Source organism: Coregonus clupeaformis, chromosome 7 (genome assembly GCF_020615455.1).
Source record: "Coregonus clupeaformis isolate EN_2021a chromosome 7, ASM2061545v1, whole genome shotgun sequence".
NCBI lineage: Eukaryota > Metazoa > Chordata > Actinopteri > Salmoniformes > Salmonidae > Coregonus > Coregonus clupeaformis.
The window spans coordinates 34,031,593-34,319,950 of record NC_059198.1 but is presented as its reverse complement, the minus strand read 5'-3'; the positions used below and the strand labels follow the sequence as shown (position 1 = coordinate 34,319,950).

Here is a 288,358-nt window from a genome sequence, read left to right as displayed (position 1 = left end):
TTTTACATGGACGATACATTGGAGATAATATAAGGCAAGTACTGGAAACAATAGAACACTATGAAAAATCTGGGAAACCAGGCCTGCTATTCATAGCTGACTTTGAAAAGGCTTTTGATAAAGTATGACTGGAGTTTATATATAAATGCCTGGAACATTTCAATTTTGGAGAATCTCTTATAAAATGGTTAAAATCATGTATAGTAACACTAGGTGTAAAATAGTAAATAATGGCTATTTCTCCGAAAGTTTTAAACTGTCAAGAGGAGTAAAACAAGGTTGTCTACTATCGGCATATCTATTTATTATGGCCATCGAAATGTTAGCTATTAAAATCAAATCCAACAATAATATCAAGGGATTAGAAATCCAGGGCTTAAAAACAAAGGTGTCATTGTACGCTGATGATTCATGTTTTCTCTTAAATCCACAACTTGGATCCCTCCACAGCCTCATAGAGGATCTATATACATTTTCTAACCTCTCTGGATTACAACCAAATGATGACAATTGTACTATATTATGTATTGGATCACTAAAAAATACAACTTTTACATTACCGTGTAGTTTACCAATAAAATGGTCATATGGTGATGTGGATATACTCGGTATACATATCCCGAAAGAAAGAAATGATCTCACTCCAATACATTTTAATAGAAAGTTAGCAAAAATAGAGAAGATCTTTCTACCATGTAAATACCTGTCTATTTGTGGAAAAATCACCCTGATTAACTCTTTAGTAATTTCCCAGTTTACCTATTTGCTCATGGTCTTGCCTACACCTAGCGAACAGTTTTTTAAATTATATGCTAAATGACTAAAATGTAAATGTAAAATATGAGAAAAAATATTCCATTTTATTTGGAACGGCAAGCCAGACAAAATTAAACGGGCCTATTTATATAATGAATATGAATTCGGAGGGCAGAAATTATTAAATATTAAAGCATTATACCTCTCACTAAAGACTTCTGTCATACAAAAGTTATCCTTAAATCCGAACTGGTTCTCTAGCAAATTAGTAAGAATGACTCACCCTATGTTCAAGAATGGTCTTTTCCCCTTTATCCAGATTACAACCTCTCACTTTCAGTTATTTGAAAAGGAAATCATCTCCCAAATATCACTATTTCTAAAACAAGTCATAGAAAGATGGTTGCAATTTCAATTTCATCCACCAGAAACGACAGAACAAATAATACAACAAATATTGTGGTTAAACTCAAATATACTAATTGATTAAAAAAACATTTTTTTTTGAAAAAATGTTTAAAAAATGAATTGTGTCGCACATGCAGCTAACAAAAACATATGGAAATGTCTGCACTACCCAAAATTACAACCAACTTATTGTAGCATTACCGCAAAAATGGAAGAGGAAAGTGGAAGGGGGAAAAGTAAGGAACTTGTCTGTCGGCCCTGCATTAAAGAACATACAGTGGGGGAAAAAAGTATTTAGTCAGCCACCAATTGTGCAAGTTCTCCCACTTAAAAAGATGAGAGAGGCCTGTAATTTTCATCATAGGTACACGTCAACTATGACAGACAAAATGAGGAAAAAAAAATCCAGAAATTGTAGGATTTTTAATAATAATAATAATAATATGCCATTTAGCAGACGCTTTTATCCAAAGTGACTTACAGTCGTGCGTGCATACATTTTTGTGTATGGGTGGTCCCGGGGATCGAACCCACTACCTTGGCGTTACAAGCGCCGTGCTCTACCAGCTGAGCTACAGAGGACCAATGAATTTATTTGCAAATTATGGTGGAAAATAAGTATTTGGTCAATAACAAAAGTTTATCAATCATTTGTTATATACCCTTTGTTGGCAATGACACAGGTCAAACGTTTTCTGTAAGTCTTCACAAGGTTTTCACACACTGTTGCTGGTATTTTGGCCCATTCCTCATTGCAGATCTCCTCTAGAGCAGTGATGTTTTGGGGCTGTCGCTGGGCAACACGGACTTTCAACTCCCTCCAAAGATTTTCTATGGGGTTGAGATCTGGAGACTGGCTAGGCCACCCTTGAAATGCTTCTTACGAAGCCACTCCTTCGTTGCCCGGGCGGTGTGTTTGGGATCATTGTCATGCTGAAAGACCCAGCCACGTTTCATCTTCAATGCCCTTGCTGATGGAAGGAGGTTTTCACTCAAAATCTCACGATACATGGCCCCATTCATTCTTTCCTTTACACGGATCAGTCGTCCTGGTCCCTTTGCAGAAAAACAGCCCCAAAGCATGATGTTTCCACCCCCATGCTTCACAGTAGGTATGGTGTTCTTTGGATGCAACTCAGCATTCTTTGTCTTCCAAACACGACGAGTTGAGTTTTTACCAAAAAGTTCTATTTTGGTTTCATCTGACCATATGACATTCTCCCAATCCTCTTCTGGATCATCCAAATGCACTCTAGCAAACTTCAGACGGGCCTGGACGTGTACTGGCTTAAGCAGGGGGACACGTCTGGGACTGCAGGATTTGAGTCCCTGGCGGCGTAGTGTGTTACTGATGGTAGGCTTTGTTACTTTGGTCCCAGCTCTCTGCAGGTCATTCACTAGGTCCCCCCGTGTGGTTCTGGGATTTTTGCTCACCGTTCTTGTGATCATTTTGACCCCACGGGGTGAGATCTTGTGTGGAGCCCCAGATCGAGGGAGATTATCAGTGGTCTTGTATGTCTTCCATTTCCTAATAATTGCTCCCACAGGTGATTTCTTCAAACCAAGCTGCTTACCTATTGCAGATTCAGTCTTCCCAGCCTGGTGCAGGTCTACAATGTTGTTTCTGGTGTCCTTTGACAGCTCTTTGGTCTTGGCCATAGTGGAGTTTGGAGTGTGACTGTTTGAGGTTGTGGACAGGTGTCTTTTATACTGATAACAAGTTCAAACAGGTGCCATTAATACAGGTAACGAGTGGTGGACAGAGGAGCCTCTTAAAGAAGAAGTTACAGGTCTGTGAGAGCCAGAAATCTTGCTTGTTTGTAGGTGACCAAATACTTATTTTCCACCATAATTTGCAAATAAATTCATAGAAAATCCTACAATGTGATTTTCTGGATTTTTTTTTCTCAATTTGTCTGTCATAGTTGACGTGTACCTATGATGAAAATTACAGGCCTCTCTCATCTTTTTAAGTGGGAGAACTTGCACAATTGGTGGCTGACTAAATACTTTTTTTCCCCACTGTAATTGGTTAAAGAAAATTGTGATAAATAAAAAAGTATACCAGTTTCTTTTAAGGACCAAAAAATTGACAACCGTGCCATGTAGATTACAAAATAGTTGGGAAGAGATTTTTGACGTACCGATTCCATGGCACATGGTTTATGAACTGATACGCAAAACGGCGCCGGATTCAAAACTTATAATTTTTCTATTAAAATTATTATACAAAATTCTTGCAACCAATAGAATGTTATTTATATGGGGGATACAACTTTCCCAGCTCTGCAGATTTTGCTGCGAAGAGACAGAATCATTAGATCATTTGTTTTGGTACTGTCCATATGTATCTTAGTTTTGGTCATAGGTCCAGAAATGGCTGAAGAATTGCAATATTTACCTGGAGCTAACCCTGCAGATAGCACTACTGGGTGATCTGAAAAGTCATAGTCAATCGATCAATAATATAATAATACTTTTAGCAAAAATGTTTATTTTCAATTTACAATCTGTAGAAACAATGAGAATAGAAAGGTTCAAAACGTTTGTGAAACATCACAGCACAGTTGAAAATACAGTGGGGGAAAAAAGTATTTAGTCAGCCACCAATTGTGCAAGTTCTCCCACTTAAAAAGATGAGAGAGGCCTGTAATTTTCATCATAGGTACACGTCAACTATGACAGACAAATTGAGAAAAAAAAATCCAGAAAATCACATTGTAGGATTTTCTATGAATTTATTTGCAAATTATGGTGGAAAATAAGTATTTGGTCACCTACAAACAAGCAAGATTTCTGGCTCTCACAGACCTGTAACTTCTTCTTTAAGAGGCTCCTCTGTCCACCACTCGTTACCTGTATTAATGGCACCTGTTTGAACTTGTTATCAGTATAAAAGACACCTGTCCACAACCTCAAACAGTCACACTCCAAACTCCACTATGGCCAAGACCAAAGAGCTGTCAAAGGACACCAGAAACAAAATTGTAGACCTGTACCAGGCTGGGAAGACTGAATCTGCAATAGGTAAGCAGCTTGGTTTGAAGAAATCACCTGTGGGAGCAATTATTAGGAAATGGAAGACATACAAGACCACTGATAATCTCCCTCGATCTGGGGCTCCACGCAAGATCTCACCTCGTGGGGTCAAAATGATCACAAGAACGGTGAGCAAAAATCCCAGAACCACACGGGGGGACCTAGTGAATGACCTGCAGAGAGCTGGGACCAAAGTAACAAAGCCTACCATCAGTGACACACTATGCCGCCTGGTACTCAAATCCTGCAGTGCAAGACGTGTCCCCCTGCTTAAGCCAGTACATGTCCAGGCCCATCTGAAGTTTGCTAGAGTGCATTTGGATGATCCAGAAGAGGATTGGGAGAATGTCATATGGTCAGATGAAACCAAAATATAACTTTTTGGTAAAAACTCAACTCGTCGTGTTTGGAGGACAAAGAATGCTGAGTTGCATCCAAAGAACACCATACCTACTGTGAAGCATGGGGGTGGAAACATCATGCTTTGGGGCTGTTTTTCTGCAAAGGGACCAGGACGACTGATCCGTGTAAAGGAAAGAATGAATGGGGCCATGTATCGTGAGATTTTGAGTGAAAACCTCCTTCCAACAGCAAGGGCATTGAAGATGAAACGTGGCTCGGTCTTTCAGCATGACAATGATCCCAAACACACCGCCCGGGCAACGAAGGAGTGGCTTCGTAAGAAGCATTTCAAGGTCCTGGAGTGGCCTAGCCAGTCTCCAGATCTCAACCCCATAGAAAATCTTTGGAGGGAGTTGAAAGTCCGTGTTGCCCAGCGACAGCCCCAAAACATCACTGCTCTAGAGTAGATTTTCATGGAGGAATGGGCCAAAATACCAGCAACAGTGTGTGAAAACCTTGTGAAGACTTACAGAAAACGTTTGACCTGTGTCATTGCCAACAAAGGGTATATAACAAAGTATTGAGAAACTTTTGTTATTGACCAAATACTTATTTTCCACCATAATTTGCAAATAAATTCATTAAAAATCCTACAATGTGATTTTCTGGATTTTTTTTTCTCATTTTGTCTGTCATAGTTGACGTGTACCTATGATGAAAATTACAGGCCTCTCTCATCTTTTTAAGTGGGAGAACTTGCACAATTGGTGGCTGACTAAATACTTTTTTCCCCACTGTATATATGGCAAATAGAAATCCAATATGGATGGTGTTAAGAGATAAATAGGAGGGGTTGAATGGAGCTGAAGGTTGGGACTAATAACAACTAATAACAACAAGATAACTAATGTAAAACATACTGTGGCCGTAAAACGTATATAGGTTAAGGTTAAGAACTTTTGTGAAAGAGCACAGTTTGAAAGATATGGCAAATAGAAATCAAACCGTGTCACGGTTTCGGCCGAGGCGGCTCCTTCTCCATGTTCGGGCAGGCTTCGGCGGTCGTCGTCTCCGGAGTACTAGCTGCCACCGTTCGATGTTTCATGTTTGATTGGTTTTGTCTGTTTGTTACACCTGTTTATTGTTAAGTGTTCATTAGGCACCCTATTTAGTTCTCTTGTGTTTGGTCAGGTGTTGTGTGTAATTGTTCGATGTCACGTGTTGTTGTTGGTCCTCTGTTTTGTGCTCTCTGTATTCGTTTTGTTTAAGAGAGTCCTGCACGTTGTGCGTATTTACTTTGGACAGTCCAGTGTGCGTATGTTTCGCCTGTGGCCTGTTGCCGTGTTGGCTTGTACTAACGGACTTCACTAAAGACATCTGTTTTTGAATCTCTGTGTCCTGCGTGTGATTCCACGTTCCCTCTACACTCAACCCTGACAGAATTACACACCATCTATATGGAATCAGCAGGAGCACCCGCACCCACCGAGATCATGGAGGAGCGCCTTCGTGGTCAGGAGGATAGAATCAACCAAATCGGGCACGCCCTGGACCGAGTGATGAACACCCTCCATCGATGGGAGACCAGCGGGGTACCCACACCCCCACCTACCGCACCATCACCATCGGTCAGCCCGCCCGTCCAACTACCGGAACCCAGTGGGATTCGGCTCTCGCTCCCGAGGGCGTACGACGGCACCGCTGCCGGGTGTCAGGGGTTCCTGTTACAAGTTGAACTCTACCTTGCCACCGTACACCCGGCGCCCTCGGGACACGAGAGCGTTTCCGCCCTCATCTCCTGTCTCACCGGCAAGGCGTTGGAGTGGGCCAACGCCGAATGGAGGAGAATAGACGCCGCTACTATCACCTATGCGGAGTTCTCCCGCCGCTTCCGTGCAGTGTTCGACCATCCACCAGAGGGGAAGGCGGCGGGGAGCGTCTATTCTACCTCCGGCAGGGGATGAGGAGCGCTCAGGAGTTTGCACTGGAGTTCCGGACTCTAGCGGCAGATGCAGGGTGGAATGAGCGGGCACTCATAGACCACTTCCGCTGCAGCCTCCGGGAGGACGTCCGCAGAGAGTTGGCGTGCAGGGATACTACACTTTCATTTGACCAGTTGGTTGACATGGCCATTCGGCTGGACACCCTGCTCGCTACCCGCAGATGTCCCAGGTGGGGGTCGCCCATTCCACCCTCCAGCGCCTCCGAGCCGAGCCCGATGGAGCTCGGAGGTGCTGGCGCTAGAGGAAGGAGAAGAAGGAGCCCGAGGGGGGCCGTCCCCTGCACCAACTGTGGCCGTGGAGGGCACACCGCGGCTAGGTGCTGGGGAGGGTCCCCTGGTGGAGGAGACGGCAGACCACACATTGGGGAGTCCTCCCAGGTGAGTAGGCGCCCCACTTACCCAGAGCTTTCTGTCGTACACATAACCATACCTGTTTGTTTTCCACAGGTTGCACCTCGTTCCCAGCATAAGGCGCTAGTAGATTCAGGCGCAGCTGGGAATTTTGTAGATCGCAAATTCTGTGTAGAGTTAGGGATTCCCCTCCTTCCGGTTAATAATCCTTTCCCTGTACATGCCCTAGATAGTCGTCCGTTAGGATCCGGGTTGATTAGGGAGGTCACAGCGCCACTTAGGATGGAGACGCAGGGGGGTCATGAGGAGACGATTCAGCTCTATCTGATCGACTCTCCTGCGTATCCGGTGGTACTGGGGCTTCCCTGGTTGATTACCCATGATCCTACTATTTCGTGGCGAGAGAAGGCTCTTAAAGGGTGGTCTGCTCAGTGTGAGGGGCTATGTCTGGGTGTTTCCGAGGGGCGACCTCGGTGGAGAGTCCGAACCAGATGCCCGCGTTGCACATTCCACCTGAGTATGAGGATTTGGCACTCGTGTTTAGCAAGACAAGAGCGGCACGGTTGCCGCCTCATAGACAGGGGGATTGTGCGATAGACCTCCAGGCAGGAGCTGCGCTCCCGCGGAGCCATGTGTATCCGTTGTCACAGGAGGAGAAGAGGGCAATGGAGACATACATTGCCGAGTCTCTGAGACAGGGATACATACGGCCCTCCACTTCACCCGCGTCCTCGAGCTTCTTTTTTGTGAAGAAAAAGGATGGAGGTTTGCGCCCGTGTATTGATTACCGCGGTCTAAATCAGGTGACTGTGAAATATAGTTATCCACTCCCGCTGATTGCGACTATGACGGAGTCATTACACGGGGCACGGTTCTTCACAAAATTGGACCTCAGGAGCGCATATAACTTGGTGCGCATTAGAGAGGGCGATGAATGGAAGACAGCATTTAGTACAACCTCCGGTCATTACGAGTATCTCGTCATGCCATACGGGTTAATGAATGCTCCATCAGTCTTCCAATCCTTTGTAGATGAGATTTTCCGGGACATGCAGGCGCAGGGAGTAGTGGTGTACATAGACGATATTCTGGTGTACAGTTCTACCCGGGTCGAGCATGTAGCCCTGGTGCGCAGAGTATTGAGGAGATTGTTGGAGCATGACCTGTATGTCAAAGCCGAGAAATGTATGTTCTTCCAGGAGTCGGTCTCCTTTTTGGGTTATCAGTTGTCTGCGTCAGGGGTGAGGATGGAGGTTGACCGTGTGTCAGCCGTGCGTAATTGGCAAACCCCAACCACGGTTAAAGAGGTGCAGCAGTTCTTGGGTTTTGCGAATTACTACCGGAGGTTTATCCGGGGGTTTTGGACAGGTGGCAGCTCCCATAACGTCCCTTCTGAAGGGGGGTTCCAGTGCGCTTGCGGTGGTCAGCTGAGGCGGACAGGGCTTTTGGGAAACTGAAGGACCTGTTTACCTCGGCTCCAGTGCTGGCGCACCCGGATCCCACTTTACCATTCCAAGTGGAGGTGGGACGCGTCTGAAGCCGGTATCGGGGCTGTTCTTTCACAACGGTCCGGCACACCACCTAAACTCCGCCCCTGTGCTTTTTATTCGAAAAAGCTCAGTCCGGCGGAGCGGAATTATGACGTAGGGGACAGGGAGCTGTTAGCCGTGGTACAGGCCCTAAAGGTGTGGAGGCATTGGCTTGAGGGGGCTCAACACCCTTTTCTCATTCTGACTGACCACCGTAACCTGGAATACATTCGGACAGCTAGGAGACTGAATCCTCGCCAGGCTCGGTGGACTATGTTTCTAGCCCGGTTCGTGTTTAAGATCACTTACATCCCTGGGTCCCAGAACGGGAAGGCAGATGCCCTGTCTCGGCGGTATGACACAGAGGAGAGGTGCGTGGAGCCCATTCCCATACTACCTAAGTCTTGTCTGGTTGCACCGGTGGTATTTACATTTACATTTTAGTCATTTAGCAGACGCTCTTATCCAGAGCGACTTACAGGAGCAATTAGGGTTAAGTGCCTTGCTCAAGGGCACATTTACGTCATTTAGCAGACGCTCTTATCCAGAGCGACTACAAATTGGTGCATTCACCCTATAGCCAGTGGGATAACCACTTTACAATTATACTTTTTTTTTTTTTTTCGGGGGGGGTGGTAGAAGGATTACTTTATCCTATCCCAGGTGTTCCTTAAAGAGGTGGGGTTTCAAATGTCTCCGGAAGGTGGTGAGTGACTCCGCTGTCCTGGCGTCGTGAGGGAGCTTGTTCCACCATTGGGGTGCCAGAGCAGCGAACAGCTTTGACTGGGCTGAGCGGGAACTATGCTTCCGCAGAGGAAGGGAGCCAGCAGGCCAGAGGTGGATGAACGCAATGCCCTCGCCTGGGTGTAGGGACTGATCAGAGCCTGAAGGTACGGAGGTGCCGTTCCCCTCACTGCTCCATAGGCAAGCACCATGGTCTTGTAACGGATGCGAGCTTCAACTGGAAGCCAGTGGAGTGTGCGGAGGAGGGGGTGACGTGAGAGAACTTGGGAAGGTTGAACACCAGACGGGCTGCGGCATTCTGGATGAGTTGTAGGGGTTTAATGGCACAGGCAGGGAGCCCAGCCAACAGCGAGTTGCAGTAATCCAGACGGGAGATGACAAGTGCCTGGATTAGGACCTGTGCCGCTTCCTGTGTAAGGCAGGGTCGTACTCTCCGAATGTTGTAGAGCATGAACCTGCAGGATCGGGTCACCGCCTTGATGTTGGCGGAGAACGACAGGGTGTTGTCCAGGGTCACGCCAAGGCTCTTCGCACTCTGGGAGGAGGACACAACGGAGTTGTCAACCGTGATGGCGAGATCATGGAACGGGCAGTCCTTCCCGGGAGGAAGAGCAGCTCCGTCTTGCCAGGGTTCAGCTTGAGGTGGTGATCCGTCATCCATACTGATATGTCGGCCAGACATGCAGAGATGCGATTCGCCACCTGGTTATCAGAAGGGGGAAAGGAGAAGATTAGTTGTGTATCGTCAGCGTAGCAATGATAGGAGAGGCCATGTGAGGATATGACAGAGCCAAGTGACTTGGTGTATACGGAGAAAAGGAGAGGGCCTAGAACTGAGCCCTGGGGGACACCAGTGGTGAGAGCACGTAGTGCGGAGACAGCTTCTCGCCACGCCACTTGGTAGGAGCGACCGGTCAGGTAGGACGCAATCCAGGAGTGAGCCGCGCCGGAGATGCCCAGCTCGGAGAGGGTGGAGAGGAGGATCTGATGGTTCACTGTATCAAAGGCAGCAGACAGGTCTAGAAGGACAAGAGCAGAGGAGAGAGAGTTAGCTTTAGCAGTGCGGAGAGCCTCCGTGACACAGAGAAGAGCAGTCTCAGTTGAATGACCAGTCCTGAAACCTGACTGGTTTGGATCAAGAAGGTCATTCTGAGAGAGATAGCAAGAGAGTTGGCTAAAGACGGCACGCTCAATAGTTTTGGAAAGAAAAGAAAGAAGGGATACTGGTCTGTAGTTGTTGACATCAGTGGGATCGAGTGTTGGTTTTTTTGAGAAGGGGTGCAACTCTCGCTCTCTTGAAGACGGAAGGGACATGGCCAGCGGTCAAGGATGAGTTGATCAGCGAGGTGAGGTAGGGGAGAAGGTCACCGGAGATGGTCTGGAGAAGAGAGGAGGGGATGGGGTCAAGCGGGCAGGTTGTTGGGCGGCCTGCAGTCACTAGTCGCAAGATTTTATCTGGAGAGAGAGGGGAGAAAGAAGTCAAAGCATAGGGTAGGGCAGTGTGAGCAGGACCAGCAGTGTCATTAGACTTAACAAACGAGGATCGGATGTCGTCAACCTTCTTTTCAAAGTGGTTGACAAAGTCATCCACAGAGAGGGAGGAGGGGGGGGGGATTCAGCAGTGAGGAGAATGTGGCAAAGAGCTTCCTAGGGTTAGAGGCAGATGCTTGGAATTTAGAGTGGTAGAAAGTGGCCTTAGCAGCAGAAACAGATGAAGAAAATGTAGAGAGGAGGGAGTGAAAAGATGCCAGGTCGGCAGGGGAGTTTAGTTTTCTTCCATTTCCGCTCAGCTGCCCGGAGCTCTGTTCTGTGAGCTCGCAATGAGTCATCAAGCCACAGAGCTGGAGGGGAGGACCGAGCCGGCCGGGAGGATAGGGGACACAGGGAGTCAAAGGATGCAGAAAGGGAGGAGAGGAGGGTTGAGGAGGCAGAATCAGGAGATTGGAGGGAGAAGGATTGAGCAGAGGGAAGAGATGATAGGATGGAAGAGGAGAGAGTAGTGGGAGAGAGAGAGCGAAGGTTGCGGCGGCGCGTTACCATCTGTGTAGGGGCAGAGTGAGTAGTGTTGGAGGAGAGCGAGAGAGAAAAGGATACAAAGTAGTGGTCGGAGACATGGAGGGGAGTTGCAGTGAGATTAGTAGAAGAGCAACATCTAGTAAAGATGAAGTCAAGCGTATTGCCTGCCTTGTGAGTGGGGGGATGGTGAGAGGGTGAGGTCAAAAGAGGAGAGGAGTGGAAAGAAGGAGGCAGAGAGAAATGAGTCAAATGTAGACGTGGGGAGGTTGAAATCCCCCAAGACTGTGAAGGGTGAGCCATCCTCAGGAAAGGAACTTGTCAAGCTCATTGATGAACTCTCCAAGGGAACCTGGAGGGCGATAGATGACAAGGATATTAAGCTTAAATGGGCTAGTGACTGTGACAGCGTGGAATTCAAATGAGGAGATAGACAGATGGGTTAGGGGAAAAATTGAGAATGACCACTTGGGAGAGATGAGGATTCCTGTGCCACCACCCCTCTGACCAGATGCTCTCGGGGTATGCGAGAACACATGGTCAGACGAGGAGAGAGCAGTAGGAGTAGCAGTGTTTTCAGTGGTAATCCATGTTTCCGTCAGTGCCAGGAAGTCGAGGGACTGGAGGGTGGCATAGGCTGGGATGAAGTCAGCCTTGTTGGCGGCAGAACGGCAGTTCCAGTGGCTGCCTGAGACCTGGAACTCCAGGTGTGTGGTGCGTGCAGGGACCACCAGGTTAGAGAGGCATCAGCCACGCGGTGTGAGGCGTTTGTGTAGCCTGTGCGGAGAGGAGAGAACAGGGATAGGCAGAGGCATAGTTGCCAGGCTGCAGCAGATGGCTACAATAATGCAGAGGAGATCGGGATGAAATGAACTAAACATCAGGGAAAGGAGAGAGCAGGCCTCCCTCACCAAAAAAAATAAATATATATAACTCTCCCAACTTCCACCTCAGAAACTATAATTGTTTCACTGAACCACCCGAGTAAAACTCTCCCAACTTCCACTTTAGAAATTAGAATTGTTGTAAACTACAGCAGACTGTTATCAGTAGCTGTAATTAAGTACAGCAGCTACCAACCACCTAACGTTAATGCCTCGGATGAGGTTAGAAAAACAGCTGAATGGTAGCAGCTAGCTGGCGGAGGGTGAGGGAGGTCGATGCGGAGATCGAGCGGGCATTACGCACCGACCCTAGCCCTCCACAGTGTCTGGTGGGTCGGACGTACGTCCCGCTCGAGGTCCGGGATCGGCTTATTTATTGGGCTCACACGTCACCCTCCTCTGGACATCCAGGTATTGGCCGGACGGTGCACTGCCTTAGTACAAGGTACTGGTGGCCAACGTTAGCCAGGGATGTGAGGATTTATGTCTCCTCCTGCTCAGTGTGTGCCCAGTGTAAGGCACCCAGACACTTGCCCAGGGGTAAGTTACAACCCCTGCCCGTTCCACAACGACCCTGGTCTCACCTCTCGTGGATTTTGTTACCGACCTTCCCTCCTCACAGGGGAATACCACCATCCTGGTCGTTGTGGATCGGTTCTCGAAGGCCTGTCGTCTCCTTCCCATGCCGGGTCTTCCTACTGCCCTACAGACCGCTGAGGCTCTATTTACTCACGTCTTCCGGCATTACGGGGTACCCGAGGATATAGTGTCTGATCGAGGCCCCCAGTTTACCTCCAGAGTCTGGAGAGCGTTTATGGAACGGTTGGGGGTTTCGGTGAGCCTTACCTCGGGTTACCACCCGGAGAGTAATGGGCAGGTCGAACGTGTCAACCAGGATGTGGGTAGGTTTCTGAGGTCATATTGCCAGGGCCGGCCGGAGGAGTGGGCGAGATATGTGCCCTGGGCCGAGATGGCACAGAACTCTCTCCGCCACTCCTCCACTAAACTAACCCCTTTCCAGTGTGTGTTAGGGTACCAGCCGGTTCTGGCACCTTGGCATGAGAGCCAGATCGAGGCCCCTGCAGTGAATGAGTGGGTGCGGCGCTCGGAGGAGACGTGGAACGCTGCACACGTCCATCTGCAGCGAGCCATCCGTCGACAGAAGACGAGCGCCGACCTCCACCGCAGTGAGGGGCCAGTGTACGCACCTGGAGATCGAGTCTGGCTCTCAACCAGAAACCTGCCCCTCCGCCTGCCCTGCCGGAAGCTGGGTCGGGCGGTTTGTGGGGCCTTTTAAAGTCCTGAGGAGATTGAACGAGGTGTGTTACAGGTTACAACTGCCCATTGATTACAAAAATATTAACCCCTCGTTCCATGTGTCTCTCCTCAGGCCGGTGGTAGCTGGTCCACTCCAGGACTTTGAGATAGAAGAGACTCCTCCGCCCCGTTGGACATCGAGGGGGCTCCGGCGTACACTGTTCGGGCCATCCTAGATTCGAGACGCCGGATGGGGGGTCTCCAATATCTCGTGGAGTGGGAGGGGTACGGCCCGGAGGAGCAGTGCTGGGTGCCGAGGAGGGACATCCTAGACCCGTCTCTTCTGACCGAGTTCCATCGTGGTCATCCTACGCGCCCTGCTCCGCGTCCTCCTGGTCGTCCCGAGGCCGGGGCCGGCGCACGGCTGGAGCCGTCTCCGGAGTACTAGTTCTCCTTGTTCGGGCAGGCTTCGGCGGTCGTCGTCTCCGGAGTACTAGCTGCCACCGTTCGATGTTTCATGTTTGATTGGTTTTGTCTGTTTGTTACACCTGTTTATTGTTAAGTGTTCATTAGGCACCCTATTTAGTTCTCTTGTGTTTGGTCAGGTGTTGTGTGTAATTGTTCGATGTCACGTGTTGTTGTTGGTCCTCTGTTTTGTGCTCTCTGTATTCGTTTTGTTTAAGAGAGTCCTGCACGTTGTGCGTATTTACTTTGGACAGTCCGGTGTGCGTATGTTTCGCCTGTGGCCTGTTGCCGTGTTGGCTTGTACTAACGGACTTCACTAAAGACATCTGTTTTTGAATCTCTGTGTCCTGCGTGTGATTCCACGTTCCCTCTACACTCAACCCTGACAAACCGGATGGACATCAGAAATAGATGGGAGAGGTTGAGGGTAGAGGAAGGACAGGAGTAAAACCAAATAGAACTATTGTAAAATAGACAGTGTCCATAAAATGTATATAGTATGTATAAGCTGGAAGTAGAGGCCTAAGCGTTGTTGTTCACTAGTTTACTCCAATTAGGGGAGGGGTGGTAGGGTTAGAAAGTAATAAAGGAAAATATATGTTTTAAAAAGGTATATATGTATGTATATATATGTGTGTATATGTATGTAGGTATGTATGTATGTGTATATGTATGTATTTATATGTGTATGTATGTGTGTGTATATATGTGTATGTACACTACTGGTCAAAAGTTTTAGAACACCTACTCATTCAAGGGTTTTCTTTGTTTTTACTATTTTCTGCATTGTAGAATAATAGTGAAGACATCAAAACTATGAAATAATACATATGGAATCATGTAGTAACCAAAAAAGTATTAAACAAATCAAAATATATTTGAGATTTGAGGTTCTTCAAATAGCCACCCTTTGCCTTGATGACAGCTTTGCACACTCTTGGCATTCTCTAAACCAGCTTCACCTGGAATGCTTTCCCAACAGTCTTGAAGGAGTTCCCACATATGCTGGGCACTTGTTGGCTGCTTTTCCTTCACTCTGCGGTCCGACTCATCCCAAACCATCTCAATTGGGTTGAGGTCATCTGATGCAGCACTCCATCACTCTCCTTCTTGGTAAAATAGCCCTTACACAGCCTGGACGTATGTTGGGCCATTGTCCTGTTGAAAAACAAATGATAGTCCCACTAAGCCCAAACCAGATGGGATGGTGTATCGCTGCAGAATGCTGTGGTAGCCATGCTGGTTAAGTGTGAATTCTAAATAAATCACAGACAGTGTCACCAGCAAAGCCCCCCCACACCATAACACCTCCTCCTCCATGCTGCACGGTGGGAAAAACACATGCAGAGATAATCCGTTCACCCATACCACATCTCACAAAGACGCGGCGGTTCAAACTAAAAATCTCCAATTTGCACTCCAGACCAAAGGACACATTTCCACCGGTCTAATGTCCAATGCTCATGTTTCTTGGCCCAAGCAAGTCTCTTCTTCTTATTGGTGTCCTTTAGTAGTGGTTTCTTTGCAGCAATTCGACCATGAAGGCCTGATACACACAGTCACCTCTGAACAGTTGATGTTGAGATGTGTCTGTTACTTGAACTCTATGAAGTATTTATTTGGGCTGCAATTTCTAAGGCTGGTAACTCTAATGAGCTTATCCTCTGCAGCAGAGGTAACTCTGGGTCTTCCATTCCTGTGGCGGTCCTCATGAGAGCCAGTTTCATCATAGCGCTTGATGGTTTTTGCGACTGCACTTGAAGAAACTTTCAAAGTTCTTGAAATGTTCAGTATTGACTGACCTTCATGTCTTAAAGTAATGATGGACTGTCGTTTCTCTTTGCTTATTTGAGCTGTTCTTGCCATAATATGGACTTGGTCTTTTACCAAATAAGGCTATCTTCTGTATACCCCCCCCCTACCTTGTCACAACAAAACTGATTGGCTCAAACGCATTAAGAAGGAAAGAAATTACACAAATACATTTTTAACAAGGCACACCTGTTAATTGAAATGCATTCCAGGTGACTACCTCATGAAGCTGGTTGAGAGAATGCCAAGAGTGTGCAAAGCTGACATCAAGGCAAAGGGTGGCTACTTTGAAGAATCTCAAATATAAAATATATTTTGATTTGTTTTACACTTTTTTGGTTACTACATGATTCCATATGTGTTATTTCATAGTTTTGATGTCTTCACTATTATTCTACAATGTAGAAAATAGTAAAAATAAAGACAAACCCTGAATGAGTCGGTCTTCAAAAATTTCTGACCGGTAGTATATATACAGTGGGGAGAACAAGTATTTGATACACTGCCGATTTTGCAGGTTTTCCTACTTACAAAGCATGTAGAGGTCTGTAATTTTTATCATTGGTACACTTCAACTGTGAGAGACGGAATCTAAAACAAAAATCCAGAAAATCACATTGTATGATTTTTAAGTATCTAATTTGCATTTTATTGCATGACATAAGTATTTGATCACCTACCAACCAGTAAGAATTCCGGCTCTCACAGACCTGTTACTTTTTCTTTAAGAAGCCCTCCTGTTCTCCACTCAATACCTGTATTAACTGCACCTGTTTGAACTCGGTACCTGTATAAAAGACACCTATCCACACCAGTGGCGGCTCCTGAAAAAATTCTCAGGAGGGGCAATTTTTCTGATGATTTAGGTGACCTACACACATTTTAAAAAAGATATGTCCAGCAACAACATGAAGACAGGGGCAGCATATAAGTCAATACCAGAAGCATTTATTGACTGATCTGGGGAGATGGATTCCAGTTTCTGTGACAGATTATAAATAATCTCTGATGCCTTTGTTATATTAGCTTTTGGTTGAATGTACTGTCGTAGTAAATATATAATGTTATAGCTTGGTCTGACTAAAATCTTGTGCATGACCCATTTTGTGTTGGGCCTTTGTATTCAATACAATGAACAAGAGTCCTATCTTGTCAGCCTTGTCAGCAGGTGGCTAAGGATAACACCCACGCCATAGGTCTCTCAGTTCTTCCAACTCACGAGTTCTTGCCCTGAGGACACACACACACACACCCACACACACACACACACACACACACACACACACACATCATCACTGATAAACACACACACACACACACACACACATCATCACTGATAACAAACACACACACACACACACACACACACACACACACACTGATAACAAACACACACACACACACACAAATCCTCTTCTCTTAGGCTGAACATCTGAAGACAGAGAACCCGACTCAGAGCCAATGCAACAGTGACACTAGCCTGGAGGTGACCTCGCCCAACTCATCAGGACCAATCAGAAGATCAGAACTACTAGATTCAACCTACTTCATTTTATTGTATAAAATGTCAGCACACAATGTTTAGGGGCTCTTCTGATAAACTCCCTACGAGTTTGACTGAACGTGTCCGTGCACGCGATTCCAGATATCTTTACCTCTGAATAAACTGCCTTATATTATACAATTATCCACCTTGTCCAAAAGTCTCTACTTGGTCTCCGTTCTCCAGTAAACTTGTTTTATCAACAATAGTAAGGTTCAATGACACAGAAAGCAGTTCAATGTCGGGGTACAGAGTCGCTCTCTTACCAGGATCGCGGTCCGCTCTGACCAGGGTGAAGCCGGCCGGCTCCACCTCTCTGTCCGGGACTCTGTCATCCAGCCAAGTCTCCCAGCTGTATTGGGATTCCGCTGCCAGCAGCGTTTTCATTATTTAGTCCGTTCGTAGCGGGTATGTACACGATCAACAAGATCAGTCCAAAACCGAAGATCAGTCCAAAGCAGAATGTTTGCAGAATGTTTGTAAACTAAGTCTACAAATTAAAAACATAAAATAACGCCACACTGCAGGTCGCAACATAGACGCTGCTAGCCGCCATTGTCTTAGTTACGTTCAACGTTACGTCACGTATGACGAAAGCGCGTAAGTGCATGCCCACAGACACCCATAGATAATGTATTGAAAGCTTTGAAATGTGAAAAAAATAGATTTTACATGACAGGCTATGAGAGACTTCTGGGCGATTTTCAACCTGACTGAAATCGCCCAAAAAACGGGCGGGGCCATTTGAAGCACGACTTTAGCCTGATTTGACATTTAGTGGCTGGCAGATCAGACGTGAACACTGATAACTGCTGTTGCCGTGATATAATTGATTAGAAAAAAAATCCCTTCCTTTTCCCGTTTGGCAGTGCGTCGCCCATATCGCCCTATTGAACAAGCCGTCCCTGATCCACACACTCAATCAAACAGACTCCAACCTCTCCACAATGGCCAAGACCAGAGAGCTGTGTAAGGACATCAGGGATAAAATTGTAGACCTGCACAAGGCTGGGATGGGCTACAGGACAATAGTCAAGCAGCTTGGTGAGAAGGCAACAACTGTTGGCGCAATTATTAGAAAATGGAAGAAGTTCAAGATGACGATCAATCACCCTCGGTCTGGGGCTCCATGCAAGATCTCACCTCGTGGGGCATCAATGATCATGAGGAAGGTGAGGGATCAGCCCAGAACTACACGGCAGGACCTGGTCAATGACCTGAAGAGAGCTGGGACCACAGTCTCAAAGAAAACCATTAGTAACACACTACGCCGTCATGGATTAAAATCCTGCAGCGCACGCAAGGTCCCCCTGCTCAAGCCAGCGCATGTCCAGGCCCGTCTGAAGTTTGCCAATGACCATCTGGATGATCCAGAGGAGGAATGGGAGAAGGTCATGTGGTCTGATGAGACAAAAATATAGCTTTTTGGTCTAAACTCCACTCGCCGTGTTTGGAGGAAGAAGAAGGATGAGTACAACGCCAAGAACACCATCCCAACCGTGAAGCATGAAGGTGGAAACATCATTCTTTGGGGATGCTTTTCTGCAAAGGGGACAGGACGACTGCACCGTATTGAGGGGAGGATGGATGGGGCCATGTATCACGAGATCTTGGCCAACAACCTCCTTCCCTCAGTAAGAGCATTGAAGATGGGTCGTGGCTGGGTCTTCCAGCATGACAACGACCCGAAACACACAGCCAGGGCAACTAAGGAGTGGCTCTGTAAGAAGCATCTCAAGGTCCTGGAGTAGCCTAGCCAGTCTCCAGACCTGAACCCAATAGAACATCTTTGGAGGGAGCTGAAAGTCTGTAATGCCCAGCGACAGCCCCGAAACCTAAAGGATCTGGAGAAGGTCTGAATGGAGGAGTGGGCCAAAATCCCTGGTGTAGTGTGTGCAAACCTGGTCAAGACCTACAGGAAACATATGATCTCTGCAATTGCAAACAAAGGTTTCTGTACCAAATATTAAGTTCTGCTTTTTTGATGTATCAAATACTTATGTCATGCAATAAAATGCAAATGAATTACTTAAAAATCATACAATGTTATTTTCTGGATTTTTGTTTTAGATTCCGTCTCTCACAGTTAAAGTGTACCTATGATAAAAATTACAGACCTCTACATGCTTTGTAAGTAGGAAAACCTGCAAAATCGGCAGTGTATCAAATACTTGTTCTCCCCACTGTATATATATATATATATATACAAACCCCCAGGATGCCTTATTGCTATTATAAAGTGATTACCAACGTAAACATATTTTTTTGTCATACCCATGGTATATGGTCTGATATACCACTGCTTTCAGCCAATCAGCATTCAGGCCTCAAACTAATTTACAGTGCAATGAAAAAGTATTTTCCCCCTTTCTAATTTTCTCTACTTTTGCATATTTGTGATACTGAATGTTATCAGATCTTCAACCAAAACCTAATATTAGATAAAGGGAACATAAGTGAACAAATAACACAACAATTACATATTTATTTAATTTATTTCATAAACAAAGTTATGCAACACCCAATTCCCCTGTGTGAAAAAGTAATTGCCCCCTTACACTCAATAACTGGTTGTGCCACCTTTAGCTGCAATGACTCCAACCAAATGCTTCCTGTAGTTGTTGATCAGTCTCTCACGTCGCTGTGGAGGAATTTTGGCCCACTCTTCCATGCAGAACTGCTTTAACTCAGTGACGTGTGGGTTTTCAAGCATGAACTGCTCATTTCAAATCCTGCCACAACATCTCAATTGGGATTAGGTCTGGACTTTGACTAGGCCATTCCAAAACTTTCAATTTGTAGCTTTTTAGCAATTTTCATGTAGACTTGATTGTGTGTTTTGGATCATTGTCTTGCTGCATGACCCAGCTGCGCTTCAGCTTCAGCTCACAGACGGATGGTCTGACATTCTCCTGTAGAATTCTCTGATACAGAACATAATTCATGGTTCCTTCTATTAAGGCAAGTCGTCCAGGTCCTGAGGTAGCAAAGCATCCCCAAACCATCACACCACCACCACCATGCTTGACCTTTGGTATGATGTTCTTACTGTGGAATGCAGAGTTTGGTTCATATTCAAATTCGATCTCCAGCTGTCCCATAGTAATGAACGTGTCGGGGGTCGGGATGAGACAGAAAGGCAGGCAGTGTTTCTCTGCCAGTCGAAATCATGAATCAGCTGGCATCATTCTTATGGATATATAAAGATCTCTCCGGGAAGAAGAAGGGCGGGGTGGGGGTGAGATTAACTACTCATGGTGTGATTGTGATAACATACAGAAACTAAAGTCCTTTTGTTCACCTGACCTAGAATACCTCACAATCAAAAATGCCGACCGTATTACCTCCCAAGAGAATTCTCTTCGGTTATAGTCACAGCCGTGTATATTCCACCTCAAGCCGTCGCTCTGGATAAGAGCGTCTGCTAAATGACTTAAATGTTAAAGGTAAATAAATACAAAGAAATATACATTGGAAAAATATCAAACAAAACAAAGTGCAGCTAGTTTGCAGTCTTTCGAGCTTCAGTTTGAAGTGATTGTGTTAGCTGTGTTGTTGGCTAGATCCTTTGAACAACAGTGTCCTGACAAGTGAGCACATTTTCTATGCCAGGCGAAATCACGCCTCATTAGTTCATTGTTATGGATGTATCCAAATACATGTCACTAGAAAACAGCTTAAACAAATTCAAATGCAGCTACTTTGCTGTTATTCTGGCTTTTTGACGTGACTGTAAATTAGCCCTAGTTGGCTAGCTAGCAAGCAAGGGATAAGAACGTTGCCAGCCAGTATGGCAATGGGTCGTGTTCATAGATACAGAACAAAAAGACTGAATGACTGTGTTGCGTCTTAGGTAACCGAACCAATAGAACGAACGACCAGCCGGCTTGGGTAGCAACCCTAGATTTGTGTCGGGACTATATCTTATGGAAGGATGAAATAGTATGAATAAATTCATCAAAATAATGTTTTTAATGAAAATAAGTAAATCATTGTTTGAATATGTTGGTAACCCGTTGTATAAAAGTGATAATGCCCTCGTCGCCGGCGTTTGGAGGATATATTGACACGTTTTGCCACCCATGCCAATATATCCTCCAAACACCAGCTTCTGGGGCATTATCAAAACAGTGACGTCATTTTCTTTTTTTTGGACTCTGGCACCCAAATGAATAGCACTACACTACTGAGTATAATATGTTAAATCTGCAATGGCACTAAGCTAGACATATTTATTTAGACTTTTGCTTACTTGTGTAAAGGCTGAAAGGTCTCATCATAAAAGTATTTTTGATAAAATGGGTTACCTGTCTCTCTGCTGGACACAATACATTCCTAAGAGATTTTACCAAGTGACGTGTACAGGGCAGATTTCCTGTAATTTCTCTTAAACGTGACACAAAACAGAATATCATATTACATATCACTGCAATCAGTAGACTTCAGGGAACACCCATATTACTTTTATAGTGTTTACATGTAAACATTGACCCAACAACTGATTTGGCATGCGTTTTCACCAATTTTCTACTAAAAGTTTAAAGGATACGTACATATGACATATTCAGACCATTTTATTGTGTTTTCCAGACCCCCTCAAACATTTTAAGCCATCATTGAGCTGTATGTACCAATTATGTAGGGAGATATGGCCATGTGAATCATATTGCCCCATGCAGCTGGTTGGTGGCGATGTTGGAAATGGCCGTCAGGGGGGTAATGGACAAAATATGTGATGGCACTATAGCCATGATACTTCTTTAGACATGCCCCAGCTGTGTGTGAAATTTGGTGGCACAATTTTGATGGGGGTGGGGGCCACAAAAGATCTGAACTCATCATGAGGGGCCGCAGTTGCTCGCGAGTCTGCGTACCACATGTACAATTTTAGCAGCCCCACTCTTGACAGCGGAGAGAAATGTTTTAGTTTTAGAGTTAATTTCATGCAATTCTACACATTTTGCCATGGGGCGGAGAAAAGATTCTGCAATTTTATAACTAATTTCATGCAGTTCTACACATTTTTCCATGGGGTGGAGAGAAATAGTTGCTGTTTTTAATATGATACACTACATATACAAAATTGGACACAACTTCAAATTAGTGGATTCAGCTATCTCAGCCACACCCATTGCTGAAAGGTGTATAAAATCGAGCACACCGCCATGCAATCGGCATAGACAAACATTGGCAGTAGAATGGCCTTACTGAAGAGCTCAGTGACCTTCAACGTGGCACCATCATAGGATGCCACCTTTCCAACAAGTCAGTTCGTCAAATTTCTGCCCTGCTAGAGCTGCCCCGGTCAACTGTAAGTGCTGTTAATGTGAAGTGGAAACGTCTAGGAGCAACAACGGCTCAGCCACGAAGTGGTAGGCCACACAAGCTCACAGAACGGGACCGCCGAGTGCTAAAAATCATCTGTCCTCGGTTGCAACACTCACTACCGAGTTCCAAACTGCCTCTAGAAGCAACGTCAGCACAATAACTGTTCGTCGGGAGCTTCATGAAATGGGTTTCCATGGACGAGCAGCCGCACACTAGCCTAAGATCACCATGCGCAATGCCAAGCGTCAGCTGGAGTTGTGTAAAGCTTGCCGCCATTGGACGCTGGATCAGTGGAAACGCGTTCTCTAGAGTGAAGAATGGCCGACGGACGAATCTGGGTTTGGCGGATGCCAGGAGAACGCTACCTGCCCCAATACATAGTGCCAACTGTAAAGTTTGTTGGAGGAGGAATAATGGTCTGGATCTGTTTTTCATGGTTTGAACTAGGCCCCTTAGTTCCAGTGAATGGAAATCTTAACGCTACAGCATACAATGACATTCTAGATGATTCTGTGCTTCCAACTTTGTGGCAACAGTTTGCGGAAAGCCCTTTCCTGTTTCAGCATGACAATGCCCCCGTGGACAAAGCGAGGTCCATACAGAAATGATTTGTCAAGATCGGTATGGAAGAACTTGGCTGGCCTGCACAGAGCCCTGACCTCAACCCCATCGAACACCTTTGGGATGAATTGGAATGCTGACTGCGAGCAGTGCCCGACCTCACTAATGCTCTTGTGACTGAAGGAAAGCAAGTCCCCGCAACAATGTTTGTTCCAGCATCTAGTAGAAAGCCTAATGCCCATGATTTTGGAATGAGATGTTCGAGGAGCAGGTGTCCACATACTTTTGGTAATGTAGAGTACTTACCAGACTACCTCCAATCTTTAAAATGTTCCTTAATACTTACAGTTGAAGTCAGAAGTTTACATACACCTTAGCCAAATATCATTTAAACTCAGTTTTTCACAATTCCTGACATTTAATCCTAGTAAAAAATCACTGTCTTAGGTCAGTTAGGATCACCACTTTATTTTAAGAATGTGAAATGTCAGAATAATAGTAGAGAGAATGATTTATTTAAGCTTTTATTTATTTCATCACATTCCCAGTAGGTCAGAAGTTTACATACACTCAATTAGTATTTGGTAGCATTGCCTTTAAATTGATTAACTTGGGTCAAACGTGTCGGGTAGCCTTCCACAAGCTTCTCACAATAAGTTGGGTGAATTTTGGCCCATTCCTCCTGACAGAGTTTGTAGGCCTCCTTGCTCGCACACGCTTTTTCAGTTCTGCCCACAAATGTTCTATAGGATTGAGGTCAGGGCTTTGTGATGGCCACTCCAATACCTTGATTTTGTTGTCCTTAAGACATTTTGCCACAACTTTGGAAGTATGCTTGGGGTCATTGTCCATTTGGAAGACCCATTTGCGACCAAGCTTTAACTTCCTGACTGATGTCTTGCTTCAATATATCCACATAATTGTCCTTCCTCATGATGCCATCTATTTTGTGAAGTGCACCAGTCCCTCCTGCAGCAAAGCACCCCCACAGCATGATGCTGCCACCCCCGTGCTTCATGGTTGGGATGGTGTTCTTCAGCTTGCAAGTGTTCCCCCTTTTCCTCCAAACATAACGATGGTCATTATGGCCAAACAGTTCTATTTTTGTTTCATCAGACCAGAGGACATTTCTCCAAAAAGTACGATCTTTGTCCCCATGTGCAGTTGCAAACCGTAGTCTGACTTTTTTATGGCGGTTTTGGAGCAGTGGCCTTGCTGAGTGGCCTTTCAGGTTATGTCAATATAGGACTAGTTTTACTGTGGATATAGATACTTTTGTACCTGTTTCCTCCAGCATCTTCACAAGGTCCTTTGCTGTTGTTCTGGGATTGATTTGCACTTTTCGCACCAAAGTACGTTCATCTCTAGGAGACAGAACGCGTCTCCTTCCTGAGCGGTATGACAGCTGCGTGGTCCCATGGTGTTTATACTTGCGTACTATTGTTATTGACTCCAACCTAAGTGTATGTAAACTTCCGACTTCAACTGTATATCATAAAGTGGAACGATCTTGCATATATTTGGTTCTTATCCGCTAGACTATGTGGAGGTACATGCGCTAAAACAAGGATATGATGCTAAAGAACATATCGATATCCACAGGACTTTTAATTCTCTGTCAAACGAAAAAAAGAACGTATTTCATCTAAAAATGTTCCACTCAATTTGCTGCATGCTACCTGGGCTGTTTGAAAGATGATGGAAACTTTTTTGACCCAATGTCAACTAATCGTGCACTGCAGTGAATTGTGGCAGTTATATTCTAGATTTTCTGTGAGGAGACATGCATTGCTTAAAATTCCATGCCCAAGCATACAATTATGTTGGTGTGTAGGCATAATCACTTCTGAAGTTTTACCAAAACAAACATTTAGCCACAAGGTGGTGGCCAAAGTCTATTTTTTTATACCTACTCTATCCTCTCAGTTCTCCTGCTAGGGTTGGTTGAATTTGGAATTAGTTGATTTGGGATAACAACAAATATGAATTTCCATATTCGGCACAGGGCACAGTTTCGTCCCAGGACATCTCTCTCTCTCTCTCTCTCTCTCTCTCTCTCTCTCTCTCTCTCTCTCTCTCTCTCTCTCTCTCTCTCTCTCTCTCTCTCTCTCTCTCTCTCTCTCTCTCTCTCTCTCTCTCTCTCTCTCTCCCTCTCTCTCCCTCTCTCTCACTCCCTCTCTCTCCCTCTCTTGGCAGCAATTAAATGACAGGCCACACTTCAAACATACAAAAACATGTGGCACTAGTATAAATAGCCCCTTGTGCTAAGTGTTGGAACAAATCTCTTTATATACCCCCAGCGAGAGATTGGCCCAAGGCTGTGTCGGGTATCACATATCAAATTGTTTGTTAACCTAAATCGGTCTCTTAATAGGGAGTGTTAAAAGACCGGCTGAAGCAGGGGTATCACCAGCCGAGGATCCAATGTCAGATTATAACGAGAGGGGAAGTCATTATTTGGCATGATTATCACTTGTTTAATTGGTTTGACATTGAGAAAAACACCTATCAGAGCCTCTCTGAGCAGCAGATTTGTTTTGACTTTGACTCTGTTGAAGATACAGTGGGGAGAACAAGTATTTGATACACTGGCGATTTTGCAGGTTTTCCTACTTACAAAGCATGTAGAGGTCTGTAATTTTTTATCATAGGTACACTTCAACTGTGAGAGACAGAATCTAAAACAAAACTCCAGAAAATCACATTGTATGATTTTTAAGTAATTAATTTGCATTTTATTGCATGACATAAGTATTTGATCACCTACCAACCAGTAAGAATTCCGGCTCTCACAGACCTGTTAGGTTTTCTTTAAGAAGCCCTCCTGTTCTCCATTCATTGCCTGTATTAACTGCACCTGTTTGAACTCGTTACCTGTGTTAAAGATACCTGTCCACACACTCAATCAAACAGACTCCAACCTCTCCACAATGGCCAAGACCAGAGAGCTGTGTAAGGACATCAGGGATAAAATTGTAGACCTGCACAAGGCTGGGATGGGCTACAGGACAATAGGCAAGCAGCTTGGTGAGAAGGCAACAACTGTTGGCACAATTATTAGAAAATGGAAGAAGTTCAAGATGACGGTCAATCACCCTCGGTCTGGGGCTCCATGCAAGATCTCACCTCGTGGGGCATCAATGATCATGAGGAAGGTAAGGGATCAGCCCAGAACTACACGGCAGGACCTGGTCAATGACCTGAAGAGAGCTGGGACCACAGTCTCAAAGAAAACCATTAGTAACACACTACGCCGTCATGGATTAAAATCCTGCAGCGCAAGCAAGGCCCCCCTGCTCAAGCCAGCGCATGTCCAGGCCCGTCTGAAGTTTGCCAATGACCATCTGGATGATCCAGAGGAGGAATGGGAGAAGGTCATGTGGTCTGATGAGACAAAAATAGAGCTTTTTGGTCTAAACTCCACTCGCCGTGTTTGGAGGAAGAAGAAGGATGAGTACAACCCCAAGAACACCATCCCAACCGTGAAGCATAGAGGTGGAAACATCATTCTTTGGGGATGCTTTTCTGCAAAGGGGACAGAACGACTGCACCGTATTGAGGGGAGGATAGATGGGGCCATGTATCGCGAGATCATGGCCAACAACCTCCTTCACTCAGTAAGAGCATTGAAGATGGGTCATGGCTGGGTCTTCCAGCATGACAACGACCCGAAACACACAGCCAGGGCAACTAAGGAGTGTCTCCGTAAGAAGCATCTCAAGGTCCTGGAGTGGCCTAGCCAGTCTCCAGACCTGAACCCAATAGAAAATCTTTGGAGGGAGCTGAAAGTCTGTATTTCCCAGCGACAGCCCCGAAACCTGAAGGATCTGGAGAAGGTCTGTATGGAGGAGTGGGCCAAAATCCCTGCAGCAGTGTGTGCAAACCTGGTCAAGACCTACAGGAAACGTATGATCTCTGTAATTGCAAACAAAGGTTTCTGTACCAAATATTAAGTTCTGCTTTTCTGATGTATCAAATACTTATGTCATGCAATAAAATGCAAATTAATTACTTAAAAATCATACAATGTGATTTTCTGGATTTTTGTTTTAGATTCCGTCCCTCACAGTTGAAGTGTACCTATGATAAAAATTACAGACCTCTACATTCTTTGTTAGTAGGACAACCTGCAAAATCGGCAGTGTATCAAATACTTGTTCTCCCCACTGTATATACAGTATTACGCCAATATGTGCATTGTTGTGAGGCATTGTTTTGACATTTAGGGTTGTGATTTTCCTTTTGTTGTGTGTGGTGTGTTTGTATTTCTAGATGTTTTTATTATAGTACACTACATTACCAAAAGTATGTGGACACCTGCTCATCACAACACCTCATTCCAAAATCATCGGCATTAATATGGAGTTGGTCCCCCCTTTGCTGCTATAACAGCCTCCACTCTTCTGGGAAGGCTTTCCACTAGATGTTGGAACATTGCTGCGGGGACTTGCTTCCATTCAGCCACAAGAGCATTAGTGAGGTTGGGCACTGATGTTGGGCGATTAGGCCTGGCTCACAGTCAGCGTTCAAATTCATCCCAAAGGTGTTTGATGGGGTTGAGGTCAGGGCTCTGTGCAGGCCAGTCAAGTTCTTCCACACCGATCTCGAAAAACCATTTCTTTATGGACCTCGCTTTGTGCACGGGGGCATTGTAATGCTGAAACAGGAAAAGGCCTTCCCCAAACTGTTGCCAAAAAGTTGGAAGCACAGAATCATCTAGAATGTCATTGTATGCTGTAGCGTTAAGATTTCCCTTCACTTGAATTAAGGGGCCTAGCCTGAACCATGAAAAACTGCCCCAGACCATTATTCCTCCTCCACCAAACTTTACATTTGGCACTATGTATTGGGGCAGGTAGCGTTCTCCTGGCATCTGCCAAACCCAGATTTGTCCGTCGGACTGCCAGATGGTGAAATGTGATTCATCATTTCAGAGAACGCGTTTCCACTGCTCCAGAGTCCAATGGCGGCGAGCTTCACATCACTCCAGCCGACGCTTGGCATTGTGTATGGTGATCTTCGGCTTGTGTGCGACTGCTCGGCCATGGAAACCCATTTCATGAAGCTCCCGACAAACAGTTATTGTGCTGACGTTGCTTCCACAGGCAGTTTGGAACTCGGTAGTGAGTGTTGCAACTGAGGACAGACAATTTTTACATGCTATGCGCTTCAGCACTCAGCGGTCCTGTTCTGTGAGCTTGTGTGGCCTACCACTTCGCGGCTGAGCTGTTGTTGCTCCTAGACGTTTCCCCTTCACAATAACAGCACTTACAGTTGACCGGGGTAGTTCTAGTTTTCTAAATTTTACGAACTGACTTGTTGGAAAGGTGGCATCCTATGACGGTGTCACGTTGAAAGTCACTGACCTCTTCAGTAAGGTCATTCTACTGCCAATGTTTGTCTATGGAGATTGCATGGCTGTGTGCTTGATTTTATACACCTGTCAGCAATGGGTGTGGCTGAAATAGCCGAATCCACTAATTTGAAGGGGTGTCCACATACTTTTGTATATATAGTGTATCTCCTAGGGTCTGGCAGAAGTTTCTTTGTTGTGCAAGTATACATACTAACGTGTTGGTCTGTGCTAGGAGTAGAACCTTGGTTGTTTGTATGTATTTGTTGGGCTGTGATGGTAAGTAGATTCTTGGATTCTTCCCCATCTCCCTCCTCCTCTGTCTCTCTGAGTTTCATCACCTCTACTCCCTTGTTCTCTCTCTCTCTTTCTTTGTTTCTCTCTCTCTCATTTACTCTAGGCCACTGTACCTCTCTGTCTCTATCCCCTCTGCCCTCTCTCTCGTTCTACCCCCCTCCCTCTCTTTCTACCTCTCTGATTAGGGTGGCATGGTGGGGAGAGGGGCGTGTCGGTTCTAGAGACGTTAAACCAGGCATGTGCGTGCAATGTAAATTGTAACCTCAATAGAAGAAAATCCACCCGGCCTCAGGTTTCAAAATGGACACTAACAAATCTCCTCTTATCGCTCATACAGTCAGGTTAGCTTAGACCAGGGGTGTCAAACGTCCGGCCCGCGGGCCGGATCAGGCCCGCAAACGGGTTTAATCCGGCCCGCGAGATGATTTTGAAAAAATAAAAAATAAAATAATAATAATAATAATAATAATAATAATTTTGTAAAGTATAAAAATGCGCTGCAATTTTTCAATAAAATAAACTGCTGTTCCAATTGCGTCCACTGGATGGCGCAATAGCAATTGTGTTAAGCAAGCAAACTGTTTATACCGGGGCAGAGCAAGTAGGTCAAGCAAGTGCAGCCAATGAGCTACTTTGTTTTGTCCGCGATATTTATTACGGCTTCTACCTTTAACATTATGTGCTTTGGCACCCTCATTGCCCCAATATGTCTCTGTCAAAAAAGAGAAAAGTGGACGCAGAGTGCAGAGTGTTCCAAGACAAATGGTCATCCTATTTATTCACGGAATTGAATGGGAAAGCTGTATGTTTGGTGTGTTCAGAGCATGTTGCAGTGCTGAAAGAATATAACCTTCGTCGCCACTATGTGAGTCTTCATGCCGACAAATATGACAACTTTCAAGGACAGCGGAGATGAGAGAAGGTGAATGAACTGTTGGCGGGTCTGAAGAAACAGCAGTCTGTGTTTACTCACAGCCGAGACATCAGTGACGCTGCAGTGAAAGCTAGCTACCTCATTGCTAATGAAATCGCAGTGGCTTCAAAACCATTTAGTGAGGGTGAATTTGTAAAAACATGCATGATGAAGGCAGTGGAGATTGTATGCCCTGAAAAGCGGCAGGCTTTTGCAAATATCGGCCTGACAAGAAACAAAGTTGCAGACAGGATTTCCGATCTTTCAGTGGATTTGGACAGCCAGTTGAAGCAAAAAGTAAAGTCATTTATTGCGTTTTCGGTTGCAATTGATGAAAGCACGGACATTACAGATGTTGCACAACTGGCCATTTTCATCCGCGGAGTTGATGACACATTGACCGTCACCGAGGAGTTCGTGGAGTTGGTGCCGATGACAGATACAACGACAGCAGCTGATATTTTTACCGCACTCGTCGGCGCGCTGGACAGGGTCGGAGTGGACTGGTCCCGCGCTGTCAGCCTGGCTACAGATGGTGCGCCCTCAATGATCGGGAAAAAAGCAGGCGTTGTGACAAAGTTCAGAGAGAAAGTGCAGTCTGCAAATGGAGGACGTGATTTTTTGACTTTTCACTGTATTTTGCACCAGGAGGCTTTGTGTTGCAAGTCATTAAAGATGGATAACGTCATGAAGGTGGTCTTCCAAACTGTTAATTTCATCCGATCCAGAAGCCTGAATCACCGTCAGTTTGACAGCCTTCTCAGATAGAAAGACCACATCTATGGCCTGCCATACCACACTGAGGTAAGATGGTTAAGCCGAGGTGCTGTGCTGAGGCGTTTCTTTGATTTACGAGAAGAAATTGAACAGTTCATGGAAGAAAAGGGCAAACCAGTGTTAGAATTTCATTCCGCAGAATGGATGCAGGACCTTGCATTTATGGTGGATGTTACAGAGCACCTGAATAACTTGAACAAACAGCTGCAAGGGCACAACAAAGTTGTCACGCAGTATTATGACAGCATACGTTCTTTCAAGTTGAAGCTGTCATTGTGGGAGACGCAACTTGCCGGTGGTGATGCAGCTCACTTCCCCTGTCTGAAAAATGTGTGCGCGACCCAACATGTGGCAGACATGAAGCGGTTCAAAGATAAAATAACGGGACTGTTACGGGAGTTTGAGCAACGCTTTCAGATTTATGTTTATATGTTTTTATGTTGATGTGCTATTGTTTTTAATTGATTTTATTTTATTTTTATATTTAACCTATTCTTGACTCTGTGGTTCTTGCACTTGTTTGGGGAACAGGATTTCATTATTTTTATCTACATTTCTGCCTGAGAAATGACACCCTGATATAGTTCTGTGATCTGTGATATACTTCTGTGAATCACTGAGGCATTGTGTGTTTGTGTGTTCTTTGTCCTCAGAACTTTCAAATAACTTGAGGTATTTTATGATTAATAGTGATGTTGTGCTTTTGGACACTGTCCTCAGGCTCCAGCTTTATGTTTATATGTTTTTATGTTGATGTGCTATTGTTTTTAATTGTTTTTATTTTATTTGTATATTTAACCTATTCTTGACTCTGTGGTTCTTGCACTTGTTTGGGGAACAGGATTTCATTATTTTTTATCTACATTTCTGCCTGAGAAATGACACACTGATATAGTTCTGTGATCTGTGAAACAGTTCTGTTAATCACTGAGGCATTGTGTGTTTGTGTGTTCTTTTTCTTTAGAATTTTCAAATAAACTTGACGTGTTTTATGATTAATAGTGATGTTGTGCTTGTACTATTTTGGACACACTGTCCTTAGGCTCCAGCTTTATGTTGTATGTTGATCGTATTAAAACAAAGAAAACAATCTGAAGTTGTTGTTTTTAAGTTATATATATCATGATTTTTCCGGTCTGGCCCACTTGGGAATAGATTTTCCTCCATGTGGCCCCTGAGCTAAAATGAGTTTGACACCCCTGGCTTAGACAGTGAATATATTTAATTATCCTTTAGTCTACTGGCCTGCAGAGGGCAGTCTGCTAGAGAGGTTGTGTAAGGGCATGCACATGCCTGGTTTAACCAGTGCCCTATGGCCCTGTCAAAAGTAGTGCCCTATATAGGGAATAGGGTGCCATTTGGGTACGGCCCAGCATACATACACCAGAGTATGAAGTTATCAGGAGCAATTAGGAACAGTGCACAGTAATTGAATTGGGACTGGCAAACTGTAGTGCACCTAAACAGTTTGCACTTATCCAAAGTGCACTTATAAGGAGTGGACTGTCATTGGCCATCAATCTTGCTTCCTCCTTGTCAGTCGACAACAATCTGCCTTTATCTGTGTCCTCTGTCTATGCCTTGGACCGACTGCCCCAAACTATCTCCGTCTCTCTCTCTCTCTCAGACACCTGTTACAACACCCTCAGCTTGTGTTACCTTATAAATGTAATAGAACACTGTGTCTTTCTTCTCCTCTCTCTCCCCCTCCCCTCCCCTCTTCCTTTCTTTTCTCTCTGTCTTTCTGTCACTCTCACACTCCCTATTTTCTCTAGTTATGTTATCTGAACCTGGCTGCCACAACAACTTGACTTTGCACTTTTTGCATGTAAATCAGGATTGGGGTCAAATCCATAAAGATGTCAGTCTGGCCAGGAGTTGGATTGTACTCCGATGAAGAAACTCCTTATCCAATTTACTTCTGATGAAATCATATAGGTTGTGTCCCAAATGGCACCCTATTCAAAGAAATGTTTTATTTCTCACATGCTATGTAAACAACTAACAGTGAAATGCTTACTTACGGGCCCTTCCCAATAATGCAGAAAGAAAGAAAATAGAGAAATAATAGAAAAGTAAAACACGTAATAATAAAGTAATAATAGATACACAATGAGTAACGATAACTTGACTATATACAAGGGGTACGTACCAGTATCGATTTGCAGGGGTACAAGGTAATTGAGGTAGATATGTGCTTATAACTAGGAATAAAGTGATTGATAGTAAACAGTAGTCCGGGTAGCTATTTGGTTAACTATTTAACTAACTATTTATCAGTCTTATGGCTTGGGGGTAGAAGCTGTTCAGGGTCATGTTGCTTCCAGACTCGGTACCGCTTGCCATGCGGTAGCAGAGAGAACAGTCCATGACGTGGCTGGAGTCTTGACTCTTTTTAGGCCTTTCCTCTGACACGCCTGATATAGAGGTCCTGGATGGCAGGGAGCTCAGCCCCAGTGACATAGTAGGCCGTACGCACTACCCTCTGTAGCGCCTTGCGGTCGGATGCCAAGCAGTTGCCATTCCAAGTGGTGATGCAGCCAGTCAAGATGCTGTCATTGGTGCAGCTGTATAACTTTTTGAGGAACTGAGGCCCCATGCCAAATCTTTTCAGCCTCCTGAGGGGAAGAGGCGTTGTCATGCCCTCTTCACAATTATGTTGTTGTGTTTGGACCATGATAGATCCTTAGTGATGTGGACACCGAGGAACTTGAAGCTCTCGACCCGCTTCATTACAGCCCTGTCGATGTGAATGGGGGTGGCGTGCTCGGCCCGCCGTTTCCTGTAGTCCACGATCAGCTCCTTTGTTTTGCTGACGTTCAGGGAGAGGTTATTCCCTATATACTGCACTACTTTTGGCCAGAGTCCTATGGGGAATAGGGTGCCATTTGGGGTTCAGGCCATATAGTAGGAGACAGGTATACTGTAATCTCTTCCCCTGCCTTGCTTTCTCCTCCTATGACCTCAGTCTCTCCAGCAGCTGCTGATAATGCCTCTGACCTTCCTTATCCTTGTGGCCTCTCTCTTTCACTCCTTCTCTCTCTCCTTTTCGCTCTCATACGCCTCTCGCTCTCATTCAAACGTTTTGAAGAAGGCTTCTTGTATGCGGTTGTTTCAGGCAACACTGAAACACATTGGTTTTAATAATAAAGAAGCACTTTTGAAATCTACTTCCATTGTCCTCCAAGAGAGGCTGAATATTTTCCTCTCTTCTGTTGTTTCACTGTCTACAATGTATATTTAAAAAAGGAGGTGAAGGAAGAGGAGGAGGTGGAGTAAAAAGGTAATGCTGCCGGTGGTGATGATGGAGGAGAAATCAACAGTGAGTATAATAAATAAACTCATACTTTCAACTTTAAAAAAAAAGGTTTTGAAAGATTATTAGAAAGAGATAGTATTAAGGAGAAGTTTGTTCAAATCCATGCCAACATCGGCATTCCAGTACTCTGTAGGCAGCGGCTTCAGTAACTGCTAGGCTAGTCCACCCCAGGCCACCATACTTTCAGATGACAGCCTTCAAGCACCTTTTCCCCATTTGTTTGAGCACATACCATTCTCCTCTCTAAAGCTCAATGAAGCACCGTAGACGAGCAAGAGGACAGACCGTCATTCCACTAGACATCTGTTTATCAAGCGGCCGCATTAACACTGTGAAGGATGACGAGGAGGATGAGGATGATGGTGGTGGTAGTGATGGTGATAATTAGTACGGTGAAGGCTAGGTGGGGGTCGAGCACTGGACCTTCACAGTTTAGGTGAAAACACAGGCGGTTACCAGGCAACCGTGTCCCTGCCTAGGCCTTGTAAGGCTCGGAGTGGCAGTGAGGCCGAGGGGTTGATGGCTCTACCACCAAACCCCCTGCAGCTAAATATAACTCAGAGGGGAAGAGAGAGAGAGGGAGAGAGATGGAGAGAGAGGGGAAGATTGAGATTGAGAGAAAGCCAGAGAACAGAGAAAATAAGTAAGTAATAGGGGAAGACAGTATTGAGGAGTGACAGTTTAGAAAGCAAGTGAGAGAAAGAGTAAAGAAGAAAGAACAGAGAAATAGGAGAGAGAGATAGGGAGAATAATTGCAGTGTTAAAGGGGGCCGGAAGGGTACAGGAACACTAGCTTATCCCCTTTGTCTTCTCTGGGAAATCCTCAACTGCAAACCCCCCCACCTGTCTCCTTTTACCTAAAATACCCAAGGATAACCCTACCTATTAATAGCAAGTGTTGTCAACTGTCACCGGAGAAATGGGACCTTCTGTGCAGTTAACTATTTTCCCCTCTGTCCTCTTTGTAGCCCAGCAACCTCTCCCATTGTAAATTATCCCCAGTCAATAGCAGATATTCCCAATTGTTCTCAATCCATTCATAGCCAAAACATTTCCTACCATCTGTCACTAGTCACTCACTCTCCACCCACCATGTTCTTCTCTATCGCTATAGGCCAGGGACAAATAAAATAAAATGTTATTTGCCACATGTGCCGAATACAACGTATAGACCTTACAGCGAAATGCTTACTTCCAAGCCCTAACCAACAATGCAGTTTTAAGAAAATAAAAAATATTTTAAAGTAAAAAATAGATAAGTAAAAAATAAAAATAGCAAATAAGTAAAGAGCAGCAGTAAAATAAAATAACAGTAGGGAGGCTATATACAGGGGGTACCGGTACAGAGTCAATGTGCGGGGGCACCGGTTAGTCGAGGTAATTGAGGTAATATGTACATGTAGGTAGAGTTAAAGTGACTATGCATAGATAATAGCAGCAGCGTAAAAGAGGGGGGCAATGCAAATAGTCCGGGTAGCCATGATTAGCTCTTCAGGAGTAATATAATAATAATAAATAATATGCCATTTAGCAGACGCTTTTATCCAAAGCGACTTACAGTCATGCGTGCATACATTTTTGTGTATGGGTGGTCCCGGGGATCGAACCCACTACCTTGGCGTTACAAGCGCCGTGCTCTACCAGCTGAGCTACAGAGGACCACAGTCTTATGGCTTGGGGGTAGAAGCTGTTAAGAAGCCTTTTGGACCTAGACTTGGCCCTCCAGTACCGCTTGCCGTGCGGTAGCAGAGAGAACAGTCTATGACTAGGGTGGCTGGAGTCTTTAGACAATTTTTAGGGCCTTCCTCTGACACCGCCTGGTATAGAGGTCCTGGATGGCAGGAAGCTTGGCCCCAGTGATGTACTGGGCCGTACGCACTACCCTCTGTAGTGCCTTGCGGTCGGAGGCTGAGCAGTTGCCATACCAGGCGGTGATGCAACCAGTCAGGATGCTCTCGATGGTGCAGCTGTAGAACTTTTTGAGGATCTGAGGACCCATGCCAAATCTTTTCAGTCTCCTGAGGGGGAATAGGCTTTGTCGTGCCCTCTTCACGACTGTCTTGGTGTGTTTGGACCATGATAGTTTGTTGGTGATGTGGACACCAAGGAACTTGAAGCTCTCAACCTGTTCCACTACAGCCCTGTCGATGAGAATGACACCTGGGGATGTTCTGAAACAGAATTGATTTCTGTGTGTTTTTTGCAGTATTTAGTTTGAATCGAATCCTCAAGATGTATTTGTATTGATTCCTGGGGTTTTGATTCCTGGGGTCTCCTCAATATTCCATCGAGGCAAATGTATTGCCCAAGCACATCTATCCAACAACTATCTTCAACTCATCGCCTTTTTGCGTAGCTAATTGCGCTCTTGCATTGTTTGATTTATTTATTTAACCTTTACTTTGACAGGAAGTCGTGCTGAGAACAAGGTCTCTTTTGTGGATAAAAATATACACATCAATACAATACATTACGCAAAACAGAGATCCAAAAACACAATTCTTCAGTAAAAAAGTATTCAATCAGCTTCTGAATTGCCATAGAGGCACCAAATCATAAAATCTTAGAGGGTTTTGGAGAGACCAAAGGAATTTCCAGAGTTTGCCATCCCTGAGACCAGGTATGGTAAATCATACATATAAAGGTTAACAATGATGTTAGGTACACCGTGAGTTTTTGTAAAAGAGCTTTATAAATGAAAAGAGAGCAATGAATGGACCTACTTGATATCAAAGAGGGCCAACCTACTTTCTGGTAGAGAATGCAGTGATGTGTACTAAACCTGTCTGACGCCAGTAATAAAACGTAGAGCACTATTGTAAACAAAGCTCTCGCTCGCCCTCCATTTGGCAAATCTGACCAGAACTCTATTGTCCTGATCCCTGCTTTCAAACAAAAGCTCAAACAGGAAGTACCAGTGACGTGCCCAATACGTAAGTAGTCCGATGAAGCGGATGCTAAGATACAGGACTGTTTCGCTAGCACAGACTGGAATATGTGCCAGGATTCATCCGATGGCATTGAGGAGTTTATCACATCAGTCATATGCTTCATTAATAAGTGCATTGACAACGTCGTCCCTACAGTGACCTTACATACATATCCCAATCAGAAGCGATGGATTATGGGCAACATCCGCTCTGAGCTAAAGGCTAGAGCTGCCACTTTCAAGGAGCGGGACACATGCGGACGCTTATAGTAAATCCCGCTGGAGGACTATGTCCTCATTTCTCAACGGAGGGAGAGCAGAGGGACGGTGAGTCGGGTGAGAGGCAACCTCACCGCTGCGCTCTCCCTCCCATCAGACTGACCATCAGATGCAGGCCATCAGTCCAGCAAAGAAAAAAATTAAACATTCTCATTATTATGCTCACTCAGCTGTGCCTCACAAGTAATACAACAAATTATCTATTACCAGTGTGATCATATACCTTCCTTTTAAAAAATATAATTTCAAAATGGTCGGAGAAGAACAACATTGGCAGGGCAATTCAAGCATAGCAATATGCGGTGATAATGTATTGGGCCTATAGCTTACTGCACAAACCTAATAGCTACAGTACTGTTTTTAATTGGTTAATGTTGCATAGGCTTACGTTTTTTAAATAATGTTAAAAAAAAATCTGAGCGGTAGATCTCAGCTTGCATTTTGACTCAGAAAGTGATCTTGAATCAGAAAAATTGATGACCACTGCCTTAAAGGTTAACTCTCAACCCCAATTTCAGTCTTTGCCCAACCCCTTCAAATGTTCTAAAAATGCATTCAGGTGAGAAGTTGTGGGTGGGGGGAATTGCTCATGAATATTCATTTTTGGGGTGGGTAAATGTAGTTGTACCAGATCCTAACACTTAATCACTAAAGCAGGGCTCTCCAACCCTGTTCCTGGAGAGCTCCGTCCTGTAGATTTTCACTCCAACCTTTGTCTAGCACACCTGATTCTAATGATTAGCTGGTTGATAAGCTGAACCAGGTTAGTTACAACTGGGGTTGGAGTGAAAATCTACAGGAGTGTAGCTCTCCAGGAACAAGGTTGGAGACCCCTACATTAAAGCATACTTACGAGAAATCCACTGGCACGCTCTGATAATAAAATGATGTGCATCGTAAGTAGGTATGTGGCAGGGCTTACAGACGATAACGGATTACAAAGAGAAACCCAGCCATGAGTTGCCCAGCAATGCAGGACTACCAAATGAGCTAAATACCTTTTATGCTGGCTTCGAGGAATATAACTCTGTGCCTTGTGCCTGTGCCTCCGAATGACTGTGTGATCTCGCTCTGGCCGATGTGAGCAAAACGTTTAAACAGGTTAACAATCACAAGGCCAGGGTGCGTTCTCAAAGCATGCTCAGACCAGCTGGCAAGTGTTTTTACAGACATTTTCAATCTACCCTTGTCCCAGTCTGTAATCCCAACATGTTTCAAGCTGACCACCATTGTCCCTGTTCCCAAGAGCTCCAAGATAAACTGCCTAAATTACTATCGCCCTGTAGCACTCACATCTGTAATTATGAAGTGCTTTGAAAGGCTGGTCTTGACACACATCAGCACCATCATCCCAGACACCCTAGACCCACTCCAATTCACATACCGCCCCAACAGATCCACAATTGCACTTCACACTGCCCTCTCCCACCTGGACAAGAGGGGAAATAACTATGTGAGAATGCTGTTCATAGACTACAGCTCAGCGTTCAACACCATAGTCCCCTCCAAGCTCATCGCCAAATTAGGTACCCTGGGACTGAACCTCTCCCTCTGCAACTGGATCCTGGACTTCTTGACGGGCTGGCCCCAGATGGTGAGGGTAGGCAACAACACCTCCGCCACGCTGACCCTCAACACGGGGGCCCCTGTGTGGTGTGTGCTTAGTCCCCTCCTGTACTCCCTGTTCACCCACGACTGCGTGGCCACGCACGACTCCAACACCATCATCAAGTTTGCTGACCACACGATGGTGGTAGGCCTGATCACCGACAGCGATGAATCAAGAGCTTCAAGTTCCTTGGCGTCCACATCACTAAGGACCTAACATGGTCCACACACACCCGCACAGTTATGAAGAGGGCACGGCAGCGCCTCTTCCCCCTCAGGAGGCTGAAAAGATTTGGCATGGGCCCTCGGATCCTTAAAAAGTTCTACAGCTGCACCATCGAGAGCATCTTGACTGGCTGCATCACCGCTTGGTGTGGCAAATGCACCGCCCTTGACCGCAAGGCGCTACAGAGGGTAGAGCAGACACCCCAGTACATCACTGGGGCCGAGCTCCCTGCCATGTCTTGAGTCAATAAGTATTCAACCCCTTTGTTATGGCAAGCCTAAATAATTTCACAAGTAAAAATGTGCTTAACAAGTCACATAATAAGTTACATGGACTCACTCTGTGTGCCATAATAGTGTTTAACATTATTTCTTTAAGGACTACCTCATCTCTGTACACCACACATACAATCATCTGTAAGGTCCCTCAGTCGAGCAGTGAATTTCAAACACAGATTCAACCACAAAGACCATGGAGGTTTTCCAATGCCTCGCAAAGAAGGGTACCTATTGGTAGATTAAAATTAAATTAAAAAAAGCAGACATTGAATATCCCTTTGAGCATGGTGAAGTTATTAATTACACTTTGGATAGTGTATCATTACACCCAGTCACTACAAAGATACAGGCGTCCTTCCTAACTTATTTGCCGGAGAGGAAGGAAACCGCTCATGGAATTCACCATGAGGCCAATGGTGACTTTAAAACAGTTACAGAGTTTAATGGCTGTGATAGGACAAAACTGAGGATAGGTCAACAAAATTGTAGTTACTCCACAATACTAACCTAAATGACATAGTGAAAAGAAGGAAGCCTGTACAGAATAAAATAATTCCAATACATGCATGGGACAAGGTAATCCCGGCCGGCCAAACCCTCCCCTAACCCGGACGACACTGGGCCAATTGTGCGGCGTCTCATGGGTCTCCCGGTCACGGCTGGCTGTGTCACAGCCTGGGATTGAACCTGGGTCTGTAGTGCTGCCTCAAGTACTGCAGCCTTAGACCGCTGCGCCACTCGAGAGGCCAACTAGCACGTTTTTTTGGATAAAGATAAACAAAATATAGCTAAGCACAGGCAAAATCCTAGAGTAAAGTCTGCTTCAGTTTGCTTTCCACCAGACACTGGGAGACAAATTCACCTTTCAGCAGGACTATAACCTAAAACACAAGGCCAAATATACACTGGAGTTGCTTACCAATATGACATTAAATGTTCCTGAGTGGCCTAGTTACAGTTTTGACTTAAATCGGCTTGAATCTATGGCAAGACTTGAAAATGGCTGTCTAGCAATGCTCAACAACCAACTTGACAGAGCTTGAAGAATTTTTAAAAGACTTAGAGACTTACCCAGAAAGACTCACAGCTGTAATCGCTGCCAAAGGTGATTCTAATATGTATTGACTCAGGGGTGTGAATACTTATGTAAATGAGATGTTTCTGTATTTCATTTTTAATACATTTGCAAACATTTCTAAAACCATGTTTTCACTTTGTCATTGTGGGGCATTGTGTGGAGATGGGCCAGAAAATTCAGGCTGTAACACAACAAAATGTGGAATAAGGGGTATTCCACATTTTTCTGGGGCACTGTATGTTATCATTCCCTGGTGTCCTGTTTCAGTGGCTGCTTATTTTGTCTTTGGCCACAGAGCTGGAAGGTAATACTCTGTGTAAAGGTGATTTATAGGCCTGGGGGCACGATTTATCCTCTCCTCCATCGCTCCCTATGACGACACAATGTCATTACTCATCTGCATACACGCAGCCTGTTATAGCACTACACGTGCACTACTACCACTGCTTTGGTTTAAAAGAGATGTGTGTGATTGTGATTGTACGTCTGTGTGTGCAAAGAGTTAGGTGTGTGATCATATGCGTGTGCAGGGTGTAAGATGATCTGTGTTTGTACAGGGTGGGTGTGAGTGTTTGTTTCAAGGGGGGTATTCTGGCATGAAGTGTGTGTGTGTGTGTGTAAGAGTAGATCAGTTGTCTAAGTTGCGGGTCCACCAGCTTAAAGCCCCATGAATAGGGATAGGACCAGCGCTTGGAGCTTAGCACCATTCCACCCCAACACCTAACTAGCACATACTGTACACACATAGACATTTTTTCTTACCCCGGAATAACCCAAGATGTTCATACTTGTGTCTGCAAGGCCATCATATATATGTTCTCTCACTTTTCACACACAGGCCATTGTTTCTATTGTAACCCTAACCACCACCACCATTTTCCTGTGTTTGTCCATACATTTACATTTTACATTTACATTACATTTTAGTCATTTAGCAGACGCTCTTATCCAGAGCGACTTACAGTTAGTGAATACATTATTTTTTTTATACTGGCCCCCCGTGGGAATCGAACCCACAACCCTGGCATTGCAAACGCCATGCTCTATCAACTGAGCTACATCCCTGCCGGCCATTCCCTCCCCTACCCTGGACGACGCTGGGCCAATTGTGCGCCGCCCATGAGTCTCCCGTTCGCGGCCGGCTGCGACAGAGCCTGGATTCGAACCAGGATCTCTAGTGGCACAGTTAGCACTGCGATGCAATGCCTTAGACCACTGCGCCACTCAGGAGCATGTCCATAGTATGTGTCTTGTATATCTGTCTGAGTGTGTTTCCATGTTGTTCTCTACTTGTGTGTAGGTCTGTTTATGCGTTGCCATATCTCTGCGTCCCCATGTCTCAGTGAGAGTATCACTGTCTTCATATCTGCAATTGTCTGTGTGTGTCCATGTTTTGTGTATTTATGTTTTTTCTATGGAGGCTTCAAGTTTCCTTTGCATAACCCAATGGCCTTATATCCAATGTTCCATTGACTGTTTTGTTACCATTGAGTCTCAATGCAAGTTATTCCTAAAGCACTCTTCCTCTCTTTGCTCCCTCATCTCTAAATGTAACCTCTCTCTCTCTCTCTCTCTCTCTCTCTCTCTCTCTCTCTCTCTCTCTCTCTCTCTCTCTCTCTCTCTCTCTCTCTCTCTCTCTCCTCTCTCTCTCTCTCTCTCTCTCTCTCTCTCTCTCTCTCTCTCTCTCTCTCTCTCTCTCTCTCTCTCTCCTCTCTCTCTCTCTCTCTCTCCTCTCTCTCTCTCTCTCTCTCTCTCCAATTCAATTCAATTTCAATTTCAATTTAAGGGCTTTATTGGCATGGGAAACGTGTGTTAACATTGCCAAAGCAAGGGAAGTAGATAGTAAACAAAAGTGAAATAAACAATAAATATTAACAGTAAACATTACACTCAGAAGTTTCAAAAGAATAAAGACATTTCAAATGTCATATTATGTATATATACAGTGTTTTAACAATGTGTAAATAGTTAAAGTACAAATGGGAAAATAAATAAACATAAATATGTGTTGTATTTACAATGGTGTTTGTTCTTCACTGGTTGCCCTTTTCTTGTGGCAACAGGTCACAAATCTTGCAGCTGTGATGGCACACTGTGGTTTTTCACCCAGTAGATAAGGGAGTTTATCAAAATTGGGTTTGTTTTCGAATTCTTTGTGGATCGCTGTAATCTGAGGGAAATATGTGTCTCTAATATGGTCATACATTTGGCAGGAGGTTAGGAAATGCAGCTCAGTTTCCACCTCATTTTGTGGGCAGTGTGCACATAGCCTGTCTTCTCTTGAGAGCCAGGTCTGCCTACGGCGGCCTTTCTCAATAGCAAGGCTATGGTCACTGAGTCTGTACATAGTCAAAGCTTTCCTTAAGTTTGGGTCAGTCACAGTGGTCAGGTATTCTGCCACTGTGTACTCTCTGTTTAGGGCCAAATAGCATTCTAGTTTGCTCTGTTTTTTTGTTTGTTCTTTCCAATGTGTCAAGTAATTCTCTTTTTGTTTTCTCATGATTTGGTTGGGTCTAATTGTGTTGTTGTTGTTGTTGTTGTTGTCCTGGGGCTGTGTGGGGTCTGTTTGTGTTTGTGAACAGAGGCCCAGGACAAGCTTACTTAGGGGACTCTTCTCCAAGTTCATCTCTCTGTAGGTGATGGCTTTGTTATGGAAGGTTTGGGAATCGCTTCCTTTTAAGTGGTTATAGAATTTAACGGCTCTTTTCTGGATTTTGATAATTAGCGGGTATTGGCCTAATTCCGCTCTGCATGCATTATTTGGTGTTTTACGTTGTACACGGAGGATGTTTTTGCAGAATTCTGCATGCAGTCTCAATTTGGTGTTTGTCCCATTTTGTGAATTCTTGGTTGGTGAGCGGACCCCAGACCTCAGAACCATAAAGGGCAATGGGTTCTATAACTGATTCAAGTATTTTTTGCCAGATCCTAATTGGTATGTCAAATTTTATGTTCCTTTTGATGGCATAGAAGGCCCTTCTTGCCTTGTCTCTCAGATCGTTCACAGCTTTGTGGAAGTTACCTGTGGCGCTGATGTTTAGGCCGAGGTATGTATCGTTTTTTGTGTGCTCTAGGGCAACGGTGTCTAGATGGAATTTGTATTTGTGGTCCTGGCAACTGGACCTTTTTTGGAACACCATTATTTTTGTCTTACTGAGATTTACTGTCATCAGCAAACAGAAGCAAACAGAAGACATTTCTCTCTCTCTCTCTCTCTCTCTCTCTCTCTCTCTCTCTCTCTCTCTCTCTCTCTCTCTCTCTCTCTCTCTCTCTCTCTCTCTCTCTCTCTCTCTCTCTCTCTCTCTCTCTCTCTCTCTCTGTATTGGTGTCCTACTCCCTCCATTTCTTTTTTAATTGATCTGTCATTCTGTCTTCAACATGGTTTGCGACCCAGCTTGCACCAGCCTAATATGGCAGAGGCAGTCGGAGCGAGAGACAGAGGGTTAAAAGGCAGGAATGTAATTTTCTTAATTCTTTCAGCGCTAACCTGTCAATGAGAGATGCACCCTGGGCCAACAGTAAGTGGCACCCTAGGCTAGCTGTCACCTGTAAAGAAACTCTCCTCCCTGCTACGGCATTCAACATACAGCATTCAATGTTAGCACCAGCTAGTTAGCATAGCATGTTAGGTCTAGCTAGTTAGCATAGCATAGCATGTGAAGTCTAACTATTTATAGTAGCATGTTAGGTTTAACTAGTTTGCATAGTATATCATGATAGGGCTAGCTAGTTAGCATAGCATGTTAGGTCTAGTTAGTTAGCATGACATAACATAGCATGTTACTGTAACCTTGGTCTTAGAGCTAGCCAGTTTGCATGGATCATTACTAGCTAAATAGCCTTTGAATTACATTTGGTTGTCATTTAGATTGCTGGTTATGTACCAGCTAATGTGACATATAGAGCTGTTGGTCAGTAGGGCCTATTTACATTTTAGACATAGACTTAATGGTTGTTTACAAGTGAGTGATCGCTTGTTTACAGTCTCTTGGAGGTGTACTTTGGATGTAGACTTTAGACTGATATGAAGATGAGATGGTTGGTAATGGGGGTTAGGAGGTGTTGAAAAAAAACAGGGGGGCTCCAATTGCTTCTCCAAGTAGAGGTGCAAGATGCAAGATGAGACAGGTCGTCCGTCTCCAAGAAAAGCTGTCACTCTCTGGTTATGAGAGTAAACCTCAAACCCTCAGTGGCCAACTGAGTCCAACGATTCCTCCTGATTTATACGCATGCCACACACAGCAATGAGAGTAGATATGCAGACCGAAGGTGCTGCCAGAAGTATTGACTCCTCCAGGGAGAAGTTGAGTCATGGTTATGTTATGGCTATGCTATGCTTAGGTCATTTGCACAGTCACAATGAGTGTGTAGGGGCCAGCTAAGGGTAAGAGCTGTAAGGGGAGTGACAAGGCAGAGTGTTAAGTGTGTCGAGGACTGAGGCGGTTATAGAATACTGGGTCAAGAATCAAAAGTCATTGCTGGTAAAATGAAGAGGAAATGACAAGGGGGTCCTGAATGCAGGTGGTCCTGAGGAGGGTGGTGGATGCAGGCGGTGATGAGGAGTGGTTGAGTAGGGGGTCGTTCCATCTCAAAAAGCACAAGAAAGAGGATTTCGACACCCACCATCTCAGATTGTTCTGAAATCGTTTCTATAGTTACTAACAGATACGATTAGCATTCCTGAAACATTATTTTGTTTAAATATAATTTGATCTCTGAGGAATTAAGCTATTTGATTGCACCCAAATGGATTGGCATGGGGTGTGGGTCCATGGGTGGCTTCTGACAAAAAAAATGGAGTCCTCTTGTCTTACTCACTGGTAGGAAAAAGTGTGGTCCAAATCAGATGTTGGGTACTAGATTTATTGAATATTATCTGAATCCTATGAATTAAAATTGCCAATAAAGGTGCAATCAGTTAGCTTAATTTCTCAGAGATCAATTTTAATTTAAACAAAATAATGTTTCAGGAATGCCAATCTTACTTGTTTCTAACTACAGAAACATCTTCAGAACAATCGGAGATGGTGGGTGTCATGGCTTGCTGAAATGACATTGAACAACTTGTAGGGGAAGTCCCACAACCTTAACATGGGACAGAAGATTATGTGACAATTCCATTGTGCTTTTTTAGAGAGTACGACCCTGCCTTACACAGGAAGCGGCACAGGTCCTAATCCAGGCACTTGTCATCTCCCGTCTGGATTACTGCAACTCGCTGTTGGCTGGGCTCCCTGCCTGTGCCATTAAACCCCTACAACTCATCCAGAATGCCGCAGCCCGTCTGGTGTTCAACTTTCCCAAGTTCTCTCACGTCACCCCCCTCCTCCGCACACTCCACTGGCTTCCAGTTGAAGCTCGCATCTGTTACAAGACTATGGTGCTTGCCTATGGAGCTGTGAGGGGAACGGCACCTCCGTACCTTCAGGCTCTGATCAGTCCCTACACCCAAACGAGGGCATTGCGTTCATCCACCTCTGGCCTGCTGGCTCCCCTTCCTCTGCGGAAGCATAGTTCCCGCTCAGCCCAGTCAAAACTGTTCGCTGCTCTGGCACCCCAATGGTGGAACAAGCTCCCTCACGACGCCAGGACAGCGGAGTCACTCACCACCTTCCGGAGACATTTGAAACCCCCCCTCTTTAAGGAATACCTGGGATAGGATAAAGTAATCCTTCTACCCCTCCCTTACCCCCCCCCCCAAAAAAATAAAATAATAATAAAATAAAAAATAAAATAAAAAACACATTGTAAAGTGGTTATCCCACTGGCTATAAGGTGAATGCACCAATTTGTAAGTCGCTCTGGATAAGAGCGTCTGCTAAATGACGTAAATGTAAATGTAGAAGTAATATCAAACTAGTCAGTTTTAAGCTGAGTTCCAACACCTACAACCCTGGGTGGATGAAACTGTAACAAAAATGATATCACAATGAGAGAAAAGGAGGTTGGGAATGAGGTAGGCTAAGAGAGGAGGATATACAGTACCAGTCAAAAGATTGGACACACCTACTCATTCAAGGGTTTTTCTTTATTTTTACTATTTTCTACATTGTAGAATAATAGTGAAGACATCAAAACTATGAAATAACACATATGGAATCATGTAGTAACCAAAAAAGTGTTAAACAAATCAAAATATATTTTATATTTGAAATTCTTCAAAGTAGCCACCCTTTGCCTTCATGACAGCTTTGCACACTCTTGGCATTCTCTCAACCAGCTTCATGAGGTAGTCACCTGGAATTCATTTCAATTAACAGGTGTGGCTTGTTAAAAGTACATTTGTGGAATTTCTTTCCTTCTTAATGCATTTGAGCCAATCAGTTGTGTTGTGACAAGATAGGGTTGGTATACAGAAGATAGCCCTATTTTGTAAAAGACCAAGTCCATATTATGGCAAAAACAGCTCAAATAAGCAAAGAGAAAAAACAGCCCATCATTACTTTAAGACATGAAGGTCAGTCAATACGGAAAATGTCAAGAACTTTGAAAGTTTCTTCAAGTGCAGTCGCAAAAACCATCAAGCGCTATGATGAAACTGGCTCTCATGAGGACCGCCACAGGAAAGGAAGACCCAGAGTTACCTCTGCTGCAGAGGATACGTTCATTAGAGTTACCAGCCTCAGAAATTGCAGCCCAAATAAATGCTTCACAGAGTTCAAGTAACAGACACATCTCAACATCAACTGTTCAGAGGAGACCACATGAATCTGACTGCGTGAATCAGGCCTTCATGGTCAAATTGCTGCAAAGAAACCACTACTAAAGGACACCAATAAGAAGAAGAGACTTTGCTTGGGCCAAGAAACATGAGCAACGGACATTACACTCATCGGTCCTTTGGTCTGATGAGTCCAAATTTGAAATGTTTGGTTCCAACTGCCGTGTCTTTGTGAGACGAAGAGTAGATGAACACATGATCTCCGCATGTGTGGTTCCCACCATGAAGCATGGAGGAGGAGGTGTGATGGTGTGGGGGTGCTTTGCTGGTGACACTGTCTGTGATTTATTTAGAATTCAAGGCACACTTAACCAGCATGGCTACCACAGCATTCTGCAGCGATACGCCATCCCATCTGGTTTGCGCTTAGTGGGACTATCATTTGTTTTTCAACAGGACAATGACCCAACACACCTCCAGGCTGTGCAAGGGCTATTTGACCAAGAAGGAGAGTGATGGAGTGCTGCATCAGATGACCTGGCCTCCACAATCACCCAAACTCAACCCAATTGAAATGGTTTGGGATTAGTTGGACCGCAGAGTGAAGGAAAAGCAGCCAACAAGTGCTCAGCATGTGTGGGAACTCCTTCAAGACTGTTGGAAAAGCATTGCAGGTGAAGCTGGTTGAGAGAATGCCAAGAATGTGCAAAGCTGTCATCAAGGCAAAGGGTGGCTACTTTGAAGAATCTGAAATATATTTTTTTGTTTGTTTGTTTAACACTTTTTGGTTGCTACATGATTCCATACGTGTTATTTCATAGTTTTGATGTCTTCACTATTTTTCTACAATGTAGAAAATATTAAAAATAAAGAAAAACCCTTGAATGAGTAGGTGTGTCCAAACTTTTGACTGGTACTGTAAATTAGAATAGTGTGAGCCACAGAGCATATAAGCATGTAGCATGTAAGTTTGTCAAAATGACAAGATGTCAGGTCAGCCTGCTTAAAGGAACTGTCTGTTCACTTCACTCTACCCCTTCCTCCCACCACAACTACGAACAAGAACAACCGTAACCTAACCTTCAACACTCAACCCCTACATATGTTGCGTTAACGGGATTAACACATTCCCCCACTACACCGAAATAACACAGACATTTGTGAATCGCGCCATACCCCTGTCTGACTGCATCACAGAGGGCTATTTATACTGAGGCAGCACAACTGCTACTGTAGCTACGGTTACAGTGGGGTACCTCAAACTTTGCACTCTCCTAATAATACAACACACTATTTGAATGTTTTCAAATACTTTTAGCGTTTGCTTTAGCCTGCCTGGAGTGCCAGATGGGTGGGGTTTGCAGTTTTGCGACTTTATATTGCAGGGATCATCAACTAGATTCAGCCACCGGACAATATTTTATTGAGCGGATGGTCAGGGGGCCGGAACATAATAATTTGTAGACTGCAAATTTACCGCAAGAAGCCCAAACAGATATAATATTTGACTAAAACATAATAATTTTAAATGTCGCTTACATTTGTATACAATCATGTGTCTCTCTATTATGCATAGGGATACTTGGGAACAGATTTCCAAACTTAAAATCACTTGGTGCTGATTTCCTGCTGTTATTACAGTATTTTATGTCCAACAATGATTAAAAACAAAAAATTATAATAAAATAAAATTGCTCAGAAAACTTGAGGGGCCAAATAAAACCTCCTGCGAGCCAAATTCGGCCCGCGGGCCGCCAGTTGGGGAACCCTGTTCTATTGGTTTCATTGCATTGGGTCAGGCAAGCTCAATCAAGCCCAGATAAAGTATGTGAATTGATTTCAAATGGTATTTGAACCCAGGTCTGCAACCACTTCTTCTATCACTACCCCTACTAGCCTCGCTCATAGTCATTCCTCAAAGTACTGCCCCCACATCCTGCACATTTTATCAGTTCCCATAGCCATAGCCCCCATAGCCCTCTAGCGTTTCACAGCTGCTCAGTAGATATATGGTTCTGAGAACCACTGATGAGGTGATTCATCCCTGATGATAAAGGCTCTTTAGCTGAAACATTGGTCAAATAGTGTGTGACTTTCTTTTTAATTCGGTCGGAGAACCACTACATTACAATAACTACATCCATTACAGAGACCTAAGGATGTCACGCTCTGGTTCCGGGACGTTGTGAATGAACCAGGGTGTGTTTGTTTTGTTGGGTATTTGTTGTGGGGTTGGTTGTAAGGGTGTATTCGGTTGGTTGTGTTTTGGGTGTGTTAATTGTGGTGTCGTGTGACTCCCAATCGGAGGTAACGAGTGTCAGCTGTCGGCTCGTTATCTCTGATTGGGAGCCATATTTATTCTGTCTGTGTTCTCATGTGGGTTGTGGGTTTTTGTTCCATGTTTCTGTCAGTGTTACAGAGGACTTCACTATCGTCATTTGTTGTTTTTCGTGGTTGCTTTAATAAATAAAGTCATCATGTTCACTCCACGCGCTGCGTATTGGTCCGCTTCTTCAGACGATCGTGACAGAAAAACCCACCACAAGAGGACCAAGCAGCGTAACAAGCGACAACAGGACCTACCTACACAGGATTTATGGACGCCTCCAAAGGATTCATGGACATGGGAGGAGATACGGGCTGGAAAGGGTCCTTGGGCACAACCGGAGGAATATCACCGCCCTCGTGAAGAGCTGGAGGCAGCTAAAGCAGAGAGGAGGTGGTATGAGGAGGCAGCACGGAGGCGAGGCTGGAAGCCCGAGAGTACTACCCAAAAATTTATTGGGGGGGGGCTAAAAGGGAGTGTGGCGAAGTCAGGTAGGAGACCTGCGCCTACTCCCTGGACTGACCGTGGAGAGCGAGAGTACGGGCAGACACCGTGTTACGCAGTAGAGCGCATGGTGTCTCCTGTACGCAGGCATAGCCCGGTAAGGTACATTCCAGCTCCACGTATCGGCCGGGCTAGATTGAGCATTGAGCCGGAGGTCATGAAGCCGGTCCTACGCATCAAGCCACCAGTGCGTCTCCTCGGGCCGGCTTACATGGCACCTGCCTTACGCATGGTGTCCCCGGGTTCGCCCACATAGCCCGGTGCGGGTTATTCCTCCTTCCCGTACTGGTCGGGCGACGGGGAGTATACAACCAGGTAAGGTTGGGCAGGCTCAGTGCTCAAGGGAGCCAGTACGCCTGCACGGTCCGGTATTTCCGGCGCCACCTCCCCGCTCCAGCCCAGTACCACCAGTGCCTACACCCACGCACCAAGCCTCCTGTGTGTCCCCAGAGTCCTGTGCGTCCTGTTGCTGCTTCCCGCACTAGCCCTGCGATGCGTGTCCTCAGCCCGGTACCTCCAGTTCCGGCACCACGCATCAGGCCTACGGTGCGTCCCCAGGGGCCAAGCATGCCCTGTTGCTGCTTCCCGCACTAGCCCTGAGATGCGTGTCCTCAGCCCGGTACCTCCAGTTCCGGCACTACGCATCAGGCCTACGGTGCGTCCCCAGGGCCAAGCATGCCCTGTTGCTGTTTTCCGCACTAGCCCTGAGATGCGTGTCCTCAGGCCGGTACCTCCAGTTCCGGCACCACGCATCAGGCCTACGGTGCGTCCCCAGGGTCCAGCATGCCCTGTTGCTTCTCCCCGCACTAGCCCTGAGATGCGTGTCCTCAGCCCGGGTACCTCCTGTTCCGGCACCACGCACCAGGCCTACGATGCGCCTCAGACGGCCAGAGTCTGCCGTCTGCCCAACGGGGCCTGAACTGTCCGTCTGCCCAACGCCGCCTGAACTGCCCGTCTGCCCAACGCCGCCTGAACTGCCCGTCTGCCCAACGCCGTCTGAACTGTCCGTCTGCCAAGCGCCGCAGGAACTGCCCGTCTGTACTGAGCCTGCAAAGCCGCCCGTCTGCCATGAGCCTTCAGAGCCGTCCGCCAGACCGGAGCCGCTAGAGCTCTCCGCCAGACAGGAGCAGCCAGAGCCTTCCGCCAGACAGGATCAGCCAGAGCCTTCCGCCAGACAGGAGCAGCCAGAGCCTTCCGCCAGACAGGATCAGCCAGAGCCTTCCGCCAGACAGGATCAGCCAGAGCCTTCCGCCAGACAGGATCAGCCAGAGCCTTCCGCCAGACAGGATCAGCCAGAGCCTTCCGCCAGACAGGATCAGCCAGAGCCTTCTGCCAGACAGGATCAGCCAGAGCCTTCCGCCAGCCAGGATCCGCCAGAGCCAGCCAGCCAGGATCTGCCCCTCAGTCCGGTGCTGCCCCTTAGTCAGGTACTGTCCCTTAGCCCGGTGCTGCCCCTTAGTCCGGTGCTGCCCCTTAGTCAGGTGCTGCCCCTTAGCCCGGTGCTGCCCCTTAGTCCGGTGCTGCCACTTAGTCCGGTGCTGCCCCTTAGTCAGGTGCTGTCCCTTAGTCCGGTGCTGCCTATTAAGCAGTTTGTGACTGTGGTGGGGTGGGGATCACGACCGGGGCCAGAGCCGCCACCGTGGACAGACGCCCACCCAGACCCTCCCCTAGTCTTTATGTTGGTGCGTCCGGGGTTCGCACCTTTAGGGGGTACTGTCACGCTCTGGTTCCGGGGACGTTGTGAATGAACCAGGGTGTGTTTGTTTTGTTGGGTATTTGTTGTGGGGTTGGTTGTAAGGGTGTATTCGGTTGGTTGTGTTTTGGGTGTGTTAATTGTGGTGTCGTGTGACTCCCAATCGGAGGTAACGAGTGTCAGCTGTCGGCTCGTTATCTCTGATTGGGAGCCATATTTATTCTGTCTGTGTTCTCATGTGGGTTGTGGGTTTTTGTTCCATGTTTCTGTCAGTGTTACAGAGGACTTCACTATCGTCATTTGTTGTTTTTCGTGGTTGCTTTAATAAATAAAGTCATCATGTTCACTCCACGCGCTGCGTATTGGTCCGCTTCTTCAGACGATCGTGACAAAGGATTGATTCAGCAGACACTCAAGTCCAAATCGACGGAGCATCCAAACAATAAGGAGATCTGAAGTGAATAGCCACATTCATTTATTAATTGCTAAAACATGCTCATCATATTCCTTATCAGTTATTTATTTCTCTCTTTTTTAAATTCTTGTTTTTAATGTATTTTATTTTCAAACATTTTGTTGTTGTGTTTTACTGTCAAGCAGTGATACTTTTGGAACTCTTATTTAGATTTAGTTTACTCAGTCATTTTGACAAAAATATCATTAAGTTACATTTTTGTAATTTGAATAATGATTTAGTCTAGTTATTGTCAAAATGATGAAAACAGTGGGCAATTTTAGTCAACTAAATGCCAACTTTAATTTTACTCACATTTGAATCACATCACATTTGCATTGCCTCATTAACCTATACTAAACATAAATCACTGACTTCCATGTGCTAAAACTTACATTGCCTTGTCCTACAAACATATTTGTCTGCATAACATTACATTATCTTCCCAACAGCAGAAAAATGAGAAACATACAGTACAGTCAAAGGTTTGGACACACCTACTCATTCAAGGGTTTTTCTTTATTTTTTTTACTAATTTCTACATTGTAGAATAATAGTGAAGACATCAAACTATGAAATAACACATATGGAATCATGTAGTAACCAAAAAAGTGTTAAACAAATCAAAATATATTTTATATATGAGATTCTTCAAAGTAGCCACCCTTTGCCTTCATGACAGCTTTGCACACTCTTGGCATTCTCTCAATCAGCTTCATGAGGTAGTCACCTGGAATGGATTTCAATTAACAGGTGTGCCTTGTTAAAAGTTAATTTGTGGAATTTCTTTCCTTCTTAATGCGTTTGAGCCAATCAGTTGTGTTGTGACAAGGTAGGGGTGGTATACAGAAGATAGCCCTATTTTAACATTTCTTCAAATGCAGTCGCAAAAACCATCAAGCACTATGATGAAACTAGCTCTCATGAGGACCGCCACAGGAAAGGAAGACCCAGAGTTACCTCTGCTGCAGAGGATAAGTTCATTAGAGTTAACTGCACCTCAGATTGCAGCCCAAATAAATGCTTCACAGAGTTCAAGTAACAGTCACAACTCAACATCAACTGTTCAGAGGAGACCACATGAAATCAGGCCTTCATGGTCAAATTGCTGCAAAGAAACCACTACTAAAGGACACCAATAAGAAGAAGAGACTTGCTTGGGCTAAGAAACACGAGCAATGGGCATCAGACCGGTGGAAATCTGTCCTTTGGTCTGATGAGTCCAAATTTGAGATTTTTGGTTACAACCGCCGTGTCTTTGTGAGATGCAGAGTAGTTGAACGCATGATCTCTGCATGTGTGGTTCCCACCATGAAGCACGGAGGAGGAGGTGTGATGGTGTGGGGGTGCTTTGCTGGTGACACTGTCTGTGATTTATTTAGAATTCAAGGCACACTTAACCAGCATGGCTACCACAGCATTCTGCAGTGATATGCCAACCTATCTGGCTTAGTGGGACTATCATTAGTGGGACTATCATTTGTTTTTCAATAGGACAATGACCCAACACACCCCCAGGCTGTGTAACGGCTATTTGACCAAGAAGGAGAGTGATGAAGTGCTGCATCAGATGACCTGGCCTCCACAGTCGCCCGACCTTAACCCAATTGAGATGGTTTGGGATTAGTTGGACCGCAGAGTGAAGGAAAAGCAACCAACAAGTGCTCAGCATATGTGGGAGCTCCTTCAAGACTGTTGGAAAGCATTCCAGGTGAAGCTGGTTGAGAGAATACCAAGAGCGTGAAAAGCTGTCATGAAGGCAAAGGGTGGCTACTTTGAAGAATCTCAAATATAAAATATATTTGATTTGTTTACACTTTTTTGGTTACTACATGATTCCATATGTGTTATTTCATAGTTTTGATGTCTTCACTATTATTCTACAATGTAGAAAATATTAAAAATAAAGAAAAACCCTGGAATGAGTAGGTGTGTCCACACTTTTGACTGGTACTGTTTATGACAATATGTAAGAATTATCTGGCCATGTAAATTCCTAATTCAGCCTACATACTGTAGATATTGCACATTAGCATGTAGGCTACTGGAAATGTTACAAGGGCCACGTTCAGTTGCAAAACGTTCTCGAACGTTACAGATAGAAAATCCATGAATAGAGTCAATGTTATTCCTTATTCAACATGTCAGAGGCATGTTTGTTCTACATAGCATATTTCTATCTGAACGTTCCAAAACATTACATACTGCTGAATGCACCCCAGGTTGTTAGACATAGCTACAGTAGCTAATGAGGTAACATGACTGAATAAGGTGTAGCTAAACAAATGGTAACTGTCCGGTCCGCAAGTAGCCTAGTTTTAGAACGGCCCGCGATATGCTTTATGAATGTAAAATGCGGCCCGCCATTGCATGATAGAAAGAAAAAAACGTAGCGCCAGTATTATTGGTCATATCTTTTGAACGGTAAGGGATAGAATCAAGACGTTTTCTCTGAGGAAAAGAGGGAGACTTGGTTACGTTGGCTACAGAACCTGGCTATAAAGTATAGTGGGAAAAGTGGGAGGGTTGAGCAAGACTACAAATTCAAAGACAGCTACTACTTTTCTTTTTTCTATACTCAAGGGAGAGAAAAACATAGCTAGACTGTTGTTTTACTATTAAACTCAATGCTGCTATTGTTTTTTATTTCATAAAGCAGCTCGTGTTTCTTAACCAGGCAAAGGGCAGCTTAATAGAAGGCTGGTGGTGACTGGTTAGCTCCGGGGAAGCAAGAGAGTCTTCTGCGCGATGTATATAATCCGAGGCGGAGCGGAGCCTGTCTGCCTGTCTGCCCACACTCATCGCTTGCTCCTCCTAAACTCACCAGGTCCTTCCCACTGCTGAACAGAACTGCGCTGCACATCTGTGCTGCTAATATTAATTGTGCTTATCACTAAAAAGCTCTCAATCTCTCCAAAAACTCTTGTCCAGTCCACCTAGTAGTCAGATTTTAGTCACAGAGATACATTCATATTTTAGTCAACACACTGAAAAATAGGTGTTTGACGAATATTTTGGTAACTATTTTGTTAATGAAATGAAGAAGCCAACACTGCAATGTTGAAATGTACTTTTAATAAAAGTTTTGATTGACTCATATGTTTTGGTTAATCGGCAGAAATTGACGCATGGCCAAGATTACGGGGATTGGAGCTCTGTGTGCCTAAAAAGGGTGGTACAAAGATAACATCAGACTCAGTCTCATCAAGGTTGAGCCACAGGTGGTGCATGGTCCTCCCTTAGCTGCAATGTAACCCAGAATTGTCTGGGAAACATACTTGGTTGCGAGAAGATAGAGGAGACAGAAAATGAACCTGCTCCGATATAGCTGGCTTCACCCCCCCCCCCCCCCCCACCCCCTCAACAAAAAAAAAATCCCCATCACCAAAGGCATGTGTATAATCTCTAGGAACTCTACTTACCAGACGTAAAGTGAAATGTGTCCCTCACTATCAAATAAACGTCTGAATCCAACTTTTGTCCGAACCGCACCATATTCCTGCTGTGTAAACAGCAGGGTTGGGACCAATTCAAACAATGAATTTGAATTGAATTTGAATTGAAGTAAGTAGAATTTCATTCAAACCAATTCAACTGAGACGTGAAACATGAAAGTCTCATTCATTTGACAAATCTTTTATCAAAAGGATATGCCACAATTAATGCAAAAAATGCACATTTCTTATATTAGTTTGAACTTCGATTATAACTCAAAGATGTCAAACAGTGTTATTCTTTGTTACGAGATGTTCCCTTCCATACTGCAGTGTTATATTTAATGCATTCAGGGATTTTTTCCCGGATATTTTAAAAACATTAAGGGAATTATGAATTATTATAGACAACCCACATGATCTTGAAATATTTCCAGACCACTATAATTATAAGAAATTGGTTCAATGCCACATTCAATTCGTTTTAGCCAAAGTTTTACAGGTATTTCAATTTGAATTAGTTTTTTAATGGTGTAAAATGCCCTGCCTGCTTTCTCTCTCAGTTCATTCTCTGCCTCATTTAAGTGTCCAGTTGAGCTTATTTTTAAACCTGAGTAATTGTAGTGTGTGTAGTACTCTATATAATTTGTACCAATTGAGAACTTTGGTCTAATTCCTAAAAGATCTGGATCTTCTCTGGAAAATCATTATTTTTGTCTGCTCTAGCAGGTCCAGGCTCTGCTGTAGGCCATGTGCTGTGGATGACAGCAAGCACAAGTGCATTTAACCTTTTAATTGTGGAGACTAACACCAGGGACTGAGGATTTTTCTAGAATAGTGTCCAATTCGTTGATGTAAATATTGAAGAGTGGGGGGCTGAGATTGCAACCCTTGCAAAGGCCCCGCCTCTGGTTAAATAATTATGTTCTTCTCTTGCCAATTTTGATGCTGCACTTGTTTACCCCCTAAATAGTCATATCTGTTATGCCAGTTGATTTAAATATGTCATATGTTTTACCCCCTACACCACTTTCAATAACTTTGTAGAACAATCCTGTATGCCAAATGTATCCAAAATACTGTTTCCCCCCTAAATAGTAATATCTGTTATGCCATTGGATTTAATTATGTAATATTTTTTACCCAGTACACCACTTTCAATAACTTTGTAGAACAGTCCTGTATGCCAAATATAACGAAATGCTTTTTGGAAGTCAATAAAGCAAGCATACATTTTGGTCATATTTTGGTGGACATGTTTATCTATCAGGATGTGTAAGGTGTAAATATGATCAGTTGTGCAATGTTTTGGTATGAATCCAAATTAGTTTTTTTCTCAAGACGTGCTTATTAAGGAAGTTTAGAACTCTCTCTGTCTCTGTCTCTGTTCTCTATCTGCCTCCCTCTCTGTACCCCCCCTTCCCTCTGTCCTATCTGCCATACATACAGTAGCACACTGGGCCCATCATTCAATGCCCCCTACCTCTCATTCAAAGCACCCCTGTCCCCATCTCCACTTCCCTGTTCTACTGACCATGCTCGATCCAAAAACATACTTTATTTTCAGTTTGACGGCAGACAGCGGACCCCCTCTGCAGTTGGTGCCAAATTCTTCCACGCGTAATCCCCCCATAGGACCCTCCCGGCCCACCCACCTTTGCTCCCCTCAGCCAATGAGGCGCAGGCGCATGGTGAGTGAGCACCAATCGCCCCACTTTTGTGTCTGTATAAAACTTTTCAGAAGCCTGTGCCAGGTTGCACTTTCTGTCAGTCCAGGGCTCCAGTTTGCCGGAGAGGTGAGAGAGAGAGCAGCGAGAGAGAGTGGGGAGAGAGAGAACGAAGGGAGTTGACAGTTTGTAGCCCAATCCCACACTTTTATAAAGTGGTGGGTAACAATTAATTTATCTGGTTGTAAAACCTCATAACTGGAGAACTACCTACCTACCTACCTACTTACTGCACCAAGCCACGCATTACCGGATAGACGTGTCCTAAACGTGTCTTTGTTTTGTTCTCTTCTTCTGAAGCGTCTCCTGTTTGGTGAGGATGGAGAATGCACACGCAAAAGAGCCGGAAGAGGTTGTGTCATACTTTGGTGTCGACCAGACCACCGGCCTCACACCAGAACAGTTCAAGAAGAACCTGGCCAGATATGGTCACAATGGTGAGAAAGAGAGACTGAGATGGATGGATGGATGGATGGATTGATGGAAAAGGATAGAGAAACCAAGGGATGGACAGAGGGACATGGAGGTGGATAAGAGGAGGGATAGGGCTTGTTGGAAAGATGATGGTGAGGAGGAGGAAGAGGAGGAGAAAAAGGAGGAGGATCTGGTTGGGTGTAGAGGTTCGGACCCAAAATGGGGTTTATTGGTGCTAAATGCTGTGGAAAGAATGGATGCGATTGAGGGACAGACAGACAGACAGCAACAGGTGTTCCTCTGACTTGGAAATAGTTTTTTCTTGGGGAACAGTTAGTCTTTGTTTTGGTTATGACGAGGGGAAGGTTGAATGTTGACTTTTTGTGATTGGCTGCTGGCTGGCTGACTGACACATTGGCGCTTGGCAACCAAAATGGTTCACGTGACCTTGTGATGGTGCGGCAGATACCATTTGAAGGTCAGCGGCACCAAGGGATGCTTGGGTAGTGTAGTTTGTGATCAGTCCAGTACAGGCTCTCTATTGTGGTTGGTTGGTTGGTTTCCAGAAGTTCCTGACAACTTCGACTTGCATATCTGTTGTATCAGTCCTTTTATTTTTGTGTATTTGCAGTTAGCACACTTGATAATACCATTGAGTGGCTAAGCATCAGACTAGATATACAGAGGTAAACGTTAAGTTATGAGGCTTATGATAATATTTGTATGAAAATGTTTCTTCTTGGTCATCCATGCTTAAATCATGATATGAAGCATTAGTATAGTCATTGTCTCTTCCAACCAATGAAAAGCAATGACCGACTCAAGGCTCTGATTGGCTAACCAATCAGAGGTCAGTGAGAAGGACAGAGGTTTGCTATGGCTATTGTAAGGCTGACCTGGGACAAACCAAGGCCCTAACACTTGTTTGCAAACTGTTGCTGAAGAAAACCACTTAGTTTGATCCTTTAGAAATAAAGTAGAATCACAGTTGTGCAATGCCAGTTCTTTGGTTTGTTCACGTTTTTTGTTTTTGCATAATTTGAAGATTTGAAATTAGTTCAGAGAGATTTCAGTCCTGACGTAAGTTATCAATCAAAAGGTGGATGACATGAGCAAAGTAAAGGTTTTTAGTTAATTAACTATAGATATTTGTATCAAGTGCAAAAGTTTGGACCTGTATTTTCAATGACCTGATCTGACCGTTAAACAGGTGGAAACAAAGGCTTAGTAAATCTGGTCCTTTATGTTTAATCACAGTTTATAAAGAGCATTTCTGCTATCAAAGTTAGAGGTAGTAGGCCTAATGTTATTCTCAATTAGTGATGTTAGTAGCGAATAGCAATGCTGTGCTAATAATCTCCTCTCTCTCTCTTTCCCCTTTCACAGAGCTGCCAGCTGAGATTGGTGAGTTCCAAACGTTTATCTTTGCCCCTCACACACCTGTCTGTGGTCGGTCGGTCTGCACACACACTCCTATTTCCGTCCCAGTGTCCGGGAGGTTACACATCCCATCAGTCACACTACTTCTTTATTTCTTGTCACCATGTCACACACAAACAGACACTTACATACACACACACACACCTGTTGTTCTGCTTCCTGCCTGGGATGATGGACTTCCTGTCAGTCGTGTCGTCGTGACTTCTGTCATCACGAACCCTCCAGACATTCCGATTCGCCCATTTATCTCTCTGTTCACGCCCCCTCTAGGGTTTAAAATCATTGGATTGGTTGGTGTAGAGTAGCCATAATTTTTATCCAATCCGATGCTTGACAGGGAGTGGCTACACACTTCAGAGAGAAGGAAGGGGAGGATGTGAATGGGATTGCTCTTGTTGTCAAACTTGTCATAACCCTGAAAGACAATGATTTTCCTATGCACAGATCTGTGTCCTAACTTACCCATCACATCTGTCACATAAAACCTCGAAAAACCCAGAACTAAAAACTTGCGTAATTGCGTCAGATGCTTCAGTTGAGTCGTCAATAGTTAAAACAACCACAAAGTCATAAACCCCACCGATTTCTACAATTGATCTTCTTAAAATCTGATTTTAAACCACAAGCAGCCGGTGGCACCTTAATTGGGGAGGACGGGCTCATAGTAATGGCTGGAACAGAATCAATTGAATGGTATCCATGTGTTTGATACCATTTAATTCACTCCTTTCCAGCCATTATTATGAGCCGTCCTCCCCTCAGCAGCCTCCTGTGTTTTAAACCTAACCCTAACCTTAACCCTAAACTTAACCACACTGCTAACTTTATGCCTAACCCTAACCTTAAATTAAGACCAACAAGCAAATTTTAGTTTTGATACAATTGTATGATATGCAACAGTTGGACAATGGATGAAGACACTCCCAACCTTTGGAATTGTTATAATCCATCAGATATTGACAACATTATAGCACATAAAACATTTTACTGGCACGGACAAATAATATAGTTTTTTTCCTTAGAATGCACTCATATATACATTTTCTTATTGTATCAGGTATTTTTTTGTGTGTTAAACTAAGAACATTATATGTGCCTCATTTGCATAAATACACTGGGTGTATTTGCATATATTAATACATTAACATAAAGGGGAGAAACAGGGCTGCAACCACCAAACACTTGCTCTGTCTAACCTATCTGCACTCACCTGCACTGTCTAGACTGCCTCATTAATTACTGTCGTCACGTACTTTTGCATAATTCAACAAGTGTGTCAATAGCAAGATACCCTCGGATTAAAAATCAACACGCTTGGCTCTAGATTACACCTACTTTACATTGTTTGCGAGATCAGACATACACTACATGACCAAAAGTATGTGGACATCTGCTCGTCGAACATCTCATGCCAAAATCATGGGCATTAATATGGAGTTGGTCCTCCCATTGTTGGTATAACAGCCTCCACTCTTCTGGGAAGACTTTCTACTAGATGTTGGAACATTGTTGCAGGGACTTGCTTCCATTCAGCCACAAGAGCATTAGTGAGGTTGGGCACTGATGTTGGGCGATTAGGCCTGGCTCGCAGTCGGCATTCCAATTCATACCAAAGATGTTCGATGGGGTTGAGGTCAGGGCTCTGTGCAGGCCAGTCAAGTTCTTCCGAACCAACCATTTCTTTATGGACCTCGCTTTGTGCACAGGGGCATTGTCATGCTGAAACAGGAAAGGGCCTTCCCCAAACTGTTGCCACAAAGTTGGAAGCACAGAATCGTCTAGAATGTCATTGTATGCTGTAGCGTTAAGATGTCCCTTCACTGGAACTAAGGGGCCTAGACCGAACCATGAAAAACAGCCCCAGACCAATATTCCTCCTCCACCAAACTTTACAGTTGGCACTATGCATTCAGGCAGGTAGCGTTCTCCTGGCATCTGCTAAACCCAGATTAGTCCGTCGGACTGCCAGATGGTGAAGCATGATTCATCACTCCAAAGAACGCGTTTCCACTGCTCCAGTGTCCAATGGTGGCGAGCTTTACACCACTCCAGCTGATGCTTGGCATTGGCATGGTGATCTTGTGTGTGGCTGCTTGGCCATGGAAACCCATTTCATGAAGCTCCCGACAAACAGTTATTGTGCTGACGTTGCTTCCAGAGGCAGTTTGGAACTCGGTAGTGAGTGTTGCAACCGAGGACAGACATTTTTACATGCTACGCACTTCAGCACTTGGCGGTCCCGTTCTGTGAGCTTGTGCGGCCTACCACTTTGCGGCTGAGCCGTTGTTGCTCCTATTTCCACTTCACAATAACAACACTTACAGTTGACCGGAGCAGTTCTAGCAGGGCAGACATTTGACGATCTGACTTGTTTGGAAGGTGGCATCCTATGACAGTGCCATGTTGAAAGTCACTGAGCTCTTCAGTATGGGCCATTCTACTGTCAATGTTTGTCTATGGAGATTGTATGGCTGTGTGCTCGATTTTATACACCTGTCACCAACTGGTGTGGCTGAAATAGCCAAATCCACTCATTTGAAGGGGTGTCCACATACTTTTGTATATATAGTGTAATATCACCATAACCCGAGAGTTCATTTTCAGAAGTTGCTTTCACTTCAGCGCATCTAATTTGTAAACATTTCAACTGTATTAAATTATTATTTGTATAAATTCCACAAAAAATGAACACCCATCAAAATAACATTATCTTTCTTTTTCTTGTGAAGAGTCGAGACGGTGCGTTAAATTCCAGACGAAGCTTTAGTGTTCTTATAGATTCAACGGAAAGCCAATGTATCCGCGGTCGTAACGTTAACGGGAACAAGCAAGAGTATGAAAGAGTAAAATGAAAGCAATCAATCCAGTGTGATTTAAGTGACAAGTGGATTTTGCACCCCTTAAACACAAGAAATAGATGGCTGAAAAAGATCCTCAGGTGGTCGGGCATGCGCGTTGTTAGTGAACATTTCTGTTGGTTTCCACATTGCACGATGTTGGCAAGTGTCTTGAAGAGTGCACTCCTCTTTAGGTCTGATTTGTCTGCATGTGTCACCACACAAAACAATCGTGAGATAGTAGTATTGCGATTTCATTTTACCGTTTTTTTTTAGTGTTGTATAGTGCTAATACACTCCTGCCAACACACGCAGATCCACACACACATGCAGTGACATTATTCTCTCTCTCTCTCTCTCTCTCTCAGGTAAGACCATCTGGGAGTTGGTCTTAGAGCAGTTTGAGGATCTGTTGGTCAGAATCCTGCTGCTGGCTGCCTGCATTTCTTTTGTAAGTAGACAAAACGTAGTCACTGATTTTGACCGACTATCCTTTTTTAAATTTTAGTCATTTAGCAGACGCTCTTATCCTGAGAGAATTACAGTTAGTGAGTGCATACATTTTTTTTTTTCATACTGGTCCCCCGTGGGAAACGAACCCACAACCCTGGCGTTGCAAACGCCATGCTCTACCAACTGAGCTACAGGGAACTATGGCATGTAGATATTGCTATGGGTTACAGGGAAAAGATTACACAGTAATGACACAAGACAAGGTAAAGACATGAGGCTCTAGTCACTAGATTAATTGCTGCGTTAGAATGGCGAATGACTTTAGATGTTCTGTCTCTAGCTTCATTGGTACAATACAAAGTTATGTTATCTAGTCTGCTCCTCAATGATTGGTGTAATGAGAGCAAGGGGAAGATATTAATGTATTGATAATACCTATTGAGTCCTCTCAGATCTCCACAAGTGCATAGGGGGTAGGGTCTATACAGGTCGATAGGTTTGGGTGTATGTGTGTGTTTGTTGGTGTTAGCACCTGTAAGGTCACTGTGAGGTCACTTCCTGTCAATTTCCTCCTGCCACGTCCTCTCCTTACCCCAGTGCAGGATGGGTAGATGTTTCAGCGTAGCAGCTGTGCATGGTGGCAGAGGCCCTGAGGACACTGACAGCGAACACACACACACACACGCACACACAAACACGCATGCACACAAGGTTACATACCTGCACTATGAAATACACATACTGTACACACACAGGTCAATTATGCTTTGCGTACACACAGAACACATGCTGTGACCCGTCAGGTTATATTTCATATGGATTGATGTCCGCCCTCTCTCCCTCCCTCCCTCGCTTACTCACTCACGCACACACTCGCTCAAGGAATCCCCCCTCTCTCTCACTATTTAATTTCACTGTTGTCTCCCCTCTGCTCTCCTGTCTTGCTCTCTCTTTTCAAATCTGTTTTGGGGTAGAGGGGTGACACAATGTTTTAACCCCCCCCACCCCCAACCCTTTACACTCTGTCCTGTCCCTGACCAGCTGTCATTATGGCCTTAGAAAGAATGGTGTGTGTGTGCGATGTAGTGTGTGTGTGTGTGTGTGTGGCAAGAGGGCACGAGGGGAGAGAGGGCGCGTTATTTTAAGAAAGTCTCAAGCCAGGCCGAGAAACTGTATCCTTTAACAAAGGTCAGGGATGAAAGGAACGAAGGATTGCCGGCGAGAGAGCGAGAGAGATAGTTTTGCACAATGCCATTGTTTGTTGCAAAAGCAAACAAACAGATAGGTGATAGGTACATACAGTATATGGTTGAGGAAGACACTGTAATGATAATATGTACTTCATAAATCCATAATATAAAGTGAATATACTGTATAAATATAAATGCATTGGCAATATCAGTGTAATGTTTGTAATGTACTTTCAAATTAAGGTTCTATGATAGTATGGTACGTGTCAGAAGGCTACAATCGATTTCAATGCAGTATATTTTGGAATAGAGAGACAGAGAGGATGCATGATATAGAGATCTTAAAAGAGAGAGAATGAGAGAATAAATGGATAGAGACAAGAAAATAAGGAAATGAAGAAACAAGCAAACAAAAAAAAAGAAAGAAAGAGAAAAGAGGATAGAAGAGTCAAATCTTTGCACAAAGGAACAACAGAGTAGAGAAGGGAGAGGCGGTAGAAGAAGGTTAAGAGGATGGTTTGGACAAAGGAATAGGGAATAAAGGATAATGGATCGATGTATACATTAATGGAGGGATGGAGGGATTTCTCTGTGGGTTAGATTGCTTCTTACTCTGCTTCAGTGGATCAGAACTGTTCTGTGTCCATGTCAACACAGCCCATTTCCTAAACAGACCAGTGACAACAACATGTGACACTCACACACACACAATAACTCCCTCTATCACACATGCACGAACACAAGGACAAAAAAGGCTGGCATAGACTGTTTCTGATATGGCCGCATTTTGTCAAATGTTGTAAAAGTGCATTCCATTATCAATAAACATAAATTCTCTCTCTCTCTCTCTCTCTCTCTCTCTCTCTCTCTCTCTCTCTCTCTCTCTCTCTCTCTCTCTCTCTCTCTCTCTCTCTCTCTCTCTCTCTCTCTCTCTCTCTCTCTCTCTCTCTCTCTCTCTCTCTCTCTCTCTCTCTCTCTCTCTCTCTCTCTCTCTCTCTCTCTCTCTCTCTCTCTCTGTCTCTCTCTGTCTCTCTCTCTCTCTCTCTCTCTCTCTCTCTCAGGTGCTGGCCTTGTTTGAGGAAGGTGAGGAAACAGTCACAGCCTTCGTGGAACCTTTAGTCATCCTCCTCATTCTCATCGCTAATGCCATCGTTGGAGTCTGGCAGGTCAGTTAGTGGAAATACACGCACACAGACACACACACACATATAATACATCACATGCGTTAGTTTAACCACTCAGGGTCAGAATGTGTTACCCGTGGGGGGAGGGGTGTTATAGGGGAAAATGCAGCAGCCCCCAAACCCACAGTAAAAATACAGAGGGACGATCGGGTTACCACAAGCAGCGGGTCCATATTGGCCTTGTGGTGGTCATTTGGAAACTATGCACAAGGATTCACACATAGGGGGTTATGGGACGAGGGAGCGGGGAGGGGGTGGATGTGACGGGGGTAGGGGGTGGGCATATTGGCATAAGTCAGGCTTTACACTTCTGGAAGGGAGGTTAGGAGGAACTGATGTTCTGTGGGGTTGTTGTTGCCCTGTAGGAGCGCAATGCAGAGAGCGCCATCGAGGCTCTGAAGGAGTATGAGCCTGAGATGGGGAAAGTTTACCGGTCGGACAGGAAGAACGTCCAGATGATCAAGGCCAGGGAGATCGTCCCTGGAGATGTGGTGGAGGTGTCCGGTAAGCTTCAGATTCAGATTCAGAGATTCAGATTCAGGTAAGAACTGTATACCTAATGACTAAAGGGCTGCGATTTTGGGGTAAGCTGATTCTAGATTCGAGCCCAAGGGCAACATCTACCCATATAGACCCAAGAGTTGTAGGCCCAGTCCCAAGTCGACCCTTAGCCCCAATACCCACTAGCCACTAAAAATGAATGTAGATCTGGTGTAAGCGAAATAATCTACCTTGCTTATCAGAGATGAAGGTTTAGAGATTTTTACAACAACTTTTATCACAAAGTGTACAATTTGTCACAAAATGAGTCACAAAGTCCTCTCAGATTGACATCACGTCTTTAGGGTTTGCTAATATATTATACCAACCAAAACAAGGCCTAACACCCATAGTGAATATTGCCTGGTTGACAGACACAGGGAGCATCCCAAAAGGCACTCTATTTACTTTATAGCCATAGGGCTCTGGTCAAAAGTAGTGCACTATGTAGGCCCTAGGACCCCTGAAGGTACTTGGCCTATCCACAGAGGGTACTTGAAGACTCATGACACCATTGGACTACTGGTAAAATGCACATGAGGGGGTACTTCAGGGGTACTCAGAGCAGAGCAAAATTCAGTTGGTGGTACAATAACCGAAAAAGGTTGCGAACCACTGATGCAGGGAATAGGGTGCCATTTGGGATGTATACCAGCGGCTGGTCCTGGGTCAGATTGGTTTATCCCTCTAATGGTTAAAGTTAGGTTTAGGGTTGGCTAATCTGATCCTAGTATAGATAAACGGGGCAGATCTTACTAATAAGGGCACATTTTAATGTTTATTGCGTGTTATTCATTTGCGGGCACAACATTTCCAAATTTAGCAGGTGATCTACTAAGAATATACACTATAATCAATGCATTACTTTTACATTTGACATTTTAGTCATTTAGCAGATGCTCTTACCCAAAGTGACTTACAGTAGTGAGTGCATACATTTTTTATTTTGAACCCACAACCCTGGCGTTGCAAGTGCTAGGCTCTACCAAATGAGCCACACGGGACCTGCACCAATGCACTAGATGTGTGGCTTGGACATGTGAATGAGTGTGTGTGTGCCCGTGTGTATTTGAGAGGGTGAGAAAGAGAGAGAGGGATAGAGAGTGTATGACAATGACTAAGTGTCATTTTGTGACGAAGGGAGGGAGGGAGGGAGGGAGGGAGGGAGGGAGGGAGGGAGGGAGGGAGGGAGGGAGGGAGGGAGGCTGTCCTTGTGTCCTTGAGACAGTGGGTCCTTTTAAGGCAATCAGAGGGTAAGAGAGAGGGAGGTATAGAAAGAATGAGAGAGAGAACAAGAGAGAGAAAGTTATATACATTGTATATAACTTACAAGTAATAAATAGTGTAACCATCATCCATACATTTATTTGGGGTAGGTAAATTAACAGTTAACATTAAACACACACATTTCAAAAGAGTGTTTTAAATGTTATATTATTAACTATGTACAGTGTTGTTACAATGTGTAAATAGTACAAATGTTTTCTCAATAGGTAATATAATGTACTTTTTTTGGGTTATATAATGTGGTTGGGGCAGATGGTCTGAGTGCTGTCCTGAGGTGTTGTTGGGTTGGTAGTGGTTAATAAACTTAGCCTCAGGACTAGTTGGATGAGGGGACTTTTCTCTATTATCAACTCCCCCTCTCTCTCTCCCTCTCTCTCTACCTCTCTCTTTCACACCCTCTCTCTCTCTGTTTTGACATACTGAAGAGTCAAAACTTCAAATAGTGATATTTTGACAGTGTACAAAAGCAGTGTATTGTCAGAATGCACTGTAAAAAGTCAGAATAAGCACAATGTTAACCAGGGGAAACCTTGATTGTGATAAAGACTGAGTTAAAATGTAGTAATTATGTTTGAACATTCGTAAAATTAACTCTGAAGTGGAGTGTAGTTTGTGAGTATATGCGTGAGGTTGAGAGAGCTACTTTGAACTAACATTGTCTATGTGTGTTCTTTCTTTCCCAGTTGGTGACAAAGTCCCCGCTGACATCAGACTCGTCAAAATAAACTCTACTACTCTGCGTGTTGACCAGTCCATCCTCACTGGTGAGTGATATTATCAACTCTGTCTATCAGTCTTAACCCTCTTTACAGAACTACAATGGAAATACATTAGGGCTGTCAGAGTTAATCAGTTAACTCGAGTTAACTTTTAGTAATTTTAGTGCACTTTGTTTTTCTCAAGATTTATCGCATTGTCTGAAAGCATTGAAAATACACTGAAAACATCCTACATTCATAATCTATACAGCTAAAATCTACAATGCCATGTAAAATAACATGAAAAACAAGTTGACATTGAGGTTAAATAAAGTGTGATTTCTCAATTTGGCCAAAATAAATAAATCTATTTGGATAACCATTATTTTATACAAACTAAAAACATTAATATTCTTGTAATGTTTTTTGTATGAAAAATCGTAAATTACATTTGGAATTTGCAATTAAATCCTGAGAGTTAACTCAATTAAATATTTTTTATATTTTGACAGCCCTAAAATAAATACATGTAAAACCTTTTTGTTGTAAAACTCTGTCTCACTATCTGTCTCTCTGTCTCTCTCCTCTCTCAGGTGAGTCTGTCAGTGTGATCAAGCACACCGATGCCGTCCCGGACATGAGAGCTGTCAACCAGGACAAGAAGAACATGCTTTTCTCTGTGAGGGCCTCTCCTACTGTATATATTTATCCATCTATCTTTCTATTCCTCAATCTCGGAATCTCTCCATAAATCTAACTGTCGATTTCCACACTCCTGCCCTTCCCTATATGAGCCTCTTCTACTCTCCATCTCCTCCACCCTTACAGCCATTCATTGACCGCTCTCTCTCTCTCTCTTTCCACTATCTCCTTCTCCCCTCTCTATTTCTGTATCTCATTCTCCCCTCTCTCTTTCTGTATCTCCTTCTCCCCTCTCTCTCTCTCCCTCCCTTTCCCTCGCTCCCTCTTCCCCTCTCTCTCCCTCCCTCTGTCCGTACCTCAAGGGCACCAACATCGCTTCAGGCAAGGCTATCGGCGTAGCCGTGGCGACCGGTGTCTCTACAGAGATCGGGAAGATCCGCGACCAGATGGCTGCGACAGAGCAGGAGAAGACCCCCCTGCAGGCCAAACTGGACGAGTTTGGAGAGCAGCTCTCCAAGGTGAGACAGACAGCTACTACTACACTACTACTACACTGCTACCACTACTACTACTACTACTACTACTACTACTACTACAACACTACTACTACTACAACACTACTACTACACTACTACTACTACACTATTTTAGTTGTTGCAACTTGACAAGATTAGTTTCCCCGCTGCCTTAAAATGGTCAAGTAGCCAATCTTTGCCCGTTTTGATTTGATGCAACTTAAAGGGATATTTCACCCAAATTACAAAATTACAATGGGATTTGTGCCACAAATGGTCAAATGTAAGCATTTGGAAACAGTGCCAGGGAAATAAAACCAAGTCATATCTTGTCCATAGACTTACAATGTAAGGAAACCAATAGTGTAATGATGACAATTGTATTATATATATTTTTTTATCAGGCTTTATCTGACAACCTTTTGTTGTCTATTCCATAACAGGTCATCTCCCTGATCTGCGTTGCCGTGTGGATGATCAACATCGGCCACTTCAACGACCCCGTCCATGGAGGCTCCTGGATCCGCGGGGCCGTCTACTACTTCAAGATCGCTGTGGCCCTGGCTGTGGCTGCCATTCCTGAGGGTAAGCACCTGATACTGGACTAGCACTAATCTAATCTAAAAAGTCTAGATGGGTCAAAGTAAAGTGGACAAAAGTCAATCAACCAATCACCCTCTAGACTGTGTTAACCTGCTGAGCTAAAGCCTATGTAGCAAAGCTAATGCAAGTCTTCAGGTCTGGAGCAAGGTTTCTCATCACAAGAACATGGTTCACTGTATAACTAATAACACTCTTTCCCCCTCTTTCTCTTTCTCTACCATCTCTCCCCCTTCTCCCCCTCTCTTTCCCCCTCTCTCTCCCTCCCAGGTCTGCCCGCTGTGATCACCACTTGCCTGGCTCTGGGTACCCGCCGCATGGCCAAGAAGAACGCCATCGTCCGCTCCCTGCCCTCTGTGGAGACCCTGGGCTGCACCTCCGTCATCTGCTCCGACAAGACTGGCACCCTCACCACCAACCAGATGTGTGTCACCAAGGTGGGTACACACACGCCGTACAAACACACAAACACACACACACACGCGCGCTGTGCGTTCAAACACACACATACACACAAACGCACCAGAGATCCACCACACTGTAAAAATATATGTGGATTCAACATACAATTGTAAGGCAACCAGCTGCAATAGGATTGTGAGTTTGCTCCACTTTTGTTGATCAAATGTTGAGCAAACTCACAATCCTATTGCAGCTGGTTGCCTTACAATTGTACGTTGATTCAAACCTCAATGCTGGCTTGCAAAGTGATGTTTAATTCCTATTGGAATTACATCTGTAATTCCTTTTGGAATCCAGAGTGAGGATATCCAACAATTTCAACTTTTAATTACCCGCAACCTGCATTGAGAATGACTGCCGGGGTAGGGAAGATTGATTATTGAGACTACCTAAATCATATAAACTGGAACAGATATTTCAGTAACAGGTGCAAAACGTCCAACTACTAACAGATTGGATTAGTTTCTGAAAATGTACACTGAGTGTACAAAACATTAGGAACACTGACAGTTGAATCCAGTACGAAAGCTAAGATCCCTTATTGATCCACTTCAATCAGTGTAGATGAAGGGGAGGAGACAGGTTAAAGAATGATTTTTAAGCCTTGAGACAATGAGACATGGATTGGGTATGTGCGCCATTCAGAGGGTGAATGAGCAAGTCAAAAGATTTAAGTGCCTTTGAACGTGGTATGGTAGTAGGTGCCAGGCGCACCGATTTGAGTGTGTCAAGAACTGCAACAATGCTGGTTTTTTCACACTCAACAGTTTTCCTGTGTATCAAGCATGATCCAACACCCAAAGGACATACTGTACAGCCAACTTGACACAACTGTGGGAAGCAATGGAGTCAACATGGGCCAGCATCCCTGTTGAATGCTTTCGACACCTTGTAGTTCATGCCCTGATAAATTCAGGCTGTTCTGAGGGCAAAAGGGGGTGCAACTAAATATTAGGAAGGTGTTCCTAATGTTTTGTACACTCAGTGTATGTTATATATTTTTGTGCAATCAACCAATCAGCCAATGTAATCAACCAATCAGTGCCTTAAGAAAGTATTGACTTTTTCCACATTTTGTTGTGTTACAGCCTGAATTTAAAATAGATTAAATTGAGATTTTGGGCTCTATTTTAACAAACCTAATGCAGTGATAAATGTAAGCACTGGCGGTAGCGCTATAGGTTTGGGGGGGTGTCAGAAATATTTTTTATATTTTAACCACCACAATTATAGGCGCAGTTGCTGGCGGTGGCGCGAAAGGGCTGGGTTTTGATGAATAAACGTGTCGTGGCTTGCCCCTCACTGGCCAATCAGAACGTGCTCCATGGCTAAATAGGTGGTTGCTTCAAGTTGTGTATTTACGCTCTTTTATGTATTGCGTTGTTATCAACTCCAATTAGAATGTTACTCCGTTATAGCCTAGTTCGTTAAATAGCCTGCCCCATATTTGCAAAATATGTTGAACATGTTTGCAGTCCACCTGTCTATATAAGCATTGCATTGCTTCAGTATGGAAATATATTGTTAAATAGGCTATAGCATTTGCACTGATATAAGTAAAATAAATAAATAAAATAATATAAGGGCTGCTAGGCCTACTGTAAATTGCAGTCTGGACATGGACATGCCAAACGTAGTCAATAAGCAAGATTACATTCACTAGGCTATTGATAAGGCCTAAAAAGACAGTGTATAATTCGAGTCAAATTCTAATAAAAACGAAACAACAACTTTTTTTAAATAGGCTATGTCTAAATACAGTTATAGGTACCATAATTGCTCCCTGTGGGCATATAATACAGACAAGGCATCTTAGACTATGGAGGGTTTTATGCACATCCAAACTTTTCACAGATAAAGATCCAATATAAAGAGAAAGGGGAAATGTCCACACCATTATACTACTGGCAAATGTAATGTTTTATAAACATAATGGAACCATCTTACAGATCATATTTGCACTCCAGAAATAGCAGATGAAATTACATTGCATTCGAGTCATGTAGCAGCCTACTTCATCACCAAAAACCCATGGATGTGAATATTTCTAATAAGTTTGGTTTTCAATCAAATTAAACGAAAAACATTCAATCTGCGTTTTAAACCAACAACAATATTTCTAATAAGTATTGGGTCAGAAGCTTGATATCATAAATCGCTTATCTCATTCCTTGGCATGTGTGCACAGGTAAGCCTAAATGTCTTTATGCATAACATTTGCACGTCAATATACAAACTAGGCTCCTGTCAATTGTATCATTGCCTATGTCCTAGGGAGATTCTGAAAGAAATACAGCATTGATATGGCATTATAGGAGGATTTAATAGTTTGGAGGAGCGCGGTTGTCTTTGGTAATCGGGTGAGGGGCGCTCTTTGAATATGGGGATGGATAGCCTACTCAAACAAGCAAAATGAAGTATGCAGGTATGTGAATTTTGAATACCTAATGAAAAAGCTTGAGGGCAAAAACCTCTCAAATATTTCAAAGCACGCTCAGTATACCATTTAAAAATAATTTATTCATAGGCTAGTTGGCTAATGGCCAGGATACAAAGATGCACATATGTGATGCTGCTAAACCAGCCTTGATTAAGGGAAGGGTAGCCTATGCTTGGTTCTTAATCGAATTAAACGAAATGGGGGGGAAACCAATAGTTTATGATTCTAAATACTAGATTCACCAGCATAAAATCACATCTCTCTTGCATGGGCACTCACTGTGCACCATGGCTGGATAGGCTGCGCTTCCGCTCTCAAAATCCATTCAATTATTAACTGCATTACTGCTAAGACCTGCTTTTTGTGAGTCTTAAAACTTCCCATTATCACTGCATGAAATTGCATGTGTTTTTAAGGACACACCTCAAATATTGCCACCCCTCCCACAACAACGCAAGTGAGCTGATGTTAGACAGGTAATTGCCGAACCTGGCGTTAGGGCTGGAAAATGCTAGTGTGAAATTGACGAAATTGCAAACTTACGTGTGTTTGGCACTTGCGCCTCTTTACCGCCAGCCGAAAATAGAGCCCTTGGGCTGTTTTCACTATTACAATTATCTGGCGTAGACGCGAAAGGGCTGGGTTTTGATGAATAAACAAGATGTGGGTGTGTTGAGGCTTGGCTCACTGACCAATCAGAACGTGCTCCATGGCGAAATATGTTGTTGCTTTAAGTTGTGTATTTACGGTATTTTATACGGTATTTTATGTATTGCCTTGGAATCAACTCCAATTCCAATGTTAGTCCATTATAGTTTGTGAAATGGCTTACAGAAACAAAATAACAAAATGTAGACCTATATTTGCCAAATACGTTAACTTGAACCCATTTTCAGCCCAAATTGTTCTAAGTAATTGCATGGCTGAGCATGGACATGCCAAACATTGTCAATTAGCAATATTACATTCATTATTGATAAGGCCTACAAAGACAACGAATAATTTTAATCTAAACAAAACGAAACAACAACTTGTTTTAAATAGGCTATGTCACACTTACAGGCACCATAATTTCCCCTGTGGGCATATAATGCGGTCCTCTGTAGCTTAATTGGTAGAGCATGGCGCTTGTAACGCCAGGGTAGGGGGTTCGATCCCCGGGACCACCCATACGTAAAAATGCACACATGACTGTAAGTCGCTTTGGATAAAAGCGTCTGCTAAATGGCATATTATTATTATATTATTAAAACAATGCAGACTATGGAGGGTTTTATACACCTCCAAATTTTTCACAGTAGCTGGACAAAGATCCAATATAAAGAGAAAGGGAGAATGTCCACTCGCCGTTATACTGCTCCCTCCCAAATAGGCCTATTCTTTATTAACATAATCGGAACCATACCAGAAAGGTGACTCATTCTAATAAGATTGCTTGTAATAAAATTTAACGAAAAACAAGCAATCTGTTGTTGTTGTTTTTTAAACAACAACAACAATACATACATGTAAAATGTAATGATATCATAAAATCACCAGGATAAAAATACACGCATTGCTGTTGAACCAGCCTTCATTATAGTAGGTTTAAGGGAGGACTTGGGTTTTGAACAGATTAAACGGAAAAAAAACAAGCAATTGTTACAGGTTACAGATAAATTCTAAATATGAGGTTCACCTGTATTCACCGAGGTTCTCGTCTCTCGTTTATTGATGGGCATGACACGTAGCCTACCTACATCCTGGAGGGATGCACTTCCAAAACGGGACCTACATGGCAAAAATAATGTGGGCCTGCCTACAATGCATAGATAAAAAGGGAACGTCAGCTCACTGTTTTACTCCTCTCAGACTTCATATTTTAATAAAGGTTTGGTGATTAAGATTTATTTCCAAGCGGTCTCAGGAGCCAAACCCTTTATCAACAGTCATGACTACTTCGCGATTGCATTGGGCAGGACAAAAACAAGCCTTAATTGAGAGGAGGGAAGGCTATGCTTGGTTTTTAACCAAATTAAACGAAATGGGAAAAAATGTTTTTTTTTTAATGTTTCTAAATAGGAAGTATACAGGCACCAAAAGCACATTAGGCTATAATAATAATAATAATATGCCATTTAGCAGACGCTTTTATCCAAAGCGACTTACAGTCATGCGTGCATACATTTTTGTGTATGGGTGGTCCCGGGGATCGAACCCACTACCTTGGCGTTACAAGCGCCGTGCTCTACCAGCTGAGCTACAGAGGACCACTACTCTTGTTACATGCGCATATGGGCAGTGTGCGTCACGGCTGGATAGGCTCCGTTTCCGCTGTCAAAATTCATGCCATAATCAATTGAGTTACTGCTAAAACCAGCTTTTGGTTGGTCTTAAATATCGCTACCGGCTCTGCCTGAAATTAGCACTTAAGATCATGTTTTTAAGGACACGCCTAAAATATTTCTACCCCTCCCATCTGAGCGCAAGCGTGCTGATATAAGGCAGGTAAATTACCGTACCTGGCGTTAGAGCTGGAAAATGCCAGTGCGCCAGTTTTTACATAACGAAATTGCAAACTAACATGCGTTTGACACAAGTGCCGCCTAAACGCCAGCCGAACATAGAGGCCTTTGTGTCACTCGCCTATACACAATACCCCATAGGGCTCTATTTTCGGCTGGCGTTAAGGTGTTAATGCGATAATTGTGAATGTGATCTGTAAGATGGTTCCAATATGTATATAAAACATTATATTTGGGATCAGTATAAGGGTGAGTGGACATTCTCCCTTTCTGTTTATATTGGATCTTTATCCAGCTACTGTGTGAAAAGTTTAGATGTGCGTAAAACCCTCCATAGTCTGCGTTGTTTTAATATTATCTGCCCACGGGAAGCAATTGTGGTATCTGTAAGTGTATTTAGACATAGCCTGTTTAAAACAAAAATGTCTAAAAACATGTTTTCACTTTGTTATTATAGGGTATTGTGTGTAGATGGGTGACAAAATCAATCCATTTAATCCATTTTGAATTCAGGCTGTAACGACAAAATGTGGAATAAATCATGCGGTATGAATACTTTATGAAAGCAAAAACACAGGAATTGAAAAACTCAAACTGCAATAAAGCATGCTGGGAAATAGGATAATGATGGCTCTGGTTTTCAGTGGTTTTGAGCAAATATACATTTTGTAATTTTACTCATCAAGCTTGTTCAAATTCAGCTCACCTCGAGCAGAGTTTGTTGATTCAAAGTACAATTGTAAGGCAGCCAACTGCAATAGTATTGTGAGTATGCTCAACATTTGGGCATATACTGTAGCAGACCTAACATACATGACTCCCGAGTGGCGCAGTGGGCTAAGGCACTGCATGGCAGTGCTAGCTGTGCCACTAGAGATCCTGGTCCGAGTCCAGGCTCTGTCGCAGCCGGCCGCAACCGGGAGACCCATGGACGGCGCACAATTGGTCCAGCGTCGTCCAAGGTAGGGGAGGGTTTGACAGGCAGGGATGTGGGTTCGTTTCCCACGGGGGGCCAGTATGAAAAAAAATAATAATAATAATGCATTCACTAACTGTAAGTCGCTCTGGATAAGAGCGTCTGCTAAATGACGTAAATGTATACAGTGTTGCCTTCCAAAGGCAAACATGAATTTGTAATTTTACTCCAAAAATTACACACACATATTAGATCAATTTATGGTCCTTCTAAAGTCCACCCAACTCACAAAATAACGCTGATTAAGAAATTGGTTCAGTTGGCTTTTTTAAAGTGCATAGATAAGCAGTGTGTGTTGTGTCTTTGTAATGTGATTCCAGATGTTCATTATTGACAAAGTGGACGGAGACAGCGTTTCTCTGGGTTCCTTCGACATCTCCGGTTCCAAGTACACCCCAGAGGGAGAAGTGTGAGTATAGTCTGGACACACACACACACACACACACAGACACACACCTACTTGACTTGCTGTCTTCTCCATCTCTCTCTCAGTACTAAGAATGGTGCGTTAGTGAAGTGTGGCCAGTATGATGGCTTGGTCGAGCTGTCCACCATCTGTGCTCTGTGCAATGACTCCTCTCTGGACTACAACGATGTAAGGAGAAGCTTTCTATGTGTGTGCGTGTGTGTGCATGCGTACGTGTGCATGTGTGTGCAGTACTGTGTCAGCACTCAGTATCTGTATACAGTGGGGAGAACAAGTATTTGATACACTGCTGATTTTGCAGGTTTTCCTAATTACAAATCATGTAGAGGTCTGTAATATTTATCATAGGTACACTTCAACTGTGAGAGAAGGAATCTAAAACAAAAATCCAGAAAATCACATTGTATGATTTTTAAGTAATTCATTTGCATTTTATTGCATGACATAAGTATTTGATACATCAGAAAAGCAGAACTTAATATTTGGTACAGAAACATTTGTTTGCAATTACAGAGAACATACGTTTCCTGTAGGTCTTGACCAGGTTTGCACACACTGCAGCAGGGATTTTGGGCCACTCCCCCATACCTTCTCCAGATCCTTCAGGTTTCGGGGCTGTCGCTGGGCAATATGGACTTTCAGCTCCCTCCAAAGATTTACAATTGGGTTCAGGTCTGGAGACTGGCTAGGCCACTCCAGGACCTTGAGATGCTTCTTACGGAGCCACTCCTTCGTTGCCCTGGCTGTGTGTTTCGGGTCGTTGTCATGCTGGAAGACCCAGCCACGACCCATCTTCAATGCTCTTACTGAGGGAAGGAGGTTGTTGGCCAAGATCTCGCGATACATGGCCCCATCCATCCTCCCCTCAATACGGTGCAGTCGTCCTGTCCCCTTTGCAGAAAAGCATCCCCCAAAGAATGATGTTTCCACCTCCATGCTTCACGGTTGGGATGGTGTTCTTGGGGTTGTACTCATCCTTCTTCTTCCTCCAAACACGGCGAGTGGAGTTTAGACCAAAAAGCTCTATTTTTGTCTCATCAGACCACATGACCTTCTCCCATACCTCCTCTGGATCATCCAGATGGTCATTGGCAAACTTCAGACGGGCCTGGACATGCGCTGGCTTGAGCAGGGGGACCTTGCGTGCGCTGCAGGATTTTAATCCATGACGGCGTAGTGTTACTAATGGTTTTCTCTGAGACTGTGGTCCCACCTCTCTTCAGGTCATTGACCAGGTCCTGCCGTGTAGTTCTGGGCTGATTCCTCACCTTCCTCATGATCATTGATGCCCCACGAGGTGAGATCTTGCATGGAGCCCCAGACCGAGGGTGATTGACCGTCATCTTGAACTTCTTCCATTTTCTAATAAAGCGCCAACAGTTGTTGCCTTCTCACCAAGCTGCTTGCCTATTGTCCTGTAGCCCATCCCAGCCTTGTGCAGGTCTACAATTTTATCCCTGATGTCCTTACACAGCTCTCTGGTCTTGGCCATTGTGGAGAGGTTGGAGTCTGTTTGATTGAGTGTGTGGACAGGTGTTTTTTGTACAGGTAACGAGTTCAAACAGGTGCAGTTAATACAGGTAATGAGTGGAGAACAGGAGGGCTTCTTAAAGAAAAACTAACAGGTCTGTGAGAGCTGGAATTCTTACTGGTTGGTAGGTGATCAAATACTTATGTCATGCAATAAAATGCAAATTAATTACTTAGAAATCATACAATGTGATTTTCTGGATTTTTGTTTTAGATTCCGTCTCTCACAGTTGAAGTGTACCTATGATAGAAATTACAGACCTCTACATACTTTGTAAGTAGGAAAACCTGCAAAATCGGCAGTGTATCAAATACTTGTTCTCCCCACTGTATGTGTAGCTGTTATTTTCTGTAGCTGATATGTGCATTAGTCTAGCCCAGATCTGATAGTGTCTTTCCCCTCTCTCTCTCCTGCAGTCTAAGGGCATCTATGAGAAGGTGGGCGAGGCCACTGAGACCGCTCTGTGCTGCCTGGTTGAGAAGATGAACGTGTTCAACACTGAAGTGCGCGGCATGTCCAAGCCCGACAGGGCCAACGCCTGTTGCTCTGTAAGTCTTCCTTCCTAACCCCCCCTTTCCTCCCTCTCTCCTTTCCTCTCCAGTCCACCCTCTCTCACCTCCGTCTTTTCCTTCTGGCTCCCCTCTCCCCCTACTCCCCCTTCCCCTATTCCCCATCCCATCCCTCTCATTCCTCCCTCCCCTCTCCAGCCTAGCTCCCATTTCTCCCTCCCTCCATCCCTCTCTAACTCCTCCCTCCTTTTCAAACCCTCTCCTCCCTCCCTGTCTAACCCCTGTCCTCTCCATCTCTCTCCCAGGTGATTAAGCAGCTGATGAAGAAGGAGTTCACCCTTGAGTTCTCCAGAGACAGGAAGTCCATGTCAGTGTTCTGCTCCCCAGCCAAGTCCTCTAAGGCCGCCGTCGGCAACAAAATGTTCGTCAAGGTGAGAGAACACCGGCACCCGTCTCTATGGAAATGTTCAGGGTAAACGTCCCAGTGACGTTGTCATATCAACAATCTCTATAGCAATCTTGCAGTGATTGTTTAGAAAGTTCCAAAATGTTCCTTGAGTCCTGACCGTTATCTCTCTCCCTCTCTCCCTAGGGCGCTCCCGAAGGTGTTATTGAGAGGTGTGCATATGTGCGCGTTGGCACCACCCGTGTGCCCCTGTCCGAGCCTGTCAAGAACAAGATCATGGCTGTGATCAAAGAGTGGGGTACCGGCCGTGACACCCTGCGTTGCCTGGCACTGGCCACTCGCGACACCCCCCTCCGCATGGAAGAGATGAACCTCGAAGACGCCACCAAGTTCGGCGACTACGAGGTGAGAAAGGAGGGGGGCGTCAGGGAGAGAGAGAGGAGGGGGAAGAGGAATTTAAGTACCTACTGTATTAATTACTAGGTAATTAAAGGGGTTCCTGAGTGGCTCAGCAGTCTAAGGCACTGGATCGCAGTGCTGAGGCGTGACCGGGAGCCCCATAGGGTGGTCGGGTGCCATCCGGGTTAGGGGGGGGGTTGCGTGGGGGCTTTTCTTGGCTCATCGCGCTCTAGCGTTTCCTTGTGGTATTGAACGGTGTTTCCTCCGACACATTGGTGCAGCTAACTTCCGGGTTAAGCGTGCAGTGTGTTAAGAAGTAGGCAGGTCATGTTTCGGAGGACGCATGTCTCGACCTTCGCCTCTCCCGAGACCATTGAGGAGTTGCAGCGATGAGACAAGGTCGTAACTAGCAATTGGGGAGAAAATGGGGTAAAAACAACAAAACATTTAATAATAATAATAATTACTAGGTAAATACAAACAGTACTACTGGAATTTCTATCTAAATTCATTGCATTCAAGCTTTATTTGAACAACAACTCATTTCATTTCCAAAGCACTTACCCTACGTCTCCCCTCTCTCTCTCTGTCTGTGGTCCTCAGACTGACCTGACCTTCGTGGGCTGCGTGGGCATGCTGGACCCCCCTCGTAAGGAGGTCATTGGAGCTATCGAGCTGTGCAGGGCTGCTGGTATCCGCGTCATCATGATCACTGGTCAGTATACTGGACTGCAAAAATCTGCAGCTTTTCCAAAAATTCCCTGGTTTCCAGAAAACCCGGTTGGAAGTTCCCGGAATAAAGACGGTATAAATAGGAAATCCAGAATCCTCCAACCAGGATTTCTTGAAAACCTGGGGATTTTGGGAAAGTTACCCGATTTTTGCAACCCTAACTCACCTTTTCTCTCTGTCTCCATGTCTTTATCACTCCCACAGTTTCCATCCATCTACCTCTTCTCCGTTGGTTGTCTTTCCTCCATTATATTTCACTCTGGTGGTCTCAGAGAGGACTGAAATAAATTGAGAAACAATATCTTATGACAACTCATTATTCTCTCTCTCTCTCTCTCTCTCTCTCTCTCTCTCTCTCTCTCTCTCTCTCTCTCCCTCTCTCTCTCTCCCTCCCTCCCTCCCAGGTGACAACAAGGGAACAGCCGTGGCTATCTGCCGTCGTATTGGCATCTTCAAAGAGGATGAGGACACCACTGGCCGAGCCTTCACTGGCCGTGAGTTTGACGACCTGCCCCTCCACGAGCAAAAAAAAGCAGTCCGCAAGGCCTGCTGCTATGCCCGTGTTGAGCCCTCTCACAAGTCCAAGATCGTTGAGTTCCTGCAAGGCTTTGACGAGATCACCGCCATGGTGAGGGGAGGGAACAGGAACAGAGGATACACTCCTATTCAAAACTGAAAAGCTTTATTGTACAACCATCCAATTTACATAAAACAGAATATTTGCCGAAATACGATTCATATCACACAGAACACATCACTAACAGTCATCCTCCTTCTCTACCTTCTCTTCTCTTTTCTCTCTCTTCTTCCCCCTCCACCAGACCGGAGATGGAGTGAACGATGCCCCCGCCCTGAAGAAGGCAGAGATCGGCATCGCCATGGGCTCTGGCACTGCCGTTGCCAAGTCTGCCTCTGAGATGGTCCTGGCTGACGACAACTTCTCTTCCATTGTGGCAGCCGTTGAGGAGGGCAGAGCCATTTACAACAACATGAAGCAGTTCATCCGTTACCTCATCTCCTCCAACGTTGGTGAGGTTGTCTGGTGAGTGTTCGGTGGGGAAGGGGTTGAAGTGAACACATCGTGACCACATCGTGGCTCAGACATAACCGTGGTTGACCGCCAATCCAGAGGGACTTGTTGGAAGACAGAGATTCACTGTAGTAGCAGCATAACTACTTGACAGCCAATACAGAAGTATGAGTGTGACCAAGACACCCCCGTGGCCAAGAACAGCAATATGACTGCCACACACAGTTCTAGTCACAACTTACTCTTCTCCTTTTTTCTTTCTTTCTCTTTCTTTCTTTGTTTCTTTCTTTCCCTCGCTCTCCTTTTCTTTCTCTCTCTCCTCATCCATCCCTCCATCTTTCTCAGTATCTTCCTGACCGCTGCCCTGGGTCTGCCGGAGGCTCTGATCCCTGTCCAGCTGCTGTGGGTCAACCTGGTGACTGATGGTCTCCCTGCCACTGCCCTGGGCTTCAACCCCCCTGACCTGGACATCATGGGCAAGCTCCCCCGCTCCCCCAAGGAGCCCCTTATCTCTGGATGGCTGTTCTTCAGATACCTCGCCATCGGAGGTACGATAGGATAAGATACGATACCATACAGTTGAAGTCGAAAGTTTAAATACATTTAAACTTTATTTATTTCATCACATTCCCAGTGGGTCAGAAGTTTACATACACTCAATTAGTATTTGGCAGCATTGCCTTTAAATAGTTTAACTTGGGTCAAACGTTTCGTGTAGCCTTCCACAAGCTTTCCACAATAAGTTGGGTGAATTTTGGCCCATGTTTCCTAACAGAGCTGGTGTAACTGAGTCAGGTTTGTAGGCCTCCTTGCTCGCACACGCTTTTTCAGTTCTGCCCACACATTTTCTATAGGTTGAGGTCAGGGCTTTGTGATGGCCACTCCAATACCTTGACTTTGTTGTCCTTAAGCCATTTTGCCACAACTTTGGAAGTATGCTTGGGGTCATTGTCCATTTGGAAGACCCATTTGCGACCAAGCTTTAACTTCCTGACTGATGTCTTGAGATGTTGCTTCAATATATCTACATAATTTTCCTTCCTCATGATGCCATCTATTTTGTGAAATGCACCAGTCCCTCCTGCAGCAAGCACCCCCACAGCATGATGCTGGTAACCCCGTGCTTCATGGTTGGGATGGTGTTCTTCGGCTTGCAAGCGTCCCCCTTTTTCCTCCAAACATAACGATGGTCATTATGGCCAAACAGTTATATTTTTGTTTCATCAGACCTGAGGACATTTCTCCAAAAAGTACGATCTTTGTCCCCATGTGCAGTTGCAAACCTTAGTCTGGCTTTTTTATGGCGGTTTTGGAGCAGTGGCTTCTTCCTTGCTGAGCAGCCTTTCAGGTTATGTCAATATAGGACTCGTTTTACTGTGGATATAGATAAGGTTGTACCTGTTTCCTCCAGTATCTTCACAAGGTCCTTTGCTGTTGTTCTGGGATTGATTTTCACTTTTCGCACCAAAGTACGTTAATCTCTAGGAGACAGAATGCGTCTCCTTCCTGAGCGGTATGACGGCTGCGTGGTCCCATGGTGTTTATACTTGCGTACTATTGTTTGTACAGATGAACGTGGTACCTTCAGGCGTTTTGAAATTGCTCCCAAGGATGAACCAGACTTGTGGAGGTCTACAATTTTTTGTAGATTTTTTTGGCTCATTTCTTTTGATTTTCCCATGATGTCAAGCAAAGAGGCACTGCGTTTGAAGGTAGTCCTTGAAATACATCCACAGGTACACCTCCAATTTACTCAAATGATGTCAATTAGCCTATCAGAAGCTTCTAAAGCCATGACATCATTTTCTGGAATTTTCCAAGCTGTTTAAGGCACAGTCAACGTAGTGTATGTACACTTCTCACCCACTGGAATTGTGATACAGTGAATTATAAGTGAAATAATCTGTCTAAACAATTGTTGGAAAAATTACTTGCGTCATGCACAAAGTAGATGTCCTAATCGACCTATAGTTTGTTAACAAGACATTTGTGGAGTGGTTGAAAAACAAGTTTTAATGACTCCAACTTAAGTGTATGTATACTTCCGACTTCAACTGTACCATATAATATGACACAACACTTTTATTGTCCATTTGCATGGAAATGTATTCTGTGAAGTCAGGAACACATCAAAAACACCAAATACACAACAAAACAATACAATTACAAATGCGCTGTCCATTCTGCTTTCCTCCTCTCTTTTTCTTTCAACAACTGTTGGGGTCAGTAGAATACCATTGTGAATGCATGACCAATACATTGCCTAATTCTAAGTAGTTTGCTAGTGTGGATGTTGTTTAAGTAGTATGCTATGGTGGATATTGTTTCTTCTGCCTTGCACACTATTGCCTACATCTAGCCGATCTAGAGTGTAATCATTAGTCCAACAGTTACAAACAAGAGTTTCTATTGGACAAATTCAGGGACGTTTATCCCCGTTTTGTTCGTTTGCTTCCGTTTAAAAAAACGTTTTAACAGAATCGGCAGAATGAATACACCCCTGATCACACGCAAACACAGTTCATAGCAGCCACATACAAACAGCATGATCACTTTTCTTGTAGTATAATTCCTTCTCGCATCTACGTGATCTCCTCCTCTCACATTTCCCTTCGCTTGGGGACTTCAGTGCACAACATATCAGCTGTCATAACCGCTAACAGCCTACATCGTCACCATATTATCTAACGTCATAGTCAACATAGCTACTAGAACCAACGCGTTAGTAAACCCGCTACAATCATGCAGTACAGTCAGCAAGCAGTTTAGTAGTTACACCGGCGGGCCCCAATGGGAATACCAAAAGCTTACCTTGACTTAGAAGAGTTCCAGTGTTGGATAGCCATAGCTAGTTAGCTAACATAGCATCCCTCTCTGTTTGAGCCAGGTGTTTAAGTAGGCTAAACTAGTTAGCTGCATTCACTAGCTAAGTAAGTGAGGGTGAAAAAAATAAATTGTATATATATATATATATATATATATATATATATATATAGCTAGCTTTCTCTCTCTCGCTTCTCCATCATTTTTGAAGAAATGAATTTGTTCAAAACTGTTCAACTATTGTCTTTCTCTGAGTCAACTACTCACCACATTTTATGCTTTCAGTACTAGATTAATTCTCTGATCTTTTGATTGGGAGGACGGAAACTAGCTGTCCTCCAGCTACACCATGGTGCTACCCTACAGAGTGCTGTTGAGGCTACTGTAGACCTTTAATCAAGTATTTGGTGCCGTGAATATATTTAGTATAGTTTTATCTAAAAAGGATAACGTGTTTTATGTTTCACAACAACAAAAAACAGCCCTTCCTCCTCTGAGGAGCCTTCTCTGGCGTACAGCCTAGACTCCCTGCCCCCCTCTACCACACCACATTCAAATTGAGCAGTGCTTTATTGGCATGGTGGTGGGATACAAACTGTAGCCAAAGCAATAATCAAATTAATGTTATACCGTTTCTGTACATCCTCGTGATAAAGGAACACAGTAGGTAAAAAATATAAATTAAATTAAAAGTGATGCAAAGCGAATTTCCACACAAGCAAATAACAAAGTATGTCCTCATCTCGATACTTCAACAGGTAAAGGAAATCAAATCAATTGGACCAATTATAATTGAGATCAATGTTACCTGACTTCCTGTGGTGTGTTTTCCAGGCTACGTCGGTGCTGCCACCGTTGCTGCTGCCACCTGGTGGTTTCTCTACAGTGACGACGGCCCTGGCGTGTCTTTCTACCAGCTGGTGAGTAGTAGCATCATATACGGAAGAGGAAGCAAGACCACCCACTCCCTAATTTTTATTTCAATGGAAGTCAATGAACTAAGCAGACTGCTATCTCATTGGTGTCTATGGGAGAGGCACCCCCTTAAGCAGACAATGGTAAACGGCACGAGTCGTTCATCTTAAAATCCAACATCTTTGGTAGCATCACCAATCCCAACTCGGAACTCTCTCTCTCTCTCTCTCTCTCATATATATATATATACAGTGGGGGAAAAAAGTATTTAGTCAGCCACCAATTGTGCAAGTTCTCCCACTTAAAAAGATGAGAGAGGCCTGTAATTTCCATCATAGGTACACATCAACTATGACAGACAAAATGAGAAAAAAAATCCAGAAAACCACATTGTAGGATTTTTAATGAATTTATTTGCAAATTATGGTGTAAAATAAGTATTTGGTCAATAACAAAAGTTTCTCAATACTTTGTTATATACCCTTTGTTGGCAATGACACAGGTCAAACATTTTCTGTAAGTTTTCACACACTGTTGCTGGTATTTTGGCCCATTCCTCCATGCAGATCTCCTCTAAAGCAGTGATGTTTTGGGGCTGTCTCTGGGCAACACGGACTTTCAACTCCCTCCAAAGATTTTCTATGGGGTTGAGATCTGGAGACTGGCTAGGCCACTCCAGGACCTTGAAATGCTTCTTACGAAGCCACTCCTTCGTTGCCCGGGCGGTGTGTTTGGGATCATTGTCATGCTGAAAGACCCAGCCACGTTTCATCTTCAATGCCCTTGCTGATGGATGGAGGTTTTCACTCAAAATCTCACGATACATGGCCCCATTCATTCTTTCCTTTACACGGATCAGTCGTCCTGGTCCCTTTGCAGAAAAACAGCCCCAAAGCATGATGTTTCCACCCCCATGCTTCACAGTAGGTATGGTGTTCTTTGGATGCAACTCAGCATTCTTTGTCCTCCAAACACGACGAGTTGAGTTTTTACCAAAAAGTAATATTTTGGTTTCATCTGACCATATGACATTCTCCCAATCCTCTTCTGGATCATCCAAATGCACTCTAGCAAACTTCAGACGGGCCTGGACATGTACTGGCTTAAGCAGGGGGACATGTCTGGCACTGCAGGATTTGAGTCCCTGGCGGCGTAGTGTGTTACTGATGGTAGGCTTTGTTACTTTGGTCCCAGCTCTCTGCAGGTCATTCACTAGGTCCCCCCGTGTGGTTCTGGGATTTTTGCTCACCGTTCTTGTGATCATTTTGAGCCCACGGGGTGAGATCTTGCGTGGAGCCCCAGATCGAGGGAGATTATCAGTGGTCTTGTATGTCTTCCATTTCCTAATAATTGCTCCCACAGTTGATTTCTTCAAACCAAGCTGCTTACCTATTGCAGATTCAGTCTTCCCAGCCTGGTGCAGGTCTACAATTTTGTTTCTGGTGTCCTTTGACAGCTCTTTGGTCTTGGCCATAGTGGAGTTTGGAGTGTGACTGTTTGAGGTTGTGGACAGGTGTCTTTTATACTGATAACAAGTTCAAACAGGTGCCATTAATACAGGTAACGAGTGGAGGACAGAGGAGCCTCTTGAAGAAGAAGTTACAGGTCTGTGAGAGCCAGAAATCTTGCTTGTTTGTAGGTGACCAAATACTTATTTTCCACCATCATTTGCAAATAAATTCATTAAAAATCCTACAATGTGATTTTCTGGATTTTTTTTCCTCATTTTGTCTGTCATAGTTGACGTGTACCTATGATGAAAATTACAGGCCTCTCTCATCTTTTTAAGTGGGAGAACTTGCACAATTGGTGGCTGACTAAATACTTTTTTCCCCCACTGTGTATATATATAATATATATATAAGAATAATAATATTATATATATATATATATATACAAATCCTATACAATCCTGGGGGTAGGGGTTACCTAGGACTTACATTTAAATTAGTTATTGAGCAAAAACATACAGCCTGGTGAGTAGAACAGAGGTTGCGTCCCAAAAGGCACCCTATTCCCTATATAGGGCAGATAGGGCTCTGGTCAAAAGTAGTGCCCTATAGGAAATAGGTTGCCATTTGAGATGCAACCAGACTCTGTAGAACAGGGAGTGGTCTCCACCTTTACTGGGTGTGCAGGCTTTTGTCCCAGCCCAGCGCCAACACACCTGTATCACATAATCAACTATTGCTTTTTAGAATTACAAAACTTTGTCCACACAATATATAAATGTGTCTTTGGCTTCACCACATAAAAACAAGCATGGAACACCATCCCAGATAATGAAATAAACCATGCAAAGTACAAATGTGCTACAGTGTCACTGTAGCTCCAAATTCATTTATGTTGCATCATTGGTCTAAAACCATAATCATCAAGAGATCCTCGTTAAAAATACATCAATGGTCAAAGACCTTCATCATCATCAATCTTGGGGATATTTCATCTTAGGGGTAGGGGCTACCTAGGATCTACATTTAAACTTCTTACTGAGCAAAAATGTACAGTGAATGATTCTGTGATCATCCAGTAAAATGGTTCCATCCTAATTCTCTGATTTTTCTCCTCAGTCCCACTTCATGCAGTGCCACGAGGAAAACGAGGACTTTGTCGGCGTCCACTGTGAGGTGTTTGAGGCCGCTCCCCCTATGACCATGGCCCTGTCTGTGTTGGTCACCATTGAGATGTGCAATGCCCTCAACAGGTCAGACTGCAACTAGAACTAGAAGCAACTTTGGTTCCTGCCTGGTTCAATATAAAGGAATGTTTGAAGATTAAATTATGCATAACATTAAGGGCCGGTTTCCCAGTCCCAGATTAAGCCTTCTCCTTGACTAAAAAAGCACTTTCAATGGAGATTATCCATTTGGCATGCTTTGTAGTGCAGGACAAGAGTAGGTTTAATCTGGGTCCTCAAAATGTGCAACATTGGTAGTTTGTTAACACTGTAATTCTTGATGCACACACACAGTATATCAATTTAGAGGTAGAACATGAACAGTGAAGTTATATAAAACACTTGTTTATGTTTATAAATTATAGCACTTCTATAACAGTGTGTTTCTAAAACACAGAGTATCAAGAGTATGATATGAAAGTCTAATCCCAGAAGTAGCTATAACATTGAAAGTGTACTGTAACCCCAAAGAAATTGGAAGAGTAATTTTGGATTAAACGTGCAGAACAAACATGATCCTCCATCCCTCACCATGTAATCTCAAATCCCCACACGCTTCTGCACACCTCTTGGCATACACCTATGTGGATAACTGTGCATAAACACACACATTTTAAATACTTTATTTGGATCCACAAATCAAATTTACATTTGAAGAAGGATCCAAACATCTCAGCGTGCACACACACACACAGTGTTCAGCCAGCGTGCATTACGTAACACCTCCTCCTCCCCATCGCTCCCCCCTCCCCCCCTCCCAGCTTGTCTGAGAACCAGTCCCTGCTGCGCATGCCCCCCTGGAGCAACCTGTGGCTGGTTGGAGCCATGTCCCTCTCCATGTCACTCCACTTCGTGATCATTTACGTCGACCCCATGCCCGTGAGTCTGCCTTGCCTTACCTCACACCACAACCCTCCCCTCACATACTTCTCCTGTCCGGCTCCAAGGACCATTAGTTTGGATCCTACATCCATCTCTCTCTGCCTCTTTTTTGTCTTACTCTCTCAATCTCCTTCTTTCTCTCCTTCTGTCTGCTTCTCACTCTCTCTCCCAGCAATTTTTGTTTTGTTATACAGTCATTATTGTTATACAGTCCCCTTTACAGAGTTCCCTGATACTAAGGGTTCTATTCAATCCGTATCGCGGAAATTCAGCGTTAGCGTGTGATTGAAATTTAAAGGCAATGTCACCGAGTTAGCGGAGACTGCATTCACGGTAAACGCTACATTTGTCGGCTCAATCGGAAATTACCTGAACATTTCTATCGCACAATCTGTAACGCTTCAGTGATACAGATTGAATAGAGCCCTAAGTAAGAGTATGTGATAACTAAGAGTATTTGACAACTGAGTAAGGCCTAGATTCAATCTGGACCGCAGAAGATCTGCGTTATAGTGCGATTGACATTTAAAGGTAATTTCCGATTGAGCCAACATATGCAGCGTTTACAGAGTGGTCTACGCAAACGCGGAAACATTGCTTTTAGAAAGGTGCATAGCCGAAAAGGGTCGATCGGATTGAATCTAGCCGTAAGAGTATGTGATAACGAAATAATATTATGTGATAACTAAGTAGTAGTATGTGATATGTGTCTGAAATGTGCCTGTCCTCTCTGCTGCAGATGATCTTCAAGTTGACCCACTTGAACGTGGAGAAATGGATGGTGGTGCTCAAGCTCTCCTTCCCTGTCATCCTCATTGACGAGGTCCTCAAGTTTGTGGCCCGCAACTACCTGGAGGGTAAGGACACACACACATAATCTGTTATCAATTAAATCTATAATATTCCTTGTAATAATATCCTGTAATATCCACAGCAATGTTCCGTCTAATTATTTTGGGCACTGAGCAAATTTCAGGTATTGTGAGTGGAAACTTCAACGTTGTGAGAATTCTGTGCAACTTCCGGCGTACCCTTACAGTTTTAGACAGTAGCCAATAGGATATTGTGGCTATTTGAGCATAATGTAGGCCTATCAGAGTGGCCTACCAACAAAACCAATCCCATAACATTTTCACAATTTTGATTTCTATGATATAGCCTACAGTAGCCTATATGGGGTGTTCAATGCAGTCTTTTAAAAAGTATTTACATTATGCTCTGGTAGAAAGCAGTAACGCCCCATTGCTGACCAATTAAAGAAAAGGCATTAGGGCTAGGGTGGACTGTAAATTAAGTTTAGGACTGTTGCTACCGCTATGGTCCATCGGTCAGGATGTTAGAGGAATGAGGAGATGGAGCAGGAATCCAATACATGATTTTACTGCACACACAGAGCACATTGGGTTGTTTGGAAGTTATGGAATTGTTGTGGTTTTTGGTCAGTCACGCACAACAAAGAAAGAACAAAGGCCAGATGGCCACTCGATTGAATCACCAGCACAACTGAAAGCTAGGGGGAAAACGGCAGTTTAAATAGTGCAGGAATGTCAATTAGTTCAGTGGGAACAGGTGTGGTAATTAGCCAGAGAGGGGCATGGCCAGAGTAGAGGGAAAACCTGGTTGCTGCCATGAGCCTTTTATAACACCAATACTTACCTATAACTGGGCTAATAACTCGCTAACTAGCAAAGAATATCAACTAATGTGCACACGCACGGCTCTGATCTGAAAAGCGGATCCACTCGCTGGTGATTGAAAGACCACTCGTGCGCTACCCGTCAATAGAATTATACTCCGATGCATTTTGGCTTAGCCTAGGCAGGCGATAGTGGGCGATTGATCTGTACTGTCGTCTAGGATTGATGTGCCCAGCCGGTGATGAACTCAGCAAAAAAAGAAACGTCCTCTCACTGTCAACTGCGTTTATTTTCAGCAAACTTAACATGTGTAAATATTAGTATGAACATAACAAGATTCAACAACTGAGACATAAACTGAACAAGTTCCACAGATGTGGAATAATGTTTCCCTGAACAAAGGGGGGGGTCAAAATCAAAAGTAACAGTCAGTATCTGGTGTGGCCACCAGCTGCATTAAGTACTGCAGTGCATCTCCTCCTCATGGACTGCACCAGATTTGCCAGTTCTTGCTGTGAGATGTTACCCCACTCTTCCACCAAGGCACCTGCAAGGGGGGAATGGCCCTAGCCCTCACCCTCTGATCCAACAGGTCCCAGACGTGATCAATGGGATTGAGATCCGGGCTCTTCGCTGGCCATGGCAGAACACGGACATTCCTGTCTTGCAGGAAATCACACACAGAACGAGCAGTATGGCTGGTGGCATTGTCATGCTGGAGGGTCATGTCAGGATGAGCCTGCAGGAAGGGTACCACATGAGGGAGGAGGATGTCTTTCCTGTAACGCACAGCGTTGAGATTGCCTGCAATGACAACAAGCTCAGTCCGATGATGCTGTGACACACCGCCCCAGACCATGACTGACCCTCCACCTCCAAATAAATCCCGCTCCAGAGTACAGGCCTCGGTGTAACGCTCATTCCTTCGACGATAAACGCGAATCCGACCATCACCCCTGGTGAGACAAAACCGTGACTCGTCAGTGAAGAGCACTTTTTGCCAGTCCTGTCTGGTCCAGTGACGGTGGGTTTGTGCCCATAGGCGACGTTGTTGCCGGTGATGTCTGGTGAGGACCTGCCTTACAACAGGCCTACAAGCCCTCAGTCCAGCCTCTCTCAGCCTATTGCGGACAGTCTGAGCACTGATGGAGGGCGTTCCTGGTGTAACTTGGGCAGTTGTTGTTGCCATCCTGTACCTGTCCCGCAGGTGTGATGTTCGGATGTACCGATCCTGTGCAGGTGTTGTTACACGTGGTCTGCCACTGCGAGGACGATCAGCTGTCCGTCCTGTCTCCCTGTATCGCTGTCTTAGGCGTCTCACAGTACGGACATTGCAATTTATTGGCCACATCTGCAGTCCTCATGCCTCCTTGCAGCATGCCTAAGGCACGTTCACGCCGATGTGCAGGGACCCTGGGCATCTTTCTTTTGGTGTTTTTCAGAGTCAGTAGAAAAACCGCTTTAGTGTCCCAAGTTTTCATAACTGTGACCTTAATTGCCTACCGTCTGTAAGCTGTTACTGTCTTAACGACCGTTCCACAGGTGCATGTTCATTAATTGTTTATGGTTCATTGAACAAGCATGGGAAACAGTGTTTAAACCCTTTACAATGAAGATCTGTTTCTTTTTTTGCTAAGTTTACATTTGTGTACCCTGTGGGCCGGCTCGTACATAAAGCATCCTCCATTCAGGCTACTAAGGCATAATTTTCCTTTTTAACTAGCTTTAAATGGCAGGGCGTCAGAATAAAACTGGAAAAATGTGTACTGTAGTTAAGGAGGAAAAGATCTAGCGCCCACTATCGGCTGCCTAGGCTAGCTGTGGCTCTGCCTACAACAAAATCACAGACTCAATCTTAGATTTGTTTAGGTTTGTTGCATTGAAAAGTGGCTGATATAATGTTTATTCGATCACAGAGAAAAACGATGATCTATATAGTGCGAACTCAGTGAAGTTCAATCTCTTGCATCTCTGCGCGGGCTGGCATTTCTTCTGCACGGCAGTCCTGAAGGTGGTGCGTGGCCGCGCACAGTTTAGCGTGAACATTGATCCACAGCCTTTCATACCTGCTTCAATGGCTTACTAAGACTATCATCCATTCTAAATATTATCTATTTAATTGCAAAACCTTTAATAATAATGATAATCGGTTAACATGATTTACCTTCCTATCAAGTGCCTTCATATCTCTTCTTACTCTTCATCGCCCCTACTTTTCCTATACCTGCCACTGCCTTGGCTACTCCCCCCGTCCATCCTGTTTTCACCTTGTTTATGAATCAATGGTTTTGGATTTTGTGCCCAGATGGTGTCAACACTGAATTTACACTGATAATATACACTGCTCAAAAAAATAAAAGGAACACTAAAATAACACATCCTAGATCTGAATGAATAAAATAATCTTATTAAATACTTTTTTCTTTACATAGTTGAATGTGCTGACGACAAAATCACACAAAAATTATCAATGGAAATCAAATTTATCAACCCATGGAGGTCTGGATTTGGAGTCACCCTCAAAATTAAAGTGGAAAACCACACTACAGGCTGATCCAACTTTGATGTAATGTCCTTAAAACAAGTCAAAATGAGGCTCAGTAGTGTGTGTGGCCTCCACGTGCCTGTATGACCTCCGTACAACGCCTGGGCATGCTCCTGATGAGGTGGCGGATGGTCTCCTGAGGGATCTCCTCCCAGACCTGGACTAAAGCATCCGCCAACTCCTGGACAGTCTGTGGTGCAACGTGGCGTTGGTGGATGGAGCGAGACATGATGTCCCAGATGTGCTCAATTGGATTCAGGTCTGGGGAACAGGCGGGCCAGTCCATAGCATCAATGCCTTCCTCTTGCAGGAACTGCTGACACACTCCAGCCACATGAGGTCTAGCATTGTCTTGCATTAGGAGGAACCCAGGGCCAACCGCACCAGCATATGGTCTCACAAGGGGTCTGAGGATCTCATCTCAGTACCTAATGGCAGTCAGGCTACCTCTGGCGAGCACATGGAGGGCTGTGCGGCCCCCCAAAGAAATGCCACCCCACACCATGACTGACCCACCGCCAAACCGGTCATGCTGGAGGATGTTGCAGGCAGCAGAACGTTCTCCACGGCGTCTCCAGACTCTGTCACGTCTGTCACGTGCTCAGTGTGAACCTGCTTTCATCTGTGAAGAGCACAGCGCGCCAGTGGCGAATTTGCCAATCTTGGTGTTCTCTGCCAAATGCCAAACGTCCTGCACGGTGTTGGGCTGTAAGCACAACCCCCACCTGTGGACGTCGGGCCCTCATACCACCCTCATGGAGTCTGTTTCTGACCGTTTAAGCAGACACATGCACATTTGTGGCCTGCTGGAGGTTATTTTGCAGGGCTCTGGCAGTGCTCCTCCTGCTCCTCCTTGCACGAAGGCGGAGGTAGCGGTCCTGCTGCTGGGTTGTTGCCCTCCTACGGCCTCCTCCACGTCTCCTGATGTACTGGCCTGTCTCCTAGTAGCGCCTCCATGCTCTGGACACTACGCTGACAGACACAGCAAACCTTCTTGCCACAGCTCGCATTGATGTGCCATCCTGGATGAGCTGCACTACCTGAGCCACTTGTGTGGGTTGTAGACTCCGTCTCATGCTACCACTAGAGTGAAAGCACCGCCAGCATTCAAAAGTGACCAAAACGTCAGCCAGGAAGCATAGGAACTGAGAAGTGGTCTGTGGTCACCACCTGCAAAACCAGTCCTTTATTGGGGGTGTCTTGCCAATTGCCTATAATTTCCACCTGTTGTCTATTCCATTTGCACAACAGCATGTGAAATGTATTGTCAATCAGTGTTGCTTCCTAAGTGGACAGTTTGATTTCACAGAAGTGTGATTGACTTGGAGTTACATTGAGTTGTTTAAGTGTTCCCTTTATTTTTTTGAGCAGTGTATAATACATATACAGTTGAAGTCGGAAGTTTACATACACTTAGGTTGGAGTCATTAAAACTTGTTTTTCAACCACTCCACAAATGTCTTGTTAACAAACTATACTTTTGGAAAGTCGGTTAGGACATCTACTTTGTACATGACACAAGTAATTTTTCCAACAATTGTTTACAGACAGATTATTTCACTTATAATTCACTGTATCACAATTCCAGTGGGTCAGAAGTTTACATACACTAAGTTGACTGTGCCTTTTTAAAACAGCTTGGAAAATTCCAGAAAATGATGTCATGGCTTTAGAAGCTTCTGATAGGCTAATTGACATCATTTGAGTCAATTGGAGGTGTACCTGTGGATGTATTTCAAGGCATACTTTCAAACTCAGTGCCTCTTTGCTTGACATCATGTGAAAATCTAAAGAAATCAGCCAAGACCTCAGAAACAAATGTGTAGACCTCCACAAGTCTGGTTCATCCTTGGGAGCAATTTACAAATGCCTGAAGGTACCACGTTCATCTGTACAAACAATAGTACGCAAGTATAAACACCATGGGACCACGCAGCCGTCATGCCGCTCAGGAAGGAGACGCATTCTGTCTCCTAGAGATTAACGTACTTTGGTGCGAAAAGTGCAAATCAATCCCAGAACAACAGCAAAGGACCTTGTGAAGATACTGGAGGAAACAGGTACAACATTATCTATATCCACAGTAAAACGAGTCCTATATTGACATAACCTGAAAGGCCGCTCAGCAAGGAAGAAGCCACTGCTCCAAAACCGCCATAAAAAAGCTGGACTACGGTTTGCAACTGCACATGGGGACAAAGATCGTACTTTTTGGAGAAATGTCCTCTGGTCTGATGAAACAAAAATATAACTGTTTGGCCATAATGACCATCGTTATGTTTGGAGGAAAAAGGGGGACGCTTGCAAGCCGAAGAACACCATCCCAACCGTGAAGCACGGGGGTGGCAGCATCATGCTGTGGGGGTGCTTTGCTGCAGGAGGGACTGGTGCACTTCACAAAATAGATGGCATCGTGAGGAAGGACAATTATGTGGATATATTGAAGCAACATCTCAAGACATCAGCCAGGAAGTTTAAGCTTGGTGGCAAATGGGTCTTCCAAATGGACAATGACCCCAAGCATACTTCCAAATTTGTGGCAAAATGGCAAGCATACTTCCAAAGTTGTGGCAAAATGGCTTAAGGACAACAAAGTCAAGGTATTGGAGTGGCCATCACAAAGCCCTGACCTCAATCCTATAGAAAATTTGTGGGCATAACTGAAAAAGTGTGTGCGAGCAAGGAGGCCTACAAACCTAACATAGTTACACCAGCTCTGTCAGGAGGAATGGGCCAAAATTCACCCAACTTATTGTGGGAAGCTTGTGGAAGGCTACCTGAAACGTTTGACCCAAGTTAAACAATTTAAAGGCAATGCTACCAAATACTAATTGAGTGTATGTAAACTTCTGACCCACTGGGAATGTGGTGAAATAAATAAAAGCTGAAAGAAATCATTCTCTCTACTATTATTCTGACATTTCACATTCTTAAAATAAAGCAGTGATCCTAACTGACCTAAGAAAGTGAATATTTACTAGGATTAAATGTCAGGAATTGTGAAAAACTGAGTTTAAATATATTTGGCTAAGGTGTATGTAAACTTCCGACTTCAACTGTATGTATTCACTGAAGTCTATGTGTGAGTGTCTTCCTACAGGTTTCTATGTATCCCCATATTGCTTAAAGTTTGTCTAATGTTATGGCTATAATGTCACATTTAGGTAGTAATTGCCTTAGTAGACTCTTCCACTAGCAAGATCTAGCTTGGGGACAAGGTTAGCCTTTGCAGTTTTAACTTGCTAATATTACAATTTTCCAACATTAACATTTAACTACGGTCAACATACAGTAGCCTATGATTGTATGGAAAAGTCAGAGGTTTTTATGGACATAATACAAATATTGGTATCATATAGCAGACGCTTTTATCCAAAACAACTTTGTCACACGTGCATACATTTTACATATGGGTGGCCCCTGGGAATTGAACCCACAATCATGGCATTGGAAGCGCCATGCTCTACCAACTGAGCAACACAGAACCACCAATATGTGGTGTTGAGTATACAAGTGTTGGATAACGTCAGTTCAGCAGTACTAAAATAGAACTGAATTACCAGAATAATAGTCGCATGCCCAACTTCACATCAATCAATAGTACTTAATGTAGATCTAAAAGGATTGTATACTTAGAAATATGTTAATTATAGGCTGGGTTGGAATGTTCCCCATATTGCTTATGCCTATCCTCCAACTTGAGCCCTAGGGGCTAGTGCTCAATTTGGGACTTGAGTCTAGTCCAACCTAATCCGGTTGCCAATACCCTCAAAATGACGGCCATTTTCTTTCCCATGCAGTTGCTGATGACAATCTAGTAAGCAAGAAGTGGGACTAAAAGATCACGAGGAGAATAAAGGAGAGAAAAGAATGAGAAGAGGAACGGTGGAAGCACTTCCCAGAAACGAGAGACCGTCACTAGAAGTGAGAGGAAAAACAATCTGACAAGATCAAAGAATGAAACACACAAAAGCCACCAGAAAGAAATTATAAAAACTACAACAAAAAAAACATACAAATAAATACTTTTTCTTTCTTTCTGTGTATGTATTAAAATTAAGTTAATATATTAGGTAAGCGTTATGAACAGTATATTCAAATTATTATGACTATTCTTCAAAAATAAAACTGTATTAAAGAGAATGTGAGAGTGGCTGGTTAACCGTTATTGGTTCTGGTTTGATTCCCAGTATCTCACACACACTTACTTATGGTTGATGAGAAGCATCTTCTCCTTTACTTATGAGTCATTTGGTGGTTGTGGAGATCAATCCTGGATATACAGCTGCGGCTGCAGACAGGGCATGTGAAGGCTTGGTTGGAGGGGGCAGGAGTAGCCCTGTGAGCATGCCTCTGCACGCTTTGCCTCCACATGCTGTGTGCGTTCGTCCTCCATACTCCTGATGTCCATTGCACAATGAGAGCGCCAGAGCGTTCGGCAGGAGGGTAGGTCCTCTATACTGGATGGATTGATCTTGCACCTCTTCAGAGTGGTTTTAATTCAGTCCTTCATCCGCTTCTTCTGGCCACCAGCAGAGCGTTGGCCTTCATGTGCCCTCTGGCATGCAGATGACATGACCAAGCCATCTTAGTTGGTGATTGTTTAAGGTGGACTGCATGCTACCACTGCCAGCCCGTTTCAGTACCTCGGTGTGGGTTACTCTGTCCTGCCAGGTAACACAGCGGATCTTCTGGAGGCCCTTTATGTGGAAGGCCTCCAGGGTTTTCATGTGCCGACTATAAGGGATCCATGCTTCACAGCTGTATAACAGGGTGGTTACACACACATACCTCTCTCTCTGCAAACAATTACACAAGAAGAACACGATCCTGCAATGAGTAGTCTTTCAATGTATATTTATATATTAAGGCAATTAGTATCAACAAGAGAGAATGCCAAATTCATTCACATTCTTTTATAAGTTTCTTATCTCTTATTCTTCATTTACAAAAGTGGTAAAGTCTAAAAAGGTATGAAGGTAATTGTGTCACTGGAGTGGTTGGGAACAGGGTTTTTAGTGTTACACGCTGGTATCAACAAGGGCAGTGCTTTTAGATCAATGATTGGAAGTCAAGCAAAGTGTGTGTGTTGCCCGCTGGTCCTGAGAGGTGGGTGAGTGTGAATATGTATATTTCCATGCGTCAGAAGTATCATAAAACGGTATAACGTACAGTAGATACTGGCCTTTTTTCAACATAGTGCATTTGAGTGACTTCCACTAAAGCAGTAATGGAGTGTTTCTCATCACATCTGACTGTCGGGAATGTCGAGTCAGGAACTTCAATATCAATATTAAAGTTATCTCAATGAGTCCAGTTAAAAAAGGGGGTTAAGTTTGGTCATAGAATGAGTGTTTGGTCATTGAACATGATCAATTAAATTTAAAAAACTCCCAAATATGGAAAGAATTTGAACAACTCCAAAGTACAAATATTCCAAGTCACAATACAAGCTGAGGCAGTGATTCCCAATGTTGGAGAGGATTGGCCTGAGCAAGGCCAGCACAGATCTGAATCTCATAAGGAGTGTCTGGAATGCAAGGTGATTTGTATATCAGTGATTATGCACAGCACCTTGCTCAGCCCGCTCCTCTTCAACGTGGGGATAGTCATGATAGTGGTCAATCTTTCTCCATGGTTACTGTTGTACTTCATGTCCAGCCTCGATCTTATTGGTCACCCTGGGAATACTTTCTGTTTCTCCCGTCGCTTTGGCTCTGTTGTGCTGCTCTGATAGGCTCACGTGGCATCAGTGGGCAGGGCACCCTCTTCAGGAAGCCCCTCCTCCAAGATATCCCTGACCTGGTCCAGAGTTTCAGCCTGACGAATCAACTCCAGCTTCACCTAGAAGAAAGGGATGAAGGATAGAGGGAGAGAGAAGGGGGTGAAAGAGGGGGAGAGAGAGGGAGGGGGTGGAGAAAGAGAAGAGAAAGCGAGAGAGAGAGACCATGAGGAAGGCTCATGGTCATTTGACTATTGACCAAAAATTAAATGGAATCCAGCTGGACTGGTCCTAGATCAGTAATGTAATCTAACATAAACTAACCCAATGTGAATACACCCTGAGTAGGCTGGTCCTGAATCAGTGTACTGTACCTGCAGTGACTGTGAAAGCTGGACAAAGTCCCTCTGCACCGTCTGGCTGGTGTCCATCTGAGAACGCATACTGATGATCTTGCTACGCAGCTCCAAACACTGTTGCTGGAGGGACGCCTGGGAGGGAGATGGAGAGAAAGGGAGTGAGAATGGTGAGGGTGAGAGAGGGGGAAAGAAAGGGAGAGAGCTACAGTAACATGTTCGTGTTCCCAAAGTAGGAAAGATAAGTACACAACAGGTATAACATGGGCACACACACACACCTCTATCCCTGGTCCCCCTCTACAGTACCTTGTCATGGCTGAGAGTCTTGCTGTCTCCCTGTAGGTGTGAGAGCGCCACCCTGAGGCCTTGTAGCTCGGTGCGACAGGTCTGTAGCTCCAACTGCAGCTTCTCCTTCTGACACTGGACCCGCTCCATCTCTGTCTTCAGACTGGACAGCTGCACTGCAGAGGGCAAAGATCAACAGGACTATTTTTATCAAACCTTTATTTAACAAGGAAGTCCCATCGAGGTCAGAAGCATCTTTCACAAGGGAAAGACAATGGGCGTGTTCGAGCGGATACGCTTTGTCAAGTCACCGCCTTTCAAAGTGTATTGCATTATGTGGATAACTGCATGAACTTCACAAAAAACGTGTGATCAAAGGTCATGCGGTTTTTTATGCAAGTCTCCTTCAATTGCTGCAGTTGCTTTTCACCGACGGCACCATGCTGCCATCGCCTGGCTACTGGGAGGCACTACAATCAATGTTTTTTGGTTGACCCACGCGAACGCGACTGAAACAGGAACCAACTTTGCCTCGATTCTAAAGCTACAGGGGACACAAATGAAAGTGATGAGATCTCTCTCTAACAAATGCATTATACAATACCTTCAGAAAGTATTCATACCCCTTGATTTATTCCACATTACAGCCTGAATTCAAAATGGATTAAATTGATTTTTTTCCCCTCACCCATTTACACACAATACCCCATAATGACAAAGTGAAAACATGTTTTTTGAAATGTTAACAAATTGATTGAAAATGAAATACAGAAATATATAATTTACATAAGTATTCACACCCCTGAGTCAATACATGTTAGAATCACCATTGGCAGTGATAACAGCTGTGAGTCTTTCTGGGTAAGTCTCTAGGCCACGTGTCAAACTCATTCCACGGGGGGCCGAGTGTTTTCACTCCTCCCTTTTACTAGGCCCTCCATGGAATGAATTTGACAGCCCTGCTCTAAGCACTTTGCACACCTGGATTATTCAATATTCTTCAAGCTCCATCAGATTGGTTGTTGATCATTGTTAGAAAACCATTTATGTCTTGCCATAGATATTCACCCTGATTTAAGTCAAAACTGTAACTCAGACACTCAGGAACATTCATTGTCTTCTTGGTAAGCAACTCCAGTGTAGATTTGGCCTTTTGTTTTAGGTTATTGTCCTGCTGAAAGGTGAATTCACTCCCCATGTCTGGTGGAATGCAGACTGAACCAGGTTTTCCTCTAGGATTTTACCTGTGCTTAGCTCCATTCCATTTCTTTTTTATCCTGAAAAATTCCCCAGTCCTTAACGATTACAAGCATAGCCATAACATGATGCAGCCACCACTATGCTTGAAAATATGGAGAGTGGTACTCAGTAATGTGTTGTATTGGATTTGCCCCAAACATAAGACTTTGTATTCAGGCCTTAATTGCTTTGCCACATTTTTTGCGGTACTACTTTAGTGCTTTGTTGCAAACAGGATGCATGTTTTGGAATATTTTTGATTCTGTACACTTCCTTCTTTTCACTCTGTCAATTAGGTAACATATGGAATTGTTTTAAGATGGCCATACCAAGGATCATTTAGCTATTTGATTTTGAACTTTAGGACCCCTTTTAGATATAAAAAATATATATTATTTGATAAGACATCAAATTTGGCCTTACTGCTATTAGCTCATAGAAATGCATCGAACAGATTGATACATGGAAAAACAGATAGTCAAAAAATAAATCAAATTGAAGTATGTTTTAAAGTGTCTGTCCTATATCTGAGAGAGACCGATAGGAAATTATGAAAACATTTTGGGACCCATATTTAACAAAATAAAATTGGCACTAAACTACTTCCATATATACACTACCATTCAAAAATTTGGGGTCACTTAGAAATGTTCTTGTTTTTGAAAGAAAAGCAATTTTTTTGTCCATTAAAATAACATCAAATTGATCAGAAATACAGTGTAGACATTGTTAATGTTGTAAATGGCTATTGTAGCTGGAAACGGCTGATTTTTAATGGAATATCTACATAGGCGTACGGAGGCCCATTATCAGCAACCATCAGTCCTGTGTTCCAATGGCACGTTGTGTTTGCTAATCCAAGTTTATCATTTTAAAAGGCTCAAAATGGCCAGAAACAAATAACTTTCTTCTAACACTCGTCAATCTGTTCTTGTTCAGAGAAGTCAAGGCTATTCCATGCGAGAAATTGCCAAGAAACTGAAGATCTCGTACAACACTGTGTACTACTCCCTTCACAGAACAGCGCAAACTGGCTCTAACCAGCGGGGCGGCAGGTAGCTTAGTGGTTAAGAGCGTTGTGCCAGTAACCGATAGGTCGCTGGTTCTAATTCCCGAGCCGACTAGGTGAAAAATCTGTCGATGTGCCCTTGGGCAAGGCACTTAACCCTAATTGCTCCTGTAAGTTGCTCTGGATAAGAGCGTCTGCTAAATGACTAAAATGTAAAATGTAATAGAAAGAGGAGTGGGAGGCCCCGGTGCACAACTGAGCAAGAGGACAAATAAATTAGTGTCTAGTTTGAGAAACAGACGCCTCACAGGTCCTCAACTGGCAGCTTCATTAAATAGTACCCACAAAACACCAGTCTCAACGTCAACAGTGAAGAGGCGACTCCGGGATGCTGACTTTCTAGGCAGAGTTGCAAAGAAAAAGCCATATCTCAGACTGGCCAATAAAAAGAAAAGATTAAGATGGGCAAAAGAACACAGACACTGGACAGAGGAAGATTGGAAAAAAGTGTTATGGACAGACGAATCGAAGTTTGAGGTGTTCGGATCACAAAGAAGAACATTTGTGAGTCACAGACCAAATGAAAAGATGCTGGAGGAGTGCTTGATGCCATCTGTCAAGCATGGTGGAGGCAATGTGATGTCTGGGAGTGCTTTGGTGGTGGTAAAGTGGGAGATTTGTACAGGGTAAAAGGGATCTTGAAGAAGGAAGGCTATCACTCCATTTTGCAACGCCATGCCTTACCCTGTGGACGGCACTTGATTGGAGCCAATTTCCTCCTACAACAAGACAATGACCCAAAGCACAGCTCCAAACTATGCAATAACTATTTAGGGAAGAAGCAGTCAGCTGGTATTCTGTCTATAATGGAGTGGCCAGCACAGTCACCGGATCTCAACCCTATTGAGCTGTTGTGGGAGCAGCTTGACCGTATGGTACGTCAGAAGTGCCCATCAAGCCAATCCAACTTGTGGGAGGTGCTTCAGGAAACATAATAATAATAAGCCATTTAGCAGACGCTTTTATCCAAAGCGACTTACAGTCATGCATGCATACATTTTTGTGTATGGGTGGTCCCGGGGCTCGAACCCACTACCTTGGCGTTTCAAGCGCCGTGCTCTACCAGTTGAGCTACAGAGGACCACTGGGGTGAAATCTCTTCAGATTACCTCAACAAATTGACAACTAGAATGCCAAAAGGTCTGCAAGGCTGTAATTGCTGCAAATTGAGGATTCTTTGACGAAAGCAAATTTTGAAGGACACAATTATTATTTCAATTAAAAATCATTATTTCTAACCTTGTCAATGACTACATTTCCTATTCATTTTGCTATATTTCCTATTCAAACCCATTTCATGTATGTTTTCATGGAAAACAAGGAAACTTCTAAGTGACTTCAAACTTTTGAACGGTTGTGTACTTCCATTCATATTTTTTACTGGTACCGGGCAACCTTCAGACTAGTCTTGTGAGGCGTCAAAACAACCGACATGTACGTGTTTGCAAGAGTCTCACCCTTGCATAGAGGGGTCATATTACTGTGTAGACCAAACTGATCAGATGCTACAGACAGAAGTTGGCAGATCGGCAGTACTGACTTCATACGAGGCGCTTGTGGGGATAGTAGAGCTAAACGGAGAACACCATCGTGTTAGTAAGAGTCTCATGTAGGCCAAACCGTTTGGACGCTACAGATGATGTTTTCAGGAGAAGACTGATTTTCGGGATGTCTCATGGTCTGACAAACACCCCTGTTGCTCGGCCACCTTCCACCTCAGATGCGGAAGGCTGCTACTGGCGGATGCGGTGGATTGAGATGCAGCCCATGCAAAAAAACAGATTTCTCTAATTTAAAAAGACATATTTTGATGGGGATCTTTTTTATTATGTTAGCTAGATTGTCGCAGAAGCGCGGACATTGACTCTAGGGGGTTATTAAACACTATTATTGCACACAGAGTGAGTGTATTTTATGTATTTTTATTGGGGGTAGATCAGCTTAATATTGCAGATAGATTAAACTTCCATCAATGTAATTGTCTGCATCACTTCCAATCCCCCATGTTTTTTTATATACAGATCCCTTGCTGATTTTGTTCGTTTGCCCACTGACAAAGAAATGATCAGTCTATAATTTTAAATGGTAGGTTTATTTGAACAGTGAGACAGAATAACAACAAAAAAATCCAGAAAAACGCATGTAAAAAATGTTATAAATTGATAAGCATTTTAAAGAGGGAAATAAGTATTTGACCTCCTCTCAATCAGAAAGCTTTCTGCCTCCCAGGTGTCTTTTAAACAGGTATTGAGCTGAGATTAGGAGCACACTCTTAAAGGGAGTGCTCCTAATCTCAGCTTGTTACCTGTATAAAATACACCTGTCCACAGAAGCAATCAATCAATCAGATTCCAAACTCTCCACCATGGCCAAGACCAAAGAGCTCTCCAAGGATGTCAGGGACAAGATTGTAGACCTACCCAAGGCTGGAATGGGCTACAAGACCATCGCCAAGCAGCTTGGTGAGAAGGTGACAACAGTTGGTGCGATTATTCGCAAATGGAAGAAACACAAAATAACTGTCAATCTCCCTCGGCCTGGGGCTCCATGCAAGATCTCACCTCGTGGAGATGCAATGATCATGAGAACGGTAAGGAATCAGCCCAGAACTACACAGGAGGATCTTGTCAATGATCTCAAGGCAGCTGGGACCATAGTCACCAAGAAAACAATTGGTAACACACTACGCCATGAAGGACTGAAATCCTGCAGCACCCGCAAGGTCCCTCTGCTCAAGAAAGCACATATTCAGGGGCGTCTGAAGTTTGCCAATGAACATCTGAATGATTCAGAGGAGAACTGGGTGAAAGTGTTGTGGTCAGATGAGACCAAAATCGAGCTCTTTGGCATCAACTCAACTCGCCGTGTTTGGAGGAGGAGGAATGCTGCCTATGACCCCAAGAACACCATCCCCACCATCAAACATGGCGGTGGAAACATTATGCTTTGGGGGTGTTTTTCTGCTAAGGGGACAGGACAACTTCACCGCATCAAAGGGACGATGGATGTACCGTCAAATCTTGGGTGAGAACCTCCTTCCCTCAGCCAGGGCATTGAAAATGGGTTGTGGATGGGTATTCCAGCATGACAATGACCCAAAACACACGGCCAAGGCAACAAAGGAGTGGCTCAATAAGAAGCACATTAAGGTCCTGGAGTGGCCTAGCCAGTCTCCAGACCTTAATCCCATAGAAAATCTGTGGAGGGAGCTGAAGGTTCGAGTTGCCAAACGTCAGCCTCGAAACCTTAATGACTTGGAGAAGATCTGCAAAGAGGAATGGAACAAAATCAGTCCTGAGATGTGTGCAAACCTAGTGGCCAACTACAAGAAACGTCTGACCTCTGTGATTGCCAACAAGGGTTTTGCCACCAAGTACTAAGTCATGTTTTGCATAGGGGTCAAATACTTATTTCCTCGTTAAAATGCAAATCAATTAATAAAAAAATTTGACATGCGTTTTTCTGGATTTTGTTGTTGTTATTCTGTCTCTCACTGTTCAAATAAACCTATCCTTGAAATTATAGCCTGATCATGTCTTTGTCAGTGGGCAAACGTACAAAATCAGCAGGGGATCAAATACTTTTTTCCCTCACTGTATATATATATATATATTGTGACGTCACGAGAGGCTACACAGCTTTCAGCGGGATTGCTCAAGTAGTGCAAGGAGACAAGGTTCAAACAAAACAAGGATTTTATTATAGGTCTTGGGAAATTAACGAAAATATAACAAAATTCTGTTCTCTTGTGGCTCTTTAAGGGTTAACAGTTCAGGGATGTCTCTTCCACATCCAAAATCATAATTCTCACTCGCTCAGATAACTTTTCCCCAGCCTTACTGTAGTCCACGTTGCAGCTAGTGGCCAACCCAGCAAAAAGTCCTTCCAAATGTCTCTCACGTATTTCCACAGGTGCATATATCCAAAGGTGAGTATTTCCCAAAGGTAAGTATCTCCAAATCCTTATATTCCTCATGGAAGTGGACGTGCAGCACTCTTGTCCTCCAGAGAGCCCAGGTTGGAGACTGTGTCTCTTCACCCCCACACACTCCCCTCAGTGTGTCTCTTCCCTTCCCAAACCTTCAGCTCATCAGCTCCTCATTTGTTTCAGCTGCGTGGGAAGATTGGCCATAGAGGGGTGGAGTTCCCGACCATACCAGCAGATGGAGCCATAGCTGTCTGGGTTTGCAGCCACCTCAGGGGATGTAACGTCCCTCCAGGACACAGCCTCTCGTGACATCACACCCCCCTCCTCGGGACCGACGTCCTCGTCGGGTAAAGGCAGCGAAGAAGGCATCACGCCGGGAGAGGCGTCCGCATTGCCGTGGTGCTTGCCAGACTGCTCTCTCTTCAACTCCTCCAACTCTAGGACCAGGGACTCAGCCTCCTGTTGTCTCTCCTTGAGTTTCTTACTGAACGCATCAGCCTTGGTTTTAGCAGAGTTTAGCTTCTGTTGAGCAGCTTTCAGTTCCTTCTCTCTCTCTGCCTCCGCATTCTTCATCTTGTTCTCCAACACCTTGTACTTCTCCTCTGCCTTCTTCTGGACCTCCTTACTACTGCGCAGGGTCTCCTCACACTCCTCGATGGTCCTGCGCAGCCTCTCCAGCTCCTCCTGTTGCTTAGGGAAGGAGCTCTGTTGGAGTTTAGCCTGGAGGATATCTAACTCTTCTGTCTTCATGTCTAACTGTTGCTTTAACAAACGATACCTCTCAGCGGTCCCCTTCAGACCAGACAGTTCTTTGTCCAGATTCTGTAGCTCCGTCTCTGTGTCGGTCTGGGCACCTGCCATCCCTATCAGAGCCCGGGCGGGAGTGAGTAACTCGGAGGATTGCACCGAGCCTTCCCAGGATGAGTCTTGCCTCTCCGTTTCCGAGGTACTCGGGTTATCCTCTCCTGAGACTCTCTCCAGAGTGGGTAAAAGGCTGGGCAGTCTCGTCCAATTAGGACAGGGACGGGGAGGGAATCAACCACCCCCGCCGTCGTGTGTATGGTTCCCCGTGTGCTGGTCATTGTAAGTTCAGTAATGGGGTATTCTCTGGTGTCCCCATGGACACAGGAAACTGGGAGGACTTTCCCGGGGGTCAGACACGTTGGGCCCACCAAATCCTTACGCACCAGGGTGGCCCGGCTACCAGAATCCAGTAAGGCCTCCACATCATGGTGATTCACAGTTACCGGGCAGGTGGGGGGGGTCGATCTGGGCCGCCATCTACGACTCCCAAGAGCGAGGCAAAACGGTGTGTGGGTGCTGAGCTGGAGGACTCCGCAGTGGGCATAGGTTCATCGGCTGGTTTCCCACACTGCCAGGAGATATGTCCCATCTCCCCACACCGGTAACACTGTCGAAGTTTCCCCCCTCCTGGTGTACTCTTCTTGGACCCGCCTGGTTTCTGGCTCCCCCTGGAGCCGGGATAAGTCCTGACGTGGCTGGGTTCGAGACCTTGGGGTCCTTTGGACGGGTTCTTCCCATTTGTGGTGGGGCCGCACTCCTGGGGTCTTTTCGGAAGCATTCAGCATCTCCGCTGTGGCCTGGTACTTTTCCACAGCTTCCACGGTCAGATCAGCCGTGGTCAAGGCCTGTTGACTGATGAACCGTTTTGCCTCATAAGGCAGGGGGCGCGTAGGTAACGATCCACCACAACGGCCTCCACCACCGCCGCTGCTGTATTCCTCTGCGGATCCAGCCATTTCCTTGCGATTCGGACAAGTTCATGCATCTGCGCCCGAGGAGGTTGGTCTGGTTGGAAGGTCCAACTGTGAAAGCGCTGGGCCATACCAAACTTTGTGAGTCCATATCTGCTGAGGATCTCAGACTTCAGGGCATCATAGTCAGTAACCTGGTCAGGGCCCAGGTCCCGGACAGCATTCAGCGATTCCCGGTTAGAAAGGGGGCGCCCCTTGGGCCAGGCTTCCCTAGTGGCCGTGGCCTCAAATGCATGCAGGTATGCCTCAATGTCATCGGTAGCTCCCATCTTAGATATAAAGTCACTTGCCTTTATTGGGCGGGTATTTTGGACCACCCTCTGTCTCTGCAACTGCAATTCCTCTGCCTTCAGAAGGTTGGCTTTCTTTTGCTCCTCCAAGAGAGCCACGTTTGCTTGCATCTGGGCTTGCTGGCCAGCAACAAGGGCTTTCAATATGTCCTCCATTTCAGTCGGCGGGGAGCCTACGGCCAACTTGGAAAACTGGGTGATCAAACCTTCGGTATCCTCCTCTGACATGCACTATTAACGCTTGAGCGTGCCCGTATTCTCCACCATCTGTGACGTCACGAGAGGCTACACAGCTTTCAGCGGGATTGCTCAAGTAGTGCAAGGAGACAAGGTTCAAACAAAACAAGGATTTTATTATAGGTCTTGGGAAATTAACGAAAATATAACAAAATTCTGTTCTCTTGTGGCTCTTTAAGGGTTAACAGTTCAGGGATGTCTCTTCCACATCCAAAATCATAATTCTCACTCGCTCAGATAACTTTTCCCCAGCCTTACTGTAGTCCACGTTGCAGCTAGTGGCCAACCCAGCAAAAAGTCCTTCCAAATGTCTCTCACGTATTTCCACAGGTGCATATATCCAAAGGTGAGTATTTCCCAAAGGTAAGTATCTCCAAATCCTTATATTCCTCATGGAAGTGGACGTGCAGCACTCTTGTCCTCCAGAGAGCCCAGGTTGGAGACTGTGTCTCTTCACCCCCCACACACTCCCTCAGTGTGTCTCTTCCCTTCCCAAACCTTCAGCTCATCAGCTCCTCATTTGTTTCAGCTGCGTGGGAAGATTGGCCATAGAGGGGTGGAGTTCCCGACCATACCAGCAGATGGAGCCATAGCTGTCTGGGTTTGCAGCCACCTCAGGGGGATGTAACGTCCCTCCAGGACACAGCCTCTCGTGACATCACACTATATACATACATACATACATACACATATACACACATACATATCCTTTAAAAAATATATATATATTCCCCTTTATCCCCACTTGGAGTAAACTAGTGAACAACAACGCCAACAATGCTTAGGCCTCTACTTCCAGCCCATACCCACTATCTAAATTTTATGGACACAGTCAATTTTACAGTTATTACATTTTGTTTGTTCTTTCTCCTGAACTACTTCTACTCTCAACCTCTCCGATCATTTTCATGATGTCCATCCAGTTTGCTTCTATATGCCATATCTTTCTAACTGTGCTCCTTTACAAAAGCTCCCAACCTACAACCCATGCACTTATTATGGACACAGCGTGCCTACATTATTAGTTATCTTGTTATTGTTTGTTGTTAGTTGTTATTAGTCCCATCCTTCAATTCCATTCAACACCTCCCATCCATATTTTAACACCATCCATATAGGATTTCTATTTGCCATATATATTTCAACTGTACTGTGATGTCTTACAAAAGTTCTGAACCTTTCTATTCTCATTGTTTCTACAGATTGTGAATTGAAAATAAAAATGTTTGCTAATAGTATTATTATGTTATTGATCGATTGACTATGACTTTTCAGATCACCCAGTAGTGCTATCTGCAGGGTTAGCTCCAGGTAAATATTGCAATCCTTTAGCCATTCCTAGACCTGTGTCCAAAAACAAGCTACAAATGGACAGTACCAAAACAAATTATCTAATGATTCTGTCTCTTCGCAGCAAAATCTGCAGAGCTGGGAAGATTGTATCCCCCATATAAATAACATTCTATTGGTAGCAAGAATTTTATATAATAATTTAAATCGAAAGATTCTAAGTTTTGAATCCGGTGTCGTTTTGCGTATCAGTTCATAAACACTATGCCATGGGATCGGTACGTCAAAAATCTCTTCCCAACTATTTTGCAATCTACAGTGGGGAAAAAAAGTATTTAGTCAGCCACCAATTGTGCAAGTTCTCCCACTTAAAAAGATGAGAGAGGCCTGTAATTTTCATCATAGGTACACGTCAACTATGACAGACAAAATGAGGAAAAAAATCCAGAAATTGTAGGATTTTTAATGAATATAATTGCAAATTATGGTGGATAATAAGTATTTGGTCAATAACAAAAGTTTCTCAATACTTTGTTATATACCCTTTGTTGGCAATGACACAGGTCAAACGTTTTCTGTAAGTCTTCACAAGGTTTTCACACACTGTTGCTGGTATTTTGGCCCATTCCTCCATGCAGATCTCCTCTAGAGCAGTGATGTTTTGGGGCTGTCGCTGGGCAACACGGACTTTCAACTCCCTCCAAAGATTCTCTATGGGGTTGAGATCTGGAGACTGGCTAGGCCACTCCAGGACCTTGAAATGCTTCTTACGAAGCCACTCCTTCGTTGCCCGGGCGGTGTGTTTGGGATCATTGTCATGCTGAAAGACCCAGCCACGTTTCATCTTCAATGCCCTTGCTGATGGATGGAGGTTTTCACTCAAAATCTCACGATACATGGCCCCATTCATTCTTTCCTTTACACGGATCAGTCGTCCTGGTCCCTTTGCAGAAAAAACAGCCCCAAAGCATGATGTTTCCACCCCCATGCTTCACAGTAGGTATGGTGTTCTTTGGATGCAACTCAGCATTCTTTGTCCTCCAAACACGACGAGTTGAGTTTTTACCAAAAAGTTCTATTTTGGTTTCATCTGACCATATGACATTCTCCCAATCCTCTTCTGGATCATCCAAATGCACTCTAGCAAACTTCAGACGGGCCTGGACATGTACTGACTTAAGCAGGGGGACACGTCTGGCACTGCAGGATTTGAGTCCCTGGCGGCGTAGTGTGTTACTGATGGTAGGCTTTGTTACTTTGGTCCCAGCTCTCTGCAGGTCATTCACTAGGTCCCCCCGTGTGGTTCTGGGATTTTTGCTCACCGTTCTTGTGATCATTTTGAGCCCACGGGGTGAGATCTTGCGTGGAGCCCCAGATCGAGGGAGATTATCAGTGGTCTTGTATGTCTTCCATTTCCTAATAATTGCTCCCACAGTTGATTTCTTCAAACCAAGCTGCTTACCTATTGCAGATTCAGTCTTCCCAGCCTGGTGCAGGTCTACAATTTTGTTTCTGGTGTCCTTTGACAGCTCTTTGGTCTTGGCCATAGTGGAGTTTGGAGTGTGACTGTTTGAGGTTGTGGACAGGTGTATTTTATACTGATAACAAGTTCAAACAGGTGCCATTAATACAGGTAACGAGTGGAGGACAGAGGAGCCTCTTAAAGAAGAAGTTACAGGTCTGTGAGAGCAAGAAATCTTGCTTGTTTGTAGGTGACCAAATACTTATTTTCCACCATCATTTGCAAATAAATTCATAAAAAATCCTACAATGTGATTTTCTGGATTTTTTTTTCTCATTTTGTCTGTCATAGTTGACGTGTACCTATGATGAAAATTACAGGCCTCTCTCATCTTTTTAAGTGGGAGAACTTGCACAATTGGTGGCTGACTAAATACTTTTTTTCCCCACTGTATATGGGACGGCTGTCAATCCTTTGGTCCTTAAATGAAACTGATATACCTTTTTATTTATCACAGTTTTCCTTAACCAATTATGTTATTTAATGCAAGGCCGACAGACAAGTTCCTTACTTTCTCCTCCTTCCACTTTCCTGGCTGCAATTATTTGGTTGTAATTTTGGGTAGAGCAGACATTTCCATATGTTTTTGTTAGCTGCATGTGCGACATAACTCCACCAGTCCTACCGATGATATAATTTACAAAGATTATACTTTTTTAAACATTTTGTCCAAAAAAAAAAGGTTTTTAGTCAATTAGTATATTTGAGTTTAACCACAATATTTGTTGCATTATTTGTTCTGTCGTTTCTGGAGGATTAAATTGAAATTGCAACCAACTTTCTATGGCTTGTTTTAGAAATAGTGATATCTGGGAGATTATTTCCTTTTCAAATAACTGAAAGTGAGTGGTTGTAATCTGAATAAAGGGAAAAAGGCCATTCTTGAACATTGGGTGAGACAATCTTACTAATTTGCTAGAGAACCAGTTCGGATTTAAGTATAACTTTTGTATGACTGAAGCTTTTAGTGATAGGTCTAATGCTTTAATATTTAATCATTTCTGTCCTCAGAATTAATATTCATTATATAAATAGGCCCGTTTAATTTTGTCTGGCTTGCCGTTCCAAATAAAATTGAATCTTTTTTTCTCATATAATTTAAAAAACTGTTCGCTAGGCGTAGGCAAGACCATAAGCAAATAGGTAAACTGGGATAATACTAAAGAGTTAATCAAGGTGATTTTTCCACAAATTGACAGGCACCCACCTTTCCATGGTAGCAAGACCTTGTCTATTTTTGCTAACTTTCTATTATAATTTATTGAAGTGAGATCATTTATTTCCTTTGGGATATGTATTCCGAGTATATCCACATCACCATCAGACCATTTCATTGGTAAACTACATGGCAATGTAAAAATAGTATTTTTTATTGATCCAATACGTAACATAGTACATTTGTCATAATTTGGTTGTAATCCAGAGAGGTTAGAAAATGTATCTAGATCCTCTATGAGGCTGTGGAGTGATTCTAGTTGTGGATTTAAAAGAAAACATGAATCATCAGCGTACAATGACACCTTTGTTTTTAAGCCCTGGATTTCTAATCCCCTGACATTATTGTTGGATCTGATTTTAATAGCTAACATCTCGATGGCCACAATAAATAGATATGCCGATAGTGGACAACCTTGTTTCACTCCTCTTGACAGTTTAAAACTTTGAGAAATAGCCATTATTTACTATTTTACACCTAGTGTTACTATACATGATTTTGACCCATTTTACAAGAGATTCACCAAAATTGAAATGCTCCAGGCATTTATATATAAACCCCAGTCATACTTTATCAAATGCCTTTTCGAAGTCTGCTATGAATAGCAGGCCTGGTTTCTCAGATTTTCCATAATGTTCTATTGTTTCCAATACTTGCCTTATATTATCTCCAATGTATCTTCCATGTAAAAAACCTGTCTGATTAGAATGAATAATCTCCGACAATACCTTTTTAATTCTATGCGCTATACATTTTGCTAGAATTTTTGCATCACAACACTGAAGTGTAAGTGGCCTCCAATTTTATAAATGGACTGGATCTTTATATTTTCCACTTGTATCCTGTTTCAGTAATAATGAGATCAGACCTTCTTCTTGAGTGTCAGATAATCTACCATTTACATAGGAGTGGTTAAAACATGCTAATAGCGGTCCTCTTAGTATATCAAAAAAGGTTTGGTATACTTCGACTGGTATGCCATCCAACCCTGGAGTTTTCCCAGACTTAAAGTCTTTAATTGCATCCAAAAGTTCCTCCTCTGTAATTTCACCTTCACATGAGTCTTTCTGTTTGGCTGTTAATTTTACATTATCAATAGAAAAAAAATCTCTACAATTAGCTTCAGTTAGAGGAGATGGAGGCGACTGAAACGAAAACATATGCTTAAAGTACCTTTTTCCTCCTTCAAAATATAATTTGGTGAATCATGGGTTACTCTGTCAAATGTAACCAATTTCATTAAATTCTTTTTGGTAGCATTCCTATGTTGAAGATTAAATAATTCTGTGCATTTTTAAATTCCTTTGTCCTAGTTAAAAATTAATTAAAATCAACCAATAGGCTTTGATTACATTTCCAATATCCTCGCCCACGTGGCAATTCAGTAAGAGTAATGTATATGCCAATTATATGATGGTCCGACCGTATTCGGTCCCCTATCAACACTTTTTAAACTTTTGGTGCCAACGAGAATGAGATAAGAAGTCAAGACGACTAGCTTGATTGAGTCTCCGCCATGTATATCTCACTAGATCAGGATATTTAAACCTCCATATATCTACTAGTTCTAATGTATCCATGACATTCACGATTTCCTTAAGAGCATGTGGGTGATTGTTTGTGGTGTGATTTCCTTTACGGTCCATTGAGCTATTTAAAACAGTATTATAATCCCCCACCATAATAATATTGTCTTGAATTGCTTGCACGGTTGATAATTTATTATACACTGCTCAAAAAAATAAAGGGAACACTTAAACAACACAATGTAACTCCAAGTCAATCACACTTCTGTGAAATCAAACTGTCCACTTAAGAAGCAACACTGATTGACAATACATTTCACATGCTGTTGTGCAAATGGAATAGACAACAGGTGGAAATTATAGGCAATTAGCAAGACACCCCCAATAAAGAAGTGGTTCTGCAGGTGGTGACCACAGACCACTTCTCAGTTCCTATGCTTCCTGGCTGATGTTTTGGTCACTTTTGAATGCTGGCGGTGCTTTCACTCTAGTGGTAGCATGAGACGGAGTCTACAACCCACACAAGTGGCTCAGGTAGTGCAGCTCATCCAGGATGGCACATCAATGCGAGCTGTGGCAAGAAGGTTTGCTGTGTCTGTCAGCGTAGTGTCCAGAGCATGGAGGCGCTACCAGGAGACCGGCCAGTACATCAGGAGACGTGGAGGAGGCCGTAGGAGGGCAACAACCCAGCAGCAGGACTGCTACCTCCGCCTTCGTGCAAGGAGGAGCAGGAGGAGCACTGCCAGAGCCCTGCAAAATAACCTCCAGCAGGCCACAAATGTGCATGTGTCTGCTCAAACGGTCAGAAACAGACTCCATGAGGGTGGTATGAGGGCCCGACGTCCACAGGTGGGGGTTGTGCTTACAGCCCAACACCGTGCAGGACGTTTGGCATTTGCCAGAGAACACCAAGATTGGCAAATTCGCCACTGGCGCCCTGTGCTCTTCACAGATGAAAGCAGGTTCACACTGAGCACGTGACAGACGTGACAGAGTCTGGAGACGCCGTGTAGAACATTCTGCTGCCTGCAACATCCTCCAGCATGACCGGTTTGGCGGTGGGTCAGTCATGGTGTGGGGTGGCATTTCTTTGGGGGGCCGCACAGCCCTCCATGTGCTCGCCAGAGGTAGCCTGACTGCCATTAGGTACCGAGATGAGATCCTCAGACCCCTTGTGAGACCATATGCTGGTGCGGTTGGCCCTGGGTTCCTCCTAATGCAAGACAATGCTAGACCTCATGTGACTGGAGTGTGTCAGCAGTTCCTGCAAGAGGAAGGCATTGATGCTATGGACTGGCCCGCCCGTTCCCCAGACCTGAATCCAATTGAGCACATCTGGGACATCATGTCTCGCTCCATCCACCAACGCCACGTCGCACCACAGACTGTCCAGGAGTTGGCGGATGCTTTAGTCCAGGTCTGGGAGGAGATCCCTCAGGAGGAGCATGCCCAGGCGTTGTAGGGAGGTCATACAGGCACGTGGAGGCCACACACACTACTGAGCCTCATTTTGACTTGTTTTAAGGACATTACATCAAAGTTGGATCAGCCTGAGTGTGGTTTTCCACTTTAATTTTGAGGGTGACTCCAAATCCAGACCTCCATGGGTTGATAAATTTGATTTCCATTGATTTGAATTTTTGTGTGATTTTGTTGTCAGCACATTCAACTATGTAAACGTGTATGCCATCTGTAAATAAGAATAAAAATGTTCAATTACGAGCCTAGTTGGTTTAGCCACGGAAAAATACAGGAACCTTCCCACTAGCCATGATTGGCTGAGATAATGGATGGGCTGGACATGCCGAGAGATGAGTTCGGATTGGTCTGCCATGTAGCATGCTTCTGTCTATAACATGAGCTGATCAGTATGTGTGGATAATCCTTTCTACCGCAGCTTTTTTTGAAAGATATCATGAGAAACTGAAAAATGTTGCACTGCTGCCCTGAATTTAATAGCGCTATCGACTAAGATCAGTGGGAAAAAGTTGTGATGGACTACTTTCTGGAGGATGATCGTGCCATGCTGACTCTCTCTGACTTTGAAAATGAATCAGACGATGAGAAAATCACTGATTTAGATCAAAACGTTTGAATTGAACCAGACATTGTAGAGTCTTCTGATGACCGTGACGAGGGAAGAAACAGCGATCAACAGTGTTGTTGACACAGAAAAAGTTGACAGAGATTTGAAATCAGTGGAATGCCCAGTGGAAGCAGAGAGATGATTGCCAAATGCAGAGAGTCAAAAAGAGAACACAGGAGGTTGCTGTATAAAACACCTGTCTCCGGATTACATCATCAAACTAAGGGCAACCATGGCATCCGTGACAGAGGGAGAAGCGTTCATCCATTTATACGGGTCAGAGTCTAGTTAAATTTTCAGATATACGTTTCTAATTTTGTCAGAAAGTTGTTTTCATTGCAAGTTAAAGCGTACTGTTAGCTGGCTCGCTAGCTAACGTTACATGTAAACTCAGCAAAAAAAGAAACGTCCTCTCACTGTCAAGTGCGTTTAATTTCAGCAAACTTAACATGTGTAACATCAAAAGTAACAGTCAGTATCTGGTGTGGCCACCAGCTGCATGAAGTACTGCAGTGCATCTCCTCATGGACTGCACCAGATTTGTCAGTTCTTGCTGTGAGATGTTACTTCACTCTTCCACCAAGGCACCTGCAAGTTCCCAGACATTTCTGGGGGGAATGGCCCTAGCCCTCACCCTCCAATCCAACAGGTCCCAGACATGCTCAATGGGATTGAGATCCGGTCTCTTCGCTGGCCATGGCAGAACACGGACATTCCTGTCTTGCAGGAAATCACGCACAGAACGAGCAGTATGGCTGGTGGCATTGTCATGCTGGAGGGTCATGTCAGGATGAGCCTGCAGGAAGGGTACCACATGAGGGAGGAGGATGTCTTCCCTGTAACACACAGCGTTGAGATTGCCTGCAATGACAACAAGCTCAGTCTGATGATGCTGTGACACACCACCCCAGACCATGACGGACCCTCCACCTCCAAATCGATCCCGCTCCAGAGTACAGGCCTCGGTGTAACGCTCATTCCTTCGACGATGAACGCAAATCCGACCATCACCCCTGGTGAGACAAAACCGCGGCTCGCCAGTGAAGAGCACTTTTTGCCAGTCCTGTCTGGTCCAGCGACGGTGGGTTTGTGCCCATAGGCGACGTTGTTGCCGGTGATGTCTGGTGAGGATCTGCCTTCAAACAGGCCTACAATCCCTCAGTCCAGCCTCTCTCAGCCTATTGCGGACAGTCTGAGTACTGATGGAGGGATTGTGCGTTCCTGGTGTAACTCAGGCAGTTGTTTTTGCCATCCTGTACCTGTCCCGCAGGTGTGATGTTCAGATGTACCGATCCTGTGCAGGGGTTGTTACACGTGGTCTGCCACTGCGAGGACGATCAGCTGTCCGTCCTGTCTCCCTGTAGCGCAGTCTTAGGCGTCTCACAGTACGGACATTGCAATTTATTGCCCTGGCCACATCTGCAGTCCTCATGCCTCCTTGCAGCATGCCTAAGGCACGTTCACGCAGATGAGCAAGGACCCTGGGCATCTTTCTTTTGGCGTTTTTCAGAGTATACAATGAAGATCTGTGAAGTTATTTGGATTTTTACGAATTATCTTTGAAAGACAGGGTCCTAAAAAAGGGACGTTTCTTTTTTTGCTGAGTTTATGATCTGTGTAATAATATTATTTGTATCTCAGAAAGCCATTTGCATTGCTAGTTATAGCCTAATGTTAGCTAGCTAGCTAACATTGAACCTAGTTGGTTAGCTTTAGCTACCTGCAGATTCATGCATGGTAGTATGAGTTGGGATTATGGTTCATTGTTTAGCTAGCTAGCTACAAGTCTAAACAAAATACTCCACTATGTAAGTAACCATTTCACTGTACCGTTTACACCTTCTATATCCTGTGCATGTAACAAATAAACATAGATTTTATTTGATATAGTGTGTGTTTGCCAGAGACGGTAATGTGAAGAACAACATGACCTGAAACCAAAGTCAGATTAGGATATAGGCCAAGGACTAGATAGTGTATTTTTACTACTACTTTTTGCTATTACTTTCAACACTTTTAGTCTTAATCTTTGGTTGTTTACTACACTACCGTATTCACTCTGTTTAGCACATGGCCTCACATGTGAATCCTTAAAGAGATGGATGAGGCTTAAGCAAGTGTGAACGATGCTGAATGGGTGTAGACAAAGAAGAGCTCTCCAGGTGTACCAAAACATTCACGGGCCATTTTCTCAAAAGTGGGGTTACTTTCCTATTGTTCCTGAACTGTAGTGTATTCATATATATATATATATATATATACACAGTGGGGAAAAAAAGTATTTAGTCAGCCACCAATTGTGCATGTTCTCCCACTTAAAAAGATGAGAGAGGCCTGTAATTTTCATCATAGGTACACGTCAACTATGACAGACAAATTGAGGAAAAAAAAATCCAGAAAATCACATTGTAGGATTTTATGAATTTATTTGCAAATTATGGTGGAAAATAAGTATTTGGTCACCTACAAACAAGCAAGATTTCTGTCTCTCACAGACCTGTAACTTCTTCTTTAAGAGTCTCCTCTGTCCTCCACTCGTTACCTGTATTAATGGCACCTGTTTGAACTTGTTATCAGTATAAAAGACACCTGTCCACAACCTCAAACAGTAACACTCCAAACTCCACTATGGCCAAGACCAAAGAGCTGTCAAAGGACACCAGAAACAAAATTGTAGACCTGCACCAGGCTGGGAAGACTGAATCTGCAATAGGTAAGCAGCTTGGTTTGAAGAAATCAACGGTGGGAGCAATTATTAGGAAATGGAAGACATACAAGACCACTGATAATCTCCCTCGATCTGGGGCTCCACGCAAGATCTCACCCCGTGGGGTCAAAATGATCACAAGAACGGTGAGAAAAAATCCCAGAACCACACGGGGGGACCTAGTGAATGACCTGCAGAGAGCTGGGACCAAAGTAACAAAGCCTACCATCAGTAACACACTATGCCGCCAGGGACTCAAATCCTGCAGTGCCAGACGTGTCCCCCTATTTAAGCCAGTACATGTCCAGGCCCGTCTGAAGTTTGCTAGAGTGCATTTGGATGATCCAGAAGAGGATTGGGAGAATGTCATATGGAAACCAAAATATAACTTTTTGGTAAAAACTCAACTGGTCGTGTTTGGAGGACAAAGAATGCTGAGTTGCATCCAAAGAACACCATACCTACTGTGAAGCATGGGGGTGGAAACATCATGCTTTGGGGCTGTTTTTCTGCAAAGGGACCAGGATGACTGATCCGTGTAAAGGAAAGAATGAATGGGGCCATGTATCGTGAGATTTTGAGTGAAAACCTCCTTCCATCAGCAAGGGCATTGAAGATGAAACGTGGCTGGGACTTTCAGCATGACAATGATCCCAAACACACCGCCCAGGCAATGAAGGAGTGGCTTCGTAAGAAGCATTTCAAGGTCCTGGAGTGGCCTAGCCAGTCTCCAGATCTCAACCCCATAGAAAATCTTTGGAGGGAGTTGAATGTCCGTGTTGCCCAGCGACAGCCCTAAAACATCACTGCTCTAGAGGAGATCTGCATGGAGGAATGGGCCAAAATACCAGCAACAGTGTGTGAAAACCTTGTGAAGACTTACAGAAAACGTTTGACCTGTGTCATTGCCAACAAAGGGTATATAACAAAGTATTGAGACACTTTTGTTATTGACCAAATACTTATTTTCCACCATAATTTGCAAATAAATTCATTAAAAATCCTACAATGTGATTTTCTGGAAAAAAAATTCTCATTTTGTCTGTCATAGTTGACGTGTACCTATGATGAAAATTACAGGCCTCTCTCATCTTTTTAAGTGGGAGAACATGCACAATTGGTGGCTGACTAAATACTTTTTTCCCCCACTGTGTGTGTATGTATATATATATATATATATATATATATATATATATATATATATATACTTTTATCCAATGTGAAAAACACAATTTCAAATGTTGCTACATTGGACCGAATCCAGGTGGTGGGTCACATTTCAGCTTTTCATTTTTAATTAATTTGTACAAATTTCTAAAAACATAATTCCACTTTGACATTACGGGGTATTGTGTGTAGGCCAGTGACAATACATCTCAATTTAATTAATTTGGAATTTAGGCTGTAACACAACAATATGTGGAAAAAGTCAAGGGATGTGAATACTTTCTGAAGGCACTTCAGAAAGTACGTTATGTTTTCAGTTTGTGAGTGTGTGATATGGGGGTAAAGAAAAGTTTATTTAGACATTTATAAAGAAAACCTTTCATAAACGTTAGCAGCTATGTTGACACTGCCATGTTGATCTGAGCCTTGCTGTTGGAAAACCACTACAGTGTCCAACTTTCGACTGTGGCAGATGCACCTCCCCCGACTTCACTCGTCAACTTTAGTCTACAGTCGGCTTCGTTAGGCTAACTACTCTAACACAACTGCCTGTGTGTGATGCATTACTGATTAATTCCTATGGCCTTCTATATCACACACTTACAAATTCTCTCTCTCTCAAACACACACATAATAATGCCCACTCACCTTGTAAAACTTCTGTTGAGGCAGTACCAGGGAAGAGAGAAAGAGAGAATGGTTAAAAACCAACATACAGCTGCCAGTTTCTATTACACTCATCAACACAAAGAAAGAAACAAAGACACAAAGAAAGAGCGAAGGAAAGGCAGATGAACAGACCGCTCTCCTCCACATGGGTCTCCAGTTGTTCCTTCAGGTTGACGATCTCGATACGCAGCCTCTCCTCACTGTGTGCCCCCTACAGGTGGGAGTACAGTAGTGCATACAGTAATAGTATGTTTCCTATGTATTTCAATGACTCTAGACTGTATGAACACACACACACACACAAACGTGCATGCATATACACACACAGTACCTGTAGTGTAGGACCAAGTGGTGTGTTGGCGTCCCCTGCCCCATCCGTCTCCTCCCCTTTTAGCCTGGACAGCTCGCTACACACCCTCCTCTGAGAGAGAGACAGCTCCGCCTGGGAACACAACACACAAGTACACATGCAAAACACCTCAAACACACACACACTACATGGACCTCATCCCCCTCCTCCCTGGTTGGACCAGGTGCCTGTCACTCACCAGCCTGCTATGGACGGCATTCTGTGATTGGTTGAAAGATTTCTGCAGCTCCTGTAGGAGCGCCTCTGAGGTCTGAACCTGAGACTGGAGAACTGAGACCTAACACACACACACAGTAACATTCACATTCAATTCCGTGGATAACTGACGTTTCTCAATATACAGTATATGACATGTGTGTAAAGGTGCGAGTACGTGTTTGTGTGTCTCAGTAGTCTGTGTGTCCAGCTCGCTCTCCAGCTCTGTCCTCTCTTCCCTCAGTCGACTCAGCTCTCCCTCCAGCTCCACAACCTGCACATCAGACCACACCACATCAGACGCCATGAGTCCACATCAGAGATAATGAGTCCACACAACACCACAGGTCATGAGTCCACAACAGATCAGACGTCATGAGTCCACACTAGACCACACAACCTGTACAGTTCTGCTCACCAGTTTGATAGCCAACGTTGGGGTGTTTAACAGGCTTTAAGTACACATAACAAAAATAAACGCAACATGCAACAATTTCTAACATTTTACTGAGTATAACAAAATCAATCAATTGAAATAAATTAATTAGGCCCTTATCTATGGATTTCACATGTCTGGGAATACAGGTAAGTCTGTCGGGTTTCAGAGATACCCACCAAAAAATGTAGGGGTGTGGATCAGAAAAACAGTCAGTATCTGGTGTGACCACCATTTGCCTCATGCAGCGTGACACATCTCCGTCGTATGGAGTTGATCAGGCTGTTGATTGTGGCCTGTGGAATGTTGACCCACTCCTCTTCAATGGCTGTGCAAAGTTGCTAGATATTGGCGTGAACTGAAACGCGCTGTTGTACATGTCGGCAGATGAATGGCATGACAATGGGCCTCAGGATCTCATCACGGTATCTCTGTGCATTCAAATTGCCATCGATAAAATGCAATTGTGTTCGTTGTCCGTAGCTTATGCTTGCCTGCCTGCCTGCCCATACCATAACCCCACCACCATAGGGCACTGTTCACAACGTTGACATCAGCAAACCGCTCGCCCACACGACGCCATACACGTCTGCCATCTGCACGGTACTGTTAAAACCGGGATTCAACCGGGAAAAGCACACTTCTCCAGCGTGCCAGTGGCCATTGAAGGTGAGCATTTGCCCACTGAAGTCGGTTACGACGCCGAACTGCATTCTGGTCAAGACCTTGGTGAGGACGACAAGCATGCAGATGAGCTTCCCGAAGACGGTTTCAGACAGTTTGTGCAGAAATTCTTCATTTGTGCAAACCCACAGTTTCATCAGCTGTCCGGATGGCTTGTCTCAGACAATCCAGCAGGTGAAGTCGTTGGATGTGGAGGTCCTGGCCTGGCGTGGTTACACGTGGTCTGCGGTTGTGAGGCCGGTTGGCCGTACTGCCAAATTCTCTAAAACGACGTTGGAGGTGGCTTATGGTAGAGAAATAAACATTAAATTCTCTGGCAACAGCTCTGGTGGACATTCCTGCAGTCAGCATTCCAATTGCACGCTCCCTCAAAACTTGAGACATCTGTGGCATTGTGTTGTGTGACAACTGCACATTTTAGAGTGTCCTTTTATTGTCCCCAGCATCTGTGTAATGATCATGCTGTTTAATCAACTTCTTGATATGCCACACCTGTCAGGTGGATGGATTATCTTGGCAAAGGAGAAATGCTCACTAACAGGGATGTAAACAAATTTATGCACAACATTTGAGAGAAATAAGCTTTTTGTGTGTATGGAACATTTCTGGGATCTTTTATTTCAGCTCATGAAACATGGGACCAACACTTTACATGTTGCGTTTATATTTTTGTTCAGTATAAGTCCTAGATGGAGTGTGATTGCGTGGCTAGTGCTCACTTGTTTGCTTAGTGAATTGATGTCAAAGTGTGTTCACCTGTGTGTTAAGCGAGTCCCATTCGGTGTGTGTGACCAGATGGTGGCCGGGCGGGGGCAGGTAGATGGCCTCAGGCACCAGGGTTCCCGTGGAGACCAGGGAGGCGGTGTCTTCCTGGGGGGGTGGGCGGCGGGGCAGTGAGGGGGTGTCCAAGGAGAAGGAGGAGAAAGAAGCGGAGTCACAGTTCTGGGAGAAATAGCCCTCCAGCCCCGCCCCTTCACCCTCCGCCGGCCCCTCAGCCTCCGCTGGTTGGCTATCCCATCCATCCGTTCCTGGCTCTCTGAGGCTATTGGTGGGAGAGTCTGTCGACTGGCCCTCGCACTGCATACCTCCTGCCTCCAACCTGTCCTTCTTTACACTGCCCTGAGAGAGAGAGAGAGAGAGAGAGAGCGAGAGAGAGAGAGAGAGAGAGGTCAGAGACAAAGAAATGGGTTTAGTAACGTTGAGGTGAACACACACACACCTGAGACTGCACACTGGCTCTCCTCCACTGGGCACGCTCAGACTGCAGAGTAGATATTCTAGCCTCATACTGAGAAGCAGTCTCTGAGAATAGAAGAGAGAGAAAGGAGATGATGACAGACAATAACAGGCCATCTAGGTAGGTCCTACACATTCTCTGTGTCCCAAATGGCACCCTATTCCCTATCTAGTGCAATACTTTTGACCATAGCCACCATTGCGAACAGATGACGAATAGAAGGCATGGGGGGGAACTTTATCACAAGAGAGAGTAGGCCCGCCCCATCTATACAATGGTAGGGAAACACTGGTATGTAGAAAAGGTGTCTTCCACCTCTGACTGCATCTCTTGGTCACACTGTGTGTATCTCTCTCTCTCTGACCTCTGAGGGCCTCCTGAAGAGACTGGATCTCCTGGTCACACTGTCTCTGCAGCTCTCCCAGCTCCTCCTGTTTGCTTAGTTCGCAGATCGTCGCCACGCCCTGCCAGTGCTCCAGCTGCGCTCGGCAATCTGCTAGCTGGGCCTGCAAGCTCTCCATTGCATCTGACAAGCAGAACAATTGAGAGATATCATAAGAGATATGTTTATGGTGAATGTAGGACAATACAAGGTTGTGAATGGAATTCAACAGTCCTAGAGAGAGACTGACTTCAAAATATATTATGAGCTGCATAAAGAATGATAATGCAAGCAATTGCACTTAGACCTACTACACAGGCTATTCCTTCCGATGTCAATAACATTGCAAAACACCACATGCAAAGCAATTCATGAATGTAATAATATGTGTACAATAATACAACAGGAGCTGTTTTTACCAACCACCTGTTGACAATCGAACTGATAGATAACATTGTTTTGGCTGTGTCTCAGTGGAGACAAGGCAATCCTTGGCACACAACTGCCACAGCTTCTAACTAGGTTGACTGAAGTCTCCACAAAATCATAATTATTATGGCTAAACCCCCGCCTATTTCTACAATTTATCTTCTTTAAATCTGATTTTAAACCTAACCCTAAACCCAGTGCTAACCTTATGCCTAACTCTAACCTTAAATTAAAAATAAAAATTACATTTTAGTTGATTAATTTTTACGATATTGCCAATTTTGACTTTGTGGCAGTAACAGAAAGGTCAAAAGAGTTCACTCAGCAAGTGACAGCTCCAGCAATAGCAACATTTTGTACATTTTCAGTGATCTGTAGTTACAATCCGAAATGCACACGCGTTTGTGAGATTTGGCTATCACGAAGGGTTAGTTAGCTAGCAATCAAGCTAGCCTAGCTAAAGCACTTGTTGATGGCTAGCTAGGTGACATTCTTACCAGTGTCGTCATTCTGAGATTTCTCTGACGGTTCCATTATCAATCATTTGTGTCCGAGCTATTCTGTAATGGCACCAAATGTCTTAGTCGTGAAAACCATCTACTGTATGTGTGTTTGTTTAGGGTTGGGTTGGTGTGAGAGCTCAAATTAGGACTTATTCACTCCTGGTCAACTTCAGGAAATAACTTTCCCCGGTTTAACCCTGCGGATATTACGTAAACATCCTTCCTAAATGCCGACGACTGCGTTGAATTTTCCCTTATTCTTCCCAGTTCAACTACCGTATTGACGGGATGAGCGAGTCATAATATGTATTCTATTAAAATGCCAAGCATTTGTTTGAAAGGGAGAGAAGCTGTATTTTGAATACAGCTAGAAAGTGCTGTCTTCAAGTTTCCGTATGTCTGTTCCTGCCACGAAGTTGGCGTAGCTATCTCAAATATTTTTATAAGGGACTGTACGTTATTTATAATGCGGGATATCTGGAGAAAATCGGATCTCTCTGAAATGAAAATGGTGGCCCTCCCTTTAGTAAAATATAGTTTTCCTGACCCTCCCTGAACGCTTGAAAAAATAAAATAAGTGACCCTCCCCTATACCCCAAATAAAATATGAAAATATATACATTATAATAAAATAACGGTTTTCATCTGGTGCTTTCCTTCAGTGACCTAAGGAATATTAATAATTCCAAATCAATTATATTTTGTTCTCTGAGCTTGACACCAATAAGCATAAATTAAGGAAAATGTGACCTGTATTCGTTTTTTTTTATAGACATAATATGTGCCAGAAATGTATCGATTTTACTTTTGGGATAACCAGAAATGTGCCTCTTTTTCCAAGAAGGACCATAGTGATTGTCTCAGATGTTTGTATCAGATGTTATCACAGAATAAAGAGTTGATAAACAGTGGCCATTATGGTGTCTTCACCTGCTCCCCTCTCTCTGGTGGTTTAGAAATCTATCAAAGTTTTGTTTACAATATTTCATGGTATTGTGTCAAAAAAAATGTAAATGTGAAAACTGAATCTGCTATGATGAGAAGGAAACCAACAGACCTATAAACTTATTTCAATACATTTTATTTTAAATGTCCAGCAATGCAATATGGTATGAAATGACATATTAACACCACCAGTGTGTTTTCTTTCATCTTTTAATATGTTAAAAATATATTATTCTCCACCCATTTAGAGAAACGGGTTATCTACTGTCTCTTTCCAGTACAACCAATTTTATAAACACTTTCTGAATAGCTCTGAGCCATAAAAGGGCATTATAATTTCAAGCAGTAGAAATCAGTATTTCCTGAATAGCAAAACGTATTCAGTGATACTGTACTAGTGCATTTTGAAAAGTCCATTGTGCCTCACTTTAGTCAACCTTTTCAATGGTTGGGCCTTGGGAGCTAGCACCAGAGCTGGACCGTGCCTGATCTCCACAGCTACCTGTGGGCATCCCTCCTTGCTGGTACAGCTTGGTAATGATAGGTTGGCAACTTGGCACACTTTCTCCAGCTCCTTCAGCTGAAGCTCGTACTCCTCTTTGTTTCTCCAACCAGAAAATGGCCTGGTTGCACTTGTCCACCACTTTCTTCTTGTCCTCCTCGCTGATCTTGCCTTTCATGTTGTCGTCCTCAACGCTGCTCTTCATATTGAAGGTGTACGACTCCAGGGAGTTCTTGGCTGCTTTCTTCTCCCTCTGTGCGTCGTCCTCAGCTTTGTATTTGTCGGCATCCTGCACCATCCTCTCAATATCCTCTTTGCTGAGCCGCCCCTTGTCGTTGGTGATGGTGATCTTGTTCTCTTTGCCCGTGCTCTTGTCCACCGCTGATACGTTCAGAATGCCGTTGGCGTCAATGTCGAAGGTCACCTCAATCTGAGGGATTCCTCGTGGGGCAGGGGGGATTCCAGAGCGCTCAAACCAAACATTCTAACAAACTATAATGTTATAGCTAGGTTGTCTACACAACCAACACAGCATCATTTTCGATGTATATAAAGCCTATAGCCTAATTGTTACAGCCATTTATGAATATAATGAAAGTTACTTGCAGTTTGTGAACATAGAGGTCTCGTTGAAAGGTGTTTGAAACTGAACGAACGAACTTCACCAATTTACGCCATCCCTTTTGATTTCTCGACTCTCTGACTACACTGTAGAGCTCTGCTACCCGACCCAAGCCCGTACAGTCATATCTGACTAAGATCATAACATGTCGTCATAAGTGCTTCAATCTTGTCAAATAAAAAACAGGAGATATTATTTCACAGAAAATAGTCATGTTCCTTGAGTTTTGTCGGAGTTTAGAGTGACAAAAAGTAGCTCAGCTAACTACTCTTTCGTCTCATCATTGAGCAGCCCAAGCGGAGCCGACGTTGCTATGGATACTCACAGACCCAGAGCCACCATAAGCAGAGCGCATGCAGAGTAAGCAGCGCGCAGGGAGCGAGTGAGACAGAGAGGAGCAGCTAATGATTTACTAATGGAGGAAGTTATTTCTGATTTCGGGTTTCGGGCAGGGCCGGGCCTTAAATTTGGCAGAAGCAATTGGGCCTGGGTAGGGTAACATCGCGGGCATGGGTAGGACTCAGGCTTAAAATTCATGCAATGCAGGGCTCTACTATACTGACCAATGAGAGCGCAGCTTCCTGTGCGGTGGTCTTTCGGTTCCAGAGGCACAGAGACCTGTCCAGAATTACTTGTGGAAGAATATTTGTGCCATGAACTTTGACAAATGAATAATTTATTATTATAAACTGGGTGGTTTGAGTCCTGAAAGCCATGGTCTATCAGACCGTATACCATAACATTTATTTTTACTGCTCTAATTACATTGGTAACCAGCTTATATTAGCAATAACACACCTTGGGGGTTTGTGGTAGATTGCCAATATACCATGGTTAGGGCCTTATCCAGGCACTCCGCATTGCTTAAGAACAGCCCTTAGCTATGGTATATTGGCCATATACCACACCCGTTCAGGCCTTATTGCTTAACATTTACATTTTAGTCATTTAGCAGATGCTCTTATCCAGAGCAACTTACAGTTAGTGCATACATGCTTTTTTTGTTTTTGTTTTTTTTCATACTGGCCCCCCGTGGGAATCGAACCCTGGAAGACGCTGGGCCAATTGTGCACCACCCCATGGGTCTCCTGGATTCGAACCAGGATCTCTAGTGGCACAGCTAGCACTGCGATGCAGTGCCTTAGACCACTGCGCCACTCGGGCTGAAGCATCCAACGTTGAATAACATCTAAAGGCAATGATTATTATTACTCATGGATCAATTCATTTCAAATCTTTGCTACTAGTCGCTTTATGGACACCACGATTGAATCAGATAACCCATTACACAAACTCCACAGCAGGTGGCGGTAATGCAACTTTTGTCACGCCGCTCAGTCGATAAACGAGGAACAGAGCATGCGCGCAACTGCATTGTTTTGCGCTGTTCCGTAGCAAGAGAGTCCATGTGAAGTTTTGTTCGGACAGGACAGAACGACTTTCATTCTGCGAAAATGGCTAAGATATCGTTGCTGAGAGTGCTTCTCAATGAACGACTAACAGCGGCTGCTGATGAGATATTTGGGGCTGTTGAAAAAACGGTGGCAGAGTACCAGGAAGAAATCACTCGTTCAAAGGAGGAGAACGAGAAGCTACGGAGGCTGCTTGATATCGTTCTTAAACCAGTGATAAAGTTGTATAGAGCAGGTTAGTAACGTTAATTGATTATAGTGTGATATGAAACATTTTAGCAGGGCAAACAACTGTTAGAAAACAACTCAACCACAACCCAGTATCCTATTCACAACCAATAGCAATCTAATTTCACATAATTTTAAAAGTAAAGCTTAGTTTTAAACAACGTTTTACGTGCATTTGCAGAAAAACAGTTGGTTTCTGTCAATTGCTCTGTGGCCTCACTGGGTTAACCAATCGCTAAACTGGTGCTATATGAACACAAATATAAACTCAACATGCAACAATTAACGATTTTACTGAGTTACAGTTCATATAAGGAAATCAGTCAATCAGGCCCTAATCTATGGATTTCACATGACTGGGCAGGGGCGCAGCCATGGGAGGGCATAGGCCCACCCACTCAGAATGAGCTTTTCCTCACAAAAGGCTTTATTACAGACAGAAATATTCCTCAGTTTCATCAGCTGTCCGGGTGGCTGGTCTCAGATGATCCCGCAGGTGAAGAAGCCGGATGTGGAGGTCCTGGGCTGGTGTGGTTACACGTGGTCTGCGGTTGTGAGGCCAGTTGGACGTACTGCCAAATTCTCTAAAACGACATTGGCGACAGCTTATGGTAGAGATGGTATTTTTGTCCATTTAAATTGCCATCGATAAATTGCAATTGGGTTAATTGTCCGTAACCACACCGCCACCATGGGGCACTCTGTTCACAACGTTGACATCAGCAAACGGCTCGCCCACACAACGCCATACATGTGGTCTGCGGTTGTGAGGCCGGTTGGACATACTGCCAAATTCTCTAAAATTATGTTGGAGGTGGCTTATGGTAGAGAAATTAACACATTCTATGGCAACAGCTCTGGTGGACATTCCTGCAGTCAGCATGTCAATTGCACACTCCCTCAAAACTTGAGACATCTGTGGCGTTGTGTGACAACTGCACATTTCTTGTCCCCATCACAAGTTGCACCTGTGAAATGATCATGCTGTTTAATCAGCTTCTTGATATGCCACACCTGTCAGGTGGATGGATTATCTTGGCAAAGGAGAAATGCTCACTAACAGGGATGTAAACAAATGTGCACAACATGAGAGAAATAAGGTTTTTTGTACATATGGACATTTTCTGGGATCTTTTATTTTGACTCATGAAGCATAGGACCAACACTTTACATGTTGTGTTTATATTTTTGTTCAGTATAAATAGATTTGTAACAGGCTAATGTTACAGGATAGTATTGTTTGGCATAGCACAGAGAATTTTCAACCAACCTTAACTTGGTGATACTCTTCATTCTCGATTCGGCCAAACATGTATCTTCTAAAATGTCTGTGGCCAGTTGCAGGTGGATCATTTGAATTTAGAAAATGCTCCGTTATTAAAATAAGTTTTACTCCATGAAGTAATCTAACAATGTGTATGCTGCCATTTTGTCTATTTCAAATCTTCTCTCATTGATCGAGACAGGTGAGTGTCATCATGACATGCGGCACGTTTGGGTGGACCCACCTGTCTCAATCAATGAAATAGACAAGATGCCAGCGTACACATTGTTGGATTACTTCATGGAGCAAAACACGTATTTAATTTAATAACGGAGCATTTTCTAAATTCAAATGAACCACCTCCTGATTGATGGGCAGAGTACCGCTTGTAATACTTGAGCTCCCTCGTCTCCGCTGCTACAGCCACCTTTCAACTACACTACTGTAGTTACTAGGCTACTGTATTGTGGTCGAAGTATTGACAACAGAAATGCTACGGTCATTCTAATAAATCAATAACTAGCAATAAAAAGAGGTAGCGGCAGGCAGGTATGGGCGGCAGGTAGCTTAGTGGTTAAGAGCGTTGTGCCAGTAACCGAAAGGTCGCTGGTTCTAATCCCCGAGCTGACTAGATGAAAAATCTGTCGATGTGCCCTTGAGCAAGGCACTTAACCCTAATTGCTCCTGTAAGTCGCTCTGGATAAGAGCGTCTGCTAAATGACAAAAAAAAAAAAAAAAAGGTAGCCTACCTTTGGCTGCCTGTCATGTTCCAGTAGGCCTAAATGAGTTCATGATGAATTTTTCTACAGTGATTATTATGCAACAAAGTAGGTAAGGTTATCCACCAATTTAGCTCCCGACTGCTAGCATGCATTGCATGATCAACTCTACAAATGGGAACCAGAAGCCATTGATCATGTAGGCATATTACAAATGGATGCTCAAAATAGAGATCTATTTGTATTTCTAGAATCAGATGCCTATATGAATGAATAGGCAGGTCCATCTTAATTCTGGTATTAGGCAATGGGCTATCAATTTTCCGGTTAATATGCTGCAGTTGACTGACTGGTTCCTCGAGTGACGTCAAAGTCCATTGTTTCAGAACGCCAAACGTCCCGAACATTCAAAAATACTTTGCAAACCGTTGGTTTAAAATTCATATAGATATATTTTTAGGCATATCATTTTAATCAATAGTCAGAAAAACAATACTGTGGTGCCTGATGAAGGGTTTCCTTCTCCATGACCCCTTGTTTCATATACACCCTTTAAGTAAATAAATAATAAATAATAAATCACCAAGTACATAGCTTCACAGATGTGCGTGTGGAGTGATGGGGGAGAGAGAGAGGGGTCACAATTATGTTGTCTTGGTTTATTATTTTTGTCAGCTGAATTCACTTAGTCATCTGTTTCATTCTTCCTCCAGACCTACAGCAGCGCACCCTCCCTGTCTCTGAAAAGGTTCATCCTGAGCAGCAGCACTGTGAGCAGGAGTGGAGCCCCAGTCTGGGGATGGAGGACCCAGAGCCCACACAGATTTATGAACAGGAGCTCAGGACCAGTCATGGGAGAGAGCATCTTCATGCTCTGGAGTCCAAAGACCCTAATGTTATATTCACTATTACTTGTGTCAAAAGCTTGTGTCAGAATCAGGACTCAACTGAGCCTTCACATAGTTACCAAACCGAAAGTGAGGAATATGGACAGGGAGCCTCTCTACCAAGCACTTCAATGGAACAGATCAAAACAGAACCTGATGGAGATGGCTACATGTCATTAGAACCAACCAGTGAACCTCAGCCCCTCTCTGCATTTAATCACTGTTCTGCTATTCAGTGTGAAAACAGTGTAATCCTCAGTGTAGATCGTGTGGCGAGTGGAGAGCTTCCATCAGGGTCAAAGCCATCGGAATCAAAGAGAGCACGGGTCAGTCAAATTGGTACTGCTGGTCTTCATTGGTGCAAGTTATGTGGGGATTCCTTTCACACCAAGTTTTCTGTTATGATTAGAGTGCATACTTGTGAGAGAGAACCTGTATTTGGTGTGTGTGTGTGTGTAGAACACTTTTTAAGTCAAAACAAAGTTTAATAGATAATCTTGAAACTAACGTTGACACACATTTTATCAAATGGAAATGTCCGATTTTTTGCAAATATTTCTCTTGCAAATATAATCTGAGAGATTCATGATGAGAAATCTTTCCAGTGCCAGGTCTGTGATGATTGCTGTAAGGTAAAGAGTACTCTCATAAAGCATCAGAAGATTCACATAAGGGAAAATGGAGCAATGAAATGGCAGCAGGTCTGTAAAATGAAAGGGAATCCCAAGAAAGTAACTTGAAAAATATTTTGGGCCATCAGTGAGAAGGTATATGAATAGATTAAAGTAGAATTCTAATAGGTATTCTGATTCTGCATCTGTGCTGCAGGATCGAGGACCCGCTGCTGCCACAGGAAGCCAATCCCTGGACTCCACTCTTTCCCCACCACCTTCCCGCCGCCCAGCTGTGCCCTGGTCCAATGCATGGCGCCAAAAGAGGAAGGGGGAGGAGTATGCACACGCCCAGCAGCAGGGCGCTCTTTACACGAAACGCTCTAATGTATACCGCTCGAAGGTTCACCCTGACATTTCCATTCCTCGTCTGACACCAGAATATGATGAACTGCTCACCAAACGCAGCGGGGGTCGTCCGGACCGGTATGCTGTTTTGTTATTCCGTGCATGCGTAACTGAAGAGAGATACCGCGAGTGGGAACAGAATACCAACTGGGATGGATCACGAGGCAAATTTGGCTTGCCAATGAACCTCCGAATGTTCATCAGGGCCACTGTGTCTCAGAAGTTTCCTTCCATGAGTGATGCAACCCGAAAAAACATGAAAGACGGCGTAAATGAGTACTTGAGGTCACCGAGGAAGTCTGGACATGGACTGCTCTAAGGAATTAGGCATATTGCAAACCGATCTCATAATCACTTCCTTTCCTAGCTGAGGTGGTTACAATCATATGCCTACAGTATGTACAGTAAAAATCTCATTGTCCTGTTGTGTTTTGTCACACAGTACAGGACTCTAATACAAATCTGCATTTTGAAAGTCTTAAAAAATTTATCTAATTCTAATATATTTATTTTTATTAATGAAAACACAGATGTTGATGAAAAAGTACTCTAGATGCTATGTGTTTATTAGAATACTGGGCTTACAGTAGTGATGGAGGCTGGTCACAGTTCACGCCTTGATGAGCCATTAAATTGGACAATAGCGAGCCGAAACACTTAATAGAGTACCACAGTATTAGTCATAATACCCATTCAACCTAGTGGTGAAACACTGAAATGGTTCCAATTGTTTTTCCACCATTCATTTTTCCCATAGGGGATTTTAGAAACACTTCCAATAAGGGGCACCCGAGTGGCGGAGCGGTCTAAGGCACTGTATCTCAGTGCTTAGGGGGTCTGTAGAGACGCCTCAGGTTCGATTCCAGGCTGTATCACAACCGGCCGTGATTGGGAGTCCCATAGGACGGTGCACAATTGGCCCAGCGTTGGCCGGTGTAGGTCGTCATTGTAAATAAGAATTTGTTCTTAACTGACTTGCCTAGTTAAATAAAGGTTTTTAAAAAAGGGCTATGTTTTACGGATGAGTATTAGGGCCAAGTGAAGAGAAAAATATATATGAATGGTGGTACTTGGATAAAAATGTTTGCATTAATAGTACTGTAAAAAATTGCCAATGTTTCGAGATTAAACAAAACATTTAATTTAGAGAAAGTACATTTTGAGAATAAAGTCACAGATATATTTCAAGAGTAAAGTATGAGATTTGGTTATTAAGCACATAACCATATAACCCTAACCCCCTTAACCTAACCTTATTTTAACAAATTCGGAGATGGGTCATGGTAGATCATGAATTGACCATTTATCAGCAGAAAATATCCCATATCATACATCTAACTCTCCATTTCATTCTCTTAAACCACATCCTGCTCGGGTTAGATATAGGCCTACTCTGACAACTCCTCCTGCCCCTGCTTCACCTCACTCATCTTCACTGATCTCACTCCCACTTGGACCCTCTACAACAGAAGAAAAGTGTTGCCAGCATGGAAGAGCAAGAAGAATGTGTCTTGTACATAAGTAAATAGCCTGTGATGGAGATAAACAGCACAGTCCTGTTGCAGCACACGCGTGACAAATGGATTCAAAATTCAAGTTAAGGCTATTGGAAACACTTCATAGCAAACATAGCATGTATGACTAACTTTATTTTCCCAGAAGGAATTTCATTTGTGGCGTCAGATACATCAAGCACACTTTAATTTAAAACACACAACAGTGCATTACTACATTCAAAAACAGGGCATGTGTACAGTCGTGGTCAAAAGTTGAGAATGACACAAATACTAATTTTCACAAAGTCTGCTGCCTCAGTTTTGATGATGGCAATTTGCATATACTCCAGAATGTCATGAAGAGTGATCAGATGAATTGCAATTAATTGCAAAGTCCCTCTTTGCCATGAAAATGAACATAATCCCCTAAAAACATTCCCATTGCATTTCAGCCCTGCCACAAAAGGACCAGCTGCCATCATGTCAGTGATTCTCTCGTTAACACAGGTGAGAATGTTGACGAGGACAAGGCTGGAGATCACTCTGTCATGCTGATTGAGTTAGAATAACAGACTGGAAGCTTTAAAAGGAGGGTGGTGCTTGAAATCATTGTTCTTCCTCTGTTAACCATGGTACCTGCAAGGAAACACGTGCCGTCATCATTGCTTTGCACAAAAAGGGCTTCACAGGCAAGGATATTGCTGCTAGTAAGATTGCACCTAAATCAACCATTTATCGGATCATCAAGAACTTCAAGGAGATAGGTTCAATTGTTGTGAAGAAGGCGTCAGGGCGCCCAAGAAAGTCCAGAAAGCGCCAGGACCGTCTCCTAAAGTTGATTCAGCTGCGGGATCGGGGCACCACCAGTGCAGAGCTTGCTCAGGAATGGCAGCAGGCAGGTGTGAGTGCATCTGCACGCACAGTGAGGCGAATACCTTTGGAGGATGGCCTGGTGTCAAGAAGGGCAGCAAAGAAGCCACTTCTCTCCAGGAAAAACATCAGGGACAGACTGATATTCTGCAAAAGGTACAGGGATTGGACTGCTGAGGACTGGGGTAAAGTCATTTTCTCTGATGAATCCCCTTTCCGATTGTTTGGGGCATCCGGAAAACACCTTGTCCGGAGAAGACAAGGTGAGCGCTACCATCAGTCCTGTGTCATGCCAACAGTAAAGCATCCTGAGACCATTCATGTGTGGGGTTGCTTCTCAGCCAAGTGAGTGGGCTCACTCATAATTGTGCCTAACAACACAGCCACAAATAATGGTACCAACACATCCTCCGAGAGCAACTTCTCCCAACCATCCAAGAACAGTTTGGTAACGACCAATGCCTTTTCCAGCATGATGGAGCACCTTGCCATAAGGCAAAAGGGATAACTAAGTAGCTTGGGGAACAACAATCAACATTTTGTGTCCATGGCCAGGAAACTCCCCAGACCTTAATCCCATTGAGAACTTGTGGTCAATCCTCAAGAGGCGGGTGGACAAACAAAACCCCACAAATTCTGACAAACTCCAAGCATTGATTATGCAAGAATGGGCTTCCATCAGTCAGGATGTGGCCCAGAAGTTAATTGACAGCATGCCAGGGTGGATTGCAGAGGTCTTGAAAAAGAAGGGTCAACACTGCAAATATTGACTCTTTGCATAAACTTAATGTAATTGTCAATAAAAGCCTTTGACGCTTATGGAATGCTTGTAATTATACTTCAGTACACCATAGTAACATCTGACAAAAATATCTCATAACACTGAAGCAGCGAACTTTGTGAAGACCAATACTTGTGTCATTCTCAACTTTTGACCACGACTGTACATTAGCAAATAAAATGCATTGCATGAGGGTGTAGCCTATTAATAAATGTATCCATAACTCGCTAAGTAGGCAGCCAGGGTGCCTAGGAGGACAGAGTGCAGCACTCAGTAGCCTTATGGAGGCAGGTATAAAGATAGAAGCCACTTCCACTATCCTGTGCCCTGATGGTAGGAAGGCATACTGGTTAGAAATGATGTCCTTGCCCATTTTGTGTGCTGATTCTTGTCTTTGAGGCTGCATAGCTGGCTACCTGCTATTTTGAAACTCACTGACAAGTTCTTTCACTTACTTTTCCAGCCTGTTATGGTTTGTGACCCTGTGTTACCCAGCACAGTGAGGGGCAAGAAGCAGGAGTGGACTGGGCCAGGCAGGACTGGTTCTGAGCCAGGCAGCTGGTTGGTCCTGGCAGCAGGAAAGAAAAAAGACAACAGGAAGATGTGCAATGACGGACAGTGCATTCGGAAAGTATTCAGATCCCTTTACTTTTTCCACATTTTGTTACGTTAGCCTTATTCTAAAATGGTTTAAATAAATAAAAATCCTCATCAATCTACACACAATACCCCATAATGACAAAGCAAAAACAGGTTTGTAGAAACTTTTGCATCAACAAAAACAAAAAAAAGTATTGAGACATACAGCATGTATTTTCCATAAATAAATGTTCCAATTATTAAACTAGTTTAAGACAGATAAAGTACAGATACGTTTTTTATCAAGAGCAAACACTTTGCATGTGTTGTAATCATTACTCCACGTGCTTGACATACGTCACTTTGTATTAAACCGACTTCGTTATGTCACCCGGCTCACGCCCAGGAGGCAGCCCGGTTTCAAAACGAATGCAATCACTTTTCACCCGGTGAAATCTACGCCCACCCGGGCGCCTGGGCCAGCTTAATGAAATCCCCTCATTGGGACTTAAAATCGGGGCGCAGCTGCTGTTTAGATGGGCCGTAAAACTTTTTGCAATCAAAATAAACAAATCCCAGCGACCATATTATTTTTGGAAGCCCAATTGATTCTGAATTTGTGCATTTAAAATGTATTGTTATGCTTAGACCTCTTGACATAAGGACTAAGGCAGGGGTGTCAAACTCAATTCCTGGAAGTGTCTGTTGGTTTATTAGTTTGGAACTCCTCTCACCTGGTTTTCTAGGTCTTCATTGAACACGAATTCAAAGGAAATAACCCAATAGACACGCGGCTCTCCAGGAATTGAGTTTGACACCCCTGGACAAAGCCGTTGGACTGATTGTCACAGGGAGTCCTAGCCTGGCTACCCATCAAATTTGCTTTTGTAGGATATTTTGCAGTTATACTGAAGATAGAATTATGGTACACTGATTATATGCATACATAATAAATTACCAGGAGTAGGGTTGATTTCACCAGAATGTCACCTTGAGGAACATCACATCAAAGACAAAGAACACCTTATCCAGGTTTGCCAGCCTGGGGTGCGTACCACCCAAGATTGCTCTAGGTCCGGTGGGTCCTGTCTGGTGTGTCCTGTCCATGACCTATGAATGTAGACACAGAATGTGGTTGCAGAGCATAAATACAGTCATTACAGAACACCATTACATGCACCTTCCTGATGCCTATTAATCATTTGATAAAATTTTTTACTTTCCATCATTCACACTATGAAAATAGATACTTGATACGAATAGGCTATCCAATGTATAGCTTAGCCTAAATTGTATTGCATAATATGCCTTTTTTTAGGGAAGGAGGTGAGATAAGTATTTTAAGATAGGCCTAAAATGACTTTATTTGTTCTCTGTTGTGGGCAGCCCTGGCATGGTCTGCCAGTAGTTTCCCCACCTGGATCTTGACTGGTGCTTTTGCCTCCCTCTCCCGTGTCACTACCTTGGTGTGGGCAAGGCATTGCTTTTTCTGAGGTGGCAGAGACAGGCAGTTGACACCTGAGGTGGTTGACCTGTTCTTTCAGTGGGGTATTCTCCAATCGGCATTGATATAAAGTTTGTCCGATGTGCAGACTTTAAAGTGGCAATCAGCAGTTGCTACCTCAATTTTTGGACTTATATGTATCCATTGATTCTTGAAGAATATAACTTATAAATGTCTCATGAGCTTAGTTCAACTGTCGCACCCCACCAGAATCCAAAATACAATCTCGTTTTACTCCAATGTTTGTAAACAAATAAAATTTAAACAAACAGTATATAGCCTCAAAACATGGTTAAAACTGTAATTTTGATATCATGAATGGAAGTGAAGGTTCCTCAGAGGAGGAAGGGGAGGACCATCCTCAGTGAATTACATAAAAATAAAAATGTAAAAACATTTCAAAGGTTATCCTTTTTAGATAAAACTATACTAAATATAATCACATCAGCAAATAATTGATTAAAACACACTATTTTGCAATGAAGGTCTACAGTAGCCTCAACAGCACTCTGTAGGGAAGCTCCATGGTGTGGCCGGAGGACAGCTAGCTTCTGTCCTCCTCTGGGTACATTGACTTCAATACAAAACCTATGAGGCTCATGGTTCTCACCCCCTTCCATAGACTTACACATTAATTATGAAAACTTCCGTAGGACGTCCTCCAACCTATCAGAGCTTTTGCAGCATGAACTGACATGTTGTCCACCCAATCAAAGGATCAGATAATTAATCTAGTACTGAAAGCATAAGCTACAGATAGCTAGCACTGCGGTGCATAAAATGTGGTGAGTAGTTGACTCAAAGAGAAAGACAATAGTTGAACAGTTTTGAACAAATTAATTTCTGCCTAAAGCAAGATATTTATTTCTTCAGTTTTCACTTACTTAGCTAGCAAATGCAGCTAGCTAGTTTAGCCTACTCAAACAGAGGGATGATATGTTAGCTAGATGGCTATGACTATCCAACACAACACTGGAACTCTTCCAAGTCAAGATATGCTTTTGGTTTTACAAATGTATTGCCACTGGGGCCCGCCGGTGTAAGTGCTAAACTGCTTACTGACTGTACACTGTAACGTTACTGCATGATTGTAGCGGGTTTACTAACACGTTAGTTCTATTAGCTATTTTGACTATGACGTTACTTTAGCTATAATGGTGACAACGATGTAGGCTGTGTGTAGCGGTTATGATATGGTTTGGCTTGGAAAGGTTATTTTGCCTGGTCACATACAGCTGATGTGTTGTGCATTGAAGTCCACAAGCGAAGGGAAAAGGTGAGAGGAGGAGAGTGCATAGATGTGAGAAGGAATAAAATGTGGCTGCTATGAAAGTGAACTATGTTTACGCGTGATCAGGAGTGTATTCATTTAGCCAATTCTGTTGAAAAACGTTTATTAAACGAAAGCAAACAGAACGAAATGGGGATACACATACTTGAAGAAGTCGAATAGAAACTCTAGTTTGCAACTGTTGCACTAATGATTACACGCTAGATCAGCTAGATGCAGGCAAGAGTGTGCAAGGCTGTATTGAATGTGTCACTGTCTGTCACCTCACATTTTTCTCGACCTCTGTGCACCTATGTTGTAAACTTTCATTCATAGGCTATGTTGTAGCAACCTCATGATGGGTATAGGGAAAATGTCAGTATCATGTAGTAGCCTAAACCTATCACTGTTACATTGAACTGAGTGAATGGAATATGAATGACAGTCATCCAATATGGCCAATGAGGCCATGCTCATTAAAAACAAAACGTCCTCCTTCATCTTAAATGGCACTGACCGCCACTGATGGATGGTCAGTCCTTGTATCCATAGCTCTGTCTATGAATTTGAGAGTGGTTACATTTCTCCAGGCCAATCCCTCAGCTTTTCACCGTACCAGGGGCGGGGAAACCGCTTTTTTATTGTTTCTACTGCTGATTGCCACGTTAAGACATGTCTTGGTATGATGGAAACATAAAAATCGAAGTGGCATTAATATAATAACTTTAATACTTTTGTATGCATGCCATGCTAGACCTGACAATATTTAAGAGTTAGCATTTACCATTAGGTCAATTACCTACTGAGTACCACAGTAGAAGTCATAATACCCATAAAACCTAGCGGTAAAACATGGAAATGGTTCCAATAGTTTTTCCACCTTTAATTTTTACATAGGGAATTTTAGAACTACTTCATATAAGGTCTGTGTTTCATATAGGCAAACCCTGGGGGGCTCCGAGGTACCGGAACACATTGAGAAAAAAGTGTCAAACACAACGTAGCAGCCAAGTAGCCTACTGTCTATGGTGGTGAAACTGCACAGCACTCTCCAAGGTGCTGATTAATTCAAAGCATTTTAGACATCACTGCAGTATGCCCACATACTTGAGTATAGCTGCGGGTCTTACACAAGTGCAAATTTCTTATAGCCTAATTTTCTAGACATCAATGTACAGCAACATTTTTAGACGACACTGCAGAACACCCACTATATGCATATGCACACATACTCAGCTGTGGGCCTTACAAGACCCGAACTTCATATAATTTTCAAGACATCAATGTAGCAGTAGAACAAATATTACAATATCTGAATTATCTGAAACTTCAAATAAAATAAATCAATGTAGGCTACAACAGAACACACATATGATAATATATAGGCCTTCTGCCTATGTGATAATATGAAGCACATATTCAGATTACCTTCACAGTACAGAACAAGTTTGTAAAGAAGAAAAAAAAATCCTACCTTAGTTTTCAAAACCTCCCACACACAATGACTCTCCCCATGTCAAGTTCATTTAGCTCCTGAGAGTACATTTCTTGCTCAAAGCCATGAGCGGGCCTGTGGCTGTGACGTTTAGCCTCCTAAGGCTGTTCTGAAGACTAGCTGTAGTGTCTATTTTTTTATTTTGAGTGTTAACTATAACCTGGGTGTCCTCTTTGGCCTTGTCTACAAGGCTTGCTGCCACCAAATGCGCCTTGGTTCAGGCATGTTCCAAAAAAAAAATCAGTTTTTTTTTTTTACGTCTGAGGCATAGAATGTCAACTTACTGTACATTCCACCCACTCTTTTGCTATTATAATACCTCCAATCGTTTCTAGACCCAAGCTCCCTACCTTTTTGCATGTTGTACAGCCCAACTTTTAATTCTGCATGACAAGCCAGGGGTTATATGTTTGCTTGTTCTTGAACTGCAAATTGCACCTGCTCCGAGCACATAGTCGGTGGATGCACTACCCCCCTCCCCCCCAGCTCCCCGTCTCCCTCTCCCACTGAGTCTGACTCGCTAGTAGGCCTACTAAACTCAGCAAAAAAAGAAACATCCTCTCACTGTCAACTGTGTTTATTTTCAGCAAACTTAACATGTGTAAATATTTTTATGAACATAACAAGATTCAACAACTGAGACATAAACTGAACAAGTTCCACAGACATGTGACTAACAGAAATTGAATAATGTGTCCCTGATCAAAGGGGGGGGGGTCAAAATCAAAAGTAACAGTCAGTATCTGGTGTGGCCACCAGCTGCATTAGGTACTGCAGTGCATCTCCTCCTCATGGACTGCACCAGATTTGCCAGTTCTTGCTGTGAGATGTTACCCCACTCTTCCACCAAGGCACCTGCAAGTTCCCGGACATTTCTGGGGGGAATGGCCCTAGCCCTCACCCTCCGATCCAACAGGTCCCAGACGTGCTCAATGGGATTGAGATCCGGGCTCTTCGCTGGCCATGGCAGAACACGGACATTCCTGTCTTGCAGGAAATTACTCACAGAACGAGCAGTATGGCTGGTGGCATTGTCATGCTGGAGGGTCATGTCAGGATGAGCCTGCAGGAAGGGTACCACATGAGGGAGGAGGATGTCTTCCCTGTAACGCACAGTGTTGAGATTGCCTGCAATGACAACAAGCTCAGTCCGATGATGCTGTGACACACCACCCCAGACCATGACGGACCCTTCACCTCCAAATCGATCCCGCTCCAGAGTACAGGCCTCGGTGTAACGCTCATTCCTTCGACGATAAACGCGAATCCGACCATCACCCCGGTGAGACAAAACCGCAGCTCGAGCACTTTTTGCCAGTCCTGTCTGGTCCAGCGACGGTGGGTTTGTGCCCATAGGCGACGTTGTTGCCGGTGATGTCTGGTGAGGACCTGCCTTACAACAGGCCTACAAGCCCTCAGTCCAGCCTCTCTCAGCCTATTGCTACAGTCTGAGCACTGATGGAGGGATTGTGCATTCCTGGTGTAACTCGGGCAGTTGTTGTTGCCATCCTGTACCTGTACCGCAGGTGTGCTGTTCAGATGTACCGATCCTGTGCAGGTGTTGTTACACGTGGTCTGCCACTGCGAGGACGATCAGCTGTCCGTCCTGTCTCCCTGTAGCTCTGTCTTAGGCGTCTCACAGTACGGACATTGCAATGTATTGCCCTGGCCACATCTGCAGTCCTCATGCCTCCTTGCAGCATGCCTAAGGCACGTTCACGCAGATGATCAGGGACCCTGGGCATCTTTCTTTTGGTGTTTTTCAGAGTCAGTAGAAAGGCCTCTTTAGTGTCCTAAGTTTTCAAAACGGTTACCTTAATTGCCTACCGTCTGTAAGCTGTTAGTGTCTTAACGACCGTTCCACAGGTGCATGTTCATTAATTGTTTACGGTTAATTGAACAAGCATGAGGAACAGTGTTTAAACCCTTTACAATGAAGATCTGTGAAGTTATTTGGATTTTTACGAATTATCTTTGAAAGACAGGGTCCTGAAAAGGGGACGTTTCTTTTTTTGCTGAGTTTAGCTAGTGGAGGTGCCGGTGGTGATACTGAACTGGTGGGATTAGCAGCGCTGCTAGCTAAAGCATCGCCATCAGGAACAGTTTGCCCCTCACTCCTCTTCTCCGGCACTGACAGTTCTCTGTTTAGTTCTGGGTTCAATTCACCATCTTTCTCTGGATTTCTGGACTTGAAAAGTGTCATCAAACTCGATTGCTTTTTCTTATCCATTTTTTATTTGGCTTTCCCACGATTCAAATTCAGTACGGAGCCTAGGCTACGTAGACCTACCAAGACCTGTGTCAAGATCAGTTACTTACCCCTCCGGCCCTCCCCATAACATCTATGTACAAATAAGAGAGCAGGTCTGGAATCATTATGGCAGGATAGGATGATTACACAGAAGGATCACCGTGCTTTTACGTGATGGTCTTTCTGTGGTTCGGGAGAAATAACGAGGAGGCAACTTGATTTAACGCTGATCGCTTTTATTAGAATGTCTACAGTGCGAACAGTGAAACAACTAATAAATCATGCCGCGAGAGGTACCGGATCCGGGCAAATAGGTGCCGGAACAAACAGTCAAATCTGAGAGTTGCCTGGCAATCCGAAAACTAAACTAAAAATAAAATGGTGCCATCTGGTTTGCTTAATATAAGGAATTTTGAATAATTTATACTTTTACTTTTGTACTTAAGTGTATTTTAAAACCAAATACTTTTAGACTTTTACTCAAGTAGTATTTTACTGGGTGACTTTCACTTTTACTTGAGTAATTTTTAATGAAGGTATGACAATTGGGTACTTTTTCCACCTCTGGTAAGGAAACATCTGACTATAAAGTGTAAAAAACTGAACTATCCCTTATTTGAATTTACAAATAAATCCTTGCAAATTAATAAGGATTTCTTATTAATCTGAATCTGATCAGCTTTTCACATAAAGGTTTTTAAATTGTTTAAATTGAATTTAAAATAAATTATTGAACTGATTGAATGGACCCCAAACCTGACCCCTAAGTGTTCTATGTGCTCTTTATCTTATATTTGTTGCTTTCCCTCCACAGATGCTGTCAGGAAGCACTTTCCATGTGCAACAAAGGGACAAGTGGGAACGTGATAGATTAATTATTAATGACTAATTATTACACCCTGAAACTGTGTATAATGTGTTAGAAATGTGTGAGTGTAGGACCAGTAACGGCTATGGCATTGAGCCACTATTTAGCAATGTGAGTAAGAGTTAGGCCAGACAACAAAGACAACTGAGAAACTAAGATAAAGAGGCCTCCCAATTTAGGGAGGGGAGAAACTGTTATGAAAACATGGTGCAGAATATTGTGAGAACGGCAATAACTGAGTAAAGCAGGGAGTAGGATATGTGTGTGTGTGTGTGTATGTATGTGTGTATGCATGTGTGTATATGTGTGTGTGTGTGTGTGTGTGTGAACTGAAGGTCATTAGAGCAGTTTTAGAGTGGAAAACTACAGCCCGCCTACAGAGGGAAGGGATTTCTTTTTGTATGACATATGAGTATAAAAGATGGACTCTGAAATTGTGATGGCAGAATTCTCAATGAATAAATATCTCTGACTATGCAGACCGGGACTCTGGCCGTTACTTAAATCCCAAAAGACTTACAACCTTTTGGGAGACGCACAGAGACACTAAAATAGTTTGTTAAATAATTCACATAACAGAACGGCTTAAGACAGTAAAATGGCCGAATTAAGAAGTGAAGAGAGAAAAATATGTAATTAATAGGATTAAATTACGTTTAAGTGTTGAGTCGTTTGTTGTATTTTTTGCAAATAGCCATTTGATTAGATGTTCAGGAATCTTATGGCTTGGGGGTAGAAGCTGTTTAGAAGCCTCTTGGACCTAGACTTGGTGCTCCCATACCGCTTGCCGTGCGGTAGCAGAGAGAACAGTCTGTGACTGGAGTGGCTGGAGCCTTTGACAATTTTTAGGGCCTTCCTCTGACACTGCCTGGTATAGAGGTCCTGGATGGCAGGAAGCTTAGCCCCAGTGATGTACTGGGCCGTACGCACTACCCTCTAGAGGCCAAGCAGTTGCCATACCAGGCAGTGATGCAACCAGTCAGGATGCCCTCGATGGTGCAGCTGTATAACCTTTTGAGGATCTGAGGACCCATGCCAAATCTTTTCAGTCTCCATAGGTTTTGTTGTGCCCTCTTCACGACTGTCTTGGTGTGATTGGACCATGTTAGTTTGTTGGTGATGTGGACACCAAGGAACTTGAAGCGCTCAACCTTAACACTGCTAATGGTTGAAATATTGCATTGCAAGCTGGCAAGTAAATGGAAATGGGGGACATGATGAAAAGCGTATTCATAAAAAACCAAAAACAGGAAAACATATTTAACAAGAATGCAACCATACTTATTTTAGATTTATTTTTTATTTAAAATAATTAGACATAGTTAGACATCCTATTTATTTTATCTTCATAACCATTGCAGAATATATTCCTCACCTTTTCTGGCCGTGATGGGTTTATATTCCCAAAGGAGCCATACAACAAATTATTCAGACCCCTTGACTTTTTCGACATTTTGTTATTTTACAGCGTTATTATAAAATGGATGAAATTGTTTTTTTTCCCTCTTCAATCTACACACAATAACCCATAACGACAAAGCAAAAACAGGTTTTTAGAAATTTTTGCAAATGTATAATAAAAAACTAAAAGCTGAAATATCACATTTACATAAGTATTCAGACCGTTTAATCAGTACTTTGTTGAAACACCTTTGGCAGCGATTACAGCCTCAAGTCTTGGGTATGACGCTACAAGCTTGGCACACCTGCATTTGGGGAGTTTCTCCCATTTTTCTCTGCATATCCTATCAAGCTCTGTCAGGTTGGATGGGGAGCATCGCTGCACAGCTATTTTCAGGTGTCTCCAGAGATGTTTGATCGGGTTCAAGTCCGGGCTCTGGCTGGGCCACTCAAAGACATTGATATGACGTCTTTTTATACAGTATTTGTTAATGGCTTTGATCTTATGAGATGCATAAGGATTGGGAGGATGAGGACATTCCATGTATTATTTCTGTCACTGGTGGGTGCCAGAAGGTATGCGTGCCAAGATAGCTTGGGGGCCACTGGTCCTAATCTTAGAAGGAGTATGTTATACTGACTAGGGTGCAACACGATACCATATAGGGTGATACTATTGTTGTTGGGAGTGACACTCAATAATGGTTGGCAACTGTTGGATGGAATTGGCTCGGAAAGCATTATATAAACTGAGAGGTTTTCTATGTAAGTCATTCGGATGACAATAGGCTACGCCCGTACCGCTTGTCATGTGAATCCGGTACTGTAACAATTAAATACTCGGAACCAACTCTCCCTCTAAGTGTTTAATTATTCTCTTACATCCTGAAGTACTCGATACCAGAGAAACTCGTCATAACAGACATTCAGAGACTTGTTCCCAAGGTTATCCTGCTTTGTCTTGGCTTTGTGCTTAGGGTCGTTGTCCTGTTGGAAGGTGAACCTTCGCCCCAGTCTGGTCCTGATGGCTCTGGAGCAGGTTTTCATCAAGGATCTCTCTGTACTTTGCACCGTTCATCTTTCCCTCGATCCTGACTAGTCTCCCAGTCCCTGCTGCTGAAAAACATACCCACAGCATGATGCTGCCACCACCATGCTTCACAGTAGGGATGGTGCCAGGTTTCCTCCAGACGTGACACATGGCATTCTGCCAAAGAGGTCAATCTTGGTTTCATCAGATCAGAGAATCTTGTTTCTCATGGTCTCAGAGTCTTTAGGTGCCTTTTGGCAAACTCCAAGGGGGCTGTCATGTGCCTTTTACTGAGAAGCTTCCATCTGGCCACTCTACCATAAAGGCCTGATTGGTGGAGTGCTGCAGAGATGGTTGTCCTTCTGGAAGGTTCTCCCATCTCCACAGAGGAACTCTGGAGCTCTGTCAGAGTGACCATCGGGTTCTTGGTCACCTGACCAAGGCCCTTCTCCCCCGATTGCTCAGTTTGGCCAGGCGGCCAGCTCTAGGAAGAGTCTTGGTGGTTCCAAACTTCTTCCATTTAATAATGATGGAGGCCACTGTGTTCTTGGGACCTTCAATGCTGCAGAAATGTTTTGGTACCCTTCCCCAGATCTGTGCCTCGACACAATCCTGTCTCGGAGCTCTACGGACAATTCCTTCGACCTCGTGGCTTGGTTTTTGCTCTGACATGCACTGTCAACTGCGGGATCTTATATAGACAGGTGTGTGCCTTTCCAAATCATGTACAACTAATTGAATTTACCACAGGTGGACTTCAATCAAGTTGTAGAAACATCTCAAGGATGCATCTCAAGGATGAATACTTAAGTAAATAAGATTTCTGTTTTTAATTTTTTATAAATTTGCAAAATGTTCAAAAAATCTGCCATTATGGGGTATTGTGTGTAGATTGATGATGAAAAAACATAATTTAATCCATTTTAGAATAAAGCTGTAACATAACAAAATGTGGAAAAAGTCAATCAAGGGGTCTGAATACTTTCTGGATGCACTGTATCTATTTCAAGTTTTGCATTATCATAGGCAGTGCGGTTTATAATACCAATATACAGTCGAATTTAACTGCTGATATTTTACATTGAAGTAGGCCTATGTATCAAGTTTCAAGTTTTTATTGTCACGTGCACAAGTACAGTGAAATGCTTTTCTTGCTTGCTCTTTCCCAACAGTGCAGTAATGAATATCAGTTCAATCGAGTACAGGCTGAACTGAATGGACAACAAAGACAGAATGCAATATGGAATTTGATTTAGATAGGTTGGGGTAGGCCTCATCTCCAAGAAAATGCTCCTCGGACCCAGATGTGGTGACAGATAACCCTTAGTGGGGCAGCTGGCATAAGTTGACATATAAATACTCCCCTATTGGTCGAGAGAAAGGAAAGTGATAATTGCACTAGTGAGCCCATAGGTTACTTAGCAGAGTGGTTTCATCCCGGTAGCACATCAATTTATAGCCAGTTAATAAGGCCGCATAAAAACATGGTCTCTTTTTTGTTTTTTTGAGTAAGGCAGCTCCAAAATGCAGGTGTTTCAGCCTAGCTCAGTACTTTCTGTGGTGGTGGGGCAGCCAGCAGAAAATACGGAGCATAGGGGTTGGTAATGTTCTCTAGTTGCGCCGTGATTGGCTCAGTGTTCTGTCATCATGGGGACACTACGTCGCCGCAAAATCTGCGGGTAGAGCTAAAAAATGAAAGCCCCTTGGGTGCTGCCATAGAGTTACATTAGAAGTGCCCATCCAAGAAGGCTCAAGGTCATTGGCCACAGATACAATTACATCAAATCACATATCTACCGTAGCTTTGATTGGACTGATCATGTCAACATCATACTTTCAAAATCTTAGCTAGCAGTCAACATCATGAATCAAGCCGACAATCTACTGGCAAATCCTTTTCAGTCCTTGTCATATGAACAGAAATTATGAAGAGACATTATAGATAAAACGTATCGGTGCTCATCGCAAATTCAACAATAAGTGGTTTGGAAGGAATCAGTGGCTAACAATGCAAAGCAATCACTAGCCTGCTATTCAGTGGAGTGGGTGTAAGGTCCAAGTCTGGGTTTAAGGGTCTCTTTTCCAAGCTTAAAAGGATAAACATTCAACAAGATGGGCCAGAAAAGGTTGAATACATTGGCAATGCTGTCAATCCAGCATGACTTCTGCCGTGTTCAAAACAACTGGAAACTCGGAACTGGGAAATCTCAGACTTCAGTGAGTTCAAGCCAACTGAGAACTCGGAAAGAAAACGAGCTCCAACTGGGAAAATACGTTTTGAATGGTCATCCAACTCGGAATTCCAAGTCGGGAACTCGGGCCTCTTTCTAGAGCTCTGGCCTGAAGATCACTGACATCATGATTCGACTTTCTTTTTTTCCCCCAAGTTCCCAGTTGTCTTGAAAGCACCATAAATCCAGAGAATGCCAGACTTTGATGACAAAGTTTGATGACAAAATTTTCCAACGAAGGTCTGCCGCGCCACCTTCCTGTTCAAGTGAGCACAGCACAACAAGGTGAGTCCAAAAATGTATTGTATGCTGCTGCATAAATTATGTAATATGCCAGGGAGATATGTATACTGTAGCTATGAAAGTAATACTAAGTGTATGTTGTGTAGTAAGCTGTTAGTAGCCCATGTACCTCACCCTAATAATTTGGTCCCTTTCCCCCTCCTAACTTCGCTTACTGTTCTGACTTGGTGGTGCACCTGTAGCCTCAAATATTGTAAGAGCTTTCATTGTCTGCTTATATGCCCCCTTTATTTATCCTACGGTTCTGACTTGGTGTACAGGGAGAATAGTGTAAGAACGGCCCATGTTCTGAATTCTGTCGCTGTAACCTACATTTCAAAAGTGCTGAACAAATAGTTACATTAACTATGTCTGTCCTAGCTCGCTCATTAATGTCTTAATCGATATTACGGATTGCCTCTTATCCGCTCGTCATCCCCTTATGCCATAGTTTGTACATCTCAATTGTCAGTAGAAACCACATTTGTTTAAGCAAGTCAGCCATATCAGCTTTGTTTTTTTTAAAGGCAGTAAATGAGGCTGAATTAACGGTTTCGCTGATAGCCAGGTTTAGCAGTGGCTCAAAAGAAAGCTCTGCTGTTGTGACAGCTTTATGTAGGCCTTAACAGTTTGTGGGCACTGTTTGTCACCGTTATAGCGCAATTAATGTATTGCTTAGTGTTGTGGCTTTGCTGGCATGCATCCTCACATTTTTGGTGGAGTTTTTTGGTGGAGTTTGCCCCACCAAGATTTACATGCCACTGTGTAGAGTAGCAGGAAATTAGCTATAAAACTAATATTTCACAAAGAATCTCAGAGTAGGAGTACTGATTTTACGATCAGTTTTCCCTTCACACTGTGCCTCTTTTTCCAAGGACCATAGTGATTGTATCAGACTTTATCACAGAATAAAGAGTTGATAAACAGTGGCCATTACGGTGTCCTCACCTGCTCTCCTCTCTCTAGTGGTTTAGCCGTCGATCAAAGTTTTGTTTACAATATTTCATGGTATTGTGGAAATAAAATTATAAAAATGTGAATACTGAATCTGTTATGAGAGAAGGAATTCAAGGAAACAACCAACAGACCTATTTAAATAAATTTTATTTGCAATGTCCATCAATGCAATTTGGTATTAAACAACACATTTACATCACCATTTATTTTATCTTTCAATATGTATCTATTGTCATCTTTACAGTACAACCAATAAATATATTAAGTACTTCCTAAACAGCACTGAGCCATAAAAAGGCATTACAATTTCAACCAGTAGAAATCAGTATATGTACAAAGTATTTTCTTGAATAGCAAAACGTATGCAGTGATACTAATGCATTTTGTCCATTATACAAGTCCCTCACTTTAGTCAACCTCTTCAATGGTTGGGCCTTGGGAGCTGGCACCAGAGCTGGACCTTGCCTGATCTCCACAGCTACCTGTGGGCATCCCTCCTTGCTGGTATAGCTTGGTAATGATAGGTTGGCACACTTTTTCCAGTTCCTTCAGCTGATGCTCATACTCCTCTTTGTCTGCAAGCTGGTTGTTCTCCAACCAGGAAATGGCCTGGTCGCACCTGTCCACCACTTTCTTCTTGTCCTCCTCGCTGATCTTACCTTTCATGTTGTCGTCCTCAACGCTGCTCTTCATATTGAAGGCGTACGACTCCAAGGAGTTCTTGGCTGCTATCTTCTCCCTCTGTGCGTCGTCCTCAGCTTTGTATTTGTCGGCATCCTGCACCATCCTCTCAATATCCTCTTTGCTGAGCCGCCCCTTGTCGTTGGTGATGGTGATCTTGTTCTCTTTGCCCGTGCTCTTGTCCACCGCTGATACGTTCAGAATGCCGTTGGCGTCGATGTCAAAGGTCACCTCGATCTGAGGGACTCCTCGTGGGGCAGGGGGGATTCCAGAGAGCTCAAACTTCCCCAGGAGGTTGTTGTCCTTGGTCATGGCTCTCTCTCCCTCATAGACCTGGATCAGGACCCCGGGCTGGTTGTCGGAGTAAGTGGTGAAGGTCTGGGTCTGTTTGGATGGGATGGTGGTGTTGCGTTTGATCAGGGCGGTCATAACCCCTCCGGCGGTTTCAATTCCCAAGGACAGGGGAGCCACGTCTAGCAGCAGCAGATCCTGGACGTTCTCAGACTTGTCGCCAGACAAGATGGCTGCCTGGACGGCAGCACCGTAGGCCACCGCCTCGTCTGGGTTGATGCTCTTGTTCAGCTCTCGGCCGTTGAAGAAGTCCTGCAGGAGCTTCTGGACCTTGGGAATCCGGGTGGAGCCTCCGACCAGGACAACGTCATGGATCTGGGCCTTGTCCATCTTGGCGTCCCTGAGGGCTTTCTCCACAGGCTCCAGGGTTCCTCTGAAGAGGTCCGAACACATCTCCTCAAAACGAGCCCTGGTGATGGAGGTGTAGAAATCGATGCCCTCAAAGAGGGAGTCGATCTCAACGCTGGCCTGGGAGCTGGAGGACAGGGTTCTCTTAGCCCTCTCGCAGGCTGTCCTCAGCCTCCTCAGAGCCCGCTTGTTCTGGCTGATGTCTTTCTTGTGTTTCCTCTTGAACTCCTCCACAAAGTGGCTGACGAGGCGGTTGTCAAAGTCCTCCCCACCCAGGTGAGTGTCCCCAGCAGTGGCCTTCACCTCAAAGATCCCATCCTCGATGGTCAGGATGGACACGTCGAAGGTGCCCCCGCCCAGATCAAAGATCAGGACGTTGCGTTCCCTGGATTTGCCTTTGTCCATGCCGTAGGCGATTGCTGCCGCTGTGGGCTCGTTGATTATCCTCAGTACATTCAGCCCAGCGATCACTCCAGCGTCCTTAGTGGCCTGTCTCTGTGAGTCGTTGAAGTAGGCGGGGACTGTAATGACTGCGTTGGACACCTTCTGGCCCAGGTAGGCCTCAGCGATCTCCCTCATCTTCACCAGGACCATGGAGGAGATCTCCTCTGGGTTGAAGGATTTGTTCTCACCTTTAAAATCTACCTGAACTTTAGGCTTTCCTCCATCGCTGACCACCTTGAAGGGCCAGTGCTTCATGTCGGCTTGCACAACCTGATCGTCGAACTTTCGGCCAATCAGGCGCTTGGCGTCGAAAACTGTGTTGTTGGGGTTCATGGCCACCTGGTTCTTTGCTGCGTCACCGATGAGTCTCTCGGTGTCTGTGAAGGCCACATAGCTGGGTGTGGTCCTGTTGCCCTGGTCGTTGGCGATGATCTCCACTTTGCCATGCTGGAACACCCCCACACAGGAGTAGGTAGTGCCCAGGTCAATGCCAATAGACAGGCTTTTAGCTGACGACATCTTGATGGATTGGAGTTAGTTGCCTACAAAAGAATGAAAGAAGGTTTTAGAAATTGATATTATTCTACGAAAACCTAGGTGCAAGTAGTGTCAATCTCCAACAACAGAGGTGTTAGCCTAAATATACTTGAATAACAACCAAACCTGGGTTCTAGTACATGGCTTATTTTCTGTTTATTTTTGTATTTTTAAATAATGTGGCCGAATCAACCAATTCTACTGGAATTATTTGAAAGTATTTTCAAATAATTTCCTATAAATACTATTTGAAACTAGTTTATAAATCCATTTCAAATACCCCTAGGACCAAACAGTCCTGGGTTCAAATGCATGGAGTATTTAAATATATATATATATTTTTTAATACACTTGTCTGTGTGTTTGAGTATTTTCACATACGTGCTGATACTTTCCAAATGTATTGCCAAATGCATTCCAATATTCAACTAATTGTATTTTCAAAAAAAAAATATCAAAATACTTCTAAATGTACCGGCCAGGCACATATTCAGTGGGGTGTAACATAAAGAAAATGGCAGACACAATCATTTCTGCTAATCTATGACAGAGAAACGTATTTTTACAATAGGCCTACATTTGTATGAACTGCACCCTCCTGAATAATATTGAGTTAATATCTTCACATAATAGAGCAGATTTTCTTAAAAATAAGAAATAACAAATTATAATAAAACATGCTAGAAAATATGGCGAATATAGCCCTAGTCTGTTCACAGTAATATTATTTCAGTAACAGTTCAATAATATTATTTCGGTATTAGTTAACCAAATATTTTGGCATATAATGTTATAGCTAAACCGGCTGTCTACACAACCAACATAGCATAATTTTGTATTTCCATAAAGTTTACAACAGTCATGCATATGAAAATAGGCTACTGAAAGTTACTTACAGTTTGTGAATGTAGAGGTCTCGTTGAAAGGAATAGGGCAGTAGCCTATAAAGTCGCTCTCCTCTTTTCTTGCTTTCTTCACCCTTAGGTATTCTCGTTCAGTCGATGTTTTAAATGAATGACATTCACCAGAATATATACTATCCCTGATTTCTAGACATTTCTCGAACACTCTGACCAATGAGAGTGCAGCATTCCTGTGCGATGACTGACGCTGAGAGGCGCATGCATTGCAAGCGCAGCAAAGGAAAGCTCTCGTCTTTCCAGAGCGTTCCAGAGGGGCGGAGACCTGCGCAAAAGCCACACAAATAATGAAACCAGAAGTTCAGTAGTGTAGCTACTAGCCTGTTTCCTACATTCCCTTGTGTTGATTAAAAGGATCAAAAACAGTTAATAATTCAAATTTCAACACAAATGAAACAACATGCGGTTCAACCATTGTCGAAATGTCAGTCTTTACACTGTAGTTCCTCAACAGTTTACGAGATGTCAGTCTATGCATTTCTACTCACTAATAAATGGAAGATATTTATTGGAAGATAATTGAGTGAGCGTGTGTGAGACAGAGAGAGGGCGAAAGAAAGAAAGCCTACAGCACAAATGGCATTACAAGTAATTTTTTCTACAAACAACTTACGACTAGTTAGGTCCCTCCTTACTTCTCAACAGATTCCAGGGAATATACTTTTTTTGTATTAAAGCCAGAGTATTTAAGATTTCCAGTATACATTTTTTAAATGAAAGAAAAATTATGAACACAACGGCTAATCCTTCTCTATTCTATTTTAGTCTATTCAATGCTATTCTATTCTATTGTAGTCCATTCCTCTATTTTAGAGAACTTTATTTGAAAACAATCACAGTAAGGAACTGAATTGTTACCCCAGAAAGGATTTGATATTGAGATGGAAAAAAAACGTCTGCTTTGGATCTTTAAACACATGCTGGTGAAGTGAAATAGAAATGCCATTGAGGATGAAGAGAATGGTGGAACGTGAATTGACAATAAGTACACACTGTGTATAAACAACACAATACTGAAAGCAAGCTATAGAAACAACACCAACACCAAACACAGCAGTAGGCCAATGTGCTCATGTGGCCACTGACACAGAAAGGCTGCATGTAGGCCTCCTATAGCCTACAGTAATCATGGATCTATTCAGCTAGTTTGAAATAAATGATTTACCAATCTCCATAAGGATATATTTTAATTACAAAAACATTTTAAATTATATGTAATTATATAGGCTTGTTGTAAACATTCATGCAAATTATGAATTTTTGAAATAGATAGCCTAGTAGTTCAATAAGACAAATACTAATTTACTGCTCACAAAATTCACAGACAGTGGTGATTTCATTTCAAAATGTTTTTAGTGCCCCTCCATTTTCCCACCATCTAAGTACTCTGAATGCGAACATAGTCCCTGCAACTCCTCCTGCTGCCACCCTGCTCTCTAGTCTACTTTCCCTTCCCATCCTCTCTCTCCCACTATATCGCGAGAGATAGGGAGCACAGAAATATTCATATGTTAGCAACAACTGTTATAAAATGATAATTATATCGCGGATATATGAACGAATTGTATAAAACGCTGGAGCGTAAAATATAGGGATATAAATTAAAATTCTAATGTAAGCCAACGCAAGATTGCTAGTTGTTTTATTAATAGCTGGCTAGCTAATAATAATAGCTAGCTACATATTAGCTAGCGATTCGCCTGTTGGCTGTAGCACATATGGGAGGCACAAGTTAACGATTAACTAGCTAACTGTAAAGTGGACACTATTTTGAAGACAAGCGTGTACAAGTGGGTAAACATAACATTACTTCAATTAGCTAGCACCCCTTATTCAATGATAATAGCAATAGCCTAGGTAGCTACTATAACAAACGATTGCTAGCTACTGTTAGCTGGCTAACCCGCTGTTATTTAATTAAAACAGCTAGCTCGCTACCGTTACATGGCTTACATTTGAGCTACATTGTTGAATATTGGCTAGTTAGCTACTTAGCTAACTGCTTCAAGCTGGTGCTTTTTATTTAGCTAGCTAACATGGTTATGTTAAGAAGATGGATGGCGTTACTAGCTAGCTGTGATGGGTCGCTAGTTAGCGAACGTTAGCTAGCTCAGTAACGCTTACTAGATTGTTTATCACGCGAGGTGCTGGTTCTTGTTGCTAGTTAACTAAGCTAACATGACCACACTGTCTGTCATTTTGCCATGTCCACGCACTATCATTACTCTGTAATATTAGCTATCTAGTTAGTTAACTGTCTCTCCTCCTCTCCTTTAGGTTATTTTAGCCGTCAAGCACTGGCCTCGAGTTTCTGACGGAGCCGACAATGGTTTGTGAATTCCAGGTAACTGCGTTAGCCAGTAGTACTAACCAGGCTCTCTGGATTGTTTACATCCAGCGCCAGTGTGCAAACTAGCTAGGTAATATTGCTAGCTTGTTAGCTGGTTTCATACGCAGTCAGTTGTTTAGCTACAATAATCTAGCCAGCAAGGTAGTTAATTAGCTATGCCACACTACCTTTGGCTTTGCTACAGTGTGTGAAAGTGATTAAGCCGCTAGTTATCTGAACACTGACAAATCAGTTGGTGTCTCACAAGCAACCATTTGGATCTTCACCACATCTAACTACCTACCGTTATGTGAAGAACTCTAGCTAACAATTTAATGGGTTGTCAGTGAAACGGGTTGCTTATCAATTTGTTATTGTGGATGTAAAGCATTGACTCAATTTAAATCAGTGACATTTGACACAACGATTGTGACCAATAGTCTAACAGACAACAACTACAGGTGGCAACCGGTGCTAGTGGTATTTGTATTAGTTACACAGTTGATTAGATATTGTAGATCATATTAGAGTTGGTTATGGCTCAGGAGAATATATGTAACAGGTAATCTGATGTATCACAATTGATTGTGCTTGTATTGTTTTCACAGGCTGCAGTTGTGTTCTTGTGAATGTGTGGTGGACCGTAAGCAGGGCGGCCACTTGTGAACCTCACCTATTTACCTCGCCCCTTTGTCCTATACCTCCTCCCTGACACCGATTTCCCCCTGTCTTTTATCATAGACCTTTTTAAATATATGATAGCATGTTGCACAGAGACAGACCCCCTATATTTCTACCTCTTCTCCGTCTGTGCTCATCAGTGTGTTACGGTAGTCTTTTAGCTGAAGGTTTTAAATGGGGGTGAATCTACTCTATGCCTGGTGTAGTACGGTACTTGAATTCCCACTCATTTGTAAATTAGCCCTGATGAGCTGTGCAGGTTTCATTAATCTACCTTAAGTGATAAACCAATCAGCAGCCGGCTAGTTGGCCAATCAACTCCCCCCCACCCCCTCCTGGTAGAATGAACGGCTCTCTTTTAACCCCACCTAGCCCGCGGGCAGCCAACTCCTCCCCCCTGCCCCCGTCACCCTCCCCCTCTCCGTCCCCTCCGTCCCCCTCCCTGTTGCCCCTGTTCCCTCGGCCACCCCCCCTGCCCCCTCCCTTGGCCCCTCCCCTGGCCCAGCCTCACCCCTCCTCGCTGTCGGACACCCCCACGCCCTCCCCCTGCCTGAGCTGGACGGAGTTCTGTGAGCTGCATGCCCGCATGGCGGCCGGGGACTTTGCCCGCCACTTCCGGGCGTTCCTCCTGGAGAACCCGCACTACTCCCCCGACTCTGCTGCCGCCTTCTGTCGCCGTTTCACTGACCGCTTTGTCCGCCATTTCCAGAGCGAACTGGAGGGGGTGGCAGGGGCGCCGGGTACAGCCCCCAGAATGGAGGCGGGGAGCTGGGCTCCCCAATCAGACGCCACCTCCCTGGAAGAGGAGGCGGTCTCTCCCCCTCCTGTCGCCGAGGGAGCCTCCTACCACCCCTGTGCCCCAGCCAACCCGGTGCGAGCCCTGCCCAAGCCTGCCTCCACACGGCTGGTGTTGGAAACCCGAAGTGGGGACCAATTTCAAGACTCCTATGCTGTCACAACGGTCCTCCCCCCATCCTCCTCCTCCTCCTGTTCCTCCTCAGTGGGAGGAGGAAACAACGGCAGGCGGGAAGAGAGGGGTGCCCTGGTTACTGTTAAACACTTCCCTGGTGTCGGCCCGGGCAATGGAGAAACGACGGCCGAGGAAGAGGAGGATAGTTGGGCGGGCGTAACGGTCATGGGGGAGGAGGGGGAGCCAGATGAGGGGGAGGCGGAACTGGAAGTTTGCTTGGACAATGAAGACCCCTCCCACATGCCCCAAACGCCTGCCTCCCCTTGCTCCGACACATCCCCTCCCAGCTCCAAGGGTAACGGCACCACGGCCTCGGCAGGAAGCCAGTCCAAAACCAAACTGAAGAAGCGCTTCTCTCTGCGGAGTGTTGGGCGCAGCGTGCGGGGCAGTGTCCGGGGCATCCTGCACTGGCGCAGCTCATCCAGCGACTCCCCCCAGAGCTCCTCCCAGCTGCCCTCCAGCTACAGCTACACCATGGGGGTCCAGGACGCTGCCGCTGGCTCTTCCTCCAAGAGGATCTCTGGCACCCAGCCCCCCACGCCCACCTCCTCCATGCCTGTCTCCCTCTCCCTGCCCCTCTCCCTCCCCCACTCCTCCTCCTCCTCCCTGCCCCCGTCTTCCTCCAGCAGTGCCACCTCCCTCTCGCTATCGGAGGCGCGGGACCGCCGGCGGAGCAATGGCGAGGGGGGAGAGAAGGAGAAGTGGAGCCACCGGCTGGAAAAGCTGCGTCTGTCTCGCTCCCCACCCCCCGTTCTCTCCTCGGCGCCCACTTCGGCCGTGGTGTCGCCTTTCTCCGGCCTGCCCCCCAGCAGCAGCAGCAGTGCCACCCCGAGGAAGACGGGCCGGCTGGTGAGGGAGGGAGGAGTCAGCGTCAGCTCCTCCATGCCAGATGAGTTTGCCGGGAGCCACGGTGGTTTCCCTGGCTTTTCCTTCGGCCTGCTGCACCACGGCACACAAGAACACAACAACGCTGGCACCGGCTTAAACAACACCTCGTCCACCGCTAACGCCGCTCAGACAGCTGCAGTACAGCCTCTCGTCCCCGGGGGCACTGTGGGCTGGAGGGGTGGTCGGTGGCACAAGTGCCGACTGGTCCTGAGGGAGAGGGACAAAGAGGGGGAGCGGGGCGAGGAGTACTATCTGGAGTTCTTCATTCCGCCTAAAGTGAGTGAGAGACCTCAATATTAGGAAGGTGTTCTTAATGTTTGGTATACTCGGTGTGTATATAGCTGCCAAAAAAAATCAAATTTGATAATGATACATTTAATAATACATTTGAAATATTATTTTTATGTGAACATAATCAATGATGAAATTTAAATGCAAAACTCCAGTTTGCATTTTCAAATTGACAGTTTTTGTTTAATGCCCTACCATATAACACTGCTATATTGAGAAAGAAAATTATTGGAAGATAAAGTTCACATTTGTAATTGTACTACATTGTGATCGCATTATTTGTGACAAAAAGAAGATGAAAACTTAATGTGCAATTTAACAATGCTTATTCTTAGCCTACAAAATACAACATTTTAATTAAAATCCTTATTGGGTAAAACTATTTTGCTGAGGAGTATTTCTGTCTTTAATAAAGCCCTTTTGTGGGGAAAAACTCATTCTGATTGGTTGGGCCTGGCTCCCCTGTGGGTAAGCCTATGCCCACCCGTGGCGGCACCCTGCCCAGTCATGTGAAATCCATAGATTAGGGCCTATTGAATTTATTTCCGTTGACTGATTTACTTATATGAACTGTAACTCAGTAAAATATTTGAAATTGTTGCATGTTACGTTTATATTTGTGTTCAGTGTAGTTGTGTTCTGTCCAAAATATTGATTCCCCCGTTAAGAAACAGTGTAGAATTGCAGGATAAAAAAAACAACAACATGCAACACTTTTCTGGGGGGTGCGGCGGCATCAGAGTAGATTGTGTATCCTTGATATAACACTGAGAGGCATGAGAACCTGTCAACATGCTCCTTTGGAATGCTTGGAAATTAATTATGTCATTGGCGGGCATTGTGACAATTCCATAATGTGAAAATTGCACCATTTCTCTGAGCGCACAGATGGTGTCTTATTCAATGGTCTTCTCTGTCCCCCTGTCTCTCAGTCCTCTAAGCCCAGGCTAACTATCCCATGCTGCTCTATTGTGGATGTGAGGAGCACCACAGCCCTGGAGGTGCCTGACAAGGAGAACACCTTCCTCCTGCAGGTAACACTGCTCTGCTCTGTCCATCCTTTCATTTCCCCTATTTATTTATTTTTGTTCTCTCTCAGTTCATTTCGTTCAGGTAGTCAGCTCCTGTTCAGCTTGCATCTGTAGACTGAATTGTATTTCTCTCTCTCTCCCCCTCTCTCTCCCCCCCCCCCTTTCTCTCTCTCTCTCCCTCTTTCTCTCACTCTCTCTCTCATGCCCTCTCTCGCACTCTCTCGCTCTCACTCTCTCTCTTTCTCTCACCCCTCTCTCACGCACTCTCTCTCTCATGCCCTCTCTCGCACTCTCTCGCTCTCACTCTCTCTCTTTCTCTCACCCCTCTCTCACCCCTCTCTCACGCACTCTCTCGACCCCTCTCTCACCCCCCCTCTCTCACGCACTCTCTCGCCCCCTCTCTCTGTCGCCTCCTTTCTCACTCTTTCCCTCTATCGCTCTCTCTAACCCTATCTTTCTCTCTGTCAGTTGGAGGGACAGGTGCAGTATGTGATTGAGACGCGAGATGCTGTGCAGATGAGAGCCTGGTTGAGTGACATCAGGAACGGTATATGTATCAGGTAAGCAAATTGTGTGTTAAGTAATACATGTAACACATTAGTTTTCTTTCAAGTCAGTGATTAGGGAGGGAGGAGCAGTGAGTGAGAGTTAAGAGGGACCATATACAGTTGAAGTAGGAAGTTTACATACACTTAGGTTGGAGTCATTAAAACTTGTTTTTCAACCACTCCACAAATGTATTGTTAACAAACTATAGTTTTGGCAAGTCAGTTAGGACATCTACTTTGTGCATGACACAAGTAATTTTTCCAACAATTGTTTACAGACATATTATTTCACTTATAATTCACTGTATCACAATTCCAGTGGGTCAGAAGTTTACATACACTAAGTTGACTGTGCCTTTAAACAGCTTGGAAAATTCCAGAAAATGATGTCATGGCTTTAGAAGCTTCTGATACAGGTACCAAAGTATCTACAGTAAAATTAGTCCTATATCGACATAACCTGAAAAGGCCGCTCAGCAAGGAAGAAGCCACTGCTCCAAAACCGCCATAAAAAAGCCAGACTACGGTTTGCAACTACACATGGGGACAAAGATCTGACTTTTTGGAGCAATGTCCTCTGGTCTGATGAAACAAAAATAGAACTGTTTGGCCATAATGACCATCGTTATGTTTGGAGGAAAAAGGGGGTTGCTTGCAAGCCGAAGAACACCATCCCAACCGTGAAGCACAGGGGTGGCAGCATCATGCTGTGGAGGTGCTTTGCTGCAGGAGGGACTGGTGCACTTCACAAAATAGATGGCATCATGAGGAAGGAAAATGATTTGGATATATTGAAGCAACATCTCAAGACATCAGTCAGGAAGTTAAAGCTTGGTCGCAAATGGGTCTTACAAATGGACAATGACCCCAAGCATACTTCCAAAGTTGTGGCAAAATGGCTTAAGGACAACAAAGTCAAGGTATTGTAGTGGCCATCACAAAGCCCTGACCTCAATCCTATACAGTGAGGGAAAAAAGTATTTGATCCCCTGCTGATTTTGTACGTTTGCTCACTGACAAAGAAATTATCAGTCTATAATTTTAATGGTAGGTTTATTTGAACAGTGAGAGACAGAATAACAACAAAATAATCCAGAAAAACGCATGTAATTCTTTAAATCTTTTATACAGGTAAAGAGCTGAGATTAGGAGCACACTCTTAAAGGGAGTGCTCCTAATCTCAGTTTGTTACCTGTATAAAAGACACCTGTCCACAGAAGCAATCAATCAATCAGATTCCAAACTCTCCACCATGGCCAAGACCAAAGAGCTCTCCAAGGATGTCAGGGACAAGATTGTAGACCTACACAAGGCTGGAATGGGCTACAAGACCATCGCCAAGCAGCTTGGTGAGAAGGTGACAACAGTTGGTGCGATTATTCGCAAATGGAAGAAACACAAAATAACTGTCACACTCCCTCGGCCTGGGGCTCCATGCAAGATCTCACCTCGTGGAGTTGCAATGATCATGAGAACGGTGAGGAATCAGCCAAGAACTACACGGGAGGATCTTGTCAATGATCTCAAGGCAGCTGGGACCATAGTCACCAAGAAAACAATTGGTAACACACTACGCCGTGAAGGACTGAAATCATGCAGCGCCCGCAAGGTCCCCCTGCTCAAGAAAGCACATATACAGGCCCGTCTGAAGTTTGCCAATGAACATCTGAATGATTCAGAGGAGAACTGGGTGAAAGTGTTGTGGTCAGATGAGACCAAAATCGAGCTCTTTGGCATCAACTCAACTCGCCGTGTTTGGAGGAGGAGGAATGCTGCCTATGACCCCAAGAACACCATCCCCACCGTCAAACATGGAGGTGGAAACATTATGCTTTGGGGGTGTTTTTCTGCTAAGGGGACAGGACAACTTCACCGCATCAAAGGGACGATGGACGGGGCCATGTACCGTCAAATTTTGGGTGAAAACCTCCTTCCCTCAGCCAGGGCATTGAAAATGGGTCGTGGATGGGTATTCCAGCATGACAATGACCCAAAACACACGTCTAAGGCAACAAAGGAGTGGCTCAAGAAGAAGCACATTAAGGTCCTGGAGTGGCCTAGCCAGTCTCCAGACCTTAATCCCATAGAAAATCTGTGGAGGGAGCTGAAGGTTCAAGTTGCCAAACGTCAGGCTCGAAACCTTAATGACGTTGAGAAGATCTGCAAAGAGGAGTGGGACAAAATCCCTCCTGAGATGTGTGCAAACCTGGTGGCCAACAACAAGAAACGTCTGACCTCTGTGATTGCCAACAAGGGTTTTGCCACCAAGTACTAAGTCATGTTTTGCAGAGGGGTCAAATACTTATTTCCCTCATTAAAATGCAAATCAATTTATAACATTGTTTTTCTGGATTTTTGTGTGTTATTCTGTCTCTCACTGTTCAAATAAACCTACCATTAAAATTATAGACTGATCATTTCTTTGTCAGTAGGCAAACGTACAAACAAACGTACAAAATCAGCAGGGGATCAAATACTTTTTTCCCTCACTGTACAAAATAATTTGTGGGCAGAACTGAAAAGCGTGTGCGAGCAAGGAGGTCTGCAAACCTGACTCAGTTACACCAGCTCTGTCAGGAGGAATGGGCCAGAATTCACCCAACTTATTGTGGGAAGCTTGTGGAAGGCTACCCGAAACGTTTGACCCAAGTTAAACAATTTTAAAGGCAATGCTACCAAATACTAATTGAGTGTATGTAAACTTCTGACCCACTGGGAATGTGATGAAATAAATAAAAGCTGAAATAAATAATTCTCTCTTATTATTCTGACATTTCACAATCTTAAAATAAAGTGGTGATCCTAACTGACCTAAGACAGGGAATTTTTACTAGGATTAAATATCAGGAATTGTGAAAAACTGAGTTTAAATGTATTTGGCTAAGGTGTATGTAAACTTCCGACTTCAACTGTATATGCTTGTATTCACTGACTGTCGACTATTGATGAGGTCAACAGAAGTAGAAGCGACACCCCACCTAGAACAAGCTTTGTGTATCTTGACTCTACAGTGAACAGGAGGACGTAGAAGGTGTGTGTGGGGGACCCATGGACATCAGTGGAACGCCAGAATTCAGTGACCGCCTCTCTCAAGGTGAGTGGGACATGCCAAATCAACCCCTAGACACTTCCCTAGGCATTCCTAGTCGATCGCCAAACATTTCTGTAGAAAAGCCTTGCGCTCCTCCTTTCTTTTTTTGCCTTGAGCTGTTTGTGGTAGGTGCACTTGATTCAGCTGCCCTGCGCGCCGGTTTGGCAAAGTGTTCCCATTTTGAACCATTTAATTTGTCTGAAGGAACAAACTCGGCCTACCCGGCAGACCCGTAGAGCTAAATCAAGTGTGCCTACTGCGCTGGCCAATCGGATAGCTCAAATCACCGTGCCAGCAGCTTCCACTACCCCACAGCAAAGTTTGATACTAGCCTAAATGAGATTTCATGACTTTTAAAACCCTGACCAGAGAGACTGTCAAAGAATACAGCAAAGAGCTGCTGTTTTTATGATTCAACACTTTTACAAAACATAAAACATGCTTCTCCCTACTTCCACTCACGCTACAACCAGCACTGAACCTGCAATGAATGAGTAGCCAAGTGTATCGATAGACCTGCATTTCTATTATTAACGGCTCGTCGACTAATATTTCACTTTCTCTGGTCATAGGAACTACATGAATTTGTGCATGAGGCTGAAATAATGCGGTGTGACTCGAGTTTGGTCATCAGGTGGAAGACTGTCTCCCCACTCTCTGGTCAGTCTCACCGGAGAGAAGGAGAGAGCAGGGTGTTGAGAGGCAGACCCTCTGCTGCTCGCTCTCTCCCTCCATCCGCTGAGACTGACCATCAGATGCAGGTACAACCAGACATGGAAACGGTTTATGGGTTTATGAAATGCACATTCCTTTATTTAATATAATATGTGTATGATGCCTTGTCCTTTGGTGCTGCCGATGTAGCCTGTAGAGAGAAACACAGATTGTGAGTTCGCCGGCATTTCATTTGGTTTTGGCAGCAACCATTTGTTTGTTGCGCTGCATTTAATGTTTCTTATAATGCCTTTTCTTATTACATTTACATTGACGTCATTTAGCAGATTCTCTTATCCAGAGCAACTTACAAATTGGTGCATTCACCTTATGATAGCCAGTGGGGTAGAAGGATTACTTTTATACTATCCCAGGTATTCCTTAAAGAGGTAGGGTTTCAAGTGTCTCCGGAAGGTGGTCAGTGACTCCGCTGTCTTCGCGTCGTGAGGGAGCTTGTTCCACCATTGGGGTGCCAGAGCAGCGAACATTTTTGACTGGGCTGAGTGTGAACTGTGCTTCCGCAGAGGTAGGGGGACCAGCAGGCCAGAGGTGGAAGAATGCAATGCCCTCGTTTGGGTGTATGGACTGATCAGAGCCTGAAGGTAAGGAGGTGCCGTTCCCCTCACAGCTCCGTAGGCAAGCACCATGGTCTTGTAGCAGATGCGAGCTTCAACTGGAAGCCAGTGGAGTGTGCGGAGGAGTGGGGTGACGTGAGAGAACTTGGGAAGGTTGAACACCAGACGGGCTGCAGCGTTCTGGATGAAATGTAGGGGTTTAATGGCACAGGCAGGGAGCCCAGCCAACAGCGAGTTGCAGTAATCCAGACGGGAGATGACAAGTGCCTGGATTAGGACCTGTGCCGCTTCCTGTGTAAGGTACTCTGCGAATGTTGTAGAGCATGAACCTACAGGATCGGGTCACCGCTTTGATGTTAGCGGAGAACAACAGGGTGTTGTCCAGGGTCACGCCAAGGTTCTTTGCACTCTGGGAGGAGGACACAACGGAGTTGTCGACCGTGATGGCAAGATCATGGAGCGGGCAGTCCTTCCCCGGGAGGAAGAGCAGCTCCGTCTTGCCGATGTTCAGCTTGAGGTGGTGATCCGACATCCACACTGATATGTCTGCCAGACCTGCAGAGATGCGATTCGCCACCTGGTTATCAGAAGGGGGAAAGGAGAATATTAATTGTGTGTCGTCTGCGTAGCAATGATAGGAGAGACCATGTGAGGATATGACAGAGCCAAGTGACTTGGTGTATAGAGAGAATAGGAGAGGGCCTAGAACTGAGCCCTGGGGGACACCAGTGGTGAGAGCACGTGGTGCAGAGACAGATTCTCGCCACACCACCTGGTAGGAGCGACCTGTCAGGTAGGACGCAATCCAAGAGTGAGCCACGCCGGAGATGCCCAACTCGGAGAGGATGGAGAGGAGGTTCTGATGGTTCACAGTATCAAAGGCAGCAGATAGGTCTAGAAGGATGAGAGCAGAGGAGAGAGAGCTAGCTTTAGCAGTGCGGAGAGCCTCCGTGACACAGAGAAGAGCAGTCTCAGTTGAATGTTATCAATGTTACCATTCAAGTGCACAGGGTTCGGTAATCACTATGTAACGTAAAATAATTGTTTGCAAACATATCCTACCTGTGAATTGTTTGTTCCTCTGTCATGCTCCTGCTGAGACGGGAGGTGGGTCAAACAGAGCTTCTTCTTCTTTGGGATTTGGTTGGCGGATTGCATCTAACTTTTAGGTGCATACACCGCCACCTACTGTATTGGTGTGAGGCCATTCACGGCCTACCTACATTAAATTATCTGATACGGTAATACAAAATTGAGGAAAAGGGAGATTGCCCTGCGAACTATTAGCTCTCTCTACAAAACCCACAACCCCATTCCACTATTTAACCCTATCTAGTCCTACTCCAGACCAACGATCTGAGAGGACATAACACTACCACTCAACACCCCCTGCAACTGTTCTGCAGTAAATCCTCACAATCCCAAGTACTTCTCTGCCACCTCTATTTTCTGTGGTTTTCTGCAGTACAATTAACAACCAAGGCTATAAATGCTCAAAAGTCCACCGTACTGAAGCACATATTATTCCCATCATTCTCTTGGTCTCTGCCTACTCAATCTTCCTCTACCACTCTCTTCACTGCTTCGGCATACGACACTTTCTGTACTACTTTAACCCAGGTAACCTCAAGCTGCCTTTCTCTCACCGGACAACTCCGATCTCCAGCCCCATGGGCACCCCCACAACTAATACACATAACTTTCTCCACCGATACCACACATTCCTTCGTCTCATGCCCTCCTGCACACTTCTCACATCTAGGCATCTCCCTCCTACACACTGCTGCAACATGCTCATAAACTTGACACCTAAAACACCATTGTATTTTCGGAACAAAAGCACTCACAGGGTAATTGACACTTCCTAGCATGACCTTATCTGGCAAAGACTGCATCAAAACTCAGCATGACAGACAATGTCTTCTCCGTTTCCCCACGCTCTGGGCGGAGGAAACACAATAAATCATCACAAATCCACTCCAAGTTACCTTCATCAACTCAACAGTCCCCAACCTCTTCTCCACCCAACCTGACACCACATATGGATCAGCCAAAATACAAGGATCCATTCGCTCTACAAATCTCACTCCCACTGGGCCAGAATCATCCTTATCATCCTCAGGACAAGGCCCAAATTCGGCAGTCCTCACCGCAGGTATTTCATCCTCACTCTCGCCAGTTTCCATTTCTGAACTACTGGAGCATGTATCCCTCTTTTTGCACTTGACGCCGACCTTCCTCACCACACTGCTTCCCTCTACACTCAACTTCTTCTCAGCAGTCATCGCTGCACCTGCCACCACAGTTAATTCATCCTCACTCTCGTCACGTTCAATTTCCTCCTCAAACTCTTCCAAAAGTTCTGTGAGATCCTCCATTCCATATTCACTCAAACGATAGTCCACCATCTTACCGCATGTCTCATCTCATCACCATCAAGCAGCCCCTGCTGCTATCATTATCACATTTTCGGGATATTCTGTCCTCTTACACTTCATTGGTGTTACAGTATTAGATCGTCAAACAGAACTGCGTTCAGGAGACTCTAATTATCCTGGGTACTACTGGGTTCTAGTATGTGGTTCTAAATGTTACCCCAATCCATTTATGCGTTATGCAGGGTTCTACACAATGTATTGAAATGTGTTTGTATTTAGTAATGTTTGATTCATTGCCTAAATACACTGAACAAAAATATGAATGCAACACGCAACAATTTCAAAGATTTACAGTTCATATAAGGAAATCAGTCAATTGAAATGAATTCCGTAGGCCATAATTAATGGATTTCACATGACTGGGAATACAGATATTCATCTGTTGGTCACAGATATCATGCAATGCGACACATCTCCTTCGCAGAGTTGATCAGGCTTTTGATTGTGGCCTGTGGAATTTTGTCCCACTCCTCTTCAATGGCTGTGCGAAATTGCTGGATATTGGCGGGAACTGGAACACTCTGTCGTACACGTCGATCCAGAGCATCCCAAATATGCTCAATGGGTGACATGTCTGGTGAGTATGCAGGAACAACTGGGACATTTTAATCTTTCTGGAATTGTGTACTGATTCTTGCGACATGGGGCCGTGCATTATCATGTTGAAACATGAGGTGATGGCGGCGGATGAGTAGCATGATAATGGGCCTCAGGATCTCGTCACAGTATCTCTGTGCATTCAAATTGCCATCAATAACATGCAATTGTGTTTGTTGTCTGTGCCTTATGCCTGCCCATACCATAACCCCACCACCACCTTGGGGCACTCTGTTCACAACATTCAGCAAACCGCTCGCCCACACGATGCCATACACGCTGTTTGCCATCTGCCCGGTATAGTTGAAACTGGGATTCATCCATGAAGAGCACACTTCTCCAGTGGCCATCGAAGATGAGCATTTGCCCACTGAAGTTGGTTACGACATTGAACTGCAGTCGAGTCGAGATCCTGGTGAGGACGACGAGCATGCAGATGAGCTTCCCTGACAGTTTGTGCAGAAATTCTTCACTTGTGCTAACCCACAGTTTCATCAGCTGTCCGGTTGGCTGGTTTCAGATGATCCCGCAGGTGAAGAAACCGGATGTGGAGGTCCTGGGCTGGCGTGGTTACACGTGGTCTGCGGTTGTGAGGCCGGTTGGACGTACTGCCAAATTCTCTAAAACGACGTTGGAAGCAGCTTATGGTAGAGAAATGAACATTCAATTCTCTGGCAACAGCTCTAGTGGACATTCCTGCAGTCAGCAAGCCAATTGCATGCTCCCTCAACTTGAGACATCTGTGACATTGTGTTGTGTGACAAAACTGCACATTTTAGATTGGCCTTTTATTGTCCCCAGCACAAGGTGCACCTGTGTAATGATCAGCTTCTTGATAGGCCACACCTGTCAGGTGGATGCATTATCTTGGCAAAAGAGACATTTTCGCTAACAGTGTAGTAAACAAATTGTGCACAAAATCTGAGAGAATTAAGCTTTTCTTTGCATATGGAACATTTCTGGGATAATTTATTTCAGCTCATGAAACATTGGACCAACACTTTACATGCTGCGTTTTATATTTTTGTTCAGCGTATGTTTATTGTGCTGTTCAGGCCTTTATGTAAGATAATTGTTACCATTGATTTGTGATTGGTCTAAAATGGTACAGTCCAAGGTGAGGCCTGATGGGAATTATACTTGAAACCCTGCCAGGCAGGACAAGGGTAAGGTTGCCATGCTGGCTGTACGCTATATTTTCAGCTATTGATTGAAGCCTGGTTTCTTTGGAGCTCAACTTATTTTTTGATTAATTTTCCAGTTTATGTTCCTGTCCAGTTATTGTTATGTTTGTTATTTTTGTTTGTACATAGTGTACAGTGTTCCGGCGGCTTCACCTCACCACTGTAAATAAACACCCTCAGTCTGAGTTTGCACCATATCGAAGTGTCTGCCTCCTCACTGAAACCTCCACCGCTAGGGTGGCCTCCGTTACAGTCCTACTGTTAATGTTGCATTTTTTAAAAGATGTTTAGAAACAGTTCTGAGCTGTAGAGCTTGGCTTGCATTTTGAAAGTGAACTTGACTCAGAAAAGGTTGGTGATCACTGCACTAGACACTTAATCTGTAAGAATCTACAAACAGCAGACATGTAGCATAAGGGCTCCCGAGTGGCGCAGCGGTCTAAGGCACTGCATCTCAGTGCTTGAGGCGTCACTACAGATCCCTGGTTCGATTCCAGGCTGTATCACAACCGGCCATGATTGGGAGTCCCATAGGGCGGCGCATAATTAGCCCAGCGTCGTCCGGGTTTGGCCGGTGTAGGCCGTCATTGTAAATAAGAATTTGTTCTTAACTGACTTGCCTAGAATAAAAGAAATAAGGTAAGGAGGAGCTACTACCATATTCCTTTCCTATCTAATCCTCTCAAATATGACTGCACAGGATAGGATCTAGGAGCCCATTTAGGATTGTTGTGTGACGATTTCCCTGTGTTTGACAATTGTTTGCAGCTTTACAAATATACAGTTAGAACACTTAACACCTGATACAGAAAGCGAGACGAAAAAAGTTGTTTTAACTATGAGTCCCAACGTTGCGTTGCTATTTGAAAATACAAGAAGAGCGGTTTATGTCTGGTTAAATAATAAGTAAAACTGATGTTTTTGCTCCTGTCATGTTGCAGTGTGTTATGGAGGTGTGGGCGGCTCCTCCCCGCTGATGGACCCTCTCCCCCCAGAGTTACCGCCCCGCGCCCCTCTGGACGAATCAGACGGACGTGGGGGCGGAGCCGGCCTGGGCACACCATTTGCGGAGACGCCAGATGCCACAGGTGAAGGCTGCTACGCACAAACAAACACACCAGCATGTACAGAGCAAGTCTGGTGACACCTTTTTTTTTAATCTAATCTTTTCATCACTTCCCCAATCCCTCCTCCCCTCATCCATCCATCCCCTCATCCCTCCTCACCTCCCAGGCTCCTTCCTGTTCTCAGACGTGGCGGAGGCGGTGGAGCACCCTCTGAGCGAGTGCCAGTGGTTCCACGGGACGTTGTCGCGCCTCAAAGCGGCCCAGCTGGTGCTCGCGGGGGGTACGGCCAGCCACGGTGTCTTCCTTGTGCGCCAGAGCGAGACACGCCGCGGGGAGTACGTCCTCACCTTCAACTTCCAGGGCAAGGCCAAGGTACAAGAGACGGGGGAGGGAGAGTGTGTGTGTGTGTGTGTGTGTCAAATCAAATCACATTTTATTTGTCACATGCGCCGAATACAACTTGTGTAGACTTTACCGTGAAATGCTTGCTTACGAGCCCTTCCCAACAATGCAGAGTTTTAAAATTAAATAGTAATAAGAGGAATACAATAAAATACACAAGAATAAGGGAGGGAGTACCAGTAACAGATCAAAGTGCAGAGGTACGAGGTGTTTGAGGTAGATATGTACATGAAAGCAGGGTAAAGTGACTAGGCATCAGGATAGATAAAAAGTAATAATAAGAGTAAAATAAAGAACAGACCAGCATCATCAAATTACGTGTGTGTGTTTTGTGTTGTCGGTCTGCGTGTAGGTGTTGTGTGTGTGTGTGTGTGTGCGCGTATGTAGTGAATGTTTGTGGGTTTTGGTTTTGTGTGGGAGTGTCAATGTAGTGTGTGAGAGTGTGTGTGTGTGTGTGTGTGTGTATATATATATATATATATATATATATATATTTTTTTACACACACACACACACAGTGGGGAGAACAAGTATTTGATACACTGCCGATTTTGCAGGTTTTCCTACTTACAAAGCATGGAGAGGCGTGTAATTTTTATCATAGGTACACTTCAACTGTGAGAGACGGAATCTAAAACAAAAATCCAGAAAATCACATTGTATGATTTTTAAGTAATTAATTTGCATTTTATTGCATAACATAAGTATTTGATACATCAGAAAAGCAGAACTTAATATTTGGTACAGAAACCTTGCAATTACAGAGATCATACGTTTCCTGTAGTTCTTGACCAGGTTTGCACACACTGCAGCAGGGATTTTGGCCCACTCCTCCATACAGACCTTCTCCATACAGACCTTCTACAGGTTTTGGGGCTGTCGCTGGGCAATACGGACTTTCAGCTCCCTCCAAAGATTTTCTATTGGGTTCAGGTCTGGAGACTGGCTAGGCCACTCCAGGACCTTGAGATGCTTCTTACGGAGCCACCCCTTAGTTGCCCTGGCTGTGTGTTTCGGGTCGTTGTCATGCTGGAAGACCCAGCCACGACCCATCTTCAATGCTCTTACTGAGGGAAGGAGGTTGTTGGCCAAGATCTCGCGATACATGGCCCCTTCCATCCTCCCCTCAATACGGTGCAGTCGTCCTGTCCCCTTTGCAGAAAAGAATCCCCAAATAATGATTTTTCCACCTCCATGCTTCACGGTTGGGATGGTGTTCTTGGGGTTGTACTCATCCTTCTTCTTCCTCCAAACACGGCGAGTGGAGTTTAGACCAAAAAGCTCTAATTTTGTCTCATCAGACCACATTACCTTCTCCCATTCCTCCTCTGGATCACCCAGATGGTCATTGGCAAACTTCAGACGGGCCTGGACATGCGCTGTCTTGAGCAGGGGGACCTTGCGTGCGCTGCAGGATTTTAATCCATGACGGCGTAGTGTGTTACTAATGGTTTTCTTTGAGACTGTGGTCCCAGCTCTCTTCAGGTCATTGACCAGGTCCTGCCGTGTAGTTCTGGGCTGATCCCTCACCTTCCTCATGATCATTGATGCCCCACGAGGTGAGATCTTGCATGGAGCCCCAGACCGAGGGTGATTGACCGTCATCTTGATTAATTGCGCCAACAGTTGTTGCCTTCTCACCAAGCTGCTTGTCCTTACACAGCGCTCTGGTCTTGGCCATTGTGGAGAGGTTGGAGTCTGTTTGATTGAGTGTGTGGACAGGTGTCTTTTATGCAGGTAACGAGTTCAAACAGGTGCAGTTAATACAGGTAATGAGTGGAGAACAGGAGGGCTTCTTAAAGAAAAAGTAACAGGTCTGTGAGAGCCGGAATTCTTACTGGTTGGTAGGTGATCAAATACTTATGTCATGCAATAAAATGCAAATTAATTACTTAAAAATCATACAATGTGATTTTCTGGATTTTTGTTTTAGATTCCATCTCTCACAGTTGAAGTGTACCTATGATAAAAATTACAGACCTCTACATGCTTTGTAAGTAGGAAAACCTGCAAAATCGGCAGTGTATCAAATACTTGTTCTCCCCACTGTGTGTGTGTGTGTGTGTGTGTATATGTGTATATATATATGTGTATGTATATATATATATATATTAGTCTAGTGAGTGTGCGTAGGGTCAGTGCAAGATACAGGCATTGCAGATAGTTTGGGTACCATTAATTTACTATTTATGGTGGTCAGCTTGAAACATGTTGGGATTACAGACTGGGATGAGGTCGGCGCATGCTTTGAGAACGCGCGTGGTATTCCATCTGGCCCGGCGGCCTTGTGATTGTTAACCTGTTTAAACGTTTTGCTCACATCAGCCACCGAGAGCGAGATCACATAGTCATCTGGAAAAACAGGGGCTTTCACGCAAGGCACAGTGTTATATTCCTCGAAGCGAGCATAAAAGGCATAAAAGGTATTTAGCTCATTTGGGAGTTCTGCATCGCTGGGCAACTCATGGCTGGGTTTCCCTTTGTAATCCGTTATCGTCTGCAAGCCCTGCCACATACGACGAGCGTCGGAGATGGTGTATTAGGATTCCACTTTCCTCCTATATTGTCCTTGTGTGAAAGAGAGAGCAAGACAGTGTTGTTAAATATTTTTTTTTACATTTTAGTCATTTAGCAGATGCTCTTATCCAGAGCGACTTTTTTTTTTCATACTGGCCCCCCGTGGGAATCGAACCTACAACCCTGGCGTTGCAAACGCCATGCTCTACCAACTGAGCTACACGGGACCCATGTGTGTTGGAAAGTACCAGTGTCTTTGTATGTGAAATGGTAGGGAAAATAGCTATACCATGGTAGGGGATACACCTGCTAAGTAGCATCCAAGGCTAACCCATATCTCCCTCTCTTCTCCCTTCTTTCCTCTCTCCCCCTTCTCCTCCTTCCCTCTATTCCCTTTCTCGTTCTCTCTCTCTCGCTCTCTCTCTCCCCCATACCTCCCTTCTCCTCTCTCCCTCTCTCTCCCTTCTCTCTGTCCGCTGCAGCACCTGCGTCTATCTTTGAACGAGGATGGCCAGTGCCGGGTGCAGCACCTGTGGTTCCAGTCCATATTCGACATGCTGGAGCACTTCCGCGTGCACCCAATCCCCCTGGAGTCTGGGGGTGCCTCGGACGTCACCCTCATCAGCTTTGTGGGCGCCACCGCCGTCCGGCAGCCAGGTAACAGGTCAGGGGTGAAAGGTCACAGGACGTTCCACTAGGATGAAACTACACTGGGTTTACACTGGCCTCTAAAGGCAAGTCTTGGGTGTTGTATGTACAGTGAGGGAAAAAAGTATTTGATCCCCTGCTGATTTTGTACGTTTGCCCACTGACAAAGAAATGATCAGTCTATAATTTTAATGGTAGGTTTATTTGAACAGTGAGAGACAGAATAACAACAAAACAATCCAGAATAACGCATGTCAAAAATGTTATAAATTGATTTGCATTTTAATTAGGGAAATAAGTATTTGACCCCCTCTCAATCAGAAAGATTTCTGGCTCCCAGGTGTCTTTTATACAGGTAACGAGCTGAGATTAGGAGCACATTCTTAAAGGGAGTGCTCCTAATCTCAGTTTGTTACCTGTATAAAAGACACCTGTCCACAGAAGCAATCAATCAATCAGATTTCAAACTCTCCACCATGGCCAAGACCAAAGAGCTCTCCAAGGATGTCAGGGACAAGATTGTAGACCTACACAAGGGTGGAATGGGCTACAAGACCATCGCCAAGCAGCTTGGTGAGGAGGTGACAACAGTTGGTGCGATTATTTGCAAATGGAAGAAACACAAAATAACTGTCAATCTCCCTCAGCCTGGGGCTCCATGCAAGATCTCACCTCGTGGAGTTGCAATGATCATGAGAACGGTGAGGAATCAGCCCAGAACTACATGGGAAGATCTTGTCAATGATCTCAAGGCAACTGGGACCATAGTCACCAAGAAAACAATTGGTAACACACTACGCCGTGAAGGACTGAAATCCTGCAGCGCCCGCAAGGTCCTCCTGCTCAAGAAATCACATATACAGGCCTGTCTGAAGTTTGCCAATGAACATCTGAATGATTCAGAGGAGAACTGGGTGAAAGTGTTGTGGTCAGATGAGACCAAAATCGAGCTCGTTGGCATCAACTCAACTCGCCGTGTTTGGAGGAGGAGGAATGCTGCCTATGACCCCAAGAACACCATCCCCACCGTTAAACATGGAGGTGGAAATGTTATGCTTTGGGGGTGTTTTTCTGCTAAGGGGACAGGACAACTTCACCGCATCAAAGGGACGATGGACGGGGTCATGTACCGTCAAATCTTGGGTGAGAACCTCCTTCCCTCAACCAGGGCATTGAAAATGGGTCGTGGATGGGTATTCCAGCATGACAATGACCCAAAATACACGGCCAAGGCGACAAAGGAGTGGCTCAAGAAGAAGAACAGTAAGGTCCTGGAGTGGCCTAGCCAGTCTCCAGACCTTAATCCCATAGAAAATCTGTGGAGGGAGCTGAAGGTTCGAGTTGCCAAACGTCAGCCTCGAAACCTTAATGACTTGGAGAAGATCTGCAAAGAGGAGTGGGACAAAATCCCTCCTGAGATGTGTGCAAACCTGGTGGCCAACTACAAGAAACGTCTGACCTCTGTGATTGCCAACAAGGGTTTTGCCACCAAGTACTAAGTCATGTTTTGCAGAGGGGTCAAATACTTATTTCCCTCATTGAAATGCAAATCAATTTATAACATGTGTTTTTCTGGATTTTTTTGTTGTTATTCTGTCTCTCACTGTTCAAATAAACCTACCATTACAATTATAGACTGATCATGTCTTTGTCAGTGGGCAAATGTAGAAAATCAGCAGGGGATCAAATACTTTTTTCCCTCACTGTACGTTGTATGTCTGGTATATATGTTTTATGCATTATCATTGGGTTACACTATGCTATTACGTCAGTGAATCAATACAGTGTGAGTGTGTATCATCCCATTGAAGATCAGGAGTGTGTACTTGTGTGTGTACATGCCATAAGTAATGTTGTGTGTGCTAAAACATGGCCACTGCATGATGTTTCTGCCAATGTCATTATAACATAAGACTGGCTGCTTTGCATCCTCATCCTGTGGCCACTACAGCATGGGTGCTTACATGCGTACACACACACTGGAGTGGTTCCGCATGGCTTGGTCCCATCAATTTACACTGATTTTGGCTTGGATGTTACATCAGCCTATACATGCTCCCACCCATACACCCCTGCCCCTTACAACTGCCCCCCCCTCACACACACTCACACACAATTCCAAATCAACCCCTCGCCCCTACTACCCTCTAAGCCCCTAGGCCCTAGCACTCTACCTACTCTCCTTCTACACCCTTCTTTCAGTCCCTCCCCTTCCTCCCCCCTCTCCCGTGCCTTCCAGAGCTCTGATTGGCTGTCTTTGTTATTGTGTTTTCGTTGGGTCATTCTTCGCAGGCCGGGACAGGGCAGGCAGCCGGCCCACAGTCTGTGATGTCATCACCACGCGCCACCCTGACTCTCCATCAACCCCCATCTCTGACTGTGTGTAAGTGAGACCAGACTCCACAGAGAGAGAGAGAGAGAGCGACAGACCTAGAGCGACAGACCTAGAGCGACAGACCTAGAGCGACAGACCTAGAGCGACAGACCTAGAGCGACCGAGAGAGACGGCGAGAGACAGACCTAGAGCGACAGACCTAGAGCGACCGAGAGAGATGGCGAGAGACAGACCTAGAGCGACCGAGAGAGATGGCGAGAGACAGACCTAGAGCGACCGAGAGAGACGGCGAGAGAAAGACGGCGAGAGACGGACTGAGACCTAGAGAGAGAGGGACCGAGAACGAGAGAGACAGACCGAGAGAGAGACCGAGAACGAGAGAGACAGACCTAGAGCGAGAGAGACAGACCGAGAGAGACAGAGAGAGACGGCGAGAGAAAGACGGCGAGAGAGAGACAGCGAGAGAGACGGACCGAGACCTAGAGAGAGAGAAACCGAGAGAAAGGGACCTAGAGAGAGGGACCTGGAGAGAGAGACGGCAAGAGAGAGATACGGCGAGAGAGACGGCAAGAGAGAGAGACGGCAAGAGAGAGAGAGAGAGACGGCAAGAGAGAGAGACGGCAAGAGAGAGAGACGGCAAGAGAGAGAGACCGATAGAGACTGTGAGACCGAACGAGAGAGTGAGAGAAACTGAGAGAAACTGAGAGAGAGTGAGAGAAACTGAGAGAAACTGAGAGAGAGTGAGAGAAACTGAGAGAGAGTGAGAGAAACTGAGAGAGAGTGAGAGAAACTGAGAGAGAGTGAGAGAAACCGAGAGTGAGTGAGTAACTGAGAGACCGAGAGAGAGACAAACCAAGAGCGAGAGAGACAAACCTAGAGTGAGAGAGACAGACCCCTAGAGCGAGAGACCGAGAGAGAGAGACAGAGAGAGAGAGGCTGAGAGAGCGAGACCGCGAGAGAAAGACGGCGAGAGAGAGAGACATAGAGAGAGAGACATAGAGAGAGGGACCGAGAGAGAGGGACCGAGAGAGAGGGACCGAGAGAGAGGGAGAGAGAGAGAGAGAGGGACAGACCTAGAGCGAGAGAGACAGACCGAGAGAGAGAGAGACAGACTGAGAGAGAGAGACAGACCGAGAGAGAGAGAGACAGACCGAGAGAGAGAGAGAGACAGACCGAGAGAGAGAGAGAGACAGACCGAGAGAGAGACAAACCGAGAGAGAGAGAGACAGACCGAGAGAGAGAGAGAGACAGACCGAGAGAGAGAGAGACAGACCGAGAGAGAGAGAGACAGACCGAGAGAGAGAGAGAGACAGACCCAGAGAGAGAGAGACAGACCCAGAGAGAGACAGAGAGAGACAGAGAGAGACAGAGAGCGACCGAGAGAGAGAAAGACGGCGAGAGAAAGACGGCGAGAGAGACGGACCGAGACCTAGAGAGAGAGAAACCGAGAGAGAGAGAAACCGAGAGACCTAGAGCGAGAGAGAGGGACCCAGAGAGAGGGACCCAGAGAGAGGGACCCAGAGAGAGGGACCTAGAGCGAGAGAGACAGACCTAGAGCGAGAGAGAGAGAAACCGAGAGAGAGGGACCTGGAGAGAGAGGGACCTGGAGAGAGAGGGACCTGGAGAGAGAGGGACCTTGAGAGAGAGGGACCTGGAGAGAAAGATGGCAAGAGAGAGATACGGCAAGAGAGAGAGAGAGAGAGACCGAGAGAGAGGGTGAGAGAAACCGAGAGTGAGTGAGGTACTGAGAGACCGAGAGAGAGACAGACCAAGAGCGAGAGAGACAAACCCCTAGAGCGAGAGCAAGAGACCGAGAGAGAGAGACAGAGAGAGAGAGAGGCTGAGAGAGCGAGACTGAGAGAGATGGCAAGAGAAAGACGGCGAAAGAGAGAGACCGAGAGAGAGAAACCGAGAGACCTGGAGCGAGAGAGAGGGACCTAGAGAGAGGGACCTAGAGAGAGGGACCTAGAGAGAGGGACCGAGAGAGAGGGACCGAGAGAGAGGGACCGAGAGAGAGGGAGGGACCGAGAGAGAGGGAGGGACCGAGAGAGAGAGAGAGAGAGACCGACAGAGAGAGAGAGAGAGACGGTGAGAGAGAGAGACCGAGAGAGACGGACCAAGACCTAGAGAGAGAGGGACCTAGAGAGAGGGACCGAGAGAGAGAGACCGAGAGAGAGGGGGACCTGGAGAGAGAGGGACCTAGAGAGAAAGGGACCTGGAGAGAGAGAGAGAACCACCAGAGAGAGAGAGAGACCACCAGAGAGAGAGTGAGAGACAGCCAGAGAGAGAGTGAGAGACAGCCAGAGAGAGAGAGACATCGAGAAAGAGACCTAGAGAGAGGGAGAGAGAGAGACAGACAGTGGGAGAGAGACCTAGCGAGAGAGACCTAGAGAGAGACAGAGAGAAAGAAAGCGATGGAACGCACCATAGCGTGAGTGTAGAGCTAGCTAGAGTGGCCATTCACCTCAGTGTGCTGCTCAGTCTTCCAGTGAAGGTAAAGTTTGCACTAACCTTATCTAGAACTGGACCTACCATAGAGTTTTTTTTAGAACAAAGCTCACTCCTAGAGCAATGACTTGAGAGACCACCTCTGCTAAAGAATGTTGTATCTGCTAAAACGTTTAGGATCATGTAGAATCTTCATAGAACATTATCAGTCAATGCATTGTTTTGTGTTTTAAATTATATGTACTTAATAGACGGGAACAAGGTATGTGTGTGTGTGTACGTGCGCGCACAGTGTGTGTGTGTGTGTCGACTGATTCCATGACTCACATGGACCTGTCACACAGACATCGCGGCCATGACACTCACTCTGTCTCTCCCCCTCTTCCTCCTCCTCTTCTCCCTTCTCACCGCTCACTCTCTGGAAATTTCACCTTTACCTTGTCCCCCGCCCTGCCCACCCCTCCTTTATTTACACCTTTTGCCACTCTTTCTTTCTCTGCTTTTCTCTCTCGGCTGTTCTTTCCTCCCAACAGACTTGACCAGCAGACCCCGTAGCCCCCCCCAGCCTCCTCCTCCACCCCTGCCCCCCGGCCGGCCGCCACCCCCAACCCCACCCCAGGAACGAGGGACCGAGACAGAGCTGGGGGGTGGAGGAGGAGGAACTGCAGCAACTGCAGGAGGAGGTGCAGGAGAAGGAGTGGAGGACTGGGAGGAGAGGGAAGCTCCTCTCCGCCAACTGGATGGGATGGAGGGCGAAGAGCGGGAAGGAGGGAGGGCAAGAGCCATTGACAACCAGTACTCCTTCTTCTGAGGAGGGAGGGGGGTGTTTGTGCGAAAGGGAGAGTGGAGGAGGTGGGAGTCATAGCCATTCATAACCAGTATTTGTATTTTATTACGAGACTGTGAGGGGAGGGGGTTAGAAGGACGTACTAACACTATTAAAACACAAGCATTCTGGGAGATTCAGCAAGATTGAGAGAAAGAGAAAATGGGTGATAGAGAAGAGAGAGGGATGGGAGCACCTTACAACACTAAATAAAGGTACACTAATGTTTAGCGAGATAAGCTTTTTTGCCGGTACACCTCTTGGTACGCTTTTTGTTGACTTTTGAATCAATTTATGGATGTAGGTAGTGAGAGATATATCCTCTGAACCCAGCAGTACCATACCTCAATATCCTGCAGATATTCTACTGGCCAACAGTATACTTTCACAGAGGTAGAGATGGAGGGCAACCATATACTTACAAGGTGGCAAAGAGACTAAGCTAGAACCGGCAGGCAGGATACATATACCTCAGTCACTCTTTCAACCTCTTTCTCTCTCTTTCTTTTTCTCTCTCCAGTCATTTTCTTGTTTTCTTTAATGGTAGAGAAGTGGCCAGAGGTAGAGAGAGAGCGATTATATCTTTCCTTCAGATAAAAAAGTACTTTATTATTGATAATAATAATAATGATAATGGAAATATGATGATGGTCGGAAATAATAGTATTAATTTTATTTTGTTTTTTTAAATGCCTTTTATTGTATGTTGTTTACTCCATGTAATGTGTAACACTTGTTCTTGCCCCCATCCGGTTATTTCAGTTGAAATTTGTTTGTGCCTTTTTTTATATTGCTAAGCCTCATACTCAGTCTTTCCCTCACGCTCATACTGTCCTCTCCTCCTGGACCTCATCCTAATTTCATTTTAATGTGCAGAAATAGAAAATAAGAAAAATATAAGGGGGGGGGAAACATTTTTCTACTCGTGCCTTTCTGTGTTGTCACCTCTGTCATACTCCTTCAACCTGTGCCTAGGTTGTGTAGCCATGTCCGCCTGTCTGCCATTCAGTTCAGTGCCTCTCTCTTTCTTTCTCTTTGTATCTCCCTCCTTCCTCTCTTTGTTTATACCTTTCCTTCTTCTGTTTGTCCTCCACTCTACTCAGAGCCTTGTAATCATCTTTTACACATATTACCCATCCCCCTGTTCATCCTTTTCAAATGTTGAACTCTATTTGTGCCTTTCTGTCTCTGTCTGTCTCTCGCTCTCTCTTTTGCTGGGACCTTGTGTTGACGGTGGGCAGGGTTTTGTCCAACCTGTGTGGTTAGTTTCAGGTACTACATTGAATTTAATGATAATATGATATAATATAATTATACTGAAACATTATGGCCTCGTGTGTTGTTGCTTTGGTTCACTGTTATTGTTTCTTACTGAATAAAGGGGAAGGATGTAAAGGAATGTTACAGTAATTATTGCAGCTTTGGGTTGTCACTAGTTGCCACAAAGTCAAATGGATATATCATAAAAATTAATGAAGGGGAAAAAATCGCTTTTTGGTCATAATTTAAGGTTAGGTTTAAAATCAGATTTTAAGAAGATACATTTTAGAAATAGGCGGGGTTTGGCTGGAAACTAGTGACGACCGCAGTTTTGAGGTCTAAACTGTTCAGCGCGTGCACGTTCTTAGATTGTGAATGCGCACATACACACTCGTACACGCCCCCATCAACCCAGTCAGTCAGCCACGCGCAGACTACAACATCTTTGTGGTGCCAAACCGGCGAATTTGTTTTCCCAGAGTTTTATAATCTATTCAAATTACAAATGACATGCAATCGGAGTAAGCCACACGCAAGAGTATATCTACGGAAAGGAAACGAAAAACTACGTGCTAAAAGTTTTAGCTACAGAAGGGACATTACTGCTTGCTCGTCTAGCTAGCCATTGAGCTAGCTATAACGTGCAAGGCTGTACTACAGTAGCCAGCTAAGCTATCGATCAAGTTCCGAAGAGGCAATGTCTTTTCGTCGACAGAACGTGAGTTGTAGTCGTATCAAGTTGCTAAGCAAGGGTAGCTTGTTGCTACATGTATTGTTTTCTGTATGAATTCTAGCTAGTTTGTTCGATATTTGTTAGCAGCTAGCTTAAAGTTGGCTAGCTAACGTGAGCTTTATCGATGGTGTCCTCATTGACTTACTTGTACACTAGCTAGGTAGCCAGTCTGGTAATGTCAAATACTATTTAGTAGACTAAAGACCAAATTGAATCAGTATAACTGTTACTTGAGGTGTAATTATTGGCACGTGTCACACCAGCAACAACCCGGTTCAGGCGGACGAAAAACCTCCAATGGAACGGCAGGGCCAGCAGGGTTGCCCCCTCACATCAGTGGGAGCAATACCAACAGAGCTGTGCCTGGAAGGTAAGCACATGTTCGGCCACAGTTGTCAAGCAAGTCCGGGGATCTGCCACATATCCATAGAGGTTTACCGGTCAATGCGAGGATTAGTGGGCGTGCCCATGTGAAACGGAGGCTTTAACTCGCTGTTTAAAGCCAATTGGAACGAAGTAAATATGATAGATGTATTTGCGGCCAATGGGCACAGAGGGTCTGCTAAATTGACATTGGTATGATTGACTGGTGTCTGAACCAATGGGATAGACGATACATTTGATTGACCCCAATATGCCCATTCACTTTCTGTGGGGAGGGGATTATCGTGTTTTTGTAGTTTTTTTAAGCATTTGCTTTGGATTTTGTTTGGCCTGTTAAGTCGTACGATTTTTCACAGAATAAACAAGACTGCGGAGTAACAGGGATGCACATGACTAAAAAGTATTAACACTGGTTATTTATTGTATTCAACGTGTCTGTCTATCTAGCAATTCTTAAATTAGTTACCAGTTTGCAGTTAGTTTCCTCCTTACTAACTGTCTTGTTTAGCTTGCCAGCTAACGTTAGCTAGACAACAAATAGCTAACTATTGTATTGTACCAAAACAAGCTATTATTTAGATTTTTAATCGTATGACAATCTCGCCAGTTACTCCAAATTGATAGCCAGTTACTAGATTACTTTAGCTAAAATAATTGCACGTTAGCAGGCTACCGCTAGGAAACGTTAGCTACATTGTTAGCCAAATCGCATTAACGTTACCTTCGGTTTTAGCTAACCCTAGTTAACCAGCTTGTGTCAACACAATTGCTTTCGTTAAGCCTCGCAAACAATGTCGAACGACACAGTAATAGAGAACAGAACATGATCCGCTACGGGGCTAGTTTGTCCCCCCCCCTAATGTCATAGCTAACTAACGCGTGGATCACCGGTGTCGGCACGCATCCGTGACCGTGATCAGTCTTTTGCCCGACTACTGCATAGACAGGTCTCCTAGACAGATCTGCATAGAAAGTCCTATGACAGATCGAGAACCGCCACGCTAAAAAGTGCGCATTTGATCAACGTAATGTCCCGTGTCCATAATGCTTTGCAAGTTTGCATGTTTGTTAGCTACATTGAAAGTGGTGCAGCTGCCGGCCTATTTCTTGCGTTGCAGCATTTTGCCCCAGAGCCAGCTACACCCATTTGTCTTGTCTGTTGCTAATGTTCTCTCCCCACATTCAGGACAAGAAATACAATGAAGCCGCCATCTCAGCCCTCTCCCGTAAGTCACACATCATGAAATGTAGGCTATCCAGCATGTACTACAGCCGTTTTATGTAACAGTGCATAGCCTAGTACTCTTTTGATGACATAATCTAGGTTGTCTTTCTTTCTCTTTGTTTGCTTCCATACCATTGTACAAAATGTAAACTCTAAAACGTTAAAAGGAAATTGCGGGTAGAGTAAGGTCACATTTTTGGAGCTTTGAAATAGAAGTCAGACATGTTTGTTTGCAACTTGCAGGTATTTGAAGGTGTCTACAACAACACCAGGATGCTTCACTATCTCACAGCTGTAGTGGTGAGTGTTCATTTGGTCAATTAGGCCCTGGTCCACCATGGTACCTTACTTTGATGCAACACATACACATTGCCCTAATGTGCACTCTTTCCACTATTTAAGTTGTCGACAACTGTCTACTAATGTATATCTTCATGAAATGACCAATAACCATATTATTATATATTTTTTTTATCCTTCAAGGGCTCCACCTGTGACGTCCGAGTGAAGAGTGGAAATGTGTATGAAGGCATCTTCAAGACCCTCAGCTCAAGGGTAATTTTATGCTACCTTGTATTAGACATACAGGGGTGTTCTGCATACCGACAAGTTATAGACCCCTCCTAGAAACATGGTTGTGGTCAGATGTTCACCTTGATCTCAGGTGTATTCATTAGTCGGATTCCATTACAAAACCTAGTCAGTTGCACATCTGAATGCATTCAACCGAAATGTGTCTTCCGCATTTAACCCAACCTCTCTGAATCAGAGAGGTGCGGGGGGCTGCCTTAATCGACGTTCACGTCATCGGCACCCCGGGGAGCAGTTTTTCAAGGGCTCTGGGATTTGAACCAGCGAACTTCTTTCGGTTACTGGCCCACTGCTCTTAACCGTTAACCCCTTTTACCGTTTACTCTAGGGACTTCAATACCAGGTTTACTCAACAGATACCAAAACGATACTACATCTCTATTGATAAATTGGGTCAATTAAGATGTAGCCTAGGCCTATCCAAAAACAAGGTGAATGAATATTCAATAGGAGTGTGTGCATGCATTGAGTTATTGAGCTTGTTTTGGCTGATTTCATGTTGCTACAGATGACAATCTGTTTCTCTTTTCCCTTACATTTGGGACTTATTTTATTGTACTGATTAACATTTGCATTGAAGTAGCTTATTTTATAAAAAATGTGCACCGTCTACCAGTAATGTTGTCATTAACGAGGCAAGGGGGGGCGGCCCTTAGGAGCACAGTCAGTTCGCTGAGGAAATAGATAATCTTTGGGAGAGACCGAAATAAGAGAATTAATTTAAAAAAATTGTGTCAATCAGCCATTGGCCTACAATAGCTGGAAGCTACCGGTAAAGTGTTCTAGCCTATATTTATATTGTTTTGCGAACAGTAAGTAACAGTTTCAACATTTCTACACATTTGACAGAAGTACCGAAAGTAACAAAAAATCGAGTACCGAACAGTTTATCATGTTCTATTATCAAAAAACTACCGACGTTTTGGTATACCATGCAACACCAGGAGGGGCCTACCTGAAATTGTCCAATAGAAACTTGCTTTCGTTGCAAAACGTTTTACGTTTGGATTAAAATGTTTTGCAACAGACAGTGTTTTGCAATGGAATCAGTGTAATGAATACATCCCAGGTCACATTGACCACTGCCTGCAGTCACTCTTCAGTTAACCTCTGTGGTTCATCCGTGGTCCTAATGTGTTTTTACTCCAGTGTGAGCTGGTGGTCGATGCAGTCCACAAGTGGAGCGAGGGAGGAGAGGCGGATGGAGACGGAGGGGGAGGCTTGCCCCCCTCCCTGCCCAGGATCGAGGAGATCACAGACACCATGATCTTCAGCCCCGGCGACCTGGTCACAATGACTTGCCGAGATGTGGACCTCAACTACGCCATCAGAGGTAAGTGTGTGTGTGAGAGAGAGTGCGTTGTCAGTGTGACTGAAACTGATTCAAGATAAGGATGTATGTTTTAAGTAAGCAGTCGAACTGAATGAGACAGATGGGGAGGGTGAACCAAGTGTGTGTGCGTCATTATGTACCCCTAGTAGATGACACATTATACCTTCAAATTTGGGCTGTGTGTGTAGATGCTTTCACAGATACAGCAATCAGCTCATCGCGGGTGAACGGGGAGCACAGGGAGAAGGTGCTGCAGCGGTGGGACGGAGGGGACAGCAACGGAGAAGGCTTCGACCTGGAGACGGACACGGTGAGATGCATAGACACAGTAGCTAGGTTTCCATCCAATTCACAAAAAACTGTTGTGATAAATAGCAAACTTGCCCAATCTGGTTTTGGTGCATGCTCTCTAGACAAGTTTGCTGATAAAGTTGACGGGGTTATATGATGAAGAGCAAGAGAATTTGTATTTGATAACGGCAGCCAAGCACCAATCATCATGTCACCAGAATTAAAATAACACCCTCAATATTTATTGGAAATTTGCATGAAGCTCAATGTGCCCTTAACCACAATGTGAAGTTCATAACTTATTTCATCTGCCTATAAACCCTTTATGCTTTTACACGACGTGATGGTAGTAGGCTACAACAACGTAACATATCATTGCGTGACTCCAAGTTTATTTAGACATGGTGGTTATTATATCAATAGTTACACATAACAGCGTTTCCTCCGCAATTATGGCAATCTATTTCACAGACCAAAGAAATTGTCTTGTCGACAATAGGATGTTTTGACAACAAATTCGCTGTTTCCATCAGGCCTGTTGTGAGTTTTGTGTGTTAGGTAATTAATCTGCATGAAATGGTTGGATGGAGACCTGGTCACTGACGCACGCACACACACACACACTTGGTGAGACACAGGCACACACTGACCGTACGGTTCTTCTGTCTCTGTCAGTCTAATGGCTGGGATGCCAGCGAAATGTTCAAGTTTAACGAGGAGACATATGGCGTCACGTCCACCTATGATTCCAGCCTCTCCATGTATACGTGAGTATCCTCCCCTTAGCTTCTTATTCTGATGTGGAATATGCTCAGGTCGCTTTGTCTATATAGCTCTGTATCATTCTCTGTCTTAGACAGCGTTTACACAGGCAGCCCAATTCTGATATTTTTTCCACTAATTGGTCTTTTGACCAATCACATTAGATATTTTTCAGATCTGATCTTTCAAAATACCAATTAGTGAAAAAAAGATCAGAATTGGGCTGCCTGTGTGAACACAGCCTTATTCACTCACAACACCCTTTCTTTCTCACACACATTTTTGATTGACCTTGGAAGTCGTATCTCGGTCTTTCTCCCCCTTCAGTGTTCCCCTGGAAAGGGGCAGCTCAGATGGCTTCCGGCAGCGGGAGGCACGCGCGGCCCGCCTGGCGAATGAGATCGAGGGCAGCCCCCAGTACCGCCACCGCACCAACCTGGAGAACGACGATAAGAGCGAGGAGGACAAGTACAGCGCCGTGGTCCGAGAGAGAGACGAGGGGAGGGAGAGGGGCAGCCCCGGATTCCAGAGCAGTGCCGGGAGCAGGTGAGTCCGGAGGGGAATCGCAAGCATACACAAGCTTAGTTGTAGACTCAACACATGGACGCATAAACACAGTTGGCAAAACTGCATCTGTGCGAGGATGTAGGCTGCACACTCAGTTGTATACACAGACAGACGTAACGGCACTCTAACATACACTGAACAAAAATATAAATGCAACATGTAAAGTGTTGGTCCCATGTTTCATGAGCTGAAATAAAAGATCTCAGAAATTTTCCATGAGCACCAGAAGCTTATTTAGCTCAAATTTCGAACCCAAATTTGTTTACATCCCTGTTAGTGAGCATTTCTCCTTTGCCAAGATAATCCATCCACCTGACAGGTGTGGCATATCAAGAAGCTGATTAAATAGCATGATCGTTACCCAGGTGCACCTTGTGCTGGGGATGATAAAGGCCACTCTAAAATGTGCAGTTTTGTCACACAATACAATGCCACAGATGTCTCAAGTTTTGAGGGAGCGTGCAATTGGCATGCTGACTGCAGGAATGTCCACCAGAGCTGTTGGCCACTGGCACGCTGGAGAAGTGTGCTCTTCACGGATGAATCCCGGTTTCAACTATACCGGGCAGACGGCATGTATGGCTTCGTGTGGGTGAGCGGTTTGCTGATGTCAACATTGTGAACAGAGTGCCCCATGGTGGCGGTGGGGCTATGGTATGGGCAGGTATAAGCTACGGACAATGAACACAATTGCATTTTATCGGTGGCAATTTGAATGCACAGAGATACCGTGATGAGATCCTGAGGCCCATTGTCGTGCCATTCATACTCCGCCATCACCTCATGTTTCAGCATGATAATGCAAGGCCCCATGTCGCAAGGATCTGTACACAATTCCTGGAAGTTGAAAATGTCCCAGTTCTTTCTCGGCTTGCATACTCACCAGACATGTCACCCATTGAGCATGTTTGGGATGTTCTGGATTGACGTGTACGACAGCGTGTTCCAGTTCCCGCCAATATCCAGCAACTTCGCACAGCCATTGAAGAGTGGGACAAACTCAGTAAAATCTTTGAAATTGTTGCATGTTGCGTTTATACTTTTGTTCAGTTTATCTCTCTCTCTCTAGGGAGGGTAAATACATTCCTCTTCCCCAGAGGGCCAGGGAGATGGGTGTGTCCCCAAGCAGCCTGAGGGGCGGAGCCTCTGGTCCAATACCCAATCGAACAGGAGCCCCTGGCTCCTCTAGACCCACCCAGGGTTCTGATAGGAGCAGCCCGCTGTCCGTCAGGGGCGCCTACTCTCCCCACCAGTCCCAAGCCAGCCCCCCAGCCCAGCCCAGTAGCCCTATTCCCTCCTCTTCCTCCTCTCACCCGATCCCTCACTCCATCTCTCACCCACAAGCTCTGGCCGATGCCTCACGCTCTTCTGTCAACGGAGGTAAGGCTGTGTCTGTTTGGGTATATTGAGGGAGCGTGTGTGTGTGTGTGAGGTTTTGGGTATATTGAGTGTTAATTGTGCTCTTTCTGTGTATCAGTGTCGTCCAGAACTTCCCCCAAAGCCCAGAGATCCGTACAGACCAATAGAACTCTGCGCAACCCAAGCTCCCAGTCCTCACCTGCAGGTACACACACCTCATCTGAAAGTGCACAGAAACGCACATTTCCACCACTCATATTCTAGACTATTCACATCCCTCACCTCTTCCCTTCTCTCTCCTTCTCTTTCTCTCTCTCCGCAGTCTCTCGCTCTCCAAAACCAGACGACCCCGCTCTGGCTGGCCCCGCCTACCTGGACACTTCCTCCTCCTCGATCGCCTCGGCAACACCCAAGTCCTCTGGCCCCACCCCTCTGTTCACTGTGGATGGTGAGGAGGAAGATGATTACTGCGCTATCCTTTTACAGAATTGTTGTTTATTGATCTATTGAAGTTATGTTTGTGATTTTTAATGATTTCTGTTCCTCTCTCTACCTCTTTATCTCGCTCCATCTCTCTTGCTTTCTTTTTCTCTCGCTCTCAGTGAATGAGATCCTGAGCTCAGCGGCTAAGGAGAGGACAGAAGGCCCAGCCAGCCCTCAGGACGGCAAGAGCGGCAAAGGTTAGCTTTCCTTTCTCTCTCCATTTGACTGGTCCCTGTCATTCCCCCTCCATCTCAGGTCTTTTGAAAAATAGATTTTCTCTCAATGATTTTCTCTCTCCCTCTCAGTTCCCTCAGTCCTGCAGAGAACACAGTTGGAGGAGCTACGGAAATTTGGCAAAGAGTTCAGGGTAAGTGTGTCTCATGTCCATGCATGCCTGTGTGTGACCCATGTATCTGATTCTGACACACTCGCGCTCTCCCACAGCTCCAGCCCAGCTCCTCCCCTTCTGCTGGCCCCGCCTCCTCAGAACCCGCCCAGCCCTCCCCATCAGACTCCGCCACCACAGCCGAGTCCAAACCCGCCCCTGGCCACACTCCCTCCCAGGACCCCCAGACTGGAGAGGGGTCCTCCTTCACCCCGACCTCCACCACCCCTACCCCCTCTCCAGCCCCCAACACCGCCTCTCAGTCATCAGGTCCAGACAGGCAGGCTGCAGGGACACCCCAGCCAGCCAGGACCCCTGGCAGCGAAGAGGGCGGCGAGCGAGCAGAGGGCGTGGCTGAGTAAGTTTGAACAGTGCAATACAGTACAGTATTCCACAGTGCAGTACAATACAGTCTACTCCTAAGTCTAACAGTAGGTATTAGGTTATCTGTTAAAAACTCAGCAAAAAAAAGAAACGTCCCTTTTTCAGGACCCTGTCTTTCAAAGGTAATTCGTAAAAATCTAAATAACTTCACAGATCTTCATTGTAAAGGGTTCAAACACTGTTTCCCATGCTTGTTCAATGAACCATAAACAATCAATTAAAATGCACCGGTGGAACGGTCGTTAAGACACTAACAGCTTACAGACGGTAGGAAATTAAGGTCACAGTTATGAAAACTTAGGACACTAAAGAGGCCTTTCTACTGACTCTGAAAAACACCAAAAGAAAGATGCCCAGGGTCCCTGCTCATCTGCGTGAACGTGCCTTAGGCATGCTGCAAGGAGGCATGAGGACTGCAGATGTGGCCAGGGCAATAAATTGCAATGTCCGTACTGTGAGACTCTTAAGACAGCGCTACAGGGAGACAGGATGGACAGCTGATCGTCTTCGCAGTGGCAGACCACGTGTAACAACACCTGCACAGGATCGGTACATCCGAACATCACACCTGCGGGACAGGTACAGGATGGCAACAACAACTGCCCGAGTTACACCAGGAATGCACAATCCCTCCATCAGTGCTCAGACTGTCCGCAATAGGCTGAGAGAGGCTGGACTGAGGGCTTATAGGCCTGTTGTAAGGCAGGTCCTCACCAGACATCACCGGCAACAACGTCGCCTATGGGCACAAACCCACCGTCGCTGGACCAGACAGGACTGGCAAAAAGTGCTCTTCACTGACGAGTCACGGTTTTGTCTCACCAGGGGTGATGGTCGGATTCGTGGTTATCGTCTAAGGAATGAGCGTTACACCGAGGCCTGTACTCTGGAGCGGGATCGATTTGGAGGTGGAGGGTCCGTCATGGTCTGGGGCGGTGTATCACAGCATCATCGGACTGAGCTTGTTGTCATTGCAGGCAATCTCAACGCTGTGCGTTACAGGGAAGACATCCTCCTCCCTCATGTGGTACCCTTCCTGCAGGCTCATCCTGACATGACCCTCCAGCATGACAATGTCACCAGCCATACTGCTCGTTCTGTGCGTAATTTCCTGCAAGACAGGAATGTCAGTGTTCTGCCATGGTCAGCGAAGAGCACGGATCTCAATCTCATTGAGCACGTCTGGGACCTGTTGGATCGGAGGGTGAGGGCTAGGGCCATTCCCCCCCAGAAATGTCTGGGAACTTGCAGGTGCCTTGGTGGAAGAGTGAGGTAACATCTCACAGCAAGAACTGGCAAATCTGGTGCAGTCCATGAGGAGGAGATGCACTGCAGTACTTAATGCAGCTGGTGGTCACACCAGATACTGACTGTTACTTTTGATTTTGACCCCCTCCCCCTTTGTTCAGGGACACATTATTCAATTTCTGTTAGTGACATGTCTGTGGAACTTGTTCAGTTTATGTCTCAGTTGTTGAATCTTATGTTCATACAAATATTTACACATGTTAAGTTTGCTGAAAATAAACGCAGTTGACAGTGAGAGGACGTTTCTTTTTTTGCTGAGTTTATGTAGTATTTATGATTAGGGGGTGTAACGGTTCAACAAACCTATGGTTCGGTACGTATTAAGGTTGTGGGGTCACAGGAAAAATGTAATGTCATCCACAATGTTCAGCATTCACAATGTTCCTTGCATTGTCTGTTGTGACCGGATTGTTATGTTGGGCCTCAAGATGTCCACTCCAATGCTGCGTTTGCAACCATGTGGGAGGCGGGAATTTACCAGTTGTGAAGTTGTAAATACCAGTTCGACGCATTCATGTGATTTTAACTCGTTGCGAAACACCGATTGGCTAATGGCCAACAAGCTATAACCATAAACTAAAAGTACAACTATCATGCTTGTAAATTATACAGTGCCTTGCAAAAGTATTCATCCCCCTTGGCGTTTTTCCTATTTTGTTGCATTACAACCTGTAATTTCAAATTGATTTTTATTTGGATTTCATGTAATGGACATAAACAAAGTAGTCCAAAATGGGGAAGTGAAATGAAAAAAAAATTGAAAAAATAAATAACGGAATGGTGGTGCGTGCATATGTATTCACCCCCTTTGCTATGAAGCCCCTAAATAAGATCTGGTGCAACCAATTACCTTCAGAAGTCACAATTAGATTGCACACAGGTGGACTTTATTTAACTAAGTGTCACATGATCTCAGTGTATATATACACCTGTTCTGAAAGGCCCCAGAGTCTGCAACACCACTAAGCAAGGGCCACAACCAAGCAAGCGGCACCATGAAGACCAAGGAGCTCTCCAAACAGGTCAGGGGCCAAGTTGTGGAGAAGTACAGATCAGGGTTGGGTTAAAAAAAATATCCTAGACTTTGAACATCCCACGGAGCACCATTTTAAATCCATTATTAAAAAATGGAAAGAATATGGCACCACAACAAAACCTGCCAACAGAAGGCCGCCCACCAAAACTCATGGACCAGGCAAGGAGGGCATTAATCAGAGGCAACAAAGAGACCAAAAATAACCCTGAAGGAGCTGCAAAGCTCCACAGCGGAGATTGGAGTATCTGTCCATAGGACCACTTTAAGCCGTACACTCCACAGAGCTGGGCTTTATGGAAGAGTGGCCAGAAAAAAGCCATTGCTTTAAGAAAGAAATAAGCAAACACGTTTGGTGTTCGCCAAAAGGCATGTGGGAGACTCCCCATACATATGGAAGAAGGTACTCTGGTCAGATGAGACTAAAATTGAGCTTTTTGGCCATCAAGGATAACGCTATGTCTGGTGCAAACCCAACACCTCTCATCACCCCGAGAACACCATCCCCACAGTGAAGCATGGTGGTAGCAGCATCATGCTTTGGGGATGATTTTCATCGGCAGGGACTGGGAAACTGGTCAGAATTGAAGGAATGATGGATGGCGCTAAATACAGGGACATTCTTGAGGGAAACCTGTTTCAGTCTTCCAGAGATTTGAGACTGGGATGGAGGTTCACCTTCCTGCAGGACAATAATAATAATATGCCATTTAGCAGACGCTTTTATCCAAAGCGACTTACAGTCATGTGTGCATACATTTTTTTTGTGTATGGGTGGTCCCGGGGATCGAACCCACTACCTTGGCGTTACAAGCACCGTGCTCTACCAGCTGAGCTACAGAGGACCACAATGACCCTAAGCATACTGCTAAAGCAACACTCTAGTGGTTTAAGGGGGAACATTTCAATGTCTTGGAATGGCCTAGTCAAACCCCAGACCTCAATCCAATTGAGAATCTGTGGTATGACTTAAAGATTGCTGTACACCAGCGGAACCCATCCAACTTGAAGGAGCTGGAGCAGTTTTGCCTTGAAGAATGGGCAAAAATCCCAGTGGCTAGATGTGCCAAGCTTATAGAGACATACCCCAAGAGACTTGCAGCTGTAATTGCTGCAAAAGGTGGCTCTACAAAGTATTGACTTTGGAGGGGTGAATAGTTATGCACGGTCAAATTCTGTTTTTTTTGTCTTGTTTGTTTCACAATAGAAAATATTTTGCGTCTTCAAAGTGGTAGGCATGTTGTGTAAATCAGATGATACAAACAAAATAGGAAAAATGCCAAGGGGGGTGAATACTTTCCCAAGCCACTATAGAGTTCAAAAACCACATTTAATAGATTGCTTTATATAAATAATGTTTTGTTGCATTTAACTGCCGAAAATGCTGTTAGAGGCCATTTCCTTAGTAGGTGATGTCAGAGGTCAACATGTGAGTGCTCAGGATGATAGATGAGTTTCCTAATAGTAATTACCAGTTTGAGGGCCGTTCAAGTGGGTTTGTCCCCAGTCGTATGTGGTAAATTCCCACTTCGCTCTTGGTTACGAACGCACCATGACACTGCCTCCTTCAGTGCCAGATGCGCGTCTGTACCAAGGTACATCGCCCACTCCGGGGTAATGTGATTGGCTCACTGTTAAGTAAGCGCAACACTGGGTGCATAGGCCAATTCATTGGGAATTTCTGCTTTGGTTTGTGTATATATAGAGCAAGTAACCTGTTTGCTGAAATGGGTGTAAGAGTGAAGTTCGTAACGTAGCTCGAGCACTTTCATGAGGTGCTGAAACCTCTACTGAAACCCCCTATTCTCAACCACTGAGAATGGGCGCATATCCGCAGCTATAAACCAGACTGTAGAAAATATTAACATAGCCTACCTATCGTTCTTGTAATCTCTTTGGCCCAGTCAGTCAGCTGCCAAGGGCTGCTTGAATGCAGAGGGCAGACGATGTGTTGCTGTTTCTTTGAGTTTCCATCTTGCTGCAGTATACTGGGGTGACGACGACGACGTCGTCGTAAATGTGTCAACATATTTATAGGCTATTCTCATTGAGCAGTGGCGACATACAGTTAACGTTTTATCCACAACTCTCTGTCCATTGCTGTTGTAGTCTACTAGGAAGCCAAAATGTTCAGAAACTGGAGATTTTAATGATAACGGAGGATCCTCCAATTCTGGTTTATCGACCCCACCACTCGCCATCGTACAGAACTAGTTCCAGGCTGTGTCTCACAAAAGGACAGTTTGAAATGCGTAAATTTAAGATTAGAATTTTGATTACAACATGCGCATAGGCTCTAGTTGTTTTAACGGAATAGCCAACAATGTTTTTTCAGCGCTGATTTACTCAAGAGGCATAGGCCTACAACGCAGTGTATCCATTCGGGTTCACAGTGCGGACCGAACTGAGGTCGCTGTACCGACCGGTTCGGTACGAATAAGTGTACAGTTAAACCCCTAGTGTTGATAAGATGTGTTGACACACTTATCTGTAGGTATTATGCTAGGGCTGGGCGATATATCATGAATACCGATATGAATCCACATACTGGTATGTATTTGTACAGTACCGTGTATATATAGCAATATGTTGATACAGTGCTAAATTAAGTCAAAAAGTGAGCCCCAAGCTCAGGTGGGCAAGGTAGTTGCCATGTTGAGGATGTATGAGAATGGATGTATGGAAAAGGGATTTGAAAGATGATTTGGAGTCCTCATTCCCCTCTCGCTCTTTCCTTCGGTGTGTTTTTTTTAGTCAGGTGAAGAAGTCTACGCTGAACCCCAATGCCAAAGAGTTCGTCTTCAAGGCACCCATGACCCTGGTCTGTCTCTCTCTCTCTCACACACACACACACACACACACACACACACACACACAGTCAGAGGAAAGTAGTTGAGAACAAATTCTCTCACAACCTGTTTGGCCAGGAGTTCAACTATATGTTCAGACACATATACTCACACACCAAATGTAACTGTGTGATTTGTTCAACTAAACACACACTCACATTATCTCACAAAACAACCTAAACTGTGCGCGTTCTCTCCTCCCCAGGTGAAGCCGTCCCCAGCCCCCCCCCCCCCGCGGCCCACTCCTCCCAGCCCCTCCGTGGTGCTCCAGCCCCCCCCGGGACAACAGGCCATCTACAGCACCCCCTACCTGTCCTACCTCTCCCCCGTACAGCTACAGGGACACTCTGTACAGGTATGACTAGGACTGAGGCTGTGTGTGTGACTTCTGTCTCTGAAAAATAAGCATTAGTGTGTCTGGGGTGTTAAAAAAAAAATGTTTATACATTTGAGGTTGGGGCCTAACTGTCCTTTGTTTCCTAGGCTCCACAGATGTATCAGTACACCATGTCTACAGTCCAGCAGGGGAAATATCCCAGAGCTAAAGGTATACACACTCACACCATTCTGTTACCTAATCAATAGGTTGGTCGCAACACTGTCATAACCGTTCACTCTCTATTCAATGTTACGCTCTTTTAATTTAGCAACTCGAGAACATTTGAAATCAACAAGTACAGAACTATAGACTAAAGTTATGATCACAATGATCAATATGTTAATAACCCTCTCCCCCCCAGGCCAGGTGGTAGGCCCTCGTCCGGACCACCACGGCTCTTCTCAGCCCCAGATGCTCCAGGCTGCAGCGTCTGCAGCAGGCCCTCCCCTGGTGGCCTCCCCCTACCCCCAGGCCTACCTGCAGTACAGTCAGGTCATCCAGGGCATGCCCCACTACCCCGGACAGGTAGCTAACTACCATGCTAATGTTGCTAATGCTAACCAGGCCATGCCCCACTACCCTGGACAGATAGCTATTGTGCTAGTGGTGCTGGCGCTAATACTTATCCACGCTTATAACAGCATAGGCCCGGAGACCCACAATGTGTGTTGTGGATGGAGGTTTTGTTTCAATAACATTTTCATAACATTTTCTTATTCCCTTTTCTCACTCTTTTTCTTTCTCTTCTGTCTTTCTTCCTCTCTTCTCTCCCCTTCTCTCGTTCTTTCTCCTCTTCCTCTTTTTCTTTCTCTCTCACTCTCCCCCCCAATCTGTGCTAGCCGGTGTACTCCATGCTGCAGGGTGGGGCCAGGATGTTGACTCAGGCGGGCCACCCACAGGCTCTGGGCCCCCCAGGCCCCCAGTACCCCGGACAGACAGAGGGGCCCCCGGGACCACAACAGGCCATGTATGGTAAGATAACGCACAGTCTGTTTTAAAAGTACACTCAGCAAGACTTCATCATTGTAGTCGTGTACTGGACAACGTCCTGCTTACAGACATTCGTATCAATACAATTCATTTATTCTAAGACTGTCATTGTTCAAGGCTCTTTGGTTTGTAAATTATGTTTGAATCCACATACTTGAGGTTCAAGTTAGTCTTCCATCTGTTTCTTAGCCCCCCAGCAGTTCTCCCACCATTCTAGCTCCATGCACCCTCCCCAGCCCTCCAGCACCCCCACTGGGAGCCAGCCCCCTCCCCAGCACACTGCCCCCAGCCCTGGGCATGGACAGGTAAACCAACCAGCCCAGCATTGTGTGTGTGTATATGCATGTATGTTTTTATTTTATTTTATTTTTGGTCATTTAGCAGACGCTCTTATCCAGAGCGACTTGTCACATACATCGGATAGGTGCAGTAAAATGTGTTGTTGTTTTACAGGGTCAGCCATAGTAGTACGGTGCCCCTGGAGCAAATTAGGGTTAAGTGCCTTGCTCAGGGGCACATCGACAGATTTTTCACCTTGTCGGCTTGGGTATTCGAACCAGCGATCTTTCGCTTACTGGCCCAACGCTGTAACCGCTAGGCTGTGTGTGTGTGGGGGAGTGATTCACGTACTGGTGTAGGAGCGATTCCGTCTTGTCAGTGTCTTTGCTGCATGTTTCCTGTGCGGAGCCTGTAATTAAAGTGGCACTCCAGCAGTGTTGGGGGTTATGCGTTACAAAGTAACTTGTTACATAATCAGATTACTTTTATGAGTACATTTATGAGTTCAAATTAGGTAATGTTATTAATTACTTTGTATTAAAAAAAAACTTGTGCATTTCTTTCAGAATCGGGCACGTATTTCCATGATCCGATCTTGATTACTTCTTTCATTTAGTTCTCGAGCAAGCGGAGAGCGGCTGTTTTAGAGAAATGTCATAACTGCTGCTGTCCATAGAAATGTATAGAGGGCGCACCTCTGATCTTTGCTATTGATCGCTTCTGTGATAGCAAAGCCCATAGAGGGTTTTTCCATTTAGTGGAAAGTGTGCCCTTTATACATCTCTATGGGTCGTGTACGTGCGGTCTATAACCAGAACTGGCAGTTCGAGAGAGATTTTGAAAGAAAAGAGAGAATCTGTTCAGATGTTTGGCTTACAGTCAGGGCCGGTGTTTTGGGCGGGCCTTAGGGGGCCTGGCCGACCTTACCCCGTAACTTCTTGCCCGTCCAAATAAAATATTGAAATATTGATCTTTTATTTGACCAAGATGTGCGACGACAGAAAGACACATCAATCTCAGATATAGCATCCAAGCGAGCGAAACGGCGCTCCTCTGTCTCAGTATGTGTTGTCGCCTGTATAGAGCCCCACAGTGGAGGTGTCATAATACCCATAAAACCTAGCGGTCAAACAGGGAAATGGTTCCAATCGTTTTTCTTTTTGATTAACCTGGCGTGACTTTTCTCTCAGACAAGGTGACTTTTATCAATATATTTAGCTCTATTTACTCTGATTCAAAAATGCTAATTAGCATAAAAGTTGACATCATGCAAGACTACAAATCACTGCAAGCTCTTGCATGTCATCTCTAGCTGACAACTTTGCTAACAGGTATTGTGTCAATGTAAAACTTGCACAAGACAGTTAACATAATTGTCCATTTAAAGAAATGTAGCCAATTTATTCATTACAACATTTAGCTAACATTAGCTACTTAATCCAGAGATTCTTACCTTTGCCTCGATTCAGCAGTCTCGACCAGATCATGGCATTTGTAGTTCTTTATGGTAGCCACATTAGCATTTCATTTTGGTGGGGGTAAATACAGGCAAATATATTGAAAAAGTTACCTTGTTTCTAAAAATAAATCTATGGGGAAAATGAATGGTGGAAAAACGATAGGAACCATTTCCCTGTTTGACCGCTCGGCTTTTGGGGTACTATGACTCATACAGTGGTACTCTATCCCCTCCTTTGGTACAACAACTCCCATCGTTAGGGCGGAGACGTGCATCATTATATACATATGTCTGGTTACAGCCACTTGCGAATTGGAAAGGAAAGTTGGTGGGTGCAGTGTACTGTTCGGATGTCTGGGTTCCCCTAAATTGATGTTTTGCCAAAATTATATAATTACTCCTGTCTAAATAAACTAATTCAAAATACTTCACCAGAGAGCATGCTTAGCCACAGAGGATCATTAGCTTCTTAAAAAATTAAAAAATGCTGTGGAGTGCATTAGCCTATGCCTGTTTGGGAAGCCCGCAATTTGGGCAGCACGCGTGGTAGGCCTAGATGATTGAGTTGCGGCTGTCAGTGAATAGCTAAAATATGTGTGAAGATAATGTCTCAAGTATAATTTAAAACATTCAGACAAGAAGGGGAGGGGTGTGTGGCGAAGATATGGTGCGTCTCTCCCCAGAATGCATGCGCTCCGCTCTCCAGAATGCGCTCAGCTGTCTCCTGCCAATTCATGCGCATTCATTGTTTCATTGTGTGAATTGTTTGCCCTTTAATTGTTTATTTTTATCAACTCCCCATTACATACAGTACCAGCCAAAAGTTTGGACACACCTACTCATTCCAGGGTTTTTCTTTATTTGGACAATTTTCTACATTGTAGAACAATAGTGAAGACATCAAAACTATGAAATAACACATATGGAATCATATAGTAGCCAATAAAGTGTTTAAAGAAAATTTTAAATATATTTTATATTTGAGATTCTTCAAAGTAGCCACCCATTGCCTTGATGACAGCTTTGCACACTCTTGGCATTCTCTCAACCAGCTTCACCTGGAATGCTTTTCCAACAGTCTTGAAGGAGTTCCCACATATGCTGAGCACATGTTGGCTGCTTTTCCTTCACTCTGCGGTCCAACTCATCCCAAACCATCTCAACTGGTTTGAGGTCAGGTGATTGTGGAGGTCAGGTCATCTGATGCAGCACTCTCCTTCTTGGTCAAATAACCCTTACACAGCCTGGAGGTGTGTTTTGGGTCATTGTCTTGTTGAATAACAAATGATAGTCCCACAAAATGCAAACTAGATGGGATGGTGTATCGCTGCAGAATGCTGTGGTAGCCATGCTGGTTAAGTGTGCCTTGAATTCTAAATAAATCAGTGTCACCAGCAAAACACCATCACACCACCTCCATGCATCACGGTGGGAGCCACACATGCGGAGATCATCCGTTCAGCTACTCTGTTTCTCACAAAGGCACACCTGTTAATTGAAATGCATTCCAGGTGACTACCTCATGATGCTGGTTGAGAGAATACCAAGAGTGTGCAAAGCTGTCATCAGTGCAAAGCTGTCATCAAGGCAAAGGGTGTGTACTTTGAAGAATCTGAAATATATTTTGATTTGTTTAACACATGATTCCATATGTGTTATTTCATAGTTTTGATGTCTTCACTATTATTCTACAATGTAGAAAATAGTAAAAATAAAGAAAAACCCTGGAATGAGTAGGTGTCCAAACTTTTGACTGGTACTGTATGTCACTAGTGGGCCTAGTAAATGTACTGTTAATCCCCGTCATTTGGTTACGTACATTTTTGTTAATGCATGTATTAATTAGTGGAAACGTTGTTTGCAGAGTTCACAACCTGCTACACTTGTGAGCAAGTTTTGGTTTATTTCATAACCATCGAGTTTAGTAAACATTTTTCATTGTCTTTTGTTTGGAGTGCTCCATTGTGAGCAATGAGCATGTGTCTGGTTTCTCTGTCCGGATGATGTTGAGCGAGCGCGCGCCTGAGCATAGAAGTAGGCCTACCTGGCCTGCTGCCCGCAAATGTAGGAAAGTGCCCATTTCCACCACTAATAAGCTGTGCTTCTGTCATTTTTTTCTTCACCTCTAACAGTAAGTCTGCTTATTATGAACTGATGATCCCATATATCCAGTGGAAACATCATTAAAAAACGTATATTTGTCCTGAGCTCTGGAAACTCTTGAGGGCACGGAATAGGCTAGTTGATACAATGTTACACTTCACTCTTGATAGCTCAAGACAGATAGAAAGGGAGGCAGACAGGCGGAGTAGAGAGATTAATACGATTGAAAGAACCTGAAATTTCATCAGGATATTTCTTTAACGTTTTTATTTGTCTGCTTTAGGCCTATGTATTTTACTTAGTTGACGATGGAAGTTCTAGGCCTACTGGTGCATTGGCCTGTAGGCTATCTGAATTCCATGCGCTCCTTTCTTTAGCCGCCAATGGATCACGATGCATCTGTGTCCATATGGCAGAGGCTGGTGCTCTTGCATTAGTTTAATTATAACTTTTAGATTATCATTTTAATTCAGATTTAGGAATTAACCACGTGACAATTATTTTGAGAAACAAAATGTTATTATTGAAATGAATTAGTAAGTAGCCTATCTTTTTGGTAGAGACAGCACGGCTCGCCTTGCGCCCTCCAACAGTCAAACAAATGCTGAGATTTTTAGATTTTTCATGAAGGTAACGCAATGTAATATAACATGTTACTTTCCACACAAAGTCATATTGTAAAGTAACGTGTCACTTTTGTTAAATACAATGTATAATATGTAATTTATTACTTTTCCAATTAACTAACACTCCAGTCTCCTTTTCACCTCTTAACATCTGATTTACTTAACAAAAGGCACATCTCAATAGGTGGGTCCAGCGTTCATCATGACATGGCAGGGTGGGGTTTCCTCTTTTGTTCTCTATTCCACAAGCAAGGGGGGAGGCTGATGACATCACAAATTCCTATCAGACCAACTCCTTCAATGCCCTACTCCTTGAAGTTTGCAGTTTAAAAAACACTATTTTTCTCAACATATATATATATATATATGTGTGTGATATATAATATACACAAACACACAGTGGGGAGAACAAGTATTTGATACACTGCCGATTTTGCAGGTTTTCCTACTTACAAAGCATGTAGAGGTCTGTAATTTTTATCATAGGTACACTTCAACTGTGAGAGACGGAATCTAAAACAAAAATCCAGAAAATCACATTGTATGATTTTTAAGTAATTAATTTGCATTTTATTGCATGACATAAGTATTTGATACATCAGAAAAGCAGAACTTAATATTTGGTACAGAAACCTTTGTTTGCAATTTCAGAGATCATACGTTTCCTGTAGGTCTTGACCAGGTTTGCACACACTGCAGCAGGGATTTTGGCCCACTCCTCCATACAAAACCTTCAGGTTTCGGGGCTGTCGCTGGGCAATACGGACTTTCAGCTCCCTCCAAAGATTTTCTATTGGGTTCAGGTCTGGAGACTGGCTAGGCCACTCCAGGACCTTGAGATGCTTCTTACGGAGCCACTCCTTAGTTGCCCTGGCTGTGTGTTTCGGGTCGTTGTCATGCTGGAAGACCCAGCCACGACCCATCTTCAATGCTCTTACTGAGGGAAGGAGGTTGTTGGCCAAGATCTTGCGATACATGGCCCCATCCATCCTCCCCTCAATACGGTGCAGTCGTCCTGTCCCCTTTGCAGAAATGCATCCCCAAAGAATGATGTTTCCACCTCCATGCTTCACGGTTGGGATGGTGTTCTTGGGGTTGTACTCATCCTTCTTCTTCCTCCAAACACGGCGAGTGGAGTTTAGACCAAAAAGCTCTAATTTTGTCTCATCAGACCACATTACCTTCTCCCATTCCTCCTCTGGATCACCCAGATGGTCATTGGCAAACTTCAGACGGGCCTGGACATGCGCTGTCTTGAGCAGGGGGACCTTGCGTGCGCTGCAGGATTTTAATCCATGACGGCGTAGTGTGTTACTAATGGTTTTCTTTGAGACTGTGGTCCCAGCTCTCTTCAGGTCATTGACCAGGTCCTGCCGTGTAGTTCTGGGCTGATCCCTCACCTTCCTCATGATCATTGATGCCCCACGAGGTGAGATCTTGCATGGAGCCCCAGACCGAGGGTGATTGACCGTCATCTTGAACTTCTTCCATTTTCTAATAATTGCGCCAACAGTTGTTGCCTTCTCACCAAGCTGCTTGCCTATTGTCCTGTAGCCCATCCCAGCCTTGTGCAGGTCTACAATTTTATCCCTGATGTCCTTACACAGCTCTCTGGTCTTGGCCATTGTGGAGAGGTTGGAGTCTGTTTGAGTGTGTGGACAGGTGTCTTTTATACAGGTAACGAGTTCAAACAGGTGCAGGTAATACAGGTAATGAGTGGAGAACAGGAGGGCTTCTTAAAGAAAAACTAACAGGTCTGTGAGAGCCGGAATTCTTACTGGTTGGTAGGTGATCAAATACTTATGTCATGCAAGAAAATGCAAATTAATTACTTAAAAATCATACAATGTGATTTTCTGGATTTTTGTTTTAGATTCCGTCTCTCACAGTTGAATATGATAAAAATTACAGACCTCTACATGCTTTGTAAGTAGGAAAACCTGCAAAATTGGCAGTGTATCAAATACTTGTTCTCCCCACTGTATATGTATGCATACCCATGGGGCGGCGCACAATTGGCCCAGCGTCGTCCAGGATAGGGGAGGGAATGGCCGGCAGGGATGTAGCTCAGTTGGTTGAGCATGGCGTTTGCAACGCCAGGGTTGTGGGTTCAATTCCCACGGGGGGCCAGTAAAAAAAAATATATATATAAAAAAGAATAATGTATGCACTCACTAACTGTAAGTCGCTCTGGATAAGAGCGTCTGCTAAATGACTAAAATGTAAATGTACTTTACTGTATTTATACTTGGAATATTTATTTTCAGCAGGATAAGTTCAATAATCACTGGAGGACGTCTAAGGCCCCTATTTACATTGACCAGCTTGAGAGGCCCCTATTCAGTGTTTGCCATTAGCACCGGCCAGTCGGTTAGACTCATTTTCAACCCACTACTTTTTCCACTTCATTAACTAAGCTACTTGTCATTTAAAAGTTTAAATTCACTAGTTCGTCGAGCCCTGTCCCGCTAGAATGAACAATATGCATATTCTAGCGATCTATTAATAGGATAGGCGCCTGTCAGTCACAAAGCGAGCGACTGAACAGCAAGTGTTGACTAGTTTATCAAAGGTGTCGAACTGACTGAATAAAGTCGATCTATATCCCTTTGCCATTTATAAATCATATAACGTGGTTATATTTACATGGTATCGCATCGGGACAAGTAAAACAAAAGATTACCTAGGTTTCCATTCGTAGGATGTCGGGGCTTGCCAAAAGTGAGTGACTTGTCAGTCAGTGTATACTACCGAATCGCATCGGTGAGAGCCGTTCATTTGGCTCCCTAATTTGCATAGGCTATTGGTAGGCCTAGGCTTTTTGGCAATTATCTGCAGATACATTATGAAAACATTTGATGAAGATGGTGAATCATCACCGCAGCAATAGGTAGTGGGGAGCCTCATTCTGGTCCAAATATGATAATTAGGGCCCTCATGGAATCCAGGCATTAAAACGGAATTCAACAATATTCAGAAATGTATTGACCTTAGGAAAGAATCAACTAAATGTATTGATTCAAATCATCAAAGATGATGATTAGTCGATAATTTGAGTCAGCTCTCTAGTGCTAGGGAAAAAACTAAAATGTGCACCCCTTTGGGTCCCCAGGACTAGGGTTACAAAACAGTGATTTGACCTTTTTAAATTGATTTTTTAAGATAATGTGAGCTATTTACTTAATCTTTCTGTTTTTAATAAAATATGTAATTTGAAGAACAAACATCGTTCTGGCAATTCATATCTTGCAGTAAAACCGATAATACAACTTTAATCTCAAGACGCAAAATGTTTCAAGTTTAATGTTCCCTTACTTAGAAAATAGTCCTGATATCCAACTAACAAACTGAATTCCTACATTTTATGTAATTTAAATTGTGAAATAGCCTTTCTACACAATACAACACATTTTTCCATCTGGGAGGTAAACTCAATAGTTTTCAATAATTTTGCTGTGTATTTCAGATGGAATCAAGGCATTAGAATGTACCAGAGGCCACCAAAATGGAGCACCTTCGAGAGGCACCTGGCTGGCTAGTTTTTATATTTGGCTGGCTAAAACACTGCCTATTTATCCTGACCAGCCTGTTTTCAGTTTACTGTATGTTCCTGTGTGTGTGTGAGAATATAGAGTATGTTTGTCTCATTGTTGTGTATCACGTGTATGTGATTTCCTAACACACTTCTCTTCCTCTCTTCAGTCGGGCCAGGGAGGCCCCCAGTCCATGTACCACTCTGGGCCCCTGCCAGCGCCCACACCCCCTAACATGCCCCCTGGCCACAGCTCTCCCCAGGCCTCTTACCCCATGCAGGGCTACAGCCTGCCCACCCACCAGCCCATGGCCCAACACTACCCAGGTCTGGGACAGCTCACACAGGTAATAAACACCAGGCTACTCTGGACCCACAGCCCACATACTCTCTCCTCTCTCTCTCTCTGGAGAGTTGAATGTAACAGATCTAAGCGAACAATGATACTAAGTCAAACAATAATGTGACAATATCAGATGTAGCACAAGTCAGAAGTCTTATTTGTTTCAATTACGTAAGGCTGATACAAGCTTCACTCCGTTGATCTACGCGTGTGGGTGGAGTCAGATTTTTGGGGAGCAGTGGAAACCTGTTGGTAACGTGATGCCCTCACCAGTCTGTGTTTCCTAGACTGCCATTCACAAGTCTTCTCATTTGTGGTGAGAGTTACGTTCGTCTTCCCTTGCTAATAGTAACTAGCTGGCTTTAACCTGGCTAAAAACAGTACGCTAGCTAGCCTTTTTAGCTTACCACATCTCCTTGTGAAATAATCAGATTTGTAGTTAAATATAATGTGCCATGGCAAATATTGTTATACTTGCCAGTGTAACCTACAACAGTATCTCAATTTGATATGGTCCTTCAATGTATTTGCTCCCATATCAGCTAAAAATAGTGTAATATCACGGAGAAAAAGCTGTTTTTACTGTTTCAAAATAGCCTGGAATCACAGTTATTACCTCAACAAAATACCTTTTTGTGGGGATTCTAATAAGGCAACAATGTTTGGTTTTGTTTAAACAGGTGCTGAGATTATAGTTGGTTATCAATGCAAAATGCTACTTTGCATAGCCTATGTAGATCAGATCAAGGAACCAAGCAACAGCTTCATTGTCTACACAACACTGTAGAGCCCTGCACTGGCATGAACTTTAAGCCCGAGCCCTACCCATGCCTGCGACGTTCATGCCCTACCCTACCCAGGCCGATTGCTTCTGCCAAATTTAAGGCCCTGCCCAAAATAACTTCCTCTATTAGTAAATCCATTAGCTGCTCTTGTCACTCGCTCCCTGCGCGCAGCTCGCTCTAAGTCTGGGTATCGATAGCTACGTCTCAGCTGGGGCTGCTCTGCTCAATGACGAGACATGAGAGAGCAGTTAGCCACTTTTGGTCACGCTAAACTCTTGACAGCTCAAGGAACATTATATTCTGTGAAATAATCTCTCCTGTCTTTATATTTGATGTTGTAGCACTTCTGACACCATGCATGTCATGATTGTCGTGGTCCTCTGTAGCTCAATTGGTAGAGCATGGCGCTTGTAACGCCAGGGTAGTGGGTTCCATCCCTGGGACCACCCATACGTAAACATGTATGCGCACATGACTATGTCGCTTTGGATAAAAGCGTCTGCTAAATGGCATATTATTATTTATTATTATGATCTTAGTCAGGCCTGTTGGGGTTGGTTAGAAGTGCTCTATTAACTTCTTAAGGATTGGACCCTTTTTTTTTAATTTTCGCCTAAAATGACATACACAAATCTAACTGCCTGTAGCTCAGGACCTGAAGCAAGGATATGCATATTCTTGATACCGTTTGAAAGGAAACACTTTGAAGTTTGTGGAAATGCGAAATTAATGTAGGAGAATATAACATTAGATCTGGTAAAGATAATACAAACAAAAAACATGCGTTTTTTTATAATCTTTGAAATGCAAGGGAAAGGCCATAATATAATATTGCAGTTTAGGCGCAATTTAGATTTTGGCCAATAGATGGCAGCAGTGTGTGTGCAAAGTTTCAGATTGATCCAGTGAAGCATTGCAATACTGGACTATTTTGTATCAAGTCTGCCCAAATGTGCCGAATTAGTCAATTGATACATTTTCAAGTACATAACTATAGAGAACATACAAAAATGATATGGTAATACAAAATGTAAGTTTACACACTCCCAGGAATGTCATACATGATGGAGCATTAGCTTATACACTAACTTTCACACATCTAGATGGACGGGCGGGGTGGGTGTGGAGCCAGAGACCGCATGGGTTCAAACTGTAGAACCCAGTTCCTACATTTGAATATAAAAAACATTTATTTTATCAAACAAAATGATGCTACATTTTATCTCTGGGACCCTTAGGATGAAAAATCAGAGCAAGATTACTGAATATAAGTACATTATTTACCTTCAGAGGTGAATGTATCAAACCAGTTGCCGTGATACGTTTTTTTGTTGTTGTGCACTCTCCTCAAACAATAGCATGGTATTTTTTCACTGTAATAGCTACTGTAAATTGGACAGTGCAGTTAGATTAACAAGAATTTCAAGATTTCTGCCCATATGACATGTCTATGTCCTGGGAAGTTTGCTGTTACTTACAACAGTCATGCTAATCACATTAGCGCACATTAGCTCAATCGTCCCGTATATGGGACACCGATCCCGTAGAGGTTAACACTGCCCCCACAATGAACTCTTCGTAGTCAGATTTGGAGCTGCGCCATAGTCGCCAGCAATGAAGGTAGGACTACGTTCTACAAGGAGCCACCCATTTTGTGAATTAAAACAACATTTACGTACAGCGTTGCGCTCAATCTTTCCATCTCCGTAGTCTGTAGACCACTAGTCTTGAATTAAATATGGTTGTTAGAAAGGGATGACACCATCTCGCCCCCTCTCGCTCCAGGCCCACGTTGCCCAAGGTATGTCTGGCCCCCACCACCAAGGAGGCCACGGCCCGCCCCAGATGATGCTGCACTACGCCCCGCCCCCACAGCAAGGCCCAGGCTCCTCCCAGCAGCACGGCCCTCCCCCCCAGCAGGGGGCGCACCAACACTACTACATCCAACACCCACAGGGTAAGTAACTTCAAGTAATGCAGCTACACATCTCCAATAGAAATTAGCTTTACATTTCCAGATCTTCATCAGTGACTGTTGTTCTGTGTTCTAGCAGTACAGGTGCAGGCTCACCCCACCCAGCAGCTCTCCTTCCACCCCCCTGGAAACTGAAACCCCTACCTACACCTAGAGGACCACAGAAGAAGCAGGAGACAGAGGATGGGAGGGGAGCTGAGGACAACAAGCTGAGGCCCCCAGTCCCTACCTGAGTCTTCATGACTGACCCAATCCCATTGAGGGACACAATCAAGTTGTTCTCTGATCGTCTGAGAACTGAAGCCCCCTTCTGGAACTACAGCCGCCACATTTCCCCCTCCTCTCGCCCACAAAATAAGCAACTTGTTTTTTTCCCAGTTTTTTACCCAGAGTTCTTTTAGTTAAAGAGGGAGCGAGAGAATAAGAGAAAGAGCCCGTCAAAGGCTCCCGTTCTGCTACTCTGTTTGGGACGGAGAAAAAAATAATTTACTTTGTTTTTATGAAAGCCTAGAAAGACAGTCATCCTCGCTAGCTGGTTCCATTTTTAAGTTGAGAGGATTGACATGGCAAAATAATCGTCTCACAGTAGACTGAAGCGACTCTGCAGAGAGTTATAGGACTTATCACAATGAAACTTGCTCCCTTTTAACCCCTACCTACTTCCCTTTACCTCCTCCCCATCTCCCTTTCTCATTTTACAGGTAACATTAATAAATAAACTATTAAAATACCAAAAAAATGGAAAAATCATACAAAAATAAAGTTTTAAACTCAACCTCAAATGCTGCCAGAACTCTTATTTTCTGTGCAAGAGCAAAGGTGAAATTGAGAAGGAATCTTGTTCATTTAGATTTATTTAAAGGTATAAACACAAGCATTTTGGTGAATGATCAGTATACTGATTTTACCATGAAAATAACTGATTTGAACCACTAATCTTTAATAGTACTCTATGCCACCCATGGCGCATCTCCCAATCTTGCTAAAATCATTAATATCAGCTTGTTATAACACAATATTGGCTACAATGCATTCAGAAAACATCACACATAAATGGTTCATAAGCCCTATTCGCACGTCGGCTATGTGATTATTACCCCAGCATGTCCGTTTTTCCAGTGGACGATTCGGATGGGATTAGTTTTACCAAACTGCCCCTAATTTTTTTTTGGGGGGGGGTCATTCAAAATTTGCTGTTATGGCGGAAGCCTGGAGGCTCTTCTGGGCATGAAGATATTGGAAATATCTAGGGATAGCCAAATATTGACCTAATGGCCTTCAGTTTGGAGAAAGTCTAAATAATAATGCATATCAATAAGATCCATGAACTGTAACCTATGCAGACATTTAATTACCAGACATATTTGGCTATTTATCAGTTCATTGGCACAATATCGTCCACAAACTTCATGGCGTAGAGGTCAAACGCCTCCACCTTACAGCCCTGAGCAGTCAGCCGCGTCTTTAGCTGCAGCGTTAAATGACCCAGTACTCTTTTAAAAGAGAAGTATGGCACTAGGAAAGTTGATATGTGACAAAAGAGAATCTGTGGGCTACGTGCATAGCACTTTGTTTTAAGCATTAACATCCCATGTTCTTACCCAAACTGGGTGCAGCACCTGTTAAACTCAGTAATATCCCTCAAAACACAGGGATGACAATTCGCACGGGATAAGTATTATCAGATGACCTGGGAGTTTGCTGAAAAACATTAGGTTTTTAGGTCTGGGATAATAATAAAGTATTACTGACATGGCAGGGACGGGACAAAAATGACGGATGTGGTGATTTGTGCTCGTGAACATTACCTGAGCTCCCCCAGTAAAATGTATCCTGTCCGAATAGAGCTATAGATTATGGCAAAGCATTTCTTATATTGTGACAAAAGTAACTTGAACAACTATAAAACCAGATTTGAAAGTAGTTAACATGTTGCCTCCACAGTAAAAAGATAAATACAGCTAAGATAAGATGAGTAAACTAGAACGAAAATTCTCAGGAGTCGTCAGCAAATCCATACATTGTAAACAGTAATGCCGCAGTCTTCGGCATGTCTACGGTGTCGACATAGGTTCAAATCCGGCCTACTGCCCTTCGACACAACCTCTCTTTCCCCACTGTCATCCTTTCTCTCTTCAATAGTCAGGAAAGAGCTTAAAAGTATATTTTCAAAAACAAACATGTAATTATGGTTATAGCTGGTAGCTCACACTCAAGCAGCTGGGGCACCAAGAGATGTGTTCCAAGGCATTTGCCCTACACCACACAAGCCAAAAATCTTAGAAGGCCTTAATTGTTACCGCATAGTTCGGAGAGCGAGAGAGACATTTTACATTACATTTGACATTTTAGTCATTTAGCAGACGCTCTTATCCAGAGCGACTTACAGTTATTTTTTATTTTATTTTTCATACTGGCCCCCCAGAGACGGCTGGTGGATGAGAATAAAGTATTTGAAATGTTTCATCAGCCACAGCAGTGAGTTGCACAGTGCTCGTCCATACTGCAGAACCCCTATGTAGATGTTAGCTACGCTATGTAGTCTTCCCTTTGACCGAAACTTAGTTGCACTCATGATATAAATCCAGCAGTCGATTGACTCGTCAATTCCCTCCCAGTCAGAATATGCTACATGATGGGGAGGCTTCACATATCTAAGAGAAAGAAAAACTTGGTACTAACTTTTATTTATTTGTTATGTTGAGTTTCAGAATAGTATCACCCACCTGCTAGGTTATTAGATGGTGTAGCAGTTTAAAGTGGAACAGACAGCGTTTTAGCAACATTACATCTTATTCAAATCTATTCATATACACCCCCAGGAATAATAACACTTAATTATTATTTTTGAACATTTTCTGACAAGGGAGCACTTAGTCGTTTTCATAAAATCATAGAATGTTTGGGAATGACATAGTAAGGCATTTGTGAAAATTGTATAGCAATATAGTGGGAAAGCAGCCTTAAAACCTAATATTAACATCTGTCCTGTCCAGACCAGAGTCTATGCAGACCGGTGCGCCATAGCCAATCAGAGCTACGGTAAGCCTTTATGCAAACTAGCCATTTGTCACACGGGCCTGCCATCATTCACTTTGAACTGGGCTGAGTGTATACAGGCAGTTGCAACAGTGTGCCTTTTGATAATTAGAACGCTTTCGCCAAAATACACCTGAATGGATTTCTGCAAATATGTAAATACCACAGGAGTCCTCTTTACATTTGGGAACTATTGATGAAACAACCATGAAAATGTAGGCGCTCACCCTCAGTTGCCTATGCACATCAACAAGATCAACAACTAATACTAGCAAGAGCGACTTACAGTTACTGAGTGCATACATTATTATTTTTCTCATACTGGCCCCCCGTGGGAATCGAACCCACAACCCTGGCGTTGCAAGCGCCATGCTCTACCAACTGAGCTACACGGGGCCCTAATTATCTATTCATAGTCACTTTACCCGTACCTACATGTACAAATTACCTCAACTAACCTGTACCCCCGCACAATGACTCGGTACTGGTACCTCCTGTATATAGCCTGGTTATTGTTACTTTTTATTTTATTTTTTACTTTAGTTTATTCAGTAAATATTTTCTTAACTCTATTGAACTGCATTGTTGGTTAAAGGCTTGTAAGTAAGGATTTCACGGTAAGGTCTATACCTGTTCTATTCGGCGCATGTGACAAATACAATTAGATTTGATAATACGCTCTGACCCTAATGACAAAAGTATTTAATAACTTCAAAAAAAACATTTCATTTTTTTGCACTGCATGGATCACCAGTGCGGTTGAATGCAGCATTGCTGTATGGTGCACTCAACATGTATTGTAGTTGAGTATACTCGATATTTTATAAAGTAGTTAATTTGACTAATAATCATAAGAAACAAGATTATATCAATTTCCTCATTCTCTGTCCGGTTGTCGCATAAAGATGTATAGAGATCGCAGCGTTGTATCCGTCTCATTATGGTATCTGTGAGCGCATGGTCAGCGCCATTCAAATTGTATTGGTCGCATACACATATTTAGCAGACGTTATTGCGGGTGTAGCAAAATGCTTGTATTTGAGACAGATACTACGTTGTGATCTGCTGGCTACTATATTGGGAGACTTCCAGCAATTGTGCTAAACTAACGATATGCTAACTTCAATCATCTCCAATCTGCAAACAGAGACATACAATTTGTATTCATGAGTTCATCTGACTCTGGGTAAGTAGAAAAATGACCTAAATCTCGCATTATCCCATTAAAAGGTAATACACCATAACAGGGTTGGGGTCCATTTCAATAAATTGAAGGATGTTAAAGGGATAGTTCACTTTTTTTTTACACCTTATAGTCAGATGGCTAACAAAAAAACTGTGGTGATGGTGGCATTTAGTCAGTTCAATGTGTGGCCAAATCCCCTCAAGTTAATAGTGGCTATTTAAACAACTCTAAATCATGGACTACTTTCAGGGTAAGGAACAATCTGACTGACTATAGGTTGTAAAAAAAGTGAACTATACCTTAATTGAATTTGCAAATTGGGCATTATTGGTCAAGGATTTTTATTAAGCTGAATTTGATAAGCTTTTCAAAGTAATTTTATGTCCCCAAACCCAACTGTTTTATGTGCTTTCCCTCCACAGAAGCTGTCATGAAGCGCTTCCCGGGTGCAACAAAGGGACAATTGGGAACGGCTTAAAACAGTAAAATGGCTGAATTGAGAAGCGATGAAAGAAAATGAATAGGATTAAATTCAGTTCAGTGTTTTGTGTCGTTTGTTCCATTACCATGACTACAAGTATCACTGAAATAATGCTCCTGTAACATATGTTAACATGTATTGTGAAATATAGAGGACATACAGTACCAGTCAAAAGTTTGGACACACCTACTCATTCAAGGGTTTTTCTTTATTTTTACTATTTTCTACATTGTAGAAAAATAGTGAAGACATCAAAACTATGAAATAACACATATGGAATCATGTGGTAACCAAAAAAGTGTTAAACAAATCAAAATATATTTGAGATTCTTCAAAGTAGCCACCCTTTGCCTTGATGACAGCTTTGCACACTCTTGGCATTCTCTCAACCAGCTTCACCTGGAATGCTTTTCCAACAGTCTTGAAGGAGTTCCCACATATGCTGAGCACTTGTTGGCTGCTTTTCCTTCACGCTGTGGTCCAACTCATCCCAAACCATCTCAATTGGGTTGAGGTCGGGTGATTGTGGAGGCCAGGTCATCTGATGCAGCACTCCATCACTCTCCTTGGTCAAATAGCCCTTACACAGCCTGGAGGTGTGTTTTGGGTCATTGTCTTGTTGAAAAACAAATGATAGTCCCACTAAGCGCAAACCAGATGGGATGGTGTATCGCTGCAGAATGCTGTGGTAGCCATGCTGGTTAAGTATGCCTTGAATTCTAAATAAATCACAGCGTCACCAGCAAAGCACACCTCCTTCATGCTTCACGGTGGGAACCACACATGCGGAGATCATCCGTTCACCTGCTCTGCGTCTCACAAAGCCACGACGGTTGGAATCAAAAATCTCTAATTTGGACTCATCAGACCTAAGGACAGATTTCCACCGGTCTAATGTCCATTGCTCGTGTTTCTTGGCCAAAGCAAGTCTCTTCTTATTGGTGTCCTTTAGTAGTGGTTTCTTTGCAGCAATTTGACCATGAAGGCCTGATTTACTCAGTCTCCTCTGAACATTTGCTGTTGAGATGTGTCTAACTTGAACTCTGTGAAGCATTTATTTGGGCTGCAATTTGAGGTGCAGTTAACTCTAATGAACTTATCCTCTGCAGCAGAGGTAACTCTGGGTCTTCCTTTACTGTGGCGGTCCTCATGAGAGCCAGTTTCATCATAGCACTTGATGGTTTTTGCGACTGCACTTGAAGAAACTTTCAAAGTTATTTAAATTTTCCGTATTGATTGACCATGTCTTACAGTAATGATGGACTGTTGTTTCTCTTTGCTTTATTTGAGCTGTTCTTGCCAGAATACGGAATTGGTATTTTACCAAATAGGGCTATCTTCTGTATACCACCCCTACCTTTTCACAACACAACTGATTGGCTCAAATGCATTGAGGAAAGAAATTCCAGAAATTAATTGAAATACATTCCAGGTGACTACCTCATGAAGCTGGTCGAGAGAATGCCAAGAGTGTGCAAAGCTGTCATCAAGGCAAAGGGTGGCTACTTTGAAGAATCAAAAATATATTTTGATTTGTTTAACACTTTTTTGGTTACTACATGATTCCATATGTGTTATTTCATAGTTTTGATGTCTTCACTATTATTCTACAATGTAGAAAATTGTAAAAATAACAAAAAACCCTGGAATTAGTAGGTGTGTCCAAACTTTGGACTGGTACTGTATATAATAAACATTTTAATACTGTGTGTCACACATGAGCATACTGTGATCAAGATGTGGTTATCCCACTGGCTATCCTAAGTTAAATGCACCAATTTGTAAGTCGCTCTGGATAAGAGCGTCTGCTAAATAACTTAAATGTAAAAATATATTATTACATAAGGGACATTTTAATAATACATGTGTCACACATACTGTATATGCACATGTGTATATAAGGCAGAAATGTCACATGAAAACGGACAGTTCTAGTATTTTTCAACATTAAGTGACGTGTGGATACATGTATAAGCATTTATGGGCATTTATTTATTTATAAAAAATATGTAATTATACATATATTACTTTTCCGAATGGGTAGCCAGCCTAGGCCACTGCTCAAATGTTGATATATTAGGCCTACATGTTTTTCCTTTACATGGTGTTTTGTTGCAGGTTTTCTTTTTTGGTTAATCATTGTTAAGCTTTAAATACCGACGCCAGACTGCAACAGTTTAGTAGCCTAGCTAGTAGCATGTGTCAGTACGATTTCCCTCCACTGCGCGCTGTAAACCGGACACACGAAAGCAGCGCAATTGAAGTTGAATTCACTGATGCGAGCGCATCAGGTTGTAATTTCATAAAGTAAATGACTAAAATTGTTGACTCATTTATACTTGCTTGTGCGTCCTATTCGTGTTTGACACGTGCGCTAGCCTATTAGCCACATTATGACTGACTTGTGAACATTGCCCTTGCTAGTTTGATTGTATTAACATTCCCATCCTTAGTTACAGTCGTCCGTTTTTGTTCCAAATATTTAGTCATTGAAACTGAAACAGTGCATCCCGAATGGGTGGAGGCAGCAAACAATGTACATGGCCAGCTGTGATTTACAACCTGATAGCAATATTTTTTTGGACTACCAAGAAATGTATTGGTGAATTATATTAATCATGCATTGAACTGCATCCATCTATTCTGCCAACAATGCCTTACTGTACGTCATGGAATTTTGAGTCAAATAGAACCTATTTGTAAAACCTCTTATTAAGTTGGTTTTGAAGCATAAACTGGAATTTGATATTTTTGACTGATATGACTGTCGGTTTGTTTCATGTCTGCAAAGTAGTTAAAACGCTGTCAGTTCCACTTTAATCAAATCAGGGATGCGATCAGGACAACATACAGTAATGACTATTGGAGGATAGGTCAGTTTCTATGAAATATGAATAGAGAATAAGGCTGTGTCCCCAAATGGCACACTAATTCCTTTATAGTGAACTACTTTTGACCAGGGTCCATAGTGCTCTGGTCAAAAGTAGTGCACTATATAGGGAATAAGGTGTCATTGGGACATACATAACCCATAGACCTATGTGATGCAGCACAGGGGTGGAAGAGGGATGTTACTACCTCACAGAAGAGGAGGCATTTGAAAGAATATGTTGTAATTGCAGACCGCAACTCGGGGTGTTTCTTGATGTGGGTGTTCCCTGATATCAGGAAACGCCGATTGATACCTGTCATTGGTCAGTTCCAGTGTTATGAAACTGATGGTTTCTGGACACAGATTATTTGTTTACATAGCAGGTTAGGAGACTGAGGTTAAAGTTATGAAAAGTGTTAGATTTACAGTTGAAGTAGGAAGTTTACATACACCTTAGCCAAATACATTTAAACTCTGTTTTTCACAATTCCTGACATTTAATCCTAGTAAAAATTCCCTGTTTTAGGTCAGTTAGGATCACCACTTTACTTTAAGAATGTGAAATGTTAGAATAATAGTAGAGAGAATGATTTATTTAAGCTTTTATTTCTTTCATCACATCCCCAGTGGGTCAGAAGTATACATACACTCAATTAGTATTTGGTAGCATTGCCTTTAAATTGTTCAATTTTGGTCAAACATTTCGGGTAGCCTTCCACAAGCTTCCCACAATAAATTGGGTGAATTTTGGCCCATTCCTCCTGACAGAGCTGGTGTAACTGAGTCAGGTTTGTAGGCCTCCTTGCTCGCACACGCTTTTTCAGTTCTGCCCACACATTTTCTATAGGATTGAGGTCAGGGCTTTGTGATGGCCACTCCAATACCTTGACTTTGTTGCCTTTAAGCCATTTTGCCACAACTTTGGAAGTATGCTTGGGGTCATTGTCCATTTGGAAGACCAATTTGCGACCAAGCTTTAACTTCCTGACTGATGTCTTGAGATGTTGCTTCAATATATCCACATAATTTTCTTTCCTCATGATGCCATCTATTTTGTGAAGTGCACCACTCCCTCCTTCAGCAAAGCACCCCCCACAGCATGATGCTGCCACCGCCGTGCTTCACGGTTGTGATGGTGTTCTTTGTCTTGCAAGGCACCCCCTTTTTCCTCCAAACATAATGATGGTCATTATGGCCAAACAGTTCTATTTTTCTTTCATCAGACCAGTGGACATTTTTCCAAAAAGTCAGATCTTTGTCCCCATGTGCAGTTGCAAACCATAGTCTGCCTTTATGGCGGTTTTGGAGCAGTGGCTTCTTCCTTGCTGAGCGGCCTTTCAGGTTATGTCGATATAGGACTTGTTTTACTGTGGATATAGATACTTTTGTACCTGTTTCCTCCAGCATCTTCACAAGGTCCTTTGCTGTTGTTCTGGGATTGATTTGCACTTTTCGCACCAAAGTACGTTCATCTCTAGGAGACAGAACGCGTCTCCTTCCTGAGCGGTATGACGGCTGCGTGGTCTCATGGTGTTTATACTTGCGTACTATTGTTTGTACAGATGAACGTGGTACCTTCAGGCGTTTGGAAATTTCTCCCAAGGATGAACCAGACTTGTGGAGGTCTACAATTTTTTTTCTGAGGTCTTGGCTAATTTCTTTTAATTTTCCCATACACCTCCAATTGACTCAAATGATGTTAATTAGCCTATCAGAAGCTTCTAAAGCCATGACATCATTTTCTGGAATTTTCCAAGCTGTTTAAAGGCACAGTCAACTTAGTGTATGTAAACTTCTGACCCCCTGGAATTGTGATACAGTGAATTATAAGTGAAATAATCTGTATTTAAACAATTGTTGAAAAAATGACTTGTGTCATGCACAAAGTAGATGTCCTAACTGACTTGCCAAAACTATAGTTTATTAACAAGACATTTGTGGAGTGGTTGAAAAACGAGTTTTAATGACTCCAACCTAAGTGTATGTAAACTTCCGACTTCAACTGTAGCTACAGTGAGGAGGTTCGATTAATCTCTCCCAGGTGCCCATGTAGGCGTGTTTTGCACCAGGCGAAAGTTGATTGCATTCGTTTTGGAACCGGGCTGCCTCCCGGCATGAGCCGGGTGCCCCGTTCAAATCCCACGGCGCAAAACAAATTGATGTAGGAGCATGTGGATTAATGAGTAGGATTCTGTGTTTTCACATGCAAAAGTGATTGCTATTGAGCTTTATCTGCCTTTGCAATGAAAACAAGTTATAAAATTCAAACATTTATTTTATGGAAATTAGATGTATGTTTCTGGACGATGCACCATGCTGCCTTGTTGATAAAATGTCCAAGCAGCACAGATTTCTGTTCGATTTAAGATAGGCGCTCCCCCCTTTCGCTCGATGACGTAACGGGCCTTTGCACAGTTCAAATCCGCCCCATGCTACAGTTGTCAACAACTGTTGTCCCCGACGCAAAAGAAACAGCCATAAACCAATGGCGAACATCAATATGTGTAACTTGATATCAAGAAACGCCTATATCTGAAAACTCCCTAAATTGCGGTCTGCAATTACACCCTTCTCATTTGAAACAGGAAAAAAACGTTTTTCGTCAAAATGCATTTTTGGGCAGAATGCCTTCTGTTGCGGTAATGTGGTATTAACGACATTACACATACAAGTCTCCAGTGTTAGCGCCTCACACACTACTGCGTAAAGAGACAAAGTGGCAGTGGGGGAAAAATCAGGGGTCTTCATTTGTAGAATCAAAGAAACTGATGCGGTCATTGGATGTGTTTGTTCATTACGATGGAGAGAAGGACCTCATTCTCTCGTGTGATGCGTCACCCTAGTGTGTAAAGCTGTCATCAAGGCAAAGGGTGGCTATTTGAAAAATCTCAAATATAAAATATATTTTGATTTGTTTAACACTTTTTTGGTTACTACATGATTACATATGTGTTATTCCATAGTTTTGATGCCTTCACTCTTCTACAATGTAGAAAATAGTACAAATTAAGAAAAACCGTTGAATGAGTAGGTGTGTCCAAACTTTTGAATGGTACTGTATATATATATATATATATACTTTCTGTTGTTGTTGTTGTTGTTGTTGCCAGTTTTGCATGTTATTTTGGCATTAATACGTGTCACATATCAGTTTGAAAACACTACAGTCATGGTCAAAAGTTTTGAGAATGACACAAATATTAATTTTCACAAAGTCTGCTGCCTCAGTTTTTATGATGACAATTTGCATATACTCCAGAATGTTATGAAGAGTGATCAGATGAATTGCAATTAATTGCAAAGTCCCTCTTTGCCATGAAAATGACCTTAATCCCCAAAAAACATTTCCACTGCATTTCAGCCCTGCCACAAAAGGACCAGCTGACATCGTGTCAGTGATTCTCTCGTTAACACAGATGAGAGTGTTGACGAGGGCAAGGCTGGAGATCACTCTGTCATGCTGATTGAGTTAGAATAACAGACTGGAAGCTTTAAAAGGAGGGTGGTGCTTGAAATCATTGTTCTTCCTCTGTTAACCATGTTTACCTGCAAGGAAACACGTGCCGTCATCATTGCTTTGCACAAAAAGGGCTTCACAAGCAAGGATATTGTTGCTAGTAAGATTGCACCTAAATCAACCACTTATTGGATCATCAAGAACTTCAAGGAGAGAGGTTCAATTGTTGTGAAGAAGGCTTCAGGGCACCCAAGAAAGTCCATCAAGCGCCAGGACCGTCTCCTAAAGTTGATTCAGCTGCGGGATCGGGGCACCACCAGTGCAGAGCTTGCACAGGAATGGCAGCAGGCAGGTGTGAGTGCATCTGCACGCACAGTGAGGCGAAGACTTTTGGAGGATGGCCTGGTGTCAAGAAGGGCAGCGAGGAAGCCACTTCTCTCCAGGAAAAACATCACAGACAGACTGATATTCTGCAAAAGGTACAGCGATTGGACTGCTGAGGACTGGGGTAAAGTCATTTTCTCTGATGAATCCCCTTTCCGATTGTTTGGGGCATCCGGAAAAAAGCTTGTCCGGAGAAGACAAGGTGAGCGCTACCATCAGTCCTGTGTCATGCCAACAGTAAAGCATCCTGAGACCATTCATGTGTGGGGTTGCTTCTCAGCCAAGGGAGTGGGCTCACTCACAATTTTGCCTAAGCCACGAATAAAGAATGGTACCAACACATCCTCCGAGAGCAATTTCTCCCAACCATCCAAGAACAGTTTGGTGTCGACCAATGCCTTTTCCAGCATGATGGAGCACCTTGCCATAAGGCAAAAGTGATAACTAAGTGGCTCGGGGAACAAAACATCGACATTTTGTGTCCATGGCCAGGAAACTCCCCAGACCTTAATCCCATTGAGAACTTGTGGTCGATCCTCAAGAGCCGGGTGGACAAACAAAAACCCACAAATTCGGACAAATTCCAAGCATTGATTATGCAAGAATGGGCTTCCATCAGTCAGGATGTGGCCCAGAAGTTAATTGACAGCATGCCAGGGCGGATTGCAGAGGTCTTGAAAAAGAAGGGTCAACACTGCAAATATTGACTCTTTGCATAAACTTAATGTAATTGTCAATAAAAGCCTTTGACACTTATGGAATGCTTGTAATTATACTTCAGTATACCATAGTAACATCTGACAAAAATATCTAAAAACACTGAAGCAGCAAACTTTTTGAAGACCAATACTTCTGTCATTCTCAAAACATTTGACCACAACTGTACATGATTCCATATGTATTATTTAATAGTTTTGATGTGTTCATTATTATTCTACAATGTAAAAAATCATACAAATAAAGAAAAACCCTTGAATGAGTAGGTGTGTCCAAACTTTTGACTGGTAGTGTACATCAGTCACCCTGGGGTGTCGCGTATGAAAGCGTTGGCTAGGAGTTACATATAGTGGCCAAAACTAGATCAGGAGATAGACAATCTAGTCAAGACATGTAACACGTGTCAGGAACACAGAAAGGCACCAGCAGCAGCTCCACTCCACCCATGGGAGTTTCCAGAGAAACCTTGGAGAAGATTGCACATAGATTACGCAGGGCTATTCATGGCAGAAATGTTCCTGATAATCATTGATGCACATTCAAAATAGATGGATGTGTATCCGGTTAGTTCTGCTTCATCCATCACTACTATAGATGGCCTACGACAGAGCTTTAGTAACCAAGGGATACCTGAGATTGTGGTGAGCGACAATGCGACCTGTTTCGTGAGTACAGAAACACAAGAATCCTTCAGAAACAACGGTATTCTGCATGTGACATCTGCTCCATATCATTGATCTTTAAATGTACTGGTGGAACGTGCAGTACAGACATTCAAAGAAATGAAGAAAAGTGCAGAAGGGAGCATAGCAACAAAAGTGTCATGTGTTCTGTTCAGCTACAGATTAACACCTCAATCCACAACAGGACTTTCTCCTGCTGAGATGTTATTAGGTCGTAGACTACCCTCCACACTGAATCTAGTCTATCCAGACCTGAAAAGGAATGTTGAACGGAAACAAAAGACAGAAAGAGAACCATGTCAAACATACCAAGGGCGGAAGTTTTGGAGAGGGGGACCCTGTCCTTACCAGAAATTTCAGTCATGGGAAAATGGATTCCTGGATACATAGACTCAGTGACTTGTCCTGTCTCCTACAAGATAATGTTGGGAGATGGTAAAGTGGTTCGCAGACATGTCGATCAGATTATTGCCAGACGGGATGGAACAACAAGTGAATTACAAGTTGTGATGGCAGAGGAATGGCTGTTCTCTAGCTATCCAAGTGCTTCTGTGGTGTACGTTCCACAGAGAGACTGTAACAGAGGAAACAGTTCACCAAGAGGAGAACCCAGTTTCAGAGTCAAATACTCTGAGCACAGCTCAGAAACAGCTGGTGGCTTTTACACCATTGAGAATGAACACTACCCCTAGTGTACATCGTCCATAGAGGCACGCAAAGCTTCCAAGCTGCTTAAAAGACTGAATTCTGAACAAGAAAATAAAAAAGAACTGTGATATAAATTGTTTTTAAAAGACAACTAAAAGACAGGGTTGTCAGTAAAAGAGACTCAAGAGTTAAATACTTAGTTACCCAAGCATGTGAAAATAAAATTACTGTGAACATGTGAAATGTAATGTTTATGGTTTACACTGACTGACTTGTTTAGATCAGTAGAGTACATAACAAGTTTAAAATAATTATGTTTCAGTTAAAATAACTTTATTTCAGAATTGGTTCATTAACGCGATATAAGAGCATAGGGAATGTTGTATATCCTTAAAAACTGTTTTATTTGTGAAGATGTAATATTGAAATCTTAAGAGGGGAGGAATGTGGTAATGTGGTATTAACGTCATTACACATACACATTACCAGGTGGTGTAGCACTTGAGTACGTATTGGTATCATTATTAGAGTATTGGAATGCACCCCATTACACACGTTGAGTGCAGCTGCGACTGCCTGCCTGTTACGCCATGCTCCGGGTTAGTAATAAAGTAATCCGTTTATAAAGAGCTACTACCTTACTCCTCCCAAGTCATAAAAAGTTCCATGGGTTATTACAACTGTCAAAAAAGCAGGGATTCCTGATTAATCAAGAAAAATCACATCCCTGAGAAGTTATATTCTATTCAATGTGCCAATGTGGGCCATACCTTTAGTATTGACATAGTCGTTGCCTTCTTCATCACTGTCATCACTCTTTTCCACGTCGACATTCATATCGATATTCATATTGCCCTCCGCGCCACTGTTTTCTGTGAACACACAAACGCATACACACACAGGATTGAGACCCCTTGACTTTTTCCATAGAAGAATGGGAGAAACTCCCCAAACACAGGTGTGCCAAGCTTGTAGCGTCATACCCAAGAAGACTTGATGCTGTAATTGCTGCTTCAACAAAGTACTGAGTAAATTGTCTGAATACTTACAGTGCATTCTGAAAGTATTAAGAACCCTTGACTTTTTCCACATTTTGTTACGTTACACCCTTATTCTAAAATGGATTAAATAATTATTTTTCCTCAGCAATCTACAAACAATACCCCATAATGACAAAGCAAAAACTGGTTTTTAGATAATTTAGCAAATGTATATATATAAAAGATACCTTAAGTATTCAGACCCTTTGCTATGAGACTCGAAATTGAGCTCAGGTGCATCCTGTTTCCATTGATCATCCTTGAGATGTTTCTACAACTTGATTGGAGTTCACCGGTGGTAAATTCAATTGATTGGACATGATTTGGAAAGGCACACATCTGTCTATATAAGGTTCCAGAGTTGACAGTGCATGTCAGAGCAAAAACCAAGCCATGAGGTCGGAAGGAATTGTCCATAGAGCTCCGAGACAGGATTGTGTCGAGGCACAGATCTGGGGAAGGGTACCAAACAATTTCTGCAGCATTGAAGGTCCCCAAGAACACAGTGGCCTCCATCATTCTTAAATGGAAGAAGTTTGGAACCACCAAGACTCTTCCTAGAGCTGGCCGCCTGGCCAAACTGAGAAATCGGGGAAGAAGGGCCTTGATCAGGGAGGTGACCAAGAACCCGATGGTCACTCTGACAGAGCTCTAGAGTTCCTATGTGGAGATGGGAGAACCTTCCAGAAGGACAACCATCTCTGCAGCACTCCACCAATCAGGCCTTTATGGTAGAGTGGGCAGACGAAAGCCACTCCTTATTAAATGGCACATGACAGCCCGCTTGGAGTTTGCCAAAAGGCACCTAAAGGACTCAGACCATGACAAACAAGATTCTCTGGTCTGATGAAACCAAGATTGAACTCTTTGGCCTGAATGCCAAGGGTGACGTCTTGAGGAAACCTGGCATCATCCCTACTGTGAAGCATGGTGGTGGCAGCATCATGCTGTGAGGATGTTTTTCAGCGGCAGAGACTGGGAGACTAGTCAGGATTGAGGGAAAGATGAACGGAGCAAAGTACAGAGAGATCCTTGATGAAAACCTGCACCAGAGCGTTCAGGACCTCAGACTGGGGGCGAAGGTTCACCTTCCAACAGGACAATGACCCTAAGCACACAGCCAAGACAACACAGGAGTGGCTTCGGGACAAGTCTATGAATGTCCTTGAGTGGCCCAGACAGAGCCCGGACTTGAACCCGATCCAACATCTCTGGAGAGACCTGAAAATAGCCTGACAGAGCTTGAGAGGATCTGCAGAGAAGAATGGGAGAAACTCCCCAAATTCAGGTGTGCCAAGCTTGTAGCGTCATACCCAAGAAGACTCGATGCTGTAATCGCTGCCAAAGGTGCTTCAACAAAGTACTGAGTAAAGCGTCTGAATACTTAAAAAAATGTGCTATTTAAGTGTTTTATATTTAATAATTTAGCAAAACATTTCTAACAACCTGTTTTTGCTTTGTAATTATGGGGTATTGTGTGTAGATTGATGAGGGAAAAAAACTATTTAATCAATTTTAGAGTAAGCCTGTAACGTAACAAAATGTGGAAAAAGTCAAGGGGTCTGAATACTTTCCGAAGGCACGGTATTGTCATGCATTGCACATGTGATTTCAACTTAAATGTTTTATTGTGTATATATTGTAATATCCATGTATTTAAGTGTCATTTGGATATCAATAAGAAATGCAAAAGCTTTCAACCACAAGATGTCACAAAAGCCCTATTTTCAAGGGACTAGTTTTACTATAGAATGTTGTTATGTAATTATTACCCCAGAATTTCAGTGTTTCCTGTGCGCGATTTGGAAGGGATTAGTTTTGACCAAACTGCCCCTGTAATTCATTTTTTCCCTCATTCAAAATTGACCGCTATGACGGAAGTCTGGAGGCTCTGCTAGGCGTGAAGATATTTCAAATGTCTGGGGATAGCCTAATATCGACCTAATGGCCTTCAGTTCGGAGAAATTCAAAATAATAATGCATATCAATAAGAACCGTGAACTGTAACCTACGCAGACATTTAATTACCCGACATACTTTTTTATTTATTTATCAATTCATTGGCACAATTTCGTCCACTTCATCTTTTAAAAGAGAAGTATGGCACTAGGAAAGTTGATATGTGACAAAAGAGATCATATGTGGGCTACGTGCATAGCACTTTGTTTTAAGCATGAACTTGTTCCCATGTTCTTACCCAAACTAGGTGCAGCACCTGTTAAAACTCTGTAATATCCCTCAAAACACATGGATGACAATCCGGGTTCATAATAAAGTCAACAGCTTATAGAGAGCTGCTCCATCACTCCTTCAAAGGCATAAAGAGTTCCATGGGTTATTACAACTGTCAAATAAGCAGGGATTCCTGATTAATCAGCAAAAAAACACATCCCTGAAAAGTGATTATATTCAATGTGCCAATGTGGGCCATACCTTTAGTATTGACATAGTCGTTGCCCCCTTCATCACTGTCATCACTCTTTTCCACGTCGACATTCATATCGATATTCATATTGCCCTCCGCGCCACTGTTTTCTGTGAACACACAAACACACACAGGTTTGAGGTATACAGTGCATTCGAAAAGTATTCAGACCATGCCGCTGAAAAACGTCCCCACAGCATGATGCTGCCACCACCATGCTTCACCGTAGGGATGGTATTGGTCAAGTGATGAGCGGTGACTGGTTTCCTCCAGACGTGACGCTTGGCATTCAGGCCAAAGAGTTCAATCTTGGTTTCATCAGACCAGTCACCGCTCATCACTTGACCAATACCATCCCTACGGTGAAGCATGGTGGTGGCAGCATCATGCTGTGGGGACGTTTTTCAGCGGCATGGTCTGAATACTTGGAGTTTGCCTTTTGGCCTGTCATGTGCCTTTTACTGAGGATAGGCTTCCGTCTGGCCACTCCACCATAAAGGCCTGATTGGTGTGCTGCAGAGATGGTTGTCCTTCTGGAAGGTTCTCCCATCTCCACAGAGGGTTCTTGGTCACCGCCCTGACCAAAGCCCTTCTCCCCCAATTGCTCAATTTGGCCAGGCGGCCAGCTCTAGGAAGAGTCTTGGTGGTTCCAAACTTCTTCCATTTAAGAATGATGTAGGCCACTGTGTTCTTGGGGACCTTCAGTGCTGCAGAATTTTTTTGGTACCCTTCCACAGATCTGTGCCTCGACACAATCCTGTCTCGGAGCTCTACGGACAATTCCTTTGACCTCATGGCTTGGTTTTTGCTCTGACATGCACTGTCAACTGTGGGACCTTATATAGACAGGTGTGTACCTTTCCAAATCATGTCCAATCAATAGAATTTATCACAGGTGGACTCCAATCAAGGTGTAGAAACATCTCAAGGATGATCAATGGAAACAGGATGCACCTACCCCCAAGCCATAAGACTCCTGAACAGCTAATCAAATGGCTACCCGGACAATTTGCATTGCCCCCCCCCCCCCACCCCTCTTTTTACGCTGCTGCTACTCTCTGTTTATTATCTATGCAGTCACTTTACCTCTACCTACATGTACATATTACCTCAATTACCTCAACTAACCTGTGCCCCCGCACATCGACTCTGTACCGTTACCCCCTGTATATAGCCTTGCTTAAAACTGCATTGTTGGTTAAGGGCTTGTAAGTAAGCATTTCACTGTAAGGTCTACACCTGTTGTATTCGGCGCATGTGACAAATAAAATGTGATTTGATTTGACCTGAGCTTAATTTCGAGTCTCATAGCAAACGGTGTGAATACTTATGTAAATAAGGTACCTGTTTTTTATTTTTTATAATATAGCAAAAATGTCTAAAAACCTGTTTTCGCTTTGTCATTATGGGGTATTGTGTGTAGATTGATGATGATTTTTATTTATTTAATCAATTTTAGAATAAGGCCGTAACGTAACAAAATGTGGAAAAGGTGAAGGGGTCTAAATACTTTCCAAATGCACTGTATATGTACACTCCAGTCCACAACACTTGTGATGTTTATACTGATGAACCTACAGGACAGATTTCTATTGCATCACTCACCCTGCTCTTTGTCCTCCTCTGCTTCCACATTGACATATCATATGAATATGATGTGAATACTCCAGACAGCATTTTATCAATAATATGTTATGGCACATCAAGACGCCTTTTCCTAATTTCTAAACCTCTGTATAACTTTCTGCACATGTGCTTCAGAAAAACTTTAAAGAGGAAAGAAATCTGCTGCTGCTGGCAACATATGTATGCAAATTAGTGCTCTATTCAAGCTGTATCGCTGAAGCGTTACAGATTGTGCACTAGAAATGTTAAGGTAATTTGAAGCGTTTACCGTGAATGCAATCTCCACGAAAGCGGGGACATAGCCTTAACATTTCAATCACGCTGTAAAGCTAAATTTCTGCGATAAGGATTGAATACAGCCCTTAATACACAAAACTCTTTTGAGTCTCCTAAATGTCATGCATTGCACTTGTGATTTCAACTGAAATGTTTTATTGTGTATGTATTGTAATATCCATGTATTTAAGTGTCTTTAAAGCCCTATTCACACAGGACTAGAATTACTATAGAACGTCAGTTATGTAATTATTACCCCAGCATGTCAGTTTTTACAGTGGACGATTCGGATGGGATTAGTTTTACCAAACTGCCCCTGTAATTCTTTTTTTCTCTCATTCAAAATGGACCGTTATGACGGAAGCCTGGAGGCTCTTCTAGGCATGAAGATATTTCAAATGTCTAGGGATAGCCTAATATTGATCTAATCAGTGGCGACCCGTCATTCAGGGCAGGTGGGGCACTCAAAAATATTGAGTTAATAAAGCCGCATACAAACTTTTTTGCTTTCTTGAGTAAGGCAGCTCCAAAATGCAGGCGTTTCAGTTTAGCTCAGTGCTTTCTGTCGTGGAGGGGCAGCCAGCGGAAAATACAGAGCGTAGGGGTTGGTAATCTTCTCTAGTTGCGCCGTGATTGGCTCAGTATTCTGTCACTCGTGGGAACACTTCGTCACCGCAAAATCTACAGGGGACCCTGTCCAAATTCAAAGTAGACAGCCCTCGGCCCTAAACCCTCAGCCCTTGAATTACGTTTTACATCACATCCGAGTGTACCTTAAATTTCCCTTGCCCAAGCGAGGGAGTGATGATCGGAGACGCAACATCCTTGGTGGAAATCTTGAAATTGAGCTTAAAAACAACCAACATAAAGCTATGAATGTACCTAGCAAGCTAACATAGCTAGCTAGCACTCCTGTCAGGTAACTAGCTAGCTACAGTTACCCATAACTGGCTAGCTAGTTTTATAGTTTGGTCATTTATTCCAATACATTTCAGAATTTCCAAAGATATGTTTATGAAGCTAGCTACGTTTTATAGGGTCCTCACTACGAGACTAAGCCAATTTGCCAATGCAAAATCAATGTCATCTATATATTTTTTTTAGCAAGCTAGCTTCATAATTTTGCAGCTGTGTTGATTAAATTTGACACTTTGCAGCCACCGGAGTATAACACGTGACAACAGTTTGCATTGAATAGTGGGTCATATCAACCCCATAAGTGATCTTAGTTCTTCACCCGCTCCCTCAAGCTAAATCGAGGGCCAAGGGGGTAACGTTAGTGAATTGGAACTCTGCTTAAGATGGCAATCAAACTGCATCCGGTTTCGACTGGGATTCCCCAAGGGAAAGTGGCTAGCGCGAGGGCTGGGGGGGTAAAAATAAAAATGTTGGACTGCAGCCAGGGAGAGCTCGAAAGTTCAAGCCCCCTTGGGTGCTGCCATAGATTTACATTAGAAGTGCCCATCCAAGAAGGCTCAAAGTCATTGGCTACAGATAGAATGACGTTATATCTACCGTAGCTTTGATTGGACTGATCACGTCAACATCATGCTTTCAAAATCTTAGCTAGCAAGCAGTCATCATCATGAATCACATCGACAATATACTGCCAAATCCTTTTCAATCCTTGTCATATGAAGAGAAATTATAGATAAAACGTATCGGTGCTCATCGGCCATAAACATTACACAAGTTGGAAATAAATATTCAACAATGAGTGGTTTGGAAGGAATCAGTGGCTAACAGCAAGTGTTCACACGTGACACCATGGGCCAGAAAAGGTTGAATACATTGGCCATGCTTTCACTCCAGCATGATTTCAGCCGCATTCAAAACAACTGGAAACTAGGAACTGGGAAATCTCAGACGAGCTCCGACTGGGAAAATGTGTTTTGAACGGTCATCCAACTCGGGCCTCTTTCTAGAGCTCCGACCTGAAGATCACTGACGTCATGATTCAACCTTGTTTTTTTCAGAGTTCCCAGTTTTCATGAAAGCACCATACATTTTTAGAGAATGCCAGATTTGATGACATAGTTTCATGACAAAATTTGCCCACAAGAAGGACCGCCGCGCCATCTTCCTGTTCAAGTAGCACAGCACAACGGTGAGTCCAAAAATGTATTGTATGCTGCTGCATAAATGATGCAATATGCCAGGGAGATATGTATACTGTAACTAAGAAAGTAATACAAAATGTATGTTGTGTAGTAAGCTGTTAGTAGCCCATGTGCCTCACCCTAATAAATTGGTCCCTTTCCCCCTCATAACTTAGCCTACTGTTCTGACTTGGTGGTGCACATGTAGCCTATAGCCTGTTTTAGAGAAATGTCGTCATCAAATATTTTAGGAGCTTTCATTGTCTGCTTATATGCCCCCTTTATTTCTCCTACAGTTCCTACTTGGTGTACAGGGAGAATACTGTAAGAACGTCCCATGTTTTGAATTCTGTCGCTGTACATTTCAAAAGTGCTGAACAAATAGTTATATTGACTACGTCCGTCTTAGCTCACTCATTAATGTCTTAATCGAAATTACGGATTGCCTCTTATCCGCTCATCGTTCCCTAATGCCATGGTTTGTACATCTCAATTGTCAGTAGAAACCACATTTGTTTAAGCAATTCAGCCATTTCAGCTATGTTTTTTAAAAAGGCAGTAAATGAGGCTGAATGAACTGTTTCGCTGCCAGACAAGGCTCCGCTGATAGCCAGGTGTAGCGGTGGTAAGGATTCACTCCATGGTGCTGAATAGAAAGCTCTGCTGTTGGAACAGCTTTATGTAGGCCCTAACATTAATCTAAGAAAAAAAATGTTGAGTTTGCCCCACCAAGATTGACATGCTAAAAATCGCCACTGAACCTAATGGTTTTCAGTTCGGAGAAAGTAAATAATAATGCATATCTATAGACCCCTTTCTGTGTTTACAAACATTTCCGCACGAGGGCGATGCGCGCAATTCGGTGGCAGAACAAGGGAGAGTTCTTATAGAACACCAGCAAAAATTGCCTCTATTTACATGTTGCTTATGAGTGCAGTTCACACTACTTTTGGATTATAATTGGATTTTAAGGCTCCTATGAATGTCCTGCTTAATATAATGTTTGTGTCATCATCACAAATTACATTTTTACATTTTAGTCATTTAGCAGACGCTCTTATCCAGAGCGACTTACAGTTAGTGAGTGCATACATTTTCATACTGGCCCCCCGTGGGAAACGAACCCACAACCCAGGCGTTCCAAGCGCCATGCTCTACCAACTGAGCTACAGGGCATTATACTTAAAAAACACTTCAACTTCAACCAGTAAAATGGCTCTTTGGCTAACTACAGCCTATATCAATGAGTGTTAGCATTCTAGCTAACAACTGCTGCATCCAAAATAGTTATTTTGCAAAGATCACAACCAAATATAATGTTAGCAACTGTTCAAGCAAGAATCAAAACATCATTGTAAGAGTATGAGAACCCCAAAAAGTTATTTTGTTTAGAAGTAATAAAAACTTAAATCTAGGCTATGTTGAATGGGTTTAGATGGCGATGGCTTGCTTACTGACGCCAGGAGTCGCGAGCATCCGTGCGTGACGTCAGTGTGTTGTGTACTGGAAAAGGGTCTATAAGAACCATTAACTGTAACCTATGCAGACATTGATTTACCTGACGTATTTGGCAATTTATCAATTAATTGGCACAATATCGTCCACTTCATCTTTTAAAAGAGAAGTATGGCACTAGGAATGTTGATATGTGACAAAACAGTTAATTAATATTTAGGCTATGTGCATAGCACTTTGTTTTAAGCATCAATTTGTTCCCACGTTCTTACCCAAACTGGGTGACACACCTGTTAAACTCTGTAATATCCCTCAAAAACACAGGGATGACGATCCGGGTTAGTAATAAAGTAATCAGTTTTAAAGTGCTACTCCCTCACTACTTCCAAGGCATAAAGAGTTACATGGGTTATTACAACTGTCAAAAAAGCAGGGATTCCTGATTAAATAAGGAAAAATCACATCCCTGAAAAGTTATCTTTATTCAATGTGCCAATGTGGGCCATACCTTTAGTATTGACATAGTCGTTGCCCCCTTCATCACTGTCATCACTCTTTTCCACGTCGACATTCATATCGATATTCATATTGCCCTCCGCGCCACTATTTTCTGTGAACACACAAACACACACAGGATTACGGGATATACTGTATACATTTGAAGTCGGAAGTTTACATACACTTAGGTTTAGTCATTAAAACTCGTTTTTTCAACCACTCCACAAATTTCTTGTTAACAAACTATAGTTTTGGCAAGTCGGTTAGGACATCTACTTTGTGCATGACACAAGTCATTTTTCCAGCAATTGTTTACAGACAGATTATTTCACTTATAATTCATTGTATCACATTTCCAGTGGATCAGAAGTTTACATACACTAAGTTGACTGTGCCTTTAAGCAGCTTGGAAAATTCCAGAAAATGATGTCATGGCTTTAGAAGCTTCTAATAGGCTAATTGACATAATTTGAGTCAATTGGAGGTGTACCTGTGGATGTATTTCAAGGCCTACCTTCAAACTCAGTGCCTCTTTGCTTGACATCATGGGAAAATCAAAAGAAATCAGCCAAGACCTCAGAAAAAAAATTGTAGACCTCCACAAGTCTGGTTCATCCTTTGGAGCAATTTCCAAATGCCTGAAGGTACCATGTTCATCTGTACAACAATAGTACGCAAGTATAAACACCATGCGACCACGCAGCCGTCATACCAATCAGGAAGGAGACGAGTTCTGTCTCCTAGAGATGAACGTACTTTGGTGCGGAAAGTGCAAATCAATCCCAGAACAACAGCAAAGGACCTTGTGAAGATGCTGGAGGAAACAGGTACAAAAGTATCTATATCCACAGTAAAACGAGTCCTATATCGACATAACCTGAAAGGCCGCTCAGCAAGGAAGAAGCCACTGCTCCAAAACTGCCATAAAAAAGCAAGACTACGGTTTGCAACTGCACATGGGGACAAAGATCGTACTTTTTTGAGAAATGTCCTCTGGACTGATGAAACAAAAATAGAACTGTTTGGCCATAATGACCATCGTTATGTTTGGAGGAAAAAGGGGGTTGCTTGCAAGCCGAAATAACACCATCCCAACCGTGAAGCACGGGGGTGGCAGCATCATGCTGTGGGGGTGCTTTGCTGCAGGAGGGAGTGGTGCACTTCACAAAATAGATGGCATCATGAGGAAGGAAAATGTTGTGGATATATTGAAGCAACATCTCAAGACATCAGTCAGGAAGTTAAAGCTAGGTCGCAAATGGGTCTTACAAATGGACAATGACCCCAAGCATTCTTCCAAAGTTGTGGCAAAATGGCTTAAGGACAACAAATTCAAGGTATTGGAGTGGCCATCACAAAGCCCTGACCTCAATCCTATAGAAAATGTGTGGGCAGAACTGAAAAAGCGTGTGCGAGCAAGGAGGCCTACAAACCTGACTCAGTTACACCAGCTCTGTCAGGAGGAATGGGCCAAAATTCACCCAACTTATTGTGGGAAGCTTGTGGAAGGCTACCCAAAACGTTTGACCCAAGTTAAACAATTTAAAGGCAATGCTACCAAATACTAATTGAGTGTATGTAAACTTCTGACCCACTGGGAATGTGATGAAAGAAATAAAAGCTTAAATAAATCATTCTCTCTACTATTATGCTGACTTTTCACATTCTTAAAATAAAGTGGTGATCCTAACTGACCTAAAACAGGGAATTTTTACTAGGATTAAATGTCAGGAATTGTGAAAAACTGAGTTTAAATTTATTTGGCTAAGGTGTATGTAAACTTCCGACTTCAACTGTATGTACACTCCAGTCTACAACCATTGTTATGTTTATACTGATAAACCTACAAGACAGATTTCTATTGCATCACTCACCCTGCTCTTTGTCCTCCTCTGCTTCTACATTGACATATCATATGAACATGATGTGAATACTCCAGACAGCATTTTATCAATACAATTCTATGGCCCATCAAGACGCCTTTTCCTGATTTCTAAACCTCTGTATAACTTTCTGCACATGTGCTTCACAAAAACTTTAAAGAGGAAAGAAATATGGCAACTGGCAGATACTGGCAGATCTCCTCAAATAACCAAAGAGAAACGACAGTCCATCATTACTTTATGACATGAAGGTCAGTCAATACGGAAAATGTAAAGAACTTTGAAAGTTTCTTCAAGTGCAGTCGTAAAAACCATCAAGCGCTATGATGAAACTGGCTCTCAAGAGGACCACCACAGGAATGGAAGACCCAGAGTTACCTCTGTGCAGAGGATAAGTTCATTAGAGTTACCAGCCTCAGAAATTGCAGCCCAAATAAATGCTTCACAGAGTTCAAGTCACAGACACATCTCAACATCAACTGTTCAGAGGGGACTGTGTGAATCAGGCCTTCATGGTCGAATTGCTGCAAAGAAACCACTACTAAAGGACAACAATAAGAAGAAGAGTCCTACTTGGGCCAAGAAACACGAGCAAAGGACATTAGACCGGTGGAAATTTGTCCTTTGGGCTGATGAGTCCAAATTTGAGATTTTTGGTTCCAACCGCCGGGGCTTTGTGAGACGCGGTGTGGGTGAACGGATGGTCTCCGCATGTGTATTTCCCACCGTAAAGCATGGAGGAGGAGGTGTTATGGTGTGGGGGTGCTTTGCTTGTGACACTGTCTGTGATTTATTTAGAATTCAAGGCACAGTTAACCAGCTTGGCTACCACAGCATTCTGCAGTGATACGCCATCCCATCTGGTTTGGGCTTAGTGGGACTATAATTTGTTTTTCAACAGGATAATGACCCAACACATCTCCAGTCTGTGTAAGGGCTATTTTACCAAGAAGGAGAGTGAGGGAGTGCTGCATTAGATGACCTGGCCTCCACAATCCCCCGACCTCAACCCAATTGAGATGGTTTGGGATGAGTTGGACCGCAGAGTGAAGGAAAAGCAGCCTACAAGTGCTCAGCATATGTGGGAACTCCTTCAAGACTGTTGGAAAAGCATTCCAGGTGAAGCTGGTTGAGAGAATGCCAAGAGTGTGCAAAGCTGTCATCAAGGCAAAGGGTGGCTATTTGAAGAATCTCAAATACAAAATATATTTGTTTAACACTTTTTTGGTTACTACATGATTCCATTTATGTTATTTCATAGTTTTGATGTCTTCACTATTATTCTACAATGTAGAAAATAGTAAAAAATAAAGAAAAACCCTTGAATGAGTAGTGTCCAAACTTTTGACTGGTACTGTATAAATAATAATAATTAAAGAGCAACAATAAAATAACAGTAACAAGGCTATATACATGGGGTAACTGTACAGCGTCAATGTGCGGGGGTACAGGTTAGTCTAGGTAATTGAGGTAATATGTACATGTAGGTAGAGGTAAAGCGACTATGCATAGATAATAAACAGAGAGTAGCAGCAGCATAAAATGGGGGTGCGGAGGTCAGTGCAAATAGTCTGGGTAGCCATTTGGTTAGCTGTTCAGGAGTCTTATGGCTTGGGGGTAGAAGCTGTTAATAAGCCTTTTGGACCTAGACTTGGTGCTCCGGTACCGCTTGCCGTGCGGTAGCAGAGAGAACAGTCTATGACTAGGGTCGCTGGAGTCTTTGGCAATTTCATGCATTGCACTTGTGATTTCAACTTGCAAGTTTTATTCTGCATGTGTAATATCCATGTATTTAAGTGTCTTTAAAGCCCTATTCGAATGGGACTAGTATTACTATAGAACGCCGGTTATGGGAAAAGGACCCAATTGTCATACTTGAGTAAAAGTAAAGATACCTTCATAGAACATTACTCAAGTAAAAGTGAAAGTCACCCAGTAAAATACTACTTGAGTAAAAGTCTAAAAGTATTTGGTTTTAAATATACTTAAGTATCAAAAGTAAATGTAATTGCTCAAATATAATTAAGTACAAAAGTAAAAGTATAAATTATTCAAAATTCCTTATATTAAGCAAACCAGACGGAACCATTTTAGTTTTATTTAAGTTCAGCACACTTCAACACTCAGACATCAATTACAAACGAAGCATGTGTGTTTAGTGTGTCTGCCAGATCAGAGGCAGTAGGGATGACCGGGGATGTTCTCTTGATAAGTGTGTGAATTGGACAATGTTTCTGTCATGCTAAGCATTCAAAATGTAACGAGTACTTTTGGGTGTCAGGGAAAATGTATGGAGTAAAAAGTACATCATTTTTTAGAACCATGAACTGTTACCTATGCAGACATTTAATTACCTGACGCATTTAGCAATTTATCAATTCATTGGCACAATATTGTCCACTTCATCTTTTAAAAGATAAGTATGGCACTAGGAAAGTTGATATGTGACAAAACAGTTCATACAGCTGTAGGCTACGTGCATAGCACTTTGTTTTAAGGATCAATTTGTTCCCAAGTTCTTACCCAAACTGGGTGCAGCACCTGTTAAACTCTGTAAGATCTCTCAAAACACATGGATGAACTGGGAGTTTCCTGAAAAACAGTAGGTTTTTAGGGCTGGGATAATAACCTTCCTGCCAAGTAAAAATTACTGACATGGCAGATTCGGACGGGACTAAAATTACGGACGTGGTGATTTGTGCTCGTGAACATAATTACATTATCTGAGCTCCCCCAGTAAAATGTATCCCCTCCGAATTGGGCTTACTGCATTGTGGATTTCACAAAAAAATTAATAAATAATTCAACCACAATATGTCACAAAAGCCCTATTCGCACGGGACTAGTATTACTATAGAACGTCGGTTATGTAATTATTACCACAGAATGTCAGTTTTTCCAGTGGACGATTTGGACGGGATTAGTTTAACCAGTTTTACCAAATTACGGATGTAGTGATTTGTGCTCGTGCACATAATTACATTACCTGAGCTCCCCCATTAAAATGTATCCCATCCGAACAGGGCTAAAGTAATGATTCATATTCAGTCACCTCTCCACCTCACGTTACCTACCTGTGCTTTTGGAGCTTTTGGAGATGAGACATTGGTTGGAATGACGCAGAGACCCAGTCCCAGGAAGATCTGATGGTAACACTATTCTATATGGAGGAACGAGAGAGAGGTTACACAAAACCCGAGAGTCCCCAGTACTCTATAGCCACATGATTAACATTAATTTAATTTAGCCAAGACAGTCCACTCAGTAAAAATTGCCACTTTTTTTCCAGAAAACCCTGGAAAAGCAAAGTGTAACATTCAGAGTGAGGCACTGACATACAGTATACACTGAGTATACAAAACATTAGGAACACCTGCTCTTTCCATGACACAGACTGACCAAGTGAATCCAGGTGAAAGCTATGATCCCTTACTGATGTCACTTGTTAAATCCAATTCAATCAGTGTAGATGAAGGGGAGGAGACAGGTTAAAGAAGGATTGTTAAGCCTTGAGACAATTGAGACATGGATTGTGTATGTGTGCCATTCAGAGGGTGAATGGGCAAGACAAATATTTAAGTGCCTTTAAACGGGGTATGGTAGTAGGTGCCAGGCACACCTGTATGTGTCAAGAACTACAACGCTGCTGGGTTTTTCACGCTCAACAGTTTCCTGTGTGTATCAAGAAAGGTCCCCCACCCAAAGGACATCCAGCCAACTTGACACAACTGTGGGAAGCATTGGAGTCAACATGGGCCATCATCCCTGTGGAACGCTTTCAACACCTTGTAAAGTCCACGCCCCGACGAATTGAGGCTCTTTTGAGGGAAAAGGGGGGGGTGAACTCAATATTAGGAAGGTGTTCCTAATGTTTGGTATACTCAGTGTATTTTGTTTAAATTAAATGAACACTCACAGGTAGCCTGATCCTGGTTCATAGTCGTCCGTCACCTGGTTGACATACTCTATAGAACAGAGATAGCACATCCGCAGAGACACGCACACACAGCTGTCAATCAATCACGTCAGAGTATATGAATGGTTTAATGTCCAATTGTCTGAATGAATGTGAGTAGGTGAATGTGAGTAGTAAGCAAGCAGGTACAGTAGCGGTTAGAGCGTTGGGCCAGTAATTAAAAGGTTGCTGGTTCAAACACCCAAGTCAACAAAGTGAAAACTTTGTCGATGTGCACTTGAGCAAGGCACTTAACCTTAGCTCCAGGGGTGCCATATGGCTGACCCTGTAAAACAATACATTTCACTGCACCTATCTGGTGTATGTGACAATAAAACATATATATATAGTGAGGGAAAAAAGTATTTGATCCCCTGCTGATTTTGTACGTTTGCCCACTGACAAAGAAATGATCAGTCTATAATTTTAATGGTAGGTTTATTTGAACAGTGAGAGACAGAATAACAACAAAAAAATCCATGTCAAAAATGTTATAAATTGATTTGCATTTTAATGAGGGAAATAAGTATTTGACCCCCTCTCAATCAGAAAGATTTCTGGCTCCCAGGTGTCTTTTATACAGGTAATGAGCTGAGACTAAGGGGACAGGACAACTTCACCGCATCAAAGGGACTATGGACGGGGCCATGTACCGTCAAATCTTGGGTGAGAACCTCCTTCCCTCAGCCAGGGCATTGAAAATGGGTCGTGGGTGGGTATTCCAGCATGGCAATGACCCAAAACACACGGCCAAGGCAACAAAGGAGTGGCTCAAGAAGAAGCACATTAAGGTCCTGGAGTGGCCTAGCCAGTCTCCAGACCTTAATCCCACAGAAAATCTGTGGAGGGAGCTGAAGGTTCGAGTTGCCAAACGTCAGCCTCGAAACCTTAATGACTTGGAGAAGATCTGCAAAGAGGAGTGGGACAAAATCCCTCCTGAGATGTGTGCAAACCTGGTGGCCAACTACAAGAAACGTCTGACCTCTGTGATTGCCAACAAGGGTTTTGCCACCAAGTACTAAATCATGTTTTGCAGAGTTGTCAAATACTTATTTCCCTCATTAAAATGCAAATCAATTTATAACATTTTTGACATGCGTTTTTCTGGATTTTTTTGTTGTTATTCTGTCTCTCACTGTTCAAATAAATCTACCGTTAAAATTATAGACTGATCATGTCTTTGTCAGTGGGCAAACGTACAAAATCAGCAGGGGATCAAATACTTTTTTTCCCTCAGTGTATATTTTTTTCACCTAAGGAGCTATGTGCCATTTTTCTAAACTTCTTCAGCAGTTACTGTACACAAAAGTTTGAGGGGATCAGTGTTATTGAACATGGTAGGATATAGCGTCCACATTACCTTTTCCTGGACTCTCATAGCCGTCATTACTCTCTGCAAGAACAAACCAAACTATTAAGAAGGAACTGAACTGTGACGTTATGGAGATGGTGGTGGAAGAAGGAAGAAAGAAAACAAATGGAGAAAATAGACATTTGATGTAGAGGAAGAGCGAGACATCTCACCATTTTCAGTTGGGGTGACAGAGTTCGGTCTCCAAACGATCTGTGGTGAACTGTGGGATAGAAAGACAGGTACATTTCGCTTGACGGGTAATATGAGTCATTGTCTGTGTATGTGTGTGCGTTTGTGTGTGTGTGTGTGTAGTAACTCACATGCTTGTGGCAGCAAAGGGGTTGTCTGAGGAGGAAGGTTAATCATAATCATCATCATCATCATCATCATCATACATTTTTCTAAAGAGATATCATGAAAAGATTTGTGTAGAACTTTAGCCATCACACACATACTCACATGGTGGGTGGGCCAACCCGAATCCTGGGGTGCTGAGTGGAGAAGAAACCAGAGCGTTGGTAGAGGTTTGAATCCTAACCTGACTCAACACTGTACATGCACTGAAATCAACTGGAGATTTGTGCAAACATTCAGGCCCACTTCTCATCAGGTACACTTACACAGTGCACCGGACATACAGTGGGGAAAAAAAGTATTTAGTCAGCCACCAATTGTGCATGTTCTCCCACTTAAAAAGATGAGAGAGGCCTGTAATTGTCATCATAGGTACACGTCAACTATGACAGACAAATTGAGAAAAAAAAAATCCAGAAAATCACATTGTAGGATTTTTAATGAATTTATTTGCAAATGATGGTGGAAAATAAGTATTTGGTCACCTACAAACAAGCAAGATTTCTGGCTCTCACAGACCTGTAACTTCTTCTTTAAGAGGCTCCTCTGTCCTCCACTCGTTACCTGTATTAATGGCACCTGTTTGAACTTGTTATCAGTATAAAAGACACCTGTCCACAACCTCAAACAGTCACACTCCAAACTCCACTATGGCCAAGACCAAAGAGCTGTCAAAGGACACCAGAAACAAAATTGTAGACCTGCACCAGGCTGGGAAGACTGAATATGTAATAGGTAAGCAGCTTGGTTTGAAGAAATCAACTGTGGGAGCAATTATTAGGAAATGGAAGACATACAAGACCACTGATAATCTCCCCTCGATCTGGGGCTCCACGCAAGATCTCACCCCGTGGGGTCAAAATGATCACAAGAACGGTGAGCAAAAATCCCAGAACCACACGGGGGGACCTAGTGAATGACCTGCAGAGAGCTGGGACCAAAGTAACAAAGCCTACCATCAGTAACACACTACGCCGCCAGGGACTCAAATCCTGCAGTGCCAGACGTGTCCCCCTGCTTATGCCAGTACATGTCCAGGCCCGTCTGAAGTTTGCTAGAGTGCATTTGGATGATCCAGAAGAGGATTGGGAGAATGTCATATGGTCAGATGAAACCAAAATAGAACTTTTTGGTAAAAACTCAACTCGTCGTGTTTGGAGGACAAAGAATGCTGAGTTGCATCCAAAGAACACCATACCTACTGTGAAGCATGGGGGTGGAAACATCATGCTTTGGGGCTGTTTTTCTGCAAAGGGACCAGGACGACTGATCCGTGTAAAGGAAAGAATGAATGGGGCCATGTATCGTGAGATTTTGAGTGAAAACCTCCTTCCATCAGCAAGGGCATTGAAGATGAAACGTGGCTGGGTCTTTCAGCATGACAATGATCCCAAACACACCGCCCGGGCAATGAAGGAGTGGCTTCGTAAGAAGCATTTCAAGGTCCTGGAGTGGCCTAGCCAGTCTCCAGATCTCAACCCCATAGAAAATCTTTGGAGGGAGTTGAAAGTCCGTGTTGCCCAGCGACAGCCCCAAAACATCACTGCTCTAGAGGAGATCTGCATGGAAGAATGGGCCAAAATACCAGCAACAGTGTGTGAAGATTCCCAACAGAGCGTTAGGTCGTAGGTCGCTGATGATCTGCCATGTGGTCAATGAGATTGGTTCTAAACCGGACGTCGAGTTCAGGCCGAGTTGCCCCCAATCCAATCCCAAGACCAGCTCAGTCGTCAGCTACACTGAGATGCGCCATTTTGGATGCATTTGATCTACAGTATACCATACCTGTCTGTTGCTCAAATCCCTATCCTACCACATGCAACTCTATTTAACACCATCTGTTCTTTTTGTCCACTCTGTCTTTTCCTCTTTCAGTTAACTGTAAGGAATCTTGACTATAGCAGCTTGACATAGGTGCCTTCCTCGATGCACCCTTCTGTCTGTACGACCTGTTCAGTCTCCTCCTCCTTCCCTTTCTCACTCTTCTCATTAACTCTCCTACCCCGCTGTCATCTCAGCCTCCCCCAATGTGCCTTTCTTCTATCATTCTCACAATGTTGTTTCAGATCACCTCTCCCCACCACCGTACCTCTGATCTTATCGCCTCCTTCTCTCTCTCGCTACCTCTCAAAGAGACCTGAAACGCACATTAAAATACAGGGAATGACAAGTATTCAGTTCTTGGTTCAAAAGATGCATGTACCATCCTATAGTTCTAAATCAAAATCCTACACCGGGGTACCACAAGGGTCTGTATTTGGACCAGTGTTTATGCTGTAGAAGGAACAGTGGGAACAGCATAAGAAGTGGCCAACATTCAGACCCTTGGCTATCATTTGGTCCATACGAGTCAATAATCAGTTATCGTCAACTGAGCTGCTAATTGAGCTGTCAGTAATAATGCTTTATTTTTGAGTCAGGGAAGTAGAATCTGAAAATCAACTCAGAAATGTCAGTTAGATAAAGTATACGACACAGACATGGAATGGCAAATCCCGACAGGTGCCTCTTATACAGTGAGGGAAAAAAGTACTTGAAGTTTGCCAATGAACATCTGAATGATTCAGAGGAGAACTGGGTGAAAGTGTTGTGGTCAGATGAGACCAAAATCGAGCTCTTTGGCATCAACTCAACTCGCCGTGTTTGGAGGAGGAGGAATGCTGCCTATGACCCCAAGAACACCATCCCCACCGTCAAACATGGAGGTGGAAACATTATGCATTGGGGGTATTTTTCTGCTAAGGGGACAGGACAACTTCACCGATGGACGGGGCCATGTACCATCAAATCTTGGGTGAGAACCTCCTTCCCTCAGCCAGGGCATTGAAAATGGGTTGTGGATGGGTATTCCAGCATGACAATGACCCAAAACACACAGCCAAGGCAACAAAGGAGTGGCTCAAGAAGAAGCACATTAAGGTCCTGGAGTGCCCTAGCCAGTCTCCAGACCTTAATCCCATAGAAAATCTGTGGAGGGAGCTGAAGGTTTGAGTTGCCAAACGTCAGCCTCGAAACCTTAATGACTTGGAGAAGATCTGCAAAGAGGAGTGGAAAAAAATCCTTCCTGAGATGTGTGCAAACCTGGTGGCCAACTACAAGAAACGTCTGACCTCTGTGATTGCCAACAAGGGTTTTGCCACCAAGTACTAAGTCATGTTTTGCAGAGGGGTCAAATACTTATTTCCCTCATTAAAATGCAAATCAATTTATTATATTTTATTTTATAACATTTTGGACATGCGTTTTTCTGGATGTTTTTGTTGTAATTCTGTCTCTCACTGTTCAAATAAACCTACCATTAAAATTATAGACTGATCATGTCTTTGTCAGTGGGCAAATGTACAAAATCAGCAGGGGATTAAATACTTTTTTCCCTCACTGTAGCTCTGTGTGTGTGTTCCCCATCTTCATCAGTGTACTCATTATTATTGTCTCCAGACAATCATTTTAGGGGAAATGTTTCCGCCACTATAGATGCTCCTCTAGCAGACTGCCATCAGAAAAGCTGGTTGGCAAGGCATGTTGCATTGAGTGTTACCATCCTGGTTTAACTGCCTGAGCATCTGAGAAGACGCTAGTTCTCAGAAGAACACAAATGTCAAACTGCTCTGGACATACACACTCATGTGGGCGCACACACACACACCGTCTCGCAGCAGCGTTAAGATTGAATATTGTGTGAACGTTGTTTAAGCGACCTGCTTTCTCGCTCACCCTCCCACCTACAAACAGGAAACCACACCAACGGAAGGAAGCCGTGAGCTCCTCTTTCTCTCGCTCTCCATCAAAGAGGAGAGAGACTGTGTAGACAACTGAAACAAATAAGGGTAGAGGAGGAATTCCTGAATGAGAGAGGGGCAGAGGAGAGGGAGATGTCATAGGAGTGAGAGGAGAGGGGGAAAGGTATAGAAAGGCTGAATGAGAGAGGTTACAGCTGCACTTGTGCAGCATAGTCTACAACCCTCCATGAAAACCTGGCTATGGGCTTACAGGATCCAAGCTTCAAAGACACATTTATCACCTCTGCATCTGCAAAGCACTAAGTGACATCTGCACAGATACATAGAGAAATCATTCCATGAGTCATCTCAACAACAGTCCTTTCTCATTGTTTAATGTTTCAACAAAAGGTTACATCAAATCAAATTCATATTAGAAACTAGCAACTTTAACTAAAAAGTTTCTTTCCAAAATAACCAATATATATTTTTTAAATAATTTAACGCCTTCATTAAAAAAGGGATATACATTTTCCTCAGACAATTAAGAAATGTACACTCTGTAATAGACCTGATTTTATATCCTGGACTTTGTGACATCAGTGCCTCTATATGAGGTCACAAAAACCCAAAGTACACCTGACCGCCCGGAACATTCCATAAAAACACCACTAATAAAAACAATAGTCTTAAAAACCATAGATTATCTTCTGCACCTGTCTGGAACAGACATTTGTCCCGCCACCATTTTCTAGGGAGCCGAGGGACAAATCTAGTGTTATTATTATAATATACCAAAACGGGTCTAAAAACAGAACAAGGATTATTAGGCTTAATCTGTTAAAAATGCAACATCCGACAACAGATCGGTGGGTTTGGAGTCCAATGCGGGTACCACGGGCCTGTGCCTGCCAACTCCCTTTAAATCGGTCTGATACTGTATGTAGTAAGTAGTATGTGGTTACACTGAACGGACAAGCATCATATTTACAGTCTTAGTTTGTTGACGGGAGGATGACAGCACTGGTTGGAATGGCTTTGAAATGGGCCAGCCGTAGTTGTTCCGTGGCCAATCAGAGCTCTGCGTTTCAGACCAAAGCAAGAAGTACAGCAGCAGTAGTTGGGATGTAGTGGTTACAGCGCAATCAGAGCGCTGGGGTGAAAAATATCCTGCCGGTTTTCCACAGGTCTCTACCGTCGACATATGGTCCCTGTAGAATAACGGATGAGTGTCTGTCTAAGAGTGACACCCTATCTGTGACCCTGCGACACATTGGCTGCAACAGGAGATTTAATGGGGGTGCATGCATCGGAATGCAAAAAGGCTTTTCTGCTTCCTTCTCTCCCTCGGGTAAAGTAGCTGCTTCTCCTCTGAAATTCCCTCTCTGAAAGTCCTTTCTTCTATCCGGTCACCTCTTCCAGCCACAGAGGTTAGGCTTCCACTGATGTGGCTCTTTGACTTTTACTCTGCATACATTTCTCATAAGCCACTATGTCTCATGTTGTCATGACAACATGTGAAGACAATCAGAAGTGGAATATCTGGTTGGTGACTACAAAAACACAAGGAAATGATGAGCGGAAGGTTTGGCAGCTCTGACTCTGCCATGTTCATCAGCAGATAAAGGTATTAAAAACCATATAATCTAAAATGTTACAAATACAATCAAAGACCATAGTTGTAAAAACACTGCTGCGCGATTGGTCACTGAAACAGGGACCAATCAGGGTGCAGCATCTTCCACAGGAGTCACCAACGTCCCTTTTATCTCCTCAAATCAGAACGCTGGACACTGGCACCCTCGTGGACCTGCCGCTCTTGGGTACAACAATTGGTTCATCATCTGTCAGGGAAAGAAAATGCAGGACAGTACAATTATCAAGATGAGCAGAATATGTGACCTGGCAGTTTCTTGTAACTGTTACTAGCCTCTCTCTGCTAACATCACCTGTGGTCTGTAGAGTCATCTCTACCAGTCTCATCTGTGGTTGCTCTCAACTATTGTTAGTCTCTCAAAACTCTCCCTCACATACCCGTAGTTAGCAGGAGTAACAGTGTTAGACCAGTGTTGGGCCAGCAGCATACCACCTTGCATCCCACTTCAGGCTTGCCTCTGAAGCTAATCAGGGTTGGTCTTGGTGTGTCCCTGGATGGGAGACCAGATGCTGCTTGAAGTGGTGTTGGAGGGCCAGTAGGAGGCACTCTTTCCTCCGGTCAAAAAAAATATCCCAATGCCCCAGGGTAGTGATTGGGGACATTGCCCTGTTTAGGGTGCCGTCTTTTGGACATGACATTAAATGGGTGTCCTGACTCTCTGTGGTCAATAAAGATCCCATGGCACTTATTGTAGGGATTAGATGATGGCCACCTAATTATCCTCAGCTTCCAATTGGCTTATTCATCCCCTGTAACTATTCCCCAGTTCATTGCTGTAACTGAAACTGTGTTCAGTCAACGTTCCTGGTAAAATAAGGGAGATTTTTTTTAAGGCTCCTCGTTGAATTGTATGACTATCACCACTTCACATGCATTCATAGTTAGGCTGTCATAGTGTCACCTGTTGCTAATCTGAGGCCGGGCACATAAAGGTAGCTCCAAGTTTAGCCTCTCACCTGAGATTGCGTAGTTTGCGGCACATTGACGGTCCTTCTCGATGAAGAGGGCGGTAGCCAGGAAGAAAGCCCCGCCCCCCACTGCCACGAAAGAGCAGGTGAGGAGGGAGAGCTGCAGGGAGCGGAACTGCCACAGGTACGAGTCAGTCTGCTTCAGAGAGTCTGACACCTGATGGGGGGGGGGGGGGATGTTACACAGTAAATGAGGATCATACTCGGTTTCTTTAGACAAGTGTGTGTGTGTGTATCAAATGTGTAGGTAGGCGTTTATGTGTGTGTGTGTGATAATAAATCACGTGACATACCACTCCTATGAGATAAGGACTACCAGCATCTCCAAGGAGGTGAGCGAGAACGATCTGGAAGGCCTCAGCTGTGGAACGACGAGTGGGGACAACCACGTACTGAGAAAGATGGAGGGAGAGAGAGAGAGGAAAGAATTAGCAAACTTTTTTGTATATCTTATAAAATCAGCACAATACATAAGTACAGTGTATTCGGAAAGTATTCAGACCCTTTGACTGTCTCCACATTTCGTTACATTACAGCCTTATTCTAAAATGGATTCAATCATTTTTTCCCTGTCAATCTACACACAATACCCCATAATGACACCAGGGGGAGACTCGTCAAGGTCTGGTGACAGTCTACATCACGCGGCAGTGGCTCCCTCTGCTAGACATGCCAGGTCTCGACGGGTCCTCCGGCCAGGACTAATTGGGGCTGGTGAGTAATCAAGGGGCTGATTGCTCACCAGCCATACGGGGCCCATAAAGCTGCCAGGAGGGCAGCACACGGGAGGGTTGGAGGTAATGAGAGGTTGCTACTGGATAGAAATCCTCACAGTCTGCTAGAACCGAGGAGCTCGGTGTTCTACCTCAGAGGAGACAGCATTCCCCGGAGCCCAGAAGGCGTTAACCCAGAAGAGGTTTCCTGGAGGAGACCGGTTTATTTTTCTTTATTGTTTTAAATAAACACCCTTGAAACTGAGGTGTCACACTTGTGTCTGATCTGTGTAAATGTCTTGATCAAACCCCCTGGTCTGCCACAGTATTAAAAATAAAAAAACAGAAACACCTTATTTACATACAGTGAGGGGGAAAACGTTTTTGATCCCCTGCTGATTTTGTACATTTGCCCACTGACAAAGAAATGATCAGCCTATAATTTTAATGGTAGGTTTATTTGAACAGTGAGAGACAGAATAACAACAAAAACATCCAGAAAAACGCATGTCAAAAATGTTATAAATTGATTTGCATTTTAATGAGGGAAATAAGTATTTGACCCCCTCTCAATCAGAAAGAATTCTGGCTCCCAGGTGTCTTTTATACAGGTAACGAGCTGAGATTAGGAGCACACTCTTAAAGGGAGTGCTCCTAATCTCAGTTTGTTACCTGTATAAAAGACACCTGTCCACAGAAGCAATCAATCAGATTCCAAACTCTCCACCATGGCCAAGACCAAAGAGCTCTCCAAGGATGTCAGGGACAAGATTGTAGACCTACACAAGGCTGGAATGGGCTACAAGACCATCGCCAAGCAGCTTGGTGAGAAGGTGACAACAGTTGGTGCAATTATTCGCAAATGGAAGAAACACAAAATAACTGGCAATCTCCCTCGGCCTGGGGCTCCATGCAAGATCTGACCTCGTGAAATCATGAGAACGGTGAGGAATCAGCCCAGAACTACACGGGAGGATCTTGTCAATGATCTCAAGGCAGCTGGGACCATAGTCACCAAGAAAACAATTGGTAACACACTACGCCGTGAAGGACTGAAATCCTGCAGTACACGCAAGGTCCCCATGCTCAAGAAAGAACATATACAGGCCCGTCTGAGGTTTGCCAATGAACATTTGATTGATTCAGAGGAGAACTGGGTGAAAGTGTTGTGGTCAGATGAGACCAAAATCGAGCTCTTTGGCATCAACTCAACTCGCCATGTTTGGAGGAGGAGGAATGCTGCCTATGACCCCAAGAACACCATCCCCACCGTGAAACATGGAGGTGGAAACATGCTTTGGGTGTGTTTTTCTGGTAAGGGGACAGGACAACTTCACCGCATCAAAGGGACAATGGACGGGGCCATGTACTGTAAAATCTTGGGTGAGAACCTCCTTCCCTCAGCCAGGGAGTTGAAAATGGTTTGTGGATGGGTATTCCAGCATGACAATGACCCAAAACACACGGCCAAGGCAACAAAGGAGTGGCTCAAGAAGAAGCACATTAAGGTCCTGGAGTGGCCTAGCCAGTCTCCAGACCTTAATCCCATAGAAAATCTGTGGAGGGAGCTGAAGGTTCGAGTTGCCAAACGTCAGCCTCGAAACGTTAATGACTTGGAGAAGATCTGCAAAGAGGAGTGGGACAAAATCCCTCCTGAGATGTGTGCAAACCTGGTGGCCAACTACAAGAAACGTCTGACCTCTGTGATTGCCAACAAGGGTTTTGCCACCAAGTACTAAGTCATGTTTTGCAGAGGGGTCAAATACTTATTTCCCTCATTAAAATGCAAATCAATTCATAACATTTTTGACATGCGTTTTTCTGGATCTTTTTGTTGTTATTCTGTCTCTCACTGTTCAAATAAACCTACCATTAAAATTATAGACTGATCATGTCTTTGTCAGTGGGCAAATGTACAAAATCAGCAGGGGATCAAATACTTTTTTCCCCTCACTGTATGTGTTCAGATCCTTTGCTATGAGACTGGAAATTGAGCTCAGATGCATCCTGTTTCCATTGATCATCCTTGAGATGTTTCTACAACTTGAATTCAATTGATTGGACATGATATGGAAAGGCACACACCTGTCTATATAGGGTCCCACAGTTGACAGTGCATGTCAGAGCAAAAACCAAGCCATGAAGTCGAAGGAATTGTCCGTAGAGCTCCGAGACAGTATTGTGTCGAGGCACAAATCTGGGGAAAGGTATCAAAAAATTTCTGCAGCATTGAAGGTCCAAGAACAGTGGCCTCCATCATTCTTAAATGGAAGAAGTTTGCAACCCCCAAGACTCTTCCTAGAGCTGTCTGCCCGGCCAAACTGAGCAATCGTAGAAGAAGGGCCTTAGTCAGGGAGGTGACCAAGAACCCGATTGTCACTCTGACAGAGCTCCAGAGTTCCTCTAGAAGGACAACCATCTCTGCAGCACTCCACCAATCTGGCCTTTATGGTAGAATGGCCAGACGGAAGCCACTCCTCAGTAAAAAGGCACGGCAGACCGCTTCGAGTTTTCCAAAAGGCACCTAAAGGACTCAGACCATGAGAAACAAGATTCTCTGGTCTAATGAAACCAAGATTGAACTCTTTGGCCTGAATGCCAAGCGTCACATCTGGAGGAAACCTGGCACCATCCCTACGGTGAAGCATGGTGGTGCAGCATCATGCTGTGGGGATGTTTTTCAGCGGCAGGGACTGGGAGACTAGTCAGGTGTGAGGGAAAGATGAACAGAGCAAAGTACAGAGAGATCCTTGATGGAAAACTGCTCCAGAGCGCTCAGGACCTCAGACTGGGGCGAAGGTTCACCTTCCAACAGGTCAACGACCCTAAGCACACAGTCAAGACAACGCAGGAGTGGCTTCGGACAAGTCTCTGAATGTCCTTAAGTGGCCCAGCCAAAGCCCGGACTTGAACCCGATCAAACATGTCTGGAGAGACCTGAAAATAGCTGTGCAGCGACGCTCCCCATCCAACCTGACAGAGCTTGAGAGGATCTGCGGAGAAGAATGGGAGAAACTCCTCAAATACAGGTGTGCCAAGCTTGTAGCGTCATACCCAAGAAGACTTGAGGCTGTACTCCCTGCCCAAGGTGCATCAATGAAGTACTGAGTAAACGGTCTGAATACTTATGTAAAAGTAATGTTTTTTATTTTTTATAAATTTGCAAACATTTCTAAAAACCTGTTTTTGCTTCGTCATTATGGGGTATTGTGTATAGATTTATGAAAACAAAAAAACGATTTAATCAATTTTAGAATATGGCTGTAACGTAACAATATGTGATAAAGTCAAGGGGTCTGAATACTTTCCGAATGCACTGTAACCTTGAGGTTGGAAGGTTGAGAATGTGCACTAAAGAGATACATGCATGGGTTATATTCCTAGAAATGTGGCTATTCGTATATGCCACTGACTTGGCGTGATCTAAATTCCTCAGAAACCGAATCCATACTTTCCAGTTAGTACACATTTTTGTTGTAGCCCCAGACAAGCACACCTGATTCAACTTGTCAACTAATCATCAAGCCATCAATTAGTTGAATCAGGTGAGTTTGTCATGGGCTTCAACAAAAATGTGTACCGTTGGGGGTTCTCGAGGACTGGAGTTGGGCAACATTGCTCTAGACAGATCACGCTAATTTGATCAGAAACATCTGTATACGGACATTTATTGAATAGGGCACAACCATATTGCGCTTTAGAGAGAGAGAGAGAGAGAGAGAGAGACAGAGAGACAGAGAGACAGAGAGAGATGATAGTTATACATCTGAACTCACCAGCAGAATGTCCGCTACAATGGCCCAGTTCATAGACAGGAAGGTCTCTCCCAGGAAGATAAACACCTGATCACACAAAAAAAAACTGGTTAGACCACCATTACTTTTACCATGCACTGCGAATACAACGCCAGAGAGGAAAGCATGTATGTTTGTGGGTGTGAAAAAGACAGAGGCTGAAATATACTAGATGAAAAGCAGAAATGATTATGACATCCTGGCATTTAAAGCATACAACATTTTCAAAACTTCACGTACTATAAAACATTCCATCTTTGCATTCCATGTAAAAGGGCCCACGAGCACCAACATGGAAGTTCATAGGAGAATATCAAATTGAGTTCAAATGAAAGCTAATAGTCTATATTTGAGAAAGTAAGGCATATATACACTGAACAAAAATATAAAACGCAACATGTGCTGATCCCACGTTTCATGAGCTGAAATAAGATTCCAGAAATGTTCCATACGCACAAAAAGCGTATTTCTCTCAAATTGTGCAGAAATGTGTTTACATCCATCCCTGTTAGTGAGCATTTCTCATTTGCCAAGATAATCCATCCACCTGACAGGTGTGGCATATCAATAAACGGATTAAACAGCATGATCATGCCTTTCTGAAGACAAACAATGTATACGAAATGCTTCAGTCTGGTTTTAGACCCCATCATAGCACTGAGACTGCACTTGTGAAGGTGGTAAATGACCTTTTAATGGCGTCAGACCGAGGCTCTGCATCTGTCCTCGTGCTACTAGACCTTAGTGCTGCCTTTGACACCATCGATCACCACATTCTTTTGGAGAGACTGGAAACCCAAATTGGTCTACACGGACAAGTTCTGGCCTGGTTTAGATCTTACCTGTCGGAAAGATATCAGTTTGTCTCTGTGAATGGTCTGTCCTCCGACAAATCAACTGTACATTTCACTTATGAACATTTTTGAACATCTTGGTATGGTTCTGTTATAATCTCCACCCGGCACAGCCAGAAGAGGACTGGCCACCCCTCATAGCCTGGTTCCTCTCTAGGTTTCTTCCTAGGTTTTGGCCTTTCTAGGGAGTTTTTCCTAGCCACCGTGCTTCTACACCTGCATTACTAGCTGTTTTGGGGTTTTAGGCTGGGTTTCTGTACAGCACTTCGAGATATTAGCTGATGTACGAAGGGCTATATAAAATAAAATTGATTGATTGATTGATTGACACAGGTGCACCTTGTGCAGGGGACAGTAAAATGCCACTAAAATGTACAGCTGTCACACAACGCCACAGAGGTCTCAAGTTGAGGGAGTTGCAATTGGCATGCAGACTGCAGGAATGTCCACCATAGCTGTTGCCAGAGAATTGAATGTTAATTTCTCTACCATAAGCCTCCTCCAACGTAGTCTTAGAGAATTTGGTAGTACGTCCAACCGGCTTCACAACCACAGACGATGTGTAATCACGCCAGCCAAGGATCTCGACATCCGGCATCTTCATCTATGGGATCATCTGACCAGCCACCCGGACAGCTGATGAAACTGTGGGTTTGCACAAACAAAGAATTTCTTCAAACTGTCAGAAACCGTCTCAGGGAAGCTCATTTGCGTGCTCGTTGTCCTCACCAGGGTCTTGACCTGACTGCAGTTCGGCGTCGTAACAGACTTCAGTGGGCAAATGCTCACCTTCGATGACCACTGATATGCTGGTAAAGTGTGCTCTTCACGGATGAATCCCGGTTTCAACTGTACCGGGCAGATGGCAGACAGTGCATTTCAGTTGCAGTCAGTGCCGTTTAAGACAAGGGAGGATGATTAATTTTTTTATGAGCATGGCCTTATTTCTATTACAGCATATATTGGATGGACTGTCATTCATATTCCATTCACATCGATAGGTTTAGGCTAATACATGATACTTAAATGTTCCCTGTCCCCATAAGGAGGTTACTACTATCTAGCCTATGAATTAAAGTTTACAACGTAGGTGCACAGGTCAAGATAATTTTGAGTAACCAAGGTGACAGTGACACATTCAATACCACATTGCACACGCTTGCAGGCATTTAGTTGATCTAGGGTGTAAACATTAGTCCAACAGTTGCATACGAGAGTTTCTATTGGATAAATTCAGGTATGTTCATCCCCGTTTCGTTCCATTTGCTTCCGTTTAAGAAACGTTTTTCAACAGAATCGGCAGAATGAATACACCCCTGATCACACGCAAACAGTTGACTTTCATAGCAGCCACATTCAAACAGCATGATCACTTTGCTCGCTGTGAGTAATATATATATATATATATATATATATATATATATATATATATATATATATAGTGAGGGAAAAAAGTATTTGATCCCCTGCTGATTTTGTACGTTTGCCCACTGACAAAGACATGATCAGTCTATAATTGTAATGGTAGGTTTATTTGAACAGTGAGAGACAGAATAACAACAAAAAAATCCAGAAAAACCCATGTCAAAAATGTTATAAATTGATTTGCATTTTAATGAGGGAAATAAGTATTTGACCCCTCTGCAAAACATGACTTAGTACTTGGTGGCAAAACCCTTGTTGGCAATCACAGAGGTCAGACATTTCTTGTAGTTGGCCACCAGGTTTGCACACATCTCAGGAGGGATTTTGTTCCACTCCTCTTTGCAGATCTTCTCCAAGTCATTAAGGTTTTGAGGCTGACGTTTGGCAACTCGAACCTTCAGCTCCCTCCACAGATTTTCTATGGGATTAAGGTCTGGAGACTGGCTAGGCCACTCCAGGACCTTAATGTGCTTCTTCTTGAGCCACTCCTTTGTTGCCTTGGCCGTGTGTTTTGGGTCATTGTCATGCTGGAATACCCATCCACGACCCATTTTCAATGCCCTGGCTGAGGGAAGGAGGTTCTCACCCAATATTTGACGGTACATGGCCCCGTCCATCATCCCTTTGATGCGGTGAAGTTGTCCTGTCCCCTTAGCAGAAAAACACCCCCAAAGCATAATGTTTCCACCTCCATGTTTGACGGTGGGGATGGTGTTCTTGGGGTCATTCCTCCTCCTCCAAACACTGCGAGTTGAGTTGATGCTAAAGAGCTCAATTTTGGTCTCATCTGACCACAACACTTTCACCCAGTTCTCCTCTGAATCATTCAGATGTTCATTGGCAAACTTCAGACGGGCCTGTATATGTGGTTTCTTGAGCAGGGGGACCTTGCGGGCGCTGCAGGATTTCAGTCCTTCACGGCATAGTGTGTTACCGATTGTTTTCTTGGTGACTATGGTCCCAGCTGCCTTGAGATCATTGACAAGATCCTCCCATGTAGTTCTTGGCTGATTCCTCACCGTTCTCATGATCATTGCAACTCCACGAGGTGAGATCTTGCATGGAGCCCCAGGCCGAGGGAGATTGACAGTTATTTTGTGTTTCTTCAGCAGGGGATCAAACACTTTTTTCCCCTCTCACACACACACACACACACACACACACACAAGTTGAAGTCGGAAGTTTACATACGCCTTAGCCAAATACATTTAAACTCAGTTTTTCACAATTCCTGACATTTAATCCTAGTAAAAATTCCCTGTCTTAGGTCAGTTAGGATCATCACTTTATTTTAATACTGTGAAATGTCAGAATAATAGTAGAGAGAATGATTTATTTCTGCTATTATTTCTTTAATCACATTCCCAGTGGGTCAGAAGTTTACATACACTCAATTAGTATTTGGTAGCATTGCCTTTAAATTGTTTAAACTTGGGTCAAACGTTTCGGGTAGCCTTCCACAAGCTTCCCACACTAAGTTGGGTGAATTTTGGCCCATTCCTCCTGACAGAGCTGATGTAACTGAGTCAGGTTTGTAGGCCTCCTTGCTCGCACACGCTTTTTCAGTTCTGCCCACACATTTTCTATAGGATTGAGGTCACAGTCTTAGTGTATGTAAACTTCTGACCAACTGGAAATGTGATATAGTGAATTGTAAGTGAAATAATCTATCTGTAAACAATTGTTGGAAAAATTACTTGTGTCATGCACAAAGTAGATGTCCTAATCGACTTACCAAAACTATAGTTTGTTAACAATACATTTGTGGAGTTGTTGAAAAACGAGTTTTAATGACTCCAACCTAAGTGTATGTAAACTTCCGACTTCAACTGTGTATATATACACAGTATCTCACAAAAGTGAGTACACCCCTCACATTTTTGAAAATATTTGAGTATATCTTTTCATGTGACAGCAATGAAGAAATGACACTTTGCTACAATGTAAAGTAGTGAGTGTACAGCTTGTATAACAGTGTACATTTGCTGTCCCCTCAAAATAACTCAACACACAGCCATTAATGTCTAAACCGCTGGCAACAAAAGTGAGTACACCCCTAAGTGAAAATGTCCAAATTGGGCCCAATTAGCCATTTTCCCTCCCCTGTGTCATGTGACTCGTTAGTGTTACAAGGTCTCAGGTGTGAATGGGGAGCAGGTGTGTTAAATTTGGTGTCTTCGCTCTCACACTCCCTCATACTGGTCACTGGAAGTTCAACATGGCACCTCATGGCAAAGAACTCTCCATTCCAAGATGGCGTAGCAGTGCGGTCGCTTTTATTCATTGTCCCTGTGTAAATATCCCGTTTCTTGTTTTTTTTGTCTATTTTGTATATATTTCTCAATTTTTACTTTTCATTCTTTAACTAAATATACTTTCCTGCAACCCGCCTCACCCAACGTGGAAAGGATTCTATTATTTCTTTATAACTTTCATCGAGAACCGTAAGCTGAAAATAGTGTAGCTGCAACTGAATGGCTACTTACTATTAGTCACCGTTAGCGTCTTCACCACTGTCCGTGGCCTACACTATCCACCAGCCAGCTCTAGCTCTAGCCTGGACAATTCGTCGGCCAGTCTGCACAGCGTGCTATCGACCCAGCGTGCTATCGACCCAGAGCTTATTGGACTTTCTGCCGGAATCACTGGACCCTAGCGCCGGATCATCACAACCAGCTAGCTAGCTGCAACCTGTTGTTGGCTGATTACCATTGCCCTATAGCAAGCACCAGTTAGCCTTGAGCTAGCCTCAGGCCCATCTCCCGGCTATCTACCTCTCTGTCAACCGGACGGGACCTCCTAGTGTTGACACTGAGCCCCGCCGATCCAACACGACTGGTCTGCCGACGAAATAGTCTGATGTGGTTTCAACAGGCTTCCCGCTTGCGGCGACCACGAAGATCCATCTGCCAGCCCCGGCCCGCTAGCACACGCAAACTACAACTGTGCTCCCTGCTAGCTGTGCTGAAGCACCAATTTGAACTGCTCTCGGACTCACATATTGCTGTTCACTGGACCTTATGATCACTCAGCTGCACAGCTGATGCCTGCTGGACTGTTCCTTTACACGGTACCCCTGTCCTGTTTATTCTGTTTAGCCTTAGCCCAAACATTATCGCTATTTCCAGTTGTTGTCTTAGCTCTCTCTAATAACACCTGTGACTGCTTTATGCCTCTCTCCCATGTCAATTATGCCTTGCCTATTGCTGTTTGGGTTAGTTCTTATTATACAATTTCACTGTAGAACCCCTAGTCCCTCTCAAACTGCCTCAAATAGTTCCTTTGTTCCACCCCCCATACACGCCGAGACCGGCTCAATCGGGTGCCTCCAGTGACGCTATCTCTTTCATTGTTACCCAACGCTTAGGGTTACCTGAACTGTACTCATATCCTTCCATATCCTTTTCTGTACATAATGCCCTGAATCTTTTCTACAACGCCCGGAGAACTGCCCCCTTTATTCTATGTACCCAACACACTAGAAGACCAGTTCTTAAAGCCTTTAGTCGTATCCTTATTCTAGTCCTCCTCTGTTCCTCTGGTGATGTAGAGGCTAACCCAGGCCCTGCAGCCCCCAGTATCACTCCTACTCCCCAGGAGCTATCATTTGTTGACTTCTGTAACCGTAAAAGTATTGGTTTTCTGCACGTAAATATCAGAAGCCTCCTTCCTAAGTTTGAGTTATTCACTGCGTTAGCACACTCCGCCAACCCTGATGTTCTAGCAGTGTCTGAATCCTGGCTTAGGAAGGCCACCAAAAATTCTGAAATTTCCATCCCCAACTATAACATTTTCCGTCTAGATAGAACTGCCAAAGGGGGTGGAGTTGCAATCTACTGTAGAGATAGCCTGCAGAGCTCTATCATACTATCCAGGTCTGTGCCCAAACAGTTTGAGCTTCTACTTCTAAAAATCCACCTTTCCAGAAATAAATCTCTCACTGTTGCCGCTTGCTACAGACCCCCCTCAGCCCCCAGCTGTGCCCTGGACACCATATGTGAATTAATTGCCCCCCATCTATCCTCAGAGTTCGTACTGCTTGGTGACCTAAACTGGGATATGCTTAACACCCCGGCCATCCTACAATCTAAACTAGATGCCCTCAATCTCACACAAATTATCAACGAACCTACCAGGTACAACCCTAAATCCGTAAACATGGGTACCCTCATAGATATCATCCTGACTAACTTACCCTCTAAATACACCTCCGCTGTCTTCAACCAGGATCTCAGCGATCACTGCCTTATTGCCTGCGTCCGTAACGGGTCCGCGGTCAAACGACCACCCTCATCACTGTCAAACGCTCCCAAAAACACTTCAGCGAGCAGGCCTTCCTAATTGACCTGGCCCAGGTATCCTGGATGGATATAGATCTCATTCCGTCAGTAGAGGATGCCTGGTTGTTCTTTAAAAGTAATTTCCTCTCAATCTTAAATAAACATGCCCCATTCAAAAAATACAGAACTAAGAACAGATATAGCCCCTGGTTCTCCTCAGACTTGACTGCCCTTGACCAGCACAAAAACATCCTGTGGCGTACTGCATTAGCAGTTAGGAAAGCAAAGGCTAACTTTTTCAAACAGAAATGTGCTTCCTGTAGCACTAACTCCAAAATGTTTTGGGACACTGTAAAGTCCATGGAAAATAAGAGCACTTCCTCCCAGCTGCCCACTGCACTGAGGCTAGGAAACACTATCACCACCGATAAATCTACAATAATCGAGAATTTCAACAAGCATTTTGCTACGGCTGGCCATGCTTTCCACCTGGCTACCACTACCCTGGCCACCAGCTCTGCACCCTCCGCTGCAACTTGCCCATGCCCCCCCGCTTCTCCTTCACACAAATCCAGACAGCTGATGTTCTGAAAGAGCTGCAAAATCTGGACCCCCTACAAATCTTCTGGGCTAGACAATCTGGACCCTTTCTTTCTAAAACTAGCCGCGAAATTGTCGCAACCCCTATTACTAGCCTGTTCAACCTCTCTTTCGTAACGTCTGAGATCCCCAGAGATTGGAAAGCTGCCGCGGTCATCCCCCTCTTCAAAGGGGGTGACACTCTAGATACAAACTGTTACAGACCCATATCCATCCTGCCCTGCCTTTCAAAAGTTTTTGAAAGCCAAGTCAACAAACAGATCACCGACCATTTCAAATCCCACCGTACCTTCTCCGCTATGCAATCCGGTTTCCGAGCTGGTCATGGGTGCACTTCAGCCACGCTCAAGGTCCTAAACGATATTATAACCACGATCGATAATAGACAGTACTGTGCAGCCGTTTTCATCGACCTGGCCAAGGCTTTCGACTGTCAACCACCGCATTCTTATTGGCAGACTAAATAGCCTTGGTTTCTCAAATGACTGCCTCGCCTGGTTCACCAACTACTTCTCAGATAGAGTTCAATGTGTCAAATCGGAGGGCCTGTTGTCTGGACCTATGGCAGTCTCTATGGGGGTGCCACAGGGTTCAATTCTTGGGCCGACTCTTTTCTCTGTGTATATCAATGACGTCGCTCTTGCTGCTGGTGACTCTCAGATCCACCTCTACGCAGACGACACCATTTTGTATACATCTGGCTCTTCATTGGACACTGTGTTAACAAACCTCCAAACGAGCTTCAATGCCATACAACACTCCTTCAGTAGCCTCCAACTGCTCTTAAACACTAGTAAAACTAAATGCATGCTCTTCAACCGAACGCTGCTTGCACCCGCCCACCCGACTAGAATCACTACTCTGACGGGTCTGACCTAGAGTATGTGGACAACTACAAATATCTAGGTGTCTGGTTAGACTGTAAACTCTCCTTCCAGACTCACATTAAGAATCTCCAATCCAAAGTTAAATCTAGAATCGGTTTCCTATTTCGCAACAAAGCCTCCTTCACTCATGCTGCCAAACATGCCCTCGTAAAACTGACTATCCTACCGATCCTTGACTTCGGCGATGTCATTTACAAAATAGCCTCCAACACTCTACTCAGCAAATTGGATGTAGTCTATCACAGTGCCATCCGTTTTGTCTCCAAAGCCCCATATAATACCCACCACTGTGACCTGTACGCTCTTGTTGGCTGGTCCTCACTACATATTCGTCGCCAAACCCACTGGCTCCAGGCCATCTATAAATCACTGCTAGGCAAATCCCCGCCTTATCTTAGCTCATTGGTCACCATAGCAACACCCACCCGTAGTCTGCGCTCCAGCAGGTATATCTCACTGGTCATCCCCAAAGCCAACACCTCCTTTGGCCGCAATTCCTTCCAGTTCTCTGCTCCCAATGACTGGAACGAACTGCAAAAATCTCTGAAGCTGGAGACACTTATCTCCCTCACTAACTTTAAGCATCAGTTGTCAGAGCACCTTACCGATCACTGCACCTGTACACAGCCCATCTGAAATTAGCCCGCCCAACTACCTCATCCCTATATTGTTATTTATTTTGCTCATTTGTACCCCAGTATCTCTATTTGCACATCATCTCTTGCACATCTATCATTCCAGTGTTAATACTAATTGTAATTATTTTGCACTATAGCCTATTTATTGCCTTACCTCCATAACTTGCTACATTTGCACACACTGTATATATATGTATTTCTGTTGTATTTTTTACTTTTTTGTTTTACCCCATATGTAACTCTGTGTTGTTGTTTTTATCGCACTGCTTTGCTTTATCTTGGCCAGGTCGCAGTTGTAAATGAGAACTTGTTCTTAACTGGTTTACCTGGTTAAATAAAGGTGATTTATTTATTTTTTTATTTTTTTAATAAATAAAAAAACTCTCGAGGATCTGAAAAATAGATTTGTTGCTATACATAAAGATGGCCTGGGCTATAAGAAGATTGCCAAGACCATGAAACTGAGCTGCAGCACGGTGGCCAAGACCATACAGCGGTTTAACAGGACAGGTTCCACTCAGAACAGGCCTCGCCATGGTCGACCAAAGAAGTTGAGTGCACGTGCTCAGCGTCATATCCAGAGGTTTTCTTTGGGAAATAGACGTATGAGTGCTGCCAGCATTGCTGCAGCGGTTGAAGGGGTGGGGGGTCAGCCTGTCAGTGCTCAGACCATACGCCGCACACTGCATCAAATTGGTCTGCATGGCTGTCGTCCCAGAAGGAAGCCTCTTCTAAAGATGATGCACAAGAAAGCCCGCAAACAGTTTGCTGAAGACAAGCAGACTAAGGACATGGATTACTGGAACCATGTCCTGTGGTCTGATGAGACCAAGATAAACTTATTTGGTTCAGATGGTGTCAAGCGTGTGTGGCAGCAACCAGGTGAGGAGTACAAAGACAAGTGTGTCTTGCCTACAGTCAAGCATGGTGGTGGGAGTGTCATGGTCTGGGGCTGTATGAGTGCCGGCACTTGGGAGCTACAGTTCATCGAGGGAACCATGAATGCCAACATGTACTGTGACATACTGAAGCAGAGCATGATCCCCTCCCTTCGGAGACTGGGCCGCAGGGCAGTATTCCAACATGATAACGACCCCAAACACAACTCCAAGACGACCACTGCCTTGCTAAAGAAGCTGAGGGTAATGGTGATGGACTGGCCAAGCATGTCTCCAGACCTAAACCCTATTGAGCATCTGTGGGGCATCCTCAAACGGAAGGTGGAGGAGTGCAAGGTCTCTAACATCCACCAGCTCCGTGATGTCGTCATGGAGGAGTGGAAGAGGACTCCAGTGGCAACCTGTGAAGCTCTGGTGAACTCCATGCCCAAGGGGGTTAAGGCAGTGCTGGAAAATAATGGTGGCCACACAAAATATTGACACTTTGGGCCCAATGGACATTTTTACTTAGGGGTGTACTCACTTTTGTTGCCAGCGGTTTAGACATTAATGGCTGTGTGTTGTGTTATTTTGAGGGGACAGCAAATTTACACTGTTATACAAGCTGAACACTCACTACTTTACATTGTAGCAAAGTGTCATTTCTTCAGTGTTGTCACATGAAAAGATATACTTAAATATTTACAAAAATGTGAGGGGTGTACTCACTTTTGTGAGATACTGTATATATATATATATATTTCTTACAACCATCTATGCGCTCTCCTCCTCTCACCTTTTCCCTTCACTTGTGGACTTCAGTGCACAACACATCAGCTAACATAGCATCCCTCTCTGTTTGAGTAGGCTTAGCTAGCTGCATTGGCCTTCATGAAGAGGGAGGATAATTAAAGTTCACAGAAGTAACAAGTAAAAGTAGAGCAGACTAGAGTTGAGTACAATATAATGTACTGTACTGAACTATACAGCATTGTACTTACTGAGCTCTACCGTGCTTTACTTTGATGTCCAAACTTGTGAAACATAGACGTCTATGATTGGTTCAGATTTGGTCTGGTCTGGACCAACCAAATTTGGTCTTGTCTGGGGGCAGAGCTCATTAAAATAACATCCAGTGTGTAGAATAATAGCCAAATATGCAAAAGAGGACATTGCATATTAAAACTTGTGTGTACCCATTTAGGATACATGAAGAGAATTACATATCCATAATTATGCATTTCTGTGTAGTACAGATCAGGGACCAATGATGAAATTCCGTTATCGGGTGTAAATCCACTTCACTTACTGTAGTTCAATAACCAAAAGAGATGTTCATGTCATAGCTGACACCCCATTATTTTCGCAGACGTCGCTGAATCTTAATTCGGAGCAGATATTTAACAACAGTTTTTGGAAAACTTGGATTCATAAAAACTGAGGGAGATTTTTGCCTCTTCACCATTCTTCCAGTAAATGTGTTTTTGTAAAACTTTCTTTTTAACTTTTTTTTTTTTTTGTAAACAAATTGTTTTGTTTTAACAATTTACATTTAAGGTTTTACAAGTAGTCCTTATGCATAGAGTTGTATGGTTTGTTAAATTATAAAAATCAATGGTTTTGTTTGCCATACATTTTAAGTCTCCGTGCAATTCCGTTACCGTGGAATTGTCCATACCGAAAATGCATACTACTTAGAACGCATGTATTCGTACATGGCCACACAGAGAGAGAGCGAGAGAGATGGGTGTTGACTTACGTAGGTGGCGATGGGGCTGGCCTGAGCGAAGACGATGGCGAGGTAGAGGAAGGGAGCTGAGAGGAGGAGTCCTAGAGCACACACCAGGGGGTCTGCCCTTGGTGTCCTCAACCTCAGCCGCCTACTGGCCTCCGCACCACTGGCCACACCCAGGATCCCTGACACAACTGTGATGATGCCAAAGTACAAGCTGGGGAGGGAGAGAGTGAGAAGGAGACATTTGTTTACCCTTGTTGACTCATCTGTGTGGTTTTTGATGTTTTGAGAATTGACTATTTCCTGATAAACTGGATTCCTTTGATAGCCAAAGTTTGATGTCTAGTCTCTACTGCTGCTCTCTATTCACTGACTCCTACTGTCGTCCAAAGCCATTGCAGTTATCAGGAGTCGAGTGTAGTAGTGGCAACAATGTTGTGATGATTCAATCTTATCCTGTGATTACAGAGGAGTGCGATGATCCCTTAACATTCTGACTGATTATAAAGAGTCTTTGTTCAGCACCTAGTTCCTGTGTGTGTCGGACGTTTGTGTGTCACCTGTTGGATGTCGGTGTGAGTTTGTCTGTGTGTGTGTGTTACGTATCAGATGTCGGTGTGTTACCTGTCAGAGGTGTCGCAGGGCCCCTTAACACAGGGGGGCCGCTCTCCGGTGAAGACAGCAGCTCTGAAGAGGAAGGCCGGGGCCCAGAGTGCCAAGGAGCCAGTCACAAAGGCCACTGCTGTGAAGCCAAACGTAGACAGCACAAAGCTGGGGCTGCACACAGACACACACAAAGATATTAGTTTGATAACTCTTCTATAGTACCAAAGATGCATTATAATTGTGCAATGAATACAGAGCTATAGAGATATGGTCAAAACATAGTGGACTATTACAGGGAACATGGGTGTCATTTCAGACTCAACACAATATATAAAATAGAATGCGATTTGATACTCAGCTCTGGTCAAAAGTAGTGCTCTACACAGGGATATAATTTGATACTGGGCTTGTGATCAACACCATTATCCCAGAAACCCTAGACCCATAAGACTCCTGAACATCTAATCAAATGGCTACCCAGACTATTTGCATTGCCCCCCCCCCCCTTTACGCTGCTGCTACTCTGTTTATTATCTATGCATAGTCACTTTAATAACTCTACCTACATGAACATATTACCTCAATTAACCGGTGCCCTCGCACATTGACTCGGTACCCCCTGTATATAGCCTTGCTATTGTTATTTTACTGCTGCCCTTTAATTATTTGTTACTTTTATTTTTGTAGGTATTCTTTCTTAAAACTACATTGTTGGTTAAGGGCTTGTAAGTAAACATTTCACTGTAAGGTCTACACCTGTTGTATTTGGCGCATGTGACGAATAAAATGTGATTTGATTTGATTTTTTGATGGTGGACATACTTTCTGCAAAGGGCCTTCATGTCACCCAGCCAGCTGGTCCTTTGGAGGGTGTGCTCCTGTCTGTCCTCGATAGCACTCCCTTTTCGGCTCTTTCACCACAAATAACAGCAACACGACCGCTACTAGTCCTAACGCAGGAGTCACCTAGGGGGAATAACCACAATTTTAATGGCATAATTGATGTATCTGATGTTCACAGATAGAACTAAAACATGGACACATTGAATTATTAAGAGTCAGATGAAAGGTACCACCATGCTTTTATGCATTTTTATATTATTCCTTTTATGGTTGAGAGTGTATGTATTTTGAGTAACTTTTGTGTTGAGAAGTAAGTATAATATCCAAAAGCTCAGGGGATGTGTTAACTCACCCGCAGCGCCCAATGCCAGTCCCCTGCCATGTCATCAACCTTTGACCCTACGATGTAGCCTAGACCACTGAGGAAGGAAGGACAATGGAACAAACATTCACCACAGGGTCAATTGGCTCCTCTTATCACAGATAACAATGATGGACACAGCTGTATTCATTATTATATGTATATGTTCTATGACCCCACCTGCCCACTGGAATGGCAAAATAGAAGACAGAGAGCATCTGCGTCCTCCTCTCCTTGACGTACAGGTCAGCGATGATGGTTGGGGCGATGGTGGAGTAACTGGCCTCCCCAACCCCCACCAGGCCACGCGTCAACAACAGGAGCCAGAAATACTGACAGGAGGAATGGTGGAGAGGGAGAGGGAGAGAGAGGGGAAGAAAGAGGGGAGGAGAGATGGGTGGAGAGAGGGGGAAGAAAATAACATGCCTTCAGGTTAAGATTGAACTTTTATTTAAAATCAGGGGAGCCCATTGAGACCAGGGTCTCATTTTCAATGGCGCCCTGACGACAACAAATTCAACACAAAAATTCCAATAAAAATAACATTTACCAAAAAAACTGCAGATTAAAATAAAATACAACTACAATTTCAACAACACAATACATTATTATTTTTTGCCCCCTTTTTCGTAATATCCAATTGCGATCTTGTCTCATCGCTGCAATTCCCCAACAGGCTCGGGAGAGGCGAAGGTCGAGTCATGCGTCCTCTGAAACATGAACTGCCAAACCGCGCTCCTTAACACCCACCTCCTTAACCCGGAAGCCAGCCGCACCAATGTGTCAGAGGAAACTACCGAAGTCACCCTGCAGGCACCCGGCTCGCCACAAGGAGTCGCTAGAGCGCGATGAGCCAAGTAAAGCCACCCAGGCCAAACCCTCCCCTAACCCGGATGATGCTGGGCCAATTGTGTGCCGTCCTATGGGACTCCCGGTCATGGCCGGTTGTGACACAGCCTGGGATCGAACCCGGGTCTGTAGTGATGCCTTAAGCACTGCGATGCAGTGCCTTAGACCACTGCGCCACTCGGGAGGCCCACATTTTTACATTTAAATTTTTTAAAATGCTATTCTTATTTTACAAATTCAACATTAGACTCCTAAACTGCCACCAGGGAAACAAGACGCAGGGAGTTCTGCAGGTTATTAAAAAAATGGGGGGGCATTAAAACTGAAGGTGAATTTACCTAATTCGGTGGAGACCCGAGCTTTAAGATTTACTCAAGCTTTACTCTAGCTCACATCCCTTCACACACAGAGACAAGCCTAGGTGTCCACTGTATGATGTTAATATTTAAATATATATATATTAAAGGAAACAATCTTAGGCTTAGCCCTAGAGAGACCGAGAGAACGATAGAGATATGCCGGCGCCATGTTTCCAACATCAACATGGATTTCTTTATACTTGTCAACTGGCTACTACTGCTATACAGATATAGGCGTACAGAAGGAGGCTAATTCGTTCATTTTCGATCAGAATCTATTTTTTTATAAAAGATAAGTATTATATTGTTAGATTAAAGGAGTAACTCTGGTAGGCGGACATTCCGCTTGTAGGCATGCTCTTCTTCCTCTAACTTTTATTTTACTTCAATGAAAAACGCCTCCATCTTCACAATCAACAGTAGTCTAGGCCAAGGCTTCTCTCTCGCTCTCCCTCTCTTTCTTTCTCTCAGCAGCAGGCGCATGTGCGCGCAAGGAGTGTGAGAATGGTGCTGAAACGCAAATTTGAGTGTAGGCTATGATAGACAGCCTCTCCCGGCCAGTTACAATTTTATTTATCACAATGTTTATTTTATTTAGTATTTATTTTTCCTGGTGTGTGTGTAGCCAACCTGCCCCTCCCTCTCGGAAGCATAGTCTAGTAGAAGTTGGGGAAAGAGATTTTTAATTAGAGAAGAATGGATTAACCTTTTCAATGCTACTATAGTTATCACGTTTCACATTGGATTTATTAACTAAAAAAAGGTAAGACGGGTTTTTATTTTAATTCTGGTGAAAAAAAGGAACAGAAAGGAACGATATAAACCTGAACTTCTTTGGGGTTCAAACTGGTTTTATTTTGCAGGTGGGAACAGTGAACCGGAACCCAAAAAATAATGGTTCTGTTCAGAACGAAACGATTGAGAAATAATTTTGGTTCCAACCCCTGCTGAAAACGATAGTTAGAAAGTGTCACTCACTTCTCTGGGCGTGTAGGAGCTGGCGAGCGTCACCACGGACCAGAAGCCGATGCCCACACTCATGATCACCTTCCTGTTGTACCTGTCGCCCAGGTAACCAAAAACAGGAGCCAGGAACATGTAGCTGCAGATGAAGACTGTTTGGAGCAGCCCTGACTTCCCATCACTGATTCCAAAGTACTGCTCAATGTCAGGCAGAACACCTAAACAAGACAGAGACAGAGAGACCTGTGTTATATGGCATATGGGAAATTACTTATCCATAGCACTTTTTGGAGTTATGATAGTCAAATCCAACATGCTTTTTAGGAGTAGCTTATGCTTCCGTAGCAAACAGATCCATGATTGTTCTGTGTGAAATTATCATAATATATACAGTGGGGAGAACAAGTATTTGATACACTGCCGATTTTGCAGGTTTTCCTACTTACAAAGCATGTAGAGGTCTGTAATGTTTTATCATAGATACACTTCAACTGTGAGAGACGGAATCTAAAACAAAAATTCAGAAAATCACATTGTATGATTTTTAAGTAATTAATTTGCATTTTATTGCATGACATAAGTACTTGATCACCTACCAACCAGTAAGAATTCCGGCTCTCACAGACCTGTTAGTTTTTCTTTAAGAAGCCATCCTGTTCTCCACTCATTACCTGTATTAACTGCACCTGTTTGAACTCGTTACCTGTATAAAAGACACCTGTCCACACACTCAATCAAACAGACTCCAACCTCTCCACAATGGCCAATTACCAGAGAGCTGTGTAAGGACATCAGGGATAAAATTGTAGACCTGCACAAGGCTGGGATGGGCTACAGGACAGTAGGCAAGCAGCTTGGTGAGAAGGGAACAACTGTTGGCGCAATTATTAGAAAATGGAAGAAGTTTAAGATGACGGTCAATCACCCTCGGTCTGGGGCTCCATGCAAGATCTCACCTTGTGGGGCATCAATGATCATGAGGAAGGTGAGGGATCAGCCCAGAACTACACGGCAGGACCTGGTCAATGACCTGAAGAGAGCTGGGACCACAGTCTCAAAGGAAACCATTAGTAACACACTACGCCGTCATGGATTAAAATCCTGCAGCGCACGCAAGGTCCCCCTGCTCAAGCCAGCGCATGTCCAGGCCCGTCTGAAGTTTGCCAATGACCATCTGGATGATCCAGAGGAGGAATGGGAGAAGGTCATGTGGTCTGATGAGACAAAAATAGAGCTTTTTGGTCTAAACTCCACTCGCCCTGTTTGGAGGAAGAAGAAGGATGAGTACAACCCCAAGAACACCATCCCAACCGTGAAGCATGGAGGTGGAAACATCATTCTTTGGGGATGCTTTTCTGCAAAGGGGACAGGACGACTGCACTGTATTGAGGGGAGGATGGATGGGGCCATGTATCGCGAGATCTTGGCCAACAACCTCCTTCCCTCAGTAAGAGCATTGAAGATGGGTCGTGGCTGGGTCTTCCAGCATGACAACGACCGAAACACACAGCCAGGGCAACTAAGGAGTGGCTCCGTAAGAAGCATCTCAAGGTCCTGGAGTGGCCTAGCCAGTCTCCAGACCTGAACCCAATAGAAAATCTTTGGAGGGAGCTGAAAGTCCGTATTGTCCAGCGACAGCCCCGAAACCTGAAGGATCTGGAGAAGGTCTGTATGGAGGAGTGGGCCAAAATCCCTGCTGCAGTGTGTGCAAACCTGGTCAAGACCTACAGGAAACGTATGATCTCTGTAATTGCAAACAAAGGTTTCTGTACCAAATATTAAGTTCTGCTTTTCTGATGTATCAAATACTTATGTCATGCAATAAAATGCAAATTAATTACTTAAAAATCATACAATGTGATTTTCTGGATTTGTTGAAGTGTACCTATGATAAAAAATTACAGACCTCTACATGCTTTGTAAGTAGGAAAACCTGCAGTGTATCTAATACTTGTTCTCCCCACTGTAACTCTTAAAGGTCCTGCACAGTCAAAATCATGTTTTTCATCAAATGTGATATTTGGATGAAACCAGAACAAAGTAGGATGACCAAATTATGAAAAATTACTGTTGCTTCTACATTGATAAAGTTTGATCAGAAAGTTAATAAACATCACATAAAGCATCATTTTAATACACCATGGTAACATTTTATTATCTTACCTACTTTAAATAAGTACAGCCTTGTAACTGTCATCGCAGAAGGCATGTTGGCAGAGGTGCCTTGTTTAGATAGCTAGTCTACTGGTACCAAAATTGTACTGCAGTGTGTCAGCAAATATAATTAGAGGCTAGCTAAGTCTTCAGCCAGCATGGAACAAATGTGGGGGAAGGCCTGCCCAAAACTGACGCAGTCGTCATGTCATGATATCGAGAGACATTCCAATTGGAAGATGCATACACATTTCTGAACATCATTGATAGTCATTATACAGAATCGGCAGAATGAATATACCCCTGAACACACGCAAACAGTTCACTTTCATAGCAGCCACATTCACTTTGCTCGCTGTGAGTAATACACACACACACATACACACATACATACACAAACAGTTGAAGTCTGAGGTTTACATACACCTTAGCCAAATAAATTTAAACTCAGTTTTTCACAATTCCTGACATTTAATCCTAGTAAAAATTCCCTGTTTTAGGTCAGTTAACTGAGTCAGGTTTGTAGGCCTCCTTGCTCGCACACGCTTTTTCAGTTCTGCTTACAAATTTTCTATAGGATTGAGGTCAGGGCTTTGTGATGGCCACTCCAATACCTTGACTTTGTTGTCTTTAAGCCATTTTGCCACAACTTTGGAAGTATGCTTGGGGTCATTGTCCATTTGGAAAACCCATTTGCGACCAAGCTTTAACTTCCTGACTGATGTCTTGAGAAGTTGTTTCAATTTATCCACATAATTTTCCTTCCTCATGATGCCATCTATTTTGTGAAGTGCACCAGTCCCTCCTGCAACAAAGCACCCCCACAGCATGATGCTGCCACCCCCGTGCTTCACGGATGGGATGGTGTTCTTCGGCTTGCAAGCGTTCCCCCTTTTTCCTCCAAACATAACAATGGTCATTATGGCCAAACAGTTATATTTTTGTTTCATCAGACCAGAGGACATTTCTCCAAAAAGTACGATCTTTGTCCCAATGTGCAGTTGCAAACCGTAGTCTGGCTTTTTAATGGTGGTTTTGGAGCAGTGGCTTCTTCCTTGCTGAGCGGCCTTTCAGGTTATGTCGATATAGGACTTGTTTTACTGTGGATATAGATACTTTTGTACCTGTTTCCTCCAGCATCTTCACAAGGTCCTTTGCTGTTGTTCTGGGATTGATTTGCACTTTTCGCACCAAAGTGCATTCATCTCTAGGAGACAGAACGCGTCTCCTTCCTATTGTTTGTACAGATGAACGTGGTACCTTCAGGCGTTTGGAAATTGCTCCCAAGGATGAAACAGACTTGTGGAGGTCTACAATGTTTTTTTCTGAGGTCTTGGCTGATTTCTTTTGATTTTCCCATGATGTCAAGCAAAGAGGCACTGAGTTTGAAGGTAGGCCTTGAAATACATCCACAGGTACACCTCCAATTGACTCAAATGATGTCAATTAGCCTATCAGAAGCTTCTAAAGCCATGATATCATTTTCTGGAATTTTCCAAGCTGTTTAAAGGCACAGTCAACTTAGTGTATGTAAACTTCTCACCCACTGGAATTGTGATACAGTGAATTATAAGTGAAATAATCTGTCTGTAAACAATTGTTGGAAAAATTACTTGTCATGCACAAAGTAGATGTCCTAACCGACTTGCCAAAACTATAGTTTGTTAACAAGAAATTTGTGGAGCGGTTGAAAAACAAGTTTTAATGACTCCAACCTAAGTGTGTGTAAACTTCCGACTTCAACTGTATATTAACATTGTTTGACAGTCATTATAAATGTATTTAATTAAATGTATCCAGACCTCACCCTGTAAAGTTTCAACTGAAATTGTCCAAGATGAATTAGCTAGCTAGCTTTATAAACAGTGCTGACAATTCCATTTGGGCTAGCTAGATAAATTATATAGCCAACATTTTGTCTATATTGATGCCGTTACAATAACCAAAGAGTTGGATAAACAAATAATTTGTGAAACCATGATGTATGACAGGATTGGATGTTGTATGCAATTTCAATGTTGTTCGAGTTGCCTTGTGTATCAGCAAATTTGTTTGAGAAAATCTTACTGCAAGATTAGGTGTTTTCAAAAAACCGCCAGTCAAGGTGGCTTCCCCGCCTACAGCCTACTAGCTCCCCGCTCACTCAGTCTTTTTAGACTTCCTGGTAGTTTGACATGAGAAAAAGTACAAAAAATATATATCTAATTGGGAAAAAATATTATGGGTGATGTTTAAGTCACGCATAAGGCTATTTTACATGGGAATCAGAATGACTGTTCAGGACCTTTAAGGTGAGGATCAATATCTAAACACTTATGATATGTAGTTCCCCATTAAATAAATGTTAGGTGAGCGTTGGGTTAGGAAAATGTTGGTGCAACAGATTATCCATACCAGCCACGGTGAACCTGTCCATGTAGTTGAGCAGGTTGATGAAACACAGGACGATAACGGTGAACACTGCTCTCATGCTGGACACTCCGCTGGCTGGCTCTTCCTCTTCCCGGCGCTGGCTAGGCCCCACACCAGGTTCTTCCGAGCCCTCTGCCTCGCTGTCAGAAAAGAAGGGTGTGGTGTCCGAGGTGGGGTCGGCTAGAGACATCACAGCTGCTGGAGAGAACAGGGAAGGAAACTGGATGAGGAGGCCATTTTGGGTCAACACTGTAGGCACCTTGAGTTAAATTGAACTCACATGCAAAGAGTTTTCTGTCAGAAACAAAGGAGAGGGAAAATAAAGAGGAAAAAGTAAACAGGAAAAATACCTAAATGAATGGCAGAAACACACGAAGGTCCAAATGCATTTCAAAAGTGTGTCATTGCAAAACCAAAGCTAATGTGGTCCTCTGTAGCTCAGCTGGTGGAGCACGGCGCTTGTAACGCCAAGGTAGTGGGTTCGATCCCCGGGACCACCCATCCACACAAAAAAAAAAAAATGTATGCACGCATGACTGTAAGTCGCTTTGGATAAAAGCGTCTGCTAAATGGCATATATTATTATAATGTGAGTGGTTAGGGAAAGTAATGTAATTTAGAGCCAGGGGACAAGACAGTCAGATATAATGTGGGAGAAGGGGGGAGTATAGGGCAAGTATAGCGATGCAGTCTTGTGATGTATGTTAACGAAACTAGCTTACTGTCATGAGAACATGGACAGCACGTGTCTGAATGTGTGTGTGTGCAGTGTTAAGACTTAGTGTGGGTGCATTTGTATCAGCAAGAATGGAGGCTGTTTAGAAAGAGTATGTGAGGAAACTCAGGTAATGAAAGATACCATAGATAGAACAATGAATTACCACTCGAGTATGGTTTCTGCATGTTTCCCATTTCCTCAAGTGTTTTTCAACGTCACACAAAGACTAACTCTAGGTGGTCACCAGACAGTGGGGTCAATTTGTGCTGACAAGCAGGCTAATACACGAACGTCCTCTTCAAAACAACAAGCTAAGGTGTGCATAATTAACCAAACAATTATGTCTAGAGTAGAGGGTTAAAATGCTTCGTCTGTTTACAGATAGCTAAATAAAATACCAATATGATTCTGATCGATACATGAACCTTAAACCAAGTTAGCTAGTTTGAGCAGGGTTCCATTGTCTTTGTAAGCTTGCAGAAGTATACCTTATGTTGTTAGTTACCTAAGTTAGCTGGCTACCGTTACGTGATTGCTGGACAGCAATTATGTAACTAGCTATTCCGACCCTATCATCATGGGACTTTGATTGGTTAGCTTGTTGCTAGCAACCAGTGGCATCGTAAACAATTGCCAATCACCTCGTTAGCTGGCTAGCTAGCTAGCTGTTGGCTAGCCACAAAACTAAAGCTACCTAACAGATTTGGTCATTCATCAATGTCAGTACGTTAGCTAGCTAATACTCTGTACCAAATGTATCCCATAGCTAGCAGCCCAGCAGTGTAATCTTACCAACTGTATACTTTGTAACAGATGTCCATAATAGCTTTGTGGCTGTGTGTGTCAAAGCTACTTTTTGTTATTGTTTACCTGGTAGATGGTCAACGGAGTGATGAGTCGGGATTGATGCGTCTTCGCGGGTTTCTAACTGTCTCGGGTCCTGTGTTGTTGTCAGATCTGCTCTTTCTTGGGTTTTATGGCATTAGCTTAAACACTAGCCTCAACATTTCTTGACGCATTATGGAGAAAATGGTCGGACGTGTAAACCGCTATGTTTTTGTGAGGCGCAGCTATGTTATTCTCTTCCTCGTTGCGGCTCAGCCATGTTGAAATGGTATCCAACTTCCGCCCCTTACTCACATGACACCACCACCCACTGGAAATCGACCAACAATGAAACTGAGACCATTTCTTTTTGTACCAGAGACTGAATACTGAATAGATAGCTAAACAAAAAGGCCTTTCATTGGTAAATAGTTTAATAATAAATCCACAAATATTTTGTTCCTTACTCAACCAATTATGTTAAAAATCATTGTCCTCAACTGACCCCCGGTGTGGTGAGATAACAGTTATTGTGCTGACGTTGCTTCCAGAGGCAGTTTGGAACTCGGTAGGACAGACGATTTTTATATGATTCGGCAGTCCGGTTCTGTGAGCATACCACTTCACGGCTGAGCCGTTGTTGCTCCTAGAGGTTTCTACTTCACAATAACAGCTAATAATAATAATATCCCATCTAGCAGACGCTTTTATCCAAAGCGACTTACAGTCATGTGTGCATACATTTTTACGTATGGGTGGTCCCGGGGATCGAACCCACCCACGTTACAAGCGCCATGCTCTACCAATTGAGCTACAGAGGACCAGTTGACAGGGGAAGCTCTAGCAGGGCAGACATTTGATGAACTGACTTGTTGGAAAGGTGGCATCCTATGACCGTGCCACGTTGAAAGTCATTGAGCGCTTCAGTAAGACCATTCTACTGCCAATGTTTGTCTATGGAGATTGCTTCAGTCCTTGTTTCGTTTTCATTTATTTTTACCTGGTAAATAAGCAACAATGCTGGGTAACCACAAGGAGAATAAGGGCAGCCAGGCCCATCTTTTTAAAGAAACACCATTTATTTAAATCTCTATTTGAGCAAAATAAGTAGTTTTGTTGTGATCACAATACAATCCTAACAATTCAGGTAAAGAGCGCCACAGTCAGGCAGACAAATCTGAATGTTCTATCATAAAGTGAGAACAATTAGTTTCCCTTGCTGTTGTATGGCTGCTACTTAGAAATACTATAACAGTAAATTAATAGATGACATTCACTGCTATAAACCTGTCTCCAATAGAATCGCATAGTTTACACAGACCCAGCGCGGACCTTTGACAAATAAATATCCGTGTGAAAAGGCGTCCAAATGGTCTGTTTCAACAACGAACTCAATGTATTCCGAACATTGGTGGTAACCAGATAATCCCAATAATTTAGGTAGGCTACCTAGTACACGGTGCCCCCCTCTGGCGGAGCCGTTGTAAAATGAGAGGTTTTTCACCATATTAAAACGTGTCCCAGTGCAACATGCCTAGCTCTGCCCACTGGGGCGTAATTACGGAGCCCTCTTTGAAATAAGCGCTCGTATCGTCATATACCAAAGGATCGAGTTCTCACCACACCAGTTACAGGTCCATTTAAAAACAATTCAGATACAACATCAACAGTGCATTCAGTTGAACAGAGACATTTTTATTTCAAAATCGGTTCAAAACACATCTTGTAAATAAACACATAAATAATCATAAATTGACGGTGGCATTATTGAAGAACCTATTCCACAGCTAGCACACCTGATTAAAATGGTCAACTAATCATCAAGTCCTTGACTAGGTGAATCAGGTGAGTTCGTTCAGGGCTACAACAAAATTGTGAAAGTCTGGGGATCACAGAGGAGACGTTTGAGGACCACTGCTCTATGAAAATACCACAGGTGTTCACACCCACACCTCGATGACATCACCGTCCTCCATGTCCAACTGGGAGGGCGTCTGGCTGTGGACGACCTTTGACCCGTCAAACTGGAAGCGCACCTTGCGTCTGGCATCTACGGACATACTGGACACATACTGGGAGAGGATGGAGCCCAGGGGGGCATCCTGAGGAAGAGAGAGAGGGAGAGAGAGGGAGGGAGCAAGAGAAGAATGAGATAGATGAGAGAGAAGGGGAATATTATATTCTTTATGAATAGTTGAGAAGAAAAGGTGAGTTTAAGACTAAGGCTGTACTCCAAACAGCTTCATTTCCTCTGCCCTTGAACCTTATCCTTACACATTTGTGCTCAACCCCAAATCAAGCTTCTTAGTTGTGAGAAACGTTGGGTAATGCTCACTTTGTGTAGGGAATATTCCTGTGCTGAGCCTTTCTCCTTGGCCTGCAGTCGCACAGTGAGCATGTCACCACTTTGCTCGGGCTCGTGTTTATCATCCGCTGCTATGACGACGCAGTCTGACAGAAGGGAGGGTAGGGTTAACAGAAAAGAGGGTTCGTGATCAAACAATGAAAGTGGAATTGCTGCCTTAAATTATGAAACAATGCATTAGAACAGCGATTCTCAACTGGTGGGTGAAAAATATATATACTCCAGTCTAAACTTAAACGACTTAAATCAGGTAGAAAGTGTGTAGAAATTATAATGAACGTACATTTTTTAATAATGTAATCTCTGAAGAAAAAAATCTTCAATCACAGTATTTTCAATATAGAGCTATTAGCAGCGCTATTTTGGTAGATTTTTTTGTCTCAAACCAGAGTTTATTAACATTCTTCATCAAGAATATGGGCAAGATTTTATTATTGACAATGAAACAGGTGGGAATGTTGTTCCCTTATCATATAATTGCTACATTTACTTTCAATATCGCATAAAAAATAGTTTTCCACATTGTATTTTGGTGATAATTTTTCGCGATGCTAATAATTGGGTCGTGACTGAGACAACCTGGTTCAATTTGGGTCCCGAGGCAAAACCAGTTGAGTACCACTGCATTAGAAGTTGAGGTGCGACACTTTCCCCATTGTGTAGCTCAGTTGGTAGAGCATGGCGCTTGCAACGCCAGGGTTGTGGGTTCGATTCCCACTGGGGGCCAGTATGAAAATGTATGCACTCACTAACTGTAAGTCGCTCTGGATAAGAGTGTCTGCTAAATGACTAAAATGTCAAATGTAATGACTGTGTGAGACATCCAGGTGTGCATCCCACTAATGTATGCCACTATGAGTTATCTCACCTATGATGTCAGCGATGCCCAGGCCCAGCTCGTTGGCTGTGGAGTGGACAGGAAGCTCTATGTCTCTCCTCAGTAACAGGATGCGGGAGGGCGGTACCTTGAGCTTGACTGACAGCTGCTCCACCGCTTTGCTCAGGGGCACAGTCTGGGAATGAAGAGCTTCAAGTTAGGAACTAGAAGAAACCTCCAGTTTACTTGTGTAGCAGAGGTGGCTCACTGAGCTAAGCTAACATGATGATGAGTAACCTTGCCTGACACCAGAAGACTTGTGTTAGCTCCCTGAGTTAATAATGCAAAATGCTTAGTAGGCTTTAAGAGTCTTGTGGCGCACAGACTACCCAGGTTCTAAAGCGGTCACACTCATCATCAACTGATCTCAGCTCTGGCACACTCAGAAGTCTGCAGTAAAAATTACACTCTGTTGCCAAGGTAACAGTTTTCCTAATATAATTTCATAACTATACTGAACAAAAATATAAACGCAACATGCAACAATTTCAACAATTTTACAGAGTTACAGTTTATTTAAGGACAACAGTCAATTGAAATAAATAAATAAAGCCCTAATCTATGGATTTCCCAACTGGGCAGGGGTGCAGCCATGGGTGGGCCTGGGAGGGCATAGGCCCAGCCACTGGGGAGCCAGGCCCAGTCAATCAGAATGAGTGTTTCCCCACAAAAGGGCTTTATTACAGACAGAAATACTCCTCAGTTTCATCAGCTGTCCGGGTGGCTGGTCTCAGACGATCCCACAGGTGAAGAAGCCGGATGTGGAGGTCCTTATGGTAGAGAAAGTTGGAAGCGGCTTATGGTAGAGAAATTAACATTACATTATCTGGCAACAGCTCTGGTGGACATTCCTGCAGTCAGCATGCCAATTGCACACTCCCTCAAAACTTGAGACATCTGTGGCATTGTGTGGTGACAAAACTGCACATTTTAGAGTGGCATTTTATTGCCCCCAGCACAAGGTCCACCTGTGTAATGATCATTCTGTTTAATCAGCTTCTTGATATGCCACACCTGTCAGGCGGATGGATTATCTTGGCAATGGAGAAAAGTTCACTAACAGGGATGTAAACAAATTTGTGCACAAAATTGTAGAGAAATTTTGTGCGTATAAAAAAAAATTTGGGGATCTTTTATTTCAGCTAATGAAACATGGGACTAACACTCTACATGTTGCATTTATATTTTTGTTCAGCATACATTCAGCCTGAATTGAACACAAAAGCCCTCTTTGATCCTCTAGCCTAAGTCTCTGTTAAAGGTGATTTTTAGTCCAGGAATACATATACTCTGAATCTGGGAAACTGGCCCCTAGAAGTTAATGTACAAAACCGACCCTGGACCACCAGTTAATGGCAACCTACACCTTTAACCCGAGTCACGACACACTCACTTCAGCATTACTATGACATAACAGGAAGTGGTGCTATTCTTGATTCTTACGGTTAGCACAGGGATCTTGTAGAGGTCTGTCCGGCTGCGGAACTTGAGGGCAATCTCTCTGGATGTCAGGGGGATATGGTCTCGGGAGGGGGCGAGGGGCTGGCTCCTGGGCCGGGAGTTTGGGGACATGAGGATGATATCATCATCGTCGTACTCGGTGAAAGGAGGGGAGGGGGAGCCGCGGCGTCCGGACCGCCCCTTGGCCTCGGGAGAGAGGAGAGAGCCCACAGCCTTAAGCTTTCTGTTGATCTCTCTGAGAGAGAGAGAGAGAGAGAGAGAGAGAGAGAGAGAGAGAGAGAGAGAGAGAGAGGGAGAGAGCACCACCAGGGACAGGCGTAGGGAGAAAGAGACAGAGAGAGAGAGAGAGAGAGAGAGACCGATAAAGTGAGTGGTGATGATATTATAATTGCATTACTGAAAGGGCATTGCATTTCTGTCTCGGACATAGACAAAATGTCAACTCACAGAATCTTTCGATTGGCCCGATTGGATACTTTGACAAAAGGGCTGCCTGGAGGTGGGGGTGGAGAGGGGGAGCGGATGTCTACCCTGAGAGAGAGAGATTTTAGGGGGAAAAATAGGTTACTACACTAAGAATTTGTTAAAGATGCACTATGCAGAATCGCTCCACCATTTCCTGGTTGCTAAAATTCTAAATAGTTTGCCTAATTTCAGTTTATGTGACAAAATAAGTAAGTATAGTGTAGAGAATCCTTGTACAATCGAAACCGCTGTGAAATATATTTTTCATAACCAAAAATATTTTATTTTTAGCGGTTTGAAGCTGGTGTACAAAACCGAAAGTAAAAGACACAAAAAACAAAACTTAAGAATGGGGAGCATAGAAATTGCGCACATAGAACAGATTTAACGCTTCTTAGACTTGCTTCCCATGAAAATGGCAGCTCTATAACAAACATTTCTATGTGAATTCGGTCAGGTCCCCCATAAGGTTAAATACTGCAGCTTTAAAACCATAGTTGAAATATTGTACATCAGTACAAATTAAATACACTACTGCCACCTTCTGGTTGCCTGGGGTAGTACAAAAACATGCTACATAAGCAGAACAGAGTACACCATAATTATAACTTTCTAATGAATCAGACACTTTAGCAGCAAGTAACTCACGGATCTTTGTCCTCTGACTCAGACTCTTCCTCCGAGTCATTCAAGGAAATGCTGATTGGCTTCTTTTTCTTTGAGGGTGGAGACTTGGCCCACAAACTGAGCTCCTGTGCCTTGTCACCTAGGTAAGAAATTTAATTCCATGTTCAGTTCAACAGACAGGAATTGAACTGGAATTAACTAGTAGCAGACCAGACCTCTGTCAGTCAGTCAGTGGGTGTGTGTCTGTCAGTGTGTGTGTGTGTCTGTCTGTAGTTCATACCTGCATTAACATCGCAGGCGAAGACAGTTGGATTCAGCTGTAAGCTGCTGTTCACCTGCAAACATGAATACAAAATTACAAGTATTCGGTAATGAAATAGATTTGACCAATAGCCCAGCCCCAATGCTTTGGCAAGGCAAAAAAGCTGTGTGAGAGTTCTGCAATTGTTCATCTGCAGCAGTTGATGTACAGATCCAAATATTTGTGTGGATGGATCAATCTACTTTGATATACTCCGGCCCCACAGTGATACTGAGAATCACAGACAAATAGACTATGCAAGTCAATAAAATAAATAAATAAAGCAAATAGAATTAACTATGCCAGTAGCAGAGTAGTAAAGAACTTCACACCATAAAATTAGAATAATTAAATAGAAACAGGAATATAAGTAATTTAATAGGATATATGGGCCACACCTTGTTAGAGTAGATAGGCACGGTGGTAACAGACGAGGGGTCGATAATACGACGCCGTTTGGGTTGAGGCTTGACGAGGGCGGTCGACTCAAGGTCGCTGTCACTGTCAGAAATCTGGGGGGGGGAGATCACACACACACACACACACACACACACACACGCGCAGTAAGCTTTGATCGATGCTTTACATACTGAATTAACGTTACTGTAAGTTGGACAAACGTGTAAACATTTGACAAGCTAGTTAGCTAGCAAACTGTCATCGATGACACTATACACCCCTCAAATTAAAATATGGACCTCGAAGTCAGTTCTCTTGCTTTTTTCCATTCTTCCCCTCTAATCAGCGACTGATATGGGTGCAATTAATTATTAGGTAGAACAGAAAATCAGCAGTAGTCCGGACGTCGTAAAGTAAGATTTGAATACCCCTGCCATACACCAACCATCTCACTCAGCAGGTCTAGTTTGATCGGATCTATCACAGCCGGTTGGGGATGGCTGGCTTGGTTAGAACTCATATTATGCACGCTAATAATGAAAATAAACATTGACACTAGCAGCACCAGTAAACGTAGCTAGCTAGCTTATACTAGCACAGATCGAGCTATTGTTTTAACTAGCTGGCTGGCTACTTGAGTTGAAAGACTCGTTTGCATGCTTTTGTGCTAGATTGCTTTCTACACTAAACGATAATATGCTAGTTTATCGGTGAAAACTTTTCTTTTGGACGTCCCGGAAAAAACGTACCACTTCAGCCATCTTGTTTCCCTCTAATGTGATGATTTCAACCAATCGCATCAGTGTTTGCTGGGGGGAGGTTGTGACCTCATTCTGGACCAATCATCTCTGAGAAGAAGACGTGGTCGTGGGACGCGGTCTGTACTGTCACAGAGTTTGTAAACCCAGAGGCGCAACATGGCAAGATTTCCAGGAACGATTACGAAGCAGACCAAGCAGACCATGCCGGGGTTTGGGGTTTGAGAAGTCCGTAAGAGAAGTGAAAAGTTATTCCTTAGTTGTTAATTTTCTCGAAATTTAAAGGCACAACCTAGATTCGAGGCAATGTCTTAGGTAGTTGAACATGTTATCAGTAGTGGAAAAAGTACCCAATTGTCATACTTGAGTAAAAGTAAAGATACCTTAATAGGAAATGACTCAAGTAAAAGTCACCAAGTAACATACTGCTTGAGTAAATGTCTAAAAGTATTTGGTTTTAAATATACTTAAGTATCAAAAGTAAATGTAATTGCAAAAATGTACTTAAGTATCAAAAGTAAAAGTAATTTCAAATTCCTTATATTAAGCAAATCAGATGGCACAATTGTTTGTGTTTTTATTTATTTACAGATAGCCAGGGGCACACTCAACACTCTGACATCATTCAGAAACAAAGCATTTGTGTTTAGTGAGTCACCAGATCAGAGGCAGTAGAGATGACCAGGGATGTTCTCTTGATTAGTGTGTGAATTGGTCCATTTCTGTCCTGCTAAGCATTCAAAATGTGAAGAGTACTTTTGGGTGTCAGGGGAAATGTATGGAGTAAGAAGTACATTTTCTTTAGGAATCTAGTGAAGTAAAAGTAAAAGTTGTCAAAAATATAAATAGCAAAGTACAGATACCCCCAAAAACTACTTAAGTAGTACTTTAAAAAAATGTCACCCCCACTTCTAAAACCAAAGTTGCGACCCTGCTTTAAGGTATTTATACTTAAGTACTTTACACCACTGCATATTATTACTCCAACGTATGTGTTTGCTTTCAGGGGCAAAGGAAAAACACTACTATATGTCATCTTCAATAATTTATGAAAAAGTATTGATTTCTTTAAAGAGATTGAACAGTCTACTCTATATTCTAACAATAAGGTTGTACAAGATTTGTGTAAGATTCCCAGCCACTCACAATTTCAACTAAATGTTAAAACCACTTTTCATGTGTACCCAAATAGAGGCCAAATTATATATATATATATATATATATATATATATAAATAAAACGGTTTATTCTTACTCAGTCAGTGTCCATAGTCGACATATCAATGAAAAACATTTGTTTTTGTTAACATGTTAAAAAATATATAACACACATGCATCATAGCCCGTTCCACAAGAAGCATAGTCATGTCACCACCAGGCCAATACAGACAGAACAGAGCACAGAACATCTTGCACGTCTCACAATTATCAAACAGATGAGCCATAATAACACACTGTTGGATATCAATACAACTCCCTAGATTGACTGAGCCTCACAGATAGCTTCCCAAACCCGACCTCAGTGTGTCCATACGTGTGACTAGGGTATGGAATCCAGTGTTATTCTGGGAAGGGGGGTGGGTGGAAACACTTGTCTAGGAACACTTGTCTACACAGTGTATTTGTCAAGTCTGACAAAATACAGTATCTTCAGTCACAGTCCCCTTGTATTCTCTTGACTTTCATCAGTCTCTTATTTACTTCTTTTTGTTCTCTTTGCAGGCCACCACGTATCTCTGAGCCACGTTGAGGGGCGGGGAGTAGCCGTCTGCGTACGACGTGTCCTCAAACAGCACTGAGTAGTCGTCCTGGGGCTGAGAGAGCAGAGAGAACATGGTGGTTAGTGGGGAGAACAGGGTTCACTAATTAGGGGTCAGTTTAGCATTTTCCCCACTAATGGTTAAGGTTAGGATTACTGGAGGGGAAGCTGCCAAGCGAGGGGCCTTCCTGGATGCAGGGATTGGCGTACAGTAAAATTTTCTCCAACTGAACCAGCTTCATGTAGTTTTGTCATCAAATAAAATGTATTCAAATGACATCAATCAGTCCCCCCCTCCTCTCCCTTTCCGTGTCTCACCCGGTGTGGGGGTGTGTGGATGAGGGCTCTGTAGAAGCAGGTGGTCTGGGGGTAGAGGGCCAGCACCAGCTGGTCTTTACTGAACAGGGCCTCCGGGTCCGTCTCTGGGTTGGCCTTCCACTGGGGCAGGGGGATGATACGCCTCCTGCTCAGGGTGTGTCTCCTGTAGGAGGACAAGAGGAGGAGGATGGGAGATGGCGGAGAAGAAGTAGAGTAGATAATTGTCATCATATCCGAGGTGAGATTTTCAGGGCATAAAATATAATTTACTACAAGACAAAATAGTAGGAAGAGAAATGTAGAAAATGAAGACATTGACTTACTCTTTTCCTTCCTCATCAATGTCATCCACTTCGTACCTGAAGGACAGAGCAGAAAAATACAACTCAAAACAGTCTGTGTTGTAGCTGATTGGCTAACAGTGGTACATGGCTGTACTTGATTGGCTAACAGTGGCTGGAGCTGATTTGCTGATAGTTACTTGTTGGTGGAGTGGCTGTAGCTGACCACCTCGGCCAGGATCCACTGTTCGTCCCCGTCCACGGCCTTGACCCGCGCTGCCACCTTGTCCCCCTGCTTGGCCACGTAGTCACTGCTGGCTGGCATCGCCCCACACAGGGGAGGAGGACTGGAGGAGAGGGGGATACAGGGAAGGATGGAGGGTTTTAGGAGTGGGGGGAGTAATATAGTAATGGAGGACAGAATAAAGGGGCAGGTGGAAGAAAGGTGGGGGAGGTACTGAACTTAAACTGTACACAATAAGAACACAGATTTTAGTTTCCTGTTGCAAAACGTTTTGCTATGTTGTGCACTACTGAACAGGACTCAGGAGAGAGACTGACTCAGACCCTACCTGTCTCCTGGCTTGCCGATCCACAGCGGGAGTGTCATGGCTGACTGTTGGAGCAGCGTCATCAGCACCCCCCTCCGCATGGTCTTCCTGGGGGGGTCATTGTCGCTGTAGACCCCTGCCATCTTAGCCGCTGAGAGAGAAGAGGAGAGAGTGAGGTATGGGCTGCATCTCAATAGTATACAGTGGCTTCTTCTCCTCGTCTCCTCTTCTTCCTAAATGGGATGTAGGCTATTATGAGAATTCAGTCACAGCCATACTCTTCTTACCTATTCGCCTCTCCTCCAATAAGGATTTGATCTCTGCAATTTTGTCGAGGGCATGACGAAGAATACTGTAGGAGAGAAAGAGTGGTGCCCGACTTATTACTTTGGACTGGAGCTGTACTTACTTACTCCACATGGTGGCGATGATTTCTGAACGCAAGACAAAAACACATCTAATCACTGAACTACCACAGTTGGATAGATGAAAGGAAACATTACATTAAATGGCTTACACCAACCCTATCATATTAGATCAGTGGACACTTCAAGGGGCATAGGGATGTCAGTGTAGGCTACCGACCTGCACTCTGCCTCAGCGTCTGCTTTGGCTGTGGTGTAGAGTCCCCTCAGCTTAGTCCGGTAATAAGGGGAGGCTGGGGGAGATGGGGACAAGAATAACACCTTTTACACTGTGTGTGTGTTGGTTTGTCTATCCTTGTGGGGATCGAAAATCCCCAAAAGTCCCCACAAGGATAGTAAAATAAGGAAAATTCTCCCTCGTGGGGACATTTCCCACGTCTCCATGAGGACAAAGGCAATTTTAATTTTAGGGGTTAGGGTTACGAGTAAAGGTTAGGTTTAGGGGTTAGGGAAAATAGGATTTTGAATGGAAATTAATTTTAGGTCCCCACAAGGATAGAAGAACATAACGTGTGTGTGTGTGTGGGGTAAAGGCTTAGCCAGATGACACATAAACAGAAACGGTGTGTAACAGTGATATGAAGAGTTATAAAATAGTGTTGCAGTGTTGATGGACAAAGGGGAATGTGGGGAGGCGAGGTAGAGGCTCACTCTTGTTCTCAGTCTGCATCCTCTCATGTGTTTTCTGGATGTTGAGCAGGTTGTGTTCACTGCGCGACCGCTCCTCCTGAAAAAGAGAAGGAAAGGGATTTATATTACAATGTGTGGTTGTTGCATAGGTGCAAAATAATGCAATATATCAGCAAGAATAACATATAATGTGCACACACAATTTAAATGTATTACAGTGACTGATATTTTGGCAATGAGATTTAATTTGATCTCTGCATATCATTCCTATTCTGTATTGCTAGGTATTACATTACTCCCAAATGTGACTTCAATCCCTATGATGGCATGATGTAAAAATATGAGCCATCGGAGTCACATTTGAATATCACTAGCTAGGTAGCTATTTATTCATCAAATGACCGTCCTCCACTGTGGTCCCTGAGTTACTGGTCAGTGCTCCTGATGACAACAGCACTTGGGCGTAGCAACCATTGGTTGAGACTTACCTGCGTCTGCTTAATGAGTTGATGGAGCTCTGTTAAAAGCTCTGCGATTTTAGTGTCCGCCGACATGATGTTGCCTGTGGTAACGAGATGTCCAAAATGCATTCATCAAATTAGTTTCACTTGAGGTTAAGCAGCAACATGATAGACATGCCTTGCACACATGATAGCTAGCCAGCAGATTCCGACCCTACCGTTACACTTGTTTACACTGAGTTGCACTGGGGTCGGAACGTCATCATGCTTAGATTAACACTCTGGGGATGAGAAATTGTGTTGTACTCTGAACTGTACCATTATCCCAACTGTTACACTGGAAAGATTGAACGACTGCTTATTTTTCAGAAAAGCTGCCATTTTCGTCCTCATGCTATCCAGCAGTAGCCACAGCAGCCATTATCAAATGGCATGTTGCGTTAGACAACAAAGGAGCTGATTGGCTGACACTGCCATTCCAAAATGGGGGCGGTGGCTACTGCTAGCTAGCACGAGGACACAAAGGGCAGCTTTCCGGAAAACTAGCAGTATTTCAATCTTCTCGATGTATCAGTTTGGATATAGGTAAAATTTAGAGTACAGTGTCACATCCCATCTCTGCATTGAAGTAGGTTTTCCGATCCACAGTAAGGTCCAATGCTGCCGTTTTTCTCTCAATATCAAATAACTTCTGGGTAACAATTAAGTACCTTACTGTGACTGTTTTCAATTAAAATGGTCAACAAGAAACAAAAATAGCTTCTTAGCAAAGAGCAATTTCTCAAGCAAGAATTTTGTTAGGACTGTCTGGGAGTGGTCTATGTGGGGAGGGGAAAATGGAAAACTAGCTGTTATTGGCAGAGGTTTGGAACACATTCTCTTACTGAGGGGATTTGATTAATCTGGCCCGGGCGCCCGGATAGGTGTGTTTTGCAACGGGGGAAAGTTGATTGCATTCGTTTTGGAACTGGGCTGCCTCCCGGGCGTGAGCCATGTGCCCCATTCAAAGCCCACGGCAAAGTTGGCTCAAAACAAAAGTGACGTATTTTAAGCACGTGGAGTTATGAGTAGGATTCTGTGTTTTCACATTAAAAAGTGATTGCTTTTGATAAAAACGCGTTATCTGCCTTTCCAATGAAAACTAGTTTGAAAATTCAAACATAGATTTTGTGGAAAAGAGATGTTGTATGTTACTGGATGATGTACAGTGAAGGAAAAAAGTATTTGATCCCCTGCTGATTTTGTACGTTTGCCCACAGACAAAGAAATGATCAGTCTATAATTTTAATGGTAGGTTTATTTGAACAGTGAGAGACAGAATAACAACAAAAAAATCCAGAAAAACGCATGTCAAAAATGTTATAAATTGATTTGCATTTTAATGAGGGAAATCAGTATTTGACCCCCTCTCAATCAGAAAGATTTCTGGCTCCCAGGTGTCTTTTATACAGGTAACGAGCTGAGATTAGGAGCACACTCTTAAAGGGAGGCTCCTAATCTCAGTTTGTTACCTGTATAAAAGACACCTGTCCACAGAAGCAATCAATCAATCTGATTCCAAACTCTCCACCAATGGCCAAGACCAAAGAGCTCTCCAAGGATGTCAGGGACAAGATTGTAGTCCTGCACAAGGCTGGAATGGGCTACAAGACCATCGCCAAGCAGCTTGGTGAGAAGGTGACAACAGTTGGTGCCATTATTCGCAAATGAAGAAACACAAAAGACTTGTCAATCTCCCTCGGCCTGGGGCTCCATGCAAGATCTCACCTCGTGGAGTTGCAATGATCATGAGAACGGTGAGGAGTCAGCCCGGAACTACACAGGAGGATCTTGTCAATGATCTCAAGGCAGCTGGGACCATAGTCACCAAGAAAACAATTGGTAACACTACGCCATGAAGGACTGAAAGCCTGCAGCGCCCGCAAGGTCCCCCTGCTCAAGAAAACACATATACATGCCCGTCTGAAGTTTGCCAATGAACATCTGAATGATTCCGAGGAGAACTGGGTGAAAGTGTTGTGGTCAGATGAGACCAAAATGGAGCTCTTTGGCATCAACTCAACTCGCCATGTTTGGAGGAGGAGGAATGCTGCCTATGACCCCAAGAACACCATCCCCACCGTCAAACATGGAGGTGGAAACATTATGCTTTGGGGTGTTTTTTCTGCTAAGGGGACAGGACAACTTCACCGCATCAAAAGGACGATGGACGGGGCCATGTACCGTCAAATCTTGGGTGAGAACCTCCTTCCCTCAGCCAGGGCATTGAAAATGGGTCATGGATGGATATTCCAGCATGACAATGACCCAAAACACACGGCCAGGGCAACAAAGGAGTGGCTCAAGAAGAAGCACATTAAGGTCCTGGAGTGGCCTAGCCAGTCTCCAGACCTTAATCCCATAGACAATCTGTGGAGGGAGCTGAAGGTTCGAGTTGCCAAACATCAGCCTCAAAACCTTAATGACTTGGAGAAGATCTGCAAAGAGGAGTGGGACAAAATCCCTCCTGAGATGTGTGCAAACCTGGTGGCCAACTACAAGAAATGTCTGACCTCTGTGATTGCCAACAAGGGTTTTGCCACCAAGTACTAAGTCATTTTTTGCAGAGGGGTCAAATACTTATTTCCCTCATTAAAATGCAAATCAATTTATTAAAAAAATTACATTCGTTTTTCTGGATTTTGTTGTTGTTATTCTGTATCTCACTGTTCAAGTAAACATACCATTAAAATTATAGACTGATCATTTCTTTGTCAGTGGGCAAACTTACAAAATCAGCAGGGGATCAAATACTTTTTTCCCTCACTGTACCATGCTCCGTAGATTTATTTTCAATTTGAGAAGGGTGCTCCTCCCTCACCGCTTTTGCCCATTCACGTCACTGAGCCCCGCAGCTCAGCACAATCTAATACCGCCCATTGGTCTATTAACTAATTTACCGCCTGGTGTTGTCACCATGCAGGCCAAAACTCCATCCCACCAAAATAGGCTGAAATTTCAGGCAGTCTTTTCAAAGAGCTCTTACACTAAAGGCATGATCATCATTTTCACAGTATTATTCCAACTACATAATGTGGGAATATATATATAAAACTCAGGAAAATTACGTTTTTGACTGCAATGGGCCTTTAATCTAACCATGATTACGTTCTGACCCCAGTGCAGCTCAATGTAAACAAGCTTAACGGTAGGGTCAGAATCTTCTGGCTAACATATCTAGCTAGCGAACAGTAAGGTTACATAACTAGGTAGCTGTATTGTTCGCAACTTATGGCACATTTACTTTGTACTGGCAAGTTGTCAGCAAGAGTTAGCTAACGTGGTCAGAACAAACATATAATATTGCAGGAAGCTAGGCAGATAAATTGTGAAAATCTAGCTGGCTAGCTTCGCTGGCTAAATAGCTAGCTAGCTTCTATGATGACTTAAACGTGATCTTTCCTTTTATCAACCACCAAACGCAGTTTATTTTGTGGAGTAAAGTTACATTTTGGTAAGTGGTCGCAAAATGTTTAGAACTATACATTCATACTATTTACCTACCTTAGGTAGTTAGATAGCTTGTTAGCTTTCATTCGTTTCAAGGCCTACTACGGACTGGCAGCGAGGACAAACAGTACTACCCCAAACGTTTGTTTTACGTGTCTTTCAATATTGCATCTCGGCCAAAGACTGTATAGAAATAAGGCCTCTCTACCATATGGGCGTTCTAATGTAAAAATAATAATAATCACAAGTAAATATAATTGTTGTTTGAATTCGTTTAGCTAATGTTTACAGCCCATGTAATTTACTTCACCACTTACATTCCATCTTCCAAACATCTCTCCTCAATGTTTACATATTGAAACATACAGTTTTTTGGGGGCATTTCTTGTAAACACATTCAATCAGACTGTAATGTTCTGTCCTTTCTCTAAAGCTTGTGCAAAATGTTCCTTCAGCAGAATTCTGCGAGGGGCAAAAGAGAACGTGAGGGAGGTTTGGCCACTCGAAACAAGCACCAGCTGTAAACACTATGGTGAAGAAAACAACTACATAAACAGCAAAACAATCACTAAGAACAAAACTCAATAGAGAACTAATATGAATGTAAATCTAGGTAGACAGTGCCCTAATGTAAAGCAATATACTGTATCTATTTAATATTAATTAGGTGTGTGTGGAGAGGGGGGTCGTAAAACAGACCAAAGACAGACACAGATAAGTGTTGGCTTATCTGCCATGCGTCAAAACTGTCTGGGGTGCTCTGTGCTGTTTATAATTGTGTGTGTGAGTCTTTGTGTGTTTAGTGTGTTTGTTGAGAGCAGGCTTAGTCACAGCTCATATGGGTAAGCTCGTATTTCAGCAAATATTTATTGAACAGAGCGCCCACATGACTGAGGCCAAGAAAGCGTGGAAGGAGGAGTCACAGATAGAGTAAGGGGAGAAGGAGGAAAAACAGTGAAAGAAAAAACAGGAATGTTAGACAACTGAGAGATAGCCGTTTAAAGGAAACAAGCACAAATGTAAGAAATATGAATAGTGGGAGTGAAAGAGAGATAAATAAAGAAGAGAGACTGGGACAAAGAGAGAGTGAAGCCCCACGCCTCTCAGCTCTGACTCCAGTTTATTGGCAGTACAGTACTGTTTATGGAGGCAGCGAGGGAAGTAAAATATGCCAAGAACTCTCTCCCTGCTTCAGTACGCCTGCGTCAAACCTCCCTTGCTCAAAAACAATTAGGTAATATCCAAAAGGACTGCTTTGTGGAATATCCAAGCCAGGCTTTAGGAGAAAAGGCTACTTTGAGAAGTTTTACTCATAGCTCCTGGTTCAAGGCCTGTAATTTATACGACAGCCTCTGAACATGATGAGTAGATTTATGTGAGTAAAGAGCCCTTCCTCATCATTCTCACAGATACAGACAGTCATATGTTTCTTTGTCATGACTACAGTCTGAATCATTCTATCTAGGATATATATATATATATATATATATATATATATATATATATATATTCCTTTATGTAAGCCTACATGTATTTGCTATACAGTACCACACACATTTAATTTCCTCTCTACTTACATGCACACGTCAGAACACACACACAATAGGATTTCATGGGCGCTATAGAACTGCGATCAAAATGGGTTCAATGCCTACTGAATAACCAGAATCTGTCTGTCAACTTTGCATTGTCACCAAAAGTTGGTTCAACATGCTCACATTCACACATCTCACCTTCAAGGACCCTTTGGATGGGGCCCTGACAGACAAATGGAGGTCATACAAAGAAAAGGGGGGCATCAAAATGGGTCAGGGACCATGTGGCTGTTAGAAAACATGAGAAGTGTGAGCTTTGAACCAATCTAATCTTTGTCTCCTAGGAGGGAGGGGTTGATAGGGCAGAGAAACCATGTAGGTGAAAGAAACTAGGTGCATTTAGAATTAAGAAATGAATTGCCCATGTAAAATAAATGACTATTGAAAGATGACCAATAGAAAGAAAGCATAAAGCATAATTTTGCAATGGAATAGATTACACAAATACAAACAGGCTACTAATAGAGAAAGAAGGAAAACATGTACCACGAGATTAAGAGCAAATTAAATAAATAAAGGGCACCTGATTTAAACGAACAAACATGAGTGACCTTAAACTACAGTTACATTTTATTGGAAGTTAGTTGGCGTCAAATATTTACCAAAAACTGATGCAACTTTCACTGACTCAGGCAAGGGCCAAGGACTCATAACAAAACTGGGAGGACTCATAACAAAACAGGGAGACGTGGAGAAAGGGAGGAGCGACCATGCTTCATAAATCACATGGGCAAGCGCAGAAAACCACTCATTTCGAGAGTCGAAAGAAAGACATCCGTGGGAAAATAACTGCTTTCTAACGTTGTTTTTGTTGCTGTCCAGCGAAAAGTTAGTTTTAATTTGTTCAATAGAAGCGTCGCTATGTCAAATTTCGTAGACGTGAAGAATGTTGAGCCAACCCACTTTGAAGAACAACACTACGACGAATATGAATACTACAACATTTCAGAAAAATACACAAGTAAGAATCAGTATTTTTTTATGCTTGTTTGTGCAATGAATTATCAAGTTATGAGCAGCAAATAATGGTCGCCGCAAAAAAAATCGAAGAATCATTCAATTTCAATGGTTCGGCGGCGTTTGTTCTATGAAGAATGCTGAAGTTTCCAAACTCCTCAACATGTCGCAAGTGGCACATGTTGACTTCTACAATGTTGCATTGGGGGCAAGTGGGTGTGTTTTTTGTTTTTCAAGTCTCACAATCTGAACTGTGAACTCGCACTGTTTCCAGGTGGCGCTAGCCGCAAGGGGAGGACAAAGAAGGAAGCCAGCGACAACACCAACCGACCCAACCCCGGAGGCCACGAGCGCAAACTCGTAGAGAAACTACAGAACACTGAAAAGAAAGCCAAGGCGTGAGTAAATTGAGGTAAGGTCCCCCCATCTTTGTATGCACTTCACAATTTAAACATGGATTCTGACATCTGGGGCTCAGGTGTGGGACAAAATCTAAAGTTAGCCTTTTTGGCCTACTAAATACTATTTAAAGGCATTGTTTTGTTCCTATCTTGGTACTAGGTTCCTACCACCCTCAAGTGCTCCCACGTAGCAAACGGTCAAGTAGGCAGAACCGTAACCAAAGTGCATTTGTCTTTCCTTTCAGGGCAAATCGGACAGCTAACCCTGGCAACCGACCATGGCCGCCTTGGCGACAGAACAAGATGGGCAGACAGACGGTGAACGCCAATGTAGAGGGGGGTGAATATGACGACGGATTACATGCTGCCAATGAGTTTGACTGTAGCTTCAGCGAAGGGGATGTTAGTCCTCTCCTTCATAGAGCTGATGGTACGGTCGGTGGGAGTGGCCCCCATATTGGTTGTTCACCTCAGTCATGGGTAGACCTCCACTGAAGATGATGTAGACCACCTGTGCAAGCAGTCTTCTGGGTAACCTTCCCACACAAGTTGGGAGTAATGGGGGTGGTGGCAGGCTGCATCATGTTTCAGTATCAATGTGGTTTTGTTTTTATAAACCAAAGAGGTTCTTTAAAATTGATTTATTTTACAAAGTGTATTGAAAATAAATGCTTTCATAAAATGTATTACAAGTCTTGTTTCAAAGTGGCACTCCAGTCTCCTTTACACCTCATTTAACACCTGATTTACTTAACAAAAGGCACATCTCAATAGGTGGTCCGGGTAAGTCATGGCATGGCACAAGGGGTGGAGTCTTTCCTCTAGTGTTCCTCAAGCAAGGGGGAGGCTGACATCACAACTTCCCGTCCAACCAACTCCTTGAATGCCCTATTCCTTGACGTTTGCAGTTGTCTAAACACTATTTGGCTTAAACCTATTTTTACCTTTTGGTGTGTGTACTTTACACTTAGGATATTACTTTTCCAACATCACTGGAGGACATCTTTAATTATGAATTTGTCTTGGTGGAATGTGTCAGGGTCTACAATCTTCAAACAAGCCAATAGGTGGCAGTAACAGATTGAGTTGAGTTACAGTCCTCTCTTTAGGAATGCTCTAGTTTAGAAAATACATTTGTGCCAAAGAATTAAGGGATTACTGTAGACCTTTATTGCAAAACAGTGTGTTTGAATCAATTATTTGGTGAGGTGAATATATTTAGTATAGTTTTGTCTAAAAAGGATAACTTTTTTTAATGTTTTACCATTTTGATTAAATTCACTGAGGAGAATGGTCCTCTCTGAGGAGCCTCCACTGGTACTCAATCACTGATTTACAGTGCATTCGGAAAGTATTCAGACCCCTTGACTTTTTCCACATTTTGTTACGTTAAGTCTAGGCTCCTTAACAGCTTCTACCCCCAAGCCATAAGATTGCTGAACAATTAATCAAATGGCCAACCAGACTATTTGCATTGACCCCCCCCTCTGTTTTTACACTGCTGCTACTCGCTGTTTATTATCTATTTATTTTTTTATTTAACCTTTATTTAACCAGGTAAGCCAGTTGAGAACAAGTTCTCATTTACAACTGCGACCTGGCCAAGATAAAGCAAAGCTGTGCGATTAAAAACAACAACACAGAGTTACATATGGGGTAAACAAAACAAAGTCAAAAATACAAATAAAATATATATACAGTGTGTGCGAATGTAGTAAGTTATGGAGGTAAGGCAATAAATAGGCCATAGTGCAAAATAGTTACAATTTCGTATTAACACTGGAATGATAGATGTGCAAAAGATGATGTGCAAATAGAGATACTGGGGTGCAAATTAGCAAAATAAATAACTATGGGGATGAGGTAGTTGGGTGGGCTAATTTCAGAATGGCTGTGTGCAGGTGCAGTGATCGGTAAGCTGCTCTGACAACTGACACTTAAAGTTAGTGAGGGAGATAAGAGTCTCCAGCTTCAGAGATTTTTGCAGTTCATTCCAGTCATTGGCAGCAGAGAACTGGAAGGAATGGCGGCCAAAGGAGGTGTTGGCTTTGGGGATGACCAGTGAGATATACCTGCTGGAGTGCAGACTACAGGTGAGTGTTGCTATGGTGACCAGTGAGCTAAGGTTAGACGGGGATTTGCCTAGCAGTGATTTATAGATGACCTGGAGCCAGTGGGTTTGCGACAAATATGTAGTGAGGGCCAGCCAACAAGAGCGTACAGGTCACAATGGTGGGTAGTATATGGGGCTTTGGTGACAAAACGGATGGCACTGTGATAGACTACATCCAATTTGCTGAGTACAGTGTTGGAGGCTATTTTGTAAATTACATCGCCGAAGTCAAGGATCGGTAGGATAGTCAGTTTTACGAGGGCAGGTTTGGCAGAATGAGTGAAGGAAGCTTTGTTGCGAAATAGGAAGCCGATTCTAGATCTAACTTTTGATTGGATATGCTTAATGTGAGTCTGGAAGGAGTGTTACAGTCTAACCAGACACCTAGGTATTTGTAGTTGTCCACATACTCTAGGTCAGACCCGCCGAGAGTAGTGATTCTAGTCGGGTGGGCGGGTGCAAGCAGCGTTCGGTTGAAGAGCATGCATTTAGTTTTACTAGTGTTTAAGAGCAGTTGGAGGCTACGGAAGGAGTGTTGTATGGCGTTGAAGCTCGTTTGGAGGTTTGTTAACACAGTGTCCAATGAAGGGCCAGATGTATACAAAATGGTGTCGTCCGCATAGAGGTGGATCCAAGCTTCACCAGCAGCAAGAGCAACATCATTGATATACACAGAGAATAGAGTCGGCCCGAGAATTGAACCCTGTGGCACCCTCATAGAGACGGCCAGAGGTCCAGACAACAGGACCTCCGATTTGACACATTGAACTCTATCTGAGAAGTAGATCTGAACCAGGCGAGGCAGTCATTAGAGAAACCAAGGCTATTTAGTCTGCCAATAAGAATGCGGTGGTTGACAGAGTCGAAAGCCTTGGCCAGGTCAATGAAGATGGCTGCGCAGTTCTGTCTTATATCGATCGCGGTTATAATATAGTTTAGGACCTTGAGCGTGGCTGGGGTGCACCCATGACCAGCTCGGAAACCGGATTGCATAGCGGAGAAGGTACGGTGGTATTCGAAATGGTCGGTGATCTATTGTTAACTTGGCTTTCAAATACTTTCGAAAGGCAGGGCAGGATGGATATAGGTCTGTAACAGTTTGGATCTAGAGTGTCACCCCCTTTGAAGAGGGGGATGACCGCGGCAGCATTCCAATCTCTGGGGATCTCAGACGTTACGAAAGAGAGGTTGAACAGGCTAGAAATAGGGGTTGCGACAATTTCGGCGGCTAATTTTAGAAAGAAAGGGTCCAGATTGTCTAGCCCAGCTGATTTGTAGGGGTCCAGATTTTTCAGCTCTTTCAGAACATCAGCTGTCTGAATTTGTGTGAAGGAGAAGCGGGGAGGGCATGGGCAAGTTGCAGCGGAGGATGCAGAGCTGGTGGCCGGGGTAGTGGTAGCCAGGTGGAAAGCATGGCCAGCCGTAGCAAAATGCTTGTTGAAATTCTCGATTATTGTAGATTTATCGGTGGTGACAGTGTTTCCTAGCCTCAGTGCAGTGGGCAGTTGGGAGGAGGTGCTCTTATTTTCCATGGACTTTACAGTGTCCCAAAACTTTTTGGAGTTAGTGCTACAGGATGCACATTTCTGTTTGAAAATGCTAGCCTTTGCTTTCCTAACTGATTGTGTATATTGGTTCCTGACTTCCCTGAAAAGT

The 288,358-nt window shown here is 43.8% G+C and overlaps 10 protein-coding genes and 1 pseudogene across 20 annotated transcripts; 5 read left to right on the top strand and 6 right to left on the bottom strand.

The window, feature by feature from the left end:
* The first annotated feature begins 56,858 nt into the window (after nucleotides 1–56,858).
* Nucleotides 56,859–95,728, top strand: LOC123491216 (sarcoplasmic/endoplasmic reticulum calcium ATPase 1-like). 3 transcript variants are annotated; one of them, XM_045221335.1, is made up of 25 exons: nucleotides 56,859–56,959; nucleotides 57,191–57,327; nucleotides 58,691–58,708; nucleotides 61,950–62,032; nucleotides 64,286–64,390; nucleotides 64,774–64,912; nucleotides 66,919–66,999; nucleotides 67,527–67,612; nucleotides 67,938–68,093; nucleotides 68,534–68,675; nucleotides 68,961–69,127; nucleotides 75,393–75,481; nucleotides 75,565–75,667; nucleotides 77,447–77,578; nucleotides 77,845–77,970; nucleotides 78,132–78,350; nucleotides 78,948–79,059; nucleotides 79,481–79,704; nucleotides 79,898–80,118; nucleotides 80,452–80,654; nucleotides 83,764–83,849; nucleotides 86,415–86,548; nucleotides 87,283–87,400; nucleotides 88,143–88,260; nucleotides 95,386–95,728. In XM_045221335.1, exons 2-25 carry the CDS (start codon nucleotides 57,210–57,212, stop codon nucleotides 95,421–95,423), a joined length of 3,018 nt encoding a protein of 1,005 aa, XP_045077270.1. In that variant the 5' UTR covers nucleotides 56,859–56,959; nucleotides 57,191–57,209; the 3' UTR covers nucleotides 95,424–95,728. The 3 variants fall into 3 exon arrangements, with proteins under 3 accessions (XP_045077270.1, XP_045077271.1, XP_045077272.1); XM_045221336.1 differs by having other exon boundaries at nucleotides 56,957–57,048; XM_045221337.1 differs by lacking the exons at nucleotides 56,859–56,959; nucleotides 61,950–62,032 and having other exon boundaries at nucleotides 57,301–57,327.
* A 697-nt stretch (nucleotides 95,729–96,425) lies between these two features.
* Nucleotides 96,426–123,114, bottom strand: LOC121550336 (rab GTPase-binding effector protein 2). The gene is made up of 12 exons (XM_045221338.1): nucleotides 122,903–123,114; nucleotides 121,959–122,120; nucleotides 121,577–121,659; nucleotides 121,114–121,476; nucleotides 119,416–119,511; nucleotides 119,221–119,319; nucleotides 119,004–119,114; nucleotides 118,805–118,883; nucleotides 118,652–118,663; nucleotides 97,973–98,127; nucleotides 97,682–97,798; nucleotides 96,426–97,429 (listed from the first exon to the last, which is right to left on the bottom strand). Exons 1-12 carry the CDS (start codon nucleotides 122,937–122,939, stop codon nucleotides 97,325–97,327), a joined length of 1,419 nt encoding a protein of 472 aa, XP_045077273.1. The 5' UTR covers nucleotides 122,940–123,114; the 3' UTR covers nucleotides 96,426–97,324.
* Nucleotides 123,115–124,281: 1,167 nt separating this feature from the next.
* Nucleotides 124,282–124,935, bottom strand: LOC123491177 (annotated as a pseudogene).
* Nucleotides 124,936–126,359: 1,424 nt separating this feature from the next.
* On the top strand, nucleotides 126,360–131,436 carry LOC123491320. 2 transcript variants are annotated; one of them, XM_045221653.1, is made up of 4 exons: nucleotides 126,360–126,624; nucleotides 129,314–129,813; nucleotides 130,093–130,188; nucleotides 130,316–131,436. In XM_045221653.1, the coding sequence occupies exons 1-4, from the start codon at nucleotides 126,432–126,434 to the stop codon at nucleotides 130,823–130,825; spliced, it is 1,299 nt and encodes a 432-aa protein (XP_045077588.1). In that variant the 5' UTR covers nucleotides 126,360–126,431; the 3' UTR covers nucleotides 130,826–131,436. The 2 variants fall into 2 exon arrangements, with proteins under 2 accessions (XP_045077588.1, XP_045077589.1); XM_045221654.1 differs by lacking the exon at nucleotides 130,093–130,188.
* A 16,215-nt stretch (nucleotides 131,437–147,651) lies between these two features.
* LOC121550344 (heat shock 70 kDa protein-like) lies at nucleotides 147,652–150,930 on the bottom strand. Its single transcript, XM_045221334.1, has 2 exons — nucleotides 150,779–150,930; nucleotides 147,652–149,887 (listed from the first exon to the last, which is right to left on the bottom strand). The coding sequence occupies exon 2, from the start codon at nucleotides 149,862–149,864 to the stop codon at nucleotides 147,930–147,932; it is 1,935 nt and encodes a 644-aa protein (XP_045077269.1). The 5' UTR covers nucleotides 149,865–149,887; nucleotides 150,779–150,930; the 3' UTR covers nucleotides 147,652–147,929.
* A 1,288-nt stretch (nucleotides 150,931–152,218) lies between these two features.
* On the top strand, nucleotides 152,219–177,777 carry LOC123491215 (SH2B adapter protein 1-like). 2 transcript variants are annotated; one of them, XM_045221332.1, is made up of 10 exons: nucleotides 152,219–152,592; nucleotides 153,080–153,146; nucleotides 153,740–155,946; nucleotides 156,894–156,995; nucleotides 157,461–157,552; nucleotides 160,552–160,634; nucleotides 167,081–167,227; nucleotides 167,373–167,578; nucleotides 170,608–170,782; nucleotides 176,090–177,777. In XM_045221332.1, the coding sequence occupies exons 3-10, from the start codon at nucleotides 154,156–154,158 to the stop codon at nucleotides 176,365–176,367; spliced, it is 2,874 nt and encodes a 957-aa protein (XP_045077267.1). In that variant the 5' UTR covers nucleotides 152,219–152,592; nucleotides 153,080–153,146; nucleotides 153,740–154,155; the 3' UTR covers nucleotides 176,368–177,777. The 2 variants fall into 2 exon arrangements, with proteins under 2 accessions (XP_045077267.1, XP_045077268.1); XM_045221333.1 differs by lacking the exons at nucleotides 152,219–152,592; nucleotides 153,080–153,146 and adding an exon at nucleotides 173,066–173,156 and having other exon boundaries at nucleotides 154,311–155,946; nucleotides 176,090–176,211.
* A 261-nt stretch (nucleotides 177,778–178,038) lies between these two features.
* On the top strand, nucleotides 178,039–204,575 carry LOC123491214 (ataxin-2-like protein). Of its 4 annotated transcripts, none has more exons than XM_045221329.1 (24): nucleotides 178,039–178,360; nucleotides 178,639–178,745; nucleotides 179,946–179,985; nucleotides 180,228–180,284; nucleotides 180,468–180,539; nucleotides 181,725–181,908; nucleotides 182,097–182,218; nucleotides 182,875–182,966; nucleotides 183,289–183,507; nucleotides 184,598–184,908; nucleotides 185,006–185,092; nucleotides 185,210–185,335; nucleotides 185,490–185,567; nucleotides 185,676–185,737; nucleotides 185,815–186,113; nucleotides 191,235–191,301; nucleotides 191,535–191,684; nucleotides 191,813–191,876; nucleotides 192,070–192,233; nucleotides 192,548–192,680; nucleotides 192,888–193,003; nucleotides 200,868–201,044; nucleotides 203,611–203,782; nucleotides 203,880–204,575. In XM_045221329.1, exons 1-24 carry the CDS (start codon nucleotides 178,340–178,342, stop codon nucleotides 203,933–203,935), a joined length of 2,976 nt encoding a protein of 991 aa, XP_045077264.1. In that variant the 5' UTR covers nucleotides 178,039–178,339; the 3' UTR covers nucleotides 203,936–204,575. The 4 variants fall into 4 exon arrangements, with proteins under 4 accessions (XP_045077264.1, XP_045077263.1, XP_045077265.1 ...); XM_045221328.1 differs by having other exon boundaries at nucleotides 203,877–204,575; XM_045221330.1 differs by lacking the exons at nucleotides 178,039–178,360; nucleotides 178,639–178,745 and adding an exon at nucleotides 179,053–179,159 and having other exon boundaries at nucleotides 203,877–204,575.
* A 33,750-nt stretch (nucleotides 204,576–238,325) lies between these two features.
* On the bottom strand, nucleotides 238,326–267,087 carry LOC123491213 (protein spinster homolog 1-like). Its single transcript, XM_045221326.1, is given in 13 exon segments — nucleotides 238,326–239,795; nucleotides 240,565–240,733; nucleotides 240,870–240,968; nucleotides 245,066–245,131; nucleotides 256,405–256,594; nucleotides 257,005–257,157; nucleotides 257,809–257,885; nucleotides 257,887–257,952; nucleotides 258,182–258,248; nucleotides 258,371–258,522; nucleotides 260,377–260,579; nucleotides 264,910–265,122; nucleotides 266,516–267,087. Coding segments are annotated over 12 exon segments (1,521 nt in total). The 5' UTR covers nucleotides 265,118–265,122; nucleotides 266,516–267,087; the 3' UTR covers nucleotides 238,326–239,724.
* A 1,057-nt stretch (nucleotides 267,088–268,144) lies between these two features.
* On the bottom strand, nucleotides 268,145–273,786 carry LOC121550806 (NFATC2-interacting protein). Of its 3 annotated transcripts, none has more exons than XM_045221651.1 (9): nucleotides 273,715–273,786; nucleotides 272,965–273,078; nucleotides 272,546–272,600; nucleotides 272,287–272,404; nucleotides 271,621–271,704; nucleotides 271,156–271,408; nucleotides 269,704–269,848; nucleotides 268,806–268,921; nucleotides 268,145–268,572 (listed from the first exon to the last, which is right to left on the bottom strand). In XM_045221651.1, the coding sequence occupies exons 1-9, from the start codon at nucleotides 273,763–273,765 to the stop codon at nucleotides 268,411–268,413; spliced, it is 1,098 nt and encodes a 365-aa protein (XP_045077586.1). In that variant the 5' UTR covers nucleotides 273,766–273,786; the 3' UTR covers nucleotides 268,145–268,410. The 3 variants fall into 3 exon arrangements, with proteins under 3 accessions (XP_045077586.1, XP_045077585.1, XP_045077587.1); XM_045221650.1 differs by lacking the exon at nucleotides 273,715–273,786 and adding an exon at nucleotides 273,411–273,683; XM_045221652.1 differs by lacking the exon at nucleotides 273,715–273,786 and adding an exon at nucleotides 273,394–273,417.
* A 791-nt stretch (nucleotides 273,787–274,577) lies between these two features.
* On the bottom strand, nucleotides 274,578–283,865 carry LOC121550350 (SAGA-associated factor 29). 2 transcript variants are annotated; one of them, XM_045221325.1, is made up of 10 exons: nucleotides 283,370–283,865; nucleotides 278,175–278,248; nucleotides 277,708–277,783; nucleotides 277,217–277,289; nucleotides 276,919–276,983; nucleotides 276,653–276,782; nucleotides 276,281–276,427; nucleotides 276,123–276,158; nucleotides 275,800–275,962; nucleotides 274,578–275,536 (listed from the first exon to the last, which is right to left on the bottom strand). In XM_045221325.1, exons 2-10 carry the CDS (start codon nucleotides 278,238–278,240, stop codon nucleotides 275,420–275,422), a joined length of 873 nt encoding a protein of 290 aa, XP_045077260.1. In that variant the 5' UTR covers nucleotides 278,241–278,248; nucleotides 283,370–283,865; the 3' UTR covers nucleotides 274,578–275,419. The 2 variants fall into 2 exon arrangements, with proteins under 2 accessions (XP_045077260.1, XP_045077259.1); XM_045221324.1 differs by lacking the exon at nucleotides 283,370–283,865 and adding an exon at nucleotides 281,691–282,005.
* A 108-nt stretch (nucleotides 283,866–283,973) lies between these two features.
* On the top strand, nucleotides 283,974–285,275 carry LOC121550352 (nuclear protein 1). Its single transcript, XM_041862575.2, has 3 exons — nucleotides 283,974–284,192; nucleotides 284,463–284,600; nucleotides 284,835–285,275. The coding sequence occupies exons 1-2, from the start codon at nucleotides 284,093–284,095 to the stop codon at nucleotides 284,588–284,590; spliced, it is 228 nt and encodes a 75-aa protein (XP_041718509.2). The 5' UTR covers nucleotides 283,974–284,092; the 3' UTR covers nucleotides 284,591–284,600; nucleotides 284,835–285,275.
* Nucleotides 285,276–288,358: the final 3,083 nt, after the last annotated feature.

Excerpts from the sequence above, each read along its gene's own strand:
- LOC123491216 (XM_045221335.1), top strand. The coding sequence starts at position 57,210 with ATGGAGAATGCACACGCAAAAGAGCCGGAAGAGGTTGTGTCATACTTT. Across the intron at positions 64,913-66,918 it reads AGATGTGGTGGAGGTGTCCG|TTGGTGACAAAGTCCCCGCT; the intron begins GTAAGCTTCAGA and ends TTTCTTTCCCAG. Across the intron at positions 68,094-68,533 it reads TTGGAGAGCAGCTCTCCAAG|GTCATCTCCCTGATCTGCGT; the intron begins GTGAGACAGACA and ends ATTCCATAACAG.
- LOC121550336 (XM_045221338.1), bottom strand. The coding sequence starts at position 122,939 with ATGGAACCGTCAGAGAAATCTCAGAATGACGACACTG. Across the intron at positions 121,660-121,958 it reads TCTTCAGGAGGCCCTCAGAG|AGACTGCTTCTCAGTATGAG; the intron begins GTCAGAGAGAGA and ends TTCTATTCTCAG. Across the intron at positions 121,477-121,576 it reads GAGCCAGTGTGCAGTCTCAG|GGCAGTGTAAAGAAGGACAG; the intron begins GTGTGTGTGTGT and ends TCTCTCTCTCAG.
- LOC123491320 (XM_045221653.1), top strand. The coding sequence starts at position 126,432 with ATGGCTAAGATATCGTTGCTGAGAGTGCTTCTCAATGAACGACTAACA. Across the intron at positions 126,625-129,313 it reads GATAAAGTTGTATAGAGCAG|ACCTACAGCAGCGCACCCTC; the intron begins GTTAGTAACGTT and ends TTCTTCCTCCAG. Across the intron at positions 129,814-130,092 it reads CGGAATCAAAGAGAGCACGG|TGCCAGGTCTGTGATGATTG; the intron begins GTCAGTCAAATT and ends AAATCTTTCCAG.
- LOC121550344 (XM_045221334.1), bottom strand. The coding sequence starts at position 149,864 with ATGTCGTCAGCTAAAAGCCTGTCTATTGGCATTGACCTGGGCACTACC.
- LOC123491215 (XM_045221332.1), top strand. The coding sequence starts at position 154,156 with ATGAACGGCTCTCTTTTAACCCCACCTAGCCCGCGGGCAGCCAACTCC. Across the intron at positions 160,635-167,080 it reads CAGTGACCGCCTCTCTCAAG|TGTGTTATGGAGGTGTGGGC; the intron begins GTGAGTGGGACA and ends GTCATGTTGCAG. Across the intron at positions 167,579-170,607 it reads ACTTCCAGGGCAAGGCCAAG|CACCTGCGTCTATCTTTGAA; the intron begins GTACAAGAGACG and ends TGTCCGCTGCAG.
- LOC123491214 (XM_045221328.1), top strand. The coding sequence starts at position 178,340 with ATGTCTTTTCGTCGACAGAAC. Across the intron at positions 182,219-182,874 it reads TCGACCTGGAGACGGACACG|TCTAATGGCTGGGATGCCAG; the intron begins GTGAGATGCATA and ends TGTCTCTGTCAG. Across the intron at positions 191,877-192,069 it reads GAAATATCCCAGAGCTAAAG|GCCAGGTGGTAGGCCCTCGT; the intron begins GTATACACACTC and ends TCTCCCCCCCAG.
- LOC121550806 (XM_045221650.1), bottom strand. The coding sequence starts at position 273,515 with ATGTTTATTTTCATTATTAGCGTGCATAATATGAGTTCTAACCAAGCC. Across the intron at positions 273,079-273,410 it reads TAGACCTGCTGAGTGAGATG|ATTTCTGACAGTGACAGCGA; the intron begins GTTGGTGTATGG and ends TCCCCCCCCCAG. Across the intron at positions 271,705-272,286 it reads GAGTCAGAGGACAAAGATCC|GGTAGACATCCGCTCCCCCT; the intron begins GTGAGTTACTTG and ends TCTCTCTCTCAG.
- LOC121550350 (XM_045221325.1), bottom strand. The coding sequence starts at position 278,240 with ATGTCGGCGGACACTAAAATCGCAGAGCTTTTAACAGAGCTCCATCAA. Across the intron at positions 277,784-278,174 it reads AACTCATTAAGCAGACGCAG|GAGGAGCGGTCGCGCAGTGA; the intron begins GTAAGTCTCAAC and ends TCTCTTTTTCAG. Across the intron at positions 276,984-277,216 it reads GACGCTGAGGCAGAGTGCAG|TATTCTTCGTCATGCCCTCG; the intron begins GTCGGTAGCCTA and ends TCTCTCCTACAG.
- LOC121550352 (XM_041862575.2), top strand. The coding sequence starts at position 284,093 with ATGTCAAATTTCGTAGACGTGAAGAATGTTGAGCCAACCCACTTTGAA. Across the intron at positions 284,193-284,462 it reads CATTTCAGAAAAATACACAA|GTGGCGCTAGCCGCAAGGGG; the intron begins GTAAGAATCAGT and ends CACTGTTTCCAG.